This window comes from Myotis daubentonii, chromosome 8 (genome assembly GCF_963259705.1).
Source record: "Myotis daubentonii chromosome 8, mMyoDau2.1, whole genome shotgun sequence".
Classification (NCBI taxonomy): domain Eukaryota; kingdom Metazoa; phylum Chordata; class Mammalia; order Chiroptera; family Vespertilionidae; genus Myotis; species Myotis daubentonii.
In genome coordinates, this window is record NC_081847.1 from 42,312,437 (window position 1) to 42,600,794 (window position 288,358).

The window sequence follows — 288,358 nt, forward strand, 5'->3', positions numbered from 1 at the left end:
CAACTCAGAATCATTTTCTCCTCAATAAGAAAAAGATAAGCAGGATTTTAAAAAGAGTCTAAGAAGGCCAAGCCTTTGGAAACGGGAGCTGGAAGTCACTGACGAGGGCCAGCTCTCTCGGCCTCGATGACAGAGAAAACTGGGCACTTTGGAGGGGAGCTGCCTCTGCCCCGCAGCTGTTCTAGCACCCTGAACAGTCAGACCCCCAACAAGTGGGCAGAGACCCTGGATGTGCGCTAGCTACGATCTTAACACCTCCCGATCCTGCACCTAGCAGGACTGTGACGTATAAGACAGAATTAATACGCATTTTCTTACATATTCCTCTCAATGTAAGAAAATGCTTATTAGATTGAATTTTAGAGAGAGTGAAGGGGAAGGGAGAGACACATTGATTGGTTGCCTCCTGCACATGCTCTGATAGGGACTGGGGATCAAGCCAGCAACTGAGGTACATGCCCTTGACTGGAGTCGAGCCTGGGACCCTTCAGTCCACGGGCTAATGCTCTATCCACTGAGCAAAACAGGCTGCAGCTTAATTCATTTACTTTTAATCTATAAGTGTCTTTATATTTAAAGTGGGGTTTTTTTATTCACCCTCATAATCTGTCTTTTAATTGGTGCATTTATGCCACTGACTTTCAGAGTGCTTACTGACAGAGTTACTGCCATATCAGGCGGCTTCTGGGGCTTCTGGGGCTGGCCTGCCCTGGATGACAGCGCGCTGGCGGCTGGCGGTCTCCCACCCTGCCTGCAGTATACAAATTAGCCGCCATCTTTGTTGGCAGTTAATTTGCATATTGTGCTGATTAGCCAATGGGAGGCTTAGCAAAGTGTAGAGGGCTGCCTGGGAGGCACCTAGGCATTTTCTTATAATTATTGTCAGTTGAACTCAGAGCATAGGCAGAGCCACGCCCTGGGAACATGCTTCCCCAATAAGGGTGGACATGTTAATCAGGCAGGGGTGGAACTAGATATGTAAATCTAGGCCTTTAAAATAAACCTGCTGTGTGGCTCCGCCCGCTTTTTGCCGCCTCTCCATCAGAGAGGATGGCACCCACCTGGCCCCAGCTTAAACTCTATTTCTGCGTCTTGGTCTTTCTTTAATTTCTTAATCCCCAGCTCCTCCACTCAGCAAATGGACTGTTTCCTTTTCCATGCGGGACATGGAGAAGAGAGAAACAGCCCCCCACAGCAAAGGTATGGTCAATGACCATGTTTGTCTATTATTAGATAGTATTATTGTATTATTTTCCACACGAAGGACTGTAACCCTCCTTTCGCCCCCTGTATGTCCCAGGCGCTCCCTGGAAATGCAGCCTTATGGCCTGGACTGGGCCGGCTGCACTTCCTCCCGGGTCCGTGGCAAAGGTGGTGGGTGGGAGCCACTGAGGTGCCTGCTAATTACAAACAACTTGACAGTGTTTCCGGAGCTCCTGTTTGAATTTTTCAAACTCCTGGAGGGAGGGAGGGAGGGAGGAGAAGGGAGGGAGGGAGGAGAAGGGAGGGAGGGAGGGGGAAAGAGAGGGAGGGAGGAGAAGGGAGGGAGGGAGGGGGAAAGAGAGAGAGGGAGGAGAAGGGAGGGAGGGAGGAGAGGCTCTAGATATGGAACTTTGATATTTAGATGTTTGAATGTGAAAAAGTTGATTCTCGCCGTGACCGGTTTGGCTCAGTGGATAGAGCGTTGGCCTGGGGACTGGGGGGTCCCGGGTTCGATTCCAGTCAAGGGCATGTGCCTGGGTTGCGGGCACATCCCCAGTGGGAGATGTGCAGGAGGTGGCTGATTGATGTTTCTCTCTCATCGATGTTTCTAACTCTCTATCTCTCTCCCTTCCTCTCTGTGAAAGATCAATAAAATATATTAAAAAAAAAAAAAGAAAATGCATATTAATCCTATAGATATACTTGCATATGTGAGCAAAGGTGTATGCAAAAGAATGTTCATTATAACAGTGTAAACACGTAAATGTCCATCCATGAGGCACTGGCTAAATGAGTTAAGGCCCAACCAATTCCCTACATCATGAAAAAAATGAGCCAGGTCTATGTAAGCTGTTAGCGAACAATCTCCAAGACACATTAAATTCGAAGGGAAAAATAGCCACGTACCTAATAATATACATAATTACATTCACATCTGTGTAAAGAAAAGGGGGCTATCCATGTGTATACACACATGTGCTTGGATATACATGGACTATTTCTGGATGTAACAGCACTCACCTCCAGGGTGGCTCACTGGGAGGCTGGAGTCCAAGGTAAAAGGAAGGCCTGCCTTTTACTGTAAGCACCCTTATACCATTGGCATTTTTATTGTACACATGTATAAGTTTTACACCCGCAGCACAAATAAATAACCAGCTGCTCAGTACCAGGAACAAACCCATCTCTACAGATCTTTACCGGGGCCTCGGCTGTGTCAGACAACTGCTCTCTAGGGCTCGGGGCGGGCCAGGCTCAAGAACACTCACTGACCTGCTGTCTCTCTCCTGCAATATCACAGCCTTCTCGTGTCATAGAAAATCGTGCTGCTGTTCTAGCCACTACCAGACACGCATTAAAAACGCTTACTTTTCGAGACTGTAGAGCTGAGATGCACGTAAGGTGACACGCACGGGACAGGTTATGAATGAGCACAGGTGTCCACGGGGAGCTTACTTTTGAACAGGAAGTGTCATCAGGTCTCGGTCCAAGAAGAGCCTCAGGAGGAAGTCGTGAACGTCTCCGAGGGTTTCAGGGCCCCCCATGTTTAGCATCAGTATCCCAGTCTTCGGCTTCCTGCCGAAAAGAAAATGCAGTGGTGGATTTGTAACACTTCTTGTTTCCCTCCACGGAGGAATCTTGGCTCGGCTAGCAAACCCTCCTCGAATCTGTTCGATGCAGAGGTAAAACGCGGCAGACCTGTGCGCTGCCATCCCACGGTTACCTGTCCGGGAGCGCACGGGGCCTCCAGGTCCGTGCGGCCCCAGCTCAGGCTCTGACCTTCATCTCGGAGCTCCATCCATGGCACTGGTCTTCGCCAGGCTCAAAATGTTTCTCTGTTGAACTGTCAGCCCTGAACGAAGATCCCAGGCTTTGGGGGCTGAGTCAAGGTGTGATCTAAAATTGTCCTGAGCAGAAGCACCTGTTCAAGTGAATGCCTTATGAACACACAGGTTACCTGATCTCTCCAAACTTCAGGTTCCTCGTCTGTAAACAGACAGGCTACCACCTGCCTCAAACGGATATTTTGAGAACTAAATGGAGAATGTACTTAGTCACTTAGCATGATTGGTGCACGCAGAAAGTTCTATTAGACACAGAGAAGCCTGGGGTTCCCTACAACTGTATGCCGGCCCATGTCTCACTCTGATGCCTTCTCTTTATCCATTATTAAATGAAATGATTACTGATGTAAATTATTTCTTGCTACCCTCCTTCCTTCTCCAGCACCTACCTTTACTGCTTTAAGTAATTCCTGTTAAAAACTGTCTAATTTATTCAAATCAGTTCCAGCCTAAAGAATGAAGTACTGAATGAGCAAGGAAAAGCAAAAAGAAGGCAAAACTCTGTCATAAAAGTTTTAAGTCAAATCCAGCCGACGTTGCTCAGTAGTTGAGCATCAACCCATGAACCAGGTCAAGATTCAATTCCCTATCAGAGCACAGGCCCGGGTTGTGGGCTCGATCCCCAGAAGGGGGTGTGCAAGAGGCAGCCGATCGATGATTCCCTCTCATCACTGATGTTTCTCGCCTTCTCCCTCTCCCTTCCTCTCTCTGAAATCAATAAGAACATATTTTTTAAAAGTTTTAAGTCAAGCAGCATCAGAGAAATCAAAACCACAAAAGACCTACGCAAAATGCAAACTTCTAAAATCCAGAGCAAGCCTGGAGCCTACACAGGCTGACGTGAGCCAGGCCAGAAACCTGCCAGGGGCAAGGTGGAGCCAGAACAGGGCCCAGTGCGTCCAGAAGGCTTCTGGAAGCCTCCAGAGACCACGACAGAGACTGGGAACTATGAGGTCAGGGCCTGAGGCAGGACCATGACCTGGAGGCCTGTGTGTCCCAGGAACAGGCAGCTATGTGATGACAGTAAGAGAGTCTGCAAGTGGGTAAACTAAAGGAAACATGGGCGTGTATCTTCCATTCCTTTTTTCTCATTTAAAAAACTTAGATATAATTTACATTTGATAAAATTTACCATTTTAAGCTGGTACAATTCGGTGGCTTTTAATATATTCACGAAGTTATGTGATTATCACAAGTACCTAATTCCTGAACCTTTCATCCCCCCCAAAAAATCCTTGTACCCATTGGAGCCACTCCCACTAATCTACTTCCTGGGTCTATGGGTTTGCCTATTTAGGATATTTCACAGGAACAGAATCATATAATATGTGGCCTTTTGTGCCTGGCTTCTTTCACTTTGCATAAAATTTTCAAGATTCATCTATGTTGTAGCATCCACCAGTACTTCCTTCCTTTCCGTGGCTGACTAATATTCCATGGTGGAGATGCACTCTCCAGTCACTCTTGATAAAGCAGCTGAGAAATAACTAGTCCGGGGTTGACCCAGAACACCATTATTATGGGGGCACCGTCTCCATCGCCTACATCGGGACCACTGCTAGCGACCACAGTGACTACGCAGTCCTGCTGAGAGGGCTCTCGTTTGGAAGCCTGTTCTGGATGTGCTCTGCAGCTAATGATGTCATGGTGACATTTCATTTGCAACTGCTAAACAGCTGTTAGCAACCTTTGGCATGGTGGACAGCAGAGTGTGCCACATCGACACAGCTGGAAACTGTTTTCCTGATCAAGCATACTGTAGGCGAATGAGGTAGAAATCTAAATTCACAGCCTGAATTTTCAAAACCAGAACCAATTCCTGGGAAAAGGAAAATGTTGCATCAAAATGGAGTCAGGAATTTGCCTATTTAGACCCCATTATAAAGATTCTCTAAATTCACTTTCACCTCCTCGTCTTCTCTCAGCCTCGGCACTGCTGACATTTTGGGCTGGATAACACTTGCTTGTGGAGGGCCGTTTTGTGCATTGTAGAGGTGTAGCAGCATCCCTGGCCTCTGCTTAGTAGATGGCAACAGCACTACTAAGTATACCTCAACCCTTGCTTGAGACCACTGTATTAGAGGGAGGGGGTTTAATCTCCTTTTATTAAACCGCACAACTACACTGAAGACGTCATTATTCTACAACTTTTCCACCCCCTCTGACCAGGAGTCCTCTCAACGAATTAACCAACGTGCTTAGTTTTCATTTCTTGATACCTGAAAATTCCCGCTTCATTATATTGTGAAATTGTAATATTCCCCTAATCTTTCTACTTAGACCGCCAGTGTTCTCCTGGGATTCTATCTTTCACTTTCAAAACCTGTGACTCACAATAAATTAAGTGCATTTTTCCATGGATTGCTGCCAGTTAATAGATTAGTGGTTAAGAGACCCCAGGCTAAGCGACTTACCTAAGCCACGGAGGGTGTCAATGTACAAAGGGGATTTAGAACTGTTTTTCATCTACACCTGAGCTCAGAACAAGAGTGGCTGTAAACGGGCCGTTACCCTGCGCTGCAAACCCAGGTTTTGTAAAGCATGTTGATCTTATACTTGAAAGAGATGCACATGATTTGAAAATACCTAATACACATGCACTTAATTCAAAACTGTGTTGTGCATAACGAATGGTGCATTAGTAAGCCCTGGCCCCACACCCCTTTTCCAGAATGTGAAGTACAAAGCTTTAGTCAAGGGCCTCTGTCTCTTTGCCTCTCCAGACAGAGCACATTTGAGACCAAGATCTGAATAGCCAGGTTCCCTTTGTTTGAATGTAAAAATGTATGGAGCAAAATATATTTAAAACTTCTCACTTGAAAAGGTGTCAACATTTTGCCATTTTCATATTCTGAGACTCTCAAAATATGAGGTTTTTCCTTTGAACTATTAATGGTACATCACAGAAACTTGGCTCATCAATTAACAAATAGAATTCTACTCTACTGTATGTAGTCAACGCACAAGATGTAACTGTCCTGAAGGTCCATGCTGCCTCTAGGACAGGGTGTGGCAAACTAAAATCCATGCGCCAAATCTGCAACCTGCACACACACACCCCACCTCCCGCTTTTTTTTTAAATATATATTTTATTGATTTTTTTACAGAAAGGAAGGGACAGGGATAGAGAGTTAGAAACATCGATGAGAGAGAAACATCCATCAGCTGCCTCTTGCACACTCCCAACTGGGTATGTGCCCGCAACCAAGGTACATGCCCTTGACTGGAATCGAACCTGGGACCCTTGAGTCCGCAGGCTGACGCTCTATCCACTGAGCCAAACCAGTCAGGGCGCCCCCCTGCCACTTGTTTCTTAAATAAAGTTTTATTGGAATGCAGCTCATTTATTTACATGTTACCTATGACTGCTCTCATATGACAACAAGAGAGTTGAATAGCAGCAAAAAAGACCAAATGGCCTACAAAGCCTAAAACATTTACTATCTAGCCCAGGGGTGGGCAAACTTTTTGACTCGAGGGCCACAATGGGTTCTTAAACTGGACCGGAGGGCCGAAACAAAAGCATGGATGGAGTGTTTGTGTGAACTAATATAAATTCAAAGTAAACATCATTACATAGAAGGGTACAGTTTTTGGTTTTTTTTTTAGTTTTATTCATTTCAAACAGGCCGGATCCAGCCCGCGGGCTGTAGTTTGCCCACGGCTGATCTAGCCCCTTACAGTTAGGGTTGCTGACTCCTGGTCTAGTAGAGTGTTAGTCTAAGATTGTCTAGCCTAGTCTAGTCTAAGCACTAAGCAGCACAATGCCTTCACCATGTCAGGCATCAGAAAGACATTCATTACTTCATCATTTCCAATATCTAAAAACTAGAAATAATCTACATGCCCCATAATATGGGACCGGATATATAAATTATTATTTAATACCCTATATTATTAAAATAATGTAGGATGTTTATATTTACATGATGACATATTGTTAAATAAAAAGAAGTTATAAAAGTATGTACAGTATTGTCCATTTTTGTAAATATATACTGAGTGAATATTAATAGACACAGATATAGAGACAACATACTGATGATGAGATTACCGCTGTTTTTTATCTTTTTTTTTTTTGCCTGTCTGTAGTTCCTAAAATGAACCCATTTCTTTAGCATAAATGAGATATAAAATTATTTAACAGAATTTCTAGTTGTTAATATTTTTTAAATGTTAATAAATTCATATTAAGGCCAGTTACATTATTGACTTTTGCCACTGAAATAATACAATAATGAAATAATTTCTTTCCAGGGTTCCACATCGAATCAGTTCTTTGGGTTACACCAAGTACCCTAAGGACTGAAAGCACTTTGTACTATGGCTGAGGTGAGAAGAAGGACCATGGGTGGCCAGGCAGAATGGTACCCTGCTCAGCACGCCAGAACGGCGAGTAGCTGTGCTTCCTCACCAGACTCAAACTTTTAGGAAACCAGAGAGTTGAAAGGAGATGATTTGGGGCCCCGCGCCTAATGCCCTATCCCCTGCGCACCTGTTACTTAGCACCCAATGTATCTCTGGTCACACAAAGAAAAACAACAAACACGCCCTGCCTGGTGTGGTTCAGTTGGTTGAACATCATCCTGTGCACCGAAAGGTTGCTGGTTCAATTCCTGGTCAGGGCACATGCCTGGCTTGCATGCTCAATCCCCAGTAGGGGGCATACAGGAGGCAGCCTATTGATATTTAGCTCTCTCACATTGTCTCGCTCTCTCCCTCTCCTTAAAAAATCAATTTTAACGATCTAAAATAATAATAATAATAACAAAAAAGACTATTATATTTTCACAGCTGTATAACTTTCATGGAATATCAGGTCTACCAGAAAGATCAAGGGGTTAAATAGTTCACACTACTTTCTTTCACGGTGCTTAGTGTTCAAGTGCAGTATTCTATCTATGTACATATTTAAATAATTGTCTTTATAGTCTGTACCAAAATAAAACTTGAGAACAGCTGTGGTTTCTGTTATGAAAGAGGATACCCAGCTAATAACTCATTCTTGGTAGATTAGTTATTCTTTATCCTGAACAGGACATACATTTCATAGGTATAATTATGTTAGGTTCATAAATACATTTCCAGCATACATATAATTTGTGTTATGTGACATATTCCAGAACAAAATTCCTACATGATTTGTAGACTGCTTGTACTCAGCTCTGTGTCCTTTAACAAAAGCCCTGTGGGAACATTATCTCAACAAAGCTGAAAAATTAATTAATTAATTAATTAATGATTTAAAAATCTGTAAAAAAAAAAAAATTTATTTTAAAGACCTAAGGGGAGGGGGTGTGAACTCTGTTTAATAATTTGACAACTATTGAAAGGAAGCCAAGAATATAACATCGTGCTCCTTATATACTGGGTTTCCCCAGCACCTTTTTTCCTGGGGAGCTTATATCTACTGGTCTTTGCTTCAGTAAAGAGAAATCCTTATTGGTACCTAAAATTAGACTCATACCTCTTCCCCGGTTGAACTTGAGGTTTTGGGCTTCTGGCACTTTGGGCTTTTTCTGTGGTGGCTACTGCTGCGGCTGCTGCATCTGATTGGCACCTCCATGGCTGTCGGGCCCTTGAGCTGCCAGGCACCACTGTGACAAAATTAAAGTGGAAGCATGAAATCTAGCTGGAAAGTAATTTCTTTTGAAGTGGTCCTCAGAGCATAATTCCTAGATTTAAAATTTAAAGAGATGTAATAGCAGAGTTGAACCCCGCCCCCCCCCCCCCCCCCGGACTTATTCCTCTGCAGGAGGGTGAAGGCACTTAAGGTGTCTCCAAGGGGACATGGTGGCGCCCCCTAGGATGGCTTATCAGGACCTGCAGGGAGCCTTTTTAGAAACCACACACCTCCCCTCCCTGCCTTGGCTGAAGATTTGGTAGGACCCTTCATGAGAATTACTGCAACCTTCTAAAAGTTACTGATGGCAGCATGCTGCTCCTATGAAAGCTGAGAAGCCTGCACAAGAGGCTAAGAGCCACTGACTTAAGAAGTGGAAGCTGGGCCAGTTTTCCACCAGTTGCACAGATCTCATATCTGCCCACAGCCTTCTCCAATAAAGCACCAGTGCTGGGGGCTCCAGCACTGCCCTTGGACCCTGACAAGGGGGACCTCGCTTTAGAGGCCCCATTCTGGCACTCTCCCTGCTGCACCCCACTCCATGGGATATGTAGTCTGCGTGCCAATGATTAACTGACCCCCAGAGTCCAAACCCCACATCCCCACAACCCTGGAATTCCATACCCCCAAAGTCCCACACCCACTTCCAGGGTCTGCACAGGTCCCTTTCCTAGGCCCATCCTCCGGAGAGCTGATCATGCAATCAATGTAAGCGTGATGTCGACTTGAAGGGGGCCCAAGGAGTGGCTGTTTGCAGGGGCAAGAAGGGAGCTTGAACATACAAACTGGAAAGTCCACACATGTGTACGCAGAGCCAGCAGTGGGAGGAGCAGGGAGGCCTGCAGGCCAGTGGCATGTCTCCCAAAGCCTCCACATTTCTGCAGGAACTCAGAAGAGTTCGGGAGTTCACCCTTCCAGGTTGTTATGAAGGTCCATTTATCAGTGTAGAAAAACAGAATAAATGGCACAGTTTGTTAGCTTGCTGTCCCACATATACGGCTCTCCATGTGTACTCCTGCCCTGGGCCCCATAAGAGTTAGGGGTGGGCTTGGAGAACCCACCTGAATTGAGGAGTCCATGGGCCATACTCAACTGTAGTCCCACACTGGACACATGACCTCCCTTTCATATCCTTAAACCAACAAATTTGAAACCAGCTTGAGACCAGTCTCCTTCCTCCTACTACTTATGAGTTATAGGTGTCCTGGTAAGGAACTTGGGCTGGAGACCAGCAGATCTGACTCTGAATCCAGTTCTGCCTCTTTTTAGTAATGTGACCAGGGCCGGATTACATTTCCCAGCCTTACTTTCCCTGGGTGTAAAATGCTGACATTGCTATGGGGATCCTTGTGAGGATTATAGCAGATTAAGTTCAGTGAAGCATTCTGCAAGGGGTCTGCTACATGTGATTAATGCTGGCATTAGTTTCATCTGTAAGTGTCTAGCGCATAGGGATCACACCTGCTGATTTTTATCACCTAGAATGTCTATAAAATACGGGAGAATGGTATCTCCAGGCTCCTGAGAGTTCCAGCTACCCAGATTGTGACCATTCCGGCAGAGCCAATTACATGAGTTGTGCTGAATAATCCTTACTAACTCAAAGTGGAAGTGCAACAACTGACATAAAGCAGTTCAATGCGCTCAAATGAAGTCTCAAATCAACCCACATCTCCTTATTTTAGACGTGCTAAATTCTGAACTGCATGATGAGATTTAACCAGGTTCTCCATCATGCCACAATGTCTGCAATTCCTCATATGAGTGAGATTATACCAGATTCCATGGAGTATGAGAACAGAACTTTGGCATCCCATAATATGACTGCTGGTAATACAATAAAACTTCCCCCTGTGAACCTTAAAAAGGGGTAGGGTGAGACAAGAGCCTCCAACTAGTACCTAGAACAATGTAGGAGCTGGGAGCTATTTGAGCTGCCAGGCTATTGTAATGCCCTCTGTTTACCAAATTCTCTTCTCTATGGTTGAACAAATGCTCAGGGGAGGAGGGTGTTGCTAATCATGGATCCTGTCTGCTCAGGACTTAAGAGTTCCTATACCCACCTCTCAAAGACTTCTCTAAAACACACCTCTCCTCTAATGATCTGAAGGTTCTAGAGAAACAGTGTCTCCTACTAAAAGATTAGTGCTCATCTAGCTAAAGGAGTTTAAAGTGATCATTCGAAGGGCCAACTGAGGCCCCTGAATATACAGCTCACACAAGAGCAATCCATAGGCACAGGCGGCACTGTGCGTATAGAGAGTCTGTATTCCGGAGCCAGAGAGACCTGAGCAAAACCCCTGACAGGACCAACAAGCTGCAGGGCAGCGCTTGGGCAAGGCAGTGAGTTACTCCACGCCTCACTTTTCTTGTCTGTAAAATGGTGATAAGGTCAATCGCGCAGAGCTGTTATGAAGATTAGGGGAACAAAGCATTCCCGTCCAGCCCCAAGAACAGTACCAGGCACGCTGCATGTGGTTAAGCAAGAGGTAAGACTACAGTAAATCCTCACTTAACATCATCAATAGGTCCTACGACTATTTAAGCAAAACAACATATAATAAAACCAGGGAGCCATATGCTAAAAACAGAATGTAAAACTTTGCTTTTCCACTCTTACTTTCATAATTCATTTTCAGAAATACTACTCAATTTTTTCTATCCAGATGTTAATCCCTTCATATCAAACAAGTATTATAACTACATCTTAACATCAGAGTCTGTCACACAACTAGATGTCAAATCTTTCCGCCCCAATACTTCTTTCGGCCCCATAACTGCCACTGTGCTTCCTCTTCTGACAAGATCATGCCTTTTGTCACCCAGTGCCCTTAGTGACCTGATCCTCATTGTACTTCTGGGTTGTTACTATTTTCCTAACAAAGGCACCTGTAATAAGATACGGAGGTTCAGAGTGGATTCTCTCCATTCCCTCTCAGTAGATGCCAGACTGACCAATTGGGAAATTTCTTAGAAAAATAAGTCAGCTGTGTCATCACGGTTCAAATGCATTAATTTAGCATCTTAGTATGTGGCAGACTTTTACACAATAATGAACATTTTGAGGGTCTCCATGTATGTGTTGCATGCTAGGATAGTGGCAAGCTAATCTTCATGGCAAGCCTATGAGGTACTACCCTACCCCTTTTACATTTACTAAAGCTCATGCCAGGCTCAGTGTCATGCTCAAGGGGTCACAGTTAAGAATGGTGCAGAGCTTGTGTCCCAACCCAGTGTGTCTGACCCAGAGTCCCATCAGTTCATGCTGTAGACACAACCTACATTCAAAGGGTTTGCATCAGAAATGTGTGGAGTTGTCAATGGGTCGTATTTGTTTTCCAAATACCTCTAGGAAACACTAGCCCAGGCTAGTGGGTCCTGCTGCCAAGGACAAGTGAGCACCGGATGATGCCAGGGGTCAGGGGCTAGTGCAGCGAAGCAGTGGGCACATTTTCCTTCCATCACCAGGGAGAGAAGCCAAGAGTAGATGTGGGGCTCCTGACTGACCATACTGAGGATGGCCCTGGTGCTAGGGTTGAGCAAGGGTACTGGGTGCTCCCTGCCTGCTCCCCTTGAATAGGGTTGAGCAAGGGTAGGGGCACCCCCGCCTGTTCCCCTAGCACAGCTGAGTGGTCCTCAGGAAAGGTCAGAAAGGGAGTTCCTACGTTCCACGTAGAAGAAAGTAGGAAAAGATGGTAAAGATTAAATGTCATTCCTCAAGGATCATTGAGAATAAAACAATGTGTATTAAGATTGCTTAGTGGGCGTGACTCCCGGATTGGCTTGCAGCCACATGAAGTTGGAGGAACGCCCAGAAAGAATTGTATAAAGGTAGCAGCAAGCAAAACTAAAATTGCCATTAGCCATTAGCAGAAAGCAGCTATGGTCCTCCCAAACCCTGCTGTTCTTGTCTTATTTTTCTCTGAAATCTGTCTTGTTTTTTCTTAAACCTCTCAGCCCTACTCTCAGGTAACAACCCGGCCAGGCTGGACCCGGCAAGTAGACGCCCATGATGATGATGATGTTGAAGAATAGAATGAAGAAATAAAATGGAGTCACTATGGTCAAGCTGCTAAATTATTGAAAGAAAGTAAGCTGAGGCATAAGGAAACAATTCTATTCTTTCCTTAACTAGCCTGGGAACTTAAATTTCTGACCTTTCCAATCCTTCGTCAATACCTGGATGCACATTAGTCCTTTATGCATCAGTCTGGACATACATCAAACTTTCAGTGAACCATCGTAATGACCTCAAGAAGGAAATGCTCCATTATTCACAGCACTGGACATCTGGAGATTACCATCTTGAGCCAACCCAATGGCTAAGAATGCAGGACTGAATTTTTTTAAATATATTTTTATTGATTTCAGAGATATAGAAACATCAATGATGAGAGAGAATCATGGATCATCTGCCTCCTGCACACCCCCTACTGGGGATCGAGCCTGCAATCCCGGCATGTGCCTTTGACTGGAATCGAACCCAGGACCCTTCAGTCCGCAGGCTGATGCTCTATATATACTGAGCCAAACCAGTTAGGGCTGAATTTTTTTCAAACATGTACTTCTTACTATAAAACTCTCAAACTTTTCTTTCTCCTTCGGAACACTCTGGGTATTGCCTAACTGTGTTTCCTCTTTGCAAACCCTAAGATCCTTAAGTAAAACTGTGTCATTTATTTCTAGACTCCCGAATCTCTTGAGCTGGATGGACAATACCTTCAGTAGTCCTCCCTATGGCAGGCCCTTAACATATATCCCACAGTAATCCTCACAACCATCCTGTGACTGTGGTTATTCTGACTCTACAGATAAGAACGAAGACTATGGGCCTGGCCAGTGTGGCTCAGTTGGAGGAGAATCCTCCGATCACCGAAAGGTCACCAGCTGGATTCCGGGTCAGGACACATGCCCTGGTTGCAGGTTCAACCCCAGGGGGTGCATATCAGGAGGCAATCTGTCATGTTTCTCTCTAAGATCATGTCATGTTTCTCTCCACTCTCTCTAAGATCAATGGGGGGAAAAATAGAGTCGGTGAGGATTTTTAAAAAGAAAATAAATAAATAAATAAATAAATAAATAAATAAATAAATAAATAAATAGCTGTTGAATGTTCCAAGGGTCTGCCATTACTGACAGTCACCCAGCTGACCGGTGAGACCCCATGCTCCCTCCCCACAGCCTCCCAGGGCCCCCAGGTGACCCAGGCACCCTTCTGGACCCTGCCAGGGGAGGGTCCCTTCTAGCCCCTTCTCCGCCCCTCGCCCCACCCGCGCCGCTTCCTGCGCAGTGCACGCCGCTCCCGGAAGCCCCCAGGACGGGGGACGGGAGACGGGGAGTTGCCCGCCGTCCCGCTCGCAGGGACCCGGGCGTCGGCTGCTGCCAAGACAACCCCACTTACTTCGATCGCGGAGCAGAGCGCCCGCAGTTCGCAAGGCCGCAGCCATGTTGAGGTGGAGCGAGAGCATTCCCGGGGCGGCCTCCGCCGGCCCTGGATCCCTGCCGCGGCGGCGCGCTCAGCGGGGCCCCAGCACCGAGCCCAGGGCGCCCCTCCGCCGCCCGCACCTGATCTCGCTCGCGTCTCCCCCGCGCCCCCGAGGCGCGCCGCCACCTTCACTAGCCGGATTGGGGCGGGGCAAAGCGAAGCCACGCCCCCTCGCAGGGAGCCCGCTCAGCCCCGGCCCCGCCCCCAGGCTCAGGGCTGCGCTCGTGGCCCCCGCCCACCCCCTCCTCCACCGCAAGTCCGTGCCCTAAAGTCCCGCTAGACTCTGGGTCGTCCTGGACGAATGCCCTGGTTGCAGGCACGTGCCAACCTCACTAAGGCAGGAGCCATAGCCACAGCCAAGGACTTTCTAGATATTTCCATTACTGTTAGTTAGGTATTAGGATGCTTCGACTCAGTTCTCCAGTTTGCTTGCCCCGTTACAGCACAACTGTGCAGACCTTGTTTTGTTTTGCTTTGTTTTCAGAATAGGCAAAGGAATTATTTTATACTAGAGACTCATGTCATGATTATTCAGTTTCAAGATTATACTGCTAACATGAGAACGTTACGAAAAGTGAAAGCCAGTAAGGCAAATGCAGTTCTTAGAGGAATGGTTTGCGCAGGGAGCACAGGAACCTCCCTCATTTCTAGCCATTCCCACACCTCCGACCCCTCCCCCGCCCAACCGTGCCCAGATGTTCAGCGCATCGTGTAGAACGAGACCAACAACACTTATAACAGAAAGCTCTCGCGCATCATTCGTTCATTCATTCATTGAACAATTATTGAGCACTTACTATGTACACTGAGAAAACAGCAGTGAACAGAACAGACAAGGGCTTTTCATGGGATTTAGGGGAGAGACAAAATAATAATAATATGTACTATTTTGGGTGATGGTAAGCATTAGAAAGAAAAAGTAAGCGACATAGGGAGATGGGGGAGGGAAGACTAATGTAATTTGAAATAGGCCAGAAAAGTCCTCTATAACATGTGGGCAAAGTAAGGCCGCAAGCCAGGTGGAACATTCCACAAGATGAAGTCTAGATTGGGTTGAAATCAATTTCCTGTAGTTAAAACGAGTGCTCGTGATTGGTTTAGTTTATTATTGAAGTTAGCCCTCCTTATGGATGAGCCCAGTGTAAAATGTCTCATTACAGAGATTGCCTTTCCTATTACCTACACGACCTTCAAATCCAAGCAAGAGATGTTTCTCGAAAAGCAGACAGTGAAACTTGCTCCAAGTAGCAACTGCTTCCTATATATACATTTTGCTAGCTCTACTCTCATAGCAAGCATTCGTTTAATTTGCCCTTTACAGAGGTGATAATTATAGATAATATACTTCTCTACCTAAAGCCTAAATCTATTTCTTTTAAATAAACTACACAGAAAGACTCTACATTTTGAAATGCTGTGCTGGATAAAACTGTAGACAACGCCAGAGAACTAGAAAAGGCCACGGGTTTCAGATGTCTGAGCTACATGGGCTCTTCTCAACCACCTCAGGGAGCCTGGATAAGCCACCCCTCCATGGGGATGCTGTGCCCCTCCTGCCAGGTGCAGATAACCAGGGCCTTCAGGCCCCTCCCAGGCCAATGCTGGTGATTAGTGACAAGGCATGAAGGTGCCACATCTCACATCTTCAACAGTTGGGAGGGGCTAACTTTGTATCTGACCAGAAAGGAGAAAGAAGCTCACAAAACATACTTTATTAAATATACCAACATAATAACATTTTAAAAAGTGAATTTGCACCATTTCATACATTTTACTCACATCTTGCATTTTCATTTTTACTGACTTAAAAAGCCCAGCCAAAATTCCTCATGTGTAAAACCTCCTGGTTGATGGTCATGTAAAGTACAACATAGGAAATATAATCAGTAATATTGTAATAACCCAGCCAGTGTGGCCCAGTGGTTGAGAGTGGACCTATGAACCCGGACGTCACAGTTTGATTCCTGGTCAGGGCACATGCTGGGTTGTGAGCTCGATCCCCAGTGCATGGCATGCGTGAGGCAGCCAATCAATGATCCCCTCACGTCGTTGATGTTTCTATCTCTCTCTCTCCCTCTCCCTTCCTCTCTGAAGTCATTAAAAATATATTAAATATATATATATAAATAATAATATTGTAATAACTATGTAGGGTTCCATAGTTATTTTTCCATGGGTACTGGAAATATTGGTGGGAACACTTCATAAAGTATCTGATTGTCTAACCTGACCACTATGCTGTACACCTGAAACCAATACAAATGATACTGAATGTAAACTGTAATTGGAAATAAATGATTTTAGTGAAGTACTGATACCAGCAAAATGTGGATGAATCATTATGCAGAGAGAGAAGTTCTACACAACAGAGTACACATTGAGAAATTCCAAATAAATAAATAAAACCTGGTGTGCATATAAAGACTCAGAGGTTATAAATGGAAACAGAACTTCATTATTCTTCCCCTAAAGAGAGTACCATAGCAATCGGTATTTCTAACCTATGATTTATTTCTTACAAATATCAAATATAACAGCTTTCCAACGAGTACTTTTTAATGTTTTTATGAAATGAAAGCACATAAAATGTGCTTTATATATGCTCTTTTCAAAACTGATTAGAAAACAGCCCTTTACCCAGAAATTGTGAATTCTAAATATGGGTTTACTAAGAAAACTAGAAAGGAAGGCCCTTGAAAGACTAAAGACATTTACAAAATTATATGAGATTTATATATATGTATGCGTGTGTGTACATTTTATTTACATATTTATGTTACATAAGTGCATTTTTTTTCTGGCTTACGTATTTGTAACAAAATTATACACCACTTCCCTTCGCAAACAGAGGGCCAAAGCAGTCTCTGGACCAACTCAGATAAGCGGCACCCCCACCTTGTGAAGGTTGCCTGAGCTGGTGACTTAATTAGTGAGGAAAGCACTGTCCTGTCACAGACGGCGCTCCAGCTAAGCCCGTGGTCCTCAATGAAATGAACTTGTTGGTTTCAGCTCAATGCTTCAGGGAAGGGGGGTGAGAGGAATCGCCTAATTCATTATGTGCCATGATTGGCACCTTTGAGCTACACAAACTAAATTTAGATTACTCAATTCTGTTTCCTTAATCAGAAAAATAGAGCAAGTGGGGTTGATGTTCAATGCAAGAGAAACAGTGGCTGTGTGAGGCAAGCAAATGATTACTCGGAGAAATCTGATCGATTGTCCCCACAATTGTTTTATAGCAAAGAGGCCACCTGACCAGGCCAATGTGTTACACATTTTTACTCCTCCCTTAACCCTACAGAGCCTTATGCCCACTAATGGTGATGGGCTTTTTGGTGCATCTGCACATATTTGAGAACCTACTATGAGCAATGCAATGTCAGGGCTATAAAAAAGCAAAAGTAAACCAGACTGTCAAGTAGTTCATTCATTTATGAAACAAATACAGTGTGTGTGGAGATCCTACCTATATCAGGCACATAGTAAGCACTGAGCCTACAGCCATGAATTAGACTTTCTTTCTTTCTTTTTTTTTTAAATTCATTTCAGAGAGTAAGGAGAGGGAGAGAGATCGAAACATCAATGATGAGAGAGTGTCGAGTAAGACTCCCTCCACGTTCTGCGTGGAGTAGGGTTCGGTATCTGAAAGAGAAGCCGCACAACAAATGAGAGAAAAAGACACGAGATAATTTTGCAATATTGGGGGACCAGGCAGGAAAGTCCCGAAGGACTTCCCCCATGCTCTGGCCGCTCCAACCTATTATTTGGTCTAGGGTAGCCCTAGGGTAAGGAGGTTTGTCTGGGGTAGCCCTAGGGTAAGGAGGTTTCAATGACACACAGATTAGGTCATAACATCACCCTTAGGCAATTTACATGATTAAAGGTAGGGAGGTTTCTTCAGCTATCATTATCTAGATTAACTGGGTAGTACCTAGATTAACTGGGTGGTACACAGCCCTGACCTTTGCTAGGGCTTTCAAATGTTACTAGCTTTTGGGGGTCTCTGTCTATACTCAGCTAGTGAAGATGGTAAATTGTTTCCGGCAAGAGAGAATCACTGATTGGCTGCCTCCTGCACACCCTACACTGGAAATCCAGCCTGAAACCCAGGCATGTGCCCTTGACCAGGAATTGAACTGTGACCTCCTGGTTCATAGGTCGACACTCAACCACTGAGCCACACCGGCTGGGCTGAATTAGATTCTCATGACACTTACATTCTAGAAGGTCAGGCAGACAATAAACAAAAGCTATACAATATAATATCAGGTATGGCTAAGGAACCACAAATAAAAATAAATGAGGCCAAGGAGTGGAGAGAGGCAGGAACTGCTAGTTTTGGTGGCATAGTAGGACGTGGCCTCTGCAAAGGTGGGATTTGAGCAGGACCTGTGGGGAGTGAGGGAGGCTCTCTGTGGAAGGGCTCTGCAAGCAAAGGAACCACTAAGTGTAGATATGCATTTGAAACTTGAATTAGTTTCCTAGGGCTGCTGGAATAACGTACCGAAAACCAGGGGGCTTAAAACAACAGAAATTATAGTCTTCCAGTTGTGAAGTCCGAAATCAAGGTATCAACAGGGCCATGCCCCTCTAAAATCTGTCGTTTTTTATACTGTTTTGTTTTTACCTGAGTGTTTTATTTTTATTTATTTATTTTTAAATATATTTTTGATTTCAGAGAGGAAGAGAGAGAAATATGATGAGAGAGAATAATCGATTGGCTGCCTCCTGCATGCCCCCAAACCAGAATCAAGCCAGCAACCTGGGCATGTGCCCCTGATTGGACTTGAACCTGAGACCCTTCAGTCCACAGGCCAACGCTCTATCCACTGAGCCAACCCAGCTAGAGCTTTACCCGAGTGTTTTATGTTGCAGGAGGAACAGGTACAGCTATCCAACAGGAAGTTTGAGGGGTTATTATCTATACAAAACTGACCATGCGTTCATTCTTTTACAAAACAATTTCCAGAGAAGTCATCACTCCCCTCACTAATTGTCCTTCCCAATTGCTAATAATTGCACTTTCCCCCTTTTTGCTTCTGTCCACTCCCTTTTGCGTTGTCTTCAAATACAGAGTAAAGACCTTTGGGTAAAGACAGGGATTCCAAAACATGAATATAACTTCACTCCCTCCCCCAGACCCGACAAAAATATAAAAATATAAAAATGTTGTTGTTGTTGTCAGTGGTGTTTTCAACCCCAAACTTAAAAGAATTGGGGCGCGGGGTGAGAGGGGAAGGGAACCATAGCAACATAATTTTGGAAGCTTTTAACGAGTTGGTTAAACAGTTCATGATTTAGCAGACACAAGAAAACTGAGTGCTAAGCTGGCCATCCTAAGACAAGAACTATCCAGATTTACATGATAGATTAGCACATGGTTCGTGGTTGGCAGCACCAGACACCTCTGGAAGTGGGGATGAGAGAGGAGATGCTAGAATGAGATGGATTGAAATCCTGTTACAGAAGTAGTCAGATTGCCTAGGTTTCCTCACTGCAGTGGGCGACTGCCCCCACCTACCCAGCAGCAGCCTGGAAGTTTGCTTCCTGGAGAGGAAACAGGGCTCTGGACTGAAGATACCAGGCACAGCTCACAGCAGAGAACCACTGAAAAGAACGAAGGTGCGGGGACCCAGCCCTCTTCTCCTTTTCCCCACAGGAACTGGGAAGAGTCTGGAACCCGACCAGCCCAAGGAGACCTAAGGACATTGATATCGGGTGGGGCCTCCCTGACGAAATGGCCCAGGCAGCTCACTGGAAAGAGGTACACATCTCTTACCCACACACTTTGAGCACTTTCATCTCCTATTTGGTATTCTCAGCAGATAACCAAGCACCACCTGACATTAGAAGAAATCCTCTAATAAGCAGAACAGAGACCCAAACAAACAGGAAAAAACAACATGGAGAAAACTGAGATGTGACCATGGCTGCAGGACACTGCAGAGGGAAAGTGACTTCTTACCTCATCTAACCCCACGGCTCTCCCTCAGTATTTATAATTCTCAATTAATTTACACAATTAAAATTTAGGATAATTGAATCTTACCCCTCCACCTAAATTGTGATCAAATGAATTGCCTACTTGAATCCAATCATTCACATTCTTACAAGTATTTTTTATTTAACGGTATAGGCCAAATACACTGCAAATGCCACATTTCCTTCTGTCATTTCACTTACTGCAGAACAGGATACAATTTAATGTGTTCAAAAATAATGCACACAAAAAATTATAAAAAGATGTAGCTAGGACCTACATCTAATTTTTAAAAATCGTTCTTTTTCATTACCGCAAATATTAGCAATACCTACTAAATTTAGTAATATCTAACTTGGTATCATAAAATTATACACACATGAAAAATCCTATATAATAAAAGGCCAGCCACCATAAGCGCAATGACCGGAATGACCAGAGACCAGAAAAACCATGGCTACTCACTGGGCTGGCCCTGCCCCCAGCAAGCGGTTAGGGGTGATCAGGCAGGCAGGCAGAGTGGTTAGGGGTGATCAAGCAGGCAGGCCAGAGGTTAGGGGCGATCAGGTAGGCAGATGGCCCCTCGCAGAGCTGGCCCCGCCCCCCAGCAAAGAAAGAGGGAGGCCCAGGCCACTGGCAGTGACTCTATGGCAGGTGTGCAGCTGGCCAGCAATCGCCCAACAGAGGGAGGCCCAGGCCTGCCAAGCCATTGCACCCCACACCTGCCGCCTGCAGAGGAAGGCCACCAGTGGTAGAGGAGGGGGGGGAAGCAGCGCTGCACAGAAGGAATGCAATGGTAGTGGCGGGGGTGGGGTCAGCTGCCTGCAGCCGGGGGAAGGAAAGCCCCAATAGGCCCTGATCTCAGCAGGCCTAGGGACCCTACCTAAGGGGTCCTGGATTGTGAGAGGGTGCAGGCCGGGCTGAGGGACCCCCTCGAGTGCACGAATTTTCATGCATCGGGCCTCTACTAAAAGATAAAAAAAATGCAAACACATGAACTAATGTGAGACAGAAATGTTCAGCTTTAAAAAAATTAAGCCAACAAAGAGTTTTTATGTGTGTCCATTTATTGATTGCTGAGAATACATGACATGCATTTTGGGGGAGAAATTAACCAAATCTGAAACAAAGCCATTCAAAAAGCCTGCTGAGTTAATAAGGGAGTACAGATGAGATATGGGGATGACTCAGTCATTTAACAGTTGTAAGATTCTATGTGCAAATTCTTTGGGAACTTATTCTTAGTTATTTAGGAACTACCAGGAAAGAGGGAAGACCAGTCTCCCTTTAATTTAAATTAATGCTAGGAAGGATGCTGTTCACTGAAGCACTGAAAAAAAAATTTTGCTCTTCAAATTAAGACAGTTCCATTTTTACAAGTTCTTCCATATCAATCCGTATGCCTCAGAATTACAAGCAGCTACACGGATTTAGAAAAGAGTAATAATGATGCAAGAGGCTATTCATTTGATTCCAGCATCTATTGTTAAATTATACTCTGTTCTAATACTAGCAAATTTTTACACCATAGTGTCAATCTTCCCAAGATGTTTAACCCATTGATACAATAAAATGATACAAATTAAAGAATTTCAGTTATAATTAAAAAGACAAAAATTTTAGGTAACTGGAATGTCTTAGACCATAATTAAAAACTGTTTAATTATATATATGGTATACAGGTGCAAAGATTATAACCTATAATTACATAAAATGCTGAAATATATTCATAATAGCAGAATTACATGCCACGTATTTCTCAATTTTGTAATGGATATTTTTTCTTAAAATGGCAACATCAATGTCACTTTACTGTATGTTCCAGTGTTTTGGATTGCTTTCTGTGGTAGCAGGAAAACAAAAACAAAAGGGGAAAACAGAACCAGACATATCCCCATAGAATAAAAAAGGGAAGATCTTGGCTTTTTGTTCTTTTGGACGAGGCAGTCTGTTGCTCTCAGGAACCATGTGCTGTCCTTCGTGCTTCAGGAGGCACCGGTTACGGCTTGCAGCGCTGGACAAAGCGAGGGTATAAGCATACATCTCGGATGTGATACCTATTCAGAATCCAGGTCAAGAATCGTTCCAAGCCCAAGCCATAGCCTCCATGTGGGCAGGTGCCATATTTTCTCTGTTTAAAAAAGAGAGAGGAATATGCTTAATTTACAGTTTTTCATAAAATAGTTAAAATTTTCTACTGTGAAATGAGTTAGCTTATTGTGGTTAAGAATTCAACCCTTAATCTAAATACCTTCATGGAACACATGTGAAGAAATAATTCGGTATGGAAAATAAAACAGGGATTAAGTGCTACCTTGGAAAGAAGAGATTTCAAACTTTAAAACCAAGTCAATGTCTTTGGCTATAAGAGGAAAATGAAAGATAGCACTAGATGTTGGTCAGATCCAATGACAAATGTTTAAAAGCTCAGTAGTGATGAGCAAGGCCAGCAGTTAAATAGGGTTTCAAATGAAGTTAACGTGTTATTAGCCAAAACCAAAACTAGCAATATTCACATGACATAATCATGAAACTGAATAAAGCTCTTTAAATCCTAAAGTTCCATCCTGAATCATCACCTTTTAAATTTCAATTTATACAAAACTACTACAATAAAAAAATGTAAAGAGTATTTAAAAAATTGTTTCTACCTGATCTGTGTACCAGTAATAGGGTGTGGGGTCAATTCCTTCCCTTTTATAACCTGCCAGCATTTCTTCACTATCCCAGATACGCATGGAGCCTCCCACAATCTCGCCAACATTGGGCATCAACACGTCGACCTTTAACAACAAGTAAATCAAATGCAGTTACGACAGGCTATCAGTCATGACACTGCTCTACAGTTTAAATGAAAATCACAATTAAGCCCTAGCAGGTTTGGCTCAGTGAATGAAGTGTTGGCCTGTGGGCTGAAGGGTCCTGGGTTCGATTCTGGTCAAGGGTACATGCCTGGTTGCGGGCTTGATCCCCAGTAAAGGGTGTGCAGGAGGCAACTGATCAATGATTCTCTCTCGTCATTGATGTTCTATCTCTCTCTTCCTCTCTGAAATCAATAAAAATATATTAAGAAAAAAAAAATCACAATTAAGCTTCTATAGCAGGGGTGGGCAACCTTTTTGTGAGTGTGTGCCAAAACCAGCAAAATCTCTGACTCAAAATTCTTCTGCGTGCCAACCCTAATTTTTTGAGAACATGTTATGCCTACTTGATATCTCTTAAGGTGTACGTATGTGAAGAAACTTGAAGAAATAATAAAATTCATTTGAGCGACAAAAACACAGTATATGATGATGAAAAATACATTTATTTTTTAATGTATACATGTTATGTAAAATTATTTATCTGAAAAATAAAAAAGTCGATATTAAGAAAAAAATTGTAAATGGAAGAAGAGAGGGTTTCGCATGGCGGCAAAAGTTACTGGCGCGCCATGTTTGGCACACGTGCCAGGGGCTGCCCACCCCTGTCCTATAACTAAAGGAGTACTATGATCATGCAAAATGCAAATATTCAAATTCTGTAATTTAACAAAGTAAATTTATTAGAGGACAAAAAAAACTTCTTAAAAAATGTCATTCTAGATTTATAATGAAATATTTGCCATGAGCTGTATATTATCCTAATAACAGTCTCCACCCCCTTAAAAAGCAAAATTATTAATACTGTTCAAATCACAACTGACAGATTCAGTGAGGCGGGAATCCTCAGGACAGCGCTGCATATAGAAGGACTTGATCTCCACAGGAAATCGACACAGCAGGATGGGCTCATTAATGGTGTCCGTCATCAGTCTCTCAGGAGCTTCAGGGATATCCTGAGGTTGAACAAGACTTTATTAACATTTACAGCTCTAAATGCAACAAGACAGAAGCAGCTCTTTCACCTAGTAGCTACCCTTCCTCTTCTTAATGCAACACAGGAAGAATACATACCTACCATCACCCAGATACACAGGGTAAGGGACAATTTCTTTAAAAAACAAATAAATATATTTTAAAAACCCAGTTATTAAATAAACTATAAAATGATCTGCATCCTTCTACAATATATCTCATGTGCCATGCTGCTTGAAGAATGAACCCCCCCAAAAACAAGCAAAAAACCCCCACCCAAGTCATTATCACTGTGACTAGATATTGCTCATTTTGTCAATGGCTAGTTTTATCTAGCTCTGAAACAGACATGGTCCATTTAGTCCCATAAGACACATGATAATCAGTGAATGTTCCAGAATATCGATATACACACAGTGTATGTTATTAATAACAACAATCTTTTGCCTGGCTGGAGAGGCTCAGTGGTTGAGCGTTAACCTATGAACCAGAGGTCACATTCGATTCCCGGTCAGGGCACCTGCCCAGGTTGTGGGCTTGATCCCCAGTGTGGGGCGTGCAGGAGGCAGCCAATCAATGATTCTCTCTCATCATTGATATTCTAATCATCTCTCTCCCTCTCCCTTCCTCTCTGAAATCAATGAAAACAAACAAAAACAATAATAATCTTTAAACTCTCCTAGTATCTGCACTTCTTTCCTATAATAATAAATCTGTGTACCTTCAATGATAGTAAGACACCGTCATAAGACAAATAGCCAATGTCAAATTTTAAGTGTAACCGCAACTGGAATAGTTAGGCAAGATTTGTTAGATGATGATGAATCCGTTTCTCTCTCAAACATCCTTCAGTAAACCACACATAAATTCCACTGAAAACTCCTGTCCCAATAAAAAATCAAGAAAGAACTGGACAAGACGCACTGATTTGTTTAGTGTAGGAACTGAAGTGGAGCTTAGCAATCACCTGGCCCACCCGTTTCCAAGCTCTAGTCCCTCGAGCCCTGTGCCCTCTAAAGTACAGAGAGATGGGAGGTGAGTGGGAGAGCTCTGGTTTCTCAGCTTTTAGCTACTTTGCACCCTAGAGTTCTGCATAAGATTTAATTGAAGGAAAAGGAGTCTTTTCCAAAAGTCTTTAGAATGTTTATCTACTGTAGCACCCTCATGTGTATGGGTGTAGAGTAAGGACTGGCCTGTCCTTAGCACTTCCTGTGCCAGGGACCCTCTAGGCCAGCGGTTCTCAACCTGTCGGTCGTGACCCCTTTGGGGGTCAAACGATCTTTTCACAGGGGTCGCCTAAGACCATCGGAAAACACATATGTAATTACATACTGTTTCTGTGATTAATCACTATGCTTTAATTATGTTCAATTTGTAACAATGAAATTGGGGGTCACCACAACATGAGGAACTGTATTAAAGGGTTGCGGCATTAGGAAGGTTGAGAACCACTGCTCTAGGCATTTTGCTCACTGAGTCTTCACGACTTTGCAAAGTGGATGTTACCTCCACATCAGAGATAAGGAACCAGGGAGCAGGGTCACTGGCCTTCGGTTGGTTATACAGCAGTGAGGACAGAGGTGGGAGCTAAGCCCACCTGGGAAGCCTTCTTACTCCAAAACTTGTCTTCTTTCCACTCAATCACACTGCTTTGCTAACAGTTCTAAAGTCTTCAGTACAAAATTCTATTACACATCATCAATTGAATTCATGAAACATTAAGAGTAATTTACATAGGTCAAGTCTACTGTTTGTCCTCTCTATAAATTCCTTCTAAAAATAAACAAACCTCTAGCTAGCAGTAGTTACATTTCCTCTATAGAACAGTTGGATTTTCAAATATTATGCAAGGAATGGTTAAATGCACAGGAAAGAGGGCTTAGAACCATGTTAACAATTTATACCCTCACCCAGGCAGCTCAGTTGGTTAGAGCACTATCCTGATATGCCAAAGTTGTGGGTTCAATCCCCAATCAGGGCACATACAAGAATCAACCAATGAATTCATAAATAAGTGGAAAAACAAATCGATGTCTCTATCGCTCTCTCAAATCAATAAATAAAAAATTTAACAAACAAATAATTTACACCCCAAGCTGATACCCACTCAGTTTACCGGGGGCCCCAGGCCACCTTCCTTATCAAGGCTTCTCTTGGTTTTGCATTTTAACCTGCGGCTATTTTCTTCTTTGAATCCCCTCCACATGAAGGAGTTTTGATTTACTGTTTTGAGGGGAGGGGATCCTTTTTGCAAAGCCAGATACTTTCTCCAGACAAACAAAACAAATATATATACACTAGAGACCCAGTGCCCGAAATTCGTGCGGGGGGGGGGGGGGGGGGGGGCGCGCGGGGTGGTGGTGGTGTCCCCTCAGCCCAGCCTGCATCTTCTCCAATCCGGGACCCCTCGGGTGGTGTCCAACTGCCGGGTTAGGCCTAACCCAGCAGTAGGACATCCTTCTCATAATCTGGGACCACTGGCTCCTAAGTGCTTACCTGCCTGCCTGATCGCCTCTAACACCCCCCCCCCCCGCCCCCCCCGCAAGCCTGATCACCCCTAACCACCTCTGCCTGCCTGATGGCCCCTAATTGCCCCTCCACCGGCCTGGTCGCCACTCCAACTGCCTCCCCCTGCTGGCCTGGTAGCCGCCAACTGCCCCCGCTGCTGGCCCGGTCACCCCATGCAGCCTGCTGTTCAGTCATTTGGTCATCCATCACTAACCCTCCTGTCAGCCTGGTCACCCAATGCAGCCTGCCGTTTGGTTGTTACTGTGACGGCGTCCTGGACAACTTGCATATTCCTCTATTATTAGTATAGATGCTAACATTTTGCAGTAAATTTAGAGTCTACAACTTTCTAAGGCATCCTGCCAGCCTAGAGAATTACAACCAAGCCCATGACTGATCATGGAAGAAGAGAAGAAGGCAACAGATGAGGTGTGAAGGCTAAAAACTTGCTAATATTTATTGAACGCTACAGAAAGGCACTGTTCTAAGGCTTACTCTACATCTATTAAGTCAATGAATCATCAGCCAGCCCGGAAGGTTCAGTTACCATTGATTTGATGGCAAGCAGATGCCTCCGGCATCACTGGTTAATTAAGCAGAAGTAGCAATCCACTTAAGCACAATGCCGCCTTTGAAACAATGATTAGAAAGGAATACAAACCTCTCCAAACTCATAGAAAGTTCCATCTTCTTTCTTTATATTGTGTTCTTTGAGCCACACAATAGCATCTGAATAGTTCATCCGTTTGAAAGGCCGTTTGGGGGGCTTGAAGTTCTATAGAAGGAAAAAGACAGTGTATAGAAAGAAACCATTAACACTAAAATTCCCATTTTAAGAAAAACTACTTAGTATCATTGTAAAATATTATTTCAGACTAAAAATCAATGTGGACATTCCTAAAAAGAAAAACATATGAACTTCCTCCTAAGTTAAAATGTTATTAAATTATTGGCAATTATTTTTTTAATGCATGAATATAAAAACACTTTAATTTTAAATGCTTCCACTTTTTTTTTTTAAAATATATTTTATTGATTTTTTTACAGAGAGGAAGGGAGAGAGATAGAGAGCTAGAAACATCGATCAGCTGCCTCCTGCACATCTCCTACTGGGGATGTGCCCGCAACCCAGGTACATGCCCTTGACCGGAATCGAACCTGGGACCCTTGAGTCCGCAGGCCGACGCTCTATCCACTGAGCCAAACCGGTTTCGGCTAAATGCTTCCACTTTTAAAGTACTCTCTGAAAGGGATGTCAAAAAAGCATTAGATAAAAGAGGTTTCAAATGTTCTGCAGGGCTCTGATTGAGGGGGCAATGAGTGGAACTGACTACTGGTGATTACATAACTGGAATCTTTGTGGTAATACACATGAGAGTATAAACTAACTCTAGCAAACTCATTATTCCCTGAAACCATTGGTGTGAAGTTACATATTGCTGTTATTTCCAAAGGTATTCCACAAGAAAGGCACAGATGATCTTATCTCTTCTTTGTGTATGTACCTGTATGTTTGAGGCTCTTTGCACATTCTTGGTTAGTTACCTTTTGAAGTAGTGTGGAGAAATGGCAATTATTAGCCATTTACTTCAAAGCTCGCCAACCCATTTAATCTATAAATACTGAGGGTGAAAACAACATTGCCTTCCAGAAAAGAAATCATAATTTTGTATTTCCATAAAACACTAGACCTACCGGATTGAGGTCATACACTATGCTTGCTGCGGGTGATTTCAAGACTCTATCTACCACGTCACAAACCAAGTCCTCCAACCGGTTCAGGAGCTCCTCAAAGGTCAGGAAAGGGCACTCTGCCTCCACGTGAGTGTATCTGAAGAACGAGACACTAGCTCAGAGCTGCTCTTCATTTCTACTAAGTTTCTCTCATACAAGGATTTTAACATTGGGAAACTGTCCAGAAAAGTAAAATTCCATCCTTGCTAACTCTGCAAATTAGTTTTAGCACACACCTACCTTTCCCCTTTAAATAATTAATTTTTGTTTATTCCTTAACACATAAAGGATCAAGGCCAAGTAAAAGGAAGGCCTTAGCTAGCTATGGCCTAAGAGGCAAAACTTTTTACACAGTTTTAATTAATTTATTCAACTGCTCTTCATATATCCTCTTAACATACCAACACATTTACATAGGCATCCTTTGACTACATAAAAATTGCTTTTCTAAACAATTATTTTTAAAATAAAAAGACAATTCATACTCAGCCAGGTGCCTTCTTGTTCTGGATTGTTCTGCCCTGTATGACTGTGCAATACAAAAAACATCCCCCAGAGCTGGAATGCAGGTCTCCAGGTACAACTGAGAGGACTGAGTCAAAAATGCCTCTTCTCCAAAATAGTCAAGCTTGAAGAGTGTAGCACCACCTTCCACTTGAGTTTGCACTAATGTTGGAGGAGTAACCTGTTCAAACGGAAAGGAGTAAAGGAAGCCCACTGTGAGCACCTCTATTCAAGTTGAAGAATGGCCAAAGGTATCATTTGCAAGAGATGAGTGCACACTTACTTCACAGTACCCCCTATCAAAGAAGTGATCTCTAAAGCACCTGGTGACCACGGAGCGCGCTTTCAGGATTTTGGACATGTTTTCTCCTCGGATCATCATGTGTCTGTTGTTGAGCTGGACGTCAACGTCAGATTCTTCGTTGATCAAGTTGTCAGCTCCTCCAGCAGGGGCCAAGCCAATCAGTTCCCAGAAGTCGCAATTCAGCTCATGGCCCCCAGGAGCCTACATTTTTTTAAAAAAGGAGGGGAGGAATGAAAGGTAAGGAGAATGAAACAAAAAATTTACAGTAGTAGTAAAGATTTTAATTTATGTCAAAATGTAATAGATTCTAATGATCTTTCTGACACCACATTGCTCGAACCTGCCAGGTCCCATGACATGTGGGTTAGAATCTTCTGCTTAGTCCTGCACACAGATATGCTTATCATTCAAGGATCTAACCTGTACCCTAGAAATTACTCAAACAACCTCCCTGCTCGCCACAACTTCCCCAAAGAGATAAGGAAGGTATGTAAAAAAAAACCCAAAAAACGGTTTATAAAAAAATTTACAGAAATCTTGTGAGTGGGACCAAGACAACTGAAGTTTGCCGAACAAAAGCAAAGACTTTTCACCACCCCCTTGGGCCCTTCCTGGCATCCAGACGTCTGCAGTCATCAACCACCTCTTGACTTTAAACCCTCCTGTTTTTCCCTGTCCCCTGACATAAGATGACTGAATTCTGTACTTTCTCAAGATGGTTCTTTACGACGCTAGACTGCCTTCTCCTCTGCTTACTGGCTTCCGAATAAAGTTGCTTTCCTTACTCCAATTCCTTGTCACTCGACTTACTGGTTGTCCTGCAGCGAGTACTTTGAGTTTTTACTTGATTACAAAATTTTTGGTAAGCTATTTCTAAAAATCTCATCATTATTAGCCTACCCTTCTAACAGACCCAATAATTCAATTTTATATTGATATATTTAATATTCCTTTTGGAGTTAATTCACATACAAGTTTTTGAAAAATTAGAAAGCACAAAGTAAAAAATAAAACTATAATCCCACAACTTGAAGTAACTACTAACTACTATTAACATTTTGGTATATCTTTCTAGCCTTTACCAATAATTGAAAGTAACACAATACTCACATTGAAAAGCTCTTTAAATGCAAAGATTTTACTACAAGCTGTTTCTCCTTGGAACATATATATAATAAAAGTTCAAATTCTCCCTGATAATTCCATTAAAAACAATTCATTTTAGAAGCCACAGATTATGGAATACATAATTTTCTTCGTGCCAAACATTGGACAGCAAGTAGCATCACAACAATCACTCCATTTCCCAATCACATTAATTCCAAGGAAAATCCAGGGAACTTGGATCAGATATTCACTCTAAATACGGGTTTTTCTTTTACATGAGCTCTGACTCTCTTTAATCAATATTTCTAGTCTAGTAAGTAGACTCTAGGGGCTCCCTCTGGTGGTTAGTATGTCACCTTTGTTTTCTTTCCCAACCAAGGAATATAACCACAGTAGTAGCTACTTGAGCAATAATTACTAACAAGTAACTGTAACTGGTACAGGTTATGTGCCTGTTGGCTAGGGAGCAAACATCTTTCTGCATATCAGTTATATTTAACTTTTTTAAGAGGTTCTCAAATTCTATCCAAAAATTTTCGATTTAGATTATTGTTCTTTCCTGAAATTTCTTGGATTAAGTTTTTATTTCCACCTAGCTGAAAAGTTATTCACACACCCACAGCAAAGTGGCTATATTATGGTCCATGAGGATTATTCAGGAATTCTACAAGGTTGGATATCCCTGAGTTTGTTACATCTTCTGAGCTGTACAGTGGGATTTCACAGGAAAAGGAAAAGGCATACTAAATTTAGCAACTGCATCATATTTGTGTGTTTATATGCCAAATACCAAAAGTACGAATTGCAATACAAGCAAACAGCTATTCACCCAGTGAGAAAGTCAATCCACTCACCTGTTTGCCCTTTGGGGTAAGATTTAGCATTCCGTACACTGCAACACTACTCTCAGTGGACAAGACTACTCCATTGTAACACTGACACTATAAAAAGATCAAATTCAAACTTAGTTATTCACATTTACATTAAAATATTCTAACATATAGAAAACAAAGGGGATTATTTACAAATTATCTGGTCCAAAACTAGTAAAATAAGATGGCCATCAATTTTTAATATTAATAAAGAATAGCTACTTTTATAAAAGATTTATCTCTATATAAATATACACATTTATGTAAATAAATACTTTACATACATACATAGGTATAAATGACATTAGCCCACATCTCTTAAAACATTTGAAAAATTCATTTTTATTTGAAATTCAGACTGTTAAAATAATACAGAGTCAATATGAGCTATGATCACCAATACTTGTTAAAATCATTAGAAGAAAAGTGATGGGGAACTTTGTAATGGAGGGAGGGACCAGACTACCAACACCTGAGCCCACAATTCATAAAAAAAACAAACACACAAAAACATAAAAACAAAAAACCAACCAGACATTATGTGTTTCACAATATGCAATTGAAAGAGCTTTGCCCATGAAATAGTGGTGCCAAATATCTATATATCTATATACATTATACACACACACACACACACACACACATACATATATAAAAATTATATAGATAGCTACATATGATTAGACTTAACATCCAGCGTATGCAATTGACCAAATCCAGAGAAATTCCACAGGACAAACAACCAGTTTTTCCCCAACAAATAAATGTTTTCCATAATAACAGTTAAAATTCCAAAAACTAACAATAAAGGAAGCTACTGAAAAAAATCGAAATTTTAACCACAAGTAAGAAAAAATATTTACCAAATCATCTGACAAGACACACTGAAGATACCCTGTACCATCCCGCAACACCAGAAACATTAAGTTCTTTCCTGAAAGTGAGAAAGAGAAATGTATTGAAAATTCAGACCTCCCAGGGGCTGCCCTTCCTCTGAAGTGTCCCTGGTTATATCACTACTCAGTATTTGTAAAGCACGTTATCTTCTTAATTGTACTTTCAAATCCCATGTGATCCTCATGACCCACGCAACCAAGGGAAAGCAGACAGTAAGCAACATGAGATGAGGGATTAGGCCTATTAGCTGCTGAAGCCCCAGCAATGCCTAATGGACTGTGCACTAGGTGCGAGGTGCAGAAACACCGTGGTAAAGAATCATTTTTTCTTATTTACATCTCGCCCTTTTTAAACGAACCTTCACCCGAGGATATGTTTTTAGAGAAAAAGAGAAAAACATCAATGTGAGAACACTGATCGGTTGCCTTCCCTACACGCTCAGACTAGGGGTCAAACTTGCAACCCAGGTATGTGTCGATCAGGAATCAACCCACAACCTTTTGGTTTTCAGGACGACGGTCAACCAACTGAGCCACCCAGCCAGGGCAAATGGCCCATTTCTTTTTACGAAGGATTTGATAACCACTTACAATAAAATACGTGTAATGAAGTTATAAAAAGAGAAAGAGAAAACAAAATATCAGTAGAAGCAGAATGCAAATATACTAATCATAAGTGTCACGAGTTCTACCATCAGTAAGTTTCAGATTTGGCTCTCCACTTCCTGCTTTTCATTAAAAAACTAAGTTCAACTACACAAATATTTATTGGACACCTTCTGATCACTGTGATTGCTTATAGTTAAAGAGCATTTAAATTTTTTAAAAACTTTTAATAGTCATATTGAATAAGAACAAATTTAGGCTATAAGTCACTATCTCCTTTAAAAAACTAGCATCCAAAAATCAAAATATTTCCAAGTAAATGTTTTTACATTACTCTTCATCTAAGACCAGGGATATTTAAAAATAAAAGAGAGAAAAGGAAAGCTACGCCATTTACCTTGCCTTCGCAGCCTATGGACCCAGCCAAACACTTTAACTCTTTGGCCTCTATATCCTTCTAATGCATGAATCTTCACCTGTCAAATTAAAATAAATAACATTTTACTAACCGTGTCATTTTTATCACATATCAGTTTTTCACTAATATTAGATGGATGACAGTAAAGCGTTAAAATTTCAAAAATGGTGCAAAACCACAGATTAGTAACTTTACTGCAGGTTAGAACCAGAAAACTTCACCATACTGCGTGGTTAAAAAAAATCCCTTTCTCTTAGTGCAAAACCAACTGTGAGAAACACCCAGAATTTCAGCTATGGCTACAGAAAATCAGCGAGTACATGAATTCACAAGAGCAATAACCCAAATCCACACAGAGCCCTGTCCCTGACCTCACAGTCCCTCCAGACATTCTGGGAGGTAGAAGTTAACAAAGGCTAGCTAGCTTTCTGTTTGGGGGATGAAGGAGAATAGAGAGGTGAGTAAAGGGGGTGGTGAATACAGCCAAGAAAACAGCTTCCTCACTAAGAAAACAGGGAAAATATGGCAGTTCATCAGCAATCAGAACTGTCTGAAATCTACGCATGCCCACTCAGAGGCCAGCATCCTGTTCTAGAAAGAACAGAGAAGGAATCCAATTTCATAAAATCACAAAACTTTGTATTTAAAAAATCCTGTCTGACTGGCATGGATCAGTGGCTGAACATCAACCTATGAACCAGGAGGTCACAGTTCGATTCCTGGTCAGGGCACATGCCCAGGTTGTGGGCTCGATTCCCAGTGTAGGACTTGCAGGAGTCAGCCGATTAATAATTCTCTCTCATCATTGATGTTTCTCTCTCTCTCTCTCCCTTCCTCTCTAAAATCAATAAAAATATTTTTTAAAAAAGAAAATGAACCCCAAAGCACCACCAGCCGCAAAACTGTAAAACATTACTTCTCTCTATCCCTTCTTGTACAAGGAAAGGAAAGACTGACAATGCAAAGGAACAAAGCTCGCGGCAGGGCCCTCAGACACACAAACAACAGTTTGCCGTGTTTGTGACAATACACGTCACACTTACACATTTTGGCTCTGGAAGACTTGGATCGTTTTCAATGGTAATCTTCTTTGCTTCTTCCAGGTTCTTTTCTCTTCTCAAATTGTCTTCTGCCTAATTTTAATGATAAAGCAATTTGTTAACACAGTTCCTAGTGTTCTAACTTTTCAAATGTTCTCAGTTGTGAATTCATTGCTCACCTCTTTCTTTTCCCGGGATTCACTCTTCATTTGTTCCCTATGCCACATTTTCCTAATGTTCTTCATCTGTGATTTAGAAATAACATCCCACCGCTAGAGAGAAAACAGATATTTAGTTTTTCAAGACCTCTATGTTCTGATGAATACTCAGAAAATAAAATTCTGCAAAGGTTTTCGTTCACCCTACCTCATTTTCTTTTTGTGAGTCTACGTAAATGGTAGGAAATGGTTCTTTTCCCACTGTCATCAAAGCCTTGGATGAGGAGAGAGAAAAAGAAAATATCCTTAACATTGTACAATATTTGAGATAAAAATAACACGGTAATTATGAGGCAACTTCAACCATCTAGAACAGTGATGGCGAACCTTTTGAGCTCGGCGTGTCAGCATTTTGAAAAACCCTAACTTAACTCTGGTGCCGTGTCACATATAGAAATTTTTTGACATTTGCAACCATAGTAAAACAAAGACTTATATTTTTGACATTTATTTTATATATTTAAATGCCATTTAACAAAGAAAAAATCAACCAAAAAAATGAGTTCGTGTGTCACCTCTGACACGCGTGTCATAGGTTCGCCATCACTGGTCTAGAACATAATCAAGAGCCAAGAAGAGACCCCAAGAGTTGAAAGTCAATATTGATAGATTGACTGGTTCAAGTCCTAAGAACATTTTTTTTTTAGCTCTCAGGTCCTTTTGCAACAATTCTAGCAAGTTCAGTGACATAATATAGAGTTTCCCAGCCACAAGTAGAGTAGAAGCAACAGATTTTAAGTGGTGCAGGGGCCAGAGGGAGTTATGCTGACAACAGAGGAGATAGATGATAGCAAAAGCCAGTTACAGATCACATCTAAATGATTAATCCTGGCTAAGGAACAGATAAGCCAATTCTGAAACTCTAGCAACAAAATAATGGCTAAGAACATAAAGGGCTATGTTTCATTTAATTTTAAAAATTACTCTTATGTAGAATACCTTTCACTAATACTGGAACACATCAGCTTTGAGGTTATTGAATACCAGAGGCCTGGTGCACAAACTCATGCACGGGTAGGGGACGGCTGGGGGGAGGGGCTGCTGACTGTTGGCCTACGGTTCAGCCCCCTAGTCGAACTCCGGGTTGAACTCCCGGTAGAGGGGACAATTTGCATATTAGCTTTTCATTATACAGGATTTTATAATTCATATTCTTCTTTTATTTTTTATTTATTTATTTTTTTAAAATATACATTTTTTAAAAATTTTTTATTGATTTTTTACAGAGAGGAAGGGAGAGAGATAGAGAGTTAGAAACATCAATGAGAGAGAAACATTGATCAGCTGCCTCCTGCACACTCCCCGCTGGGGATGTGCCCGCAACCCAGGTACATGCCCTTGAACGGAATCGAACCTGGGACCTTTCAGTCCGCAGGCTGACGCTCTATCCACTGAGCCAAACCGGTTTCGGCCATATTCTTTTTTCACAAAAATAGTTGAAAGTATGTAAACGATAAATGTTTTATCAACTACTTCAAATTTCTCCCAAGTTGTTAAGTCAACCAAGAAATAATTGTAAGGAATTACTCTCTCCAATCATAAGATCTAAGGCTTACAAAAAGCTTTCTAAAAGTGTAGTTTCCAAACCTAAAAAACACCTTTCCTCCTGTTTTAACAGCAGTTCCAACTCAATGATCGGTACAGAGGAGGGGGAAACCTGGACCTTGTAAAAAACACCCAAGAACTCATGTTTTTAACCATCAGACTTTGTAGGGATGTTTGCAAATCATTAGGAATTCACTTAATACCTGACACTCTCTACGGATCACTCCTTTTGTATCACTGAAATTGAAGGAGCTAAACTGTAATTCCCCAAATCAGCATGGCATGTTTTTGCTAACAGGGACATTCTGCAAACATTCACCTAAACAGTGTTGTCAGTTTGGGGAGCTCAAGTCACCCCAACAGCCCAGAAATGAGAGAAATATTTCCCCCTAAGAGTTAAAAAGTAAGAACTATGTACGACGCACCAAAGCATAACTAGAGAGAATGCTCCCAGGAGAGGAACACTTGATCATGACCTAAGTAAGTGTTGCAACACAGCTAACACAAAGGGAGATTGGCCAGGTATGACACAGAACAAAGGGTCAGGGCAGAGCTTTTCTTCCTGCTGCCCAAGGAGGGAGCTTCAACATTTCGTTACCTGGCAGGTGCAGACATTGCGGTTCAACAGGCAAACCCATGGCTACCTAAGGAGGGATCTCTCGACCCGCACCTTAACCTGAAGCTGAATATTATTTCAACAAGAACTGAAAAAACTGGCCATCTGACTCACTGGAGAGACACATTCCAAGATGCAATGCCACATAAGGAAAAAAGAAGACATCTTTAAAATGTTCAAATAAGCTTAGACTTAGATCTGCTAAAGCTACATTTCTATACACCATCTTTACTTCCCCTTTTCTAAAAACTCTCTTCAAATCCCAGTGCTTGAAATAGATTACTGACAAGTCACGTAATAATTGACCTAAGTCACTCAAACACGCAAAGCCGCTCTGCTAGGAGAGGAGACACTACCTTCAGACCGGTTTTGAAAGGCTTCTCCTTGGTTCCGTCACCTGTCGCATCATTTCCCTCTCGATCGGAGACGTAGAGCTCTGCTGTTTGACAAAGTGAGAATGAGTTACATATTTGGACAATAATTATCAGTCATCTCATGCTGCAACTACCCCATCCATTCTTTATTTCTGTGAACAGAACAGGCAGCTGAGTTACTATAGTGAAAAACCGCCACAGCCCCAAAGAAGACGTATCGCAATTCCTTTCCCAGGCCCCCGTGCCCATGACATCCACCTCATAAAAACATCGGGGTTGCACAGGTAGCTTTTCAAAATGAACTTTGATCCCGTGAGTAACCTGTGCGCCTGCTCCATCTCCCCGGGTTCCCAGTCATGAGGACGGGCTTTGAAGTGGGCCAGACCAGCCTGGGATCCTGGCATGCTGCACCTTCACTCCCCAGGCCCATGCCCTTGACTGTAAAACAGGGGAAACAACGCCCGCCTTGCAGGCTGCACTGAGGACGAAATCAAGGCACACGGACAAGTCCGGTCCCCCAGAGTCGGCGCCCAGATGTCAGATAGATTCCAGTTCCTTCTGGTCTCTCAGGGAACCCGAAGCTCTGCGGTGAAACACGGTGCAGAGGCCTCGCGGCCAGGAAGTCTGACGGGGAAGCAGGGCTGCTTTTCCCTTTGCTGCCGCTCCGTATGGAGGGCCGGGAAGCCTCAGCACAAACGGGGGCTGTGAAAGACGGTTCGAATTCCAAAGGCCTTCCTGGCGGTCACTTGGAAGAGTGACGTCGATGAGGAGTCCCCTGAGCTCCGACAGTGCCTCCCTCGGCCGCATCACGGGATGTTCGGGGGGCAGGGCGGGAGCGGCCGCCACACCCGGCCGGGGGCCCCGAGGGCTGGGGGGAGGCCGGGGCGAGCCCAGCAGCCCGGCCGGGCGGGCCCAGGCCCTGCACACCCTCCTGCGATCGTCTCCGTCTGAAGGGTGGGGGCACGCCCACTCTGCGCCAGGCCGTCTGCTAGTGCTAGTCATCGGCCTGAGCGAGGTTCCCGCCCCGGGCAGAGGCAACGCGCCCCTACACACCCGGGGGTCCCCGAGCCGCACTCACCTAGTACCATCCCTGCGGTCGCCCGGGTCACCTCCAAGGACATCACCTCCCAACACGCCGCCGCCTTGTCACCGCAACGTGCACCGGCGGCTTCCTCGACTCCAACGTTGCATCATATAACGTCGTGCCTAGGTCGCCTCAATGAGTCACCCGAGCATCGCGGCGCCATTGGTTACAGGAGCTTAGGCGACAAGGGCAAGTGTGGCTGCGGCCGCCATCTTTGGGCCGGGCAGAGGCAACTTCCGGTCCGCCCGGCGCCCCGCCCCCTGACTCGCCCCGCCCCGCGTACTTCGACGTCCGGGGCGGGACTCCTGGACCATCGGACTCGCCCGGGGCAGCGTGTCGCTCCCTTCCGTCTCCTCCTCCTTACTTTCTGCTTTCTCCGCGAATTTTACAATTCTGCCCCCAGCGGTGGGCTCCAGGGCCCTCAGGGAAACAGGATTCCGGCCCATATCCCCAGAGGTGGGCCTGCTTGTGGAATTAGTGTCTTTGTGACCAGAACTCCTGTGGTTTTTCCTCGAGCCTGCCTGCCTGCACGTACTGGCCCAAGGAAATGCACGAGCAGGAGTTTGCAGTATAGAAGGAAAATATAGTTTAATATTGAATTGACCCGTACGGAGGCGGGAAGCTAATGCTCCAAACCACACTCGCTGGCTGTAGGTACAGATTATGTAGGGCGAAATCACAAGACACCGTGAGTCAGGGCTTTGGGTCATGTTAGCAGCTGGTGGGTGGGAGGTGAAGGAAGGGTGATGAGTCATTTCTCCGGGTCTTGAGGACATCCCTGAGGTCCTTTCCAGGGTCCCTCTGTCTGGTCTCATGGGAAAGGAGCCAGGGGTTGTTCCACCTTAGGGCTCCGGACCTGAAGCGAGGTGTTATCTTCAGGCTGCCAGAGGTCCGGACTGTGGGACCAATGCTCAAGGCCCAGCCACTGTCTTCTGCTGCCTCCGGATTGCGGATTATCTGGGTGGAAGTCTGGGTCTCTGAGGGGGAGAGAGAGAGAGAGGATTTTTAGAGTTAGGATTTAAAACTGAATTTAATCAAAGTCACAGGGACCCTCAGTTTCTTCCTCATTAGATGTATTGAGCACCAGCAATAAGGTGGGGTGGGGGGTGGGCGTGAGGAACATAGATAAGAGTAGTCCTTGCTCACATGCATTTCCTGTTTTGAAATATGACACTTTGACTTTCTAACTTAAATTAATGAACATACTTCTGTATTTATGACTTGGACAATGGTATATATAATTATAATTTTAAATTGATTTTTAGAGAGAGAGGAAGGGAGAGGGAGAGGGAGAAATGTCGATGTGAGAACAGAACATCGATCGGTGGCCTCCTGCAGCCCCATGCCTGCATGTGCCCTGACAGGGAATCCAAAAGGCACAGGATGACACCCAACCAACTGAGCCACACTGGCCAGGGCTGTGGTATATTTTTATTTAAAGTTATAAGGATCACTATAGGGAGGCATAATAATGTTGTGAAAAGAACTAGGGCTTCAAACCTGGTTGGAATTCTTGTTCTGCCTTTAAATATTCTCAACGTAGTGAAATACCAGAGTTTGTCCTTGATCCAAAGGAAAACATTTTTCTCATAAAAAAAAGTCTAAAGATAACTCTATACACAGGTGCAAAGTCTATCAAGAATATGAACCAAATATTTTTCTTCAATATTTCACTCGATTTCATAGATTTTCCCTTCCATCCTTCCTGAATTTTTTTTTTTTTTGCTTGCTCACATATTATCTATAACTACAAAGCAATTACCCCAAGCTTTAGGACCTTAAAACAACAAACATTTATGACCTCACATACTTTCAGAGAGTCAGGAATTCAGGAGTGGCTTAGCTAGAGGTTCTGGCTCAGGGTCTCTCTAAAGACTGCGATCAAGGTGTCAGTAGGGGTTGCAGTCATTGAAATGTAAGATTCTTAAGTCTCAGCTGGGGTGGGTCCTTTTCCATGCTCACTCAAGAGGGTGTTGACAGGAATCAGTTCCTTATGGGCTGTTAGCCAGAGGTCTCCCTCAGTCCCTTGCTGTGTGGGGTTCTCCACAGGGCAGCTTGCGTCATCAGAGCAAGCAAGACGGCAAGAGTCTCTTGCAGCCAACTCTTAGAAGTGATATCCCATCACTTTACCATGTGCTCTTCATTAGAATCGAGTCACTCGGTCCAGCCAACACTCAAAGAAAGGGTTTTAAACCAGGGCATGCATATTAGGAGGCAGGGGTCATGGAGGCCACCTTAGCTGCCTACTATAGCAACTTAATAGGTAAAGTGGCATTTCATCATTTCTGCTATAGTCTACTGGCCACAAAGACCAACCCTAGTGCAACATGACCAAGGACTACACAGAGGGTGAATACCAGGAGGTGGAGCTCAGTGGGAATCATCTTAGGGGCTGCGTACCACAGCCCATCCAAATGAATTTCTCCTCTTCATCCTGTTCTGTGCCTCTAGAGGCTGACCTCTGTGGACCACATCTGTGGGCTCGCTGGGTCTGGTCCCATACAACCCAAGGGGAGCACTGTTGGAAGAGTAGAGGGAGGTGGGGAAGTCGGTACTCATTACCCCAGCTCCCTCATGGCAGGCTGGCTGCAGCTCCAGTCAGGTAGCAATAAAAGATTGGCATTTGAATGGCCCGTCATGAATTTAGTTTTACCTGATCCATAAAATTGGATGTATCGTCCGATGTCAATGTCCATTAGAAGGCATTCAACATGGAGCAGGTCTCTGTCATCTGTGGACATTGGTCTTAGTCCCCAAACACCCCAGTGTTTGCTCAAAGAAACCATGTGCAAAGTGGCTATAGTAACAGGATGGAGGTTATGCATGGCTCTGACCTCATGGACTGCCCTTCATCAGGCTGATCTGTCTGGCTGCTGCCACTGCAGAGCACCCAACTGGCCAACAGCAGAAGCCAACTTTGAGGACCTGATAGGACACCAATCTTTGGGGGAACCAGGTGGCCACCTGGTGGGGGTGGATTTTTTACATTAGACCCCTAGAGGAGGAGGCAACAATATGCCTCTCGAGTATAGTCATAGTCTACGTGGAGGTGTGCCCTCCTTGCCTGCAGCACCAGCACCTGTGGACTAACAGAATGCTGAGTCCATCTCCATGAACATACTACCTTCTCTAGCCAGGGAACACGTTTCAGGGAGGGAAGTGTGACGATGGGCTCACACCTGTGGAGTTCACTGGTCTAATCATGGGCCAGTGTTAAATTAGGTTATTGTTTTAAATGTTCACACATGCTCCCCTTTCTTACATGGGAGAAATATACTTCCCTGCTTCATTTATGTAGTGTCTGGCCATGTGGATTTTCTTTGCCCGTGGGATATGTGATGCAGTGAAAGCTTTCAACTGTGTTTGTACACTTGAGCTTATTTTCTAGCTTCTGCCATCATCACGAGAACATACCCCAATCGACCCACTGGTCCAAGGAAGGTGAGAACCTGCAGCTTGGAGGCAAGCCCAACTGAACTCAGGCCAGATCAACAGACCCCTAGATGTGAGTGAGGAAAAATGATTGCTGTGCTGCCTCTGAGTTTTGCAGCATTTTGTTACACAGCTTTATTGTTGCAACAATAGACTGATGCATGCCCCATTACCCAGAAGCAGTTGGCTTAACAGAGAACAGCTGCTATTATTTTTAGTTATTACATTCAATGAGTGACATCTATGCCGTAAACCAGTAGCCAATGCAAGGTGCAATCTCCCCCATAGTGGGATGCATATTGTTATTTTTTTGTATGTTTATTGGTTTCAAAGAAGTCTCCAGGTATTTCATTTACATAAAATAACTGCGATGTCTTTGACCTGCCCTGAAACTAAAAGGCAGGAATCTTTAGGGAACACAGCTCCTGCAGACCATCCCCTCTGCTCACCACCATCAGCCTTTACCTCCCGCGCTCCCTCCGTAATAAATAAAAAGTGGTGGGGTTGCACCGCCTCTTTCCCAGTGGGATTCTCTCTTATCTGCCCACATCCCGCATGTACTTGCCTGTGCTCACTGGGTCTCCCAGGCCCTTACATGTCCCCACTGGATTGTAGGTAAAATGCGTTCCTGGCATCCTTCCAGGGCATTTAGCACAGAGCCTCGCCCTCAGCAAGCGATTGATAACTATCTTTTAGTCTCCTTTAGTCCAACCTCCCTCTGGAAGCAGAACTTTCCCTACAGCGTCGTTGACAGGGTCACTTCCAAGAACAAACTGAAGTTTGTAGGTGCCGATGAACGCGTGCATACATGGAATGAATTGCATGAATAGCTATTGCTCTTCCGTCTCCTCCTCCGACTCTGGCCAGCGCGGGGCGCCCTCTTCCCGCGCCCCTTTGCGCTCCACCTCCCCGCCCACTCAGGGTTGCCCCAGTCTCGGGGTTGATGCCCCTTTGGCTCCAGCTGGCGCTGGATGCGAATCGCCGTCCTAAAAGCGTATTGACTCCCAGGGGCCACCGTAGCGGCCGCCGGCTTGCGCTCAGGTGACGCGACGCTGCCGCCGCCACGTTTTCTCTGGGCCACTTCCGCGCTCCCCTCCCGGTCCTGCCTCTCCGGCTGCCTGGCCCTCCTGCGGGCGAGGAGCGGACCCTCAGGCTGCGCGGGTCGCCGGAACACGGCTCTCCGGGCCCATCTCCTAGCAAATCAACAGGTGTCTTTAGAGCTTTTTCAGTTATTTGCACCTCAAAACAGTCTTTGGAGACAGAAGAGGCAAAAATCACTAAGTGCCTTGAGGGCTCGCTCCTCTGTATCCCCCGGGCCGGGAACGGGGGTGGGGTGGGATGGGGAGCAGCCTAGTGGTCGCTTAATTAGCGAAGACGTCCACATGTCCAACAATCTCAGTAATATTTAAACCCGGCTTGAGGCAGCAGACAAAAGTGGGACTTATAGTTACGAGGTAACATTAATTTAAGGACTTGAAAACGTAACTTTCTTCCCTGTTGTAGAGGTCATTGCCAGCACCTAGGTTTGCTGGTTAATTTATTTCAGTGATTTTCGGGCCCCTTTATGTTTGTGCACTGCTTGCTTGTAAGCTCTTTTTCTAGAGTCTTTTCCAAAAAACAAAGATGAATGAGATGTTCAGGTGCTGCTACATGCCCCCCATTAGGGGGGTTGAATAATAATCCTCAGCTGGGCTTATCCTCAAGCTACCTCGTTTCATTGCACTCGGCTTTATTGCGCGCCACAGATGTTGCGGTTTTTAAACAAATTGAAGGCAAGACCCCCCCCCTCCCCCCCCAGCCCCCTGCAAAAAGATGAAGGCGAGCTTTATGGTGATACTCACTGTATTGATCTGGAACAGAACCCACAACTTCCCTAAAGTATGCCTGTATATCACCATAGGACACAGGACTCCGCCACCTGGTCGGTTTCCTTAACCTAAGCCACAGACGCCTTTTAAAAAATATATTTTTATTGATTTCAGAGGAGGGAAGAGGGAGAGAGAGATGGAAACATCAACGATGAGAGAGAATCATCGATTGGCTGCCTCCTGCACACCTCACACTGGGAATTGAGCCCCAACCCCAGCAGGTGCCCTGACCAGAAACTGACGGTGACCTCCTGGTTCATAGGTTGATGCTCAACCACTGAGCCGTGCCTGGAAGGGCACCGCAGACTTTTTTTTTTTTTTTTTACTGTAAAATGATAATAATCCTCTGGAAAGGTTGCTGTGAGGTTGATAAGAGATCTGGTATGCAAAGATGCCTCGTATGTGCTTGGCATCTAGTGAGCCTAGTGAATTAGGATATAATTGGTATTAATAGTTAATTACTGTTATTCTTTTGTTCCTGCATGAATCAAACCTTTAATCTTTCACCCAAGTGGTGAGGGCTGCTGGTGCACCGCCCCATTCCCCACCCTCACCCCACCCCTTCGCCTTGGAGAATTCTGGCCAGAATCAGAATGTCTAAGATTCCGCAATCCTTTCCTCTGCTCCGGCTCTCAGCTAGTGACCGGTCTGCTCCATCATGCCGTGAGAAAGGAGCTCTCTGACAGCCCTCCCTTAACGCCCTCAAACTTTCCTGCTTCAACGCCCTTCCCTTCCTTCTACTACAACGCAAGTAGTACCCTCCCTCCGGTGTTCCGGATCCCTCTCTCCTCTCCAGTCTAATCTCCACTCCAACCGGGGCGAACACCTACAAACACAAACCCAACCATTCCATCCTCCAGCTGGCAACCTCCCACGACTTCCTTTTGCTCTTGGGATCCACCCCAGTTTCCCCACATGCTCAGCAGGCTGCATGTGCCCTGGCAAGGCCTTGCTTTCTGAAGACACAATTACCATCAGCCTGAGCTAATTTCTGCACTGCATTATCCTCGTTACAATGTGGGTTTTGGGATAACCTTCAAGAAAGTTGAGGGCAGTCAAATGGAGGAGTTGTGTCCTCTGAGCAAAGAGGAGGAACTCGCCCAGCTTAGTTTGAAGAGCACAATCATCGCATCAGTTTAGCAAGAGATGAGGCCCGAGGGTCTCCGAGGCCCTGCTGCTGATTTCTTGATGTAAGAGACTTTTTGCTGGTGGAGCAGGTCATTAAAGTATTTTCACCTCAAGTCACAAAATCCTAAGGAATGTCCTAGTCTTGAACATACGCAGATAATGGAAAAGAGCTCTTCTTGGTCCGAATTTATTCAAGATGTTTGCAATGATAAAATCTTGATGCAAGTTTTTCCAGAAACTTGAACCAAAACTCTACCTTTAGAAACAGTCCTTAGTGATACTTTATTCCACTTCAATAAGCATATATCTTCATGTTGGTCACACAAAGTTTAACTAAGGGAGCTGAAGGCAGGTGGAATCCCAAAGCAGATGGTAACCCGAAACCTCCTATAGGATTTCCATAGACTGGCTTATTCATTATGCACCTTGGCTCAGCAGAACCACTTTAGAATGAAACTGCAAGATGACTCCCAGTGGGCAAATCAACCTCTTTTCTAAAGGTTGAGCACCTAAGAGAATTGTTTCCTCACGAGAAATGCTAGACTAAAGAACTCTCCCATGTTGGCCTCACAAGCCTGATCCAATATCCTTAATCCCCGGGTGGAGATTAAATCCCCGGGTGAGAGCCGGACACAGGGAGACATTCCAGGGTTTATGACAGCACTTCCAGGGTGATACTGCTTAACAGTATCAGGGCCAAAAGGAACATTGGTAATCTCTCCAACTGGAGATCCTGAACAGGTTATCTGGAGTGAGTAACCCATATCCTGAATTTGGCAGGAGCATCCTAAGTTCTAACCACCATCCTTGGTTGAGCAGCTTGGATTTCTCTCCATGTTAGAATTTCCCTTCATCTTATATTATTGTAAAGAGCTGCATTAGGATTTTGTTCATTTTGAGGCCAAATTCCTGATAATTTTTAAACAGTGATTTCTTCCTGTGCATCTTACTATTACCTGTGTCATCTTAGCTGCTGTTTGGACAGCATAAAGACAGATCTGTACTGGTCTTTCAAGCTGGAACATTCTCTCAAATACTGTTGGAGTTTCCACTTCTGTGACATGACCTTAAGATGTGTTTCCCAGGCTTTTTCCTCATAAATCAATAAAAAAAATCTATTTATCTATCTATCTATCTATCTATCTATCTATCTATCTATCTATCTATGCCTAAGCAACCATTATGACCAAACAACTAGAACAACTAGAATGACCAGTTGCTATGATGCACACTGACCACCAGGGGGCAAGATGCTCAAGGCAGGAGCTGCCCTGTGGTAGTCAGTGTGCTCCCACAGGGGGAGCGACCCTCAGCCAGAAGCCAGGCTCATGGCTGGCTGGCGCAGCTGCAGCGGCGGGAGTCTCTCCTGACTCCGTGGCAGCACTACCGAGCAGTGGCGGCAGCAGGTGCAGCGGGCTGGGATGAGCGCTAGCAGCATGGCACCCAGCCCGGGCTTTGCTCCTCTCTGGCCGCCTGCCACTTGGCGCACTCTGCATTCCCCGGAGGGGTCCTGGATTGCGAGAGGGCACAGACCAGGCTGAGGGACCCCCTCTCTCCCACACAAATCTGTGCGCTGGGCCTCTAGTATATATATATATAAAGGCCCAGCTGGGGTGGCTCAGAAGGTTACGGTTCGAATCCTGGTCAGGGCATATGCTGGGGTTGTGGGGCTCCATCCCCAGTAGGGGGCCTGCATGAGGCAGCCAATCAGAGTCTCCCTCATCATTGATGTTTCTATCTCTCACTCCCTCTCTGAAATCAATAAAAATATATTTAAAAAAAATGTTACCCAGGCTTTTCTGAAGGCAAAGGAAACTTGTTTGCATATAAATGGCCTAACAAAGCCCACTGCTCAGTCTATAACCATGAACAGGATGCTACCCAGGTCACCCAAAGGGGCAAAGTAGAGAGCTGTGGGTTGCTGCTCTAGAAATTTGTGGGCTAGGGAGATTCTAAGTTTGAGAGGATTTGTAATATTAAGTGGGAAAAATACCAACTCAAACTACCATATATTTTTTAGCTTAATAACCATTTTTATTGTTATTTAATTTTTGGAGTTGATAATATATTCATATGGTTCAAAACTAAAGAAGTTGCCCTAACCGGTTTGGCTCAGTGGCTAGAGCGTCAGCCTGCAGACTGAAAGGTCCCAGGTTTGATTCTGGCCAAGGGCATGTACTTTGGTTGCAGGCACATCCCCAGTAGGAAGTGTGCAAGAGGCAGCTGATCGATGTTTCTCTCCCATCGATGTTTCTAACTCTCTATCCCTCTCCCTTCCTCTCTGTAAAAAATCAATAAAATATATTTAAAAAAAAAAACACTAAAGAAGTTTAAAAAGAAAATTCAATTTTTAAAAGTCTCACTACCCACCTCTCTCTCTCTCTCTCTCTCTCTCTCTCTCTCTCTCTCTCTCTCTCTCTCTCACAGCTTCCTTTGAAGTATAAATGATACACAGGCCTCCCTTGTTGATAGTGCAGGCTTGGTTCCAGAGCACTGTCATAAGAGAATGTTACAATAAAGCAAGTCACACTAATTTATTGGTTTCCCAGTGCATATAAAAGTTATGTTTACACTATAATGTAGTCCATTAAGTGTGCAGTAGCATTATATCTAAAATAAAACAAAATAATATACATACCTAAACTTAAAAATGTTGCTGAAAGAAGGCTTACCATCACCTGAGCCTTTAACGGGTTGCTCGTGGTGGAGCTCTTGCCTCCAGGATGAGGGCTGCTGAGTGATCAGAGTGGTTGCTGAAGGTTGGGTACCACATCTATTGACTCTGCCTTTCATGAGCGATTTCTCCTTATCAAGTGATGCTCATAGCATGAGACCCACAGTAAAATTTTTTTTTAAAATTGGAGTTAGGGAGAAACCAAGATGGCGGCGTAGGTTAACGCAGGAGATCGCTGCCTCGAACAACCACTTCAGAGATAAAACTAAAGGACAGAACGGACATCATCCAAAACCACAGGAAGGCTGGCTGAGTGGAAATTCTACAACTAGGAGGAAAGAGAATATCATGCCCAGACTCAGAGGAGGCGCAGTGCTGAAGTGAAATACTCAGGTGCGAAGTGCGCGCGCGGAGCGGGCTGGTGGCGGAGGGCGCGGTTGTTGTTTTCAATCGGGAGGGAGTTTCAGACTCTGAGCTCCAGATCCGGGCGAGTCTCTGGGGAGCAAGACTCAAACGGGAGAAGCGGGACTGTCTGGCTTCGGTTGGAACTCAAAGGCAGCTTTCTCTCCGAGGTTTGCAGCCATTGCTGGGACTCTGAGAGGCAGAGCCCCTGGGGAAGGAACTGAGAGCAGCCATAACTGCTAGCTCCGGCCAGCCCTGTAGATCCCCTGGGACCCGCCCCGCCCAAGCCCTGCGCAGAACCATTTGCCGGATAGCCTCAGGCAAAGGCTAGATTAGCACCGCCTTAGAGATCCAGCACAGAAGCCCTCCCACTGCAGACCCAGCAGACTCTCATAGCCAGTTAGCCTGGAGGTCAAATCACCCCCGGTATTGCTGACATCAATCAAGGCTTAAAGGCAACAAGACTGCACACAAAGACCACTAGGGGGTGTACCAAGAAAGCATAAAAAATGCGGAGACAAAGAAACAGGACAAAACTGTCAATGGAGGATATTGAGTTCAGAACCACACTTTTAAGGTCTCTTAAGAACTGTCTAGAAGCTGCCGATAAACTTAGTAAGGCCCTCGAAAAGACTGGTGAGACCGCCGATAAATGTTGTGAGACCCTCAAGAAATCTAATGAGACCCTCGATGTTATATTGGGGAACCAACTAGAAATTAAGCATACACGGACTGAAATAACGAATATTATACAGACGCCCGACAGCAGACCAGAGGAGCGCAAGAATCAAGTCAATGATTTGAAATGCGAGGAAGCAAAAAACATCCAACCGGAAAAGCAAAATGAAAAAAGAATCCAAAAATGCGAGGATAGTGTAAGGAGCCTCTGGGACAGCTTCAAGCGTACCAACATCAGAATTATAGGGGTGCCAGAAGATGAGAGAGAGCAAGATATTGAAAACCTATTTGAAGAAATAATGACAGAAAACTTCCCCCACCTGGTGAAAGAAATGGACTTACAGGTCCAAGAAGCGCAGAGAACCCCAAACAAAAGGAATCCAAAGAGGACCACACCAAGACACATCATAATTAAAATGCCAAGAGCAAAAGACAAAGAGAGAATCTTAAAAGCAGCAAGAGAAAGAAACCCAGTTACCTACAAGGGAATACCCATACGACTGTCAGCTGATTTCTCAACAGAAACTTTGCAGGCCAGAAGGGAGTGGCAAGAAATATTCAAAGTGATGAATACCAAGAACCTACAACCAAGATTACTTTATCCAGCAAAGCTATCATTCAGAATTGAAGGTCAGATAAAGAGCTTCACAGATAAGGAAAAGCTAAAGGAGTTCATCACCACCAAACCAGGATTATATGAAATGCTGAAAGGTATCCTTTAAGAAGAGGAAGAGGAAGAAAAAGGTAAAGATACAAATTATGAACAACAAATATGCATCTATCAACAAGTGAATCTAAGAATCAAGTGAATAAATAATCTGATGAACAGAATGAACTGGTGATTATAATAGAATCAGGAACATAGAAAGGGAATGGACTGACTATTCTTGGGGGGGAAAGGGGTGTGGTAGATTCGGGAAGAGACTGGACAAAAATTGTGCACCTATGGATGAGGACAGTGGGTGGGGAGTGAGGGCGGAGGGTGGGGCGGGAACTGAGAGGAGGGGAGTTATGGGGGGGGGGGAAAGAGGAACAAATGTAATAGTCTGAACAATAAAGATTAAAAATAAAATTTAAAATAAATAAATAAATAAATAAAGAAGTTGTAGGGAAAAAAAAAAATTGGAGTTAATTCTCTCAACTCTGCCATTGTTTTATCAACTACGTTTATGAACCCATACCCTGAGACTTCAAAGTCTGATCACCTTTTCTCAGTCACTTCTCCCCTAACACCTAGTACTCTGCCCCTACCTTTATTTCTCACCACCTGAGGACCCCGTAGTTCCTGTAGAAATTTTGCAGGCTTAGATTCTTATGTCATCTATACAACTGTAAAATAAATAACCCAACTTAAAAGATATTTTAAATGATTATATTTTCCAAAGATTTTACTAAATCATTTATTTTTTAAACAAAAATATACATTAAATCTCAGATTTACAGAATGTAGAAATAATTTATCCAAAGCAATTTTAAAATTGTTAATATTGCACCCCGCAACATAAGTCTTTGACACATTTGCATTCTCAACCTTTCCCACAATTCACAAAATGGGAGAGAAATCTGAAACAATTACACAAGCTAACTTTTCTTTACAAACACACACACACACAAAACCACTTACAATTTTTAAAAAATTTACAAGATAAAGAGAAATTGTAAACTTTCAGAAATTTGCTTCCATAAAGAGCCATACATTCTTTAATCATACCTAGAAAGTGAATGATGTACATGCTGAGATTTCCTCATAGGAATTCAATGGGACAGGTACTGTGAATGTTCACAGCCTAACAGACAGAATCATTGAAAACACTTCTGCATCTTCACGAAAATATGAAAACTGAAAAACAGAATGAGAAAAGCTTCTGGAAAAATAACTTTTGCCTCGCAGTATTAGAAATGTAGCTACCAACAGCCCTTTTCTCTCAAGATCTAACAAGTATAAAAGAATGAGGTCTCTGTTAAATACTTTACATATAGTAAAGTCTCTTACAAAATACATATAGGTAGGCACAAAGTTTGCTTTTCAAAAGAAAGCTTTGCAAAATATTTTTTAATTTATCACTGATATCCTCAGTTTTTTTAAACTTTTTTTTTTAAAAGCCCATATATATTTAAATCCTTTTCTTTTCTTTTTTTTTTTTTTAAGAAAGTAGGGGACAAACTCACCCAGAACTACAGGAAGTGGCTAAAGTAATATGGAATAGTAAGAGTAAAGGTATGCAATGTGCTTTTTTAACCTTAAAACAGACTAAAACCTTGTACTTATGAAATCTGAAGTCATTTTCTTTGATTGAATTATTAAACCAATTTGAGAACATGAACCATTAGCCCCTTGACAATTCTGAAAAAGCCTTGGACCACTGAGCTCCAGGTGATGAACATTCATGAATCTTTCCTCACTACCATCATAAATGAAAGATCTTGGTTACAAGGTGGCATATATATATATATCCCTCAGGGAAATTCTCGTTTAAGATCCCAGACTGAAATATTGAATTCAAATTTTATGATGCAATACCATTTGAATTGAAATACAAGACCGTTTTCTAATTCTGTTCTAGATTGAGACTGGCTTACAAACTTCCCTTTGAATCCTAATGAACATAAACAGTTGAACAATAGGACTTTTAAAAAGGTATTCTTGGCTTTGCTATTGCTTCATAGTCCAACCCAAGTAGTTTGTCAACAAGATTATGTCTTCAAAATCCGTGTGCCAAGTTCAGTTTTTTAAAACTAGTCCTGAGAGTTTCATACAAAAACAAAAAGCAAGACGTTTCCTCTGGGTGATTGTTTTGCTCCAGGCAGTTTGAGGCCCGTGCATCAACTCTCCACAGTTCGCCTGTATTCTGCCGTCCCATCAGCGATGATTGCGTCCAGGGGCGAGCGCTTCTTGCGGATGCTGCGCCCCGTGGAGATGAGGTCCGCGTAACCCCGCTGGTGGGAGAAGGCGTAGGCCGAGCGCCTGGAGGACATGCCACGACGGAACACGTATGGCCGCCGCTTCCACTGCTCTTCTGCTTTTAATCGTTTGCGATGCTTCTGAATCTACAGAGGGAGAGAGATGGGTCAAGGCTAAACCGAACGGGCTGACGGAATGGAGATGAAGGCAGAAGTCTGGCTAACAGGACAGGCACAGGATCAAATGTTAATGGAGGACCTATAACAGGCTTTCCCACAACATGCTGAGGCGGGCATCACCACCCTCACTTTATAGATGAGAAAATGGGGAGGAAGGGAGGGAGGGAGGGAAAGGGGAAGGGGGGAAGGGCTAGAGATAGAGAGAGAGATAGATTAGAAGTGTTAAGTGAGGATGTGAGGTTTAGATCTTGGAGCTAGAAGATGGGTAACCTAAGCTCCTAAGCTCGTGCTCTTTCCAATTCCTAAATCAGACTGATTCGGGTTCAGGAGGAAATTCTTTCCCTCGTTGTTACTGCACACACTTGTCAGTGGAAAAGGGAGATCCAGGGGTTATGCAGGTTGCCTACCTAGCACCTACTCTCTGATGGAAACTGAATTCATTCAGGTACCCTGTGCTCCATACAGCTGCATTCCTCCTGGGACCTGTGCCACTCCCAGGGTTGGGACTGACTGATCTCCCTTGCTTGGTACAGGCCAGGAATGAGCATGTGGCTTAATTCTGGCCAATGAGACTGGAGGAAAGTGGGCCGGCCCTTCCAGGAAAAGTCTCCAGGCTCCTAAAGGGAAAATGATAGAGTAATTCCGTGGATATAGACATGTCAGGATGCAGCGATGCTGGAACTGCTGTAGATCCATCCTTTCACTTCAAGATGAAAACAGCAGAGGGGAGAGATTAAAAGAACCCCAGTACTTTTTGATGGCATTAAATTGCTCATCCACAGAGCCTAAAGCCTGCTAATTATTATGCGAGTTGTTTAGCCACATTATTGTTCAGCCACAGCTTTCTTGTATCTCAAAGGATCTAGCTACAAGGTGACATTTTTCTTTAAAAGAAGAAAGAAACCCGAACCTATTTGCATGGCAGAATGTTAGTAGTGCAATTGTTAAATTGAGAGATAGATATATGGGGGTTCTATGCCATTTTTCCTTTCAGGTTTGATAATTTTTGTAACAAAAAGCGAGCAAACAAAAATGCCTACCCCAAAGGACTTATTTGCAAGATGGTGTTAAAGAAATAGTAGTCATAAAAAAATGTTCATACCAAACTTCCGAAAAGCTTAGACTTGTGTAGGAAAGCTGTTTTTAAGTAATGCTTTTTTCTTTTAATCCTTACCCAATAATATTTTTCCCATTGATTTTTTTTTTTTAGAGGGAGTGGAAGAGAGGGAGCAGAGGAGAGAGAGAAACATCGATGTGAGAGAGACACATCTCTTGGTTGCCTCCTGCTCATGCCCCGACTAGGGCCTGAGATCTAACCTGCAACTGATGTATGTGCCCTTGACCTGGAATTGAACCCAAGACCCTTCTGTCTGCAGGCTGATGCTCTAACCACTGAGCAAACCAGCCAGGGTAGGAAATGCTGTTTTGATTTTTGTGAGGGGAACTCGGAGCTAGGACAAAGAGTATTTTTTCTATACCTTATCACTTTCTGATGGCCAAATGGTCATGGACAGGAAGCGGATGGCAACGACAGGCAGTAAGCACACTGCCACGGTCAAAATGATGGTCAACCAAATGTATGGCTGTCTCAGAGCATTTGAAGCTGTGCCTGTAAGAAACATGGAGAAAGAGTCACAGGGGCCCTCCCATCCTAAGGACACAGGTCCTGTTCCATCGTCCATAAATGGATCCCCTGTTGAAGTTTTACAAGAAGCAGATTACCCTTCCAAAACGTCCCATCACTGCTTACGGAATCAACGTTTTAAAATCAGATTACCTACCAAATTTAGCTTTGCTTAAAGTCTCTGGAACAAGACAAATATGCATAAGTGAACAAATAAGGGGGAAAAGTGCATTTGTTGATAGGGTGCATTGATTAAAAATACAGAATTAGGCAATCCACACTTCTGAATTTTTTTAGGAACTTAAAACAGCACTTTCCTATTTACAGTTTTGGTTTGAAACTCCAAATACTAACTAATATTGCCACTTGTGTGCTAGGCTTTATCTTAGGTGTATGACACGATCATGCCATGTAATCAGTTCTGAGAGATGAATATTCCCTCTTTGCGATGGAAGGGAATTGAGTCATGAAGAAGTACCTTGCCCAAGATAAGAGAACTAGCTATGGCAACTCCCGAATTAAGACCCACACCCGACTGACGAGATCCAGGCATTTTCCACTGCAATTCGGCTTCTAGTTGATGTCAGAGGAAGTAACAATTCATTTCTATAATACAACCAGATCATCACAGATACTACTCAATTTTAAAACTAGAGCCAAAATTTTCACACAACATTGTACTTACACTGTAAGTTTCTAAAAATAATGTTCTTTTTTTAAAATTTATTTTTTATTGAATATACATATTGGGGTGACATTAGTTAATAAAGTTATATAGGTTTCAGGTATAGTTTTTTAAATGTGGTTTCTACACTGAAAAGTGTGTCTGGGTTTAAAAACTAATCCCCATGGGAATAGTCTAAGTCACTAGATACTAAAATTTTAAAACCAAGTCACTAAAGAAAAATGTAATCTTAAAAATGATCTCAATCCCAAGAAGAAAAGGGTTACCACAGCAACCGTCTTTTACAAGCCAAAACTGGTTGTAAAAAAAGAAACAACTAATCTTTTACAGGAAACCGAGTTTATGGGGATTTTTTTGCCATTGTAAATCCAAGCTACTCTATTCAAAATAAGAAGTTCATAATTTCCAATTCATGATATTTATTTATAATATTTATATTTATAAACTCAAATTCATTCCAGCATTTGTCAATTTGTCCTATATTTTATACAGTTGTAAACTATTGTATTTTCTGTAACTATTTATTGCTCTGAATACATATCTCCAATGTAGCCCACTTAAAACAAATTTTTTTTTAGCCTCAGCCGGTTTGGCTCAGTGGATGGAGCATTGTCCTGTGGACAGAAAGGTTCCAGGTTCGATTCTGGTCAAGGGCACATGCCTGGGTTGTGGGCTTGATTCCCAGTGGGGGACATGCAGGAGGAAGCCGATCAATGATTCTCTCTCATCATTGATGTTTCTATCTCTCTCTCCCTCTCCATTCCTCTCTGAAATAAATAAAAATATATTAAAAAATAATTTAAAAAATTTTTTTCAGCAAGGAAAGGAGAGGGAGAGATAGAAACATCAATTATGAAAGAGAATCAGCAATTGGCTGCCTCCTGCACGCCCCTCACTAGGGACTGAGCCCGAAACCTGGGCATGTGCCCTGAATGGGAGTTGGTCTGTGACCTCCTGGTTCATAGGTTGACACTCAACCACTGAGCCATACCATCTGGGCAATGTAGCCCACTTTTGAGTTCTGGAATTCTATCATATGGGATTTGTACTTGGATTAGCTGATTTTATATTCTTAGGTCTTTGGGTTATTTCCATTTTCAAAACATAATTAGAAATGCTGTGATACAATGTTTGTACAGATTACCTTTCCAAAATTTGATGTGTTTTACCTTAGAGTATTTTCCCCAAGTGGAAATACTTGTCAAAGTGTACAAAAAATTGAATAGTTCATTTTTCCCCCAGATAGTGTTTTGGAATAATTAAACTGTATTATTGTGCTACCAGCAATACATGTATTCTGTTCCCCAATAAGCTACCAATATTAGGTTTTACTGGGGCGGGGAGCTTTTATCTAACTTAGCAGATACACAATTATATTTTAAGTTTATTTTAATTTGCTTTCCTCACATCACATTACCACCCTTCCAAATATCACCATTCAATTTCTTCTCAGGACATTAATTTTCCCTAGTAATAACTTACAATTTGATATTTTTCTGTACATTTATTTTTGGAATTTAGAAAGAAAATACCAACCTGTAAATTTAAATGCAGACGGAAAGAGAACATGTATGCCAGCACTATGTAAGTCAAACATGATGCCAAAATAAAGCGCAATGCTTCCAAAAATTGAAAAAGCATTCACAAAAGTCCAGTAAGAAGTATCCAAGCCAATCTGTTGGGAAACCAGAGAAAAACAGAGCATTCACTTTGCGGAGTTAACAGAAATAAAGGATCTAAGGATTCTGAAAAACAGAATTCAGCAACTCGGGCATGATTTGACTGGAATACTGACCAATTAAACTATCCTTGGCTCAAGCAAGAAGTAGGAAATGTGTTTGGTTATCAGGAGTGAAAACAGCACTCATATTGTGTAAAATGGCAGAGGCTCAGTTGGAGGGAGAGTGGGAGCTAGCTGGACGTGCACACTGGTCTGTAGAAACACAGGTACCAACAGATACTGAAAACAGGAGACTAAAACCACATACCTGGAAATTGACTGTTATCACGAGAGCGGAGGCAATTGTGACAGCAAAAGATTGGTAATCGGAAGGTGCCTCTCCATCCTGTCCCACGGTTTGTAGATAAGCTCCCAGAGGTATGAAGAAGAGGATCATCGATGTTAAAACCCCATGCAATAAGCTTACGAAGAATCTCTTATAGTTGAATAATAAATCTCTTTGTCCCACTACATATAATCCAGGGAAACGGAGACTCAGTTTGTCACTCACATCCTTAAGGGGGAAATACAAGAAGAGTTGTGTACTGTCCATCAAGAATCAAAGAGCTCAGAGAAAACTTACATGCCTACATGTCACAAGGTATTTATTTATTTATTTATTTATTTATTTATTTATTTAATTGAATTAGAGAGGGGGGGGGGGAGAGAAAAAGAAACATGGATTTGTTTCACTAATCTATGCATTCATTGGTTGCTTCTTGTATGTGCCCTGTGACTGGAGATCCACCCATAACCTTGGCATATGGGGACAATACTCTAACCAACTTAGGTTTTATGAAGGCAAAAACTAAACAAGATAAGTCATGAATAGTTTCACTGTACAGAGATCAACATCATTACATTAGTCTAAGGAAGTATATTAATTTGCTATTTATGGAAAGAAAACAAATCAGTAATGTCAAAAAATGTAGGGAGGCTATTTTTACCTCCTCAGAGAATATATTGTTTCTAATTACTTGGAAAAGTATTTTCAAATAAAAGTTGATGAGCTCATTCCCAATTCTTTTTATTCACTAAAGTACTTTCTCTAAGAATTACTACTGGATAAAATGTACAATGTAGTAATCTGGGAATTAAACACATAAGATTTAGAAAGCTTTAAAATAATTTATTTTAAAATGAATAGGTTATTATAGAGATATACTACTAGTATACTGGCAAGTGTCTTATCAAGAAAGTCTTAGTGTCCAAAGGAAGATTATCAACTCCAGTCAGTGATTCAACCCAGGTACAAAACTTCTCTTTTCTTACCACTCAGCAAGAAGCACAGCAGTAACTCTTGTTGCTGGACACCAGAACTATAATAGGGTTTACTCAGAACCAAGTGAAAACCAAAAGAATGCACCAAAATATTTGCTTTGATTCTCTCTCATCATTGATGTTTCTATCTCTCTCTCTCTCTTTCTCCCCCACCCTTCCTCTCTGAAATCAATAAAAATATATTTAAAAAAATATTTGCATTGACCTTCTTTAAGAGGCGTACAGTGTCCCTGTCAGCATGAGGCCCCTACCTGGTCGAGCAGCCCCATGAGGAGCACGGGCAGGCTGGAGTACAGCACGTTGTAGAGGGTGATGAACCAGTCTTCATATGCAGTCTGGGAGGAGATTACAGAGTGTGTTACCAACCAGGAAACACTGGCAGCCTAGTCAACATGCATTCATCTGTTCTGTCAAAGCAGGGATATTCCCAGGTTGAGTGGGACTTCTGCCTTACATCTACACCTGCAGATGGCATAAGTCTGTTTCTATGTAATGGGCAGAATAAAAAACCATTCCACAGAAACTACCCCCTAAATAAGTGGGGGGATGTACCCCAACAAATTTTGGGAAAGGAGTCTATTCTATTTTAATAAAGTTGGAAACCAAGTCAGTGTTTGAATTCTTTTTATGTCCCTTAATGAATGAGAATACATAAAACCCGTTCAAAAGCACATAAATACCATACAAATCTTCTTTACTCTTGTCTTGCAAGTCCAGTATTGCCATTCAAACACTTTCTAAAACAGAATTCGGCTGAATATAAGAACTATGCTTCTGAAAGGGATAAGTAGGGCTGTGCACACACCCATCCTCAGGGTGGGACAGAGGAAACGGGTTTACTCAGCACCAGCAGTTGAATATACAGTCCTGCATGGAAACAGGAAGAAGGCTCCAGCCCTGTTCAAGGTCGCTCCTGGCCCGGGTTCCTGAGGCTGTTCTGATAACCATTTGTCTGTGACATAGCATCCAAGAGGTTTGGACAACCAGAGACACTGGCTTAGGTTCATTTTTCACTAATGATATTTAACACGTTAAGCGCCTAGCCTGTTTTGTCTTCCGGACGGAAAGTATAGTGTCAGTCATCAGTGACTGACTGGGCACTTAATGTGTTAACTGCTGTATCACTATTTTGACATATTACATATGCCCACCATTCCTGTTACAGCAAAAACTAAAACTCCAAACAAATGAAGACAGATCTATGGTCATCTAAAATTTGCATAATGCCTTTAGCCTTGGTCATGATATAATTTTATACTTGCAAAGTTGAACAAATTGTTATCACTGTTCTTTAATGGCAAGGTAACTTAGAAAAACATTTAGGGTGAAGGCATCGCCCCTGTCCCCTGTATTAATCACTTCCTGCTTAAAGGACCTCAAAGGGTCTCTTTCCTGTCCTGCAACCTGACTGACAGAAAAAAGCCAACAGACCAGGAACAAATTCTGCCCCTTTAAAGGCAAAATAAGACATTGTTAAAGTACCAGAAACACTTTAGAAAAGTAATCCATATCTTAATCTGTGCCTCAGCTATTAAGAGACAGAATACCAAAAACTGCCAATCATATAAATAATAATGATATTACCTGTGCAGAGTACCCGTTGAAGAAGGAGTACCAGAAATGAACCAAAGTAAATGCAAAGTTTTTATAAAAGAAGTATCGTAGGAACTTGCACATCCTGATGTAAGACCACCGGCCATGCACCAGTAGCAGTCTCTGCAGGTATCTGAACTGAGCAAAGGAATAGTCACTGGACATGACAGCTTGCATGCCTTCTTGTCCACTTATTCCAACACCAATGTGAGCAGCTATGGGGCAGAGGGAGAAGATACTGTTAGTCATAAACCTATTTGAAGGCAAAACGTTGAGGTGATAATGTTTCCATGGCAAAACAAAAAGCTGACATTCATGGAATAATATGAAAATTCTTGCTCTCTAGCCTCCACTCCACCTTCTGAACTAATTTCAAAGTCAGAGGTAGTAGTTATCAAATAGTGCACATGGTTGGGCCTTCATGAACATTTGTGAAAGGATCTCAGGTGAATGCAGAATTCCAGTCAGATTATCTGCCCAGCTCATAAACCATCCTTCTCACCCAAAGGGTGAGCCCTAATGTGTCTCTGACTCCCCAGCCACAGCTGAGTCAGCCATGGGCAGACACATAATCTGAGGTGGATACTATGAATTGATTCTCAACCTTCATTCCATCCTGTTCTAATTGAAGATGGGAATGCCAATAAAAACCCTACATTGCCCAGACTCCCTTACCGCTAGGTTCTTTGTGAATTAAGTTCCACTGTTTTGACCCCCTTGATAGATGGAAGAAGTGAATCAAAGCCCAGCATCACCTTCCTATTTTGGCATTTCTACAACAGAGTTCGTGTCCATTCTCCGGCTGTCAGATGTTGACTGAAAGAGGTTTGGACAATCAGAGACCTCTTAGGTTCATTGAAAGCTGCAGAGGCTTCTTATTTGAAAAGCTCTGCAGAGGAGCCTCACAGTAGAATCTCCTCTAATGAGGAATACTAGATGTTAGACACGCAGCCTAAAACCAGCTTTTTCAGTCCATCCAGAGCTTTTTTGAGTACTCCGGCCCCTGTATTAATCACTTTCTGCTTAAAGGACCTCAAGGTGTCTGCTTCCTGTCCTGCACCCTGGCTGACAGAAAACCCAAGCTGGGCCCATCAGTCTCTGGGCATTTGGAATGAGGATTAGGATGTGTTTGTGTTTAAAACTTTAACATGTAAATTCTTGAGGTGTGGGATGGATATATTTCTGAGGGGTTCTGAAGGCAGAGAAATGTCATTTAGAGAGAGGGAGAGACAGACAGAGATGGGGTTCCTGGTGAAGCCTTGGGTCCTGGCTCCAACACCTTCTGAGGCCTGGCCTTCTTGGGCAGCATGAGACATCTTTGTATCTTTTAAAATAAACTTCTTGCCCTGTCCGGTTTGGCTCAGTGGACAGAGCGTCAGCCTGCGGACTCAAGGGTCCCGGGTTTGATTCCGGTCAGGGGCATGTGCCTTGGTTGTGGGCACATCCCCGGTGAGGAGTGTGCAGGAGGCAGCTGATCGATGTTTCTCTCATTGATGTTTCTGGCTCTCTGTCCCTCTCCCTTCCTCTCTGTAGAAAACCAATAAAATATATTTTAAAAAAATAAAAATAAATTTCTTTTGTCTTAAGCTAGTGTTAGTTATTCCCCAACACAAGTAATCAAAAGAGTTTTAACTAAGTTACTATTAAACTTTCAAAAACTTATTTATAGCCTATCATTACCTTAAGACACTTTTTTTTTTTTTTAATGTAGTGGGGAAGGTTTACGGAATAGATAAAAAATGAGTCACAATTTTATCCATCGTTCCAATAGTCTTTAAATTGTGTATTCAATGTAGAGAATTACACATGTTTTCTAGGTCTCAGAAGTCATGAGAGGAGAGACAGACAGTGAGATCATTCAAGAGAACATGTGTTTGGAGAACACAACCTATTACTCAGACTCTGAGAAGTGACTGCCAACCCAGCAGGGTTTCCAACTAAAAGAAGCTCCAAAAAATCCTTCCCCATTTGCAGAACACAAGGTCTGACAAATTCAAAATGGAGTCATTTGTGCAAACCAAGGTTTTCAACAATATTATGCAATTCTAAAAAATAGAATAAATTGCATCTCATTCAATATATATGACCTCTTTCAACGCATGCAAATAGTTCACTTGACTGATCATGATTACCAACTACTCTTTCCTATCCAACCACGGCTTTCTTTCCTGAACAAGCCACAGAGGGAAATGTTGAGATTATGCTGGAGCTGAGGCCGAGAAATGCCTGCCAAACTTTATCTTCTGAGCAGACCAAGGACAGTGTGTGAAATGATTCACAGGGTGATTCAAGGCAACTGAACAGATGCACTTCATAAGGCCACACTGACTTTCCCCCTAAAATCTAAATATAGATTTTTCTGAAGTTCCAAATATGGTTTTAAATGCCTCTTCAAAAGACTCCATAATTCCTTAACAAACAGATCATTTCCTCAAGCTTGTTCATTCTCAGGGTCTTAGACCAAGAAAACCACCCACCAGTCAGTAGACATCTTTAGGCACAAGAGGAGAGGGCAGCATATGAGAGTCCTAGGATCCTTGCTAGGGGAAGAAACATGGTGGGTTGCAATTTCCTCTGCTTCTACTGCACTTACTGCTAAACATGAAACCTGTTAGCCAATGGTCAGATTTTTTCTGACACTTAAATTTCACTCTACTTTTTTTTTTTTTTATAAACAACAAATATCCCCCTCACCACTGTATATTGTTCTCGATGCAGTTGAAAGAAATTAGTTTTCTGCAAAGTACAAAAAGGCACTAAAAATACTTGGATAAAGCTACTGACTTCCAAGGAAGTAAATGGATGCTCCATAGGTTATATATAAGAGCACCTGCCATAGAACAGCTTAATAAAATTGGTAAGACAACTTAGGAAAAACAAGTCTCTATAAGATCTATGTTGACTTCTGTGATCCCTTTGCTATCAGTTGGTGAACTCAGAGGAACAAAACATTTTCAAGTCTAAATCACAAACCAGAGGGTAAATCTGTAAGGTAACCCTTCCCGCCTCTCCAAACATCTAGGAGTCTGCAGTATAACTGAATACAAATCATGTTTGAGTTTCTTGCTCTTTTTGGCACAGCTAGTTGAGTTACTGATATATAATGGAAGAGAAAGAGCTAGGTGCAGAGGAAATAGATCTAATTCAGAGCAAGAAATGCCATTTGCATGGTAGCACAAGCACATGCAAAACACAGTACAGAGGACTTAAACTGGTAGTGGTGAGAGACACATAATAAAAAAGCAAGAAGACGTACATCATACAGCTGACTCCTGTCGAAGAAGATAAAGTCGGAATACCCTTAGTATATGTCAAGGAGGAGAAGAGACTCTAAGAAAAGAAAGACAGATTCATGAGTCACAACACAGGGTGAATATAAAATCTAGTTATACATAATGCATTAAGATACCCAGCACAGCAGGATGTGCATATACACATCTGTAATAATAAAAATGTAATATGCTAATTAGACTGGACGTCTTTCTGGATGAAGCTGGGGCTGCAAGGGAAGCCTGGGTCCCGGGTGCCTGCCAGCGGCTGGAGGAAAGCCCAGGTCCCGGGTGCCAGAGGGAAGCTGGTGCCGGCAGCTGGGGGAAGGAAGGCCTACTCTTGCATGAATTTTGTGCATCGGGCCTCTAGTGTAGTCATATAATTGCTCATCCTAATAACATCACAAAGCTGGAGGTGACACCAGAGATAATTTTCTTGTTTTTAGATGAGCATGTTGGCAGTAGGATGAGAAATATTCAAGTCTCCCTAGTTTGGGTATTTTCATTACAAGATCACCCTGAAGTAATATAGGGAGGGGAAAAAGGACCAGGATTCAGACATGTTGATGAGGTTTGGTTCCACATCCTCTAATACGCACACAACTGTGTTTCTCTGTATGAATCCTTTAATTTGTGGGAACCTAGGGTCCTCAACAGCAGGAGGACCCTTGGCAGTATTTCAGGGAGGTCAAGAAGCCAGTGAGACCATTTTGGAGCTTTGCTTCAATGCCAAATGTGTTACTCTGAGCTCACTGCAGGTCTCCCAATGTGAAGTTCTAACAGATTTATCAAAGGCAAGAAGAAAGCTTAAGGGAGGGAGAATAATCTCAAAACAAATACCAGAAAGAGTTCAACAATGTATACCAAGCTTAGCAAAATTTTTAACAAAACTGACTAAATAGCAGGACTTTTAATAAGCCCCAAAGAAACATGGGAGAAGTTGAAGGAGAGGAAAAAAAATCCAAACACATAAAAGGAAACAAGGATATATTCACCCATATGGAACTTGTCTTCTATTTGGCATTCTGCAAGGAGCACTGTCATGCCTGCTCTCTCCTACTCGATGGGCTGTAAACTACCTGAGGGCAGGGTCACAGGTGTAGCCATCCTGGTAGGGCACCTTTATTAAATATCTGCTTTAGGAAAGCCTGAGCAATAAGCTTGGAAAAAACTACCCTCAAAGCTGTTCCTGCCATCAATTTAGTAATTCGGGTTGCGTTGGCTGTCTGTGTAAGACTCACTTTTGATCATGTTTACATCATTGGCTCCGTCTCCAATCGCCAACGTGATGGCTTTCTTGTACCTCTTCACCAGGTCCACCACCATGGCCTTCTGCTTGGGGGTGACCCGGCAGCAGATAACCGCACTGCACTCGCAGGCCAGGTCAACAAAGTTCTTCTGCCTCTGTTCTTTTTTTGCTTCCAGCCTCCTTTTGCTTTGCGTCCGCATTCGTCTTTCTTCTTCTGTCCTTGGGAACTTCAGCTTCAGAATCTTACTTGTTTTGGTCTTTTTCTCTAGAAGAATTTCATTCTGTGAAATCACAAAGGGAAAGAATTACTACCATTTTAGTTTTTATATCAAGAGTCCCATTTCCTGCCCTGGCCAGGTAGCTCAGTTGGTTGGGCATTATCCCATGCACCAAAAGGTTGCCGATTTGATTCCGGTCAGGGTACATGCCTGGGTTGCAGGCTTGGTCCCTGTTAAGGGGCATGCAGGAAGTAGCCAATTGATGGTTCTCTCTCACATGGATGTTTCTCTCTCTCCCACTCTCTCTAAAAATCAATAAACTATTCTTACCAAAAAAAAAAAAAAAAAAAAGAGTCCCATTTCCCAAGGTTTTGATGATGGGAAAGGATAATTCTTGGCTTATATCATTGATTACATTGTTCTATTTATTAAAAATCTACTATAAACAATTAGGAAATAGAAAAATGTACAAAGAAGAAAATTTAAAATAACCATAACCATTGATTGATAAATCAGGTATAACCACTATTACCAGTTTGCTGTAATTCCTTTCATGTACCATAGAACATTAAGTTTCAAACTTGGGAAACTGCATTTTCATTTATTGGCTAAAAGATTTTTGGGTTGGTAGTTAATATGGCAAAGCACCTAAAATTGGTCCATAATGAACTGCTTTAGTTTGAGCCAAAGGCACAGACACCCTAATGATATACGTACCAACCAAGAGCCAGTGATTATTAAGGCACGATTTCCGCCGGGTGGAAAAAACGGTTCCTGCACCTGGGGTACAAATTTTGCATATACTCCACCTTTATTCCTCTGGTTTTCTATTCTTGTGTTAAGAAGAGCACTGGGGGAAAGAAATTTAAGTGTTTAAAGTGTTTAAAGTACAAGGCTGGAAACAGGCCCTTCAGTGTGAGATAATTTTGGCATACTAATATAATCTCTTTTTAACATTTTGGTAAAAAAATATAACATAAAATTTATCATTAACTATTTCGAAGTGTACAGTTCAATAGTGTTAAGTATATTCACATTGTTGTAGAACCAATATCCAGAATTTTTCATCTCTCAAAACTGAAACTCTGTACCCATTAAACAACTCCCCAATCCTCCTTCTCCCAACCCCTGCTACTTACCACTCTACTTTCTGTTTCTATAAATTTGACCACTCTAGATAACTCATATAAATGAAACCATACAGTATTTCTCATTTTGTGACTGGCTTATTTCACTTAGCATAATGTCCTCAAGGTTCATTTATGTTGTAGCATTTGTCAGAATTTCCTTTCTTTTTTAAGGGTGAACAACATTTTGTGTATCCATTCATACATTGATGGACATTTGGCTTGCGTCTGCTCTTGGCAATTGCAAATAGTGCTGCTATAAGTATAGGTGTGCAAATATTCTCTTTGAGTCCCTGCTTTTAGTTCTTTGGGATAATACCCAGAGGTGGGATTGCTGGATCATGGTAACTTCATTTTTAATGTTTTTGAGGAACCATCCTACCATTTCCATAGTGACTGCACCATTTTACATTCCTACCAGCAGTGAACAAAGAGTCCCAATTGCTCCATATCCTTGCCCACACTCAATATATATAATAGCTATCCTAATGGTATGAAGTGATATTTTATTGTACTTTTAATTTGTATTTCCCTCATGATTAGTGATGTTGAACATATTTCATATGCTTGTTGGCCATTTTTATATCCTCTTTGGAGAAATGTCTATTCAAGTCCTTTGCCCATTTTTTAATGAGTGATATACAACCTAAGTTTTAATTCCTCCACTATGGGGGCACCATGTTCTTGGTGCTTCATTATTTGCCAAAAACAGCACAGGAAAGATACAATTGAAAATATATTCACAAAAACACAGAAGGAAGACAATCTTAATCTGAATTATAATACTGGGGTGAAACCTACTGTATTATGAATGAGGGCTGTTCGGCAGAAAGAAACTGATTTCCACATAAAGTCTGGTTTAGAGAAATGCTCAGTGCTTTCTATCAACACATGATTGAGAAGACCACATATAGCACATTCATGTGATAGCAAAATGAGCACAGGATTTGGGAGTGGAAGAGACTGTAATTATCTTATCCAATCTCTTCATGTTACAAATAAGAAAATGAAGCCTGGCAGAGATGATATGATTTGCCTGCAGCAGGTTGATGGGAAAACAGGAATGAAGACTCGGGTCTCCTAACTCTCAGCCCCGGGCTTTCCTCATTACACACACTGAGCCATTACTTTTCACCTTCAAGAACAGCTTTCTCAGCCTCGACACTATTGCAGTCTCAGGCCAGATCATTCTTCATTGAATGTGGCTATTCATTGGACGGTAGGATGTTTCGAGCACCCCATTGTGCTAACCTGACTCCAGACATTGCCAGATGTTCCATGGAAGGCAAACTTGCCTCCCACTGAGAACCACTGCACTAGGGGATTAGTTATCTATCCATTTTCCACATTAATTTGATTTTTATTTTCAAGTTGAAATAAGGAGTGATCCCTAAAAGGCTGGAAGAGAAAAATATGAAGTTACCCATTCAAACTATTCTATAGGATGGTGCATCTAGATCAGCCGTGGGCAAACTACAGCCCGTGGGCCGGATCCGGCCCGTTTGAAATGAATAAAACTAAAAAAAAAAAAAAGACCGTACCCTTTTATGTAATGATGTTTATTTTGAATTTATATTAGTTCACACAAACACTCCATCCATGCTTTTGTTCCGGCCCTCCGGTCCAGTTTAAGAACCCATTGTGGCCCTCGAGTCAAAAAGTTTGCTCACCCCTGATCTAGATTCTAGAAAGATGATTCATTTCTGTAAAGGTAAACTGAGCTAAGAACATGGTCATAAAATCTGCTACTTGCATTCACTTTATCTTCTAATTTAGCTCAGAGCCCAACTTTCAACACTTTTAAAAAAGAGAACAGAAATATATTGTCTCCTATCTATAAGAAATAAACAAAACCATATAGTAATTTAGTCAGATTACTTGAAACCAAGAAACTACTTAAGTCGACACATTAGTATTTATTTGTCCATTGCTATTTTTCAAGACCTAACAGCACAAAGAGGCATGATTTATATACCTCTATTCAAACAGAACTGATCTACTTAAGATTATAAGGCTACCGGTTTTGTTTGTCTAATTTAGCAGTGTGCCTAATACACGGAAAGAACTCAGAAACTCTATCATCATCATTAGAAGGAAGACTAATGACAACCATCAACTCCCTCACCATCTTAACAGACCAGGCTGTATGTTAAGAGCTTAGTTAATTGGCCTTGAGGCATCGTAAGGAAAAGTCTTGAGGAATAAAAGGAGCTAACTCTCAAGCCAGAGGCAAACACATCCTGGTGACTGTGTACAGCACATGTGTAGCTTCATAACAAGTCAGGGCTTTTTCCTTATACACTTCCAGGTCCGCTGCACTCTTATTTAGGGCCAATGAGATACTTCAACTCTGAACTATCAGGCCTGCCCAACTAGACAAGACTACAGATGTAACCAACCACCAAAATTTCCCTCCAGGCAGGATTGTGGGGGCTTTCTTCTATTTTCCCTCGGAAAGGTACAATTCCTAGAAAAGACAATACATGAATATAATTCACGTTAATTTGTATCAGCAGACAAGTCCCGAGGACTTCTAAGGAATGGGGAACGATGGCCCCCGGAAGGCAAATAAAGGCCCCAAGCTTCCCTACAACATAAGGCCCTGTGGTACAACCGTGGTAATGCGGAGCTGCCTGTTGTTCTTTTGCTTCATGTAAATAGAGGAAGCTGCCTGAAGTGACAATCTAGCTCCTATCTCCGTATCTGTGTCGTCTACACCCAGTCTTGTGTTTATAAAAACGAGACATTATTCGCATCCTGTAGGCTTGTTACTTACTTTATATCTTCCCCATAGCAGATAGTAGTTTCTTCAGTAAGAAGTTCACAGGCAAATCCTATATTTTCAGCAGTTTCTACAGCAGAAAAAAATGAAGTCAGATGTCATTCCTACTGATGAACTTAATAATCAACTTTATCTAGTAATAATGATTTTTTTCAATTAATAAAATAGGCAGATTCAATCAACTCTGCTGTTTTTCCATAACAATGTATAGAAATCACAGTTTAAAAAATCCCTCTTTCTGTAATAAAGTAAGTGTAACTCAGTCTGGTTTGAAATCTTTTCAATAATAAAATGTGCTATAGCATCAAATACATTTATTAACTGATTATTTAATCAATCATTGTTCACTGAAATCCTAAACACATTCGGTTCATGTGGTTTAATCATTCTGTTATTGGGGGTGTGGAGATAACCAGTTCCATCAACCTTCATTCATACAAGGCTCCTATTGAAGACTTTTTCCCCTTTTGTATTACCATCCATTGGTATTTTTTTAAGATTGGGACTGTGCTTCCCGGAGCCTAGCAGAGTGTGGGACCCACTGCTGTTGTAAATCAAAGCAAGAGAAATTATCTGGTTTCCCGTGGAATGTTGGGGATTAAAGTATCTACCCCAACCAACTCTGTTCATTTCTAAATTTAAAATCTTCCCTTGTGTATGAAATTTTAATTATATTTTCAAGCAATAAAACAAGCAAGAAAATAATAGTTGTTCACTGTTTGTTATTCTAACCCATGCCAACAAATGGCAGTGCTGGGACGGACAGAAGGGACACGAAGGACGGCCCCTCAGGACAGCAAGCCACGTCTGGCTGGAGAGATAAGACTGACCACAATCAGCAAGATTCAATCAGGAGCTCAAGTACAAGGAATAAATGAGGGAGTATGGGGAAGGACACAGGGTGGGCTGGGATAACAGAGAAAGGTTTCTTAGGGAAAGTGTTCATGTCCCAAAGAAAGGCCAGTGTTTGTGCAGGATGGAAAGTCTGAGAAGGTCATCTCGGGCACGGAAACAGGAACTCTGAATATTTGCGAGTAAACAGACATGCTTCCCTACACAATGAATTACCCTTTTTGTCTCCAGTAAGCACCCAGATCTTAATGTCTGCTTTTGCAAGTTTTGAAATGGTTTCTGGGACTCCGTCCTGTAGCTTGTCTTCAATAGCTGTAGCTCCCAATAGCTGCAATGAACATTAAAAATAACAACAATGAATTAGCAAATAAGCAATATGTTCTGTAATAACAATTTGCCAACCTACAAAGAGAAGAAGGGCTAATTATGTACCCTAGTTGGTTCTCTACTGGAGTGGATGGCTGGCATTAACAGGGAGGGTTGCTGTGTTTCACACCCCAAACCAAAATAACCAAAATAGTTTTTCCTAAAGTAATTGATCAAGTCAACAATGCAAGAACAAAATCAAGGACAATAAAAACACACTTTCATTATGTATATGTTACTTTAAACAGACATAAGTCAATTCTTGCTAAAGGTCATTACTATTTGCTGGACATTTTCCATTAATCTAAACTGTACAGGCAGTGTTTAACTCTGAAAATTTAATTTACAAATGGTATTTTTTTCTTGTTTCAAGAGTTTGCAAAATAGAAATTATTTCAGTAATTCTCACTATGTACTAAGTATAGTCTTGCTTGTTACTGTGTAAAAATCATAATTTTAATAAGTGATATAATAATCAGAATAGAACCTGTTTTAATGCTTTCTGTTTCTCATAATGGCAACTTGTATTTTGCTTGCTGAGGAAAAAAACACTCAAATGACCTAATTTCATTGTACCAGTTTCAAATGCTGAAGTTAGAATTATCTTTCAAGAATGGAATCAAAACTTGATTAAAATTTCCAATTTTGTTTAGAATATCAAGGGGAAAAATTATTAAGGTTAAAACTCACAATTAAGTCTTTTTCAATCTCCTCATACACTTTATCCAGAGCTTCATCCCGGTTGGTTGAGGCCACACTGGCAGCCATGAACTTTTTATTCCATTCTTCAAATTCGTTTTCTTCAATTTCCTTGTAGCAAAGGCACAGGGTTCTAAGAGTCTCATTTGCAAAGACCTGTTTTATTTAGAAGACAACCATCCACACAAAGAATAGTTAACTTTGTGTAATACAAGATCAAATTTGAAATCTTACTTAAAATAATACAATAAGAGAATTTAAAAAGAGACCATGAAAAAAATAATGGATTTGGACAAATACACTTTATAGAAGAGATTAAACAAATACTTTGTTTTTCCAAGTATCTATAGGACCCTAAATTAGTTATTTATTTCTAGTTCCCAAATTATTAAAGGGAAATGTAAACCTTTCTTCTAAATAAAGTCACTAGAGTAAAAAAACACACACACACAAAACCTTTTTCTTTTCATGACTAAGAAAATAACAGCCAAAGAAAGATGCCTTGCGGGTGTTAATGATGTTGTAAACACAGGACTGACAACTTTATAATCTGTTCCCACAAACTGTGTTACAAGCCCAATCAACTATGCGCTCTCAAGTAAGTGTTATTACCTCAAACCAATTCTGAAATACACGAGCCACTGTTAAAGCTGACATGAAACATTTTAATGAAAAGGAGTGTCTGAAAATGTAATCATAGAGAGCAGATTTAAGCTATTTTAAATGGTTTATATATGAGCAGTAAAAATGTTTCATTATTTCACACTAACATGGGTCTAGCCAAGATGACAGAACTGGTTCACCCAACTAAATATCTGCTTTCTAAGGTTCTTTGGAAGGTTCTGCATTTGTTTGATTAAATGTATATCCTCATGATAAATAATTACCCACTGTAACTGCTTTCATAGCATATCTAATCTCCCCCCCCCCCTTATTTTTATTAATTTCAGAGAGGAAGGGAGAGGGAGAGAGAGATAGAAACATCAATGATGAGAGAGAATCATTGACTGGTTGCCTCCTGCATGTTCCCCACCGGGGATTGAGCCCACAACCCGGGCATGTGACCTGACCGGGAATCGAACCGTGACCTCCTGGTTCATATGTCGACACTCAACTACTGAGCCATGCCAGCCGGGCAACAGCGTATCTAATCTTAAAATGTGACCCCAATTAGTAAACAACATATTCATCAGGCTTCTTTCTGAAGGATCTCTGGGTGGCTTTCAAACTGGACCAGACCCTTAAAGTAAAGGGAATAAACTACCCTTTATTAAGCACTTCCTAAGTGCTGGGAACTGCGCAAGATACTTTCCCTTGCAACAACCCTCCATGATAGGAATTATCTTCTTCCTCTTTCACTCGACAATTAATGATTCATCTGAGACATCAACCACCTTCCTTCCCCAAGGACATAAAACAAGTAAAGAGAAAGAATTGGAACACCAGGTCTGACGGAAATCCTCCATACTTCATTGCCATCCTTACATAGAATCAAAAAAACATGAGGATTGGTAGGCAATTCCACAAGATAAATTTCCAGAAGCATTCTGAATAATTGCATTATCACTGGACTAAGTTCATAGTCCTCTTAGATAACAAGTTTGAAGGAATGAGAACCAAACTGATTCCCTAACCAAGGTATCAGAACTCAGTTATCCAACACATGGCTTTGTCATGCTTTGTCACACATGAATGCTTTCTTCCCTTCGGTATATATGAGGAGGCTGGTGGAGTTCTTAGGATCCACACAGACATTAAGACTACAGCTCAGTGTGGTTGTGCAGCTTGTTCAAGGCCACTGGAAGAGAGCCCAGTCATTCCTGTGGGCCAATCTTGCCGTTCCTGCTGACCTGAATATTGGGAAAGGGCATGGTCCATGGTCATTTCCAGGAAGTCAGCAGCAGGGGCAGAACGAGAGCCACCAAATGTTCCTACTTTGGTGTTCTTTCCACTCAACCACACCAAGACTAGGGAAGGATCAACAGTTAACATGCAGCTTTCACTTGCGCTTAAGAAACAGTAGCAGAGAGTGAGTTTGGAACCTGTGGCATAAAGAGCGAAGGTGAGACTTACATCCAGGGCATCCTGTGTCTCCTGTTTGGTAGGATTCATTCGATGTAACCGCTCGTAAATCACAGTGTCAGCACCTTTACAGTAAAGCCTGATACTGCCTTCAGGGGTTCTTACTAGCAGCGAGGAAAGGAAAAGCAAAGAATAAAGTTAGGTTTGATTTCTTAATAGAAAACTACATTGATAAAGTTAATTTAACTATCACTCTGCTAATAATGCACTATTAGTTTAAACTCATTAATGTACCTGGAAAATGTTGCTCTCAACAAAGTGGGTAAACCACTGCCTACATAGAGTGTACCAGTGAAGTAAATATGAAAAGATTTCTTTGGTCACTTAGCTTTCCATATCCTTATTCTTTCAGCAAATACTTACTGACTCCATGCCCTGTGCTAGTTTCTTCCATAGAAGCTTCTTTGTCCATGCTAACCAATAGGACTCTTTCTTGCCTGTAAATTCTTATTGCCTTTGATACTCAGACCATGACATGACTCCTCATGACCTTTTTTTTGTTGTTAATCCTCATCCAAGGATATTTTTTTCCATTGATTTTTAGGGTGGAAGAGAGAAAAGGAGGGGAAAGAGAGAAAGAAAGAGAGAGAGAGAAACATCGATGTGAGAGAGAAACATTGATTGGTTGCCTCCTGCATACACCCCAAACAGACTGGGGATCAAACCTGTAACTCAAGTACTTGCCCTTGACGGGGAATTGAACCTGGGACCCTTCAATGTGTGGGTCGATACTCTAACCACTTAGCACACCAGCTAGGGCTGTGACTATTTAAAAAATTTTTTTAATCTATGCAGTAATTTAACTATAGAATGTGCCTCACAGTTAACTAGATTTTAAGTTCTCCAAGGTAGATGCCAAGCATGTTAATCAGCCCAAATCAGTGCTAGCCACACAGGAAGTACTCAGCAACATATGCCTAGTCAGAGTTCAGTAGGCAGTTCTGTGTCTTTTCTTGGTTGCAAATTCAGTCTCATAATGGAGAAATCTTGTGGCACCACCTTACAGAGTGATCGAAAGCTAACATCACCAATAACTATGTGCCTTCTGATATGATATGCCGGGAAGGACACAGCATCATCTATACGTTCATCCTACCAACTATGCGTAAGCTGAATCCAATCATGGGGGAACATCGGACAAACCCAAATTGAGGGGCTTTCTACAAATAACGAGCCTGTACTTTTCAAAACTGGCAGTGTAGGAAAGATAAAAAAAAAGAGTGAGCAACTGTTCTAGGTGAAAGGAAACCAGAGTAACAATCACCTAACATAATGTGTGATCTTGGGTTGGATCTTGAATACAAAAGACAGAAAGACAAAAGAAAGGAAGGAAGAAAGGGAGGGAGGAAAAAGGGGATAAGGGTGATGGAATGAGGAACATTTCTGGTAAAATTTGAAAACATTCCATAGATTAGATAATAACATGGTATTACATGAAATTTTCTGATTCTTATCACTACTGTATATATGAGTGACTGTTCTTGTCCTTAGGAGATACCTACGTAAGTATTTAGGGGAAAAAGCATTAGAACTGCAATTTGCTCTCAAATGGTTCAGAAAACAAGAACCTCTGGAAAATGCAAATGACAGCCGAAGCCGGTTTGGCTCAGTGGATAGAGCGTCGGCCTGCGGACTGAAAGGTCCCAGGTTCGATTCCGGTCAGGGGCATGTGCCTGGGCTGCGGGCACATCCCCAGTGGGGGATGTGCAGGAGGCGGCTGATCAGTGTTTCTCTCTCATCGATGTTTCTGGCTCTCTGTCTCTCTCCCTTCCTCTCTGTGAAAAATCAATAAAATATATTTTTTTAAAAAATGCAAATGACAGGGAAAATGTGGCCCATGCTAGCAGTTGGTGAATATGGAAGAGCATAAAGGAGTTCTTCAACCATTCTTACAATTTTCCTATAAGTTTGAAATTATTTCAAATCATGGCTTAAAAAATTTCACTATTAGAAAGCAAGCTTCATCTCCATTTGACAGCCTATTGTAATGTGCCTGGATTGGAGGTACGATTTTTTTATTCCTAAGCACATCCTTGCTGTACTCAGAACTCCTCTCCCGCTGAGTTCTTCCTCCTCTGACACCAAGTGCAGACCACAGGGGTTTGGAGAGGCTCACACGGTAAAAGCACATGTGGGCCATGCTGCCAGCTGTGCAGCTGCCACCCTGAGCACGCTGCATCTGCCACCCCAGACTTAGCAGCTGCCAGCCCGCCTCGTCAAAGAGTGTCAATCAACACTTGCAAGATTCAGATCTCCTGCATTGTCTCTTGGGCAGTGGACATCAGCAGAATGAAGGAAAAACACTGGCTTCAGTAAGTCTGCGGAAATCTTCCAGGAGCCTAGTCGTTCATTCACTGGCTGCTTTCTCCTGATGTCCTAAAGAAAATGTGTGACAGGCAGCATCTGAATGAGAGACTCACAGACATACCCTTGAGAGAGACCTACCAATTATAGACATCCGCTTCCGGTCACTGTTGAAGTCTAAAATGGCAAGAACCGTGTAGGTCCTCTCGGTGCCCATCTCACTGATGGTGATGGTGTTCTGGGTCCGGGCGAGGAAGGCAAAGCCAAAGTCTCTGGCGGCGCTTACCAGAGCGCCCTCGTCAGGAGAGGCTGCCTGGTAGTTGAGCTGACCTAACAGAGGAGCAGGGAGAAAACCAGACAAGCCGTAAGACCCAACGCAGAGCTTACCGCCAACAGTTCACCCTGAGGTGGACTATGTGGGGGTGAGGATGAGCTGCAGAGCCAAACATTCCCCAAGAAAGGAGTGTGACAATATTAACTTTCACGGTTTATTTCTAACTATAAACAGTAACTTAAACTAGAAGGTTAAAAAAATTGGCCAAGAATAGGAAAAATATTCCCATCATCCACTTAAATTAGAGGAAAAACAACACCGACATTTTGTTACAATTCTTTCCAGTTCTTTTGAAAAAGCCTATTTCTTTTCTTTCTTTTTGTTTTATTACTATTATTATATTTTTTAAAATCTTTATTGTTGAAAATATTACATTTGTCCCCTTTTTTCCATCGGCCCCCTCCAACTCACCCCAGTACCCCACCCCAGGCCCTCACACCCCACTGTCTGAGTCCATGGGTTATGCATATATGCATACAAGGTGAAAATGCCGGTTTCTGTAATAGCTTCTATCATTCTGAATATATACTTATATCCTGAATATTTTAACAATATATTCGAGTATGTTACCATAGCTTTAAAAATGTGCTCTAAACATTATTTTAGTGAAAGTTAACATGTCACCATATTCTTATTTCAGGTACTTAGTTTACTTTCAAAATTTTTTCTTCTCAAAAATAACACTGCAATAACCTTTTGTATGTATGTATAAAACCTCTGGCTTTATATTCTAACTGAGCCACACTTAGTATTTCTTAGCAAAATACTGAGCTAGAAAATATTGATAATTTTTAAGCCTATTAGTATATATGACTCATCTGTTTTCCAAAGAGTTGTTCACATGTATCTGCCCCTCTAGAAGAGTGTGTTTATTTCACTTTAGCTATACACTCATATTAAAACACACACACACAAAACCTCACAATTCACCAATATTTTTAGTATCTTTATGTTTTAAAAGTTACATAATGGAGCCCTGGCCGCTGTGGCTCAGTTGGCTGAAGCATCGTTTAGTACACTGAAAAGTTGTGGGCTCGATCCCCAGTCGCGGCACATATGGAAGGCAGCCGATCTATGTTCTCTCTCACACTGCTATTTCTTTCTCTCTCCCTCCCTCAAATCAATAAGCAAATCCTTGGGTGAGGATTTTTTTTAAGTTACATAATGGAAAACTGCCTTATAGTCACAATACATTTCAATAATAGAAGTCAGTCTCCCCATGTGGAGTGACAGAAGCCAGATGTGCAAGTGTGTACTCTCTGGCCCCGTGTACACAGACCACAAAGCTGACCAGGCCAACCTGTGCTATTCAGAGTCAGGACAGCAGTTACCCTTGGAGGGGCAATGACCGGAAGGGAACACAAAAGGAACTTCTAGGGGAGTGATAACATTCTGTTTTTAAAAATCTTGAGTATTTGTGACAAAAGAGTATTCAGTTTGTGAAATTTCATTGGGCTATACATGCTTATCTCTGTATACATGTTGCACTTAAGTAAAAAGTTAAAAAAAAACACCTCCACGACTCTGCCTATCCAAGAATTTCTACTCTATTTTTTTTTTGCTTTTTTTTTCTTTGAATGTATTGGGGTGACATTGGTTAATAAAATTACACAGGTTTCAAGTGTACAATTCTATAACATATCACCTGTATATTATATTGTGTGTTCACCACCAGAGTCAAGCCTCCTTCCATCGCCATTTCCCACCCTCAATACCCTCTTCACCTGCCTCCACCCCCTATTTTTCTACTCGAGTTCTTCTGCCTCAAAGCAGGAAAAAAGTATTTCTGTGGTCAGATGAATTTTACAGAAAAAGGCATTTGGTCTCCCACCAAGGTTTGCCGAGGATGCAAGCCATGGGTGGATGGGCAGCGTTCCCCACCGTCAGTTCACGTGGAAGGGGAGGAGGCTGGGGTGTGAAGGGCTGGAAGTAGAGCTGAACGCCTCTTCCCTCCCTCCTTCCTTCACAATGCTGCACAGATGGTTCCTGCTAATTAAGTCAGTATTAATCACTTCCCAATTAGTAATTAAAATGATACTTTAGGTTCTCTCCCTCTCTATTTGTTCACCCAGAAAGTCATACAGCAGGAGTGACGAATGCCACTTACTAAATCCAGCCATTCTACAAACATACACACACGCCAGAGGGCATATTTAATCAGAGCTAAACAAGCAGCAGTGAGAACACAGCACCGCCCCCCCCCCCACCTCCTCCACCAAGCGTAGCAGGAACGAGATATGAATATTGCATCATATGGATGGCAAACTTATTTCCAACAGAGGAAAGAAACACAATGATAAAAGGTGGTAAAGTTCCCAAGAGTAAGAATCATATCTGGAGCAAACACTGATATTTTTATCATTAAAGAAAACCCTTCCATTTTGTTCTAGCAATGGAACCACAGAATTACAGACTAAGAGAGGGAAGAACTTCAGAGACCTGGTCCAAATTCCAGTTTTATGTTTGCAGGAAGCAACCAGGACTAAAAAATGATCCTCTGAAAACTATTTACTGGACACTCAGAGTCAACCAGAAAGAACTTTTCTTTCTTTTTTTTTTTTTTAAAAAATGTTTTTATTGATTTCAGAGAGGAAGGGAGAGGGAGAGAGAGAGTTAGAAACATCAATCATGAGAGAGAATCATTGATCGGGTGCCTCCTGCATGCCCCCCACTTGGGATTGAGCCTGCAACCTGGGCATGTGCCCTGACCAGGAATCCAATCGTAAGAACTTTTCTTTTAAAGATGCAACTGATGGAAATAAAAAAATGCTCACACTACACAAATCCCATTTCTCATGACACCGATTTTATAGCTTCCTCCGGTTAGTAACAGCACTCCCAGTATTCTGGTCACCAGCCTTGAAAACAGTCACCTTTCAGATGACTCTTTGCCCTCAATCATACCTCTCTCTTCAAATCACTTGTCAAGTGTCCCTCACTGTCATGGCTTTCTCATCTTTCTCAAAGCCCCACACTAATCCAGGCCTTCAACTTGTGTTTTAGGACCTAAAACATAGCTGCCAAATCCTGGTGCACCCCAACTTAAAGACTTTCGGGTAAGGAAAGGCCTCCAATTCTTTCACTCTCTGCTCTTATGTGGCCTCCGAGGAAGGCAGGAATCTAAGATGGTCGCAAGGTTCCACACACCTCTTCCAATGATTTAAGCCAGTGGTCGGCAAACTCATTAGTCAACAGAGCCAAATATCAACAGTACTTCAAAATAGACTCGCCCAGGCCGAAAAACGACTTCTGCGCATGGGCCACGAAATTTCAATCACACTGTACGTGCACCCACGCGTATTTTGTGGAAGAGCCACACTCAAGGAGCCAAAGAGCCGCATGTGGCTCGCGAGCCGCAGTTTGCTGACCACGGATTTAAGCAAACACTAATGTAGGTACTGCTGGGAAGGGATTTTGCAGGTATAATTAAGATAAAATCAGTTGACCTCAAGATAGGAAGACTATCTGGGTATTCCCAACCCAGTGAGGTAAATCATTACAAGTGACAGGGCACCTGGCCAATGTGGCTCAGTTGGTTGGAGTGTTTGTCACATATGCCAAAAGGTTTCGGGTTTGATTCCTGGTCAAAGCACATACCCAGGTTGCAGGTTCCATCCCTGGCTGGGCACGTGTGGAAGGCAACTGATAAATGTTTCTCTCTCTCTCTCTCTCTCTCTCTCTCTCTCTCTCTCTCTCTCTCTCTCTCTTTCATCATTAAAAGAAAGAAACTACAGCTTTTCTTAGTGAGAGAGCTTCAAAGCATAAAGGAGTTTGATGGAAGGGAGATACTTCACTGCTGGCTTTGAAGATGGGGGGAGGGAGACCTTTAGGAGCAGAGAGCAGCACTGACAGCCAGCAAGGAAATGGAAACCTCAGTCCTACAACCACAGGAACTGAATTCTGCCACAAGCTCACCTCTTCTAACCTCCTACACTTGAAAATCCAACTTGTCTCCATTCTCAGTAACTAGAGCAAATGCCTGTCACATACAGCTTGAAAGAGGACACTGAGCTCCAGATGAGAACATGGCCTGACCTGATTTTAATGAGATCCTGAGCAGAACACCCAGTTCTGCCATGCCCAGATTTCTCACCTAAAGAACTGTGAGCTAACGAGTTGAGTTAAGGCAATTTGCTACGTAGCAATAAAAAAACCAATGCAGCCTCTCCACACTTCAATTCTGTTGTGCCCCACATGTGTTCAACACTAGGGCCACACAAACTCTGCTGAACTAGTCAGATATTGTGGTAACACATATGTAAGGGTTTCCTCCTTCCTCTTGTTGATGTTATGTATAATAATGGCTAACCAATCTCTATTATTCTTTTTTTTTCTATTATTCTTATAAAAGGGAGAAAACAGCAGCAAAAGACCAAAGACACACCAGCATAGTGAAATTCAAAAGAGGACTCAACTAGAATAATAAGTAGGTGCTCAGGCAGTTCCCTATACTTTCTGGGTCTGAACTTCCTTCCCTATAAAATTTGGAGGAGTGCCCTCAAGATCCGTTCCAAGGGAACCTTTCAAGGTATCAATGCCAAACTAATTATTCTTTTAATCTTCTGGAAATCCAACTTGTCTCCATGCTCAGTGGCTAGAGCATTTGCCTATCATCTACCGTGTGAGGAAGGATTCCTCGGGATGCAAAACACCCTGCCTTAGCAGAAAGTGGGACAGAGAGCTGCACAGTGTTAGGTGGGAAGAAACTTTGAACTCCTGCCTTCTTCCTGCAACACAGAGGAAGCTGGTGCTCAGACAGAGACCCTCTCTGTACTAAGTGTTATGACAGGAACCCAAACTGGGAAGGCCCATCTCCAGCACACAGTCCAGGATTCTTCCCATTATATCCCGGAGGGAGAGGAAGGAGGAGAGGAGAAGAAAATAGAGAAGTAAGATTAATGCACAGTTGCCTAAGTTGGCTGATTGGCGCTGAAAATGACACCACCACACACTCAAAAAAAAAAAACACAACAACAAAAAACAAAACAAAAACAACCCTCAGAGAATCAAGCTGCTTAACAATATCATACTTGATCCCCATTATAGGAGTGAAATGTGCTTGGCTAGTCAAACAGACTTTGACCTCTGCTTTGGTCACCGGATGTCATCCCTCTTTATCTACCCCACTTTGCCTGCTAATAGCCCTTTCCATGAATCTACCCCAATATGAATTCTACTGTTATCTCTCTTTATTGCCCTATTCGATTCATCCTTGGAGAATGGGTTCCTTAGAAACTTACTGAAAGATACTACAAATGGCTTCTATACATTTAGTCTTTAATGCATAGTCCTTCTCTGGAGTTTTAATACCTGCTACATATGACACCCCAGGGCCGGAAAACAGAAAGGGACCTTCCTATGCCGTGCTGATGAAAAGTGGAGAGTTGACAGGCAGACATGCCAAAGGTTTCCTTTTGCTCTTTCTATAAGGTACATGTCTTTCCAGATAATTTGTCATACATTCAAATGTGAGAAAATGACTAGTTTTCTTAGACTCTGGATGAATTTGCTGAAACAAAGCTGGCACAAGCTGCATTTCATGCATTTGAGAATTCTGCAAAGGATTTATAATTTATGTTTAATGTTACAGGGATCTTTCTGAGCTTTTTACCAGAAGTGAAAATCTTGGGTCCTGATTAATTCTAATACCAGTATTACTATCAGCAATAAAATTAACCAGTAAAGTTTTAAGATTTCTTTGCAGTAATTTTTGTTCTTAGAATAGATTCCATTAAGGATATACAGATGGAATATTATAGTCAACATTCACTTGGAATACTTTTTTCTTCTGTATGGATCTTACCAATACGAAGTAGAAACAGGCCTTTTAATTAAAAAATGTAAACACAAGCAGTGTTAAGAAATTGTGTTTAGACTCTTAGACACTATTTAACTGTTTTTATAACTATATTTGCAACAATTTTGTAGGTAAATATCTTTAAGTATATGTTTGAATTCTTAATGTAGACGAAAAAAAGCTGTTGCTTCTTCAATTTAGTGCATAAAAAACAAAAATTGCTTAAATATTTTGGGGGAGCACAGGATACATTTTTCTTTTGTTACTATCTAATAGTAACATATAATCATCATACAAAAATAAAAGACTACAGAAAATAAAAGTAAAAAAAAAAAAAAGAAGAAGAAGGACTTCTGCGAAGGAGCTTATAAGTCAGCTTTGCTTGTTCCCGGGCAAATGCACATTCATTTTGCTCCTTCAAATGAGAAACAGGCACCTTAGAGAGGGGCTCCGACTGGTATTATGTTTCAAACCCTAAACACATCCGAATCTAGAAAAGTCTGTCTCTGAAATTACCGTGTAGAAAAGATCGTCCATGTTTAAAGTCCACTTATGATCCAGATAAGATTTGACTCTTCATTCTCAATAAACCATGTAGGTAGTAATACAGCTAGAAGGATTTTGATCCTCCTATTATAATTCAAGAGTCAACCATTTCTTCCAGTGATAAGATTTCATTTACAAAGTGATAAGCACATCTGGAGCTACAGCTGTGGAGAAGATGCCAGTTCTCAGAGGCCGTGACCTTGTTTCATGCTTTGCTACCCCATCTACCATCTAGCGGCAGGTGCCCCTGAGTGCTCACTGCTCGAGTGTGAGACAAACTTCTCAAACTGCTTCATACACATTTGAGTCCCAAAAGCACGAGTTATCTGTAAACTAAAAAAACTGGTCTTTAATATCTGAGGTGCAAAGAAAACACCTACCATCAATTCTATCCACCATGACAGTGTGGCAGATTGCAAGCAGGAAGAAGAATTGTCGCACTTCCGGCTCCTTCCCTGACTGGATTTGCTCGATGAGATAATGGTCATAAAAGGCGAGCTTCCCATCTGCATATGTGTTCCAGCTAAAATCAACTTGCTAGAAGAAAGAAGTGGAACAGGAAAAGAAAATGTGATTTTAAAAAAACACACAATTTGGGCTTAGCAAATGATATGAACTTTTATTTGAAGCTAAGTCTTTATGCAAAAATCACTGTAGGATTTCAACACATTCTTAACTGTCAAAGGTTCACACCTGTCTTAAAGCTAAAAGATACCTTGTGGGTTGGAACTATGGCTCCCAAAAGCTATGTTGAAGTCATAGCCCCTGCTGCCTGGGAATGACCTTATTTGGAAAGAAGGTCTTCGCGGATGTAATCTAGTTAAAATGAGGTTATATTGAGTTATGGTGGGCCCAATCCAAAGGAGGGACATTGGGACACACACAGGGGGAACACCGTTTGATGACAGAGGCAGTCATCTGCAACCCAAGGAAGACCAGGGATTGTAGGCAACCATCAGAAGGTGGAAGGGGCAAGGAAGGGTTCTTCCCTAGAGCCTTCTGAGGGAGTGTGGCCATGTGGACACCTTGATTTCAGATTTCTGGCCTCCAGAGCAGTGAGAGAAGACATTTCTATTGTTGTAAGCTATCCATTTTGTGGTATTTGTTACAGCAGCCCCAGGAATGAATTCACCCCACCACCGATTCCTTAAGTTAAAGGACTCACCTCTATTTTGCTATGATTGTGTTGAGAAGCATCCCGATGGTCTCCTGAAAAGCAAACAGAACAAAACAAGCTGAGTCTCTGCCTGTGTCCAGAGTTCCCTCTTCACCTTGCTTTGGGTCTATATTGGTGGTGGTTCTATGGGTCTCATAGCCTGTTTCTGGACAAACCTTGAGTCAAAAATGGTTTTTATTTATATTTTTCAAGAATTGTAAAAAACAAACAAAATATAACAAAGAAGAATATTTGATATAATCTGCATGTGGCCTGCAAAGGCTAAGGTATCTCCTATCTGGCTCTTTATAGGAAAAGTTTGATGACTCCTGGAAGTTCCAACAGGGTGCCTGTGTCCTCTACACTGCAATGTCCTCTGGGCCCAGACCATGTCCTTTGAAGTTCTTTACCTCCCCCTCGCTCAGAAGGCACTGTCAGTGGGCACACGAGAATCACTTCCTTAGCCCCCTCCCCCCACCCCCGTGTCCCACCTTTCTTATGGATGCTGGTTAGTAAGAACACATTTCCAGTATAAAGTTTACTACAAGTGGAAAGCATACAGTGTTCTTAAAGCTTTTTTTTTTTAAACTGTATTAAATAAAAGAGCACTCTAATTGAATATAGTATTAGCCTTAATATTTTTATAAGTATACAGCACATTTCAAAATATTAAAATGGAAATCAACTTAAAAATAATTGTGGTGAAATACGGTACACATAACATAAAATTTACCATTTTAACCATTGTTAAGTGTACAGTTTGGGAGTATTATGTGGTAAACACACTGTTGTGCAACCATCACCACCGTCCATCTGCATAGCTCTTCATCTGGTACAACTTAAAGTCAGTTCTCATTGAATAATAACTCCCTTTCCCCGGCAACCACCATTCAACTTTTTGTCTCTAGAAATTTGACTACTCTAGATAAGATACCTCATATAAGTGGAATCATACAGTATTTGTTCTTTTGTGACCGGCTCCTTTCACTGAGTATAATGTCCTCAAGGTTCATCCTTATTGAAGCATGTGTCAGAATTTCTTCCTTTTTAAAACTAAATATTCCATTGTGTATATATAGCACTCTTTATCTTTTCATCCATCAACTGACACTTGGGTTACTTCCATGCTTTAACTATTGAATAATGATCCCATGAACATCGGTGTGCAAATATCTCTCTGCATCAATCCCTGCTTTCGATTCTTTTGGGTATATATCCAGAAGTGGGATTGCTGGATCACATGGCAATTTTGAGTTTAATTTCTTGAGGGATGTGTGCCTATTTCTGACTGCTGACCTCGCCCACCATGTGTTCCCGATGCCACCAATGCTCTGGCTTCAGGATTCAGCCTAGGATGAGCACGGGGCTCTGCACTGGGAGGGCACTAGCAACGCTGGGAAGGCAGGCTCTCAGGGGCTGAGGAACGGCTTCCACTCACCATATATTTTTCCATTGATGCAGCACTTTTTAAAGGTCATGATATTTTGTGTGAGAGTCCCTGTTTTATCAGAGAAAATGTAATGGATCTGCCCAAGCTGCTCATTCAGCGTAGTGGTTCTTGCCTTTGCAGGCGTGTCCTTCTCAAAGTAGTACATCTGCAGGTCCCAGTTTATGAAGTAGCTCTGTCCAAGACGGATCACTTCCACACTAGGAAGACAGAAGATTACTTTCAATAGAATTCTCAGACACGAGTTGGCAGATGGTGGATTTTATCCTCACTTGTACGTACAGGAGTGAGCTGCTTACCTACAAAGACACAAGCCAGATGGTAGCCCATGTGCCCAGCTTCTGGGATCTCCTGACCAAACATACCTTTCTCTAGGTTTAGGGCCAAAGTGCCCTTCTCATTCCCACTCACTCCTGAGCACATCCAGCCATGGCCACAGTGCCCCATGTTCCAACACAACCCAGTGGGGTGGGTGACATGGTGGCATGCAGAGGGCACCATGTGGCTATTCTCACTCTCTTTACTCTCATTCTCCACTGTACTTGGGCACAACTGGAATGGCCATGTTTACCATCACCCCAATTCTAGAGCAAGTTCACCAAAGTTACAGACCCAGCACTCTCTCCAGAAGGGAAAAGGGCTCTTGGCAAATAACTCCTAAACTGTGATTCCACACTCTGAAAAAGCACAGTTTTCCCCTAAATTCTTATAGGGCTATTGAATGTCCAAAATAAGATATTCTAAGAGGATCGTCTCAATTCTAAAACCCTAAATGATTACATATATCCAGTTCTAAGGAAACTGTTTACATATCCAGCAAATGTTAAGTGGGCAAAGATGCCTTATAACGAGTTGAACAGATGGAAGGATAACTCCCTTCCTCCTTCCGTATATGCTTCCTGAGTGCCTGCTCTGACCAGACACCATTCTAGGGACAGGGGACACATTAGTAAATAAAGCAGACAAACTCCCCACTCTCACGGAGGTTACCTTCTACTGGAATCAGGTAAATAAAAAGACAAGTAAACACATGTCAGGTGGTGAAATTTCTCTGGAGAAAAATCAAAGCAGGGTGAGGGGAGATGGAGACCAAAAGGAAACAGAAGTGACATTTAAGATAGAGTGAGTGGAAAGGCCAAGTGATCATATGTGATAAGAGAGCAGAGACCTGAAGGAAATGAAAGAGGAATTAAGTAGATACGGACTGAAGGATGTTCCATAAGAACAAGCATGAAGGGGCTGGCACCCCGGAGCGTATCAAGGAGGCGAGAGCGGCGGGAGCCCAGGAGGTTTCGGTTGGAGGTGGAGGAGGGCAGAACCTCAGATCAGCTGGGCCTGTGGGTGATGGTGTGGCTTCACTGAGTTTGTTCTGAAGGTAACAGAGCTACTGTAGGTTGAACACAAAGCAGAGATACTACCTAGAATTACCTGATCTGACTCATGCCTTAAAAGGGCCTTTATTTCCAAGAGAAATAAAGAAATCCCAGTACTCACATGACATGACTTTTTTAAACCAATAACTACACATACAGCTTATTTTATAAATTATATTTATAGTTTTAGACAAAATAATCTGTGTATGAGTTCCCTTGACAAAGGTAAAACTCATCTCAAAGTTTCTTTCTTTTTTAAAAAAATATATTTTATTGATTTTTTACAGAGAGGGATAGAGAGTTAGAAACATCAATGAGAGAGAAACATCGATCAGCTGCCTCCTGCACACCCCCTACTGGGGAGGTGCCCGCAACCAAGGTACATGCCCTTGACCGGAATCGAACCTGGGACCCTTCAGTCCACAGGCTGACGCTCTATCCACTGAGTCAAACCGGTTAGGGCTCATCTCAGAGTTTCTTAAAGCCATCTGCAAACAGATGGCTCCCCTGGGCTTTACTTCATGTTAAAAGAACAACAATAACTACTTGTAATAAAATTTAAAAACACACAAATGCACATGTAATAAAATTAAAATAAAATAAATGCTTCTAATTACAGGTGTGTATCTGACCCTGTGTGCCTCTGGGCTCTTATTTACTGGAACTAAAAGCAGACTCTGGCTGCTGAGTACATTTCAAGACACAATCCCTCTCCCCAAGGTCTAAAATCCAACTGACCAGTGACAATGAACTTGGATATTAAAGAAGGAAAAATAGCCCTCGATGGCATTGCTCAGTGGTTAGAGCACCAGCCCACACACCAAAGGGTTGCTGGTTCCATTCCTGGTCAAGGGCATATACCTGGATTGAAAGTTTGATCCCTGACCCCAGTCAGGGCACAATGAAGGAGGCAACCAATCCATGTCTGTCTGACTGTCTCTCTCTCTTCTCTCGCTCTCCCCCCATTCTAGTCCCTCCCTCCCTTCCACTCTCTCCAAGACAACAATGGGAAAAATATCCTCAGGTGAGGATTAACAAACAAAAGAAAGAAAGAAAAAGTAAAAAAGGAAGAAATAGCACAAAACCAGGAGGTTACCATTTGTCAGAGGCATGAGTCTGCCCCTTATTGTGGCTGGGATCAAGATTAGTAACAAAACATTTTGAGAGGCTTAGGGGGACAGGGAGAGTGGCATTCCCATGGGAAGATCGTGGACCGGAAGTCCAATGAGTTTTACAAGGAATGGATGTGGCAGCGGCAATAGGGGAGGGGAGGGTAATAAGGGAGAGGCAGATGAGACTTTAGGACGGCTCCTAAAAAGGAAGCAATTAAATTTTCCCATGACATCCTAAATCTTCACTTTCTCCCAGGCTCTTTCTGAAGCTTGGGTTTTGGAGCCCACAGACAAGGGATCTTACTAAGTGAGTGATTACAGGAGGAGGGTTCGACCTCTGAACTCTAGTAGTCTTATCGGTCAACAGGCTGAGATACAAGCTGAGCCTGGCACAAAGCAGACAATCAACTGTTCACTTCCTTTCCCTGCATTACCCCCCATTCTGAAATGAAAGTTATTTTCTTACTTGTTGCTTATGACCTTTGAAACAACTATTGCTAGAAAGAAAGGCTCCAAGTTGCAAAGACGTACTGTGTTCTTCCTTAAAAGCAAAGGCCCAAGTGTAGACAGCCTTACCTGACATAGAGAGAGATGGGCACCATGGTGTTCAGAACAATGATGTAGCCCCAGAAATTGAGGAACCCACGGTAGGAGGGGCTAGAGTCTTCTCCATCATAAAGGTACCAAGAATAATTGCCAACTTGAGCTTCCCAGTAAGCATGGCCAATGGCAAGACCAGCAGAAATCAGGCTCAGAAGAACAAAGATCTACAAGAAATACAACATTGAAGTGTAGCATTCTGCAGGATTTCCCACTTGGTGCATTTCATGGATACTAACTACTTTACATATTTATGATAATTTAGTAGCCTGTAAAAACAACACAATTAAAATCGAAACAGTGCCATAAGAATGCTTTCAAAGTCTATTTGATTTCTATGAATGATTGATTTATCCTACATTCCATATATGAGGTGAGGTTTTATTCCAAAATTATATTTCTGAAGAGAAGATAGCGTCTTACAGTCAAATCCTTAAACACCCTCATATTGTACCACATTCTCTCAGTTACTTTTATTTTAAATAATAACACACTGAGGAAGATACCTTACCTTAGTATGAAAGATTTTCAAACATTTAATTAGATGCTTATAGCTAATGTTTAATGGAAATGATTTTTTTTTTAAGGCAAGGAAATTTCATCCAGATTTGGGTAATTATTCTTGAAAGTTTAATGATCACTTTATGTTTAAGATCATTTAAGAAACAATATAGTAAGTATTCTGTTGTGGAAATTATGATTATATATCTAAGGGATGAATAAAAAGTCAACTGTTTAGTAGTATTTGGGTACTTGTGGTAGTAATAAAATTTCCAGGGACAGATTTAAATTTCTGGACAGATTCCCAAAGTCCTATATCTCAAAACAAATTGCCACAGAGGAGAGATGATGAGCGCATTGTGAGTGCTCCAGCCTTAGTCAAGGCAAGATAGTGAAGATGCACATGAAAAATTCAAATCAAGTTTTCATGAAAAGTGAGAGCAGGGAAAAAAAGAATTGTTTCTTAAATTAATATATTATTTTTATGATTTTAAATATGTATATGCAAGTAAAGTATTATAAGTATTATTTCTTCCCTATAAGTATTTATATTCAAATTAAACAAAATACTTTTAAAAAATTAGTTCTCTTTGGGAACCTGGAGGAGCATTTAGTATTTGGGGCCACCCTAAGGAGCAGGCCTGCTTGCAAGCTTGGTCTTAGCTGGCATCTGGGAACCTGGATATTGGGGAAGTTTTCTGATTCCTTAATTCTTTCTCTTTTTCTAATTAAAAAAAAAATTGATTTGAGAGAGAGAGAGAGAAAGGGAGAGGGAGAGAGAGACAGAAACATCCATGAGAGAGCACATGGATCAGCTGCCTCCTGCATGCCCCCTAATGGGGATCGGGCTCACAATCTAGGCATAAGCCCTGACTGGGAATCGAACCAGATCTCCTGGGTGCATGGGTTGATGCTCAGCCACTGAGCCACACTGGCTGGGCCTGATTCCTTATTTCTTATGCTCTGATAAGAATGGCTCATTATGCCTCTTTGTGTATGTTTTATGCTGACCACGGCTCTCCTTCGGGGAACCTGGAAGTCTGGTGATCCCAGGCTGACAGTGCCTACGTGACCAGACCCCAGTAAAGCCCCAGGCACGGAGTCTCTAATGAGCATCTCTGGTGGAGGCAACATTTAACACGGGCTGTCACCAATTGTTGCTGGGGGAATTGACTGTGTCGTGTGTGTGACTCAACTGGGAGAGGACTCTGGAAGCTTGTGCCTGGCTTCCTCCAGACTTTGCCCCAGGAGCCTTCTGCCTTTGCTGATCTTAGAGTAATAAGTTATAATAAGTCAGAGCTGGGAGTACAACTACACGCTGAATTCTGGGAGTCCTCTTTGTGAGTCATCCAACCTGGGGGTATGTCTTGTGGATTCTCAACACACCTTAGATTTAGGCTTGCTTTATATTTGGACTTATACAGTGTATGTTGGAAAAAAAAGTTTGCTTTTAACAGAACTACCCTTATGGGAAACTAACCGTGAAATCAACCCTACCTTGACTTCAGGAGCCCAGACCCACTAACGTATCTAGCCCCCTGGTTGAGAATGTGGCCTTTCTGAGAAAAAGTGAGGGAAGCCTCTTTCCCCACTCCAACCTTGAAGTGACTCATGCCTTTTCCACCTGGCCTACTGAGGTCGGCTTTCTTTGTATTAGAAAAACATACAACAAACTTAGAACACAAGACAGCAATCTAGCCTCTCATCCACAGAAAAAGAAAATAAATACCGTATAAACCATGTAGTTCATCAAGTAATCAATTTTAGTTCTTTTAAATCTGGTTTTCCCACTATTCCTCATTATTTTAGTGTCAGCACCTAGAAATGGAAAATTCAATATGATCAATAACTGGAAAAATCAATGCACTGGCCTGTGGATAAAATTACTCTTCCGTTGGTTTCCATGGAGAAAGAACAGAAGAGCAATCCCCTCCTTTAAATCTTGAAAGTACCTATCATATCAATTTCCCAAGAAACTTCAAAAGTACCTGCAAAAATGACCAATCCATGACAGAAATCGGTGTTCCTAATTACACAGCCACGTAACAAAATTTTATCAGCATCCAGAGAAAAACTTGTGTTTCTCCAGAAGAGTGTTCCTGTAAACTTATCTAGTCGGTTATTGGGTTCTTCGCATTCAACAAAACCTTTAAAAGAGATATGATTCACATAAATACACAAGATTTTCTAACTTTAATGAATAGGGACCGAATCAAGCAACTAAAATTTAAAACAAAGGAAGACGTGTTTTCACAAACCATCAAACGTTGCCAATGAATTTTCTTTTTGGAGATATTGGTGTGTGGTTTCAAGTGCCATTTTGAACTTTAAATTGGTTTCTCTAGAGAGAGAGGGGAGAAAAAGAATTAAACAGACAAATTTTAAAGTTCAAACGGGAATATAAAGAAAATCGTTCAAAGTAACATTAGGCAATCCTAGAAGCAAAAGCTAAATAATTAGCTTTTTTTTTTTTCTTCCAAACTTTCTGATCATCTTGGAACTTCAGATTTGGACAGAAAAACTCCTGACCTGGGAAATGTTGCCAACAGTCCTACCAGATGGAGGCACCAGAAATGCTCCTTCCTCCTTCTAACTAAACTCTTACACCAGCCTAAACTATCAAACTGCTGTTTAACAACTTAGCTTCTAATATTTAATCACACTAAGGTGATTCTACAAAACATATATTTTACAGAATGTGTCTAGATTAGTGGTTCTCAACCTTCTGGCCCTTTAAATACAGTTCCTCATGTTGTGACCCAACCATAAAATTATTTTCGTTGCTACTTCATAACTGTAATGTTGCTACTGTTATGAATCGTAATGTAAATATCTGATATGCAGGATGGTCTTAGGTGACCCTTGTGAAAGGGTCGTTTGACCGCCAAAGGGGTCTCGACCCACATGTTGAGATCTGCTGGTCTAGACTGTCAACTTATTGTTTTCCAGAGTAAAGAAGTGGATCCCATGTCTTTGAAAAATAATCCTCTCTTTCCATTCCCAAATCTTGGCATGTTCTACCCGCTCACTATTCTCACTCATGGGAATAACAGCTGTTTTATAGTTAAGATGGAACATCCTCTGACTGGCTTACAGAACAGAGGAAGATCTAGGTTTTACTCGGCAATTTCAGCTCTCCTTAAAGAGGCATATGCACAGCTGGGCTGTAAGGAAAGGGGTTTACACCAGCGGCGTCCCAACTCTGCCACTTACTGTGTGACCTCGGACAGGCTACTTCACCTCCTGGCCTCACTTTCCTCATGGGTAATGTCAAGGTAATAATAATACTTGTCTCAGACAGTTGTTGAGGAGATTAAATGAGCTAAACCATTAACCTAATGTAACCTAGTAGGCCCTCAATAAATGTACTGAAAAATAGGCCTTTACTCTCTTTCAAGTGGAAGCATAATAATCAAGACGAACAAAGGGAGAATTCAAAACTATCTACTGGCAAAGACTTTAACAATCTGTTCTTTTTTTCTAAAGTAGATTGCATTAATCGTCATTCAGAGGTGTCTGAACCCTGCTCAGCAGTTCACAAAGGGCTGGGTGCGCATTTGACCCTTTCACCTTCCTTGAAAGGTGGGGAAAGGCAGGCGTGACAGCACCACTTTATAAATGGAATCAGACAGGGAGGCTGGTCGATTAGGGACACTGCTGGCCAGAGAGGATGTGGTAGAGGCCAGGCCAGCTCTCAGGGCTTCCATTCCAGGCACGGCTTTCAACATAGCGGACTGAGCCTTCCAAGGGGAGCTTTAATGCAGGCCCACCTGAGACCCACTTACCCATCCAGTTCGGCCGTTTCGACATAGCAGAGGCTGTTCGGTTCAGAGCTGGACAGCAGTAAGATGTCAGCCTGTTTGAAACCAAACACACCAGTGACACAGAGACCCCAGACCAGACCGAGCGCCAAGTCAGATCTGGGAGAACAGGAATGAGATGCGAGCTTGTTCACTTACTGGAATAAAATCATTTTTCCTCAGACGAATGACATCTCCAACTTGAATCTCCTTCCACTTGGTAACTTTGAATCTAAACATTAAAAATACAGATAGGTTATGGGTGTTTTAAAAAGAGCTACTGGCAAGAGACCTGGCATTATTCTTTCAGGAAGCCAAAGGTTCTGGGAGAACATGAAAATCACAGGAAAAGTTTGGCAAAAAGTTCAGCCATTTCATGACGTAGCCCCATTAAGTGGTCAGGAGAACCATGTAATCCTCTGAAGGAAGCAACAATGATGGTGATGATGGTGATTGTCTTCTTTCCCTCCTCCGTCATATAATTAAGGCTTAAAGGGGGCTACTTAAATGTGTGGCCAGGAGACACATGCCACCCTTTTTTGTTTTTTCTCATGTCCTGTGTTCCCACTACTCCTGTCCTCTCTTTTTTTTTTTTTTTTTTTTAAGGGAAACTATTTTTTGTTGTTGTTGTTGTTAATCCTCACCCGAGGATATTTTTCCATTGATTTTTAGGGAGAGTGGAAGAGAGAGGGAAAGACAGAGACATTGATGTGAGAGAAACACACTGACCAGGGCCCGGACTGGGGAGGAACCTGCAACCAGGGTACATGCCCTTGACCAGAATCGAACCCAGGACCTTTGGTCCACAGGCCAACACTCTATCTACTGAGCCAAACTGGCTAGGGTGAAACTATTTTTTTTATTATTGATATTTGAGAGAGGGAGGGAGAGAGAGAGAGAAAAAAAAACATCGATGTGTGAGAGAAACATTGATTGGATGCCTCCTGTATACACCCCTACTGGGGACTGAACCTATAACCTAGGTATGTGTCTTGACCAGGAATCGAACACGCCACCTTTTGGTGCATGGGACAACACTCCAACCAACTGAGCCACCAGGCCAGGGCTCTTCTGTCTTCTCCATTATCCATTACCTCCTCAGCTGCAGGTCTGGGTGGTCCCAGGACAACAACATACTATGGCTCCCACATGGGGCCACCTGGAATCCTCATGGAACTTTAAAGTTTAAACTACCTTTTTAATGAGTCTATATCACTTTTACAGTAAGTCTAATAAGGGTATTGATAAAATGTAAAATAAATAAAATGATGACTACCTTCAGCAACAAACTCCATAGGCAATACCCATTTAAATTTCTAACAAATAAAAATTTAAAAAGTTTTAGAATATAGTCTGTTTTAAAGGTTTTTCATATACAGAAAAAGATATTCCCAACAGATATTATGAACCTACACAATGAATAAACTTAACTTTTTGGAGGCAGGAATTCAATTACTATGTTTGTCCTCCATGAATTTATGGATTAAAAAGACCTAGACATTTAAAATACATTTTAGATACATGCTAACATGCTCGTTTCCCCAGTTTTATAACAATTTATCACACAATTCGTAAGCCCAGGATTTTTAAAAATTGGCTTTCAATAAATAAAATTGTAATTAGTTTACATTTCAATATCTCTACAACTGTGAATTAGCAATTTGCACATGGGTCTCAAATGATAACTAAACAAGTTAGCACCATCTTGCCACAGCTCTTTGCAGGGATAGAGGCAATTCCATTGGACTTTTCCACTAGGATGTTCGGGTCCCCTTAGGAGGCCCTTGTTGCCCTGCCCCACTCTGCTGCTGTTCCCTAACTTCTGCTGTGCAGGGCTTTACTCAGATGCCCGACACCATCCCCAGTTTTCCAGCTAAAGCAACTCCTTCCTTCACTGAACTCTCAGAACATCTTGTTTTCATCTTTCTCATTATGATCTGAATCTCATTTGAATTATTTGTGTGGGCGTCTCATCTTTTGTCCCCAGCAGAGACGGGAGCAGCACATTCCAGACTGATGAAGTTGTGTAAACATAGAGCCACGCAGCCCAATTGGCAACCTCCCATAATGCAATTTGGGTAGAGCCTCCAGGTCACAAAGGGAGTACAAAGTCATAGAAATTTTAGAGGGTGAAGACACCGCTAGATTTTTTCTAATGGTTATCTCCAACTATGTTTCTAGATGTATTTACACATTAGAGCCTTGTAACTAGGTTACCATTCACAAACAGTACCTGCCATCCTTAATGACTTCACATGTCCTGTTGTTGACTTCGTTATCCATTTTATGGCGAGCCTTTAGAAGAGAGATGGAGAAAGGTTATATTAATAATCTCAAAATGTAAAGTGTTAATGCCAAACTAAAAAATAAGCTTGCAGCCATGAGGGGAGAGTCTCACGGGAAATCCTTACCACATCATCCACCAGGTCTTTTATTGCCGTGATGCCCAGCACCAAAAGCAAGGGCACCAGGGTAGTGTACCATGCCAGGGTTGTGATCTGAGGAATGGCCTGGAAGAGACAAAAAGGCATACATGTGTGCCCATGAAGGCAAACACACAGGTAACTGCTAATTCTAAGCTTACTGATTTGAAGTCTAATCTTCATCATCACCCACCCAAGACTGCATCCTGCAGAAAACAGAGAAAAGGCATCTACGTGTCCAGCCAATCTTCCTCTTACCACCTGCCCTCTCTCTACCCTCTGGCCTCCCAGAACAGAGCCCAGAGAACAGTGGCTCCTGAAATTCTCCCATTGTGACCTTAACTGAACACCAAGGAGGCTTTGTAACATGACCCTAGAGGAGAAGTGCTCCACTTTTTGTGTGAAAATCCCAATTAACTGGGAGGGTAGCATGGGGTATGGGTGGAAGGAATCCTTCCACTTTGAGGCAATGCATAAAGCAGGCTCTTCACTGCTGGGGGCTGAGCCTGGGGGCTCGGAAGCAGGCAAAGATGGCAGCGGGTAGTGGCTGGCTCTGAAAGCTAGTGATTGGATGGGGCATCTTTGGGGGCACTAGAAGAAAGCACTTCCTTCAGTGGCATTGCTATTGGTCCAGGCAAAAAAGAGGCTGGCCTTGCAGGAAGCCAGTCATCCATCAAGATGGCATACATTGGAATAACAGGTTGGAAACAAAATTTAGTGAAGATCTTTTGTTACCAACTAATTGATCTCTGAGCCATACGTACTGGTTAAAATGGCAGGCCTTACAGTCAAGCTCCTGGACCCAAGTCCTGCCCAGTTCTACCACTTATGGGCCACCAGAGTTGGAGCAAGTTCCTTTGTCTTGCCAGGTCTCAGTTCTCTGCAAAATGCACGTTACAGTAGTATTCAACTCAGAGCACAAGAATCAAGGGAGGTAACAGTGCAAGGAAAGGGCTGTCTCAGGCTGTTCCTGTCACCTACATTGGATTGCTGTACTTGAAAAAAATTAGAGCCATTGGAGGAGACGAAGATCATTTTCCACATTATTGTCAATATGTGTAACTCGCCTTTTCCTGCTAGAAGGAAGTAAGAGGAAAGTCACCCACTCATCACAGTGGTACTTTATAATTTGTAGTTTATCTCTCCAAGCCTATCTCAAAGGTCCTTCGTGATAATGTGACCATCCTGCACTGTAGAATCAGCAGGTCTTACATTCCCCTAAATCTGATGAGTATCTATTTCTCTCTCTCCCTCTCCCTCTCTCTCTCTCTCTCTCTCTCTCTCTCTCTCTCTCTCTCATGCGTGTGTGTGTGTGTGTGTGTGTGTGTGTGTTTCTCTCTCTCAGTTTCTCTCTCCCCCATTCTCTCTCTCTCCTCTCCACTCCATGCATCCTCCATTCCCACCCAGACACAGGTGCTACCATTCTCACAAAACCCTCCTGGGTGAATCCCAGCAGATGAGACTATTTTCGAGATTCCCATGGTTGGTATAAAGAATGTGATAAAACCAAGAAGATGTGCCTTCCTCTGTAACCTGTATATGAGATGCTAATGGGTGACACTCCCAGTGGTAGAGTTCCTGTGATTATAACAGCTGCTAAACAGATAAAATTAATGCTCTCCAGATAAGGGTGGGGTTTTTTTGTTGTTGTTTTTTTGGTCACAATAAAGAAAAATTAAAACTCAGGAAAAAATTGGCCTTTTCCAGTGTAAAACAACTCCACAAAAATAATTTATTGAGATTTATGACTAAAATATGAATGGAAATCAATAATATACTTGGGGAAATTAGGCATTTAAGTAAAAAATAAAGGGGAAGCATAAACAATAGATTTAATTTTAAGGTACAAATAATAATTTTACAACGTGAAGATTTTAACTGGATTCATATTGGGGAAGCCAGTTTTAACATTCTCATCAGTATAAAATAGAATGTTTAAAAATACAGAATTAAGATAACATTTCCATTTGCTCCTTTTCCCTGTTCATTTAGCACCAATGGAGCCAGTTCTGTGCATAAAACATATTCCTGTACGAGCATCGCCCTGACGTTAATATAAAAACTTTCAAGGTTAGTCGAGATATATGCGTCCACAACATAAATGTTACTGAGTCACCATAATTCAAAACAGATTTTAAGATATCAAAGGGCATTACCTGTAAGATAAGAAGGACCAGGAAATAGAAATTGGCTGCTCTCTTAAACTGCTCAAACAAATTCATTGGTAGAAAGGTAAAGGCATTATACTTGTACGTTTTAATTGCATTGCTCTGTTGGAAAAAAAGAAGTCATTCTAAATTACGCCACACATTTATCACAATGTACACACATCTGCGAAAGCAGTAAGTCCTATAGCCAAAAGTGACACAGAGACGTCATTTATCCCCAAGAAAGATACTGAGGTTTCCTTTAAGCTTCTAACTCTAATCAGGCCTCAAAATGACTCCTTGGAAGGCTAAATCAGAGATGGTATCAAGACGCAGACATTTCATCCAGAAGTCTCTGGCAAACCCAACTGTGACCAAATGTGCCCCGCTATATCCTTGACCCCTAGAGCCTCTTAGAAAACAGAACAAAAGGAGATGTCAACATGGGCGGCAAAGCAGGAGGGGAAGGAACACTTTCTGTTTAAGGGGAGATGGAGGCTGCTATGTGAGAAAGAGTAACAGATACCAATGTGGGCTGAACTGTGTGCCCCCAAAAGTTACACTCAAGTCCTACCCCTGATACCTGCGCCTGTCACCTCATTTGAAAATAGGGTCTTTGCAGATATAATCAAGTTACAATGAGTCATACTGGATTAAGGTGGGCCCTAATCCAATATTGAAGGCTTTAGAACAGCGGTTCTCAACCTGTGGGTCACGACCCCTTTGGGGGTCAAACGACCCTTTCACAGGGGTCGCCTGAGACCATCGGAAAACACATATAATTACATATTGTTTTTGTGATTAATCACTATGCTTTAATTAGTTTCAATTTGTAAAAATGAAATTGGGGGTCACCACAACATGAGGAACTGTATTAAAGGGCCGAGGCATTAGGAAGGTTGAGAACCACTGCCTTAGAAGAAGGAGAACTGGGACACAGAGAAACAAGGGAGAAGTCCATGTGAAGACAGACACAGACGAGAGGGATGCTCCTACAAGCCAAGGAATGGTGAGAACGGGTAGCTGCTGCCAGAAGCTGGCCAGGTGCTTGCAACAGACCATTCTTCAGATCCTCCCAAAGGAACCAACCCTGCCAACACCCTCCTTTGGGACTCTGGTCTCTGAAACTGTAAGACAATGCCTTTCTGTTGTCTTCAACCACCAGTTTACGATCCTTTCTTACAGCAGATCTAGAGAGCCAACAGACAACATTTCAGCTCACACTGCACAGGTGTCCTTTAGCATATTTCTAAGGTAATAAGCATTTTTGAGGTGAAAATATCTCCCAAATCTTTAAATCTATCACAGGCAGGAAAGGGAGAGATTCCTTTCAATTTTTTCTTACTTTCGAACATAAGGCTTTTGTGATATGATTGTATATTCTGTCAGACCCGTTAAAGAGAATTTTGCAAATACATAGGGAAATTTTCAATCTACATAATTTTGTTTTGTTTCAAGCCACCCCTAGACAGCCTCAGGGCAGCCAAACTTACTGCAATGACATTCTATAGAGCTAACAATGACTGTCATGGCCCCAGGCCAGGGGTTATCTAGAAGGCAGGTGTCACATGAAGCTGGCAAGCAGGTTGGCCATTGGAGAAAACTGGCTTTTAGTAAAGACAACTTAGAAAGTTAAAATCAACTTACCGCATATTTGCTCTCCTTGATACAAAAGAACTTGGTGTTCATAAAATGAGGCTGTTCGTGGAAGCTTCGGTCATTTGCTTTGACTTGCCATGAACAATCTTTAAAAAAGAAAGAAGAAACAAATCCATGAAGTAGTCAGTTAGCATGTTGTTAGAGGTTGATTTGTGTCCTTCTCAGATTCACTTGCCAAAATCTTACCCTCCACCCCTACCTCAGAGTATGACCTTATTTGGAAATAGGATCATAGCAGATGGAATCAATTTAAAGTGAGGTCATTAGGATGGCCTTTGACCCAACATGACTAATATCCTTAAAAGAAAAAAAAAGTAAATTTGGACACAGAGATACACATAGAGGGAAGATGATGTGAAGTCACAGGGGAAAGACCAAGAAACCAAGGAAAAAGGCCTGGAACCGATTCTTCCCTGAAGGAATGAACATTGTCAACACTTTGGACTTGAACTTCTTGTGAGACAAGAAACTTCTGCTGTTGAAGTCCCCCAGTTTATGGCACACTAATGAACATATTGTAACTTGTCCATAGAACATCAGGATTCTAAAAGAGCAAACTTTGTTTAAATACCCAAACAAAAATCCCAGAGCCCCAGAAGGTTACAGCTAAATTAAATTATTTTTTTTGAACTCATTTACTTATCTTTAAACCACCCAGTTTGTGGTACTCTGTTATAACAGGCCTAGAAAACTAATTTATAACATTTATAACCCATTATTTAGTGAACGAATAAATCAAAGAAAAAAGGCATAACCAACGAACTCAAACTTTTGAGTTCTGATCATAGGTTAATGTTATGCACTGCTTTATCCCTATCTGAAGTATCTGTCATCTTTATAAGTTCATTTTATGTACTTAATGTCACATCTACCATTCAATCACCACGTCTAAATTCCAGGGCACTTCAGAAAGTCCAGCCCTAGCCGGTTTGGCTCAGTTGATAGAGCATCAGCCTGTGGACTGAAGGGTTACAGGTTCAATTCCGGCCAAGGGCACATGGCCCGAGTTGCTGGCTCGATCCCCGCAGGAGGCAGCCAATCAATGGTTCTCTCTCATCATTGATGTTTCTGTCTCTCTATCCCTTTCCCTTCCTCTCTGAAATCAATAAAACTATTTTTTAAAAAAGGGAGTCCACAGCTTCTCTGTTACTGGGGGGAACATTTCTCACCCAACAGGTTATCTCTTAAGACACTTCTCCCTAACCCTGCCCTAAACTAACTCTTTCTAACCTGATCTCCTTGGGGGTAGTTTTTGCCCCAGTTATCAGAAGATGTTTCCTGGTTTAACAGAACATTTCTCAACTCTGTGTAAGTCTCTTGTGTGTTCCTCCTCCTTCCACATTTTCCTCCTTTCTACCCTTCAGCCAACCACATTCCTAACATGTGTGCTCTTCATTCTCTTGTTTTTCCATACACATTTACCAAACAAGAGCCTCAAACAATATATTATTCAGGCCAGTTTTTGAGCTATATCATGTACATTCTTCTGTGAGTTGCTTTTTCTCTGTCAACATTATGTGAGTTTCATTCATGTGAAGAACATTATTCATTATTCATTTCCACTGTTCCCTACTATCCCATCATATGCACATACCACAGTTTACCAAATCTCTGTTAATAGGATTGGGGTGTTTGGCTATTACAGATTATTTCACTATAAATATTCCTGTGGTTGTCTCCTGGAACTCATAAGATTTTTTTCCCAGGTATCTACTTAGGAGTGGAATTGCTAAGTCTAGATGATGACTTTCATCTTTTGGTTGCCCATGAATCTTGATGCGCCCTTTCTCCCTCTCTTGAATGTCCCCTAAATTCAGTCATCATTGTGGTGAGAAAGAAGAGGAGAGAAAGGTGGTGGTGGTGGTGGTGGTGGCGGTAGTGGTGTTGGTGTGACTTTCAGCTACGGCCTTGGGGAACCAAAGCCAGGAAGGACTGAGGCGGGGCAGTGCCCTCATACAGCTCTGACGAGCATGAGTGTGAGGTGGGGTTGCCTGACTGAAGACTGGGGACTCAGCTTGCAGTAGTGACATCACACAGTTCCCTGGCCACCCTCTGTCCTCTCTATGGTGTCCTCCACTGGCGTTAGACATAATACCCACCTCTCTATCTCATGGCGACCACTGTTTTGTGGTAGGGTTGGCTTTTTGGAAAGGGATAACCCACAGTGGGTCTCTTACTTCCAGAACCTGATGTAGCAGGGGAGGGCCCCTCCCTGATGTGTGGTTATGTCCTAGGATCCTCGGTGGTGGGGATGTAGCCACAGCTGGGCTGCTCCAAACTTGTTTCTTTTTGTCATGCCCAAGGGGCCTGCAGCTGATAACTTTCTTCTGGATAAGAAACTAAGGGGGGAGTTCATTAAGTGTTTTTAGGATGGGGAGACTGAAGGAGCCAGGAGGGGTTATGGTTAGAAGATAGGAAGACAAGGGGATGGCTGATGGAGGGGAGTGTAGAGCAGGCGAGAGGGAGGGCTTCTCCCCTGGGGTGAGGGGTAGAGAAGGATGAGTGAGGGAGGGTATGTAGGGCCTTGAGTTTCTCAAGTGATAAAGCATGAGGTGGCTCAAAGTGGGCACCTATGGGAGAGTGTGAAGGTCTGATCAGCTTTTGAGAAAATGGGAAAGGAGGTAAGAGGTTGGAGTCAAGAATTTATCATGTCTATATGCTTGATTGTGTGGTTTTGGAGCATTCAGCTCTGTTGCCTAAACAAAAACAACGTCACTCCTTGTTCCTGGCCCCTTCTATAGAAAGTATGGACAAGCTGCATCGCCTGAGATCTCGTTAGAAACACAGACTCTCAGGCCACACCCAGACCTCGGGCACCAGAATCGGCATTTTCACAAGATCTCAGATGGATTCCTATGCACCATAACTGTGGGATTAGCTGCTCTTGATCCTAATGGAATCCCCAATGTTTTTTAAAATCACTTCCCAAAGCCCTGTCCACCCCTTCTGCTTTAGCCTGGGTGAGCCCAGCAAAGGTCCCAGGTGACCCTAATTTGCAGATGACGTTGTGATCCACTGCTCAAGAGCAGCATTCCTTAGCCTTTCTCCTGCCTCCAGCACACCTGACAGTGACAGCCCCTCCCAGCATTATACTTTGTCACTAAGCAACACACTGCAGGGTTTGAGCAAAGCAGGACTTTGGGGGTTCAACTGCCTTTTGAAATAAAGGGCCCTCACCCTCATTGGGGATCTTGTTAACAGATCCTGATTGGCTGGTCTGGGAGGAGCTGAGGGTTCTGCATTTAACAAGCACCCAGGGATGCTAGTTGGTGACCACTAGGCTTTGAGGAGCAGGGTGCTAAGTAGGGCATGAGATGCATTATTCTACTGATTTGAGGTAGAAACTGGTGAATTCCTTTTAAAATATGGATTCTCCCCTTGTCTCACTCCAGACCTACTCTATCGGCATCTCCGGGGACTGGGCCCAGGCACCCATACGGTTTTAAAAGCTCCACAATGTGATTCTGATACACCAGTAAGATTGAGCACCCCCAATTAGAGAGAGGGGGAGAGAGAAGAAGAAACGAGGGGGGAGAGAGACTCAGGATCCAAGCAGGCAGGAAGAAAAGCACAAGCCATGTTAGGTCTCCATGAGCAAAAGCTCCTCTCCTAAGCTTCAGTCATGAATGACATTACTCAGAAGCAAGTTCCAGAGAAGGAGGTGGCACAGTCTCACAAGCCCTCCCTCTCGCCTCCTCTACAGTCTCCCCTCCCCCTTACAAATCATTGGCACAGGAAGATCCCCACCCCCTCACTCACACACCCTTTATTTTATAAGCTGCCAGTTACTGTGGTGTCTTAAGGCTAAAGAATAGGCAGGCAGTTCACAGCCAATTAGAGAAAGAAATTAAGTAATCAGAGTGGAATTTCCACATGTTAGGTAAGTGTCAAAAACCGATTGAGTAGAAAATATCGATCCTCAGCATGCTCCAAGGATTTCCTAGGATTCACATATTTCAGTGGGCTAGCTTAGTCTGTTTTCTGATTCCAGATAGAAGAGAATTCATAGATGCTCTAGAGAGCCACACCCTTCATTCCTATTCTTCTCTGAAGACAGCATTTCCGCGGGGTTTGCAGCTGTTCTTGTTCTGTTGATGACGCACCCAGTCTGAAGTCACAAGCAGCACACTTCCTCCCTGTGTTCTGATGCTCTCTCTTTTTTTAAAAAAATATATTTTTTTATTGATTTCAGAGAGGAAGGGAGAGGGAAATAGAGATAGAAACATCAATGATGAGAGAATCATTGATCGGCTGCCTCCTGCATGCTCCCCACTGGGGATCGAGCCCGCAACCCAAACATGTGCCCTTGACTGGAATCGAACCCGGGACCCTCCAGTCCGCAGGCCAATGCTCTACCCACTGAGCCAAACCAGCTAGGGCCTGATGCTTTCTTGGTGATACCTTTAAACCCTCATGATTGAACATTCCATCCTAAATAGTCAAGCAACACAACACAAAATTCAGCCCTACACAAAATTCTGAGTTGGAAAAGGCTTTAAAAGAAGTGCAGTTTTATATTTTCAAGTACAGAGAGCAACCCAATGCAGTCAAGAAGAAAGGACTTGGGGGACTCCCTGTACAGTATTATTTAGGTTAAAATGAATGAATGAATGAATGAATGAATGAATGATGTTGAAACTTTTGTGTGAGTCATCTCCAGTTCCAAGTTGTATAGTCAGAATCAGTCAGTTCTAATATGCAGTAGTCACACCTCTTAGAATGTATGCAAATGTGAAGAATGTGTGGATGGGGAGTAGGGGGTGGGTACACTTATGGAAGGAATGGGGGCAGGAACTCACAGAAAAGGCTGCTGTCCTAACGCCCTTACCTGGACTTTCCTCTCCCTAAGAATATGTGACTTACATGGGTACAGCAAACCCAAAAGTCAGCCAACTCCTCTAAGGACTGCATTCTGGAAACTAAAGCTCAGTGCTGTTTATTACATTGTGGTTAAGCGTTTAAAATTCTGTCACTCTCCAGGTGCAAGGCTGCACCATTCTTGTTAGTTTCTTACTAGTCATCCTATACTTCTAATTGCCAGCTAGCAACACAAGTAGTTAGGTTCAAAACAACCCTCTCCTTGCCTGTCCCTCCTTCCCCCACCATTACTCATCCCCACAGATGTCTCTGTTATCCACGGAGGCAGAAGGCACTTTCCAAAGGCGACCACAGCAGTATCTCCCATCCTGCAATGTGACCTTGTGACTCCCTCATCAAGAAGTAGCATCTAATGTCCCTCCCTTTGAATCAGGGCTGGCCTCAGTGGTTCTCTTACACCCAAGAGAACGTAGCTCATGATGCCGCCTGAATTCTACAACTGACTTCTGCTTTGATCTCTTGGCACGATGATCCCGCTTAGGACACCCCCATGGCAGCCTAGCGCCATGCCAGGAGAAGCCCAAGAGTCTGGGGGTGCTTCCTCCAAAGGCCCAGTTGAGCATTTGAGTTATCCAGCTCAAGAGCCAGACATAGGAATGAAGAAACTTCCAGATGATTCCAGACCCCAATGGTTCAAGTCTTCACAGCTGAAGTCCCAGATACCCGAGAGCAGACACAAGCCACCCCTACTGTGCCCTATCTGAACTCCTGACTCAGAATCTGTGAACATCATGAAATCGTCATTTTATGCCACAATCTCCATCCAGGGTCCTCCCTCCCCAAAATCACACAAGTTTTGCCTTTGAATCACGCATAGAGGTGTGGTGCCTGAAGCAGATGAAAGTGATTAGCTCGCCAAAGGAAGGCCTGTAGAGGGAGAACAGAGGGTGAGCGGAAATGTGAACATTTTAAAGGTGCGGGGAGAGGAGAAACAGGAGTGTTGGGACAGGAGGGTATCACCTGCCAAGGAGATCTGTGTTTCCTGAAGGAGAGGCTGTTGAAAAGGTCAAGCACGTCAGAGAAAACAGAGGTTGGGAATAGGTGATTGATAAAAAGCTCACCGGACTTGGCACTGGGGTTCTTGGTGACCTTTCAGAAAGTGTTATCCATAGGCAGCCCACGGAGGGGAAGAACCTGAGAGAAGAGGAGGATGTGGAGGTAGAGAAACGGGTTTCCAGAAGCGTGGCCATGAGAACAGGAGACAGGACACCAGCCCGAGGCAGAAAGCAAGATTCAGGTAAGAATCTGCTGCAGATGGGAAGCTGTGGGTGTATCTGTGAGCCAGCCAGAGCGAGACGATGGGAGAGTTCAATAATAAAGCAATGCTGCCAACGAGGCAGGAGACAGCCTTTCCATTCCATCCCCAGCTCAGAAGAAAGGGCCTATTTGTACTCATCCAGGGACCCCTTCCAGACCACTACCTCTTCCCAAGGACTTCCTCTCTAAGCTGGTTCCCAGATGGCATAGGTCACCCACAGAGCTAACCAAGTGACACCAGGATGGTAAACTAAAGAACAAACAAACAAAAAGACCCAGCATTCTAGCATCAAGGAATTTAAGGAAGCGGTGGCTGAATAGAATTAAACTGGTTTCTTTAAAGCCCAACCTTCCTGGATCCCTTTATGCCAATGGACAACCTTAAACTCCAAGACAAAGATAAAGAATTCTGAGTTTCCGGTCACGAAACCACAGAATCTTGGTGCCCCGGAGCATTCAGTGGGACTGGTGTTTCCCGGAACACATTCTAGCCAATACTGTTCTGTGCTAGTATGTTTGTTCATCATGAACAGGGTGTGTTCCAAGTGAGTATAGGGAGGAAGCAAAGTTAAGAAAGGGGGAGAGAGGGGTACAGAGGAAGAAGGGAGGGAGAGAAAGGGAGAAGAGGAAGCAGACTGGTTGGGGGCAAATGCCAGGCAGAAGGAGAAAGGAACGGGGAAGAGGTCTAGCACTTACTGAATGTCCTCTGTGTGTTTGGAAGGGCAGACAGAGGTGTCAGAATAATAATATTTTAAAAAGTCACAAGCAAAGTTATTCAACAGAGGTTTTGAGAAATGAGAACCATCAAATTCTTCTAGAAATATAAGCCCCCATTGGAAAAGACTATGAAGAGACAAGATCAAGCCTGAACCCCCTCAATGCCTATATTCTGAGGGTTGAAATCGACAAGAAATAAGACCGGCCAACTCAACCATAAGGAAAGAGCCCGGAGCACCAGAATGTGAAGGCAGAGTTGGAAAAAACCAGGGGTGAGAGTTGCTACCCACTACGTGCTTGTCTGACATTTCTGCAGGCACCCAACCCCAGGCCCTTTGCTGTGTCCTCAACCACAAATCTGATAGCGTGACACCAAGCGCCAGCAGCCGAGTTCACCCTTCACCTGCGGAGCCAGCTTACCAGATATCTCTATACGGTAGAGATTCCGAGGTTGTGATATGAAACTTAGAAGTGCAGTAGGAAAGGAATGAGGAAGAAACAGGTTGTGCACTATTTGGGCAACCAGCTAGAACTCCTCGCAAACTTTCCTCATCTGAACTCTACCCAGCCTGGACCTGTTATGACAGAAGCCACATTCCTGTTCAGCTTGGCAGTGATTCCATTTTCATTCAGCTCAATTATCATGACTTCTACTTAGAGGCAGAAAGCACTTAAGCTTAATACTCAATGTCAACCAGAAGTCCAAAAGAAAGTCTAAAAACTATACTTAAAAAATATATATACATATATATATTTTTATTGATTTCAGAGAGGAAAGGAGAGGGAGAGATAGAAACATCAATGATGAGAGAGAATCATTCACTGGCTGGCTCCTGCCCACCCCCTACTGGGGATGGAGCCCTGACCAGGAATCTAACCGTGGCCTCCTGGTTCATAGGTCAGCATTCAACCACTGGGCCACACTGGCTGAGCTACAAGTTTGATGTGGAAAGCTGAGAAACAGGCAAGCGATATACACATATTGATGGCCTCCGCAGGTTTCAGAGCTGCGGTGGGAGGGCCCTGATGGACATATGCCCTCCCTCACACCGAGAGCCTCCCCACACAGAAAAGCAGAGGCACGGTCTGACCAGGAGGAATCACTGCAGAAGTGTGAGGGATTTCATGCCGTGCCACTATTTCCTCTGGGTGAAAACTTTGAAAAAAGACCAGTTTAACAGGCAGCAGAATGCTGGAAGGAGAGACGAGGGGGCAGGGGGTGACATGAGGGACACAGGCTTCTGGGAGACCTTGGAAAGGCACACTGGTGGTGATGGAGACTTTGGAGAAACCAGATAAAACCAGAGGTCATTCTGATGGAGGCTGTGGAGAGGTGTGTCTGGAGAGTCAGAAACAGATCAATTTCATGGAGATTTCTGTGAATAGGAAACCACAATCATTTAGCTGGAATTCTAGGAACCTGGAGGAAACGGTTTCAACCTGGAGCAAATCTGGGGTCCAAAGAGAAAAGGATCAGCTTTGGAAGGGAGAACCAGCAAGAAATGAAATAGAAAAGCCACGACCAGAAGAAATTTGCCAATGCTGGTCTAGACCCTACCTCGAAGCTGCTGTATAACAGGCCCCACGTGGCAGTCAGAGACCCATAAAAATTTTCCTGGAGAAACAGACAGCCAAAACCATTTTATAGTCACTAATGACTGAACAGAAGGTATGGTAACTCGAAGGTCCCTGGGCTCAGTAACAAGCAAATTCTTCCACATACAACCCCCTTCTAACAATACAGACATGAAGGAATACTGAAGACCTCCTGTTTTGGGGCAGTATATGTCAGATAAGGTAGGCTAGCCCTATATACTGAGGACGTTGTGCACTTGTCCAAGCCCATCAACCACTCTCCCAGTTGCATCCTGAGATAAGAGGAGGAAGGTGACTCCTGGACCATCTAACACGGGCCATCCGTCCTTTGCAGCCAGTGCCACTGCTCATGTGAGGATGACAAGGACGGCACCTGGTGTCCAGTTCCAGAGCGGTTACCTTTTCTTAATGTCTCCCGTCTTTCCTCCACTTCTCTGTTGACTCGATTCTGTGTCGGTTCAACCTCAGGCCCCTGGTCCTCAAGTTCATCTTCGGTTTCATCGTCACTGTACGGAACCACTTCATCATTGGGCTGAGAATCCTCCTCAAATGTCGTTTCTGAGTCTCTTTCTGTACTCATTCTGCTGGCAAACTGGAACTACCTGGTTTAAGAGAAAGGGAAACCAGAGTGAATTATGACCTGTGCCCAGTTTTTGGTAGAATTCTGTCTACCTCTGGTTACAATGCCTTTTAACAAACTAGTATCTTACTAACATATAAATACGTCTGAATAATGACCCCAAAGTTCAAATTCTTATGCAAATAAGAACCAAACCATTCATTATTGGTGAAATGCTTGGGTGAGAATTAACAAAAAAAAAAAAAGGAACTGCAATTTTTTTTTAAGAGGAAGGATAGACAAACTTTAAGGTTGTATTTCAAGCCCTAACTGGTTTCGCTCAGTGGATAGAGCAGGGGTGGGCAAACTTTTTGACTCGAGGGCCACAATGGGTTCTTAAACTGGACTGGAGGGCCGGAACAAAAGCATGGATGGAGTGTTTGTGTGAACTAATATAAATTCAAAGTAAACATCATTACATAAAAGGGTACGGTCTTTTTTTTCAATAGTTTTATTCATTTCAAACGGGCTGGATCCGGCCCGCGGGCCGTAGTTTGCCCACGGCTGGGATAGAGTGTTGGCCTGCGGACTGAAGGGTCCCAGGTTCAATTTGGGTCTAGAGCATGTACCTTGGTTGTGGGCACATCCCCAGTAGGAGGTGTGCAGGAGGCAGCTGATCGATGTTTCTCTCTCATTGATGTTTCTACCTCTCTATCCCTCTCCCTTCCTCTCTGTAAAAAATCAACAGAGTATATTTAAAAAAAAAAAAAGGTTGTATTTCAAATTATGGGTCTCTACCTAGCAAAATCGACTTAACTGGTTCACAACCAACATTAAAAGAAAGTGAAACCGATTCTAAAATCTCAGAGTACAGCACACACAGTAAGAATTAGTACTGCTGGCGAGACAGTTTTATAAAACAAGGCATATACACATTTATTTGCATCGTGAGTCTTCATGGAATTGAATTTTGTACTGTGTATTGCTCACAAAATTTCAAACCCATTGCTCTAAGATATCTGTTTTCTGCTAACACTAATATTTTGAGTCTTTACTCCGATACATTAAATACAAGCTTAAGTCCTCAAATTCTGCTAACGACTTCCTGGGAGCACTCCCTAGCCAATTTTCCTAACTGCCACCACCCACGGCCTGTATCTCGATTTTGTATTTGTGTATATGCCACTGTATAAAATGACCATCCACAAGTAACAAAGACAACCTGAGTTACATTTATATTAGGAAAATATTGACACAAATACTTCAGGACAGACATACAGCCGGGCAATATTTACATAAGCATTACACTGCTATGTACTCAGTATTGTCAATAGCACCTCACATTTATTTAGTGTTACCAGCACACCAGGCCCTGCCTACATGCATTATAGACACTGACCTTTGAAACTTCCCATACACCTTGGTGAAGGTATTATTGCTATTCCTACTCAACAGAGGAGAAAGCCTAAATTCTGTGAGGTTGAATAACTTGCATGATAATTATTAAAAATTTGCAGAAAAATCATTTGCTTCCCAAAGAGAGATTTTCTATATTCTACTTTTACGTTGCAATTTGTTATATATTTTAATGGGGTGTTAGTTGCCTCGTGTGGAACTATTCAGCTGACTGCATGGCTTTATACCAAATCTAGCCTCTTGGACATGTACATTTTTATAGTCCCAAGTGTACATCCAGGAACTGTTCAAATATTTATGAGGCTTTTGTCCAGTGTTATTTAAAATGGTACATAAATTGTGGCCTCTTCATACTATGGGGACAGATCTAAACTAGTTATTTAGATAGTGATCACAAGAGTTTTGAATGACTTTGCAAATGTCCAAACACATGAAGTTGAAAAGTGAGTTACAATCCCTATGCCCAGCACAGTCCTAGTCATTCACACACACATTTACTCATTTTCTGAATTTCCAACAACTGGCATGCGTGATTTTAAGTGAGATGATGCATGAAGTGCTTGATTCAGGGTTTAGCCTACTGTAAGTACTCAAATGTTAGCCATTGTTATTGTTAACAATTATTCCCATAATTATCAAAAGAGTTACTTACAATAATAAATGGGACCATATGGGGATCTATCCCTTTAGGCTTTTCCATCTCTGAAGATCACTAAAATGCACCTGCCCATCACTGGGGGTTAAAATATTAGGCTATCTATCTATATAAAAGCCTAAGTGACTGACCGGTTGACCGGTCACTATGACACACACTGACCACCAGGGGGTAGACGCTCAATGCAGGAGCTGTCCTCTGGTGGTCAGTGTGTTCCCACAGTGGGAGCACCGATCAGCTGGCCAACCTGTCCCAGCAGCCCACCAGCCCACGGCAGCCACTCCTTCCCTCAGTAGTCCTGCAGGTCCAATCTCTGGAGAATGGGCCAGGCACCACCAGACCGGTGCCACCCGCACAATGCCGACAGCGCCACCAGCCTCCTGGAAGTCGGCCTCGCGGACCATGGTTGCTTCCCTCCCGAGACATAAGCAAGGAAGAAACAATATAAAAGTGGCCACCAGGTGGCTCCTGACAACCGGCACGAACATCAGGGGGTTGGATCTGGACCCCAGGCTGGCATAGGATGGGCACCAGGCACCACTTACGGGCGAGTGCTGCTGCTGCAGTGCGAGCCTCTCCCAATTGAGACTGACTGGGTCTGAGCCTGCGGCAAGTGCAGTGGGGCCGGGTTGAGCAGGAGCAGCAGGCAGGAGTGGCAGGTGGTGTTGGATTGCAGGTTTCAGCCAGATCCCTGCAGCCACCCCAAGGGACCCCACCTGTGCACGAATTCGTGCACTGGGCCTCTAGTTATAAAATATGAGTCTATTTAAGCACAGACATATTCAGCTATAAAACCTCTTAATTGCAGAGTGAAACATTTTCCCTCTTTCCCAACTGTCTGTGGGTTTGTAAATGGATATTTCTTGGGACTTCACAAGCGTTTAATTGGCCTTTTGGTAGTTTTGTAATATAGTGGCATCAATGCTTTAGCTAATATTTAAATTTAATACAGTCTCTTTTTAAAATTCCCAAACTCTGAGAGGCAAATCTTATACCAGAAGTCTTTTAGAACACAAATAATAAAGTGGCTACCACTTACTAAGCACTTATTATGTCAAGCAGGACTAACCTGGGAGGTAGATATTATCATCCCATCTTACAGATAAGTAGACTGAGGCTCAGCTGGTAAATAGCAGGGTCAGGATCTAACCTCTCCATTATAGGGGCATATAAAATATCGTAAAGTCTGAAAGCACCTTATACAAACATTTTTTATTGTAGTAAAACATACATAAAATTTACCACTTAAACCATTGTTAAGTGCACAGGTCAGTGGCATTAAGCACATTCTATAGAAGCATTTTGTAAGCGAACATATCATCACTTCTAAGCATCTCCATGCTTATTTCGCCTATTAAGACTGAGTCCAGTCCTTGACGTAGGGAGAGGAGACAAACACACAAAAAGAATGGATTGGACAACCACAAGTATGTAATCCAAAGTAAGCAAGGCCTTGCATAACCAAAGAGCTCCCCACCCGAGCACACACACACACACACACACACACACACACACGCAGGCCAGATCTGTGCAGGCGACCTGGTAAGCATGGCAGGGAGCTCAAAGCTGCGTGGGAAGTTCTCTGATGTCTGCATGTGTGTGCAGTCCAGACACAGCCACACTACACGTGGGGCTACTGTAGCTGTGTCACTTCAGGGCAATGAAAGAAAAATAAGGAAGAAATAATTTCTTTGAAACCCTAGCCAAAGCTTTCCAGGTCCAAACCATGATCCCTACAATGCAGGCACTGTGTATACCATGGCTTTGGAAACGGTAACATTCTCACCACCACTGCAGCACACTGCAGTTACCTGTGTGTTTACTCAGCCTCCTTTAAGCACCTGCTTGGCACAGACTACTACACTAGGCCCTGGGAACAGACCCCTTAGCAGTGGTTCTCAACCTTCTGGCCCTTTAAATACAGTTCCTCATGTTGTGACCCAACCATAACATTATTTTCGTTGCTACTTCATAACTGTCATGTTGCTACTGTTATGAATCGTAATGTAAATGTCTGATATGCAGGATGGTCTTAGGCGACCCCTGTAAAAAGGGTCGTTCGACCACCACAGGGGTCGCGACCCACAGGTTGAGAACCGCTGCCTTAGAGCAAGCATGTCAAACTCAGAGGCTAACATGGGCCAAATCAAATAGGCATGCGGCCCATGGGTTGTGAGTTTGACATGCTTGCCCTAAAGACTTCTAGGCCAGGGGTGGGCAAACATTTTGACTCGAGGGCCACAATGGGTTCTTAAACTGGACCGGAGGGCCGGAACAAAAGCATGGATGGAGTGTTTGTGTGAACTAATATAAATTCAAAGTAAACATCATTACATAAAAGGGTACGGTCTTTTTTTTTTTTAGTTTTATTCATTTCAAACGGGCCGGATCCGGCCTGCTGGCCGTAGTTTGCCCACAGCTGTTCTAGGCTATGGAGGAGTACAGATAAATGAACAATGCCTGACAGCTATGAGACATAGTCACTTCTCCCCAAACACACACCTCCGATCCGTGCCCTTCTATTTCCACAGCCACCACCCTAATGCAGACAAACATCCTCTCTCTCCTAAAACACTACAAGTGGATTCTTAACTGGACTTCCTGCGATGACCTTCCAGGCCACCAGAGCCCTGCCATTCCCACCCCTCCTTCTCAGTGCTCGTGAAAGACATAGATTTTCAAGACAAAGACTCAAACTCTATCCCCCAAGGCAGACAAAACGTTTCAGCCCCTCCCGTTCACCCCTTACCTGCTCCTCCCTAAGGGAGGGCCCTGAGCTTGCAGCACTAAGGGGGGGTCATGTTACTCTATCACCTGTTCAGGCTGCTGTGTGGGCTATTTCCACCTGACATCTCCATGTGGGCAACAGTCCAGGAGGGGGTCTGCCTTCTAGTAGTAACTCCAGTGTCCCTCTCTTCTCTGTTCTGTCCCCAACCACGCAGCTGTCTGGTTAGTGGACTCTAGACCTTTCTATAAGCTTTCTAAAACGAGTCTGGGGTGGGGGAAGAGAGAGGGATGAATAGGAACCACAAGGCCTTATTTACACCAGAGCTCGATTAGGGGTTTTTCCAGCATTTAATAAAGCAGTGCCTTGTTTCCCATCCTGCCTCCTATAGTATTCAGCCCTCTTGGTCATGAACCCCAGATGACAGGAGGGGTAAACAGCAGGATTTCCAAACTTAAAGCCCTAACATCCATCATTTGTCATCTTCAAATACTTGGATATGAAATCCTCTGTCCCCTTTGTCGGGGGAGAAGGTGCTGAAGGAGAGAGAAAAAGGGAATCAAGGCAAAAGGAATAAACTTTCTGCCTTTGCAATAAAACTCTGAAGTTAGAAGGAATGAAAGCTCAAACTTTCATTGATAACACAGGTTTCCAGATTCCAATAAAGGGAAAATGGGGACAGAAATAGTTGAGTTTTTTGGATATGATCTGTGTGCATACACAGCAACAACAAGAACTTGGGCTGGGAGAGGCCAGGAGTCCCCGATCAATGACATCTTTGTGTCCAGGGAGACCCAAGTAAGATTCACAGTATTCATTTTTGTTTGTTCTTTGTCATCTTTTTTTTTTTTTTTAACAGCTTTTAAAGTCCTCAACAAGAAAGGATATTTCTGAAATGTGTTTTTCTTTTTTAAAAAAGATATATATTTTTATTTATTTCAGAGAGGAAGGAAGAGGGAGAGACAGAAACATCAGTGATGAGAAAGAATAATTGATTGGCTGCCTCTTGCACGTGCCCCCCTTCTGGGTATCGAGCCCATAACCCAGGCATGTACCCTTGATTGGAATCCAATCCGGGACCCTTCAGTCCACAGGCCTACGCTCTATCCACTGAGCCAAACTAGCTAGGGCTGGAATGTGTTTTTCTTCCTTTTATTTGCTTATTATTATTAAAGATAATACAAATATATAACACACATGATATAATAAATTTTTATATTTTTATATTTTCTAGACTCTGTATGCTTTTTATTATATACTCTATACTAAATATAATAAGTTACAACTCTAGTAGGCAGAATTTAAGACACCTCCCCTGATCCCACCTCTTTCTGTGTAACCCCTCCCCATGAGAGGGGGCTGGACATAATGCCTGGCTTTCATCCAACAGAAGAGGGGATGTCTCCTTCATGATTAGGTTACGGGAGGCTGTAACTCCCTTCTTGGCAGCCAGCTCTCTCCCCTTCTTGACTCTGAGAAAGCAGCTGCTCTATGGAGAGACTTATATGGCAAGAAACTGAGTGAGCATCCAGCCAACAGGCATCAAGGAACTGATTTTCTTCAGCCCAACAACCCGCAAGAAAATGAACTTTGTACACATACAGCATGGTGACCATAGCTGGCAATGCTGTATTGTACATTTGAAAGTTGCTAAGAGAGTAGATCTTAAAAGTTCTCACAAGAAAAAAATGTGTAACTATGTGAGGTTATGAATGTTAACTAAACTTATAGTGATCATTTTGCACTTTATACAGATGTCAAATCATTATGTTGTACACCTTGAACTAATACACATTTATATATGGACTAGAGCAGCGGTTCTCAACCTGTGGGTTGCGACCCCTTTGGCAGTCAAATGACCCTTTCACAGGGGCCACCTAAGACCATCCTGCATATCAGATATTTACATTACGATTCATAACAGTAGCAACATTACAGTTATGAAGTAGCAACGAAAATAATTTTATGGTTGGGTCACAACATGAGGAACTGTATTTAAAGGGCCAGAAGGTTGAGAACCACTGGACTAGAGGCTCAGTGCATGAAATTCATGCATGGGTAGGGTCCCTAGGAGTTGTCGGCCACTGGCTGGGGCCTTCCTTCATTCCGTGCCACCTCTAGTGGTCATTCCATGTCATAGCAAGCAATCGAACTCCTGGTTGGTCGAACTCCCGAGGGGACACTTTGCATAGTAGGCTTTTACATATAGACTAGAGGCCTGGTGCATGAAATTTGTGCAAGGGGAGGGGGGGTCCCTCAGCCTGGCCTGCACCCTCTCGCAATCCAGGACCCCTTGGGGGGTGTCCAACTGCCAGTTTAGGGATAGGGCCTAAACCGGCAGTCAGACATCCCTCTCGCAATCTGGGACGACTGGCTCCTAACTGCTCGCCTGCCTGATCGCCCCTAACTACTCTGCCTGCCTGCCTGATTACCCCTAACCACTCGCCTGCCTGCCTGATCACCCCTAATCACTCGCCTGCCTGCCTGATCACCACTAACCACTCGCCTGCCTGCCTGATCTCCCTTAACCACTCACCTGCCTGCCTGATCACCCCTAACCACTCTGCCTGCCTGCCTGATCACCCCTAACCACTGGCCTGCCTGCCTGATTGCCCCTAACCACTTGCCTGCCTGCCTGATTGCCCCTAACCACTCGCCTGCCTGCCTGATCTCCACTAACCACTGGCCTGCCTGCCTGATCGCCCCTAACCACTTGCTTGCCTGCTTGATCTCCCCTAACCCCTCTGCTGCCTGCCTGATCACCCCTAACCCCTCTGCCTGCCTGCTTGATCGCCCCCAATTGCCTCTGCCTTGGCCCCCGCCACCATGGCTTCATCCGGAAGGATGTCCAGAATGATGTCCGAAAGGTCGCTTGACTGTCCGGTCTAATTAGCATATTATGCTTTTATAATTATATATTATATCTCAATAAAACTGGGGAAAAGTAGATATTTTTTAAAGAAAAAAAGAGAAATGAATTTTGCCACCAACCACATGGGCCCTTCCTCACTCCAGCCTTCAGATGAAACCCCAGCCTGGGCTGACACCTTAATTGTAATCTTGGGAGAGACCCTGAAGCAGAGAACCCAATTAAGCAGTGCTCAGATTCCTGATCCACAGAAACTATGAGATAACAAATGTGGGTCGTTTTCAGCTGCCATGTTTTGAAGTAACTCGTTATGTAGCAACAGATAACTAATACACATATCATTAATCATAAATAATAATAACTCCATGGTAATAATAATTCTATGGCCACTGTTGTTTCTGAGATATTCTAAAGAACAGCCCCATCTCAGAAGCAGCGGGACCCTGTTACCCGGACACACGCCACACCCTGTTTGGAACCTGCCCGATGCTCTTGAGGGCATAATCTGACAAGCTTGATGACAGCTGTAATTAGACAAAGAATCTCATGAAGCAATAGTAATAAAACAGATCTGGGATCTAGATTAAATTTAAACTTTATACTGTTATAGGAACAATGTGATTACTGTTCCCAGGACAAAGAGGGTTATATATTTTATTTCCTCCCAAACTGAAGCCTAGGACACTTAGAAGCCTGGGATAACTAACGTGAACTAAGCCCAGACCTTTACTCATGATAGAAAAGGCTCCTCTGGGTCCACAGCTCCATCCTCTGTTCCTCCGAAAGTCCACCCCGGAACCCTCAGCCACAGAGAAGACTGACCACCATTTCACTTCTCACAGCCTCCATGGTTACCATTGGAAGGCGCAGGGGAGTCTCAAACTTGGACCTTCCTGTTAAACTGAAAGGATTTCTGGGTAATGTGGTCCACCTCTGCTGTGGGCTCCCCATCACATCCTACTAATGCTGATGCTATTTCCCGACAATGTCAGGCAGCCCTTAACAGTTCTCTAAGTATTTTTCACACGCATCATCTCACACAATTATCATGGAATTATTCCGAGATGTGTGGCCAAGCACTATGATGGCCATGTTCCCAATGGGAACAGGGAAGGGGTAAGCCCCAAGATTGTTTGGGATTGGATGCGGGCACCTCACGCAGAGCTGAGTCTGTCCAGATGTGGCACAGTGAACGCATCTGGATTCAGCCTAGAACTCAAGCTCTGTCCAGGGGGCATCAGGGCCTGCTCCACAACTGCTAGTGTCAGCTGCTGTCCCCTCTCCATACCAACGCAAAGCCCCACGAGTCACAAGAAAAACTTAAGCAAAGGAAATGGAGTAACTGACAAGTAAAGCAAAGTTACCTTTGTAATCTACAGACAGGTCCCTCCTATGAGTTCCCAAATCGTAAATGCTTCCCAATTTCTATCACGATAGAGTGTACGTAAGTCAGTAATCATTTCCTAGGTGTTTTGAGCTGGTTAATACAGCAGTCACAGGTGTGAGCAAGAATTCAGAGGGGATGAGAGAGAGCTTTTCAGACAAGACACAGGAGCAGGAGGGTACGAGTCACCCGCCCAGCTGAGATTTATGGGTACATGAGCTGGTGGAGGCTGACAGGAGTCACTTTCCCTGGTCCATGAGGCCTTGGCAAGGCTTTGTTCCAGCAGCTGGAGGAACCACTGAAGGCGTCTGCAAGGAAAGAAATATGATCCGAAAGGTGCTTCAGGAAGATGAACCTGATAGAGGAGGGAGTGCGGGAGGCCAGGAAGGTGAGAGTCAGGCAGGGAGACTGCCCAGAGGTCACAGTGGACACTGAGAGTCTCCCAGTCACCATTGTGTCATCTATAGAACGCAGCAACTCTGCAGCGGGGCCAGCAACAACACTCCGTGGGCACAGCTGCGGCAAGAAGGAGCACAGGCCTGAGTCAGGGTGGTGGCAACCAGGAAAATGTGTTTAAAATGAAGACCGGGTGGAGCTGCCATTCTTTTGTCTGGAAAACTAAGAAAAGAAGTAAACAAAAGACTGGAACTGGTTCCCATAGGATAATAATGCCAGAATTCCCCAGATGTTTATTTTGGAGACTCAGCCTCAATCCACAATTATTATTTTTTTATAAGAAACACTGAAAGTTACCAGGAGAAAAGCATTGTTATTTTCACATTCAAGCTTCATGCTTACTTGTTAGGGACTATGGCTCCATTTTTACTTCATCACTCCTGCCTCCCTGATTAGGCTTATAAATTTTATTCATGCTTAAATAATATAAAATCATAAGGGTTTTACAAGGGACAGCTGCCTAGAAGCAGAACCTCCAAGGTAAAACAATTCAAATTGAATTAATTTTAATGTTTGAAGAGTAACCAAGGCATTGCTAGATGCATTTAACGCAGATGACACTACAGGAAAACACAGGAATCAGCATAGTTCTCCAGACCTGAACATGAACCTGGAAATCCTCAACCTACAGTGACCACGTATATGCCCCATTCAGATTCAATAGCAGCGGCTGGTTGGAATAAATGGGTAGTAGGAGGGGCAGGTGTGATGCGTAAATGGAAACCATGAACACATATGGGAAAGATTACTTTCCCTAGCAATCAAAGAAAGGCAGACTGATGAAAACATCCGATCTCCTTTTATGCCTATTAGGTTAACAACATTCAGTGACGGCATCGAATGCTGGCGGTGGCCAAGTGAATGAGTGTTCACACACACTCTGCTGCTGACATGGAAGTTGCTCTTTCCTTTAAAAAGCAATAGAGCAACACTTTATGTACCAAGAATGCTACAGATATTTATAACGTCTGACCCAACAATCTCATCTTCAGAAATCCTTCCAACAGAAATAAACAGTGAAATAACTATTCATGCAAAATGTCTGATTGTCATTGTTAGCTTAAAAAGCAGGAATAAAAGTCACCCAAAAGTCCAACAGGATAATGGTTTTATAAATTATGATGTTAATATAGCAACAGCCATAGAAACAATATTAATATGAAAAGGGGGAAAGACAGAAATCAGAATTGGGTCCTATTACTGCAGCTTTGTAGATAATATGTATGCATACTTTAGAGCTGAATGTTTGCTCTGAAAGGAGAGATCCAATGTGTGTTTCCCATTCCAAAATAATCAACAGTTAGTAATAATTCCCCACCCCTTGTTGAAGACTACTGAACAGTCACTTATATGCTGAGCTTACTTTACAGAGAATGGGCAGGGCAGAAAGTAACTTGTTCAAGTGCAAATAAAAAGTAATGGAATCCTTACAGCATTCCCAAAAGGAAGGATTACTCTCATCTGGTGGGCCCTATAGAGGTCAGGTGACTTCTCCAGGGTCATTCAGTGAAGTTTCAACCAATTCTGTTTGCCCCCAACTCCCTTAAAACTTGTCACAGAGCTGTTTGAAGGGGAAGAAGAGTTGTATTGGGGTATTAATGTCTTTACTGCCATGCTCACCCACACTTAACCTGCTATCACCCTATCTCTTTGCAAGTGACTGCAAAACCAAAAACAGTAGCATGAAAGCAGGTCCGTTTTACCCAGAGGCCATCTCTGAGCACAGAGATGGGATGGTTTGCATGTCAGGCAGAGCAGAAGAGATGACACATACCAATTTTTGTCCTTTGATAATCGCTCTTTCCCAGTCCATTAGTACACCTCAGATTCCAATTCTCTCCTCAAGATCACGAGGTACCTGGAATCCAGTCTGCGTCCGTCTTGTCCTCTAAGAGCTGCTCTGACCTGTACTATGTGCCTGTACAGACACCAAACACTGACTTTCACTAAACCTCTGTGCGTCAGGCACTAAGCACAGCGTTTTCCAAATACTCACAGGTAAATACCTTTCAAGGTCTACACGGCACCATGTCTGATTGGCATATCGAGTATACTTAGGACAACTTCTAGATCTTTTCTAGACACGCCATGGTCTCATAAACGCCTCTGATTGGTCACAGAGCCTTATTTCTCATTCCATTTGGAAGTTAACACCTTCACAAATTCTGGGTCCCAGAAGTTTAGGAACAAAAGCCACATCTGATGCTTAACACTCTCCTCTCTGCTGTATTTAGTCAGCTTAGAGGACTCAACTTAGATTACAAACTCTTCCCAGACAGGTGAATTCACACCTGAAGTTTTGGACCAAGACCATAGAGCAAACATGTGATTAATATTGTATATGTCCCTTGGAAGCCCTGACATTTGGCTCAGATAGTCTCCAGGGTTTCCTACAGACAGTCACAATGCTAACTGTTCTGGCTATCAGATTTTGAACAAGTCAATTAACAGGAGTGTCTTAGTTTCCTCAGCCAGACCTGCCCCAGCAAGGGGGTCCCTGGGCTCATCACTGGCTGCAACCCCAACCCATGCTCAGAGGCTTCAGCTCTCTCCTCCTCCTTCACCCAGGAGATTGGACTATGGTGAATTTGCAGCTTAGCTTTCCAAAGTCCAAACCCCATGCACAGAAAACAATGTCGTCCTAAGGATGTTTGCAGATATCACAGGAGGATTTACATATTATTCAAGCTTGTCAGGTTCTAAATACGTAGGCTATCAATAAGAGAGGAATTATTTGAATGGGACGTATGTTTTGCTCTCTAGAACAGGTAAAATACAATTAGTGTTCAATATATTCGGAAATGAATCAATGACACTCAAGTGGGGTTGTAGGTCAGGTGGGGAATCTGTGAGATTACTCGGTTGTCTTCAAAAGCTGGTGACAGATGATTTCGGACGTGCTTCATTATGGAAATTACTGGAGTTTCGCATCTATATTAGAAATTAGAGGCTCAGGGTATCTTCTCTGGCCCCACCCCCCACAGGCTCCTCCCCCTCCATCCACCTCCCGCCTCCACACAGGGGCAACAAAGGCCACAGGCACTCTCATTCTTTTCCAGATCCTCAAATCCCCAAGCAATGGTTTTTTATTTGCACTTGAACAAGTTACTTTCTGCCCTGCCCATTCTCTGTATTCTGCCTTGTATTGTGTTTTTTTAATTTTTTGTCTTCAATAGAGTGTAAATTTCAAAGGCTCAGGACCAAGCCCTGTTTCTCTTATTTCCCAGGTGAGGCAGAACCAGGAAATGGTTAAGGGCTCCCTGTTTGAAGACAGACAACAAGATAGACAGGGCTAAAATCCCAGCTCTACCACTTACAGCCTACAGGACATTGGGACAAATATCCTAAGACCCTTCACTTATTAAATTAGGATAATGCCTACTTTGTAGGGTCCTGTGAAGCTCAGTTTTGATATTATGTCAAACCAGAGTGCTCAGTACTGGGATTCAAAATACGTATCCATCCACCATGTGAGCAACTTCGTGATCTATTTCATCAGAAATGCAGCAAGACAGCATAGATATGATAGAATGAGTGATATCTTTCTCTTCAATGAAACTTTAGTAGTTTATTATAAACTAGAGGCCTGGTGCACAGATTCGTGCACCGGTGGGGTCCCTCAGCCTGGCCTACGGGGATCAGGCCGAAACCGGCAGTCTGACATCCCCCAAGGGGTCCCGATTGTGAGAGGGCGTAGGCCAGGCCATGGGACCCCACTGGTGCATGAATCCATGCACCAGGCCTCTAGTATGCATATAAGATCTTTGGTTAATCTCTTCCCCTTCTCCCTCCCACCTTCCCTCTGAGATTCATCAGTCTGTTCCATGTTTCCATGCCTGTGTGTTGAGCGTCTGCCCCCTGGTGGTCAATGTGCATCATAGCTACTGGTTGAACGGTCGAATGGTCACTTAGGCTTTTATATAGAGAGATTGTTATAAGCCTAGAATACTTGGGAACTGAAGTTTTCAAGTGAAAAGCAGAGTAAGAAAATAAGGGTAATGGTAACCTTGATATTTTATTTCAGAATTTGCAAAACATTTTCACATATAGATCAATGTACTTGATCTATACAATGGCACTAAAAAGTAGATTCTTTTTGTTTTGTTCTCTGTGATATCTTCAAGGCTCAGAACAGTGGCTGACACACAGCAGACCTTTCATAAAGAATTACTAAGTGAATGAACGTTATAAATGAAGCATCAAGCTTTAAGGTCAACGTTGTATCCAGGCTCTCAGAGTTCAACAGGGAGAGGACCAGAATCAGGTCTTACCGTCTGAGTCCAAGTCTTGCATCCTTTCCCCTCCACCGCCCTGGCTCTTGCCACTGGGGTCAGGTTCCAGAGAATCATATATTTTCTAGATGATAATAGCTCCAAGACCACATAAAAGTGGACCCCAATGAAAACAAACCAACAAAACTATCGCTGTGTGTCATCTGGGGGAGTTATAGCTAGTGATCTAATTACTCAAACTGCAATGCAGATTTTTTCTTTCCTCCAAGTCTGCATAGCAAACAATCTTTATCCTGGTATGACAAAGTGAAACAAACTCAAATTGAAAAACCAGTTTGAATGAAAAGATGCAATGGCTGTGTTTGCTTTGAAATAATATGGGGGAGGGAGACAGAGGTATAGTAGAGGAGTAGCGACATTGGCCACGGCCATAAACAAAAGGGGTTCATTATACAATTGTTTGTTTTTATATGCTTTTTAAATATATATATTTTTTATTTATTTTAAAGAGAGGAAGGGGGGGGGAGAGAGAGAGAGAGAGAGAGAGAGAGAGAGAGAGAGACATCATCTATCAGCTGCCTCCTGTGTGTCCCCTACTAGGCATTGAGCCTGTGACAGTGACTAGGAAATGTGCCCTGACCAGAATTGAACCATGACCTCTTGATTTCTGGGTCTACACTCAACTGCTGAGCCACACTGGCCAGGCTTGTTCTTATATATGTTTAAAATCTTCCTCAATTAAAAAAAAAAAAAAAAAGGAAACAAGCCCAGCCGATAAGGCTCAGTGGTTAAGTGTCTACCTATGAACCAAGAGGTCATGATTTGATTCTTGGTCAGGGCACATGCCTGGGTTGCCAGCTCGATCCCCAGTAGGTAGCACACAGAAGGCAGCTGATCAATGATTCTCTCTCATCATTGATGTTTCTATCTCTTGCTCCCTCTCCCTTCTTCTCTGAAATCAATAAAAAATATTTGAAAAATAAGAAACAAAAAACTAGACTTAAAATAAACCAATGTATTAACACTAAGTCACCCCTTATGCAGCACATGTACCCTAATTCACAATATAGGCTCAGAAGGTACCATGTGCGTTGTGTGGCCATTGGCCCATCTTAAGACCTCAGATATTAATAACAAGTCTTTTCATAGCTAGAAGGAGAATATTTTTATTTTTTAACACTTTTATTATTTTTTTAAAATATATTTTTATTGATTTTTTACAGAGAGGAAGGGAGAGAGATAGAGAGTTAGAAACATCGATGAGAGAGAACATCGATCAGCTGCCTCCTGCACATCTCCCATCGGGGATGTGCCCGCAACCCAGGTACATGCCCTTGACCGGAATCGAACCTGGGACCTTTCAGTCCGCAGGCCTACGCTCTATCCACTGAGCCAAACTGGTTTCGGCGAAGGAGAATATTTTTAAATAAAATTGAATATTTAATATTTAATAAAGTAAAAAGGGAATTTCACTAAATAGTTCATGAAGTAAAAATGTCACAGAGTTACAACATTGTCTAAATTAGGGCAGCCCCACCTGGATGGTACCTGAAGAGGCATATTTGCTCTTTGGATCACTAAGAACTTGTTTTCATGAATTTTAATTCTTTTCTTTGAATCCTTTTTAGCTCAAATACTGTTCCCATCCTTTATCACATTTTTTTCCTCCCCCAATATGTGAGTAAAATATTCTCATTATCCCCATTTCAAGGATGAGCAAACTGAGGCTGAGAAAGGTTGTAGTGAGTGCCCAAGGTCACACAGTGGGTTGCCATAGGGCTGAAACTGGAGCCAAGTCCCAATTCTCCAATTGTCAAGGTCATTTCACTGTGCAGTGACCCAGCATCCTCAGCCTGCCCGCAGTTCATTCTAGTGGCAAAGAGGGTGGGCTCTGGAGCCACACTTACTGCCAGTTGGGAGCCTCAAGAAAGCTCATTAAATAACATTGCTGTTCCTTGGTTTGCTCATCTGTAAAATGGGTAAAATAATAGCACCTGCCTCTTACGGCTGCTGTGAGGATGAAACGAGCCGATATATAGAAAGCTCCTGAAACAGAACCAGACCCAAAGGAAGAGCACAATAAACACTGGTCACTGTTATTCTCCCGGGAGAGGACTAAACACCAGGAGAAGAAATGTGTGAGCAGACCTTCACTTGGGGAACAGCTGAGAAGTACTCCAGCCCATGCCGAGGCTCAAATGTACCTTCGTTTGTTGAATCATTGATAGCCAGGGGAATACCCAGCTCGTAACCTGTTATGCTCGGGCCGCAGGAAAATGTCACCCTAGTAGTGAGAGAGACATTAAATATTTTACTCTCCCAGCTGCTCACAACAAAGCAGCTTGGGGTGTATCCATTACCTCCTCGTCAGATCTCCCGAGTAAGGGGGAAAAGCCTTACAAAACCCACACTCTAGTGTAAAATATTTGTATACACCAAATGCCTCGCAGTCCCTAGCTTTGCAGAATGAATAAAAGTGGGATTTTCCAGAAAGAGAAAGTGTTATTTTCAGAAACAGAAACTGTCTACATCTGACACCTCTGCCACAATATACGGTGTACGTCTCGCCAACGAGAGACATGCTACACCAGACAGCCCAAAATAGTCTCAGGCTGTTTATCAACAATGTGCAATTGTACATTGGAGAACCAGAGCCGAACGTATTCTTACAGTCACACGTTACACTCCTATCGAAATTGCTTTATTAAATGGTTCCTATGATCGCATCGGAATGTAAATTAAAATTCTGTGCATTATAAAAACCACATCAACATTTGGGACAATGAAGATGATAACGGAGACGAAATCTTCTTTTTTTTTTCTCCTACTGAGACAAACATCCTTGATAAAAATTTCCTATGGTTTTTGGCAACTTCACATGGACTGCTTCATCAAGTTAATCCTGCATGTTTAACGACTGATTGCTTCACTATCTGTGGGTCCCAGGCTGGGCTCCCTTCCTGATCACCTGATGGCCTTACCTGTTTACACAGGCACGCTCCCACAGGGAGCTTTTCACTGTTAACTGTTGAAAGAATGGGCCGAAGTGGTCACTACCCCAATCATTTCCAGGCCTTATCTCCCCCATCCTCTACAGCCTCAGCGGTGCTCTTCCAATGCCACCAACCCCCGACCATCACACGGGAGCCCGACTTCCCCGGACACACGTGGCGCTCGCCCCGTGTGCACTGGAGTTGGAGCAGAAACCAATGCGTGGCGGCTGAAGGCAGCCTGCACTGTGTGCTGTTGGCTCACTGAGGGTTTCTTGTTTACTTAAACTGTAGTTCGGTGCATTTAAAAATCTGTTGATTCCGCATGAAATCCAGATTTCTGAAATTTTCTTAAATTGGTTAATCTGGCAACACTTGAGCGAGATGACTATCTATGGGGGCTGGGTAGTAACTGCCCCTTTTGAGTGCCACACTCCCCACCCAGCCAGCCTGGACTCCCTCCCCCCACCCTAGCCCTTTTGGGAATGGAATTGGGACCCCTCAAATACTCTTACTATTCCTGTTGTACAGAAAAGGAAACTGAGGCTTAGAGAAGGCTAAGTGTTTCCATCAATATCATACAACTAGCAAGTGCCAAGCTGGAATTGCATTCAAAGTCTGTTTTGCTCCCATTTGATGTTTTTAACTCTCACACTCTTGCTCACTTGTCCCCTTTTACTAGTAGCAAGGTACCAAGAATGTCAACCGGCAGGATAGACAGATCTGGGTAATTTTCAAATTCTTTATTTGCCAAAGGCACCCTCTCAGTTAATCAATGTAGGGTGATCTGAATTAGAATAAGATAGCCACAAATTTGTCATAAACTTCTTAAAAAAGTCAAAAAAAAAATACCATCTGTGGAACCATGGACCATTGTCAAGGTCATTTCACTGTGCACATTTCACAGATTTCTACAATAGGAATCTTTTTTTGGTTGACCCAGATTAACCTGTTAACATTTTACACCATTTGCTTTATTCTTAGGTCACTTTTGTGCATGTGTGCAAATTTCCCTCCAAAGCATCTGAGGATACATTACAGCACATTCCTTACCCTTAAAAATTCTTCAGGGGTAGTCTCTTACATTTCCTTACACAGCCATAACCATTAGTTAGTGACATAAGACAATTTATCATTAATAGGCTATCTAATACTCTTATCATTGACCCAACAATGTCTTTTATAGTATTACTAGAGGCCTGGTGCATGAAATTTGTGCACTCAAGGGGGAGAGGGGGTCCCCTCAGCCCGGCCTGTGCCCTCTCGTAGTCCAGGAGTCCTTGGGGGATATCTGACTGACCGCTTGGGCCCACTCCACAGGGAGCGGGCCTTAGCTGGCAGTCAGACATCCTTAGCACTGCCGCTACACTCGCCAGCCGTGTGCCTGGCTTCTGGCTGAGTGGCCCCCCTCCTGTGGGAGCACACTGACCACCAGGGGGCAGCTCCTGCGTTGAGCATCTGTCCCCTGGTGGTCAGTGCACATCATAGTGACTGGTTGTTCCACCGTTCGGTTTATTCGCATATTAGCCTTTTATTATATAGGATTTTGCCTCCAAGACAGAATCCAGTCTAGAATCAGGAATTACTTTAAATGGCCAGTTCCTTTTATCTGGAACATTCCCATAACCTATTTTTTTTTTTGTCATCGATGACACTGATATTTTTAAAGAGTACAGTCCCCACCCACCCCACCCTTTTTAAAAAGAAACAGACAAAACAGAATGTTCCTCATTTGAGCTTTGATGCTTCCTCATGATTGAATCCAGGAGATGCATCCTTGCTGGAAACTGCACAGGTGATGCTGTATCCTTCCCAGGACATCACATCTAGAGGCACAGATGTCCTCCACTCCTCACTGGTGTTTTAATTTTCATCACTTGGTCTATGTCATCTGATTTCTTCACTGCATTTTTTTTTAACTTACAATCTGTGGGGAGACACTTGAAGACAATGCCAATGTCCTGCTCCTTATCAAAACTGGCATCCACTGAGGATATTGCCTGATCCCATCTTTACGATGTCTACGCCAGGCTGACACCCCAGCTCCAGCATTCCCTCCACAAGTATCAGTCACTTGAGCATTTCACTGTAAGGAGTGTCTCCCTTATTCCCTTTGTCTATTTATCCATTGGTTCCCAGTATGAATGCATACACCCTATTTTTCCAATGGTTTTTTTAATACCTTGTTGTCCATAATTACTTTCCTGTTCAACTTGTCCCAGGTTGGGCCAGTGGGAGTCCCTTCAAGCTGGCACATATGTGCTTGTGACAGGTCCACAACATTCTTTGAGCATTTCTATATACTTTGCAGCAGGAACAATGTGCTCCAGGCTCATTGCATCTCTTCTGCCCAGTCTTGTTACTTCTAGTGGGGAATGATTTTAGAGACCAAGATCTGGGCACCAGTGTGCTCATTGCTACTGAAGTGGCTTGAATTTTTGGCCCTTTGATGGACATGTATATGCAGATATCTTACACATACAAACACATGTACATGCATATATGTTACATAAGAATGCTTCTGCATGCACATATTTCAGAAATGTGTTCATACCAATACTTCCAATTCTAATTGATCCCCACACTTTCTCCCATTCCATATTACCTGTAGGTCCCTTCTTCCTTAGTGAGAAGCCTGGCTCCCCATATCAATACATTTATTCATTTGCTTAATGCTAACATACATCTAGAATTTTTTCAGAATTGCTTTGCCAATATCACTATGAAAAACATACTAAAATATTTTAGGATTTTTTTTTGCCTTTCTCCCAACTTTGTCTAAGACTGAGCATTTGTAGTAAAATAATTCCACTGTTCCTTGGATTTTGTTTCTCCTTCTTCACCTCTTTACTGTGGTTGTGGTACTCATTTGAAATGCAATTGGGTTCATTCCTTTTATTTTGCTTTCAGTTTTAGGGTTTTCCCCACCTTCACGTTTTATTGATTCTAATTTATTTTTTGAACGTGTAGAACATTAACATGCTCCTCAGTCAAAACATTTCTTAAAGGTACTTAGCCAAGTGGCTATTCCTCACACATAGCCCCTTCTTGTCCCCACCCACCTCTGGTTGGTAATCAGCTTCACCGGTTCTGTTTACCCTTTTTATGTTTCTTTTTATAAAGATAAACAGATATATGTATTTCTTATTTTTATCTTTCTTATATAGAAGTTGAATATATGTGCTCCTTTGTACTTTGTTTTTCTAACCTAGAATCTCCTGGAAATCATTAAAATTCACTTTTTAGACATTGATTGCAAACTAAGTACTGAAACATTATAATATGTGTCTAAATCATTGTTATGGAAAACTTTGTAAAGAAATGTATAGATTCCACTGTGCTTTGCTCCCTTTCTGCTCTCTGTTCTCCAAGACAGGAGTCATCATCCACCACTCCACGTCCTAAGGTCTGGCTTGCCTTTAGGGACCCAACTTCAGCAGGGCTAGAGTGATTTTTTTTTTTTTTTTTTTTTTTTTTTATAGAGAGAGGGAGGAAGGAAGAGAGAAACATCAATGTGAGAGAGATACATCGATCAGTTGTCTCCTGCACATACCCCAACTGGGGATCGAACCTACAACCCAGGTATGTGCCCTGACAGGGAAATCAAACTGGCGACCTTGCGGTGCACAGAGCACACCGGTCAGGGCTATAGTGAATTTCTTAATCTCCAGGTAAGATACTCAAGACTTTCCAGGGACTTAGGACTGGCAACATTTTTATCTAAAATGGTGGCCCCAATAGTAGAACTAAGTAAATATTCACAAATAGGAAATAAAAAGGAAAGATCACTTTGCAAACCTTTAAACCCTGACAGATATCTGGCAGTTGTGTCCAATGGCCATAAAAGGAACCAGGAAAGAAGAGAAGGCATTAGGATGACTCAAAACAAACCCAGCACCACTGCTGGAAAACTCATTCCCAGCCCTGCCCTTGGCAAGCCAACTGCAGTTCAAGGCTAATGTTCTGTGACTCCTCCCAGCCTCCCCACCAAGAAGAGCTGCTAGGAGTTCACCCACTCTGTCACCACACCCAAACTCAAAGGCCTGGAGAGGGCTTGCACTCCAAACTCTCTATTCACCGACAAGAAGGTGGTTAGTATTGTGGTACTTGGCTTTTCCAACTTGGCCAATCTCTCCAATATACAAAGTCAAGGAGAAAAAAAGAATGACTAAACATGATTCCCACCATAGTGATTTTAATGAGCATACAGAAATATAAAGGGAAGAAAGCCACAAATAAGGTTGGTATATTAATATCATAATTAAAAGTCTCAGGGGATTAACATGACACAAACACAATCACTGTCAGATAAGGCCTTGGATGGATGGAATATCTGAGGGGCTCGGGCTCAGTCCCTGTCCTATCTGGTTGAGGCAGAGTCCTGTCCACAAAACCCAATGGCTGGGAACATGACGCTGGGCAGAGCCAGCTGTAGTGGTGCCTGAGGCCTCCCCCATGGCTAGCCCACCTCCACCTTCACCTCTTCTCTCTCACTTTCCCTGAACTGAACCCTGGAGGGAAAGAGAAGCCAGTGGCTTTCACAAGATACAGCCCATGAGGAAACTACATGCTGGAGTTTAATCCTAGGCCTGCAGCAAAATCTTTCCCTTCATGAAATTTCTGACCAGGAAGGATGGTCATATGCTAGCTATCCTCTTTGTTCACCAAGATGTTTGTAAATACAGACCTTTAAAAAATTAATTTTATTGGGGTGATATTGGTCAACATGAACATATGGGTTTCAGGTATGGGATTCTATGTTACAAGATCTGTATATTGCACCATGTGCCCTCCACCCAAAGTAAAATCTTCTCCTGTCACCATAAGTTAGGACCCTCAAACACAAATGTTAAAAGGCCCAAAGTTCTTCCTAAAAAAGAAAGAAAAGAAACATACCTAATAGAAATAGACCTAATTCACACACCCAAAGTTGTATTTAATGGATTCTAACTTAATTTTTCCTCTCCAATTCAAAAACTGCTTCTGTTCTACAGAAATTATTTAAAAGGGTCAGTATGTCTGACTGAAGTAACATGCTCGAGAATCAGTCATCACGGAGCACCTCTATTACTACAAGGGGATGATGTCATAAAAATATCTTCACTTTCCCAGATAGGCAGCTTGCAGAAAAGGATTTTTCTTGAAACAAGGGAAAATAGAGGACTAATCCAGCCAAAAAGGCAGGCTGAATGGTCTCCAGTTGTGTTTGTTGTTGTTACTGCTTTTAAAGAGACTAGGGAAACTGTGCCATCGATGAACACCATGTTCAAAGCAGCATTATCCACAGGAGCCAAAGGTGGAAACAACCCAAGTGTCCATTGATGGATGAAGAGATAAACAAGATATATATATGTGTGTGTGTGTGTGTGTATATATATTCACATATATACACAGTGGAATATTTTTGCTTTAAAAGGAAATCCTGACACATGCTACAATGCTGTGAACCTCAAGGACATTATGCTTAGTGAAAAACGAAGTCATGCCCTGGCCGGTGTGGCTCAGTTGGTTGGGCATCACCCTGTGCACACTACAGGTCGCTGGTTTAATTCCCGGTCAGGGCACATGCCTGAGTTGCAGGTTTGACTTCCAGTAGGGGCCTGCAGGAGGCAGCTGATCTATGTTTTACCTCCCATCGGTGTTTCTCTTGCTCCCTCACCCTTCCTCTCTCTCTAAAAATCAATCTTTAAAAAAAAAAGAAAGAAAGAAGCCAGTCACAAAAGGACAAATACTCTATGATTCTAATCAAGTGTGGTGGGTGCTACGATGGGGATCCACCTAGACAGTTGTCGGCAAACTCATTAGTCAACAGAGCCAAATATCAACAGTACAACGATTGAAATTTATTTTGAGAGCCAACTTTTTTAAACGTAAACTATATAGGTAGGTACATTGTTATTAACTTAATTAGGGTACTCCTAAGGCTTAGGAAGAGCCACACTCAAGGGGCCAAAGAGCCGCGTGTGGCTCAGGAGCCACAGTTTGCAGACCACAGACCTAGGATATATATCAGTAGGGGCGCCTGTCTGTCTTAGGAGTTGTCAAGAAAGCCTTTCCCAGAGGAGATACCATAAATTGACATCTAAACCGAGACCAGTAAGCCATGTAGGAGTGAGCTAGGTGAGGGGAAGGGAAAGGTCATTCCTGATAGAGAGCACAGTATCTGCAAAGGACTCGCGGTAAGAAGGCACACAGCCTGTCCATGCGACCGGATGCGACTCTGTCCATGTGACGGAAAGTCAGAGGGTGACAGCGAAAGTAATGAGCAAGGAAGCGAGAGGTGAGCAGATAACCAAGAGCATTAAGGAGCCTAGAGTTTATCCTCAAAGCAACAGGAAGCTCCCAAGGGCTTTCAGCATTAAAGGATTTACACTCTAAGAACTAAGGCTAGATCATCCTGCCCCAGGGACTGCTTCCATCCAGCAGAGACACTGCCTGGAGAGTTGGGGAGGGGGCAGTGGCCTGTGTCCCATGTCCCTCTGATTCTAGTCTCCCTAGCTGACCCCTATAGAAGCTGTATCTCTTCAGAAAGCTAACCGATGCCTGAGTTACAGGGTGTTTCAGGTAAGAATAGTCCAGTCTCCTGTGAGGTCCCATGCAGGTAGACACTAGTCATGTGAGGCTATTTCAATTTAATTAACTAAAATGAAATTAAAAGCCAGTTCCTCCATCGCATTAGCCACATTCAAGTGCTCGATAGCTACATGTGGCTGGTGGCTAGGCACAGAGCACCTTTATCTCATCACTGAAAGTTCTATTGGACAGCAGTGGTCCAGGATATACAAGCAGGATTGGATCTAAGACTTGCCAGGCATTTTAGCTTTACTGCATTAAACCAGCATGCAACTGGGTTGGGCATCATTTATGAACACACACACACACACACACACACACACACCTCTAAATAAATTTTTTAAATTACAGAGTAAAAACCTAGATAACTGGCAGTCCCTCACAATATATATACAAGCTACAAATATTTTAAGATATCACTTACATAAGGAGATACAAGGCATATTTTTTTTCAGGCCACTAAGAAGAATTCTAGAATCACACTCATTCTCCAAAGCCATTTCTAAATCCTCCAAATAATTGGCCAAAGTAATTGAGGAAGGATAATACACCCTGGATTAAAATTATAAAAGGCCATTTTGACTGCTTATGAGCCAAAAAAGCTAAGCTTTCAAGGCTTTTCCTCTCTTGAAACTCAATTGGTAGGATTCATATTATTACAGTGCCAATTCTTACTCTAAGTTCTAAAAATAAAAGGCAAGACATATTGCATTCCAAGTGGGTAACAAATCTGAAGCCAAGGACAGAAATGGAAATTGATGCAGGGAGGAAATGAGTTATGCTGTGAAATGAGACCCACGCCCAGGAGAAAGGTTTAACCCTTCATTTTTACCTAACTAACAAACCAAGAAGCCAGAGGTGTTTTTATTTTCCCAGCTGCTCAGGGAGTAACTGACCAGCCAGGAGTAGAGAGGCGACGCCCAAGAGCCCAGTCCCAAGCCTCCATGAAGAATCTGGTAGGTGAGTTCCCAATGATTAGATGGTCCTCCCAGGTTGGCCAAGGCACAGGTGGCTTTGGGAAGTACCCACACAGACCACTTGTGGTCTTTGTTCAGCATTCTCAGAGTCCAGGCATGTTAAAGGGAGGGGCATCTAAGAAAGGAACAAGAGCTGGGTGTCTGCATTGCTCAAAACCACAGACAGGCCCAGGAGAGCCTAGGCACCCTGCTTCCTCCCCGCCCCCCCTCCCTCACCTCACTCCCCCCAGCTGTTTTCTGCCTACCCTCAGGGCAACCCCTTGCTCTTGTGCTCCATCTCTGCCTGGACCTGCCCTTTGAGGAGATGAAAATCAAGATCTATTTGGCTTCCTCTTCTGTGCCCTATGGATACAATCCTTCCTCAGGTTAAAACTATTTCTCTAGAGAGCCTTTCCAAGAACGCCCATCGATCGGCTTTTATACTCCAAACCACCAAGGATGGAAGATCATGTATTTACCAATTGCTGGCTTGGTTAAAATCAGGAATGGTAAGACTCACTGGGCGTGCCAGGGTAAAGCAAGAAGCAGGTAGTATATGCTTTATCTCCAGTGTCAGGAAAACAGCCAAGGAGGGCCTGGAGTAGACGGTCGAGATGGGATCTGGAGGAGAAAGTGAACTCAGGAGGAATGGGCATCTGCGCATTCCCCATGCACAGTCCTCCAAGGGCATGGCATGGGTCCTCCAAGAATTGTTTGCTTGTAATTCAGATTTAATAATGGACTAATGGTAACACTAGCCAGCATTTATGGAGCTAATCCTTTGTGCCAGTTACTGTTTCAAACATGCATCTCACGCTCACAAAGACCCAGTGAGGTAGGTAGGTTCTGTTATTCCCATTTCACAGATGAAGAAATGAAGGCCAAGAAACCTGCTCAGGACCTCACAACCAGTACACAGTGCAGCCCGGATTCCCACCTAGTCAATCTGGTCCCAGCATCCTGCTCACAGAACCGTCACGCCTGGAACTCCTTCAGCTTGCTCTCAGCCTCAGAAAGACCTCAGCCCAGAGGCCTCCCCCGGGGCCCCGCTCACCCAGGCTGCCGATAGAAACTGCAACCCCAGGTTTTAGGGTTGGACGGGATATTTCCAGAGTAACCCACAGAATGTTCCTTTGCCTTGAGAGGCCTGTGTTCTACACCAAATGGCACCATCAACGTAGTCACCAGGTGCAATAATGTTCAGTTTGCAATGCCAGAGCCTCCTCTCCACTCTTCATCTTCCTCACCCCATGACCCTCATGAGACATGAGGCTCCTTCCACTGGTTCCGGCCAGACCACTCTGAGAACAGGGTGCCCCAGAGCCAAACCACGGAGACAAGAGCTTCAAGGGGTGAGAGGGGCTAGAGAAAGAGAGGCTGAGATGCAGACTTCCACTTAACCACTCAGACAGTGGGGCAGCTTGCTCATAAGGGTAAAGCAGGAGTAAGAAACAGGTACATCGAGCCTGCCAGGTGCAGCGGATTTCAAGTTCATGGCATTATACCTATAGGTGAAGACATCCCGACATGCCCTGCTGCTAAAGAGAGGTAGAAGGACAGAAAGAGGACGGTCAGACATGGGTTATTTAGTGTCTCTGTTCTACTAGGGATATGGACTTTCATTTTTATAAGGAGGAAATTTTGACTCAGAGCTAGTACAACTGATGGGGGAGTTAGATGGTCAATCTCTTAGCACATCCACCTCGTAAATCAAAATAGAGCTATTTATAAGCTACTTTGGAGAATAGGTTAGCAGTCCTTCGCCCACGCGCACGTTTTACTGAGCATGATCTAGTCCACTCCTCAGCACTGGGTTGGGCACATCTCATATTTCAGACAATTCTGTTCTCTGCCTTACTTCATTTTCTTCTTCTTTAAAAAAACAACTCAGAAAGTTTATTTTGTGTCTAAGGAACACATAGGTAAAGTTAGTCTCAGGGGTGTGGAATGTCTGGCCCGCAGGCCACATAAGACCCTGGAAATCATTTGTTCTGGCCCTGCCAAGGCATCAGGGATGAGTTAAAGTTTGACCAAACATAACAGGCTAATTATTAAGTTAATAATTTTGTCTGGCCCATGAATGATGTTATAAATATCCAAATGGCCCTTAACAGAAAGAAGGTTCCCCACCCCTGCATAGAAAGTGATAGAACAGTTCATTGAGTTCCAAAGGAAGAAGGCCCTACATTCCCCTTGGGAAACTAGCATTTTACTCTTCTCTGCTCAGGCTCACTCAACTCTACATGGACAGACAGAACCAATTTAAACACGGAGCATGTTCAAAAAGACTTCTGGTGAAAGTTTTTTATTTCTACAGGAAAATGTGCTTCAGGTTCTAATTCTGCCTTACTTCTGACCCGTCAATTCGTCTTTGTAATTCCTGAATGATCTGAGATAATCAGCTTTCCCTTACTGAAGCTTCCGAAAATCAGCGAGGAGTCATTTTTAGGCATCAGCACTTTAAGTTGATTGTGGAGTTTCCTTTGTGATAAGTGACAATGTGCTGTCAAGGGCTCGTGATTCACTCAGGCCACCCTTAAAGGCAGTCTGCTCTCAGGCTCCCAGGTCTAATTTTACCGGAATCCCTGCTGACGAAAACCAGTGAGCTGATCATAACACAGTCTCTAAAGATTTGAATGTCCTAACCAGTTTGGCTCAGTGGATAGAGTGTTGGCTCTTGGACTGGAGGGTCCTGAGTTGCAGGCTCAATCCCTGGCCCTGGTTGGGGTACATGTGGGAGGCAACTAATTGATGTGTCTCTCTCACATCGATATTTCTCTCTTTGTCTATTCCCCTCCTTTGCAATCCCTCTAAAATATCAATGGAAAAATACCTTCGGTGAGGATTAACAAAAAAGTAATAATGATGAAGATTTGAATGGTATCAAAGAGACAAGTTAGTTTTCTAGTCACATCAAGGGCCATTCTCAGCACTTTTCTTGAAACAACCAGAAAAAACACAGAAGGCAACACAGCCTGAGGCTGGAAACTGATGATAAAATACCTGGCAGGGAATAGGCAGGCCGTACCTTTAGTTTTGAGACAAATAAACCAGATGGAGAGCCCCAGGTCCCCACTGCAAAATCCTTCCAGTGCTCTCTGAGGTCTGACCTGTGATTCTGTTGCTTACACCCATGCTTTACAAAAGAGTGAAGATTCCTCGTAAGGAACATGCCTCCTAAAGTGTGAAATTCCACTGTTTTTTTCTATTAACTCATAAACCAATGTAATAAACAAATTATTAGTTAGGTATAACATATATAAAGACAACAGCATACAGTATAGAGATACATACAGACACATAGTATATACATATAGGATAAGTATAGAGAGATATGAAATACGGCCTGGTCCTCCTATGCTTATGGCTGGCAAATGCCCACCATAATTTGGTGTGACAGATGCTAGGAGGAGAATCCACAGGAGACAGCTGTCAATTACGCTTGATGAGCTGGGACCGTAGAGAAGGCAGAGGGAAGAGGGAAGTTCTCCAGTCGGGAGACTGGAAGAGAGAGGAGAAGGACATCTCAGGAGAGGAAACCGTGGAAGTGAAAGGTCTAAAGCACAACAGGACAGGGGATTCATTGAGTTATTAAAGCGGAGGCGGGTGCAGGAGGAGATGGTTGGCAGAGGGGGCTGCAGAGATGTGGACTAAAGCCTCGCAGGTTAGAGGCGTTTGGAACTTGTGTGCTAAGTGAGCACAGGCCACGAGAGGCTTAAGCTTTGAAAACAATTGTCTCCAGACCACAGGACAGGTACTCAGGTAGCTGCTGGTACGCAAGGCTCCTGTCCTTCCACAGCTTAAAGGGAAGACACAGGCAGGAAGTGTCCCACAGAAGTAAGGACACGGAGGTCACCCTGGAATTTGAAGCATATGCAGGGTGACAAAGGAGAGGGAGCACAGTTGTAGGAACTGGGCAAAGGGCCCGGAGCCTCTTCAACAGGAACTGGCCTAATCAGACCTGCATTTTGGAAATGACCCTGACCACGCACTCCACAGAGAGACAATGCTAATCTGTGGCCAAGACAGGCTGCAGGAAGTTCCTCAGTCCTCTGACCTCTGGATGATAGAGACAGGGGCGAAGGCAGTGCAGGCGGAGAGGAGGCCACGGAACCTCTCGGAGGGAGAGACAGCAGCGGTTCACAGCTCACCTGGTTGGGGCAAGGGCTCAGGCAGGACACACATCAAGGAAGATTCGGGGCTTCTAGCTCAGGTAGCTGCTACTGTAACCCGAGGCGGAGCAAGCAGCTCAAATGGGAAATAGCCTTAGTTTTACCCTCTCATTGGGAGACCCTTCAGCAACAGCATTTTAACGGGCCTAGCATTTTGCTCAAGAGGAAGGTGGTTTCCACATTACCAAAGGAAGCTAAATTTAGAACCTAAACCAAACCTAACCAAAGCGGAACCCCTCACTTTCTCTCAGAAACCCACTCTTGCCCAGTCTTCCTCATTTCAGTAAAAAGCGACTCCATCCTTCCAGGTGCTCAGGACAAACACCTGGAGTCGTGCTCGACACTGCTCTTTCCCCACACCCTGTCCCTAAGTCATCAGCAAACCCTACTGGCGCTGCCTTCCAGATGTTTCCAGAATCTAAAACCTCACCACCTCCATGCTGGCCATCTGGCTGAGCCACCATCAATCATCCTGTCCTGCTTCTTCTGTCCTTGCTCCGTGTCAGCCTAATTTCAGCACAGAAGGCAGACTGATTCTATCAAAAGGTAATTCAGATCGTGTGACTTCTCTGCTCAAAAGCCTGCTATGGATTCTCATTTCTCTCAGAGCAAAACCCAACATCCATGTACCATTTAACCTCTCAGCCTCACCTCCACCACCCTCACCCACTCTGCTCCAGCCACACTGCCTTTCCTGGCCTTGGGCCTCTGGGGGGCAGGCAGTGTCTGTTCCCTGTGCCTGGAACACTCTCCTGTCGTCACAGCAAAGCTCAGCCCCTCATCTCGTCCTTGCCATAGCTCAAATGTCACCGTTTTAGGGGACTTGCCCAACGACCTCTGTACTTGAACTGTAGTCCCATCTTCCTGATGCCCCTCACCCTCCTTTACACTGTCCCACACCCCTCACCTCCTAACAGATTCCAAAATGTGTTCATGTACCAGTTGTCTCTTCCCACCAGCACGCATGCTTCCTGGGGTTTTTGGTCAGATATACTCCCAGCTCCGAGAGCAAAGCCTGCATACAGTAGGTATGTCAGAGATACAGTGATTGGATGACAGGGCACCTTGTTAGTGAGGCCTCCCTGTGTACCGGCTGATTTTTTCCACTGTGCTTATCTCCAACCGACACACCACTTGTTAGAGGCCTCTTTCTCTGTCTCTCCACTTGAGCGTGTAAGCTCCAGGAGGGCAGGGAGTTTGTCATGTGGGGTTCAGAATGAGCCACCCCACGATGTGCTTCTGTGGTATGTGGATTATTTTAAGCTAAAGGCAATTTTGGCTTCAGGCTCAAGAGAAACCCTGCGCCTCCCTTTCACTACCTGGGAGAACTAGGGGCCCTTGCCCACAATAAGAGATTGTCAGTGATAACCCTTTTGACCGACCTATGGGGCTGGGCAAACTTTCATTTACTAAACAACTGCCCTCATCATCCTCAGTGACCCTGTAAAGCCCCCAAGGAACATGACCTCATCCCTAGCTCAGGAAGTCAGATGTATTTCGACCCCCGTTCTGTCTCTGAACCTCTGACTCTCTCATGCATGCGGGGTTCCTATACATATGCATTAAATTTGGTTTTCTCTTGCTAATCAGCCTCATGTGTATTTGGTTATTAGAGCAGCCAGAAGGGCCTTGAGTAGAGGAAACTTTGTTCCTCTCCCACACTCAGTTTTTCTCCTGGCTGTATCCAGAGCACCTAGAAAGAACAGTGCCTGGCACTATAGTAGGTAGTTGGTAGGTAGTGAGATGTTTTAGATTCTGGAAACAGAATCTACATGTTTGGTAAGTGAGTGGAAGGAAGGAAGGAAGAAAGAGGGAGGAGGGGGAAAGTTGGGGCGGGGGAGAGGCAGGAGGGAAGAATAGAGGGGAGAGAAATTCTCACTACATACCATCAGGGTCACAGATAAGTGGCTTAAAAGAAAGAAACAATTGGTTCTTCTGGTATGAAAGACATTCTGTCAGGAAGCAGTGAAATAAGTAGGCATTCATTTAAAATTGATCCATTCACAAGTTCCTTTAGTAAAAAAAAAAAGGGGGGGGGGAATATCTAATCATGATGGCAGGGCAAAGAATAAATAATACCCTGGATTCCAATCAAAAGAATCATAAGTCACTCAATAATAATTATTATCATTATTTCTGGCTGCTTTCTTCTGTGGTTCTCTGAATAATAAATTCAAAGGACTGGCTAATCTCGTGATTTGCCATAACAAGTCAGGTGAACGCACTCTATGACTCAGTTCAATCTGAAGTCGATACTACACATTAAGGAAACAAAACTAACATCTGTGTTCAGTTGAATTTTGGCCAATTACTCTTTTACCTCCATTGCGACTTGTTTGGCATGCGGCCTATAATTTTTAAAGGTAATGACTGTAATAATATTATCACCTCATATTCATACAGAGCCTTTCTTCTAGAGCATTAATTAGTCTTGGTATACCATGTTAATTAGACCTCTGCCATTGTTGAAAGTATTTCCCCACCTGGTTCCAGCGCCTTCACCTTGCAGAAGGAAAACGGAGACCTGAACAGATTAAGATGTGTGGCCAAGGTGTCAGGGCCAGCGGGGAAGGAGGCAGGTCCTGTTCCGCAAGCCTGGGACGCCACCCACACGGTTACCAACGGTTACCCAGTCTCCACCACTGGGGCGATAGAAAGAATTAGAAAAGCAGTAAGATTATGTCCTCCCTTCCCTCTTCATACCTGTCCTCAGGGCTCATTCCACTTCTAACCAAGTCAGCTTAGTTCCCTAAAGTGATCAGAAGCAAATCACAGACACCCCTAACTTTTCACAGTATGAAGTTAGGGAGAAGTTGATCAGCTGGAACAATTGTCTAGTGGTCGGCAAACTCATTAGTCAACAGAGCCAAATATCAACAGTACAACAATTGAAATTTCTTTTGAGAGCCAAATTTTTTAAACTTAAACTATATAGGTAGGTACATTGTTATTAACTTAATTAGGGTACTCCTAAGGCTTAGGAAGAGCCACACTCAAGGGGCCAAAGAGCCGCATTTGGCTCGCGAGCTGCAGTTTGCCGACCACGGGTCTAGGACATTTTCTGATTGGGAGTGTATGTTCATCTCTCCCTACCTCCTTCCCCAAAGATCAACAAGGCACTTCACTGAGGAGCCTCTCAAAAGCAGCTCTCCTTGATGTTGTAAATACTGTCCCGCCCCAAGGCAAGTAGGCAAACCAGATGGCTTCTCTAGATCCCACTCCAGCCCTACTGCTATGTGACATGTTATCTTCCTTTCTCTCAAAGGTTTTCAATGGTTTCTTCAAGGTAATTATCTATTATGTTGAGAGTAGAATCCATTAGCAGAAATTATGTAAGATTTCAATCTGTTGTGTATCAACCATTCTCCTGATTTCAAGTCGAACTTGAAAGTGAAACTTGAAAGTGAAATTCCACTGCCATTTGTTCTGTTTTGGCAGTGGGTGGGGTGGTATGTATGTATGTACACATTTGTAAATGAAAAATTGAAGGCTAGAAGGTTAACCAATAAACTGGTAATGGCTGCTGCCTTTGGAAAAGGAAATGGTACTGGGGTGAAAAGGGCCAGTTAGATTTACTGTACACTTACATCCTTTTGTAGCTTTTGAAGGTTTTATCATTTGCATGTACTACTTATTCATAAAATTAAACTGGAAAACAAAGAAAAAATATGTGAAACAAAACTGAAGCTTGGAAGCTATTTTTGTTGGAGCCCTTCATACAAAAATAAGCATTGATGATTCCACATCTTGGTTTACCCGTGACACTAGACAACTATGGAGCTTACAAAGTAGACGGTGAGCTCCCCAAAGCAGGGAACGCTTGCCTTAAGTCTCTGTCCTTGTATTAGTTATGTATCGCTGCATAACAAATTACCCCAGATTTAGCAGTTTAATACATAAGCGTGATCTCAGTTTCAGTGGCTCAGGGTCTCTCTCAGGGCTACAGTCCGGTGTCAGCCAAGGCTGCAGCGTCTGGCCCTAGCCCAGGGGTGGGCAACTTTTTGACTCGAGGGCCACAATGGGTTCTTAAACTGGACCGGAGGGCCGGAACAAAAGCATGGATGGAGTGTTTGTATGAACTAATATAAATTCAAAGTAAACATCATTACATAAAAGGGTATGGTGTTTTTCTGTTGTTTTTTTTTTAGTTTTATTCATTTCAAACGGGCCTGATCCGGCCCGCGGGCCGTAGTTTGCCCACGGCAGGTCGCACGCAGCTCGCTCTTCGCAGCCACCATGGTGCAGGCCTGGTACATGGACGCCTCCGCCGCCGACCCCCGCCGGCCCCATGGGTGCCCTAGCCGGTTTAGCTCAGTGGATAGAGCGTTGGCCTGTGGACTGAAGGGTCCCGGGTTTGATTCCTGGTCAGGGGTACATGCCCAGGTTGTGGGCTCGGTCCCCAGCAGGGGGTGTGCAGGAGGCAGCCAATCCATGATTATCTCTCATCATGGATGTTTCTCTCTCTCTCTCCCTCTCCCTTCCTCTGTCTGAAGTCAATAAAAATATTTTTTTAAAAAGAAAAAAAAAGGCTGCAGCATCTGAAGGAAGGTTCACTCAGGAAGGCTCTGCTTCCAAGCTCACTCACAGGGCTATGGGCAGGATTCGGTTCGCATGGGCTATTGGGTTCTTGCCCATGCATGTTTCTCCATGGGGCAGCTCATAATACTGCAGCTGGCTTCCCTTAGAGCACGCTTGCCTTGGAAGTGACTTCCCCTATTTGCCACATTCTATTCACTAGAAGCGCATCTCCAGGTCCAGCCATACTCAAGAAGAAAGGATACCCAGAAAAAGAAGCAGCCAAAAATTACACTTAACAAGAATCCTGACATTTAACAGGATCCCAAATATGGTAAAAGTCATTTGAGAAAGTTCCATTTGAAAAGTCATATGGAACAAGCATGAGAGGTCTAGTGATAAATGAAAACCAGAGAGACATGACTTCAGGAAAAACAACATCGACCCGGTGTGGCTCAGTGGTTGAGTGTCAACCTGTGAACCAGGAGGTCACAGTTCCATTCCCAGTCAGGGCACATGCCCGAGTTGTGGGCTGGATCCCCTGAGCATGTAGGAGGCAGCCGATGGATGATTCTCTCTCATCATGGATGTTTCTATATCTCTCTCCCTCTCCTTTCCTCTCTAAAATCAATAAAAATATATTTATATATTTAAAACACACACACACAGCATCAGCAGATGCCAGATATCATGAGCACTCAGGGACGGAGCTGGAGGCATCCAGGGAAGGCAAAAAGACAATGCAAAATTAACTTTTAAAATCAAAGTTGATCTGTTATGCCCACTTTTTAAATTTTAGCAACACTAGACATGATGTTTCTATCTTATTTTTTTAATGATTAAATATCAATTCTTGTATTATGTAATAAGAGAGAAATGAAACAGTCAGGAATAACGTTAAGCATTCTCTTTTTGCTAAGCTCATGTAGATCACTGTGGCATATAAATGTTAGAGTTCGAAAGCTGAATAAATCAATTGACCTTGAAGGCCACATTGCTGATCCTTCTGTTTGATCCGTATGAATTTCAAATTCACAAGTGTATAAAAAACTGTATGTAAAACTGTCTTGGAGACGTCAATAAACATAGAGAAAAAATTTTAAAATCTGAAGTTGGAAAAGGTAAAGCGAACAAGATCTTTTCTCATCTTTTACTCACATAAGTAAATCCTTATAAGGATTAAGAAATATTTAACTGGTCCGTTTCTTTAAAAAGGGCTTTGAAAACAAAAATGCAGGAGTTCACATTTATTCTGAACATGACGAAGGTTTGACAGGATTCGCCCTGTGCATGGCTCCCTCTGGCCTGGCTCCCAAGCCGTCACTGCAGCTGTAAGGACATCCGGCTGTACGTTTGCATATAGTAACAGCTTCGGGAACTTCACAATTAGAAGTGTCAGATCTTATCACCTGCTGAACTATGGTAGGCTGGCTTCCAATTCAGGGCTGGGTTGGTGGGAGACCAAGAAAAAGAAAATTCCTTAGAAAATATGTGTGTGTGTGTGTGTGTGTGTGTGTGTGTGTGTGTGTGTTGGTCACAATTGCATCTGAATATGGATTTTCAATAGTTTGGCAATCCTACTCCAGGCCAGAGAAATTACTTAATTTAAATTCTCAGAAACACTGGGCCTGATGGGCAGCTCAGTAGTTCAGAGCATTGTCCTGATATGCCAAGGTCAGGGTACATACAAGAATCAACCAATGAATGCATAAATAAGTAGAACAACACATTGATGTCTCTCTCTCTCAAAAAAAAAAAAAAAATTAAAAAAAATAATTATCAGATATACTTGCCTAATCCTTACATTTTTCAGCCCTAAAAAATTTCTTTTTAAACAAATAGTTTTTATTCATTTTAGAGAGGGGAGGGGAGAGGGAGAGATAGAAATATTGGTGAGAGTAAAACATTGATCGGCTGTCTACAGCTTGCCCCCCCACTGGGGATCAAACCAACAACCCAGGCATATGCCCGCACCAAGAATTAATCCATGATCTCCTGGTTCATAGGTCAAGGCTCAACCACTAAGCCACACTAGCCAGGCCCTAATAATGTCTTAATTGGCTTTGGCTGAGGGGCTGCCTGATGGAAATAATAAAGTCCACAATCTGTGAAAAACGTATTTCTTTTGTGAACAGTTTTACCCTGAGAAAGATGATGAGGTTTCACACTTCCTTTTTCCTTCTGTATTCCAGAACACCCATGCCTGCTCCTCACCCTCCGATTAGGAAATGGTTTCTAAGTGGTCAGGAATCCAGGCTCAGCAGCAAGGTCCCTGATTCCATCTTAATTTGGACAGAAGACAACATCCTCGTCTCAATGTGTGTATATGTCTGGCTGGCCAACGCTAGCTGTCAAACAGGGCTGTGTTTGCATCAGCCAGCTGTTTAAAATTCACAAAAATAGAACCACTATTAGTCAGATGTGAGCAATCTCCAGAACGCCAGAAAGTAGACCTTAACTGCTGGTGGGTCTACATCAAAATCTCTTGGGGAACTAAAGAGAAAACAAAGGGACTAACACAGGAGTCTCTACTTCTCATTCTCTTGAGGTGAATGAGAAGCATAGCAGTAATTGGCTTACTGGCCTAGGCTGAAGTGGAAATATGAATTTCTGTTCTTGCCAATAAATAGGATCATATTCTTTTTGAGACTGTCCCACACCAGTCTGGAGAGTTTTTTAAATATATATATATAATTGATATTTTACAAAGAGAAGGGGAGAGGGATAGAGAGTTAGAAACATCGATGAGAGAGAAACATTGATCAGCTGCCTCCTGCATACTCCCCACTGAGGATGTGCCTGCAACCAAGGTACATGCCCTTGACCGGAATCAAACCTGAGACCCTTCAGTCCGCAGGCCAATGCTCCATCCACTGAGCCAAACTGGTTAGGGTGAGCTTTGTGAGTTTTGATAATACTATCACATAGAATAGAACAGCCCCTATTTGAGAGCTCTGAGGATTGTTAAAGAAAATTTCCAAATTCTTCATTTTCACAAGAAGAATCTGGGGGAGGCGAATGTGAGGCCTGTGCCTCAGCATCCCCATCTGTAAAGTAGTGATTATTGTAGTAATTCAATCATCAAACAGTTATTGAATGCCCACTAGGTAACAGAGGCTTGGGATGAACAAAATATGACGGCCCTCTTCTCACGGGGAGAGAACCGTAACACAGGATTATTACAGTTCAATATGGTAAATGCCAGGAAAGGGTGATGTGTTCCCGCTTTGGTGGAAATTTGGAGAAGCCATACGGGAAGAGCTGGGGAGGCGCTCCAGGCCAGAAGGATGTTGCAGCTAAATCCAAACAATGAAGAACTGTGTTCCCTGGAGAAAGGGCAGAAGGGGCAAAGGTGCCTGCCCTCTCTCTTTGGAATTCTTGTGACAATAAGATATTTCGTGTGATGGTGCTTTGTAATTGGCAAATCCCTGCACAGATGTGAGCTATGAGGTTAAGTGACTTGATCAAGGCCACTTACAGCCAATGCATTACAGACTCCAGTCTGATGTCTGAGTTACACCACTCATCATTTAAATCACTTCTCCCATATGTTCAGATCCAGACATTTTCTGAAACCCAAGTGAATTTCTGATACACTAAAGGCATCCCAAAGAGGTCCAATTCCTGCCTTCCAAACAGCAGTTCTCTGCCTTGACTCACCCCAGGTGTACCCCTGTTGGGTACAGAATCTCCAGGGGGGGGCTCAGGCATGAGTTTATTTGATGCGGCCCAAGTATTTCTCATGTGAAGCCCAGCTTGAGAGCCGCATTTATTGCAAAGCCAAGAAGGGGCTACACACTCCCACATACAGAAAATTCCTCTGTCCCCTCTGATTTATACATCTTAAAAAAGGCTCCAGGCAACATGAGATCCATGTGTCTTGAGTCTGGACTGTCATATGGTTCTTTTAGGAAAACAGATTTACCCCCTGAATGATGACTGGCCTGGATGAATATTATGCTGTCTTTTCTGAAGAAATTCAGGCTGATAGCGAGTGAGGGTTGCCCAGAAGTATGACGAGAACAGACTGTCCAGACTAAAAAATGCTCTGCAGAGAGGCCATAAAATAGATAATGTGCAGATTCTAGGAGAGAGGATGCAACTGAAGGAAGCAGGCAGGATGGCTAAGATGATACTGAGTTGGATCTCCATTTAATGAAAATACTAACAGCTTTTTGTGGTCCTTTGAAACTGATGACAGGCACGCAACAGGGAGGACTCAAAACAACTTTTTTTTTTTTTTTTTTTATCCTCACCCAAAAATATTTTTCCATTGATTTTTTTTTTTTTTTTGAGAGACAGTGGAGGGAAGAGGGAGAGGGAGAGAGACACATTGATGTGAGAGAGACACATCGATTGGTTGCCTCCCATGCCCACCTGCCCAGGACGAGGGATGGAGTCTGCAACTGAAGCACATGCCCTTGGCTGAGAACCAAACCCTCCACTGGTCTGTGGGCCAACACTCTCACCAATGTGCCAAACCTGCCAGGGCAACAACTCTATTTTTTATGCTCCTATTTTCTTTAATCATATAAGAGGGCCCATCTATAATCATAAAAGCATAATATGCTAATTAGACCAGACAGCAGAACGACCTTCTGGATGTCATTCTTTATCCAGACGTCCTTCTGGATAAAGCCGCAGCGGTGGGGGCTGAGGAAGAGCCGGTTAGGGGCGATCAGGCAAGCAAGTGGTTAAGGGCGATCAGGCAGGCAGGCAGATGAGTGGTTAGGGGCGATCAGGCAGGCAGACCCGCCAGCAGTTAGCCAGCAGTCCCAGATTGAGAGAGGGATGTCTGACTGCCAGTTTAGGCCCAATCCTTCGGGGATCCCTACAGGATTGGGCCTAAACCATCAGTCAGACATCCCCCGAGGGATTGTGAGAGGGTGCAGGCAGGGCTGGGGGACACTCCCCAATGCATGAATTTTTGTGCACTGGGCCTCTAGTGTAAAATAAGAACTTTAAAGATAACAAATAGCCTGGCTGGTGTGGCTCAGTGGTTGAGGCCCATGAACCAGGAGGTCAAGGTTTGATTCCCAGTCAGGGCACATGCCCGGGTTGAGGGTTTGATCTCCAGCAGGCAGCCAATCAATGACTTTCTCTCATCTATGTTTCTGTTTCTCTATCCTTCTCCCTCTCGCTAAAATAAAAAAAAAAATTATTTTAAAAAATAAAGATATCAAATATGCCTGGTAGGTGCTGCCTAAAATGAAGTCATAAAATTCTTGTTTACATGATGCACAAAAGAAAGTGCAAAAGAAAATTAAATATTGGGGAAAAGACAGAAGCCGTCTCTTTGACCACATACCAAAGGGCAAGTGATGACAGAGCTGATGTCCTTTCAACAACACGGCTGGCCTTCCATGTCCTGTGTCCTTGCTATGCAAAGTGAGGTCTGCAGTCCAGCAGCATGTACAACATCGAGAGCTTGTGAGAATTACGTAACATCACTACCTGCCAAATCCGGGAGTGGCCTAGACACTGGTTTTCCTGGACACTGCTTTTCCTATGTTTTCATAGGGTCCCCCAGGAGATTCCCATGCAATTTTGTTTGAGAAGAGACTGGGGTACACGGTGGAAGGAGCCACTTTCTGGAAGGTCCCTGGCATCCATATGGGGCATGATCAGAGGCCAGATTTTCTTTCATTTCAAGTACTTCCCCCACTCCAGTTGGAACATCTTATTATTTCCCAAGTCTGAAGAACCCCAAATCATTCTTCAAGCTTACACTCCAATGGAATGCCTTCTTGGAAAGCTTCCTGAACACCCCTAACTGAGTTAGTAACTTCCTTCTCTGTGCTCCCAGAGCCTCATGTCTTCAAGCTAGTCCCCATTCATTCACTCACCCACTTTTACTAAGTAACAAAGTCCAAGAACTTGCTTATTCTCCTTTGGAATCTTACTGAAGGAACGAAAGTCCTAGAGTTTATGTGATCAGGCCAAGGTGGGTTCTTTTTATCAAATATAGCCAACTTCGAAGCCTTCTCTCATAGATCATCTATACTAATAAAAGAGAAAAATGGTAATTGGCGTACGACGATACCCTTTTCATTGGCTAATCAGGGCTATATGCAAATTAACTGCCAACTATGATTGGCAGTTAACTGCCAACTAAGATTGGCAGTTAACTGCCAACAAGATGGCGGTTAATTTGCATATGTAGGCACAATGCAGGGAGGCGAAAGGGAAAGCAGGAAGAAGCCCCCTGCCACTGACAGGGATTGGGAAACCCAGGGGGGAGCTAAGAGCTGGGGGGCAGGGCAAAGGCGGCCCTGGGGCCGCCTTTGCCCTGCCCCCCAGCCATGATCGGAGAATCAGGCGCCTTTGCCGCCCTGGCCAGTGATAGCAGGAAGTAGGGGTGGAGCCAGCGATGGGAGCTGGACACGGTCGAAGCTGGCAGTCCCGGGAGCTAGGGGTCCCTTGCCTGGGCCTAAAGCGGAGCCCACGATCGCGGGGCCGCTGCAGCTGCGGGTCCCCGCTGCCCGAGCCGGATGCCTCAGCCAGAGGTGTTAGGCCTGGGCAGGGGCGGAGCCTGCAACCTCGGGGAGCTGGGGGTCCCCTGCCCAGGCCTGACACCTCTGCCGGAGGCCTCAGGCCTGGTCAAGGGGCCGATCCGGTGATTGGTGATCGGAGGGTGATGAGGGTCAACTCCTCTGGCTGAGGCATCAGGCCTGGGCAGGGGGCTGAGCCGGGGATTGGGGGGATATAATGGTCCCCTTGCCCAGGCCTGAAGCCTGGGTCAGAGGCGTCAGGCTTGGGCGGGGGGTGGAGCAAGCGATCAGAGGGAGATGGGGGTACCCTGCCCAGGCATGATTCCTGGGCCAGAGGCCTCAGGCCTGGCGGGGGCCAGAGCCAGTGATCAGGGGGAGATGGGGGTCCCCTGTCCAAGCCTGACACCTCTGGCAGAGGCGTCAGGCCTGGGCAAGGGGCCGATCAGGTGATCAGAGGGTGATGGGGGTCTACGCCTCTGGCTGAGGCATCAGGCCTGGGCAAGAGCCAGCAATCGGAGGGGCTGGGGGCAGAACCAGTGATGGGGGGAAATGAGGGTCCCCCCCTCTGTCAGAGGCGTCATGCCTGGGCAAGGGGCCGATCCTGCGATTGGAGGGTGATGGGGGTCAACGCCTGAGGGCTCCCAGTATGTGAGAGGGGGCAGGCTGGGCTGAGGGACACTCCCGCTGCCCCACACCCAGTGCACGAATTTTGTGCACCGGGCCCCTAGTTCTATATAATAAAAGCCCAGTGACGGAAAGGCAGAACAACAAGAACAACGGATTGACCAGTTGCTATGTCACGCAGTGACCAGCAGGGGACAGACGCTCAATGCAGGAGCTGCCCCCTGGTGGTCAGTGCATTACCACAGTGGAAGTGCCACTTGGCTGACCAGGATGAGCGGCTGCTCCTGCTATGAACCCCGGGCCAACGGGCAGGAACCGGGCTGCGATCATGGCCTCCTCACCCCAGGCTCCTCCTCCTCCTCCTCCTCCTCCTCACTCCCTGCCGCCTCCTCCAGACGCCCACAGGCCATGCAGTGCCACTGAGCTTGCAGAGCTGATCCTGGAGGCTGGGAGGCGGGTTCGTGGCTGCTGCGGGACTGAGGTCTACTCCTCCGCCTCTCAGTGCTGTTGTCCCTAGGCCCGCCCCTACCGGGTCTCCTGGACAGGCGAGTGCTCTGGCTCCAAGGAAGATGCCAGACCAGGGAGCAGCTGCTCAGAGGGCAGGTCTACAGCTGTTTGGCTGACCGGGATGAGCAGTACTCCCACAGCGGGCCATCCCCGCATGCCACACCCCCCACCAGTGCACGAATCCCGTGCACCCGGCCTCTAGTCTTTTAATAATGGCAGCTAAAACCAGTGCCTGGAAGTGTGGGGAAGGCATGCTTCTGGCTCCCTGGCTTACTCTGTAGAACAGCTACTACAATGTAAGCACTGCCTGGGGCCCGGGCTGTTTTAGCAAACCTTAAAAAGCTGCTCTTCTCACCAAGGTCACAGCCTAGTCTAGTCCAAACAGACAGACAGACCAGCAATGACAATGCAGTTTAGGAATGGCACCCCCTGACCCACATCTGTCCTGCTTCTCACCTTCTTAGGGTGAGGTCACTAAGGAATTCTAACACGCCTTTCTCTGCGGTGGCTGGACACTACCTTGGAATCCTTCTCATCAAAAAACCTCTAGGGCAGTGTCTCAACCTGGGGCCAGCATCAGAGGCCCCTGGAAGGTGCATTCAGACCCAGATTGCTGGGTCCTACCCACAGTTTCTGATTTGGTGAGTCTCGGTGGGGCCCCAGTTATGCCCACGCTGCTGGTCCAGGAAAACCAGTGTCTAGGCCACTACTAATACTCAGGCTGAGGTGGCACATGAAATAAAAGCTAGCTACCATCTCTAGAATGGCACCATCCTAGCCGGGGCAGGGATGGGACAGACAGGCACCAGAACAAGGGAGGGGCCCCTCACTTTGACCTGGGAAGGAGAGGAGTAGGGAGGGAGGGAGGGACTGAGGGAGGGAGGATGAGTAAAGCTGAAAAGATCAGGACATCTTCCAGGAGGAGGCAGCACCTGGTCAGCAGATAGAGGGGCGTGGGGAAGGAGAGCCAATGCTCTGAGACAGAGGGAACAAGCCCTGTCCCAATAGAATTCTAAGATGAGAAATTACATTCGATATCAGGCAAGGTTAGCAAAAGCAACTGCACCCTCAGGAATAAAAACATTCTTTCTATTGAAAGCATTTTAATGATCAAAGATAGTCGACCCTCCATATCCATGGGTTTTGTATCCTTGGATTCAACCAACCATTGATTGAAAATATTTGGGGGAAAAAAAATTCCAGAAAGTTCCAAAAAGCAAACCTTGAGTTTGCCATGTGTCAAGCAGTAACACTGAAGCCACTCAAATGAAGTGAATGAAGTGATGTGCAGACACACCCTGCTGTAACCTATACAAACACACCACATCACTGTATACAAGGGGCTTGACCTTCTACAAGTTTTGGGGTCCTGGAACCAATTCTCTGCAGACGCCAAGGAGGACTGCATTTCATTGTCACCCTTCTTCCTTTTGTACCGAATGCTTGCCTCCTTATACCATAGCCTGAGCTTTAGAAGAGTGAATCCCAAAGCCAGGATTATGAGATAATAATAACCCTGACATTTGAATATCACTACTAAGAATATGCGCAAATGTGGGATGCTCAGTTAGCCTAAAGATGGTGCCTGCAACAGTCCAGAAAATGAACAAAGAAATAAAAAAATCTCAGGATCACCTTTTAAATAGAAACTGATTGGGACAGAGGGAAGGATCCAGCAAAAGGAACATAAAGAGAGATGTTAGAGCTGGCAATTTTGCTGATTATCTTCTACACTCAGCCCCTTCCTTTCAATAATGACATGTGGTCTTCTAAAGGTTCATGAGAAATAGGAACCCCCCACATGTTAAAGGAAGTTTTAAAAAAAATCAAGAGTTTCTTGAGTACAAAGGAGAGATACTATCATCTCTGTCTAGTAAGAAAGGTTAAAATACAGCCAGATATGGGTGATAACATTGCCTTTGAACACACTGGAACAGAAAAATGATATGTAACAACTTAGAGCTTAGTCAGACAAATCCTAAAGAATACAAAGCCTGCCAACAGGAAGTTAGACGAGAAATATTATTTAAAAGATGTGAAACATTCAAATATAAAACCTTGACGACAATAAATGTTATGACATTCATATTAAATTCAAAGGGTACTCTGGACTGGAGATCATTGCACAATGCCTAAGACAACATAGCAAACAAAATTTTACTAGCAAGCAAAATGTACTTCAGTTCTTGTAACCTTTATATTGCCTTGTCCTGTGCCAAGTGCAATTAGAGCCATATTATACTTACTGGTTTCCTTACGTCACATGCAAAGGAAGTTACATGGAAGAAGACATAACTTCATCAAGAGCTAGTCCAGAGCACTAAGGCTGGACAGCCCAGGACACACTGTGGATTTCCTCTTCTTATTCTCCCTTGGTCTTTGCCATGAGTTTCTTTTCCAAAACTGGCCTTATTGATTGCATAGCTTTACAAATTTTCAACTTAAAAAAAAAAAGGAGTCTTGTCACTTAAAAATGCCCTAAATTTTGTCAAACCTTCATGATCAGAAACATGAATGTTGGTTTTTATTTTTCTAAAGATGTAGAATCTCTCAAAATGGAGGGGGGAAAACCTTTATAGTAAAAAGGTCTCATTTGAAATTTTATAAACCTCCAAAAGGAACCTGTAGTATTCATTGTGTCAACATAAAAATATTTTCTAAATGTGAGTATATGGAATGATCAAAACAGAACCTATTGTATTTATCTGCCATCAGAAAAGCACATGTTTCATTGCCTTCTTAACCTGCAATGCTTGAAATTTACATCACGTACATTTAAAACTGGATTCTTATGGCCAACGAGACCACAAAAAGTCATGGAATTACATCAGAAGAGTAACCTGTAAAACATCAGGCCTTGATTTGAAGCATGAAGAAATGGGAGCTTAGAAAATGAACTGAAGAGGAGAACCAAGATGGCGGCATAGGTTAACGCCGGAGTTTGCTGCTTTGAACAACTACTTCAAAAGTGAAACCAAAAAACGGAAGGGACATCACCCAGAACCACAGGAACGCTGGCTGAGTGGAAGTCCTACAACTAGGAGGAAAGAGAAACGCATACGGACACTCAGAGGAGGCGCAGTGCTGAAGTCAAATTCTGAGGTGCGGAGTGCCCGGAGCGGGCTGGCGGCGGAGGGCGCGGTTGTTGTTTTCAATCGGGAGGGAGTCGCAGACTCTGAGCTCCAGATCCGGGCGAGTCTTTAGGGACCCAGACTCAAACGGGAGAAGCGGGACTGTCTGGCTTCGGTCAGAGCGAGTGCAGCTTTCTCTCCGAGCTTTGCAGCGGGTGCTGGGACTCAGAGAGGCAGAGCCCCTGGGGACAGGACTGAGAGCTGCCATAACTGCTCTCTCCGGCCCACCCTGTTGATCCTGTGCGACCTGCCCCGCCCAAGCCCTGCACAGAGGCATTTGCCGGATAGCCTCAGGCAAAGGCTACATTAGCACCTCCCTAGAGGACAGAAGTTCTCTCACTGCTGACACAGCTGATTCTCATAGCCACTTGGCCTGGAGGTCAAACCCTCCCTGGAATTAGCTACAACAATCAAGATTTAACTATAAGACTGCAAACAAAGACCACTAGGGGGTGCACCAAGGAAGCATAACAAAATGCGGAGACAAAGAAACAGGACAAAATTGTCAATGGAAGATATAGAGTTCAGAACCACACTTTTAAGGTCTCTCAAGAACTGTTTAGAAGCTGCCGATAAACTTAATGAGATCTACACGAAAACTAATAAGACCCTCGATCTTATATTGGGGAACCAACTAGAAATTAAGCATACACGGAGTGAAATAACGAATATTATACAGACGCCCGACAGCAGACCAGAGGAGCGCAAGAATCAAGTCAATGATTTGAAATGCGAGGAAGCAAAAAACATCCAACCGGAAAAGCAAAATGAAAAAAGAATCCAAAAATGCGAGGATAGTGTAAGGAGCCTCTGGGACAGCTTCAAGCGTACCAACATCAGAATTATAGGGGTGCCAGAAGATGAGAGAGAGCAAGATATTGAAAACCTATTCGAAGAAATAATGACAGAAAACTTCCCCCACCTGGTGAAAGAAATGGACTTACAGGTCCAAGAAGCGCGGAGAACCCCAAACAAAAGGAATCCAAAGAGGTCCACACCAAGACACATCATAATTAAAATGCCAAGAGCAAAAGATAAAGAGAGAATCTTAAAAACAGCAAGAGAAAGAAACTCAGTTACCTACAAGGGAATACCCATACGACTGTCAGCTGATTTCTCAACAGAAACTTTGCAGGCCAGAAGGGAGTGGCAAGAAATATTCAAAGTGATGAATACCAAGAACCTACAACCAAGATTACTTTATCCAGCAAAGCTATCATTCAGAATTGAAGGTCAGATAAAGAGCTTCACAGATAAGGAAAAGCTAAAGGAGTTCATCACCACCAAACCAGGATTATATGAAATGCTGAAAGGTATCCTTTAAGAAGAGGAAGAGGAAGAAAAAGGTAAAGATACAAATTATGAACAACAAATATGCATCTATCAACAAGTGAATCTAAGAATCAAGTGAATAAATAATCTGATGAACAGAATGAACTGTTGATTATAATAGAATCAGGGACATAGAAAGGGAATGGACTGACTATTCTTGGGGGGGAAAGGGGTGTGGGAGATGTGGGAAGAGACTGGACAAAAATCGTGCACCTATGGATGAGGACAGTGGGTGGGGAGTGAGGGCGGAGGGTGGGGCGGGAACTGGGAGGAGGGGAGTTATGGGGGGGGGGTGAAAGAGGAACAAATGTAATGATCTGAACAATAAAGATTTAATTAAAAAAAAAAGAAAATGAACTGAAGATGATCACTGAAGTGAAATTTGGGAGTGTTCGAGCCCAATCCAGGCCACTGACACCCACTCACACCCTGATTTCCCTTGGGTTCCTCGTCTGCTCCATGGGGATAATATCTGTCCTAATAGCTCCCAAATGAGAAAATGTTAAAGTGGCATATCAACAATAAGCATTGTTATTACCAGCCAAGGCCAGAGAACTGGAGAATGAGTTGACCAAATTTGACATCTCTGAACCCAAGCCCTGTTCCCCAATACCAGGCTGCTTTTTATTACAAATCATAAATATTAATCCAAGAGCAGGAGAATAACACCACACAGTCATTTTGAGAGACTAGGAAAATGAATCCTCCTTCCACGCCATTCCCAAATTTCAAAAACTTGCATGAACGATCCAGGAGTGGTCAAGTGGAGCTTAAACATACAGCTCTATGTTCCAGAAGTTCATTCTTGAGTAGTGTTGCCAAATGAAATATAAGACACACAAGTAAATTTGAATTTTCAATAAATAATACATAATTTCAGTGTCAGTATGTCCCAAGTATGGCATGGGACATACTTATGTTAAAACAGTATTTGTTTATTTGAGATTCGAATTTAACTGCCCTATATTTTTATTTGCTAATCTATTTCTGTATCATCTGTACTGTTTTTCCAACCATTGGCTATGAGGTCCTAACAAGAACCCTCACCTTGAGTGTAGAAACCTGAGTTCAATTTCTGGTTTTATTAATTACTAGTTCTGAGACCTCACGCAAGTTCTAGTTCCTTCACTTACAAGAAGAGGCCAATAAATACCACAGGACTGAGTGGGTAAATGCTACATGTGGAAAGTACAGTATTATGCTAACAAAGGCAACACCATTTTGTCATATCACCCTATACACACTATTAGAAAGATCACTGGTTTTTAGGTGAGGTCACACAAGCCAATTCAAATACCCTATTTCCCACGAGGAATTCCCTAACTTTAAAGAGTTCTCATTGAATACAAACCGGCCATCTCCTGAATCTGATAAGCATTTTGCTTGGTGTATGGTGGGCCTGTCTACAGAACGACCCCAAACTAGCTCTCCATTGTCCTCTTCACCCAGAAAGTAGGGCTTGTGCATTTGCACAAGTGCTTTTATGGTTCAAATGTAAGTGCTTTATTGCTCAAAAATAGTTGAATGTGTGATTTCACAACAATAGTCAAAATTTAAAGGCTGTCCCTATAGAGTTCCTCAAACCCAATTCCATCCTCTGTGAGGTTTCATGCCTCCAGCCAAGACTTCTGAATCGGTCCAAGCTTGACCTCTGGCCACTTCTAGGTGTCCAGCAATTGGAACTGAATGTGACCAAAGCTAAATTCTTAATCCTCCAGTCTGGGCCTCTGTCTCTGACACCATTATCTTTTGCTGCTTGTGTTAGAAATTTGGAAATCACTTGACACTTCCCTTCTCAGGGGTTCTCAATCTGATGTATCTCCAAGACCAAGATTCCCATTCTAATTCTAGAATGCAGCTCCTACCCTCCATATCTTACTCCACTCCTGTCACCCTGGCCCAACCCTCACCATCTCTCATGGGCACAGTAGTTGCCTAATGGTCTTGGCCCTGCCCCCAGTCCATTCCACATCATTGCTGAGTTACCCACTGAAACCAGAAATCACATCTGGTCCCACTGCTTAAAAAATATATTAATGCCTCCCTATCGGCTTGGTCCCTGCCTACACCCCAGGCTTCTTGGCCCCATGATCACTCCTTATCACAGTTCCAAGGTCACACACAGCACCTAGCTCTCACCACAGGGTCTCTGCACATGCTGTTCCCATTGGCTGCACCAGGGAAGCCCTGACTGGCACCTTCTCATCCTTCAGTATAATTTCCTCCAAGAGACCCTCCTGAGCTTTGTGTGTGTGTGGTTATATACAACATGAAATTTACCATTTTAAAACAATTTTAAATATACAGTCAGTGGTAATAAGAAATTCACATTGTCATGCAACCATCACCACCATCCATCTCTAAAACTTTTTCATCATCCTAAACTGAAACTCCATACCCATAAAACATTAATTCTCCATACCTTCTCCTCCTGGTAACCCCTATTCTACTTTTCGTCTCGGTAAATTTTTAAAATATATATATTTTTTATTGATTTCAGAGAGGAAGGGTGAGGGAGAGATAGAAACACCAATGATGAGAGAGAATCATTGATCGGTTGCCTCTTGTACACCCCTCACTGGGGATCGAGCCTGAAATGAGGGCATGTGCCCTTGACCAGAATCAAACCTGGGACCCTTCAGTCCACAGGCTGATACTCTATCCACTGAGCCAAACTGGCTAGGGCTGTCTCTGTAAATTTGACTATTCTAAGTACCTCACATAAGTGGAATCATGTAATATCTGTCTTCTTGTATCTGACTTATTTCACTCAGCATTGTTTTCAAGGTTCATCCATGCTGGGTCAGAATTTCCTTCTTTTTAAAGACTAAATGATATTCCATTGTATGGATACCCAACAATTTGTTTATCTATTCACCCCTCAAAGGCTATCTCAGTTCTCTCAGAGAATTTTAAAGTAAGCTCTCGTTATTATCTTAGTCATGTCTTATTTTCTTTTCAATGCTTCTCACAGATCATAATTCTAATATCAGCTTGTTTCACATCTCTTTTGTTCAACATTTTGTTTACCATCTACTCCTATCACCCCACCCCCAACAACCTTGTAAGTTCCACAATGGGGAAGAGCATGTCTGTTTTGTTCATCCCTGTATTAATCACCAGTTCCCGGCACAGCCTGGAGTGTAATAGGTGATTAATAAATAATTGTTCAATCATTGAATGAAAGAAAATCATTAGGCCACCAGAAAGCCACTAGTCTATGTTCCCTGGCAAATTCCATGGACTTTGTATTCAACTGTGAAAGAGAACAAATTAATGCGTGCACACACATGCACGGACACCTTTAGTTCTCTGGCACCACCAATTCCCTTTGTAACGTGGAAGTCAGTCTATTTGTGACGGGCACACAGCTCCACTGCCTGTGTTCTTTTCCAGAATGCATCATGTGCAAAAGTAACTTGCATATTCAGCAATATAAAGCAATCAAGGAGGTATTGATTAATGCTACAACATGAATGAACCTTGAGAACATTATGCTCAGATGGGCAAACACAAAAGACCACATGTTGTATGATGCCATTTACATAAAATGTCAAAAACAGGCAGATCCACAGAGTCAGAGAGCAGAGGAGAGGCTGCCAGGAGCTGAGGGCAGAACAGAACATGGGTGATGGCTAAAGGGCTCAGGCTATCTTTTGGGGGGTGATGAAAATATCCTAAAATAGATTCTGGGGATGGTTGTACAACTCTGTAAATATACTAAAAACCATGGAATTGTACTCTTTTTTTTAAAAAAAAAAAGATGAATTGTAGGGACTAGGAACTATATCTCCATAAATATGGGGGCTACCTGCTTGATAGTTGGGAAGTTTGCCTTCTCAATGCATGCACAGCAGGCGAGGGAGCGAGCAGGCCCCGGCCAGCACCTGCTAGACCAGTGGTTCTCAACCTTGGCTGCACATTAGAATCACCTGGGAATCTTTTCAAAATCCTGATTTCTGGGCCTCATCCTCCGGAAACTCTGTTTCTTTGTTATGGGGTGAGGCCACAACATTAGTAACAAGAAAACAGAATTTCCGGAGGGTGAGGCCCAGAAATCAGGATTTTAAAAAGATTCCCAGATGATTCTAATGTGCAGCCAAGGTTGAGAACCATTGTGCTAGACCATCCTCCAAAACATCTTCCCTTCAATACAAGTAGAGGCCGCTGCTTCATGTATACCATCATCCCCACCAAGGTAGGAAGACATGCTCAGATGATAAACACAGTTAAAGTTCTCTGAACCAACCAAAACCTTGTATAAATATACACATTTCTGAAGAGCCTCTTTGTAACCTACTTATGAGTGATCTGAATGCTGCCCATTGAATTTACAAAATCAGATTTCCGTGTACAGCCCAGGCTCTGCCAAGAAAGTTACCTTTGGTTTTTCTTTCTCTCACATCCCATATCCAAGCTGTCTGGAAATTTTGTTGGCTCTACCTTTAAATATATACATCCACAACCTTCCCTCTCAGACACCTCACCCAGGTGAGTCCAAGCCTCCCGAATGGCCGCCTACCTGGGTGCCCTCCCCCGCCAGATCTCCACCTAGCAACCAGGAGGACCCTTTGAAAATGCAAGTCAGATCACAGATCACGCTGCTCTAATGGGCAATGTCCTGCACTGATTCTCCCACCCCCTTTGCATAAAGTCAAAGTCAAAGTCCTTCCTCACTGGCAGCCCTGCTGAGGGGGCTCCCTACCTCTCTGCTCTGGTCTTTTCTTCTCCCTCCCCTCCCAGCTCAGAGGCACCAGAAACAGCATCAGACTTCATCAGAGGGGCCAGGCACTCCCATGTTGGGGCCTCTGCACCAAGATCTGTGCCCTCTGCCAGGGACACCTTCCTGGAAACCTTCATGATTCACCCTCTTCTTGGTACAGTCTTCGCTCACATACCACCGCCTCCACTCTACAACTACATCCCGCTCCCTGGGCCTCCTCCCAATGCCCTTTACCCTCTGCTTTTTATCCCTGAAGCACTGAACGTCAAGCTCCATATAATCTACCCATTATCTTTATTCTCCCCTCTCTAGAATGCGAGCTCCCCGAGGGCAGGCTCTTCAAGCTTGACTCACTAAGAGGCGCTAAGTGCCTGACACACAGGATGTGCTAAGGATCTGCTGGCTGTCTAGCTGCCTGGGGAAGTGAGGCCTGCTTGTTTCAGAATTTATAAGGCTAAGGGAGGAGGGTCTCTGATGTGGAATGACTGGGGAGACATGAAGTTCCCTAGGAGAAGCCATGAGTTTATTTCTTTAGCCATTCAAGACAGAACTCAGGAAATAGGACCAATAGTTAACTAAGAGTTAGGGCCTGGGCAAACTTTCTTCAGCTTTCAAAAGAGTGTTGGTCCGAGTAATCGCAAAGACCCATTGGAATTATCGCCATGGTTTTTCTAGGAGCCTAAGACTGCTAAAAAAAAATCTGTGTTCTTAATCAAGTTGAGCTAGACAAAGTATCAAAGCCGAGAGATGAGCCATGTCAGCCCCAACATCCTTTTTTGTGGCTGCTACTGGCATAGGATAGGAAGGTGGAATAATAGCCAAGGATGGTGGTGTTTGCTAATATTAAACAGGTAAACCCTTACATTGGCTAATTTTCAGGGCACAGTCTGAGCATAAACTCAGACGAGAGTCTATTGCTCTCTAGAAAGTTAAAGATGTCTTTAACACAGACTGACATCCCATTACAGAAAGGCCTCTGGTTTCATCCTGCTATGCATACAAGCACATTCTCACACAGATGCAACCTTCGATCATCCAGCCATCCTACAGTCTGCGACTGACCTTTCACCTTAAAGCTGATTTTGAAAACCACGGGTTCTGCCCTAAGGTAGAAAAAACTGACTTTTAATTATTCAACTTTTCTAACATTTAAATATCAGTTTTCCTCACATTCTAACCCCCCCCCCCCACCACCAAAATAATGTTTTTTAAAATCCAAGTTATTTCTGGAGGAAAGTGAAGGATTGTTTCCCCTCCACTACAGAATGTCCTTCCTAAAAGGCAGCTGTGGTCTGCGGAGGTCTCCCGAGCTTCATGCCCACACTGGCACCGAGCACAGTGGCAGCCACACCTCGGGCAGGTGGGTGATGGAATGCCCAAAGGACGACTGGCTTCGTAAGAGCAGCTGCCAGGGAAAAGGAGAAGCGAGTGGCTGCCTTACACATGCCTTCACACCACCATCTTCCCCGAAGCTTCCTGAGTTCTTATCTACAGGATGTTTTGAAATGGGATGTTATACTAGTATACCACATGTCTCTGCCCATCTTAACCATTTTCTATGAAAGATAATTCTCACAAAACCAGATAAGATCTCAACTACCACCACGAGCAGAGACTCCTATGTCCATGTTCATAGCAGCCCTATTCACAATAGCCAAAGGGTAGACAACACCCCAAGTGTTCGTCGACAGATGAACAGGTAAACAAAAAGTACCATGTATATACAGTGGAATGTTAGCCTGGAAAAGTGGAAGGAAATTCTGACATAGGCTATGACATGGATGAATCTTGAGGACATGACACTGAGTGAAATAAGCCACTCACAAAAGACAAATACCTGCATTGCATGATGCCACTTATATGTGGTACCTTAGAATAGCCAAATTCACAGAGACAAACAGAATAGATGTTATCAGGGGTGGTGAGGAAGGAAAGGGAGTTACTGTTGAATGGTTACAGAGTTTCAGGTGGGGATGATGAAAAAGTTCTGGAGATGGATAGTGGCAATTATTGCATGATACTGTGAATGGGCTTAATGCCACTGAATTCACACTTTAACATGGCAAATTTCATAAACATTTTACCACAATTAACACAACTCCCAGAAAATAAATTTCTGCCCTAACGGGAGATCATAAGGAACCCCCTCTCCTCCCAGAGTTGTTCTAGTTCCAAAAACAGAGGATAGATTTTCACTTAATTCTCACAATTTCTGCACTCTGATATAACCCACACACTATTCTCCTTGTTCATCACAAATTCTAGAGGCTTAGAGGCCCACAAAAGTTCTTAGTGCCTGGCTTAAAGGCCCTCACGTTTGTGTCCATATGAAACCTGACCCATCCATACCCTCATTTTAAACCCCCCACCTCAAATGGTGATCTGTTTTCTTATAGAGAACACTGAACATTTTTTTGTTCTGGGTCCACCAATCATATACAGATCTCAGAGAATAGTGTGAGTTCACTGTGTCCCAAGAAGACAGAGGAAGGGTTTGTGTACAAGTCACATTGCACTTTATAAAATCAATAGGCACCCAACCCACGGAAGCTTCCGGAGACTGTGTGAGGGGAATACTGGGTGCCTGAGAAGTTCCAATGAGGATATTCCAGCTCAACTCAATATGAGTAAAGGTTAGAAAACTGATTTCAAACACGGCCTGCGCTAAATCAAACAAACCTCAACTCGGGTGAACAAAAGCCACTCAATAAAGAGACAAAGCCATAAATGACAGCCCTGTAAATAACGACCTGAGCTACCAACCAAAGGTCAGGTGACACAAGCACTCAATGCAGAAGTGCCAGGCTTCTCAGTCCCGCTGGGCAGGTGGCTGTCGCCACTAAAGGACTGCCCCAGAACAAGGGGGACTTCTGTCCTCCCCCCCCCCCCCGCCAAAGTCAGTGGGCTTCCCACCTTGACCCTCCACAGCTTCCAGGCCCAGCTCTCTCTTAGTCGATGCAAATTCACTAGATTTGGAGACTGATCGTGAAATAGAGCTCAGAGCTGGAAGTGGCTTGGGCCATCCTCCAGGGTTTAAGGCAACCCTCTCTCCACACAAGAAGAACAAAGTCCAGGGCAGGGAGCGAGAGAACATCTGATCCACTTTCCTGCTGAAGAAGAACAAGAACACACAACTCAGACCTTCTGAAAACCTCACAGGCTTCCATGAAACAGGGAGGTAATCCATAGTGTAGTGCCTGGAGAAGATGCTCAAGCCATTTTAAAAACAAATGACTGAATGAATGGGTCTCTGTCATTAGCAACACCTACCAGGCACCATCACTAAGAAACTACATAGGGAGCACAGATCCTATAAAAAACACTCAAGGTTTAGAAAGGGAAGAATATGTATATTTTTAAATGAGTACAGAGGCTGAGGGAGAGGAAAGACAGAGAGGACGTGGGGGATAAAGGGGACACAGCAGTACTCAGGAGTCCCCAGGGCCTCCACTGTGGAGGAGCACCCAGGTGAGAGCAACCTGGGACCACGTGCCTGTGACTGAGGGGGCACGTCCCTAGGTCACTGGGCACCCTGGTCCTTTGTGTCTCCTGGGACACCCTGGTCCTTTGTGTCTCCCTGGGACACCCTGGTCCTTTGTGTCTCCCTGGGACACCCGTGCTCCAGAACCTCACCCCGACGCTAGGGTGAGAGCAATGGCTGGTGTGAAAGGCGCCTACGTTTGCTAAATAAAGACTAACAGAGTGACTCCTGGTTCCTCATGGTATAGGAGAAAGGGAATTGATAATGAGCAATAAATATTTACCGAGTGATATTAACAACCCAACAGTAATGCCTACGCTTTATTGAGCTGTGTGCTAAACCTTTTTGATTAATTCTTTCATTTGGAACTCATCATACAACCGTGAGAGGCAGTAACTGCTGCTGTTCCATGTTACAGGTAAGGAAACTGAAGCCAGAGGGAGGGATTAAGTGACTTACTCTAGGTTTTGATGAGACCTGTATTCCAAGCGAGGTCAAAGGAATCCAGAGTGTGTGAACCATCTGTATTTACCACTGCCTCTGGGCTCAGTACACGCTGTGGCCAGTATCAAACATACTAGCCCCCACTGGGCATGGTTTTGGCAACAATTTATTTAAAAGTACAATGCATTGCCTGGATGGAGTGGCTCAGTTGCTTGAGCATCACCCTGTGCACCAAAAGGTTGCTGGTTCCATTCCAGGTCAGGGCACATACCTGGGTTGTGGGTTCAATCCCCAGTTGGGATATGCATGGAAGGCAACTGGTTGAGATATCTCTCCTCTCCTCTCCTCTCCTCAAGTTATGTCCTCAGGTGAGGATTAATAATAATAATAAATTAAAAAGTAAAAATAAAAGTGGAAGTACTAGGAACAGTACTTATGTGTTCCTAAATGACAAGAGAAAACTTTCTTTGTCTTCTAAGAATAAAAATGAGAAACAAGACATGAGCGTGCGTGCGTGTGTGCGTGTGTGTGTGTGTGTGTGTGTACACTCCTCCATAATGCTAGGTCTTCAAGGACACAGGACCTCAAAGATCTTAGACTGGGCATTATTTTTAGCTAGGACAGGGGTGGGAATTCAGGAATAACACAGTTAACAGAATAAAAAAGGACAAGCTATCTTTTTTGTGTTGTTAAAACTCCTCTGGCAGCAAATTAATTTTTAGTTATCTTAATAAGTAACATAACACCTACAGGCATGAATACAATTAATCTAATTGAATGTTGCCAACAAACAGGCCTTAAAACTAACAAGATACCTAAAGATACCATAAATTAAAACTTCCCAGGAGATTAAACTAGAAGCAAATCTAGAAGCAAATTCTAAAATTAAGTATTTAAGAAACTTTAACGGCATATCTCTTTAGAGATACAGGTTATGAGTGAACCCCATAAAACTTGTTCTGGTGCCTAAAAAGCAAGTTCCTCTGCATTCATAAGAGCATAGGCTTCTTTTATAGTGATTGAAACTAGAGAGCAAAGGTAACTAGTAGATTAAAATATCTCTGGGGCAGATTATAAGGATCATCTGGATTCCGTGAGTGATGTTCATGAAAAACAAAATGGAATTCATATCAATAAGGCAATAAACCATTAAAAATACCCCAAATGCCTGGGCATCATACTACTTAAAAAAACATGTTTATTAAGAAAATAAGAAAACAACAGTTGAACCTCTACTTTCACCTGTTCTCTCATTTAATTTTCTCAATTACCCAAGCATGTTGCTATCTTTTTTACCTCAGCAAATGAGTAAACTGAGGTTCAGAAAATTTAGGAATTCACCTGAGGCTGTACAATTTTAAAAGTAAATAAATATATTAAAAATAAATTGTAAAAATTAAATACAATTTAAAGTAAGGAAAAGAATCAAAGTCTGTGGGAATTTAAATCCACGTGTTTTCCACTATTCTTTGCTTGAGAAAGAAGGAAGGAAAAAGGAAAGAAAGGATTGAAGACAGACAGGGAAAGTAATGGTCAGTGTCATTAGCGCTAAGATCCCAGAGCCTGAAATCCAGGTAAAACATGGAACTAATCCTAAACTTGACTTACACTTGCAGGCTTCTTTTGGTTAAGCCTTTTGCTTTACCAAATCATTATTTTTAAGCCGCGGTTTAAAAAACAAAACAAGCCCGGCCGGCCGGTGTTGCTCAGTGGTTGAGTGTCCACCTATGAACCAGGTGGTCACAGTTTCTATCTCCAGTACCGGGTGTGCAGGAAGCAACCGGTGAATGATTCTCTTATCATTGATGTTTCTATTTCTCTCTCCCTCTCCCTTCCTCTTTGAAGTCAATAAAAATATACTTAAAAACAAAACAGCAACAAAACCCCCCTTCTAATTCTATCAGTAACTAACAGGTAATAAGTACACACCTGTATGCATTTTCCTGAAAATAAAACCAGATGGAAAGCTTGAACGTTGAAGGGAGCCACCCCTGCTCTCACACAGATGGCACTTGTGTTCACTGGTATTGAGCCACATGAATCTTGTTTGACCCTTAATAACAGACACAACGAATCACTAAAACTCACCAAAGCACCAACCACCGGGACACCTAAATGAAGAAAGCCGCCCCTACGCAGTGAAAACCACTAGGAGAATTCAAAGGGGTTATTGCAGGCAGGCTGGCTTCTCCCCAGACAGTTGCCAGCAAATAACGATTCATCATCCTTTGCACAGTATACACAGTTATAATGGGTTTTAATAAGGCCTGCAACAATGGGCCCAGAGTTAATGAATGGCATTTCAGGTCTAACACAAAAGTACTCTTGAGACCGTGAAAATGAGAACTTCTACTTCACGTTTTGTGTTGTTTCCTCTTTTTATATGCGCTTGTATTTACTACCACTGCAGACTTGATCACACGTCATTTTTTAGTTTTTGCTCCTAAAAACAGCTACCCTTGGCCCATAACCTACTGCGTGGCGGGCGGTATTCAAGCACTTCGCCTGTGCTGTGTGCTTTCATTCTCAAGGAGTGAGACAGACCTTGGAAGGCAATGGAGCCAGGAAGATGGGAGACAGTCTCTTCTCCAGCCAGCGCGGCGGGCGGTTTCGGGGAAGGGAACTCGGCGGCGTCCGGAGCTACCCAAGTGCTTGTAGCCCGCCAGGGACGGCGCGGGCAGGGGAGAGGGGCGGGTCGGGTCGAGGGGGGCTCACTGGGTGGAAATGTGGCCAGCTTCCCCTTACTTGCGCTGGTCAACCCCGCTACCCCCCCCCCCCCCCCATCCCCGTTCTATACCCTAGTCTACAGCTGTCACGAATCTGCATTCCGAGGGTTCCCCCGGCCCCCCACCCCCGCGGGGACCATGCGCGCACACCCCCTGGGATGAGTTGTCCCGACCATTCAAGCTTTTCTTTCACTTGGGGAGGAGTGGGGACCGGGGAAGTGGAAACACTCGCCATTCTCTGCAACCCTCCCACCCCAACAAGTTGTCCCTCCGCACACCTAAAACGAGGTGACGCGGCTGGGCACCAAACTGGGAAAAGTAGATGGGCTGTAGTGGGGTCATGGGAGCCGGCGGATACCACCCTACAACCACCGGGAAAATGTGACTTCTTCCCACCACCTCCCAGCCCGCGTAAAGGCGCGCGGAACGTGTCCGGTGGGCGCCTGGTCCAGCAGCAGGCGCGGTGCAGGTGCCCTCACCATCCTTCTCCGCAGGTGCGGCCAGGTACATAGGGCCCTAAGGAGTGTTTGGACGCGTTGACATCGGTTCCCAAGTGGGCCTCCAGCAGAACCCGGCCATGGGAACTTCCAGAGGGGCGGCAGACACTGCAGGGAAGCCAGCGGCACGTCCCAGGGACCCGCAAGCCCCACCAAGCTTGACCCTCCGAGCTTAATCCGGGGCATGCGTGTTACCAGTGAGCAAAGGACCCAAACACTTCCCGCGAGTTCCCTCTCTTCCCAACAGGCGAACACCCCATGGACCTCTCCACAGTGCTGTCCGCCGTCCAGCTGTGCCTCCCCATCTCCGAGGCCGCAAAGGCTCCCGTGCTCTCACCCAAGTCCCACCCGTGAGGACTCCGGAGCCCGAGGCTCGTGGACAGCTGCTGCCACCGCATCCCGGATCCCCAGAGAACGCCGGCCCCGGGACAGACAGAAGACCTACGGGGGCGACGGGGTGGGGAGAGGTCGGAGGCCCCCGACGCCGCGCCCCTACTTACCTGGCGCTCGCTGGGCCCCGGTTGGGGCATCCGCCGGGTGCGCGCCTCTCCGCGCGATCGCTGCGCACCTGGCCGCCGCTGCCGCCCGCCCGGCCCCAGCTCTGGCCGCCGAGTTAGCGCTTCATGGCGCACGGGGCTGGCCCGGGGCCCCGGGAAGCTCGTCCAGTTGGCGGCGGCTCCTCCGGCTCTCGCGGCTCACCAATGGCTCCTCGCCTATCCCCGCCCCGCGTCCGCGCGCCCTCCCTCCGCAGCCGCCCTTTTCTCTCCGCTCCCAGCGACCGGCCAAACTGGTTTCTCCGCTCCGGGTTGGTGCCTCCCGTCTCCCTCCGGCAGCCACCGCCGCCGCGCAGGGCAGGGGCTGGGGGCGGGCCCAGCCGTCGGCCCTCCCTATGTCCCTCCTGGAGGCTGAGAGGAGCTAGACAGCGAAACCCAGGGCTGGCAGACACGGCCCGGGTCGAGCCCCGCGCGCTCGGTGTGCCCCGGCGGCAGGCGGGCGCCCTGGCGGTGGCCTGCGCCTCGCCAGTTCCGCGACCCGGTAGCTGCGGCGGCTCTCGGCTCCCAGATGCTTCCGCCTCCCTGGGGGCCACGCTCGCCACCCCGCCCACCAGCCCCGCGTCCCTTTTCCGCTGCCCTCGGCTGCCCTGGCCGCCGCTCAGGGTCGGTGACCGCGCCAGCCCGAAAAGCTGTCTTGGTCACGGCTCGCCCGGGACCTGAGCTCCCTTGGTAAGGGGAGCTGCACTCTCTCGATGCCAAGTCACGTTCCGCGACAGGTCGCTGAATGCGCGTCTCGCGGAGGGTGGGGAAAGAGACGGTGCCAAAAGATTTCGAGAAACATATTCTGTAATTGCAGCAAGTAGGCTCTTGCTGAGACCAAACTTCCTCACCTTTACAGGTTTGGGGTCAATAGGAGCCAAGGTGCTGCATGTGAATGGCGCGGTGTAGTTGGAAGTGTTGGGCTCGCAGGCGTGTTTGACAGCTGGTGACCCGGCATGTGAACCGCACCTCCCTGGCAGGACATAGCACACTACGCTCCTCCACACGCCAGAAGCTCCCCTTCAGCAGAATTTTACTGCTCAGCTGCAATGGACAAGTCTCTGGGATAAGAATGAAGGAAAGTTGAAGATGAATCAGAGGTTGCTTAAACTGTAGTAAGGACTCTAGTACCTGCAGGTCACAGGCTTAGGTTGTTGGCCTGAGGGTTCAGACTCACAACTGGGGCTTAAGGAAGACTTCATTGAGAAGGCTATGCTTGAGGCGGGTCTCAAAGATGAACACTTCCAGGGATCAGAGTTGCATGGAGAGGGAATTCCACCTGTGATGTTAAGGTATATGAAAGATTCAACTGATACAGTTAGACCCTACTGCCCTCATTTTCTTGTTCATTAGTCACACTTGATCTTTGTCTGGGTAGTGCTCATCATTTAATTTCTCTAAGACTCAGTTTCCTCATTTGTAAGATGACACTGGACCAGATGATCTGAAATGGTTCCCTCCAGTGCTTATTTTCTAACTCACAACAGAGCAAAGGTACAGAGGCCTGGAAACAGGGCCTGTTTAATGACAGTGGGGTAGACCAGTTGGCTGGCAATGCAATGGTACTGCATAGGGTTAATGAGAAAGTTGGAGTTTGGAAGCCCTTGAATGCAGGCAGCACCTACACACCATTGAAAGTTCATGACCACGACAGTGACATGATCAAGGTTGTGTTTAGGGAAAGTAGTGGGGATAGTCTGGAAGAGGATAAGACTGAAGATGGGAATACTACTCAGGGGGCTAATACCGTAACAAAAGGTGGGCCTGAAGGAGTTGGGTATTGTTTCAAAATTAGCAAGTATTTATTAAGTGCCTACTATGTGCTAGGCACTGTTCTACTTGCTTGGATGCATCAGTGAACCAATCAGGTAAATTGTATCTGAAAAGGTGACAAATGCTTTGAGAAAAATAGACAGTGGAAGTGAAAAGACAGATGTGCTTCCAGGGACAGCCTGGGAGCAATGGCAAAGACACAGAGTGGCCACAACTTGCAACTGACTGGCAGACAGAAGCATGGATGGTGAGCCAAGTTCAGCAGGCTGGGTGATGGCATTAGTAGGAACAGCAGAATCAAGAGGAGGGAGGCCATTGAGGAGGGCTCTGTAAACCTAGGAATCAAGCAATGACTCGACTAAAGGAAGGATCCCTTCTTCATGTAGATCAACCAGCAAGTGCTCAATCTGTCCAGGAAAACACTGCCTAGATGAGAGACTACACTAAGACACATCCAATCCACACCTACCCTCACATTTTTTAAACTAGAGGCCTCAGTGCATGAATTTATGCACGGATAGGGTTCCTTGGGGTGGCCTGCAGGGATGGGGCCCCAGCACATGCCCCCAGCCCCACAGCCACACCTGGCACCATCCCCTCACCTGCTCCACCATCCCACTGCGATCTCGCTCTCATCAGGGCCCATCAGGGCCAGCAGTGCCTCTACTGCTGCCGCCACATCACCAATGCCCGCCATGTTGCGCACTGCCCCCTGGTGGTCAGTGCACGTCATAGTGAGCAGTCAATCTCCCGGTCAAACAATTTGCATATTAGGCCTTTATTATATAGGAGGATATGTTTTTATTGATTTTAGAGAGAGAGAGAGAGAGGAAGGGAGAGATAGAAACAGTGATGAGAGTATTGGTTGCCTCCTGCATGGCACTGGGGATTGAACTCACAATCTGAGCATGTGCCCTGACTGGGAATTGAACTGGCCACCTTTCAGTGCATGGGACACTCAACCAACTGAGCCACACTGGCCAGGGCCCCTTGCCCAACCATTTAACACTCCTGTGTAGACATTGAGACTTCAAGCTAGTTTGCTTCTCTTACAGACCACTGGAGGGGGGAAGTGTGGACAAAGGGAAACTGTGGGTATTGTTTCAATATTAACAAGTATGTATTAGGTGCCTACTATGTGCTAGGCACTGTTCTACTTGCTTAGATACATCAGTGAACTGATCAGGCAAATCATATCTTAAAAGGTGACAAATGCTTTGAGAAAAGTAAAGCGGGACTGACTTGGAGGAAGCCCCTGAGGGAGCCTTCTAGGTGCTGTAGGAGTTCTCTGTCTTGACTTGGGTGGTGCTTCTGTGAGGCTATACACATATAAGAGGATTCATCAACCTGTACCCTTGAGATTTCTAGACTATAAAATAAGAAAAATAGAGCAGGGTTAAAAAAGGGATGGGAGAATGAGTTGCCGTTTTTTTAAAAAAATGTTTTTATTGATTTTGGAGAGAGAGGAATGGAGAGAGAGAGAGAGAGAGAGAGAGAGAGAGAGAGAGAGAGAAGCATTGATCACTTGCCTCCCATAGGCACCCATTCTGGGGACTGAACCCACAAACTGGGCATGTGTCCTGACCAGGAATTGAACTGGTGACCTTTCAGTGTATAGGATAATGCTCAACCAACTGAGCCACACAGTCCAGAGCTTGAGTTGCAATTTTAAATTATGTGGTCAGAGAGGTATTCATGAAAATTTTCGTTTGAAAAAGACTTGCAAGAAAGTTAAGGGGTTTCACCCTCGGTGAGAGAAATTCTTCGCAACCCCATCTCACCAGAAAAGAGCATGTTCAAACCTTGTCCTGGCACGTTTCCCTCACCTAAGCCTCTGTACCTTCTTGGTCGTTGAAAAGAGACTCTCAGAGCCTGTCAGGTGATGTTGCTGATAAAAGAAGTAGTTTACCTGGAAGTTCTGACCCTTGTCCTTTCTGAAAGAACTGTGCCCAATTTCAGGGTGACTTGTCAGGTCACTCATTGACCGTGTTTCGTGCACGCAGCAAAGATTGATATTGAAATGCATCTGACATGAGTCACTGGAGAGAGGGCTGCTTGGCCCAGGCAGCAGCCCTGATCCCGCCAGCCCCAGGTACTCTGTATTCCCAGATGGGATTGCTTTGGTTTTGTTTGGAAGACACTGCTGGAGGAAATCATTAAACTTAACAGAAACAGTCATTTCTAAAAGGGTGACAGTGTGCCCTGGCCAGTGTGGCTGAGTTGTTGGGTGTCATCCTGTGCACTGAAAGGTTGCTAGTTTGATTCCTGGTCAGGGAACGCGCCCCAGTTGTAGCCTTGATCCCTAGTGGGTGCATGCAGGAGGATCAATGTTTTTCCCTCCCCCTTCCTCTACCTCTAAACACACACACACACACACACACACACACACACACACACACACACACACACACGGTGATAATGCTTGCTTTTCAGCTTTTGTAGTTTGTCATTTCCTCTGTTTTTTTTTGTTTGTTTGTTTTTGTTTTTCCTTTTTTGGCTACACTCCTGTGCATTTCCATGATATGGGTAGAAAAGCTGGGGAGTTTGCCAAGAGAACTAGCTCAATTTTACTGAAAATTCCTTTTCTAGAATTGTCTGCAAGATAAGAGCTAAAGGATAAAAGATATGTTTAAAGGGAGGTGATACTGCCTGTATTCAGATCTTTGCTAAAGTCACTGGTCATTTAAGCTAAAGCATTTAATGCCAATGGAAAGGTAGTCACGCCTCACCAGGTGTTATTGTAACCCCTGTTTGGCAGTCAAGATTAACTCAGTTGGAAGGTGAATTCTGCACAGCCATTGTCTAGACTAGCTCCAGACCTGTAAACATGATAAGGCGGCACCTCTTACATGAGCCTGTCTTTGCATAAGTAAAATTAGAAGCTTCCACTAGTCTGCCCCACTTTCTTTTAAGTGGTATTTAAAATTGATACAGATGATATATTGTCTCTGCACAAATAATTTTCCAAATTCCTTCAGACTTATATATGTTTGTATAAGTAAAACATATTTGTGTGATGTTTATAGGATGTCTCTATTTGTATAACATGTAAATATGTATGTATGTTAAAATATTTATATATTATAGATACATAGTGAGATAGCTAACATGAATGGTCATCTCTCCCAATTAAAGAAAAGCAAATCCTATATAATAAAAGCCTAATATGCAAATTGTCTCCTCTACCTGGAGTTCGACCTGGAGTTTGATCAGGGGGCAGGGCCAGCCAGCCAACCACAGGAAAGGAGACACCAGCCAGCGGCAGGCATCCCGGGGAAGGGAGGCCCTGGCCAGCAGCCGGAAGCTGCTAGGGACACTACCCGTGCATGAATTTCATGCACTGGGCCTCTAGCTAAATGCATTAAAAAATGAGAAACAATTTTTCACTTATCACATTATTAAAGAGAAAAAGTCTGGTATTACACTGCATGGGCAATGTTCATATGTGTCATATGTGTTACAGGCACTCATCTGTTGTCAGCGGCTATGCAAATTGTGCAACTTCTTTGGAAGAAAATTCAGAAACACATAAAAAAATTTTAAACACACATGCCTTGTACCCAAAAAGTTCATGTCTAAGAACTTATCCTACAGATGTATTACACAAAGGTGAGTGTGCATAAATATTCAATGTGGCATGTTTTTCACTACAAAGACCAGCAGTGGCCTCCATGTCCATTAATAGAGGTCACATCTATACAATGGGATAACACTAAGCCATTTAAAAAAATTTACAGAGATCCAGTTATGTTGTCATTCAGAACCTTTCCAAGACATAGTATTACATGAAAATTCAAAGCACAGAAGAGTGTGTGTGTATAAAGTATGTGTGTGATGTTTATAGATTGATTCCATTTGTGTAACAGATAAATAATAAATATGTATTGTATATTTATTTGAGATAGATTAGCTGGAAAGATACACAAGAAATTGGTTTAAAAAATTCTTATCTCTATTGAAGGAGACTAATTTTTACAAATGTCTTTATATAGCTGAATTTTTTTTTACTGTGTTCTGTATAAGTTTTAATTTCTCATTTTGGTCAAAAGTAACACATATATGTAGTTTAAAAACTCAAGTAGCTATACAAAGTTTCTAATGAAAGACAAATTCCTCACCCACCACTTCTCGCACTCTGTTCCCCAAAGATAATCATTAAAAAATGGTGTTTTTTTTTTTAATTTAGTGATGAGAGAGAGAGAGAGAGAGAGAGCAAGCAACACTGATCTGCTGCTCCATTCATTCACGCATTCATTGGTTGACTCCTGCATGTGCCCTGACCTGAACCAAAGTTGCAACCCTGGTGCATCCATCTGGATGATGCTCCAACCAACTACTCCAGCCAACTAGGTCACCCAGCAAGGGCAGACAATCATTTTTTTTTAACTTTTAACAACATAGTTGTGTTGCCATTTTTTTATGTTTTGCTGTCTTAGACTTTATCTAGTGACGTCCTGTTATTGGTGAAGACTCTTTAACTGTTATGCATCCCACTCCAGCCACCTGTGCATGCCCACACACTCTCACTCTCCCTCCATTCATCATAATTAGTTTCCATTTACGGCTAAATCATATTCAGTGGGTACATTATTCTGACTATGGAAATATTGTTTGCAGCTACGTCATGTGGAATGTTCTAATTCTATTTCATTGCTCAGAAGGTTTGGGATCTGAAGTTAATAATTGCCCCTTTTTCTCCCCACCCCCCGTCCCCCCTGCCATATACCATGTTCCTACCATTAATTCAGTCCCTAAAGTTCTCACATAATCCCCAAGCTTCTCTCAGGAGAGGCAAACCCGTAATTTATCATTTTGGCTCCCCGCCTTGAGGCATCCCCTGCTGTATAACCCTGTGTCATGGTTCCCACAAATTCCTCCCATAAGGCAGGCAGTCCCCAGAGGCCAGTTCCGGAGGGAGCTCACAGACAGGTCGCCTAAGAGCCAGGAGTGAGCACCCCCAACCCAGTACTTTCCTGCTGTCATCACTGGCTCTAAATATGCTGCATCCACCAAGAACCACTGTCTTCTATCAGGCACTGCCCCCTCCCCCCCAGGTCCCCAGAGTTTCAAAACAAGGAAAACTGTCCTGGGGCTGTGGGAGAAGAAAGAGAAATGTAATGTCTTAGTGGTGAAATGTTAGGCGGTCACTGCAGTCAAGTCTGAGAGATCCTTGCACTTTGGAAGCAGGCATTTTTTTTCAAACCCCTCCAGTCACAAGGGGTCACTGCCCATTGTTCTGGAAGCAATAGACCAACCCAGGTACAAGAGCCGTGTCAACCTGGACCCAGGGGAACTTCATCTCACTGGGAATGTCATTCGTACTAACACAGTTCAGTGGTCGGCAAACTCATTAGTTAACAGAGCCAAATATCAACAGTACAACGATTGAAATTTCTTTTGAGAGCCAAATTTTTTAAACTTAAACTATATAGGTAGGTACATTGTTATTAACTTAATTAGGGTACTCCTAAGGCTTAAGAAGAGCCACACTCAAGGGGCCAAAGAGCCGCATGTGGCTCGTGAGCCGCAGTTTGCCGACCACAGGTTTAGGTTAATTGAGACTGCTAATTTTGTTTGGCTCTGCCACACCTTCGCCTGGGGCCACTGACATCCCAGCCTTCTGGTGGACTTACTTTATGTGAAAAAATAAAGTTCTGTGTGTTTAAGCCACTACTGTTCAGTTTTCTCACTCATGGCTGAATACAGTTTCTCACTGTGGTTGAGGTAACACTAAATGATAAGACTTCACCTTTTAGAGAGTCAAGTCAGAAAGTAAAAATATAATGTAATCTATGAGAGCTGAAATGAACCTTAAAACTCTCAACCAATCACCTATTTTACAGAAGAAACTGAGGCCAGAGGGCAGGGTGAGGCAGAGCAAACAAAATGGACAGATTCGATGGGCCCTGCACAGCCCGCTTCCCCCTTTGAAAGTACAGGTAGGTGTGACTTGTTCCAATGCAGTTAATAGCTTTTTAGCTATTAATAATGCCAAATGACACTTTGTCATTGGTTGTGGGTATTTCAAACACTTGTAGCTTTAAAGAAGCCAAAAGTAGGTTAGTATATGTCCGTTTTTCTAGATAATGTTTTATTGGGATCTACTCGAGATCTTCATTTAAACCCCAAATCCCAGAAACTCAGACTGTGTATCTAAAGGAAAAAGGTAAAAAATGGACACACCTTCCCCTCAGCATTGGTGGATTATTGCTTCTCCTGCACAGGGCAGAAGACAAGGTGGTCAGTCACATGTCACCCGTGTTACAACCTGGAGTTGTTTTGGAAGGAAGGGAGATTCTCAAAGCATGAGCAGCGAGAACACCATTCCTGCTCTGGGGAAGCATGAGGTCATCTGTATGTGATGATGCATGTTCTCTCTGCTCTTGAAGGACCTGGCTCCCGGGTTCCTCCCTCAGACCAATTTCTGTTTCTGCTACTGTGCCTGCAAAATCTTCCCTGGTCTAAGACTTCATGAGCCATCGTTGGAAAGCTGGGATTTCATCTTCTCTGTGAAGGCATTCAGGGCTGTGTTTGTCTCATTTATACACTAAGGACTCGCTGAGCACGTCTAATGTGCCAGCCCCCAGAGGAGAGCTGGGGTACAACAGCAATCAGCACCCAGGAAGTGAGCGCCCCCAAGGGGAAAGGCACATGGGAAGACAGGAGGGGCCCCTGACTCATTCTTAGAAGTCACATGAGGCTTCTTAGAGAAGGTGACATCGAAATAGAGATGTGGAGGATGAGTAGGAGTTTCTGTCCTCCCCTTAGTCACTGCTGTTACCTGATATTTCTTTACTCCAGTTTCATCGAGTGAGGTAGGTAGCCATGAGGTGGTTAGAAAAATAAAATGCCTTTTTTTCTTTCTTTCCTTGAAGTTTGCAGACAATACCATCTCATTTCCCCTGGAAGAAATCAGAAACCAGGGTCAAGAGAGGGGCTAAGGGCCAGGGTTGTTTTCCTCCCCTGAGGATGCTGGGTCAGGAAATGCCAACCTTGGCACCTTGGAGTCATGCCCATTGGACTGCTCTGGCAACAGTGTTTATGACTGGGATATGCAGGATGTCCCAAAACATGGATACACACTTTGAATAATTATTAATTCCAATAGGTTAAAACTGAAAAGAAAAAAGCATCAATTGAGCTGTTAAGTGTGTGTGTGTGTGTATGTGTGTGTGTGTATCTTTATTGAGATATAATTTAAAAACCTATAATTCACCCATTTAAGTGTACAACTTAATAGGTTTTAGTGTATTCAGAGAGTTGTTCAACCATCTCCACATTCAATTTTAGGACATTTTCATCACCTCAGAGAGAAGTCCCATACCCTTTAGCTATCACCTTCAATTCCCCAGCTCCCCTCAGCCCCTGGCAGCCACTAACCTACTCTGTCTCCACAGCTTTTCCCTATTCTTAACATTTCAGAAATATGGAATCATAGCCCTGGCCGGGTGGCTCATTTGGTTGGAGCATTGTCCTGATGTGCCAGGTTGCAGGTTCAATCCCCTGCCAGGGCACGTGCAGGAATCAACCCGTCAGTTCTCTCTCTCTAAAAAATCAATCAATCAATCAATCAATCAATCAAATTTTAATGGAATCATATAATACGAGTTTTTATGACTGGTTTCTCCAGTTTGCATAATGTTTTCAAGGTTTATCTGTGTTGTAGTGCATGTGTTTGTTCATTTTTATAGCCAAGTTATACACATCTATTATTTTTCATATGCTTCAGGTTGGCATCTGGGCTAACCACCAGTCCTATACATAAAAATGTGCCACTGATTATCAACTTGTGCTACAAACACGAATAGAGCAAATGTCATGTGATGCCTATGCCTATGTCGGCAAAAGCTTTCTAACTCATCTCCATGTCTCCATCCCCATCACCACCCTCATCTGCCTCCTGGGCCAGGGAACATTTCCAAATTTAAATGTTAGCCAACAGTGACCTCCCTCCCTCAATGTCTTCCCTTGGTCTCTGAATAAAGACAGAACTCCTGGGTGTGGCCAACAGCACTCCTCCAGTCTGGTCTCCCCAACACCCATCACAGCTTCTCCCATTTGGCTCCAGCTGTCCCCATCTTCACTCAAGCCCTCTTACTTGTTGTGGTTTCTCTTCCCACCCACCCACCCCCCTATCTCATCTAGAGGCCTCTGCCTGGAATAGTCTTCCATCTCTTCCCCTGACTAATGCCTGATTATCCTTCAGATCTCAGGCCAGTTCCAAGGTGGTCATGTTCACACTCCTCATAACTCATATAGCATTCTGTCTTTCCTTTGTCACCAAGCTTAACCCAAGTTCAACTGGACATCTGTGAGTGTTTGATTAAGATCTTCCTTCCCTCTAGACTGAAACTCTTTGAGGGTGGGCCATTGTCTGGTTTTGCTCACAATAGATCCCCTCTACCTAACAGTATCTATATTATAAATACAGAAAGCATGTAGGTACCAACATTTATGGAGTGCCCCCATAACCAGGCACTTTCTAACACTGGCTCATGAAACCCCTATAATAATCCTGTGTGGAAGGTACTGTCAGCTTCATTTTCCCAATGAGATCAGTGAAGCTGGGAAAGTATAAACACATAACTTGCCCAAAGCTGACAAGAGGAGCCCGGACTGGCATTTCGGCAAGAGGAGGATTTTATCCTGGGCCTATTAAATTCTCAGTTCTAAGATCTTTCCACTAATACCAGACTGTTTCTGGAATCAATAGCACAAATGCCTTCCATTCAACAGTGATCAGATAAGCCCCTGTTTACAAATGCCTATTAAACACAGAAAAAGAGCAATGGGGCAAAAGTCTGTGCTCAAGGAAAGCATAAACCAAGGGTTGCAGAGATCACCAGATGTATCAGGATGTATCAGGATGGGGCCTTCAGGGAAGCTTCCTGATACTTGAGACTCTTAAGAAGGACCTCCCCACTGTTGGTCAGTTTCATTCTAATTGGCTTGCTCAAAGCCCCTTCCTATGCCTCTAAATGGTGACGGAGTATTTCCTTCGGAATTTTCTTACATTGTTTTAATCTTGGGTGTTACCCTTTTCATTTCATTCCAGCAAAGAACTCAACTGTTCATTTCCTTTAGGGGGATTTCTTTTCTTTTTTTAGGAGGCAGTACCTCTACCAGGAAACACTGGCTACCAGAGCAGTCCCCAGAGATTGGCTGCTTTTGCATAATTGTCACTGAAGCATTTCCACCGAAAGTTTCTCCGTCACTTTGAGGTGGCCTCAGAGCATGTGAGCCAGGCTCATGGGTGATCTCATCCTCTGGCCCTGGTCCAGCAGCTGTGAGCTCTGTCATCACAGTGAGGGTGGCTGACTTCTTGCTAACATGGTTAGGTCATTACTAATTCTTTTCCAAACCAGGGATTTCTCAATTAATGATACATGGGAAAAGGATGGTCGGTCCGGGCTCCTGGCAGTATGTCACTGTCATTTCGTAATGACAGCCCATGTAGGGCAGGAGATGTTTGCCTTACTTAATGACATTTCCCTTTGTCCTGAAGCACTCTCCATATGTTCTCCTGTAATCAAAACTGCTGGTACATGTCTGCTTCCCACAGAGATACATTTACCAACGTTTATTATACAGGCAATAGAATATTCAGCCTTCAAAAGGAAGGAAATTCTGACACATGCTACATGAATGAACCTTGAGGACATTATGCTAAGTGAAGTAAGCCAGTCACCAATTGATGATTATTATATGATTCCACTTATGGACATTCCCAGAGTAGTCAGATTCATAGAGACAGGAAATAGAACGGAGGTTGCCAGGGCTAAGGGGAGAAGGGGGAATGAGAAGTGAGTGTTTAATCGGTACAGTCTCAGTTTGGGAAGATGGAAAAGTTCTGAAAATGAATGGTAGTGATAGTTGCAAAAACAATGTGAATGTATTTAATGCCACTGAATTGCACACTTGAAAATAGTTAAAATCATAAATTTTAGATTTTATATATTTTACTACAATCCTATATAATAAAAACCTAGATGGCGTCGGGCAACATTGTCACAATATGGCCACCGCTACATCATCACAAGATGGCCACCCCCACGTGGCAACAAGATGGCCACTACAAGATGGCCACCACAAGATGGTCACCACAAAATGACCAGCAGAGGAGGGCAGTTGTGGGCAACCAGGCCGGCAGGGGAGGGCAGTTGGGGGTGATCAGGCTGGCAGGGGAGTGGTTAGGGGGTGATTGGGCAGGCAGAGAAGTGGTTAGGGGGTGATCAGGCAGGCAGGCAGGCGAGTGGTTAGGAGCCAGCAGTCTCAGATTGGAGAGGGTGCAGGCTGGGCTGGGGGACACCCATCCCCCTCCCATGCACAAATTTTGTGCACAGAGCCTCTAGTAAAAATATAATGTGTTTGAAGATTTTTAAAAAAGTCTTACCTATTTTTCTTTCAGTTGCTCATTTGTTGCACCATGATGGAGCGTGCTACCTACTGTCTTCAGCCATGTTAGTCCAAGAGTGGTCCCTGAACCAGCAGCAGCAGCATCGTCAGGAAGCTTGTAAGAACCAGGGCCGCTCAGGCTCACCTACACTTATGTGATTGGAATTGGCAGTGATTGGAACCTTCTCCCACCCACTAAACCATTAGTCCACCATCCTCTGGAGTCTGGGATCATCAGTTTTATTCACAAGAACATTTGAGACAAAAATAGTAATCTTCCTTTTCCCTGTGTTCAAGTCATACAATTTGTTTGATGTGATATTGGCAAGAAGGTCAGTTCTTTGTACTGCCCTCTCATAATTCCAGTGTATTAAAAAGAGAAGGGATTCCTAAGTGTATTAAAGGGATATGATTAAAGGTTTAATGGATTGAAGGCGGTATGATTGAAGGTATAAGCACTTAAAAACATGGAGGATAATGTAAACACCAAATAATGATTGAAAAGTTTGTGCATAAACACAGTTATATTCCACTGTAGAGAAACCCAGTAGACAAAAACAAAACAAAACACAGGAGTACCCAGCTGGTGTCGCTCAGAGGTTGAGCATTGACCCATGAATCAAAAGATCACAGGTTCAATTCCCGGTCAGGGCACATGCCCGGGTTGCAGGCTCAATCCCCAGTAGGGGGCTTGCAGGAGGCAGCCGATCGATATTTCTCTCTCATCAATTTTTCTATCTCTGTCTCTTCCTCTCTTGCTGAAATCAATAAAAATATAGTTTAAAAAATTAAACAAACACACACCCCCTCCAGAAGCTACCAAACAAATAAATCAAGGGATTTAGTTTGATGAAACTACATAATTTAAAGAGTGCTTTCTCACTGGGTGTTTTAAACATGTTCTCACGACTTAAAAGTTACTTTATTCAGATAAATGGGCTGCAGGGGGAAGGGGGTCTCCGTTTCCATCATTTGGCCCCAAGGTGTCTGTATGGGTTGCTCCTTTAACCACGTGATAAAGAAAAATGGTGACTCATGCTCTTTTACCTAAGTCCAGGAGCATCTTTCTGCGTGTGGGATAGGAAGGAAAGGAGTTGTACGTTTCCTCCCAGCAAGTGCCAGAAAAAGTCTCCCTGAGAGAAATCACAAGTTCAAAAGCAGGGCATTTCTCATAGTGACCTACAGTGCATTGTTCCATTTCTTTTACTTCAATGTATTCAGTCATGAAAATAGAGGCATAACATTTGTCATGTTAATTACCATTAAAAAAATCCAACCAGGCCCTTGCCAGGGTTGCTCAATGGTTAGAATGTTGTCCCACGCACCGAAGGGCCATGGGTTTGATTCCCAGTCAAGGGCACATACCTGGGTTGCAGGTTCAATCCCCAGAGGCAACCAATCAATGTGTCTCTTTCACATCAATGTTTCTCCTCCCACTCCCCTTCTCTTCTCCCCCCCTCCCCCGCCATTTCTCTCCACTCTCTCTAAAATTCATTGGAGAAACATGTTCTCAGGTGAGGATTAGCAAAACAACAACTCCAAAAATAAAACAAAACAACAACAACAAAAACTCAGCACAGTCTATAAAAGGAAAATTTGATAAATTGGACCTCATCAAAATTAGAAACTTTTGCTTTGTGAAAGAAGATGAAAAGGCAAGCTTGGGAGAAAAGGCAGGGGTGGGCCAGAGTAGGTTTACAGTTGTGAGTACATGAAACACAGAGCTTATTCTTATATTATTTTTTTTAATATATTTTATTGATTTTTTACAGAGAGGAAGGGAGAGAGATAGAGAGTTAGAAACATCGATGAGAGAGAAACATCGATCAGCTGCCTCCTGCACATCTCCTACTGGGGATATGCCCACAACCCAGGTACATGCCCTTGACCGGAATCGAACCTGGGACCCTTGAGTCCGCAGGCCGACGCTCTATCCACTGAGCCAAACCGGTTTCGGCTCTTATATTATTTTTATTAATTATTATATTATTTTTCATACAAACAATTGTAAACCTACTTTTGCCCACTCCTGTATTTCCAAACCACATATCTGACAAAGGACTTGCATCTAGAATATATTAAAAGCTCTCAATACTCAACAGCTAAAAAACCATGACCCAAACAATCCAATCAGAAAATAAACAAGCATTTCACTAGAAAGCATATACAAATGATAAATAAAGCACACAAAATGATGCTTATTAGCCAGTATGGAAATGCAAATTAAAACTACTATGAGATCATACAACACACCTATTACAAAATAAAAATTAATGCCAACACAAAATGCTGGGAAAGATATGGAATCACTGTCTCTCTCATAACTTGCTGGTAGGAATATAAAATGGTACAGCCACTCTGGAAAAACAGTTTGTTAGGTTCTTAAAAAACTAAACATACACTTAGCATATGACTCAGCAATTTCCCTCCCTGGCGTTTATCCCAAGAAATGAAAGCTTATGTTCATGTAAGACCTGTACACAAATGTTCAAGGCAGCTTTATTCATAATAGCCCCAAACTGGAAACAGCCAAGATGCCCTTCAATAGGTGAGTGGTTAAGTAAACTGTAGAGCGGCCATGTATGGGACACTACCCAGCAATATCAAGGAATTTTGTTATTGATACACACAAGTTAGATAGATCTCAAGAGAAAAGCCATTCTCAAAGATTATATACTGTATGATTTCATTTCTATTACACTCTTATAGTGACAAAGTTATAGAAATGGAGAATAAATTAAGGATAGGAGTAGGAGGCATTTATAAGGGCAACGTGAGGCAGCCTTGTGGTGATGGAACAGTTCTGTATCTTAGTTGTATTGGTGATTACATGAAGCTAAACACGGGATAAAATTGCATGAAAACACACACATGAGTGCTTGTAGAATTGCTAAAATCTGAAAAAGCTCTGTGGATCATATCAGTGTCAGTTTTCTGGTTTTGATATTGTATCATAGATGTTACCACAGGGGGAGTCTGGGCAAAGGGTACATTGGACTTCCCTGCACTTTTCAATTTATTTTTATTGATTTCAGAGAGGAAGGGAGAGGAAAAAAGACATTAATGAGAATCATTGATCAGCTACCTCCTGCACACTCACATTGGGGATAGAGCCAGTAACCAGGGCATGTGCCCTGACTGAGAATCAAACTGTGACCTCCTGATGCTCAACCACTGAGCCACACTGGCCAGCTGTCCTGTACTTATTTCTCCTGTAACTTCTTGTGAATCCATCATTATCTCAAAATAAAAAAATTAAAAACTGCATTTGGATATAAAAGAATTTTTAAATTTAAAATCACCTTAGAGTATTCATAAACATTTATAGAACTAACTAGAGTAGTGGTTGCCAACCTTTTGGACCTCACGGACCACCAGTTGGCAACCGCTGAACTAGAGGTCTGGTGCACAAAATTCATGCACTTGGGAGGGTGTTGTCCCTCAGCCGGGCCTGTGCCCTCTCATAATCCAGGAGCCCTCAAGGGATGTCCGACTGCCAGTTTAGGCCTGTTCCCCCCCAGTGAGCTGGGCTTCTAGCTGAGCGGTGCTCCCCTGTGGGAGTGCACTGACCACCAGAGGGCAGCTCCTACATTGAGCATCTGCCCCCTGGTGGTCAGTGCACATCATAGCGACTGATCGTTCTGCTGTTTGGTCAATTTGCATATTAACCTTTTTTTGTATAGAATATTTTATAAATAACTAGAGGCCCAATGCACAAAATTTGTGCACGGGGGTGAGGGGTCCCCTCAGCCCAGCTTGTATCCTCTTGCAGTCAGGGACATCCCCCTTGCAATCTGGGCTGCTGGCTCCTAACTACTCTCCTGCCTGCCTGCCTGATCACCCCTAACCACTCACCTGCCTGCCTGGTCACCCCTAACCACTCCGCCTGCCTGCCTGATCGCCCTTAACTTCCTCTGCTTCGTCCAGAAGGACATCCAGAATAATTTCTGGAAGGTCCTTTAGCTGTCCGGTCTAATTAGCATATTACACTTTTATTATTATAGATACTAATTTGCTTTAAGAGGTGTATCTACATATAAATTGATCCTGCCATTGAATTTCCTGGTCCTGCTCTGCTAAGTATAGTGTCAAACAGCACTATTGGTATGACAGTCATGGACTGTTCTATGACTTTCTAGATTTTTGCTAGAGGAATCTAGATATATGAGCAGTAACTGGGTCAACTGGTTCGGGCTGTGGTTACTTTTGCAAACACCTCATGGTAAACCTGGCTGCAGCACCTGGGATTCCATGGTTCCCAGTGGTGGTAGTTACCTGGCTGAACCCTGGGGCAGGGGGCAGTGGGGGGAGGGCTTGAGGGGGAGGGGTTATGAGAGTTTCTCATGGCTGTCACTTCCTGAACTCGACCTTGATGGCACTTTCCATATTTGCTAATAAGTCTGATACATTTGAGGTGTGTCTTTAAAATAATGTGACTTTTTAAAAGCACACAATGCCTTCTGATCTCCTGTTATGTGCCAGTTGTTTTGCATGTATTATCTTATTTAGGACTCACCCTAATGCAATGAAAACATCCTCCTTTCTTAAAACACAAACATGAGAAGTTATTTATGTGAACACATCATCCGTAAACACTGTTATTCTAGCAATGCTGCTGCGGCTCACAGCACTGCTGACACTCCCCTCTGGGGCTTGTTTTTTTGGTTGTGACATATTCTTTTGACTGCTCCCAGCTGTGGAAATTTTCACCTTTTAAAGTTTAGAATTTACTTATCTACCTACCTACTTACCTACTTACCTACCTACCTATCCATGTAGCCATCCATCCATCCATCCACCCATCCATCCATCCACCTTTACCTATCTGTAATCAAAAGTAATTCAGCACAAATTGAAATAATGAGGTAGTTTCCCACTTGTCTTGTTAGAGAACTTCATCTCCAATACTCGCAAGAATGCTGAGAAACAGGAACTGTCTGCATTGCTGTGGACAGTAAGAATTGCTATAACTCTTTGGAAAGCAATGTAGTGTATGTCCAGAACTTTAAAAATATTCATATCTTTTAATGAGTCATTCCACTTCTGGGCATGTATCCCATGTTTTAAAAGGTTGATCCAAAGTGTTGCCCACTGCAGCAAATATCTAATGGAAGGAAATGGGAACCCAGGCCACTGACTACAGAATGTGCTCCAACCCCAATTTACTATAATGTTTTACTTCTGTTATGATTTGCTGCGTGCATTTTTAAAACATGTTGACCCTCTTGGGGGCATAAAGTTTATCTTATTTACTTGGTCTCTTACAAAGAACCTAGCACATAGTAGATGTTCTGCATATGTTTTATTTACACATTTTATAACCTGCCTGGTTATAAAATAGGTTTTCCTTTCCCTTTTATACATTTTATAAATGGGGAAACTTGAGGCACAGAGAGAATAAGTAATTTCCCCCAGGTCACACAGTTAGGGAGATAAAATAAGGTGGAAAGTTAGACAACCTCGCTTTCAACTCTAGACTCTTAACTGCTTCTCCAGCACAAGCAAACACACAGTGTTTATACATTTTAATTAAATAAATGTGAACCTAGGAACCACAAAAACCTCAATAGCCACAGCAATGTTGAGAAAGAAGGAACAAAGATAGAGGAATCATGCTATCTGATATAAAATTGTATTATAAGGCCATAGTAATCAAGCAGCATGGTACTAGCATAAAAATAGACACACAGACCAATGAAACAGAATAGAGAGCCCAGAAATAAACCCATGCCTATATAGTCAATTAATATATGACAAAACAGCCCTAGCTGGTTTGGCTCAGTGGATAGAGTGTCGGCCTGCAGACTGAAGGGTCCCAGGTTTGATTCCAGTCAAGGGCACATACCCGGGTTGTGGGCTCGATCCCTAGTAGGGGAGGTACAAGAGGCAGCTGATCAATGATTCTCTCTCATCATTGATGTTTCTATCTCTTTCTCCTTCTCCCTTCCTCTCTGAAGTCAATAAAAATATATCATATATATATATATATATATATATATATATATATATATATATATATATATATGACAAAGCAGGCAAGAACATGCAATGGGTAAAGATAGTCTGTTCAATAAATAGTGTTGGGAAAATTGGACAGATACATGCAAAATATGAAACTAGACCACCTTCTCACACCATATACAAAAATAAACTTAAAACGGATTAAAGACAAATATAAGACTTGAAACCATAAAACTTCTAGAAGAAAACAGGTAGTAAAAACCTCTGACATTTCTCTTAGCAACATTTTTTCTAACATATCAAAGGGAAACAAAGGAAAAATTAAACAAATGGGACTACATCAAACTAAAAAGTTTTTGCACGCCTAAGGAAACCATCAACAAAACAAAAAGACAATCTACTGAATGGGAGAACATAATCACCAACTATACACTGATAAGGGATTAATACCCAAATTTTATAAAGAATTCATACAACTCCACACCAAAAAAAACCAAACAATCCAATTAAAATAGGGCAGTGGACCTGAATAGACACTTCTCCAAAGAGTATAAACAGAAGGCCAAAAGACATATGAAAAGATGCTCAACATCACTAATCATTAGATAGATGCAAATTAAAACCACAGTGAGATGTCACCTCAGACCTGTCAGGATGGCTATCACCAATAAATCCACAAACAAGTATTAGCAGAGACAAAGGAACCCTTGTGCACTGCTGTCAGGAATGCAGATTGGTACAGCCACTGTGGAAACAGTATGGAGGGTCCTCAAAAAATTAAAAATGGGACTGCCTTAGGACCCAACAATTACACTTCTGGGGATATATCCAAAAAATCCCAAAACACTAATTTGAAAAAATATATGCACCTCTATGTTCTTTGCAGCATTATTTACAACAGCCAAGCTATGGAAGCAACCCATGCATCCATCAATAGACGAGTGGATAAAAAAGTTGTGGTACATATATATACTGTATATATACAATGAAATATTACTCAGCCATATAGAAGAGTAAAATCTTACCACTTGGGACAGCATGGATGGACCTGGAGAGTATTATGCTAAGTAAAATAAGCCGGACAGAAAAAGATAAATACCATATTATTTCACTTATATGTAGAATATAAAGAGAAAAATAGACAAACATAATAGAAACAGACTCATATATACAGAGATCAGACTGGTGGTTGCCAGAGAGGAGGAGAATTGGAGGGCTGGGTGAAAAAAGTGAAGGTATTAATAAGTACAAATTGGTAGTTATAAAATAGTCATGGGGATGTAAAGTACAGCATAGGGAATATAGTCAATAATATTGTAATAATTATGTACATTGCCAGACGGGTACTTGAAATATTGGGGGGGACCACTTTGTAAAGTATATTACTACCTAACCACTATGCTGTACCCTGGAAACTAATACAAAATAATATTAAATGTAAACTGTAATTGAAAAACAAACAAAAAATGGCTAAGATGGTAAATTTTATGTGTATTTTACCACAGGGGTTTGTTGTTGTTGTTGTTGTTTTTAAATATATTTTTTATTGATTTTTTACAGAGAGGAAGGGAAAGGGATAGAGAGGTAGAAATATCCATGAGATAAAAACATCGATCAGCTGCCTCCTGCACACCCCCTACTGGGGATGTGTCCGCAGCCAAGGTACATGCCCTTGACCGGAATTGAACCTGGGACTCTTCAGTCCACAGGCCGACGCTCTAGCCACTGAGCCAAACTGGTCAAGGCTTACCACAGTTTTTTAATTATTAAAAAAAACCCTCACATTTGAAAGATAAATAAGTAAATATGAACCCAGGAATAAATTGAGTAACCATGATGCATTTTCTTGATGAAACATTATATAAGAATTGAAATTATGTTTTCAAAAATTACATGTCAGTCTGGATGAATGCTTATAACACTAAACGAAAATCAGGAAGCAGAATAGTACGTGGTTCTGTGTAATATCTTGTGTACAGCAAAATGATTGGCAGGAAGCCCGCCACAATGTCAAGTGGTGGCTGCAAATCAGAGGTGGGTTTTCCCATCACTTTTATTTACTTTTTTAGTGTTAATTTCCAGTTTTCCTTTAATCAGTGTATTAGTTGCTAGGGCAGTAGGAACATAGTACCACAAATGAGGTGTCTTAAAACAAATAGAAATTTGTTTTCTTGAAGTTTAGAAGGCCAGAAATCCAAAATCAAAGTGTGGGCAGGACTGGATCTTTCTGGAACCTCTGAGGGAGAACCTGCTTCCTGTCCTTTTCCTGGTTTATAATGGTTGTGGGCAATACTTGGCACTCCGTGGTTTGTGGTTGTATTACTCCAGGCTGTACCATCTCCCACGGCCTCCTTATAAGCACACCTGTCATTGGATTTGGGCCCACTCTAACCCAGTAGGAGGGCCTCATCTTAACTAATTACACCTTTTTTCCAAATAAGGTCATGTGGAGGTCAGGAGCAAGTGTCCCCAATATGTGTCATCCTGGCATGTACATTATTTTAAATGGAAATCAATGAAAGCACAGCAAACTCAGCAAGAACTTTTACTTCCCCTTTTCCTTAAAGAGATTGAGATAGAAAAACGTGCTTTAGGAAGGGTCCATACACTCAATCACTTTCAGAACTTATACGCTAGCATTAGTCGGGAAGACTCCAAGTTTGTTTAGTAGATTTTCCCCCTCATGTCCCAGTGTTTCTGAGTTGCTTAGCATGAATTTGCCTGCCACGTGTGTCTGCTCTTCCTCAACTCCCTGGAAATTGCCCATTCTCACTTCTGAAATGTAATACCCTGTCCCCCGTTTTCTCCTTTGTCCCAAAATGTCTTATATACCCAAGGTTGCCTCTCTGTCTTAGGCATTTTTATGGTTCTATGAATTCCTCATGCGCACGTCCTGTTAATCTGCTGTATGTTGGTTGAATTAGTCAAACAGAAAAACTAACGGGATAAGGGAACCAGTTCCCCAGTCCCAACAGTCACATTCTGAGGCTCTGGGTGAGTGTGAATTTGGGGGGACACTATTTAACCCGGTATAATGTATCTTTTTCTAGCATTTTATGTTGGCAAATAGAAATTTTAAGAAAACAGAAGCCTGAGTCAAGTCTCTTAAGTTAGATGGATGATTGAATCAGATCAAATAGTTGGGACTAAGAGGTGATATGGCTAAAAGTGAAGTTTCAAACACACCTTCAGCCAAAGCAGCATGGCCTCCGGTAAGGAACACCAGATCTGAAATCTTGGGCCTGGGTTAGGGTCCTGCCTCCCCACCTGCTCCCTTTGGGCCTAAGCGTGCTAAGCATTAATCTGCACACCTGCACAGGAAGAACACTATTGTCATGTAAGACCTCAGTGGAATCTAGCCAGTCAACTGTGCCTTCTAAGAGGCTGGGCATGAATCATTTGGAGGGGCGTGTTACATAGGACTCTGTGATGTCCTCCTCTCTCACTGGAGTCTAGGGGGGCACAGTGGACAGTGGGGAGGGACGGTGTCAAAGCCTTGCCTGTTCCCTTGTGAAGTAAAGGGTCAAGAATAGCCCATGAAGGAAACTGTGTTGAGGTGTGACTTTAAGTATTTTGCACAATGAAGTAAATCCAGTTGAGTTAAGATTCAGGAAAGGTGGCCCAGAAATGAGGGATAGAATCTGGTGTTGGGGGTGGGGAGCGAGGTCAGAGAAACGTGGTGGAAGCCTTTTAACCTTTCAGGGAAAGTCCACCTGGGGGTGAAGATGGCCACAAGACATTCAGAACCCAAGGTGAGGGCTGGCCTGGCTGGTGTGGCTCAGTGGTTGAGTATCAACCCATGAACCCGGTGATTAGTGTTCGATTTCCAGTTGGTGCACTTGCCCAGGTTGCGGGCTTGATCCCCAGTAGCGGGCATGTGGGAGGCAGTCAATCATGATTCTCATCACTGATGTTTCTCTCTCTCTCTTCTTCTCCCTTCCTCTCTTTGAAATCAATAAAAGAAAAAGTGAAGGCTGTCCATTGCTCAGTATTGGGCTGTTAGCTTATGGAGCTGTAATAAATACCCCAACATGAGGGCCACTGGACACTCATTTTCTCAACTTATGGTAACAATTGTGACACACAAGTGTGTTGTGTAATATTGCTGGGGGTGAGGGTAGGGGTGGGATGAAGGAAACACGTTCTAACCTGGGGGCCATCAAAGGAACCGATTAAACCAGGCTGCAAATTGCAAAGAGAGGCACTGGAAAAGTTGCATAGCCACATCCCCGCCCCACACCCTATAAGTGTGCAAGTGGGATAGAGTTCCAGCTAATTTCATTTGCATCTCAAAGTGCCAGGTATTGTAGCTGATTTCTGCTTTGCATATGTGAAGAGCCCACCACACCACCTGCAGCAAGAGTCAATACATTCTGATTTCCAGCACATTTATCATAGATGCAGGCCTCCCAAGATACTAATTTGACATATAATTTGACAAATATATATATAACTTTGATATATAATTTGACAAATAAGCAAGTGAGAATATACTGTGTGTATACACACACACACACACACACACACACACACACTTGCTTATTTGTAAATCAATCTTATTCAAAGGCTTTTCTTCAATTCCATTGTTTTTACCTTTCTTTCTGTCTCTCCTCTAGTTTACTTGCTTACATTTTCTAGCAATTTCACCATTCTCTTCCATCCTGTCCTCAAATACAGCCTCTTATTTCAAAAGCTTAAAAAGTATTTATAAATTCTTTCAATATGAAGTGCTACTTAATTTTCCTACATACTTTAAAGGGATCCAGCAATATTTCTCAACAATCACCCCTATCTGTATATTGCCCTTATATCATGTCCAGCCTACTTCCTTTCCCATTTGTTAGAAATATTTTTAAAAATCATAGCTCCCCATACACAATCCCTGCTTAGAAATGCTTCCTTTCCCACAGGCTGGTCGGAGCTCCTCCTACCTGCCAGCTTACTGCAGACTGAGTAAACTGCGAGCAGAGTAGAAGACCAACAAGACTTGGGGACAGCAGCAAAGATTAAATGCTGATATTGTAGAAGACCGAAGAAACCCAAGCGACGCTCAGAGAAATGGAGTTACACAGCTTTATTAAGCAGGCGGTCTCAGAGGAGTTGCCTCCAGAGTCTGAGCAAACCAATATGGTGGAAGCCCTTCTTTTATCCTGTTTTGATTTCTTTGTCCCCCAAATATGGATGGGGACTCCCGGGCCTTTCGTGGGCTTTGCAAAAAGCCCCGTGGGTTGGGATGGGGGTCTTGAGATCATATCTAGGGGCCTGGCCTAGCGCCGCCAGCGCTGATACCCCTCCGGGGGTTGTGTGTTGTTCATGGTTTATGGCCTCTGTAGAATGCGAGCATTGAGGTAACAGGTCTTGCAAGACCAGCTTGTGGAGAAAGGGGCAGTGACTTAATTATAGGTTATCAAGAATGTACATTAGGTTTCTGCACAGAGAGAGATTGCTAGCCCCAAGCATCAGGGTTACATTGGAATTAGCCTTTCAGCCTTCTCACTAAGGAGGGGGGGTGGGGGTGTGGAGAAGAGAAAGGGAAACTGCCCAGAGTTGCTATTCCCAATCCTGAAGCTCAGGTGAGTTCCTTGGGACCCCATCTCTTTATAATAAATCTACCTTTACAGGAACTAGCAAGAATTGGTTTTAGTTAACTATACCAAATAATCCTTGAATCTGATCCTCAGAGTGTGTCTTTTTTTAAAAAAAAGAACAATTACAAAATCTATTAGCCATATTAGGAACTAATTCCATTTTTTTTTCTTTTCTTCTCATTTTTCTCTTTAATACATAATGTGAAATACACCTGAAAGGTGAACATGATGGATGGGGTGTGCGGGGAGGCTAAATAGCCATCTCAGATGGTGACCTAAGAAAAATTGAATTTATTTAAGGGGAGGGGATGAGGGATGGGATATCCACAGGGAAAGGCTGCACAGCACTGAGCCAAGGGGACACTGGGTCCATGATGGCAGCACCCGGGAGCTGGAGTTTCATCCTTATATACAGTTACAGGCAGGAAACTTTTGTCATCAGGGGGTGTGGGGGCTGAGCTGGCGGACTTGGAATGCAGGTGGAATGCAGGTGTGTGATCAGGTGCCTTCAGGACAGTTTCCATTCCTTGTACGGTCCGACTCCGGGTGTCCATGGAGTTTTTCCTGGTCTTTTGTCCTCCTTCGTTGGGAAGCTTACAAATGACCGTTAAGGATTGTATTGCCCTCCAGTCCTAACAACACCTTGCATACAAAAAAGTACATACTTCATATGTTTAAAGCAACCTGTGGTTAAAACCACTCATATATGTTTTATGCACTCTTCTGGGCCAGACAGTGAATCCTGTTCAATTAAACCAGTGTCCTCAGATATGTTGAAAGAAAGAGGGTAGACGGCCATCGCCTCCTTAGCCAATTCCTAGCAATCTCTCCTATGGCTGGGTACCAACTACCCTTTTAGACATTCTAGATGTCCAGAGATCTCTCCCAACTCAGCCATCTCCCTCTGGATGGTAGACGGCACATTATGGACAGCCAGTAAACTTTAGCTAATGGTAGTGACATTTGCAAGCAATAAAGAAAGTCGGTTGATGGGCTCATTATAGCAATTATATCAGATAGCAATGTCTTGCTTTGCAAATCTAGTTTAATAGATTAAGGCTGTTCATTTACCATCAGAGAAAGATTAGGAGATGCCATAGTCTACTTTATGCCTGGGAGCTGCTACTTTTCAGCACTGACGCATCTATGTTCCCATTTTACCTTCACAGTTACAGATGCGCATTCTCCTTCTCTGAAGCACAAAGAAGTCTAGTTTAGAGTTATATGTTAAAATAATAGCATATCTATTGACACCTAGCCCCACACTGGTGGGTAGGCCTGGCTATCTCTACTACTGCTATAAATTAAAACCATATACATATGGTTCACTATAATAATTTTCTTACACCCAAAGAAAGGGAAAAAATCCTGGAAGAAGATCACTTCCACTAGGTATGGTGTTTTTTTTAAAAATAACCCACAGTTTAAAACATCATATGGGGTCATAAACACTAGTATTGCCTAAAGAAATTCTGGAAGAATGTACCTGAAATGGAAAGAAGTCATCGGTGATCGGTGAGAGCACAGAGATGAAAACCACACAGACAGAAGACCCCCAAAATGTCCACTGTAAAGCATTTCATATTCTTCAATTCAGGAACTATGTGCCCTGGCTGGTATGGCTCAGTTGGTTGGGCATCATCCTGTGCACCAGGAGGTTGCCAGTTCGATTCCTGGCCAGGGCACATGTCTGGGTTGTGGGCTCGATCCCACAGTAGGAGGCTTGCAGGAGGCAGCCAATTGATGTTGCTCTCTCACATCAATGTTTCTTTCTCTTCCTCTCTCCCTCTCTCTCTCTCTCTCTCTCTCTCTCTAATAGTTAGTAAACTATTTTTTAAAAAGAAGGAATTTTCTATGTACTGATGAGATTTCTAAGACTCACTGTTAAATTTAATTTTTTTAAAAAGAGGAACTATGTGAGTCATTGAGAAAAAAAGAGAGAGAGAGATCCACAGGTATCTGGGTGGACTCAACAAAAATGCAACCTTGACTTTGGAATTGTGTAACTATAGTTTCCCGCCCCTGAATGCCTCTTTTGTTGTCCTCAGTCCATCCTGCAGGTGTTGTTGATAACAGGTGGCAAAGAATAAGTTGAAGTTTATGAGGTTCGGTGCAAATAAAGGACACCTGCCCTCCTCACTGTTCTTTGGCAATCTCCTACCCAAAGATAAACTTAGCACATCACAAAGGGAGTGTGCGGCAGTGCTCCGGGAGGCAGGGCCAAATGAAATCTTCTCAGTGCCAAATGGAACTTTTTCAACTTTAATCTTTTTTTTTTTTTTTTTTTTTTTTTTTTTTAACAATCACATGAAAGGAAACTCCAGAGTCTCTCTTTCTCTTGTTTTTAAAAAAGCGTTAAAGAGGAAAGTTTACAAATGCGTAAGTCAGAGTTGAACATGGCAGAGTTAGCCTTCCATGTCCAGAGCACATTTAGGAGGCAGGGGAGGAACCTCAACTCTGCTGTGATAGGATAGTTTCTTCTCAGATGGGCTGTGAAATACCGATCTGAGTGTTGGCAGGAACCACAGTCTCCTTTAAACTGGAAATCAGCTGGTCTGGTTTATAAACATGCTGTAATCCCATTTTTATTTGGAATGCAAAACGCAATTTTCCTATAGAACAACATAAAAATGATGGCAAGATTCTGAGGCAGACAAAGGAAGTCCCTGTATTTGAGGGCGACTCAGAGAACCACCAGTGCTTTCTCACACAGAAAAGAAAAAGGATGGACTCAAAAGGAAAGTTTGTACAGAAAGTATTTTGTTACACTGATATGATAAATTAATAGTGGAATACACTTTTATCAGTTACTTACATAAATGATTTTATTCCTTCTTATTCTTTTCATTACTGTTGGTTGTATAGCCTTTCCCTCTCACATTTTTCCACAATTTCCATCTTGCTTTCGCTATTTTATTTTATTTATTTTTTTTTATATTTATTTTTTTTATTTTTATTTTTTTTTATTGCTTAAAGTATTACAAAGGGTATTACATATGTATCCATTTTATCCCCCCGCCCTAGACAGTCCCCTAGCCTCCCCTATCCCCCAGTGTCTTATGTCCATTGGTTATGCTTATATGCATGCATACAAGTCCTTTAGTTGATCTCTTACCCCCCTACCTCCTGCCCCCCAACCCTCCCCGGCCTTCCCGCTGCAGTTTGACAATCTGTTTGAGGCAGCTCTGCCTCTGTATCTATTATTGTTCAAAAGTTTATTGGTCTCTATTGTCCATGAATGAGTGAGATCATGTGGTATTTTTCCTTTATTGACTGGCTTATTTCACTTAGCATAATGCTCTCCAGTTCCATCCATGACGTTGCAAATGGTAAGAGTTCCTTCCTTTTTACAGCAGCATAGTATTCCATCGTGTAGATGTACCACAGTTTTCTAATCCATTCATCTACTGATGGGCACTTAGGCTGTTTCCAGATCTTAGCTATGGTGAATTGTGCTGCTATGAACATAGGGGTGCATATATCCTTTCTGATTGGTGTTTCTGGTTTCTTGGGATATATTCCTAGAAGTGGGATCACAGGGTCAAATGGGAGTTCCATTTTCAGTTTTTTAAGGAATCTCCATACTGTCTTCCATAGTGGCTGCACCAGTCTGCATTCCCACCAGCAGTGCACAAGTGTTCCTTTTTCTCCACATCCTCTCCAGCACTTGTCGTTTGTTGATTTGTTGATGATAGCCAGTCTGACAGGTGTGAGATGGTACCTCATTGCTGTTTTGATTTGCATCTCTCGGATGATTAGTGACTTTGAGCATGTTTTCATATGTCTCTTGGCTTTCTGAATGTCCTCTTTTGAAAGGTGTCTATTTAGGTCCTTTGCCCATTTTTTGATTGGATTGTTTATCTTCCTTTTGTTAAGTTGTATGAGTTCCCTATAAATTTTGGAGATTAGGCCCTTATCAGATATGTCATTGGCAAATATGTTTTCCCACACAGTGGGTTTTCTCGTTGTTTTGTTGATGGTTTCTTTTGCTGTGCAGAAGCTTTTTATTTTGATGTAGTCCCATTTGTTCATTTTTTCTTTAGTTTCAAGTGCCCTAGGAGCTGTATCAGTGAAGAAATTGCTTCGGCATATGTCTGAGATTTTCTTGCCTTTGGATTCTTCTAGAATTTTTATGGTATCCTGTCGAACATTTAAGTCCTTTATCCATTTTGAGTTTATTTTTGTGTATGGTGTAAGTTGGTGGTCTAGTTTCATTTTCTTGCATATATCTGTCCAATTTTCCCAACACCATTTATTGAAGAGACTATCTTGGCTCCATTGTATGTTCTTGCCTCCTTTGTCAAATATTAATTGAGCATATTGGTTCGGGCCGATTTCTGGGCTCTCTATTCTATTCCATTGATCTATATGCCTATTCTTGTGCCAGTACCAGGCAGTTTTGAGAACAGTGGCTTTGTAATACAACTTGATATCTGGTATTGAGATCCCACCTACTTTGTTCTTTTTCAGGATTGCTGCAGCTATTCGGGGTCTTTTTTTATTCCAGATGAATTTTTGGAAAGTTCGTTCTAGATCTCTGAAGTATGCTGTTGGTACTTTAATGGGAAGTGCGTTGAATTTATAGATTGCTTTGGGTAGTATGGACATTTTAATGATGTTGATTCTACCAATCCATGAACATGGTATGTTCTTCCATCTGTTTATGTCTTCCTCTATGTCTTTTTTCAACGTCCTGTAGTTTTCTGAGTAGAGGTCTTTTACCTCTTTAGTTAAGTTTATCCCTAGGTAGCTTAATTTTTTTGGTGCGATGGTAAATGGGATTGTTTTTATAATCTCTCTTTCTGAAAGTTCACTATTGGTGTATAGAAATGCCTCAGATTTCTTGGGGTTAATTTTGTATCCTGCTACATTGCCAAATTCATGTATTAAGTCTAGTAGCTTTTTGATGGAATCTCTAGGGTTTTGTATGTATAATATCATGTCGTCTGCAAATAAGGACAGTTTTACTTCCTCTTTTCCAATTTGGATGCCTTTTATTTCTTCTTCTTGCCGAATTGCAATGGCTAACACTTCCAGTACTATGTTGAACAGGAGTGGTGAGAGGGGGCATCCCTGTCTTGTTCCTGTTCTTAGGGGAAATGGTGTTAGTTTTTGTCCGTTGAGTATGATGTTGGCTGTGGGCCTGTCATATATGGCTTTTATTATGTTGAGGTATGATCCTTCTACTCCCACCTTGCTGAGAGTTTTTATCAAAAATGGGTGTTGAATTTTGTCAAATGCTTTTTCTGCATCAATTGATATGACCATGTGGTTTTTTTCTTTCAATTTGTTTATGTGATGTATCACGTTTATTGATTTGCGGATATTGTACCATCCTTGCATCCCTGGGATAAATCCTACTTGGTCATGGTGTATGATCTTTCTGATGTACTGCTGGATCCGATTTGCTAAGATTTTGTTGAGGATTTTGGCATCTATGTTCATGAGGGATATTGGCCTGTAATTCTCTTTCATTGTGTTGTCTTTACCTGGTTTTGGTATTAGGGTGATGCTGGCTTCATAGAATGAGCTTGGAAGTGTTCCTTCCTCTTGAATTTTTTGTAGTAGTCTGAGGAGGATAGGTTTTAGTTCTTCCTTGAATGTTTGGTAAAACTCCCCTGTGAAGCCGTCTGGTCCTGGGCTTTTGTTTGATGGAAGCTTTTTGATGACTGCTTCAATTTCTTCCATAGTTATTGGCCTGTTGAGATTTTTAGATTCTTCCTGATTGAGTTTTGGAATGCTGAATTTTCTAGGAATTTGTCCATTTCCTCCAGGTTGTCTAGTTTGTTGGAGTAAAGCTGTCCATAGTATTTTTTAACAATCATTTGTATTTCTGTGGGGTCTGTTGTTATTTCGCCTCTATCGTTTCTGATTTTATTTATTTGGGTCCTCTCTCTCTGCTTCTTGGTGAGTCTGGCTAGAGGTTTATCAATCTTGTTTATCCTTTCAAAGAACCAGCTCTTGGTTTCATTGATTTTCTGTATTGTTTTTTTGGTCTCTATGTCATTTATTTCTGCTCTAATCTTTATTATCTCCTTCTTTCTGCTCACTCTGGGGTTTTCTTGTTGCTCTCTTTCTAATTCTTTGAGTTGTAGAGTTAGATGATTTACTACCATTTTTTCTTGTTTTTTGAGATAGGCCTGTAGAGCTATAAACTTCCCTCTCAGGACTGCTTTCAATGTGTCCCATAGGTTTTGGATTGTTGTGTTTTCATTGTCATTAGTTTCCAGGATGTTTTTAATTTCTTCTTTGATCTCATTGGTAACCCAATCAATATTTAATAGCATGCTATTCAGCTTCCAGGTGTTTGAGTATTTTGGGTTGTTTTTATTGTAGTTTATTTCTAATATTATGCCATCGTGGTCTGCGAAGACGCTTTTTATGATTTCAATCTTCTTGAATTTGGGGATACTTTGCTTGTGACCCAATATGTGGTCTATTTTTGAATATGTCCCATGAGCACCTGAGAAGAACGTATATTCTCTGGCTTTGGGGTGAAGTGTTCTGAAGATGTCTATTAAGTCCATCTGATCTAGTGAGTCATTTAGGATTGCTGTATCTTTGCTGGTTGTTTGTCTATAGGACTTATCCAGTGCTGTCAATGGTGTATTAAAGTCCCCTACTATGATTGTATTGTTGTCGATCTCTCCTTTGATATTTTCCAGGAGTTTTTTTATGAATTTGGGTGCTCCTACATTGGGTGCATATATGTTTACCAGGGTTATATCTTCTTGTTGTATTGATCCCTTTAGTATTATGAAGTGGCCTTCCTTATCTCTTGTTAAGGCCTTCACTTTGAGGTCTATTTTGTCCGATATAAGTATTGCTACCCCAGCTTTCTTTTCCTTTCCATTTGCCTGAAAGATATTTTTCCATCCTTTCACTTTCAGTCTGTGTGAGTCCCTTCTAATGAGGTGGGTTTCTTGTAGACAGCAGATGTATGGGTCATGTTTTTTTATCCATTCAGCCACTCGATGTCTTTTGGTTGGAGCATTTAGTCCGTTTACGTTTAAAGTTATTATTGAAAGGTACTTGTTTGTAGCCATTTCTTTTTGTGTGTGTGTGTGGCTGTTTTCTTTCTGAGCTTTTTATTTCTTCTTTTTATACCAGTCCCTTTAGCATTCCTTGCATTGCTGGCTTGGTGGTGACAAACTCCCTTAGTCTTTTTTTGTCTGTGAAGCTTCTTATTTCCCCTTCAAGTTTGAATGATAGCCTTGCTGGATAGAGTATTCTTGGATTCAGTCCTTTGCTTTGCATCACCTTGTAAATTTCAGTCCATTCTTTTCTGGCCTGATGTGTTTCTGTTGAGAAGTCATTTGACAATCTAATGGGAGATCCCTTGTATGTAACTTTCCGTCTCTCTCTTGCAGCCTGTAAGATTCTCTCTTTGTCCTGAACATTTGCCATGGTGATTATGATGTGTCTTGGTGTGGGTCTTTTCGGGTTCACCTTGTTTGGGACTCTCTGGGCTTGTGTGACTTTTTTCTTCCCCACCTCAGGAAAGTTTTCTGATATTATTTCTTCGAGTAGGTTTTCTAATCCTTGTTCATCCTTCTGTTGTTCTGGTACTCCTATTATTCGTATGTTGTTTCGTTTCATGTTGTCCCAAAGCTCCCTTAGGCTCTCCTCCTGTCTTTTAATTTTTTTCTCCAATTGCAGTACATTTTGGGTGTGTTTTGCTTCCTTGTCTTCTAATTCACTTATTCGGTCCTCCGCTTCTCCTAGTCTACTGTTGATACTTTCAATGGAGTTTTTCATTGCAGCTATATCACTCTTCATTTCTTCTTGGGTCTTACTTAGGTTGTTGATTTTTTCATCTGTTTCTTCTAGCTTCTTCCATATGTTATCGATTTTTTCATCTGTTTCTTCTAGCTTCTTCCATATGTTATCGATTTTTTCATCTGTTTCTTCTTGCTTCTTGCAGAGGTTGTCGATTTTTTCCTCCATCCGGTTTATGCACTCTAGGATCCTTATTCTGAATTCTTTATCTGTCATGTTGCATGCCTCTGTATTACTTAGCTGCTTTTGTGGAGAGTCCTCCTTCTCTTTCCTTTGGGGGTTTCTTTGTCTACCCATGTTTGATCTCACTGACATATCTAGATGTTGAGTTGTTCAGTGGTTGCTCCCTTGGTAGCAGTGACTCCTTGGTCTGTGGTTGCTCTTCGGGCGGTTGCGGTAGCAGCTGCTCTTCAGTTGTCAGCAGCTCCTCTGGTGGGTGCTGTTCACAGCTGTGGTGGTTCTTCCGGCTGGTGGGGCGAGGTTTCACGTACAGCTGCTGTTCCTCAGCAGAGGATGGGGTGCTCAGGAGGTTGCTGTTGCTTGGATCTGCTGCGTTGATTTAAAGGCACAAAATACAACACAACAAGGCACCACGTACCAGGCACTATACACAAATATATTCACGATATTAATAACCCCAATTAAAGGTGACCACCTGAATTAAGAGAATTAGGGGATAAGGAAGAAGGAAGAGAAAAAGATAAAAGAGAAAAAGGAAAAGAAAAGTAGGGACCAAAAAAAGGGAGTGCAAAAATGAAATTGGGAAAAAGGAAGGGGGAAAATAAAAGCGAGAAAAGAAAAGAAAAAAAAAAGAGCGAAAAGAGAGAATGAAGTGGAAGAGGGAGGAGACTTTTTATATGAGGAGAATACTCCTATAGAACAGCCATTAATCCCAACAAATTCCAGCAACAGCTCCGTGAATATGAATGCAAACTAGAAACAACCAATAATATAACGATGAAAATAGAATGGTGAACACTAATCCCAAAATAAAATAAAGAAAAAATAAAATGGCACTTTAAAAAATGGTAAAATGGTAGCAGTAATAATACTGGTTAAAAATAAGAAGGTAGTAATTGAAAGGGTAAAATCAGGTGATGGAAAAAGAAGAAAAGAAAGAAAAAAACAAAAAAAGAAAAAAAAAAGAACAGAAAAAAAAGAATGAAAAAAAATTGGTTTCTTAGTTAAAAAGTGAAAAAAGAAAAAAAAATTGCAGTAGTGGAGGTCCTTCGTTTCTTCTATTCTTCAGTGTGGCTCGCCTTAGACCTTCCAGGTATTCAGGAGAGTGTTGAGTTTCCCTGCGATATACTGTTCCTCTGTGTTGTAAACCACAGTCCTTATTTTAAAGCATGCCGCATTTATTTCCCAGACTGCCTTATTTTGTGTTTAGCAAAGAGTCAGTTTGTGGGTCAGCCTCTGGGTGGCAGTGTTCTGGGGTTGGCCTCTGAGGCTATAGGGCCTCTCTGTCCAGTGGAAGTTCACTGCCCAGAGCTGACTGCGTGATAGTTAGTTACCGGCGCTATGTTGTTGCTGGGATTGAAAATCCCCCTATAGGCCAGACCCTGTTAACTCCCAGGGACTGATCAGGTTATCTTAATCCTTGATCTCGTACAGGGTGGAATCTGGGTGTGGCTGTGCTCCTTGCCTGGGGGCTGGGGGGAGGAGACTCACTCTCAGGAGCGGGTGGCTGCCCCAGTCCTGGGCTCAGGGGTGTCTCAGCACTCAATTCGCTGCCACCTCTCCCGGCTCCCCCTCTCTCCCCAGTCTCTCCCCAGATTCCACTCCTCAGCACACTCTCCCTCTCTTCAGCACAGGTGAGTGTCTGTATCCGAAATGTCCCATGAACAGGATTCAGTGAAAACAAACAAACAAATGCTGGCCGCGGAAACGGGGAAGGCTTGGTTTCTGTGAGCTTCTTCTCTTACCGGGACTGCATGGTCAGGTCAGCTCTTCAGGCTGCCCCCTTTAGGCTCAGTCCTCCATGATCACAGAACCCAGCTCTCAATTTCCCTGGCGGCGCCAGGAATCCCGCGGTTCTCCTTTCCCCCGTCAGGGGCTGTGCCTGTCCCAAGGGACGCGGCTGTCTGCCACGCGGTCTCCCTCCGACTCTCTGGGCTCAGAGGTCTGGCAGACTTTCCTGCCCAAATCCCTGGGTTTTTTTTACCTTTCCAGGGGAGTTCTGCTCTTCCCGGCTGCAAACCCTCTCACCAGCTGAGCAATTTCGCCAATTCGGTGTGAGTGTTACTAGCTTCAGCTGCTCGCTCCATTTGCTCCGGGACACGACCTGGGACACGTCTGCCTATATCGCCGCCATCTTGGTTCTCTCTTGCTTTCGCTATTTTAAATGTTTTCCCCATTTTTACTATCTTGATTACTGTCAACCCTGACTTTGAACTCAAATAGAACACCTTTAATTCCATCTGTTGGAATTTTAAGATTAAAAAATTGGTGTGGGACTAGATCAAACTAAAAAGCTTCTGCACATCCCTGGCCAGTGTGGCTCAGTTGGTTGAGCATCGTCCTGCACACAGAAAAGTTGCCTGTTTGATTCTTGGTCAGGGCACATGCCCAGGTTACAGGCTCTGTCCCTGGTGGGAGTTGTGCATGAGGCAGCCAATTGATATTTCACTCTCACATTGATGTTTCTCTCTCTTTCCTTCTCCACCTCTCACTCTCAAAAAAAAAAAATCAATAAAAATATTTTAAAGAATTAAAAGTAAAATAAAAAGCTTCTACATAGCAAAATAATAATAAGGTAAATAAATAGAAAATTTTAAAGTGAAAGGTAAGGGGATAATATCTAAAATATATGAATAACTCATACAACTCCATAGCAAAAAACAAACAACCCGATTAAAAAAATGGACAGAGGGTCTAAATAGGTAGGCATTTTTTTTCCACAGATGATATACAAATGATCAACAGGTGCATGAAAAAGTGTTCAACATCACTAATTATAAGGAAAATGCAAATCAAAACCACAAAGAGATACTACTTCACACCTCTTAGAATGACTATCATCAAAAAGACAAGAAATAAGTGGTGGCGAGAATGTGGAAGAAAGGAAACCCTTGTGCCCTGTTGGTGAGATGTAAATTGGTGCAGTCACCATGCAAAACAGTATGAAGGTTCCTCCAGAAAATAAATATAGAACTACCATATGATCCAGCAATTCCACTTCTGCGTGTTTACGCCAAGAAAATGCAAATACTAAAATATATCCAACCTCATGTTCCCTGCAGCATTATGTACATAGCCAAGACATAAAAACAGCCTAAGTGTCCACCAACAGATGAAAGATAAAGAAATTGTAGTGTATATACACAATGGAATATTATTTAGCCACAAAAAGATAGAATCCTGCCACTTGTGACAACATGAATGGACCTTGAGGACATTGTGCTAAGAGAAGTAAGTCAGACAATGACAACTACCATATGATATCACTTATGTATAAAATCTAATCCCTCCCAAAAGAAAACCTGAGCTTTTCAGATTGCCAGAGGCCCGGGTGAGGGGTAAGGGTAGGGGTGGAGAGAACAGATTCATGGGGGTGGAAGTGGGCAAAATGAGTGAAGGGGGGGCAAGAAATACACATTTCTAGTTATAGAATAAGCAAGCTCAGGAGATGTGATATACAGCGTGATGACGATATTAATACTGAACTGCCTATTTGAAAGTGACTAAGAGAGTAAATTTTAAAAGTTCTCAGCACAATAAAAGAATTTTGTAACCATGTATGGTGACACCTGTAAACTAGGTTTATTGTGGTGATCATTTCACAATACGTACGAATATTGAATCATGTTGTACACCTGAAACCAATATAATGTTATGTGTCAATTATACCTCAATAAAAAATCTTGCGTGTGCAGAACATAGTTCCTTTTGCCTTTTCCTTGAAGGTCTCTGAACCTTCTGGGTCTGAAGTGGTGTGAGCTGTCCCTCCTCTCAACAAGGAACAGAAAATCAACAATGTGACCACCACCACCACCAAAAACAGTGACAGCAATGGCCACCACACAACCACTCACTCTGTCCCAGGCACTATGTTTAAAAGGAATTTTTTTTCTCTGTCATCTAGATCATGAGAATCACTCTTGCAAAAATAAAAAGCAGGGCCAACAGCTGTCTCTGGGTAATCTATTACTTTGTTAGAGCACCATATAAATGACCGCGGTCAGGGGGCTCACAGGGCAGAAATAAAGTTCTCACCGCTCTGGAGGCGAGAAGTGTGACTTCAAGGCGTGCATGGTTGGTTTCTCCGGAGGCCTCTCTCCTGGGCTCGCAGGTGACCTCCTCTGCCTGTACCCTCACATGGCCTTTCCATCCTGGTCTTTCTTCCTCTTCTTATAAGGACACCAGTCCTACTGGATTAGAGTCCCACCCAGGTGACCTCAATTATTGTATTTACCTCCTCAAAGGCCCTACCTTTAAACACAGTCACATTTGGGTTAGGGCTTCAACATATAAATTGTGTGTGTGTGTGTGTGTGTGTGTGTGTGTGTATAAGGAGGGTACAGGTAACATAATCCTATACATATCTCCTACCCCTCAGGCTCACACCGTAGCTGATTAAGTGCCTGGCCTGGGCTGGCTTTCCTGGGAGTTTGGAATCGGGCAGAGAGGTGACTATCTTTGCTGAGTGCTTCTTGTCAGGGATGTAACCTGGCTTGGGGCAGGCATGATTGGCAGGTCTACATAGCCACAGCACAGCAGCCCATGACATAGCTTCACATGTGGAGGACATTGTCCTAAGTCCTTCCCTGAGTGGTTTTCTTTAATTCTCTCGCTAACCCAGTGAAGTGTGCTATTATCTCCAACTTATGGTTATAAAAGAAAAAGTTGAGTCATTTACCCCAAGTCGTCCAGCTGAAATGTTAGCTTTACACAAAGGAGCAGAGAAAAACGGGGGGGGGGGGGGGGAGAGAGAGAGAGAGAGAGAGAGAGAGAGAGAGAGAGAGAGATTAAGAAGGTTCACAAACCAGTAAAGGAAGAACTCTTGTCAACAGACATTGCTCTTATTTGTGGACGTGGATGTCCGAGGTCATGATAATTCGGGTGATAATGAGACAAGTGTCCTCAGTGGAATGCACAAGCTGATGAAGCCTGGATGGGATGTACCTGACGATGCGGGTAAAGTGCTTATTACAATGCCCTACACAACACACACTGTAAGTGGGTACTGAGGATACAGATACCATTGTTTCCGACCTACTCTTCTTGAAAGCAAATGGATTGGCTTAAATTTAGGAATAAGAAAAGTCAGTCGTGGAGTCATTCATTTGCCAGATACTGAGCATGGATTGTGTGTGAGGTCCTGGACGGGGCAGTGGGATAGGCCACGGGGAAGACCGGAGCTCAGCGGCTGGCCCAGGGAGACAGGAAGATGAGCAGTTACACTTAGTGTGGGACGTGCCATATGGGGCTGTGAGATCTGGTGGGAGCACCTTGGTCAGTACCTTCTAGTCTAGCGATTTTCAACCGGTGAGCTACAAGAACTTTTAAAACCTGCAATACCTGACTGTATAGTCAGGGACACTGACTTCTTTTCCCTTAAATTGTCAAATAAAAAATAATAAAAAAAAGAGACAACAGCCAACACAACAATAGCTGTTCAGTGTGAATAAATCAAAATTATACCTATTTTTTGTCAGATTGGCAAAAAATACAACATTTTTTTGGTGTGCTGCAGAATTTTAGTAATTAGTTTATGTGTGCCATAAGATGAAAAAGGTTGGAAATCCCTGGTCTGGACTTTGAGAATGATGGGGATCCTCCCTCGTCGAAGAAACTTCCATTAGGAGCTTGGAAAGACATGCAGAATTTCACTTACTTGTTCACTTAACTTTCATAAATTTATCATGGGCCTTTTAAATCTGAGGGATTATGCTAAATCTAGGAATACAACAATGACAGGGAGAGATGTGACCGTGCCCTTGTGGGGCTTGTAATGTATTGGGGAGACAAACACTAAAGGAATACTTATATGGGTACTGGGTCCAGGAGAGGAGGACCAGCCACAGGACCAGCAGGAGCAGGGGCCTGGGAGGGACAGTGTGTCTACTGGAAGGTTCTGTTGAGGAGAGGGGAGAGTCGAGGCTGAAGAAGCGACAGGGTGAGATCACCAACCAGGTAGGTCCTGCTGTGAATTCAGGGTTTAGCTGGCCACAGAAGAGATCCCCTGAAGGGAGTCCCAGACCTGCATTTCAGGAAGTTCATGGGCTGCTCTGTGGGTGCTGGATTGGAGGAGGCACCCCTAGAGGCTGGGAGACGGTTGCCACAGACCAGGTAAGACGTGATGGTGGTCTGGACTGGGGTGGGGCATGCCACAGAGAAGGGGACAGGTAACAGATACATTTGTGTTTCAGTAGAAAGTGGTCTCCCCCTCTCCATTCTTCCATAGGAAGAGATTCTTCCTCTTCCCCCCACTCTATAGGATTCAAGAGACAAGGACCCTGACTCTGTGCCACTCCTGGAAACCAAAAGGCTTTGTCCTTCCTCCTGAGCCAGGGACAGGGACAGACAAGCTCGCTCTCTCTCTCTCTCTCTCTCTCTCTCTCTCTCTCTCTCTCAGAGGAGATTCCTTTTCCTCCTTTAATCCCTCTTTCTCTGCAAGAGCACCAGCCAGGAGAGGGCAGGTGCAAGCCTGACTGTAACCTCCCCCTCCAAAGTGAGTGGGTGCCCTTGGAGAGGAAGGGTCGGGGAGCCCGGGGCTGGGGGTTGAGAGGCCCGGGTTCTATTCCCAATGCTTCCACCGGGTCTCCTTGAGCAGGTCCCAACCACGTCCCTGCGCCTTTTTTCCTTCACGGTAAAGCCAGCGGCTAAGTTCAAATGCTGTAACCTGTGAGCTAGATTTCAGAATAGCATTCACAGAAAAGAGTCATTTCAGAAGCCGTGTTTACTCTGGGGTTTGATAAAAGAACATAAAAGGCTCTGATTAGCGCTATTTAAATATTTGTTCCAGGACTGATATTTGCATTTAGGGTGAAATGAATTGATGCACATTATTTATGATTAACTCTGAAGCTCAGAGGAAGGGGAATAATATAATGAGTGAGAAGGCAGATAAGTCAGTCTGATCATGAGTAAAATAAAGCCCCGGCTATCAGCTCTTCCTCCTATTCACAAACCATCTCCATTCTGCTAGTACATTTCATATGGCTTTAGAAACCTCTTCTCAGTGCGTTTAAAGCTTTTACAGCCTAGGGGGGAAATACATGCAGTTTAAATAGACAATAAACAGCAAACACCCTCCCCCACCATGAAAAGCTAATGGTCTTTGAGAATAATCTACAACAGATTCAATTTAGCAGCTAATATTCTCCTGCTCACGGCCAATTCACTTTCCACAATGAGGATCAAAGCAAATGGCCTAACATCTTTTAAAGAATGAAGGGTACCATAAATGGACTGCAGATTGCTCCTTTCTCTATAAGCAGCTCTCTCTCAGAGTAAAATTTCCAATTGCTAACGGCCAGATTTGGACAAGTGGGGTTTTTCCTACTAAGGGACCAGAGAAGGGGACAAAGGTAACAGCTTTCACAGAGAGAGAGCTGGAAGCTGGGACAATGAAATCCTTGGATCTGTAACAAGATTGGAGCCATGAAAATAGTTGGGATCAGAAAATTGTCTAGCCTTTTCTGGTTGAGCCTGGAAAGGAATCTTCTGAATGCCTGCTGCATGTTTTAATGGAATATTGAGACCAGCATCAGATATGCCACTGCAACCAAGAATCCTGGATAGAGTTAACCAAATCCCTTGGTCTTCCAGAGACATACACAAAAACCACTCTCTGCTTCCCCCACTTTGATCCTATGGTTACTTCTGAAATGCCATCTGATTCATGACGGTAAATAACCCAAACTAATTTACTGATGTGTGAACTGATTAAATACTATATCAAAAGGAATCATTTACAAAGGAGTAACTGGAAGGGGGAAATCAAAGTATCATGGAAACATTATGGAGCTAAAAAATAAATAAATAAAATGGTGAGCTCCTTTTCTGAACCCAAGAGCTGAAATCCAGGCTTTGATATGTAATTTCCCTTTTATTTTCTCCTGAGTCATTAATTCCCCTTCCTCCTGGATTTTTTTGATCCTAGGTAAACAAACAATTCTCTCCCCCCACCCCTCTGACTCCACCTATGTGTCATTTGACTAATCTCCTTTACATCAAAACTTCTCCAAAGACTGTGGGGGTTCAGAAGGAGCCACCCCACCATGTGCCTCTGGGGTACCTGGATTATTTTGAGCTAAAGGAAATGTTAGCCTCAGGCTCAAGAGAAACTTTCCCCCCTGTTTTCAACTACCTAGAACAGTGGTTCTCAACCTTCCTAATGCCGCAACCCTTTAATACAGTTCCTCATGTTGTGGTGACTCCCAACTTCATTGTTACAAATTGAAGATAATTAAAGCATAGTGATTAATCACAAAAACAATATGTAATTATATATGTGTTTTCTGATGGTCTTAGGCGACCCCTGTGAAAGGGTCATTCGACCCCCAAAGGGGTCTCGACCCACAGGATGAGAACCGCTGACCTAGAACTTGCCCATAATAAGAGATTAGCACCCATAACCTCTTTCTGACCCTGTGTGGCAGGGCAGCTTCCATTTACTAAACCGCTGCTCTCATCATCCCGCAGTGGCCCTTTGAAGCCTCCAGGTGCATCCCTAGCTCAGGATGTCTTACAGACCTCCACCCCCTTTCTGTCTCTGACTCTCTCATGTATGTGGGGTTCCTGTGCACGTTGAGATTAAATTTAATTTTCTCTTTTCAGTCTGTCTCCTGTTGATATGCTTATTCATCCAGAGGGAAAGGGAATTTTCCCCCTTCCCCACACTGGTCACACTTCCTGTCTTGGCTCCCGGTCCTCCCATTCTCTCTTGTACTTAGGTGTTTGACTCCACCACTCCCCCAAAATTGCTCTCATCAAATCCTGACCTTAGTGACAAATCAGAAGCATTGTAACCAGTTGACTGTTGCCTCCTTCGTAGACCTTGATGTGATAAGCCTCTGGACTGTGTTTGAATTATTTCAGATTATTTCCACTGGCAATACTGAGCCAATGGAAAAGTTAATTGAGTTTATTACATAATTGCTGTTATCCAAGAAATGGTTATTAAGTAAACTTGAAAAAAAAAACCTTGAAGATAAAAATTAATTTCCTGTATCCCTGCCCAACAACTTTTACATTTTTATTTTTTTCCTTTAAACATGCTATCATTATGAAGATGTATTTGTTTGATATAGTTGCTGTCACATGTTATTTTCAAATTTATATCCTGCTTTAAAAAAACACACACACAATATAACTAAAGGGATTTCCCACATGATTTCAAACTCTTTGTTAGTATTCCTTTAAATGGTTATATCATATTTCATTGAGTTGATTTGCCATAGTTCGCTTAACCATCCTTTTCTTGAGCTGTTCTGTTTTTTTCTGTTAGGAATAATGGTGCAATAAACATCTTTGTTCACAAAGGATTTCTTTTCAAAAATATTTTAGATTATTTCCTTAGGATAGGATCCCAGAATTATCAGATCAAACTATATAAACATTTCTAAAGCATTTCACCAAACTGCTTCACTGAAGGAGTAAAATAACTAGATTTCAATATTTGTAAGATGGCTGTTAGTAAATTGCTTCCCAAACAACCATTGGTCATGGCTAAACTAGAATGAAAGATTAATATTTTTCAATGGGGGAGGGAGGGTGTTTATTTTCAGAAGCTCTCAAGCTACCTGTCACGGGAAATATTTAAGACCCCCCTACCTGGTCTTCCTGGGCTCCTGTCTGCTTGAGAAGTGACTCCCACCCTAGGTGGATTTGGTCTACATAAGGGTTTACCATCAGAACCATTGAAAGAGTTTTTAAAAGTTAGACTAGATTCTGTGGCTGCATCCCAAACCTGCCTACCTAGATCTGCACAGCAGCTCTTATCGTTCAACATACTAAAGCCGTGATCGGCAAACTGCGGCTCGCGAGCCACATGCGGCTCTTTGGCCCCTTGAGCGTGGCTCTTCCTAAGCCTTAGGAGTACCCTAATTAAGTTAATAACAATGTACCTACCTATATAGTTTAAGTTTAAAAACTTTGGTTCTCAAAAGAAATTTCAATCGTTGTACTGTTGATATTTGGCTCTGTTGACTAATGAGTTTGCCGACCACTGTACTAAAGGAACATGAAGCAATGGAAAGTCTTTGTGTTGGGCAATGAAAGTGTAGGTGAAAATAATTTAAATTATCTATTGTTCTAAAAGTTGTCTTAATAATAAATACTTAAACAAAGTAAAATGGCAGTGGTTTAGCTGGACAATGCAAAACCAGGAGTGCCCCATCCCCCCACGCAGTGTATCAGGAAAGAGACTGAGGAGTGTACACTCCTGTTATTCATTAACTATGATTGGAGCCCAATATCATCAATGCCGTTTGAGAGAAAAATCTTATTAAACACATAGATGCCTGTTATTATTTACTCTCTTAAAGCTGAATTTTATTATTCCGGGTACCCTTTTCCAATATTATCCCTATTAATATTCTTTCAAAACTGTCAAAATAAAATTTGTATTGATTGTAAAATGAAAATAGGTGCTCTTGAAATGGAGAATTAAGATTTTATTAGTAGAGAGTCAAGGATTTATCGCAGTTCATTTGGGAAGAGTTTGCATCTTTTCCATTCTTCTCAGGGTTCCTTTTTTAAAATGTCTATTGATTTTAGAGAGAGAGGAAGGGAGAGGGAAAGAGAGACAGAAGCATCAAAGTGCATAGACGTTTCTAAGGTATTTCACCAAGTTGCTTCACTAAAGGAGTGAATTGACTAGTTTCAATATTTGTCAGATGGCTGTTAATAAATTGCTTCCAAAACGACCATTGGTCATGGCTGCCTCCTGCACCCCCGCCCCCCACCCAACTGGGGACCGAGCCTGCAACCCAGGCATGCGCCCCCATCACTTTTTATTACTTGTTTTGTTGATAAAAGCCATTCTCACAGGTGTAAGATGGTATCTCATTGTAGTTTTTTAAAAAATACATTTTTATTGATTTCAGAGAGGAAGGGAGAGGGAGAGAGAGATAGAAACATCAATGACGAGAGAGAATCATCCATCGGCTGCCTTCTGCACACCCCACACTGGGGATGTGCCCTGACTGGGAATTGAACCAGTGACCTCTTGGTGCATGAGTTGATGCCCAACCACTGACCTACACCAGCTGGGCAGGGTTTCTAATTTTGAAAAAAAAAACTGGGGATGTTTTGAAATAGGATAGTAATGAAGCAGGAAGACAACTTCTCTATGAGTTTACTTGATCCATTTTTATGTTCTCAGAAATAAGGAAAGCAAATGACTTAGTAAATATTTGTCGAATGAATGAATAACTATATGGAATATATATAAGAATATGCATGATGAATATATGGAAATATATGGAAAGCTTGTATGGAAATATACTTATTCAGTATCTGGCAGACCTTTATGAGCTTTGTGATCATTGGGAAAACATTCGTGTGTTTCCTAATTTCACTTTTCACCTGTAAAATGGAGACAATGGAACATAACACAGAGGGTTGTTATGCAGTTCCAGTAAGAGTGCCTGGACCAGTGTGTGACATGAGCTATGACTAGAAGAGCTAAACAACATTTCTTTTGCTTCCCATTCAAAATTTAAAATCATATATTTTTATAAGATGTGGGGATCTGCCGAAACCGGTTTGGCTCAGTCGATAGAGCGTCGGCTTGCGGACTGAAAGGTCCCAGGTTCGATTCCAGTCAAGGGCATGTACCTGGATTGCGGGCATATCCCCAGTAGGAGATGTGCAGGAGGCAGCTGATCGATGTTTCTCTCTCATCGATGTTTCTAACTCTCTATCTCTCTCCCTTCCTCTCTGTAAAAAATCAATAAAATATATTTAAAAAAAAAAGATATGGGGATCTAAGCTTCTATTTATCTCTAACCAACTCTGTCACATCAACAGATATTGGAGTTGCTGACATTTTGGTAGGAAGTATTTTTTAATTCTGTAATTAATGAAAATAAAATACAGAACTGTCTTTTTTATGAGACTGACATATGCTAAAAACTTGATTATCTTGAGTCATGATAGAAAGAATTGTGCCAGAATTGTGCCTAGCTTTTTGTGTTGAATGGAAATATGGGAGTTGGGGTGTGGGAGGAGAAGCTTGTATTTTTTCATAGTTATTGGGAATTCTGAGGCATAGCCATATTTGGAAACTCCTGGCCCAGCTTTTCATTTCACAGGTAAACACCTGGAAAGATGGTTACAGATGGTCAAGGCTGAGAGCAGTTTCTTGTTGACCTTTGATCTACCAGACTCATTAGATCATTCATCCAATTTATCATTTCAATGCAAATTTTAACCCTGTCTCTTGTACTTAAGATTTTGGCCCCAAGGCTGTTGTTGAGAGTCTGAAGGAGGAGAGACAATCCTGCTAGCTTTGAGGGCCACCAGAGGCTGTGGCTTGGAGCTGGCCTCTGGGCTATGTAAATTCAGCTGCTGGCTCCAGGCCAGTAGTTAAATTCTATGAAAACAAGTCCACATCCACACACTAGCAGAGGAAGTTGGGCAAGGCCCTCTTCTGCCTATTCAAACAGGTGACTTTGCAACTCCCGAGCCTTAGATCAGCCACAGGCATTGTGAGAGCTGCTGGAGACCCAGTTGACCTGGACCAACGTGTGATGTGAGCTATGACTGGAAGAGCCCAGATGCTGGGCCCATGTTCCAGCCCCACTGACTCTCTGGGCTACCTCAGGGAAGTTTTCTCCTCTGTAAAATGGGGATAATAATATCTCCCACCTCTTAGGGTTGTTATGAGGATTGCATGGGTTAACATTTATAGTGAACCTAGAATAATGCCTGATATTTAGTAAATGATAGGAAAGTGCTTTATTAAACACCTTTCACAGCACTTTCTGATTGTCTTGACAAGGAGTCCTTGATGACTCTTAGAGGGACAGTGGATTGAACCCTGTCAAAACACATGCCATTTTGAAAGTGACTTTCTTTATTGTGTCACTAAATGTTCTGCTCTTCTACCCGCTGACCAAGGGGCTAGTCTTCCTTCAGTGAGACAAGAGGGGTCCCAGCTATTTTGGGGCCCCCCTAGACCCGTGGTCGGCAAACCACGGCTCCCAAGCCACATGCGGCTCTTTGGCCCCTCCAGTGTGGCCACGAAGTTTCAATTGCACTGTACATGCGCGCCCACACGTGGTATTTTGTGGAAGAGCCACACTCAAGGGGCCGCAGTTTGCTGACCACTGCCCTAGACTGTTACATTACATCACACGCACCCCTTTCTGCAGTCAGCACATACCAAACCTTGCCAAGATTCAGAAACACTTGAACCTTTAATTCCCTCCTTTAACAGAGATTCTTCATGTCTAACCCTCCAGGTCAAGACAACAAGAGATGGCAATGAAACTCACATTTTTTGTGAGTCACTGCCACTGAGTAAAGTCCTCACATCCACCAAGAAAAGGATCTAATTCAGGCTCCGCCTCCAGAGCTAGAAAATTAATGTTTAATCAGACCAACATATCATCAGCTATTACATCTGACCTTCCTTAAAGTGCCATAAAGCAGTGAGGACAATGGGGAAACAAAAATCCTAAATTGTACTTGTTGGTGTGTTTTTTTAACCAATTTTAAAAAATATTGATCACTATTCTGACATTTGTGTTAATCATTCTTTTGCTTCTCATTATAGCTTATCATATATGATATACCCGAAAATATATTTTTTTAATTTTTTGCATGTTTGAACTTTCTATAAATGGAATCATACTCTGTGTACTCTTTTGTGCCTGGCTTCTTTAGCCTCACATGTTTCTTAGGTTCAATAGCATCAGTGAGTATAATCATGTGTTCATTTCATTGTGTAGCATTCTATGGTGTGGCCATATCACACTTCATCTACTCTGGTCGACACAAATTTTTATTGTTTCCATTGTTACAAATCATGGTGCATTGCTACAGATCTTGCCTGCTGCCCTGTGTAAATGTAATAACTTTCATTTTTTATGAAGACTATAGAATCTAATAAGTGACTGCACTTATTTTTCTTCATTTGGACTTGCAATTCCTCTGTGTGATGACTCACCTCCCACCAAGGATACGGAAAGCTGGAAAGAGCATTGCTCTCACCCTGACAATAAGAGAAAGCTGGGTAAATGATAGCATCATAACTTTTCTTAAGCACTTCACACAACTGATGTTGCAAGGCAATGAGGGAGCTGGAATTCCACAGAGGAAAAGGCCCTACCAAGTAAAGATGGAATGCATATTAGACATGCAAGTGGCAATATTAAGTAGACAGTGAGTCTGGCACGTGAGGGAGAGGCATCTATGAGTTGGACAATAATCGATTTAATTTATGTATTTGTATATAAAGTCCCATGGCTAGAGGAGACCACTTAGAGAGGGAGTATAGATACAGAGAGAGAAAGAGGAGAAGACCAAGTCTATATAACATCAATACTTGGAGTTGGGGAGCTGAGGAAGAACCGGTGTAGGAGAGGTCAGTATAGTGGGAAGAGATTCACAGAGCCTAAAAGTATTTTGAGATAAAGGGGAAGTCAACTGTGTCAATTGCTGCTGAAAGATCTAGTTTAGATGAAGATTGAAAACTGACTATTGCCTTTGACGTACAACATGATGATGACCTTGAGAAGTGCCGTTTCACTAGAATGGCAGACACTGAGAAAGCCCAACTGGGACAGGTTCAAGAGCTAATAGGAGATGGGAAAGGGGGCAGGCAAGAGATGGAGTAGTTGGAGTGGACTTTGAGTCAAGAGAGAACATTTTCTGAAAGACCATGTTATTCTATCATGTCTATTTGCTAATGGGATTGATCTGGTTGAGGCACAAATCCCTATGAGGGAAGGGGATAGATAATTGCAAGAGTAGAGTCCTTGAAACCAGAAAGGCATTGAAATCTAAAACACAAGTGGAGGGCTTGGCCTCCAGTAAGAGCAGGAAGCCTTCCTCATCTCTAAGAGGAGGAAAGTTGAGGTTTATAGGCAGAAACACAGGTAAGTTGATAGACTTGGTGGTAGAGATGAAGCAATTCTTTTCAGACTGCCTCTACCTTTCTTTTTTTAAAAATATATTTTTATTGATTTCAGAGAGGAAGGGAGAGGGAGAGAGAGATAGAAAAATCCATGATGAGAGCGAATCATTGATTGGCTGCCTCCTGCATACCCCACACCGCGGATGGAGCCCACAAACCAGGCATGTGCCCTGACCGGAATCAAACCATGACCTTCTTGAGACTTCCATTGATACTTCTTGAATCGGAATAGTGTGTGGCCTGGTAGTCTGTGCTTCAACAAGCCTTTCAGGTGATTCTGACATTTGAGGAGCACTGGCTTAGGATAGTATGGTGAGTACCATTAACACAATGAGGGTTCTGTTAGGAAGGAGAGAGTGGGAAATTGACCAAATGAGCATCTCAGAGTGAGAGGGAGTCAGCAGAGTTAAGGGTGTTTGCAAGGGAGAGAGTCTAAGGATAGGCCCTGAAATCCAAATTGTGTGAGAAGGGGAACAAAGACACAACAGAATGATGGATGGTGGAAAAGCAAGCTTGGCAACATAAAGATCTCCATGAGGCTGGAGAATTGAAGTGAGCTGGTGGGATAGATGATGTGGGGGCCATAATGTACTCACAGATCTCCAACTACAGGGTGTGTCACTGACCAAGGATTTTGTTTGCACCAAGACCACACTTACTGCTGAGACTAGCCAACTGACAAATGTGGCAGGGTCACTAAGGTTCGTCTACTCAGGGGCACATACTCCTTAGATAGCTGGCTTTGGCTCAAGGACCCTACTCTCCACAACTTTGATGGACCTTCCTTTAATGGCACAATAATTCAAGGATCTTCCACCCAACCTTCCCTCCCATTCTCTTTCACTCATCTTAGACTTGAACCATGTTCCCCAGCTCTCCCAGCCCTACCCATCTCCCTCCCTATTTTTTCTTACATAGACACTTCCCCTGTTCATATCCGTGCACATTTAATCCCATGTTGGCACCTGCTTCTTGGAGAACCTAGACAGATACCCAAGGTGATGGTTCTTGAGTAGAGTTTGAAACTGAGATTATGTGTTGGGCACTATGCTATGCTAGTCTAAGAAGTAAACATGGTGCCTAGTCCACAGGAGAGCCTGTGAGATAAAGGTGCATAGCTGATCACTGCAGTATAGCAGTCCCAGACACTGTGGGACTCAGGCATCCTTAGCGGTGGGTGGGAAGATAATGACTTTCGGTAGGCTGGGTATCCCACCAGCTGAAAACACACCTATTTGTTTAGTGATAGGCCTCTTAGGTGACCCCACAAACAGCTCAGTAAGTATAGCTCAGCTACCCACTGACTGAGCACAGCCTCCGTAGATGTCACCTTCCCAAGGCATTGCAATCACCTACCCTTGTTTCTCTTCACTGTGGCTGCCAGCAGATGGCATCATGGGTATGGAGAAGAGGGTCGGATATTTGATAAAGATTTGGTTATGATAATGACCTAGTCCCTATTTTCTCTCTGCATTTCTCTAGTATTTCCCTTGGTGGCTGTCACCCTACACCAGCCGTGGGCAAACTACGGCCCGCGGGCCGGATCCGGCCCGTTTGAAATGAATAAAACTAAAAAAAAAAAAAAAGACCGTACCCTTTTATGTAATGATGTTTATTTTGAATTTATATTAGTTCACACAAACACTCCATCCATGCTTTTGTTCCTGCCCTCCGGTCCAGTTTAAGAACCCATTGTGGCCCTCGAGTCAAAAAGTTTGCCCACCCCTGCCCTACACTGAGTGCTTCTGCCCTTACTGATCTCACCAGAGGGCTGTGAGAAATCACGGGATAACACTTGTGAGCTACTCTGAAAACGGCCAGTTCCCTGACAGGTGGCGTTTATTACAACTCTAGCTCACATTGGCTGCAGGCACCTGAGGGAAGGATGGAGCTCTGTTCTCAATGGACTCCACACTCCCAGATGAAGGGAATGTCAGCCCCTTTTGGATTCTTTAAAATTTTTTTGATTGATTTTTTTTTTTTTAGAGAGAGAAGGAAGAGGAGAGAGAGAGAGAGAGAAAGAGAGAGGAGATCAATTTTGTTGTTCCACTTATTTATGCCGTCATTAGTTGACTCTTGTATGCACCCTGACCAAGGATCGAACCCACAATGCTGGCATATGGGGATGACACTCCAACCAACTGAGCTACCTGGCAAAGGGCCATTTTGGATTTTTAACCTGGAATCCAGGGCCCTTGACCAGACTTTAGGGAGACTGGCTCTCCTGGACTTGTGTGTGCAGTTTGTATGTGTGTGTGCATTTGAGGGGCATAGAAGGGGGGTTCTATGGCTTTCATTATTCCTCAAGAGTTTGTGACCTCAAAAATATGAAGAGTGAACAACTTACTTTCAAGAGAAAAATAATCAAATCAAACCTTAGAGGAGAAGGGTCTGGGTGGTGAGAGCTCTGCCTTCAAAGCAGATCTGTTGTTGGGCTTATCCACTCTTACTTTAAAAGGAAGGCCCCTGTAGTGTGTGGTGATACCCGAAGTATTATGGAACTCTGTGGGATCATGGTGAGAGGATAATGGCTTAAGGGACAATTGGGAATTGGTTTTGCTCCTTAATATATCCTGTGTCATAAGAGGATTTTTACCACCATAGAACACTGTCTTGGGAATCAGAACTAAATTAAAAACGTTTTCTTTCCTTTCTTTTTTTTGTAGACAGTTAATTAAGTAGTCCTAAGTGTTTTCATATTACATCTGAAAGTTTCCATTAGAATGTAATAGGTACAACGGACAGCTGTTGGAAATTGCATGACAAACTTAACTGTTTTACCAAAAAATGCCTGTTTGTCTGCCCTTTCCCCTCGTTCAACACTAGAGGGAGCTACACACCACGGAGCCGGCTCCCTTCACTATCCGAACCCGCTATTGTGATACTCGGCTCCCTTGTGGATATTTTGCATTATATACACAGAGATAAGCAAAAACACGGAAGAGGAGTACCTTGTTCCATTTGCCATAAGGAGCCCGGCAGACCCTTCCAGGTGTCTGTTCATGTCAGGAGGCTATCGCCTACCCCAAAGGGAACTTCTCAACATGGAGGGTTGGGCAGCCTGTAGGTCAGTGGTTCTCAACCGTGGCTGCACATTAGAATCACCTGGGAATCTTTTTAAAATCCTGATTTCTGGGCCTCTTTCACCAGCTGTTCTTTTTTAGAATGAAAAGCCCACGTCAATTCCTTAACAGGTGACTGAGCTGTAATTAATAGATATACTAATAGATTAGTAAACATACTAAGGCATTTATGAGCTCTATTATGATCGTATCGATAAGAGGAAAACGATGTTGATGAGAGATTGACATCTGGTCCATTCACTTATTTTTCTTCACAAATTTCTATGGCCTGCTCTATGCTACAGACTGAATGGTTATATGCAAGGTGTACGACTCAGGCATTGATGAGAGCTGGAGGGAGGTCCTCAGGGGCTGGTCTTCAGGCTGTTTCGTTTTTTTAACTTGTCGTAAAATATAAATAATAAAATTTACCATTTTGATTATTTTTAAGTGCACAGTTTAGTGCATTAAACATATTTACATTGTTGTGCAACCATCACCACCAGAGCTTTTTCATCATCCCAAACTGAAACTCTGTAATGTTAACCACTAACTCACCCTTCCCTACTTCCCCCAGACCCTGGTAACCTCTATCCTACTTTCTATCTTTTTAAAATTGCCTTACTCTAGGTCCCCATATAAGTGGAACCATCCAGTATTTGTCCTTTTGTGTCTGGCTTATTTCACTTAGCATAATGTCTTCAAGGTTCATCCCTGTAGCATGTGTCCAAATCTTGCATTTTTTAAAAAAATCCTTACCCAAGGATATTTTCCCATTGATTTTTAGAGAGAGGGAAAGACAAAGAGAAATATCGATGAGAGAAACACATCACTTGGTTACCTCCTGCACGAGCCCTGACCAAGGCCTGGGCTGGGGAGGAGCCTGCCACCAATGTATGTGCCCTTGATCCTTAATCAAACCCTTTGGTCCGCAGGCCGATGCTCTATCCACTGAGCCAAACCAGCTAGGGCTCTCCTTCCTTTTTAATGATGAATAATATTCCATTGTGGGTATAGGCCACATTTCACTTATCCATTTATCCATTAATGAACACTTGGGTTGTTCCATGTTTTAGCTGTTGTGAATAATGCTGCTATGAACATGGGTGTACAAATATCCGTTTGCATGTCTGCTTTTGATTTCTTTAGACATACACTAAGATTGGAATTGCTAGATCACATGGAGATTCGAAGTTTAACTTTTTTTTTTAGGAACGACTATACTGTTTTTCACTGCAGGTAGACCAGTCTTACATTCCCACCAACAATGCATAAGGCTTCCATTCCACATCCTCACCAACACCTGTTGTTTTGTTTTATTTATTTATTTATTTTTCAATAATAGCCATCCTAATGTCATTTTGACAAGCTCTGATTTGGACTAGTTTCATTCATTTTATCCAGAATTTAGATGGAAGTAAAGAAAGGGTGCTTATCTGACTTGTAAATCAACAGAGGGTGGAAAGCATAGCTGATGTGTTATGTGAAAGAATTGGGAACCAAAATAAAATTGATCACTTATACCAGGGGTTGGCAAACAACAACCCATAGCATAGGCCAACCTGGCCCAGTGCCTGTTTCTATAAATAAAGTTTAAGTAGTGCACAGCCACATCAATTGTTTGCACATTGTCTATGGCTGCTTTCGGGCTACCATGGCAGACTTGATTAGTTGCTCCAGAGACTGTATGGATCTCAGCATAAAGTATTTACCATTTGGTCCTTTTCAGAAATGTTTGCTGCCTTTTGGGTTATTCAAAAGGGCCAGATTTAACCAGAAAAGATTTCATCTGTATGAAATAGTTGTATTGGTGTATTAAAAAAAATCAAGTACACAATAAAGAATTGGGGACCGATGGCTTCATAAAAAAAGATGTGATTTTTCTCAATAGTAGGTTAAATGTGACTCAGCTTTGAGATGAATGAGGCTGGCAGACACCGACTGTAACCTTGGCTCACATTAATAGGAATGAGCATCTAGAACAGTGCTGCTCCCATCTTGGCTGTGCATTGGAATAACCCAGAAGCTTTAAGATATATTGATATCAAATTTGGGAGGAATCCCATGTAAATGGTCTGGGGTGTGGCCTGGGCATCCGGATGTTAAAAAGCTTCCCAGGTGATTCTAAGGCCCAGCCCAGCCCATGTTGGGACCCTGAGACAGTTCTGTTCTGCTTGGCTCAGGCCCAATCACACATCCGGTTCATCCAGGTGCCCCATTGAAGGGAAATAAAGACAAGCTGGTGTCTATTTGAGGAGGAGTCCACATTGTGAAAGAACAAGAACTCATCTTTATAAGAGGAACAATTGAGAACATACAAACCTACGGATTCTGGAGAGACCGTGGGGAGTTTGTACCCGGCATTTGGTGTGAGGGCTGTCTCACGGAAGACTTATTTTTACAGCAGGCTCTGAAAAGAGGAGCTGGGAATAGAGAATAGGAGTTATTAGCTGTTATTATTACTTATTACTTTTTATAAAATAAAACATTAAAAACAGCACTACCCAAAGAGGGAAGCAGTGAGTCCTCTTTTGAGGGACATGCCAAGGGGTCCCATCCACTGTCAGGGATGGGACAGAGCAGGCCCGGGAGTGGATGGGGGGCAGAAATAATCAAAATAACCCAGTTCCAACAGCAAGTACTGACTGGGGCTCTCCAGTACCAGGCACTGTTCTGGGACCTATTCGGTGTTATATGTGACCCACAAGCACCCTGACGGATGGTCTTCCAGCCTGGGCTTTTCTGATTCTAGAACTTACAGCGTGTACATAACCCGAAATACAAGGCTGAGTTTTAGTAATAATGAAGCTGTATTTATTTTTTTAAAAATTTTTTAAAATATATTTTATTGATTTTTTTTACAGAGAGGAAGGTGAGAGGGATAGAGAGTTAGAAACATCGATCAGCTGCATCCTGCACACGCCCCCCCCCCCCCCCCCCCCGGGGATGTGCCCACAACCAAGGTACATGCCCTTGACTGGAATCAAACCCGGGACTCTTCAGTCCACAGGCCGACACTCTATCCACTGAGCCAAACCGGATCGGGCTGAAGCTGTATTTAGATAAACAGCCAGGAACTCACCTATGAAGATGAGAGGTTGTATTTGAAAGCTTTAGTTTAGAATCCCAAATGTCAGAGCTTCGAGGAAGGTGAGAGGTGATCTAATCCCCTTTCTCTCTCCTCAATTTACAGATGAGGAAACAAGGCTCAGAGAGGTCCTGGGGTTGGTCCCAGGGTTGGTCCCGAGATTGGTCCCGGGATTGGTCCCAGGTTACACATTTAATATTCAAATAAATCCTCTGACACCTGGAACAGCTTTCTTGCTCCTGTCACCTTAATCAAATAGTCCTACCTTTGCTGAAAACACTGGGAGCTCACCTCCTCTCAGGTAATTGTTTTCAGAGCCAGTTCATTGGGCACACAGGAGAATCAGTCTCTTTATTGATACATTTTGACTCTGATTCAAAACAGCACGATGAAGCCTCTGTTTTAAGCTCCAGACTTGACTCTGAATGACTCATGACTAATTTGCAAGAATTAAATCAGCCCACAAAGAATGCATAATGTCACGAAGATTTACAAAGAAAGAGCTTTTGTTCTTGAATTGCTTTAAAAGTAACTTCCAAAGAAGGGTTGCCAAAGATATGCTGAGTAATGTCAGTGTCACTGACGTAGGGCACATCTGCCTGGGAAAACTCCACTAGAGGGTCCGGCAGTCCGCATAGGTGCATTCTGGTAAACTTGCCACAGATTAGCCACACTGACTGCCACCTACTAGAGAGGCTGCCACCCACGAGAGAGGCGCCCTTTGGGAAGAGACTGATGACCTAGGGTGACATATCTCAGCACCCCACCTCTATCCACCCACCCCAGACCAGGCATCACATCACCAGTGTGTCACTTCTGGGCAAAGGTGACTGGGAGAAAAGGTGTTCCTTCTTCTCTACTCTGGCTCATTTCCCAGCAGGCTGTTGAGTGTAAATCACTCCCACGCCCCAGGGGAGGGTGGAGCCATGGGAGGGAAAGAACCTGGGTTAGAACCAGTTTTACACTTTATCTGAATAGGAAATAAACTTTTACCTGTTAAGCCATTAAAATATGGAGACTTATCTGTTATAGCAGCTGGCCTAACCCTAATACAATCACCAAAATCTGATTTAACTGAAATGTAAATATAAACACAGAGCCTATCACAGTGCCTGGAACATCATAGACACTCAATAAATGTGTATAGGGTGAATAAATAAGTGAATCTAGTGTATATGATGAATGGTATATTTTGCCAAAAGGAAGTTAGGGAATACTAATAACTAAGGATGCAGAGGGTGTTTGAATGCATGCTGAGCACCGGTTCTTCAGTGGCACATTGCAATAGTGAGGGAAATGGGTTGCAGTTTTCACAGAAAAGGAGACACCTACAAATGGAAGGGATTTCTGAGTCAAGTGAGGTTATTTTCACGCACAGAGAGCTTGCAAACAGACTAGGAGCCTTTCCTATGAGGTGAATTGAGGGTTCTACACTGGTCCACGGGTGTAACCTAGAGCCTCATGTGGACACAGTGCCATCACCTGGAAATGCTGCCTCCTAGAACCTCAGAGATGGAGCACCTGGCCAGTCCTTTATTTCACAGACGCAGAAGCCACTTCCCAGGAAAGTGGACAACTCACCCAGGGTCCCTTGGCCATCAGCAGGCCTGCAACACAAGGCAGGGCAAGGTGGTTAAGGATGGGGATCATGGAGCCCAACTGCCTGGATTTGAATCCTGGCCCTGCTCCTTGCAAATTACTTAACCTCTCATGCCTCTGTTTCCTCATCTTTTGAATGGGGGTAATTAGAATAGTACCTACTGCATGGGCTTGCTACGACAGTTAAATGAGTTCATATGCTCAAAGTACTCAGGGACCTGGTGCACAGTAAGCACTAGGGAAGGTTCATGGTTGTTATATTGTTCTGTTGAATTCAGATGGCCCCTCTCCTGTGTCAGGGTTCTCGGGCCTTCAGAATGAAGGCATTCAAACCTTGGCAAACGGAGAATCATAATCAAAGAGAGGCTGCCAGGAAGTCCTTACATCAGATTCTCTAACATACAGCGCAAGAAACTAAAAACTTGTAGAAAAAAAGTATACGGGTTGATATTTGGCACACATGGAGTAATTCATGAAAGGAATGGAGAATTCAGGCCCCATTCATGTCTCAGGAATGCTCTAAAGCCGTGGTTGGCAAACTGCCATATATTGTGGTCCACAACATACCATAAAATACCACGTGCAGGCGCACGTACAGTGCGATTGAAACTTCATGGCCCATGCGCAGAAGTCAGTATTTTGTGGAAGAGCCACACTCAAGGGCCAAAGAGCCGCATGTGGCTCTCGAGCCGCAGTTTGCTGAGCCGCGGTTTGCCAACCACTGCTCTAAAGAGAGTATAAGAACTATTGTTCTTGGGCGTATGAAGGAAAAGCAAACATAAAGGCTATAAAATTAATCCTAAAAAAGAGAGAACATACCAGCATCCTGGGAAATGAACGTGGTCAGACACTGCTTTTCTTTTACCTAAATGGTAAGATTATGAAGACATGGACTGTTATGGATTTAATATTGCAAATCACAGAATGCCAGGCTTTTATAGAACTGCCTAAGATTGGTTCGTGCTCCATTGAACACAGCACATGTGTGGCCCATCAAGCTCCCCTGGCCCAACAACCTTCCTTCCAGGGTGGGATTTAATACATCCATGGCAGATGGCTGTCAACTTATGGTTGGATGCTCAGTGAAGGGAGCCTCGGGGAGCCACGCGGCCCGCTGGTTACCGGGCACCTTTAACTGTTACAGAATTCTTCCTTAGATCGAGCCAACACTGCCTGCCTGCAATGTTGGCCCCTCGTTCCCACATTTATCTTCTGGTGTGGAGCGTAATAACTCACGTTGCTTTCTCCCTCTTGATGGGGATAGAGTGGAGTTAGACCTTCCTGGGGAGAAGGCTGGCCTTGACATTAACTTAGCTATTAGACCTCCAATAGGTTGCTTAAGCTCTCATTGCCATGATTTCCTTATCTTTAAAGGTGCACATGGACTTTTCAGAAGGTTCTTGGGAAGGTTCAAGTGATTCAGTTTTTATGATGCTCCACAGGGAGAATGTGTTGCACAGTGGCCCCCAAAGGAGGAAGCCCTGTCCTAATCCTTGGAAGTTGTGGGTGTGACCTTATTTGGAAAAGGGTCTTTGCTGATGTAAATAAGTGAAGGATCTGAGGTTAGATCATCCTGGATTACTCAGGTGGACCTTAAATCCAATGACAAGCGTCCCATAGGAGACAGGCGGAGGGAGACTTGAGACGTGACAGGAAAAGGCCACGCGAAGACAGAGGCAGAGTGGGAGCGACAGCCCAGGAAGCCGAGGCACGCCAGGAGCACCGGGAGCGGGAAAAGGCAGGAAGCGGTCTCCCCGAGAACTTCCGGAGGACAAGTGGCCTCGATGACACCTAGATTGTAGGCTCCTGAGCTCTAGAACTGCGAGAGAACATTTCTGTGGTTTCTATTCACCAAGTCTGTGACAAATAGTTGCAGCAGCCACAGGAAGCTCATGCAGAGGGCATTTCCTTCCCTGGTGAACCCCTTTCAGAGTCTGGAGGTCGTCCCCCTGGAAAATAAACCAGCTCTTAGATCTCTGACGGTTTCATAATCGTGAGGAAATAGGATGTGAGGCTTCATATTAAGTGAAAAAACGCAAACAGGTGATTAAGGAATTAATCTGTCACAAGTCGGATGATAACATCTAAGTGAGCTAGAGGCATCCCGAGTTCATAACCGTCATGGACAGGGCTTGCCTGAGGGGAAGAGTGCCACCCGGTGACAGGCCTGGCCAGCCTGGGTGCCAGGGAGGTAGGACGGTGACCCGGGCAGCTGGAACGGGCACATGACTGGCAGTCATCCTGGGCCTGGCGATTTCCTGTCTGCTGGGAAGAAACATTTATCTTCTCTGGCACTCAACTTCCTAAAATGGGGGAAATAATGTTCCAGCTCTAAGAATATTGCTGTGAGCTAATTTATTCATGGCCGTGACACACGTAAACTAATAAAATAAAATAAGATAAAATAAAATAAAATGCCCTGGTGTGGCTTTTAATAAATATGCACAGACAACTCGAAGAAGCTGTTGTTTTGACTCTACATGTGATTGCTCCTTTGTATCAGACAGCGTAGTGTGGGTTATGCTGTGGTAACAGATAATCCCCACATCTCAGTAGCTTAAAATAATAAGGGTTGTTATGGGCTAAACAGTGCCCTTACCCCCCAATTCCTATGTTGAAGTCCTAACTCTCAGTACCTCAGAATGTGACCGTATTCGGAGATAGGGTCTTTAAGAGGTCATTAAATTAAAATGAGGTCATTAGGATGGGCTCCAATCCAATAGGACCCAAGTCCCTGAGAAGAAGAGGAAATTTGGACACAGGGACACACAGAAGGAAGACAATACGAGAGAGAAGATGGTCACCTACAAGCCAAGGAGAAAGGCTTGAAGCAGATTCCTCCCTCACAGGCCTAGGAGCAAACCAATGCTGCTGTGCTTTGCTCTCAGACTTCTGATCTCCAGACTTGTGAGAAAATGCATTTCTGTGGGTTAAGCCACTCACTCTGTGGTGCTTTGTTACAGTAGCCCTAGCGAACTAATGCAAAGGCTTATTTCTAGCTCATGTTAGGTATCTATTGGGGACTGGTGAGAAGGCTTTGCAAATGATGGTCACTCAGGAACCCAGGCTCATGAGGCAGCCACCTTCTTGAATGTCACCAGTTGTGCTAGAAAGATAGACGGCTAGGAGGCCTTGCACTGATAAGTAAATGCTCTGGCTCAGAAAGGCAGACACATCACTTGGCTCATTGACCAGAATGAGTCACATGGCCTTGTTCACCCACAAGGAGGTTAGGAAATACAGCCCTACATGTGCTGGGGAGGTGATGCCTGCTATGTGTGAAGGGCTACTCAGAACCCCCAGAGCTGGTGCATGCATTCAGTTCACAAATCCTTCTAAGGAAATAGGAATGCATTGCTTTCCTCTGCCTTTGAAAGTCACTAAAATACTAAAAATCTGCATTTCTCATGAATAACTTCTAAAATATTTCTCAAACTGGCATCCAAGCCCTGAGAGTTCTCTATGAGAAACTATGTTTTCTCATCTTGATAATATTCTATAAAAAATAATATGAACTCAGTTTATTTCACCTGGATTACAAACCATCAAACTGTGTGCAAAGGTTTATATATTAGGCTCTTTTGGGCCATGTGGTTTCTGTTGCAATTGCATCACTCAGCTCTGTAGTCCAAAAGCAGCCATAGACCATACACAAATGACAAATGAATGGGTGTGGCTGTGTTCACAATAAAACTCTACATACAAAACCAGGCAGCAGGCAGGATTTGGCTCATGGGCCATATTTGTCAATTCCTGATATATGTAATTTTAGTGCCAAAATGTGAAACTGCATTTTTAATCAATTCTAGCCCAGTGGAAGCCAAGTAACATAAAACTTTGATGGGTAAATGAATGTTCCTCAAAAGTTCCAGGGGAGAAAATTGGTGGGGGAATGGAGTCAGGACAGGGCACCCAGGAGAATCCTTGCTCCAGATGATAAAGAAAATATGTTGTGATAGTTGGCACCACCTTCTACAGCAGTGTCCTTGGGGGATTTAGACAAGAGGCTCTGGAGCCAGACTTGCCTGGGTTCAAATCCCAGCTCTGCCACTTCTCTGGTCTGACCTTGGGAAGTTACCTACCTAACCTTTCTGTGTCTCAGCTTCCCCTCATCTGTAAGTGAGACCAGCAGCCCCCTGTTTTGGGGGCTTACTTGAGTTGATCCCCATAAAGTATTTAGAATAACTCCTGGTACTTATTAAGTGCTAAAAACTGTTTTAATTACAGGTGAAAATGCTTATGCTTCTCTGTTCATACCAATTGTCAAAGCAGCCCATCAGGAATAACTGTGGTAGTAGCTAGGCAAAGAGAATATTCTTCTGTTCTTAGTACCAGGACTATATAGAATAGCTACCCATTCAATGCTGAGTTTAACAGTCAAACTAGGTAGCCTGTGTTTGAATGAACAAGATAATTTTACAGAGTAATCAGGTGGCTCATGATGAAAACTGGCCTTTGGATTCTGCTTCTAAGAAGACTTGGTATATGTATATAGTCTTATTTTCAAAACTAGCAAAGTCTTGAACATATTTATACAATTCTTTAAAATACTCTTTAATCATTAACATTCCTGAGAATAAAACACAGAAAAAATTAAATATAGAACCAGACTCCAAGCTATATCTTTCTATAATTAAACCCAATGAAAGCAATTTAATTTTAGAACACTATCATTTGCTACATGAAAATGTGTTAATTTGAATTTGACCAATTTTATAGTCTTTAGGAAATTTGTAAATGCATTTTGGATTTATAGCTTAAATGCAGTTTACGTAAGAGCCAAAAGCTAAAGGAGGTAAAGAAGATCACATATAGATACGTGTTTGTACATATTCAGGTTTATTTATCCCCAACTAGAATGGGCGATAGAGATTTTTGTCTTTTTTTGGTCATGGCCTTCTCTCAGATGCCTAGAACTAAATTATGTTCTAGATGCTAAGTATTTGCTAAATTATGTTGACTTAAATTGCAATAAAAAATAAGTAAGGCTAACTTCAGACATCTGTGAGATGGTAGTTTTTCAGAATAATATCTTCAAATACTTTCTCTGAAATAATAATTGCGGAAGTAGGAGAGACTGCTGAATTGTGTCCTTGAGTCCTGGTTAATTGCCTGGAGCTGGCCTTATCTCTTGCCCTGTAGCAGATAATCTATGCTCATCTGGACTTTTTGAGATATTAAGTAACAAATACCTAACTGAATCCAGATTAGAGAAAGGAAGGATTTTATTTTTTAAGGACTTGAACAACTAACTCATAATAAAGGTAGGCGGTGGGGGGTTCTTTTAAGCCTCAGAAACACCCAGAATAACACCAGGAATAATCACTCAATCTCAATCTCTCTCTCAATTCTATCTGTACTTCTTTTTTTTGTACAACTTCCTTCTCTCCTACTGCAGACTGCTTCCTCCACATGGCTGGTGCTCACCTGACTATTGGATCTTACCATTGGCTCCAATTTGGAAAACCTTGGAGGTCCATTTTGGGATGGGCCCTCCCTCTGACTCAATCCACTGTGGCCAGAAGACAATAAGTGAGCCTAACTTCGTCTCCGATAGCTGTAGTTTTATTAGCTGTGTCCAGGGGGACAGAGCTGAGGAGCACAGGCATGGCCACTGGCCACCATTTTTTCAGTAGTTGTCGAAAGGGAAACTAGGAACCCACCACTATTTATGTTCACACACAGACCTTCCCTTTACTTAGCTTCCTGTCCCCGTCTCAGCTTCATAGCTGATTCCTGGACCCCCATCACAGTCGAATCTCACTAATTACCCTCGTTCTGCCCTTTGCGGGTCGCTGTCAAGAAATCTCCTAAATTCCCCGAAGTGTCCTATCTTAATGCAAAGCAGGTGCCCACCATCAGCTAGGCAGTGTCTAGGATTGGCAAGGCCCAGGGCTGAAGGAAGAGCCACATCACATGCTGGCACTCCGTAGGCCTCATGCATAGTGTTTAATAAAAGGTTCAGAACAAGAGCAGTGGGGCAGGCCCCTGGGCAAGAATGGGCACAGGGCTCTCACCCCTTCAGGTGGGACCTGAAGTCTGAGGTCAGCATCTTTATGTCCTTTGGTGAATCTCTCATCATACTCCACTCTTTTCATTTGCTGCACTTACCATGGTTGAACTCTACAGAGTGCAAGTGTGTCTGTCCCTTCATTCCCTCCCTCCTTGGTGCTGTGAGCTCCATGAGGGTAGGCATTCTTCTTTTCACACTGCATGCCCAGCATCTAGCCCATTTCTTGGCACAGATCAGCTACTCAGGTAATGAATAAATGGATGATGGGTGATAAGGGCCGGGGGGAATGAAGCAGCAGACTCTATACTGGACTCAGGGCAGGGAAGACATCCCTGGAGGAATGCCATGAAGGCTGGACCTGATGCTCAGGTGACAATAGTCTGGTAGAAAGGTGAGGCTCAAAGCTCCAGGCAAAGAGAACAGCTCGGGTAAGTCCTGTGGGCAGAGAAGCCACTTAGCGAATTAGTGCCAGAGCCAGGCCTGGAGTTGGGCCCTGCACTCAGGAGAGGCCTTGGGCTGGCTTCTGTTCTGGGAGGATGACAGTAGGTCACTATTTTTTTTTCAGCTCCAACGTAATTAGAATCATTATTCAAACACTTGCATCTTCAGAGGACTCTTAATATTTAATATTCTATTGACTCTCAAGAGGAAACTGTAATTGCTTATTAGTCATATTGCAGCTGGCACCAAATTATGAGGGACAGACAGCATACTCTGTGTGTGTGTGTGTGTGTGTGTGTGTGTGTGTGAGAGAGAGAGAGAGAGAGAGAGAGAGAGAGAGAGAAATAGAGAGGTAGAGGGAGAGAGGGGGGAGTGGATAATAAGAAAATGGCTTAAAATGGTTGAGAAAATAGATAAAAAAGATTAGTAAAGAAGAAAGCATTGAGTCATTTATTTAAATTATTCGATTGACTCAGAATGGAGTTAAAACCACAAATGGATAGAGAAGATTCTCTTAAAACCCAGAGAAAACCTTTTATTCACCATCTGTGTTGGTTTAAAAGAGTCCATGCTAATCCAAATGCAATGTGAAGCTGCCTGAAATAAGTTTACAGGCTCTTAGTGCAGCTAACGTCAGGACGGAATCAAGAGAATCCACCATCTACCCAAAGTTAAAAATGCATTCCTTGGCTGAAACCCTTCTTTCCTTAGTGGGAACACCAATGCATTAACAAATATTTAACGGGGACTTAACCACATGCAGGGTACTCACAGAGATGTTTCCAAAAATAGCAACCCAATTTTGGCTGTCCTGGAAGATATCTTCATATCAAATAATTGCACCTTGGATCCATTTGTCAATTGAAAGCACCACATAGCCCTGGCCGGTGTGCCTCAGTTGGCTCAGCGTCATCACATGCCCCAGAAGGTCACAGCTTTGATCCCTGGTGGGGAGAGCACAGGAGGCAGCTGATCAATGTTTCTCTCTCTTTCCCTCTCCCTTCCTCTCTCTCTAAAATCAATAAAAACATTTTTTGCCATCTATAGCTCAGGATAAAATTCTGTTCTGGGAAGAGGCTCAGATTTCTTAAATACCATAATTTGATTATAAGTCAATGACCAGTCAAAGTACAATAATACTGGATTCTCATCCAGTATTAATCTTTCTACTCATATATTCTACAGGATATCACTCAAAAGAGAAAGGTCAAAAAGAGCATACTTATTTAAAGATTCAAATATGCCAAGCAGCTAAAAGCATAGACAAAGTAAAGCATTGAAGACCCTCCTGGAGGTGTGTGTGGCTGTCAAGTACCACGGGAGGAAGAGGATAGGTTCACGCAGGGTGCTGACACTCAGGACCTCTGAGAGGTAGGTTAGCCCTGGGAGCTGTGTTCCCTAAGCCTGGCGTCAGAAGAATCACCCAGGAAGCTTCTAAAACTCCTGATGTCCAAGTTGTACTCAGGACCAGTTGCAGCAGAATCATCTGCAGCCGAAAGCCCAGCATTGGGAGCTGTTGAAGCTCTCCAGGTGCCTCCAATGTGCACCCGAGGCTGACAACCATCATGTGAGCACCTAACACATAACCACTTAATAAACGTGTTGCATGAATGGATTGATGAATGAATACCAGCAACAGAACTAAAAAAAAAAAAAAAAAAAAGGAGAAACAAATTAAGAAGCTAAACATGGTTCTTACTGGGAGAGCCTGAGATCTTCACTCAGAATGACATTCAGTCTTAATTTAGAAACAGTCCCGTAAGCTTGGATGTCAGCATTCTCAGCCCGCAGCAAGAATGAGGAGGAAGATGTGCTCTCAGAAGCAGATTCACCAACAGCAGCAGGAAGGAAAGATGTGACAGCTGGAATGCAGAGTAATAAATATAAACCCTACACAGCGGGAGACAGAACTGGAGAGTTGTCTGGGCCATATAATACCAGGGCGCACTGACCGCCCAGCCCCGTTTCCCTGAAGGCATCATTGTATTAGAGCAGAGTGGTAATTGATGTTCATAATGACACTGAGTCATCCCATGGAGGTGAGGTTCTGTTTCGTCTATGCTGAGGCTGTTTCAGGGGGCAGAGTACGGGGAAGAACAAGGGCTCACCTCACATGGGGTAAAGCAGGCTGCTCTGACCAGAACCTTGATGGGTTCAGTAGCTCGTAAAAGCGTCACTTTAAGCCCAGAAGCGGTTTCATTCAAGTCTGAATACCCTAGGCACAGAGATATGGGGTCACCACTTTCCAATGTCATATCATTTGTCCTCCTCAAGGCCACAATGCAAGCTCTTGTGGAAGAAGAGGGATTTTCCTGAGAGGGGTGGCCCTTTTCTTTTCGCTGTCAATCCCACTGGCCCGATACTTGGTCAAGAAATGAGGATCTGAAGGTGAACTTCAGACAAAGGGAGGAGGAAATGTCCCTCTTTGCTTTGCACCTGTACGTTAGTTTTTCTAGACCTCCTGCATAGCAGTGAGGGAGCTGGCACTTATTTGGAAGTAGGTAGAGAACCAAGCAAGGAATTCAGGATGGGTCTAAGCCAGAAGCTCAGCCTGTAGCCACATCTACTTGAAGTTCTCGGTTGTTCTTTGGCTTGGATATTTTTCTGTTTCCTGAACAACACTTCAGTAAAGTTTGGTTGAAAGTGATCACCTAGCCCGTGAGATGTTTTGGGGAAATGAAGTAGCAAAGGTGCCCAGAGAGGTGCTATGATCAGGGGTTACCAGCAGAGGGCAGAGGTATGCAGTGGAGCAGTGAGCTCTCCAAGGTGGTGACAGGCAAAGGCACTAGCAGCGGTTCTCAACCTGTGGGTCGCGACCATCGGAAAACACATATAGCATATCAGATATTTACATTACGATTCATAACAGTAGCAAAATTACAGTTATGAAGTAGCAACAAAAATAATTTTATGGTTGGGGGTCACCACAACATGAGGAACTGCATTAAAGGGCCGCGGCATTAGGCAGGTTGAGAACCACTGCGACTAGTGGGTTGACATCCCAAGACAGGCAGGATGGAAGCTTGGGGGGACCGTGCTGCACCCTGGCACGTGGGAAACAGCACCAGCACGCTCACAGAACTCTCTGGGAGATGCATTGAGGGGTGCTAATTCTTTTTTAAAATATATTTTTATTGATTTAGGAGATGGAAGGAAGAGGGAGAGAGAGATAGAAACATCGATGATGAGAAAGAATCATTGATAGGCTGCCTCCTGCATACCTCACACTAGGGATCAAGTCTGCAACCAGGGCATATGCCCCAACCTGGAATTGAATCGTGACCTTCCAGCTCACAGGTTGATGCTCAACCACTGAGCCACACCAGCTGGGCAAGTGGTGCTAATTCTTGACAATTAGAAAGATAGGATTGGAGCCAATATCATTTGAGGATTTGCTGGAAACAATCTATAATTAGGAATTGTTGGACTTAAACACTTGAGAGATGCTTGGAATCAGAAGAACTATGTTCAAAAGTATATGCACTCTTATTAGCTATGTGACATCAAACAACTCACCCATAGCCACCTATTCTCAGTTTCTTTACATGACAAGAGAGCACCTCTGAAGGTTGTTTTAAGGATCAAAAAAGGTCAAGCTCAAATATATCTTGTAAATTATAAAATATAATGCAGACTTAGAGTATTATTTCATCTCTGGAAGTTTTCCAACTAAAATGATGAAACATTAAACATTTTTGCCAGTACTGATGATCTTGGTCCCTAACAAGCACTCTGGAGGATTCTATATGGCAGGTGTGGGAAAGGCAGGTGGCATCTGTTATTAGCTCCACTGTCCTTACCTCTGGGACTGTCCCTATTAGGGACATGGGAGGACAGAGAGGTGGAGTGAGATGACATACCAATCCCAGAATTACAGGGAAAATAGAAGCTGCCACTAAAGCAAATAAATCAAATGCAGAAAAAGCAGCTCAGCATGTACCCAAGACAACCAAGCAGAGAAACTTATTTTTTAAGTCACAAAGTGACAGTTTGAAAGATGGTAACATTTTGGGTAAAAAGCCATGAGATGAGGCTCCAAGCTCTCCGAGTTTTTACCTTTGATAGCACTAAGCCACACCAAGAAAGGCTGTGGCAGCTGCAGACATGTTCACCCCAGCAATTGTAGAAAGTGCTTTGTAATTACTAAGCAGAAAACATGTAGTCTGAGAGAATTGGGGGACTGAGTCTTCAAATACAAAATCCACTTTCATTTAGCATTTATATCTAGTCTTTCCAGTGTAATAGGAGGAATAAGAAACACTTTGAATGACTGACCCAATGAATTTCACACAATAGTTTTTAAAAATTGGATAACTAAAGATTTTGAACACTTTTTTTGTGGATTTGTTGGCTATTGATGCATCACTTGTCAGCATTTCTTATCTAGTCTGGATACAAGTTCTTTGTCAGATTATGCCGGGAGCCGGTCCATCCTTGCTGTTTCAAAGGACCTGGCATATATGGCATACTGTTCTTAAAATGTTTGCTCACCTTCTTGGCACTATGTGTTTTAACCAAGGTCCCCTCTCTGAGAAAGGTTGTTTCCCCAGGTAGGGATTTTCCCCTGAAGTTAGGGAGGGAATAAAACCTCTTAACTAAGTGCCAGGCAGGTAATTAATCACTTTAACTACGAACAATCATGCTTAAGCTACATAATCTTTACTCCCTGGAATGGAGATAAGAAACGCCCTAACCTTTGTAATAGAGATTGATAGGATTGAATCAACTGGTATAAATACAGATGTAACAAGACAGAAACACACAGAACTTAGAAGACAGAACCAAGAGAGACAGAACCTAGGCACAGAACCTACACAGAATGTTCTCTAGAGACAGAAGAACTTCGCTGGAGAGAACATGGCAAAAGATCCTGGACAGAAACTGGCCTCAGAACCTAGAGACAGAACCTAGCGAGAGAACATGGCAAAAGATCCTGGACTGAACCTGACTACAGAAATTGGCAAGAGAACCTGACTAGAACCTGGTGACTGAACCTGGCTGGAGAACCTGGCGAGGGAACATGGCTACAGAACCTGGCTGGAGAACCTGGAGAACCTGGCTGGAGAACCTAGCAAGACAACATGGACTCAGAACCTGGCTGGAGATCCTAACCAGAACTTCGCTGGAGATCCTGACCAGAAATTCACCGGAGATCCTGAACAGAACTTGGCTGGAGATCCTGGCTAGAGATCCTGGCTAGGCTGCTGATCAACTGAACGCTGTCTCCGTGTGATTCCTTCTTCGCTGACTCCGTCCACACCTTTGGGGACCCCTGGACCTGCTGGGGTTGGACCCCAGCATATGGCGCCTGAACAGGGATCCCTAGGTAAGCCCCACTCTCGGGATGGATAGGACTCCACCGTAGGAAGAGGGTGGATAGTCTTTGCCCACTCCGTCCACACCTTTGGGAACCCCTGGAATAGGATTCCCCTAGGTAAGCCCCCCCATTGAGAACCCCCACATTCGGGACGGATAGGACTCCACCAGGGTGCTGCAAACCCCCCTATAGAGGATAAGTAGGGTAAGAAGGTGGATAGTACAGAACTTAGATTGAGAAGATGTGCCATACTGAGTCCAAAGAAAGAAGACTCTGTATTGATCTTTAGATTAAGAAGATGTGCCATACTGAGTCTAAAGAAATAAGACTCTGTATTGATCTTTTAACACATATGCTTGCTAGCAGAGGAATTAAGGTTACTTCCAGTCAGACAGAACGTTTTATACAAGAAGTATGTCCATGCTTTTCTGAGGAAGGAAAGGTAAATGTAAAGGCATGGGAGGAGGTAGGCCCAAGGAGCCTTATCCTTAACCCCACTGCAGCCTTTCCACCCTGGGAAAATGCAGGATTGGCAAGCTCTCCCTGGGGTGATAGATCAGGACTCAGGTAATAGAGGAAAGTGCCAATCCTACTCTTAAAATGGATACAAGAGAGCATTTGAGGTTTTTCTTTTTAATGCCTGCTTTTAAAAAATAAAAAAGGGGGAAAGATTAGGTGTTGTATTTTTTCCCAGTCCATGGTTTGTCTATTCATTTTCTCAATGGTATCTTTTCAGGAGCTACAGTTTTAAATTTTGATGACATCCAACTTATTTTTCTTAACAGTTAGTGCTTTTTATATTCTGTCCATGGACTCTTTCACCCATCCCAGTGTCATGAAGTTATTGTGCTTTATTCTAGCAGCTTGTGTCTGTGTGTTACATTGAGGTTGATGACCTATTTAGAATTAACTTTTGTATATGGAGTGAGGTAGAGATTGAGGTTCAATTTCCAACCCCTCCCCCCACATTTATCAGTTGTTCCAGCAATATTGTTAAAGACTTTCCCCATTGAATTAGTGCCAACAATTGGGAACAATCTAAATGTCTTTGACAGACAAATAGATAAATAAGTTGTGGTATATTCATGCAATGGAACATGACTCAGCAATAAAATTAAAAAAAGCAAACTGTGAAAACATGCAACAACCTGAAGGAATTATTCAAAAGACATTGTGCTTAATGAAAGAAGCTTAACACAAACACAATTCTTACTGTCTGGTTCTACTTACATGGCATTCTAGAGCAGGTTAAACTAATCTACAGTGACAGAAAGCAAACCAGGATTTGCCTGGCTGGGACAGGCACGTTCTCTGTCTTGTTTTGGGTGTTGCTTCCATGTGCACATACAGTTGTCAAAATTCATTTATCTGAACATCCAAGGACTGTGCATTTCATTACATGTTAATTATATTTCAATTTAAAATATGTTGAAGGAAAAGGAAGAATTAGAATGTGAACCTCCCTGGACTATGCCCAGGCGTTACAATGCCCTCCCTCTCTGCAGATGGCTCGCTGGTGAGGCCTGGGAAAGAGGGGAGCCCATGCAGCGCACTTTACCTCTCCCCAGCCCTGAGACTGAGGGATGGGTATTTCAAAATACTGGCTAGGACACTTGTATTCACAACCAGCTGAGTAAATAATGGGACTTCGGTGAGCTGTTTTTCCCCTCTGTGTTTGGAAATTTGAGCCTGGTGCATCTTTCTTGAGCATATTTCATTTAGAAGATAATTTACATTTGCACAAAATTATGGCTGCAGCCCATCTGCTCCACAATTATGTAAGATCTCACACTCATTAGAAAGTGACGTGCATTGCTCTTATTGAGCATAAGAACCTGAGTGCTTGGGATTCAAGTTCTTCTAAAATAATCCCCGGCTCCATTCAGCTACCGTAGCCTGCCATTTGGAACTTCACAGTTAATGTTCATTTTAGGGCAATTGAATCACTGGAGGAGGGTGGTGGCTTGAAATTCTCAATCTCTACAGCAGATTTTCTCTATGGTTAAGCAAGATTGTATTATCAGGGTTGGAGGGGTGTGGGCTAGAGGGGAGTTGTCTGATTGTTTATACCTGCTGTTGCATCACCAAGACAATTTGTGACAGTAAAGCAGGTGGAACTGTGCATGGTTCTCATTAATGTATGCATGTCAGTGGGTTAGGAATGGCATTAGCATAACTTCTACACTTTGGCTTTCGCTCAGGATTGAGACTACTGGTTTAGTTACAGTCTGCATTGTGCACAGCCAGGCCGTCATGTTGCTGCACAGATGGTGGGGCGGGGAAGGCCATGTGCTGTGGATCAGTGGGTGGATGTCAGCATTACAGTGCATGGGTGCAGCTCTTCAAAGCTGCCAGAGCCATGAGGAGCAGGCAGATGACAACAAAGGCTCCTTTCCGCTCCCATAGTTCGTAACCTTCCATCGAGTCCCCATGTTCCTGTGTCACCTGCCAGAACTTTAGAAAGGAGAGGAATGGAGAGACACAGTGAGATGCCAGGGCCAGGGCCATCAAGGCAGAACCTTGTGGAGGCAGGAACCTGGGAAGAGGCCATCAGACGTGGGGCATTAGCAGGAGCAGGCCTGAGACCCAGAGGGAAGATGGCCTCTGATGTACTATAGCCAAAGGACAGGCCAGAAGAAAGATTCACATGCGTGGGAACCTTCATAATAAAACAAAGACCCAAATGAATGGTTAAACCCCAAGTGGGTTTTTCTGTGTGTTTTTTTACAGACATTTTTAATGAAAGCAAAATGGGGCGACAGCGTCAGCGCCAACAGGGATTGAGCTCAGGCGAGGCAGGGCCAGTGCTGTGCCCGGGTCAAGGAAGCCACAGCAGCCTGGCGGCACAGAGCGGGGAGGGCCTGGCCATGGGAGGACTGCGAGGAGCCCAGGCTGCCAGCTTCATCCCTGGGGAGGAGCCGAGGCTCTGGCCCAGCTGGTTCTGTGAAAACCTCAAGGGTGGGCACCTGGCAGCTCCAAGTGGCTCCTCAGCTAAATTACTTAATCACACCCCGCGAGTAATCAATCAACCCACCATATATAACCATAGCACGCTAGAGCGAGCTGAGTGAGCCTGCGAGCTGAGTGAGCCTGCGAGCTGAGTGAGCCTGCGAGCTGAGTGAGCCTGCGAGCTGAGCCGGGTGGGAGCTCATAGCCAGAGTTTTGTTCATGAGATTTAAGTTTTATTTTCATTATAGTAGGTAATAATAATAATAATAAAAAGGGTGAGATGTGGGAAACTGATATAGGGTTGCGCCTTGGACTGACCTGCTGGCAAGGTCACAAACAAGTCCCAGCTTAGAGGGTTCAGTCCTCTAAGCATAATTAGGCTTGACCTTATAACACTCCCCAGATCTTACCTGGGAAGCTAATGGGCTGATGGAAGTGCAGGGATTGTAAACATGATCAAAACAGGTGAAAATCACAAGAACTGTAACCATGGTAACCACTGCATTGTTTACCTCAGACTATAAAAGGTCGGTGCGGACTGAGCACGGGTGGAAGTTTTTCCTCTTGAGTTGGACTTACCTGCCTGGTCCCCCAATATTTCCAAATTATCTCTTGTCTTTTCTATTTCATTTGTGTGTGGCCCCTCTTCCAGATACTGAACCCTGAACCATGTGGGATGTGGAGGAAACATTTACGACATTTTTTTCTTTTTTTCTAGTTATAAAAAAACTTGGCAAAATTGTGCCCCAATGCCATTGCTGTGATGGTAGTCTGTTCTTTTTCCAAGCTCCTACATGCTTACAGTTACTTCTGGGATCAGATGATGCAGTGTTTATTAAGTACCTGGGAGCAGCCCTGATGTGCATTCCAAGTGCAGCCAGGAGGCGCTAGGATTGGTTGGCTCTTAGTGATTTAAGAAAGCTTCACTGTTGCCCATTGGGAGGCAGTAAATGTGAAGGTGCTAAAGGAGCCAGGAATTTCTGGGACCCAGGGTGACAGGAAAGAGTGCATCCCCATTGGAATACAACACCTTTTAGGAGAGCAGCCTGGGTGCCTTCAGTTGAATTACTCTCTGCCCGGCAGGCTGCCCCTGGTGCCCCCCAGCACACGATGACAGCGATGATCCTCGTCAGGGCGCCGAGCCTCCACTACTTCTCCCGCCACGTGAGTACCCGCACACCCTTCTCTCCTATTTTGCTTACAACCCATCAGGGCCTGAGTAGTAGGATCTGAGAACCCAACCTCATAAGGGATGCTGGTTTCCTTTGCCCAATATGGCATGTGACCCTATCAAGCCAACACCTTATTCTTTTTCTGGTCTCCTCCTTCTGACCCACTCCAGGATGCTGAAGGAAGCATGGCGGGGGTGGCGGGGTGGGGGGGGGGATGGGGGGGAGGGAGGGTGCATCAGAGCCTGGGTAAAAGCCAGGGGCTCATGGATCTTTATTCACCCAGGCTCTGGGGGGGTCATTAACACACTGACGACGGAGCCAGAAGAGAAAGGGAAAGAGCTGATGAAGTTTTTTGTTTGGTTAAAAGGGAAAAAAAGAGCGGGCAGAGAAGTAAGGGACTTACTGCTCCATGTTAGCTCAAGTACCACCCAGTGGTTGGCCAGGGGAAGTACAGCCTTCCCAAGCCACTTCCTGGCCAGCTGGAAATGGGACTCCTCCCTGGACTAGGAGATCCCATAAGGCAGACCTGTAGCTAGTTAGATCCCGGGAGACTCCACACATCCAGAAGGTGCCTTTGATCTCTGCTGTCACCACAGAGGCTGGGCTCCTCGCTGCAGCTCTGGGTGGTCTTTTTATTTCCCTAGCCATCTTCCTCCCAGTTTTCATCTTCCCATCAAATGGCCAGTTTAGAACATACACCTTGCATGTGTCTGCAGGTGGAAAAACTCGCACGGACACCATTCCCGCCGAAGACCGAGGTCCACGACCAGAAGGAACACGCCCATGAGAAGTGACGCTGGAACGAGGCCCCGGCCACCAACATGCCGCCCAACCACGCGGCGTGCCACTTCTTTTGATGTGGGAGCTGGGGGTGGGCCGGGTGGGAGCTGGAGGTGGGCCCTCCTTGCTAGGGCTCTCTTACTTTATCTTTATTGTTATGTGTGTTTTAGAGGATCACTTTAAGTTGACTGTTTGGTTCTTATGAGCCTCATGAACTTGGATGTCTAAATCTCTTCCCTGACTTGGGGAGTTCCCAGTTAATATTTATTTAAATAAGTGTCTGCCCCTTTCTTTCTCTCTTCTCCTTCTGAACCTGCAACAATTTGCAAATTGTTCTTTTTGTTAGTATTCCATAGATCACATAGGCTTTCTTTTTTCTTTGTTCTCTTCCCACTGGAATATTTCAAAATTTCTGTCTTCTAACTCACAGATGCTTTTTTCTGCTGGATCCATTTTGTTTTTAATGCTCTCTACTGCCACCTTTTTTTTTTTTTTAATTTATTCACAGTGTTCTTAGGCTCCAGAATTTTTCTTTGATTCTTTTTTATGATTTCTATCTTTGTTAAACTACTCATTTTTTTTAGAGTTTTCTTCATCTTAAGAAGAAACTGAATAAAAGTAAATGTCCATAAACTACTCATTTTTAAATGTATTGTTTTACTGATTTCATTGAATTGTCCTTCACTTTCTTCTTCTTCTTCTTCTTCTTCTTCTTCTTCTTCTTCTTCTTCTTCTTCTTCTTCTTCTCCTTCTTCTTCTTCTTCTTCTTTTTTATAAATCTACTAGAGGCCCGGTGAACAAAAATTTGTGCACTCGGGGGGAAGGGGGGGTCCCTCAGCCTGGCCTGTGCCCTCTCACAGTCTGGGACCCCTCAGGAGATAATGCCCTGCTGGCTTAGGCCTGCTTCCAGGTGGCAGAGGGCAGGCCCAATCCCTAGGTGAAGCCCCTGGTCAGGCTCAGAGCAGGGCCGATTAGGGAGTTGAGGCACCACCCCATGTCATGCACACAGCAGGGCGGATTGGGAGGTTGCGATGCCACCCTCAGTCACGCTCAGGGTAGGGCCGATTGGGGGGTTGGGGCACCGCCCCTTGTCACACTCAAGGCAGGGTCGATGGGCAGGTTGCGGCACCACCCCCTGTCACGCACAGAGCAGGGCCCATCAGGGGGTTGGGGAGCACCCCCTGTCACGCACAGAGCAGGGTCGATCAGGGGGTTGGGGAGCTCCCCCCTGTCACTCACAGAGCAGGGTCGATCAGGGGGTTGGGGAGCACCCCCTGTCATGCACAGAGCAGGGTCGATCAGGGGGTTGGGGAGCACCCCCTGTCATGCACAGAGCAGGGTCAATCAGGGGGTTGGGGAGCTCCCCCCTATCACGCACAGAGCAGGGCCCATCAGGGGGTTGAGGAGCTCCCCCCTGTCACTCACAGAGTAGGGCCGATAGGGGAGTTGGGGCACCACCCCCTGTCACACACAGAGCAGGGCAGATCAGGGGGTTGGGGCGCCGCCCTCTATCACCCACAGAGCAGGGCCAATCAGGGGGTTGGGGTGCTGCCACTGTCACACTCAGGGCAGGGCCGATGGAGAGGTTATGGCTCTACCCCATCACACACAGAGCAGGGCCCATGGGGGGTGGGGTGGGGCGCCACCCTCTATCACCCACAGAGCAGGGCCGATCAGGGGGTTTGGGGGCTGCCTCCTGTCACGCTGATCCCGGTGCTGGGAGGCATATTACCCTTTTACTATATAGGATAGAGGCCTGGTGCATGGGTGGGGCTGGCTGGTTTGCCCTGAAGGGTGTCCTGGATCAGGGTGGGGGTCCCCGCTGGGGTGCCTGGCCAGCCTGGGTGAGGGGATGATGGCTGTTTGCAGCTGGTCACACACCCTTCAGGGTGGGGGTCCCCACTGGGGTGCCTGGCCAGTCTGGGTGAGGGGCTGAGGGCTGAAGCTCCCAACTGCTCCTTTTTTTCTTTTTCTTTTTTTATTCTGGGCCAGCTTTAGCTCTGGCTCCAGCTCTGAGGCCTCTGCTGCTGAAAGCAGGTATCTGGTTTGTTTGGGTTCTATAATCGAAACAATGTATAACTCCAGCTCTGAGATCCCGACTCGCTGATAGCTGGTTTCTGGGGTTTTGTTTAGTTTCTATATTTGTTACAATGTTTCAAACTGCAGGCTCAGAGGCCAGCAAGGCAGGCGGGGAACATTGGTTTCCTCCGTCACTGAAGCAAGCAAGCCTCATGTTAGTTTCAAGCTGCCTGGCTGCCGGCCGCCATCTTGGCTGGCAGTTAATTTGCATATCGCCCTGATTAGCCAATGGGAAGGGTAGTGGTCTTACGCTAATTACCATGTTTCTCTTTTATTAGATAGGATGCCTTTATAGTTAATTAATATTTGACAAAGGAGACAAAAAACATACAATGGACTAAAGATAGTCTATTATAAATGGTTCTGTTAAATTGGACAGACATGTGCAAAATAATGAAACTAGACCACCTTCTTGCACCACACAAAAGAATAAACTCAAAATAGATCAAAGACTTAAATGTTAGACTTGAAACATAAAAATCCTAGAAGCAAATATAGGCAGTAAAATCTCTGACATTTCTCATAACAATATTTTTTTCTGATATATCTCCCCGGGCAAGGAAAACAAAAGGAAGTATAAACAAATGAGACTATATCAAACTAAAGAGTTTTTGCACAGCAAAGGAAACCGTTAACAAAGTGAAAAGACAAGCTACTTGGGTCCTCTTTCTTTGCTTCTTGATGAGCCTGGCTAGAGGTTCATCAATCTTGTTTATCCTTTCAAAGAACCAGCTCTTGGTTTCATTGATTTTATGTATTGTTTTTTTTTGGTCTCTATGTCATTTATTTCTGCTCTAATCTTTTTTATCTCCTTCCTTCTGCTCACTCTGGGCTTTCTTGTTCTTTCTAATTCTTTGAGTTTTAGAGTTAGATGATTTACTATCATTTTTTCTTGTTTTTTGAGATAGGCCTGTAGAGCTATAAACTTCCCTCTCAGGATTGCTTTCATTGTGTCCCATAGGTTTTGGATTGTTGTGTTTTCATTGTCATTAGTTTCCAGGATGTTTTTAATTTCTTCTTTGATCTCATTGGTAACCCAATCAATATTTAATAACATGCTATTCAGCTTCCAGGTGTTTGAGTATTTTGGGTTGTTTTTATTGTAGTTTATTTCTAATATTATGCCATCATGGTCTGAGAAGATGCTTGGTATGATTTCAATCTTCTTGAATTTGGGGAGACTTTGTTTGTGACCCAATATGTGGTCTATTTTTGAATATGTCCCATGAGCCCTTGAGAAGAATGTATATTCCATGGCTTTGGGGTGAAGTGTTCTGAGGATGTCAATTAAGTCCATCTGATCTAGTGAGTCATTTAGATTGCTGTTTCTTTGCTGATTGTTTGTCTAGAGGATTTATTCAGTGATGTCAGTGGTGTATTAAAGTCCCCTACTATGATTGTATTGTTGTCAATCTCTCCTTTGATATCTTCCAGGAATTTTTTTATGTATTTGTGTACTCCTGCATTGGGTGCATATATGTTTATAAGGGTTATATCCTCTTGTTGTGTCGATCCCTTTAATATTATGAAGTGGCCTTCCTTATCTCTTGTTATGGCCTTCACTTTGAGGTCTATTTTGTCCGATATAAGTATTGCTACCCCAGCTTTTCTTTCATTTCCATTTGCCTGAAAGATATTTTTCCATCCCTTCACTTTCAGTCTGTGTGAGTCCCTTCTTCTGAGGTGGGTCTCTTGTAGACAGCAAATGTATGGGTCATGTTTTTTTATCCATTCAGCCACTCGATGTCTTTTGGTTGGAGCATTTAGTCCGTTTACGTTTAAAGTTATTATTGAAAGGTACTTGTTTGTAGCCATTTCTTTTATTGTGTGGCTGTTTTCTTTCTGAGCTTTTTATTTCTTCTTTTTACACCAGTCCCTTTAGCATTTCTTGCATTGCTGGCTTGGTGGTGATAAACTCCCTTAGCCTTCTTTTGTCCGTGAAGCTTCTTATTTCCCCTTCAATTTCGAATGATAGCCTTGCTGGATAGAGTATTCTTGGATTCAGTCTTTTGCTTTGCATCACTTTGTAAATTTCTGTCCATTCTTTTCTGGCCTGATGTGTTTCTGTTGAGAAATCATTTGATAATCTAATGGGAGATCCCCTGAATGTAACTTTCCATCTCTCTCTTGCAGCCTTTAAGATTCTCTCTTTGTCCTGAACATTTGCCATGGTAATTATGATGTGTCTTGGTGTGGGTCTTTTCGGGTTTACCTTGTTTGGGACTCTCTGTGCTTGTGTGATTTTTTTCTTCCCCACCTCTGGGAAGTTTTCTGATATTATTTCTTCAAATAGGTTTTCTAACCCTTGTTCCTCTTTCTGTTGTTCTGGCAACCGTATTATTCGTATGTTGTTTCATTTCATGTTGTCCCATAGCTCCCTTAGGCTCTCCTCCTGTCTTTCAATTTTTTTCTCCAATTGCTGTTCAGTTTGGGTGTGTTTTGTTTCCCTGTCTTCTAATTCGCTAATTCGGTCCTCTGCTTCTCCTAGTCTACTGTTGAAACTTTCAATGGTGTTTTTTATTGCAGCTATATCACTCTTCATTTCTTCTTGGTTCTTACATAATTTATTGATTTTTTCATCTGTTTCTTCTTGCTTCTTGCATAAGTTGTTGATTTTTCCCTCCATCCGGTTTATGCACTCTAGGACCCTTAATCTGAATTCTTTTTCTGTCATGTTGCATGCCTCTGTATCACTTAGCTGCTTTTCTGGCGAGTCCTCCTTTTCTTTCCTTTGGGGGTTTCTTTGTCTACCCATGTTTGATCGTACCACCATATCTAGATGTTGAGTAGTTCAGTGGCTGCTCCTTGGGTGGCAGTGGCTCTTCGGGCTTCGGTTGCTCCTTGGGCAGTTGTGGTAGCAGCTGCTCCTCAGTTGGTAGCAGTTCCGATGGTGGGTGCTGTTCACAGTTGTGGTGGCTCCTCTGACTGGTGGGGGGAGTCTTCACACACTGCTGCTGTTCCTCAGACAGAGGTTGTGGTGATCAGGAGGCTCCTGTTCCTTGGATGGGGGTGGGCTACACAAGCCTAAACCCAAGTGTTTTAATGCTGCTGAGGAATAGAAGAGGGCACAGGGTCTGAGGAAAGTCGTGAATTGGGCAAGGTTAGCAAGGCCTGTTTGGATTCTTCTCCAATTCTAGTCCTCCCATTCAGTGAGCTTTCCAGAGGTTCTGGATGATGGCTGTTCTATATTTTAGTTGTAATTTTTAAAAAATATATATTTTATTGATTTTTTACAGAAAGGAAGGGAGAGAGATAGAGAGTCAGAAACATCGATGAGAGAGAAACATCGACGAGCCACCTCCTGCACATCCCCCACCGGGGATGTGCCCGCAACCCAGGTACATGCCCTTGACCGGAATCGAATCTGGGACCCTTCAGTCTGCAGGCCGACGCTCTATCCACTGAGCCAAACCAGTTTCGGCTTTAGTTGTAATTTTGATGTGGTTGTGGGAGGCAGCAAGTACAGGCATTTGCCTATGCCGCCATCTTGGTTCTCCCTGGTGCCCTTTCCTCTCTCCTGGCTGCCAAGCTCTATTAGGGGTGCCTGCCTAACCATTCCCAAGGTCCTGCCTCAGCCAGGGACCGAGCACATGCAAGCATGCAGCTGTTCTCTTCTCAAAGTATCTCAGTATCGTTTATGTGTTCCTATGACAGCATTCATTTACTGAGCATCTATTAGGTGCTGGCTAGAGCACTGTGGACTTTACAAATATAACCTCATTTAGTACTCACACTGACCCTAGAAATAAACATCCCCATTTTCAGAAGCAGAAACTGAGACTCAGAAAGTAAGAAACTTGCTGGAGATCAGAGTTGAAATTCATACTCAAGAACCTGTTCTGCCCTGGCTGAGTAGCTCAGTTGATTAGAGCATTGTCCTGAAATATCAAGGTTGCAGGCTTAATCCCCAGTCAGGGCATATACAGAAGCAACCAATGAATTTATAAGTAAATGGAACAACAAATCCATGTTTCTTTCTCTCTCTCTCTAAAAAAATAAATAAATAATGACCCTATCCCAAAGCCTGTTCTTTTTCCTCTACACTATTCAGATTTCTCTATCATAAAAGCTTTTTATTTCTCAATAGTTTCCTATTAAAATTAAGTACTCTGGGACAGTATAAAACCCTAAGAGCTAATGTCTCAGTTATGCCAATTAAAGTACAGCTTGGGAGCAAATGGAGAATCAGTATAGACAATTATTAGGGGGCAGCTGAGGGTCAAGGAAGTAATAATCAAGAGAAAGGAGAGAAACTGCGGTTAAGATTGTTTTGTTCTAGTCCACAGAAGTTCAGGAAAAGCCACAGAATACATATGATGCTGTAGGAATCACTTATCATTCTTTTCTGGTGGTTTAGCTGGTAACCCATCTTCCCGTGTTTTGGGTTCTCCACTTTTGAGTTTGGTGGCCTAACTTCCATCGTGGAAGCTGGCATAAGCACATGGCCTAGAACCGTCTGGTCAGACACTCCATCTAAGAGTTTGAATTGGGAGTGGCAGCAGTTTTGCCTTGCTGGGCCAAAGGTGGCAGTGGGCTCAAGGCACTGCTACTTGCAACCTCTAGGACATGGTGGCCAGGGCAGGGTGGCCTTGGTAGATGAATTCTGCACAGGTTCTAGGGCTCTGTTCCTAACTCTTTCCCCAAGCATGGCTCTTCGCCCCCTCCAATAATTTCTGTGAACCATCCAATCTCTCTCATTTTAAAATAACAGCTACATTGAGATAAACTTTATATACCATTACATTCATTCTTTTAAGGTATACAATTTTATGATCTTTAATATATTTTCAGAGTTGTGCAACCATCAAACCTATCTAATTATAGATTTTAATAATCTCCCCCCTAAAATACATACTCATAGCAGTTAATTCCCCATCTCTCCTTCCCACAACCCTTGACAACTACTTTCATGTCTATGGATTTACCTATTCTGGACATTTCATATAAATGGAATCATATAATATGTAGCCTTTTATGTCTGACTTCTTGCAATTAGCATGATGTTTTCAAGTTTTACATATATGTTAATATGGAAATATCACAATTTGTTTATCCATTCATCCATTGATGGACATTTAGGTTACTTTTATTTTGTTGGCTATGGTAAATAATGCTACTATGAAAGTTCATGTGCAAGTTTTTGTGTGAACATACATGTTCCTTTCTCATGGGTATATATTTAGGAGTGGAATTGCAGGATCATATGGTCACTCTGTATTTAACTTTTGAGGAACTGCCAAACTGGTTTCCACAGAGGCTGAAACATTTCTCTTTCCCACCAGCAATGTATAAGTGTTCCAATTTCTCCACATCCTCTCCAACACTTAAAATTTTCTTTTTTATTTTAGCCATCCTAGTAAGTGTGAAATTGTGGGTCTGATTTGCATTTCCCTAATAACTAATGCTGCTGGGCATCTTTTCATGTACTTATTGGCTATTTGTACATCTTCTTTGGAGGAATGTCTGTTTCAATCTTTTGCCCTTTTAAAATCTTTTATAATGTTGTTGTAAGGTTTTATTAAATTTTATTGAGTTGTAAGCTTTCTTTATATAGTTTTGATACAAATCCCTTATCAGATATATGATTTACAAATATTTATTCCCATTTTGTAGGTTGTCTTTTTTACTTTCTTGATAGTGTTCATTGAAGCACACGTTTTTTTCTTTAATTTTGATGAAGTCCAATTTACCAATTTTTTTCTTTGGTTGCTTGTGCTTTTAAGATGTCATATCTAAGAAACCATTGCTTAAGATGAGGTCACAGAGATACTATGCTCTCTTCTAAACATTTACAGTTTTATTTTTTTACATTTAGGTCTATGATCCATCTTTAGCTAATTTTTGTATATGGTGTGAGATAGGCGTCAAAATTCATTCTTTTGCTTGTAAGTATCCAGTTGTCCCAGCACCATTTATTGAAGATGCTTTCTTTTCTCCATTGTGTGTTTCTGGCTCCTTTGTCCAAAGTGATCTGTTCTGTTCCATTGATCTGTGTGTCTGTTTTCCTGCCAATACCATGCTGGCTTTTGTTTGTCTATTGTTAATCCTCACCCTAGGATATGTTTCCATTGATTTTTAGAGAGAGTGGAAGGGGGGGGGGGAGAGAGAGAGAGAGACATCAATGTAAGAGAGACACATCCATTGGTTGCCTCCCACACATGCCCTGCCTGGGCCCAGGGATTGAACCTACAACCCAGGTACATGCCCTCGACCAGGAATAGAGCCAGCAATGCTTTGGTGTGTGGGCTGATGTTCTAACTACTGAGAAACACTGGCCAGGGCAATCCCATGCTATTTTAATTATCATACCTCTGCAGTATAATTTGAAGTCATGTAGTGTGATACCTCTGGCTTTGTTCTTTTTTTCTCAGGATTGCTTTGGCTATTTGGGGTCTTTTGTGGTTCCATTCATATCCAATTATTCTTTTTTTTAAATTTAAATTCTTTATTGATTAAAATATTACATGAATCTCCTTACCCACCCCAACCCCACTGACCTCTCCCCAGTCGCTCTCACCCCCCAGCACATGCCCTCACTCCCCTACTGTCTATGTCCATTGGTTATGCTCATATTATCCTATGATTTCTTATTCTATTTCTTTTAAACATGTAATTGGTATTTTGATGGGGATTGCATTAAATCTGTATATTGCTTTGGGTAATATGGTCATTTTAACTATGTTGATTCTTCCAATCCATGAACATGGGATATTTTTCCATTTTGTTGTGTATTTTTCAATCTCTTTCGATATGCTTTGTAATTTTCAGTATCTAGGTCTTTCACATCCTTTGTTATATTTATTCCTAGGTTTTTATTCTTTTGGTTACACTTGCAAAAGAAATTTTTTTGTTTGTTTGTTTTCATTAAGAAGAGATAATTCTTAAATACTGCAGTCCCCAGGCAGGAGTATTATGACTGGCATAGTTGAGGAGGCTCAAAAACGCTATATTTTTGCCCGGGCTGGTTTGGCTCAGTGGATAGAGCATAGGCCTGCGGACTGGAGGGTCCCAGGTTTGATTCCAGTCAAGGGCACATGCCCAGGTTGTGGGTTCAATCCCCAGTAGGGGTCATGCAAGAGGCAACCAATCAATAATTCTCTCGTATCACTGATGTTTCTAACTCTCCCTATCCTCTCCTCTCTGAAATTACATGTGTGTGTGTATATATATATATATATATATATATATATATATATATATATATATATCACTATATTTTCATAGGATTTTGCACAAATTGTTTGAGTCACCCATGAATGCATGTGAGAGTCATACTATCATTGTGGGAAAAGACCCTAGAACCATGGAAGACTGAGAGGGCAGATAGGTGTCTGCTCACTAACAAACTCTGATTGATTGGTAGTGGCTGCCTGGATGCAGTGTTGAGATAAGTCCTTGCCTGGGCTTGGACAAGAAGAAAACAATGACTTAATTAGCAATGGCTACAGGGTGGGAGGGTTGTGAATGTATGCCTCCTATTTGCCATTTTCTCCTAGAAAGATCTAGATATCTTTTCTCATTTTATGATGAGGTCTAGTGTACATGCAAAAGACTGGATAGAACTGTAGATGTACACTTTAAAGAACAAAAACACAACACATCCTTTAAAACATTTCTCCAGATAGCAACTTCCCAAATCTCCTTGAGTAACACGTGGCATTGTCTCACAACTTTTTAAATGGCTCATTTAAATAAATCCCTTTTGGCACAATTTTAAGTCCAGCACCTTTCATTCTACTCAGAGAAAAACAGAACGGCTGTTCTTGCTCTTATCCAATATGCCTCCCTATTTTTAAGAATTCAGTTCTCCAGGAAAAAAAAAATCATGAGACTCTTCTATTTTAATGAGTTTTTTGTTTGGTGGATTGGCCTTTTTCCTCCCCCAAGCTCAAAATTCTTGGTTACACAGACAAATTAGAATAGAAAGAATTCAGATATCACACAACTCTCACTCTTCACAGATGGCACAAGAGGCTCAGGGAAATGGAGGGCCTGGCTTGCCCTCACAGCAGCATCAGAAGTATACTATCACTTAGTCCAGCTACTTGATATGATAATTCAATCCGACCATGATAATTCAACAATTGGTATGTTCTGAATTGAGAGAATAAGCCCAGGACCAAATGCCAGAAGCCAATTCCAGCATGTCAGCAGGGCTGAACCATCTGGAGATGGCTGAGGGCATTTCCCCAAACCTAAAAAGGATGCATAAAATAATTGCTTGCTGCCAGACAGCTAAAGGCATTTCAATCAACATGTTATTGCCTCCTACTGGCCAAACACCTGAATAGTTGTAGGCAGTTTTTCCCCAATCTGACAAGGATTCTGTATACCTAACCCTACCCTTTGATGTGTATATCTACCTTGCCTTAGGACAAATTGCGTTAATAAATAGCAAGGGGTCCTGTGACAAGGAGAACTTAGTTCCTTTAGATAAGTCTTCTCTGACTCCCCATAATGCCTTTCAAAATTATGTTTCATCTCTGGACTCTTATTTAATTTTACGCACAGCACCTTCTCCAGATTCCTGAACCCTTCCAGATGCTGGATCAAGACCACCGGTATTAACAAACCATGGGTTGGAGTTTATTTCCCATAAACATCAATGGCTATTTCAAGCCCCTGGGTCTTTTGGCCAAAGGGCTTCAGACCCACACCTGAGGCAAACCAAAAAAACTGGGGGATCAAACCCCCAGGAGAAACCCTCAATGGGTGGTTAAAGACCCCTGATTCCTCACTCTTTCCTTGAAGGGACGATTCTGAGGCATGTGTTTCCTGTGACTTAGAGGCTTCTCGGGAGGCTGAGCCCCAGGTGCTCCACCAGTGACCCTCTGATTAAAGTGCCCTTCATTCACCTTCCTCTCAGCCTCTCTCACTGCCCTAGTCCCTCACCTTCCTCTCACCCTCTCTCACTGCCTTAGTCCCTCACCGTCCTCTCACCCTCTCTCACTGCCTTAGTCCCTCACCTTCCTCTCACCCTCTCTCACTGCCTTAGTCCCTCACCGTCCTCTCACCCACTCTCACTGCCCTAGTCCCTCACCTTCCTCTCACCCACTCTCACTGCCTTAGTCCCTCACCTTCCTCTCACCCTCTCTCACTGCCTTAGTCCCTCACCTTCCTCTCACCCACTCTCACTGCCCTAGTCTCTCATTGTTCATCTACCAATAAACTATTTGCACCCATATCCCCATATCCTTATTTCAAGATCTTCTTGTGGGGGAAGTTAGACAAAGACCATGCTTTACAAGAAAAGAGCTTTACAACAAGTTTAGCAGGAGCTGGGAATTCACGAAATTGTCTCTAAGTGGATGAGTAAGCTCCAGGGCTAGCTTTATAAGGAATGGACCCAGTGCAAAGTGAAAATGCGAGTACAAACAGTTTCAAGATGGCGACAGCAGAGCATTAGCCAAAGGCAGAGCTCTTCTGAGAGTGGGCCTGTGTGACCGCACAGCTTGCACACCCCTGATGCTGGCCCTGGAAATATTTCTATGTAAGAATTACTGCTGACAATGATGGCACCATTTGCTGAGCCCTGCCTGTAGAGCCAGGCAATGTGCTAAGCCTGTTAGATTGCATTATGCCATATACTTATGATGATCCCATGGAATTGATATCATTTATTGGAAAATCCCTTGTACTGGAGAAGCAACATATAATGAGATGCTGAGTGGGATTTTTCCTGTGGTGCTAGAATTGTGACTAAGATTGAAAGCTTAAAAAAAAAGATAATAAGTATACTCACTATGGTAAGCAGAATAATGGCTCCCAAAGGTGTCTACATCCTAATCCCCAGAACCTATGACTATTTACTAACATGGAAGAAGGACTTTGAAGACATAATTAAGGACGAAGATCTTGGGATGAGAGGTTTTCCTTGATTATGTTGTATCTGAATACCCTTCCTGGTTAGCAGTAATATAACAATATGAAGCAAAGAGATCCTGCTCCCCTTTACGAAGCAGAGAATGAGAGACATTCCCCATCATTGCTCCTGGTGACAAGAGCGTGGGCATGTACTCAGGCTTGGCCAATCATCTTCCGGGAGCTGCGAGTCTGACCCTCAAGGAGTGAAGCACAGATTATGACCAGTTGAGGCAGCAGGTGTCCAGCAGCCCCAGGTGAATGTATGTGGGGTCCTTATGGCAGCTACAGCGTCCTAAGCCAGTGGTCGGCAAACTGAGGCTCGCGAGCCACATGCAGCTCTTTGGCCCCTTGAGTGTGGCTCTTCCACAAAATACCAACTTTTGCGCATGGGCCACAAAGTTTCAATCGCACTGTATGTGCGCGCCCGCACGTGGTATTTTGTGAAAGAGCCACACTCAAGGGGCCAAAGAGCCGCTTGTGGCTTGCGAGCCGCAGTTTGCCGACCACTGTCCTAAGCAGACAGTACCTCTCAGCAAATTTTGGCAACATTTCCAGTTGCTGGTGTTCTTTTTGTTCCACCCCATTTCCCAAGCATTGCTCCTTAATATTTCCTTTATTTCTATGGGCCACCCAATATCCTGTCATATGTTATTTTTCAGTTTGCCTATGTTGACTTTTGTGTGTTGTCACCAAGAAACTCAGACTGTCACATTTGTCAATTATGATGTTCACAATAATTTGTTTTTAAAATTAAGCATAAGCATTGATTGGGACCTCCATTTCCTGTTAAAACACTGTTTTATGGGGAAATAAGATAGGACCCACTGCTCCTCATAGGAAAGGATTATAACTTGGCATAAACTCAGCCTCTTCATGAACTGGGAGTTCTTGGCTTCAATGCCTTTTATAAATACAGATTCTATTCTGTTACTGTTGCCTTCATGTCTTTACACAGATCACTTTTGAGGTTTAGTCTTTAAAAAAAATAATCAAGCCCGGCTGGCGTGGCTCAGTGGATAGAGTATCGGCCTGCTGACTCAAGGGTCCCAGGTTCGATTCCGGTCAAGGGCCTGTACCTTGGTTGCAGGCACATCCCGGGGGGGGGGGGTGTGCAGGAGGCAGCTGATCAATGTTTCTCTCTCATCGATGTTTCTGACTCTCTATCCCTCTCCCTTCCTCTCTGTAAAAAATCAATAAAATATATATATATATATAAAAATATTCAAACCTTATGTGTTAGGCTTGTGACACCTCTGTGCCCGCATTCTTTGCCCAGAACCTTGGTTTGCGTTGCCCAATTCCATAACCTTAGCTTTCTGATTCTGCTGCCTGCCACCGAGAACTTTGACCAGATAACTTGTTTTATTTCTCGCCATTGATGGTTTCTCTGAATTTGATTTCCTTCTTCTGAGTGTCCCCAATGCCAAGCCAGGTCCTAGGCTGGACCCGCCTCACGGCACTCACCTGCTTTTGCCCATGCCAGGCACAGCAACACTGACCCAAGAGTCCTCTGAGTCCATTACCAACAAAATACAGGGGCTTTATCAGTGCTCTATCAGAAAGGAAGACAAAGATGCAAGAATAGAAATTTTCTGAATGATGAGTAATGGAAGAGACTTGCCCTACCAGAAATTATAATACATAAGAAAGCAAATGTGTAAGGTAGAAATAGGGGTATTGTAGCAATAAACATGGCAATGGAATAGATCTTGCAAAATGAGAATTAGAAGCAGGATGGAATGACACATTATTCAGTAGATGGTACACAGGGACATCGGCTAGTTGGCTAAGCAATTCAGTGTGCTTGATGGAAAGATGCCAAAAATATAGCCAAAGATATAAAGTTTCTTTGATGGCAGGTGATACTGAAATGTATCTGTAAAAAACAGGACCACTCCCTACAAAATTCAGGGAGCATAGTCCCTGGTGGACACCTTCCAAGTCCCATATGCTCCCCATGAGAACATACATACCTGGATACCATCCTCCAGGCAAGAAAAGCAGGATGAGTTCTTGGGGAGTCTTTGTACCCTTTGGTCTCTCCTGACTGTTTTGGGAATTCTGGCTCTGTGCCTGGTGTTCACCAAGTCTAAGTAACTTGTTCAGAATGGCTCCTTGACTTTCCTGAATGTTCGCTGCAAGGCAGGTAAATTAATGATCAGTTTCCTGGGTTTCAGTGAGAGGGGACACTTCTTTGGTAGGACTAGGCCTCAGGCCTGTCTCAGGCCTCTTCCTGTAGATTCCCACCTGTCTCCTTATTTCAGAATATCTTCCAGTGAGACTAAAGGTCTCAATTTAAATAATGTCAGTAATAATAGTCCTAATGTAGAAAAAGCTCTGAGAAAAGCATGACTGACACATTTGGAAAATGGGAAAAAGATATGAAAATAATTGTAAGAAGGCAAAAGACTGGCAAAAATATGTATGAAAAGATGCTATAATTCTCAAATAATTAAATGCATTTCCCAACATTGAACCATTATGGTTTGATGATTAGAATGGCAAATATTAAAAATATTGATAATCAACATTGGTGAGAGTGTGGGTAATAGACATTCTTATTCACTTTCGGAGAGGAATTTGGTAATAATACTATTTGAGGTTTAAGAGTATAGTACTGGGCTTTGGCTGGTGTGGCTAAGTTGGTTCGGCATTGTCCTTTGCACCAAAAGGTTGCCAGCTTGATGGCTCGATTCCCAGTCAGGGCACAACCCTGGTAGGGTGTGTGCAAGAGCCAGATCGATGTATTGCTTTCACATCAATGTTTCTCTCTCTCTCTCTCTCTCTCTCTCTCTCTCTCTCTCTCTCTCTCTTCTAAAAGTTAATAAAAATATTTTTAAAAAAGAGAGTGCATTGCTGGTAGAATTGAAAAATAGTACAACTACTTTGGCAATTAGCCACTTTCTTATAAACATACCTCTACTGTATGATAGAATTATTGTACTCCTAGGTACCCAAGAGATATGGAAATAGTATCTATACAATGCCATGTACAAAAATATTCATATCAGCTTTATTCATTATAGCTCATAACTGGAAATAACCCAAAAGTTTGTCAAAGGATAAGTGTATAAACATATTCTGGCATATCCATGCCATCCTGTCCATCCTCTGAAATCCTACCCATCAAGAAAAAGGAAGGAACCACTGGTATGTGCCACAACCTGATGATTCTCGAAGAAAGGCAGACACCAGAGTACACGCTGTGTAATCCCATTTCTAAAAAACCTGGGAAATGTAGGCCAATCCACAGTGACAGAAACCAGATCAGTGCTCGCCTGGAGCAGGAAGTGGATGGAGGGACACACGGCAAATAGGAAAAGGGAAATTTCTGGATGACAGAAATATTCTGTATATTAATTAAGCTAGTGGTTGTACAGGTGTGTGTGTGTGTGTATGTAATCTGTTAAAATGGTAGTTATAGAATAGTCACAGGGATATAAAGCACAGCATAGGAAATACAGCCAATAATATTGGAATAACTGCCTGGCTGGCATGGCTCAGTGGTTGAGCGTCAACCTATGAACCTGGAGGTCATGGTTTGATTCCCCATCAGGGCACATGCCCAGGTTGTGGGCTGGATTCCTAGTCACAGGCATGTAGGAGGCAGCCCAATAATTCTCTCTCAACATTGATGTTCCTCTCTCTCTCTCCCACTCCCTTCCTCTTTGAACACAATAAAAATATATTTTTTTAAAAGAACAATATTGGAATAACTATGTTTGGGACCAGGTGGGTACTTGAAATATCAAGGGACCACTTTGTAAAGCATGTGATTGTCTAACCACTATGCTGTACATCTGAAACTAATACAAAATAATATTGACTGTAAGCTGTAATTAGGGAAAAAAATTGTACATTTTTAAACAGGTGAGCTTATTGTATATAAATTACATTTTAACAAAATTGATTTGAAAAGTTTATGAATGTGTTCCCTTTGATCCAACAGTTCTGCTTCAGGAATTTAGAAGCATTGGCACAACTGTGCAAGGAAGGGGGAAGAGAGGAATGACCAGTCTTTACTTTAATAGCCTCTTCTTTTGCATTAAATTTAGCTAAGTTCATTGCCTCAGACAACTCCAAACTCTTTCTTTTCTTCTTTTTATCTGGATTTATTTCTAGGATCTCGCATCCCCACGCCAAGCCCCAGAGGTGTTTTCAGAACGAATTCATGGGCCTCTGAGGGGACTGGATACAACCTCCTCTGCCCAGGTAACCCGGGAACTGGCTGAGATTGTGTACCAGGCAGATGTCGTCTGGGACACAGAACAAAATGCCTGTGCCGCCAAACAAGCACGAGGTCTGAACAAACAGAACAAACAGATCGGCTCACCACATGAGCAGCATGTGGAGGAGGGGGAGGGGATGGAGTAGAATTCATCTAGTTTCTGGACCATCAGTTTTCATATTTGTTTGAAATGATTTTATTCACTCAGAAGCATTTAATTTTTAAAAACAGTATGTATGAACATCTTAGAGCTCAGCCCGGGGGCATGCTGAGCATTCTTAATGAGGTAGATGGCAGCAGGTAAAAATCAACACCCCTTCCCCCTCAATCTAAAATGTTATGGAGAACTTGAAAGACTGAAAGAATGAAGTGTTGCTGATGCTTATCTGGTTTTAGTAATGAAATTCAGGTGAACAAAAACTCAAATATGTGACAAGCTCTGTAAAGATTTATTTAGTCGGAGAATGGAATTCCCAAAAGGGCATTGTTGTGGCTGGTTCATTAAGAAAATTAGCCTGGTTGTAAATATTACCTGTTGAATTCTTCCGCATGTAACTCTGTTATTCGCACAAAGAGCACATTCAGATTCGGAAGCTGAAAAGGGAACATGGCATATGGTTGACAAAAGCCATGGACCCAGAGCAAACCTTTTCAGGGAGTGTGTTCCCAGCAAACACAACGTCCCCATGGCAGTTCCCAAAGCCTTGAGATAACAGGTGCTGTCAGGGCCAGGGCTGCAAGCTGCAGGGCAGGCGCTCCCCTGCCCAGGTTCTGCAGGGTGAGGTGGGGGCCACGGGCTTCTTTCCCACTTTCTCAGAAGTCTCCCCTTCCCCTCACTCAGTTCCACTCGGGCCCTACTGACATTTGTCAAATAAGTCACTGCCTATTGGTCAGTGCTCCCAAGGGAGAAGCTTCCAGCGTTTATTGTTGGTGGGGGAAGTTAATAACCCAGCAGGTGAATGAACCTGCTGATACATGTTAAAAAGCAAGATTTTCTGTCCTCTTCTCCCATTTCCATGCAAGGGCATGTGAAGGTGTGCATGTACACACACACACACACACACACACACACACACACACACTCAGGAAGGTGAGCCTGGAGTCAGGAGAATGGGCTTTTGCTACTTCTCTGCCATAAACTGTATGCTTTTGAACACCTCCACACATTTAAGATCTCAGTTTCTTCTTTGATAAACAGAGGGGGACCAGGCCAGCTCTAAAACAACTCAGTGACCCAGACTGCACCTCACACCATTTAGAGGAGAATTCCTTTAGAAATTTCTTATTTCATAATCTGAAAAGTTCTGGAAATTTTCATACCTCTGGATCCTGGGGAGCCACAACTGCTTACTTTCAGGGGGATGGGGGATATATAGCAGAGATGAAGCCCTCTGGTGACAGGGAACTTGTCCAACTACAGGTACCAGCATCCAAAACAGTCTTGGGGACTAGCTTAGTGTGCAAGGCTTTCAATTCCTCGATAAAGTGGCTACACTCGCAGAAGAGGGCAGACACCAGCCAAGAGGTGTGTAGGGCAGCATTTCTAAGGCGCTCAGGGAGAGAGAGAGCAATTGAGGGCTCTGTCAGTGGACAACAGGGAGGGCCTGGGAGGCAAATGTAGATATCTTAAGTATGGATAAAAGGCAAAAAACGAGCTAACATTGCGGATGGAGTTGGATGGTTATATGTGCATTTGGTGACTTGTTATAGAAGTGATATCCTAAGGGTTGCATGGATACAGATGAATTCTAATTAGAACAGAAGATAAATTTGTAGAGCACACTTCGTTCAGGCAAATCTGATATAGAATATGAAAATCCAGATTTAGAGACAGATTTATCCTGGGAGTGATTATTTGCCTTACAAATGGTTTCTCCATAGGGTTCCCTTATATAGTCAGCTCCCCATATGCATTTAAAATAGCATCCTCTCTTATAGCACATGGTGGTAAGAGTGTATCTGATATACCTGATGCATAAAGAAAGGTAGGTTTCCTGAAATATGTGTTGTTCTTATAGGTGAAGCTGTTACATTTTTTAAAAATATATTTTTAATGATTTCAGAGAGGAAGAGAGAGGGAGAAGAGATAGGAGCATCAATGATGAGAGAGAATCATTGATCAGCTGCCTCCTGCATGCTCCCTACAGGGGATCAAGTCCGTAACCCAGGCATATGCCCTTGACTGGAATCAAACCCGCGACCCTTCAGCCCACAGGCCTACGCTCTATCCACTGAGCCAAACTGGCTAGGACAAGCTGTTACATTTTTAAAAGATGTCTGTTGAGATGGAAAAATGGTACAGGGTATATATTCTCCACTTTTCTCTCCCTTTCGAACCATAAAGGAAACAGATCAGCATTCTGCCCTCTAGCAGGCACCGTTGCTGGGATCAACTTGGATATGATCCAGCCTGGTTCTCAGCACAGCTGGCACCCCCACCCTCAGGTTCTCCAGGATGACAACCAGTACACCACCCCAAGCTCCCGTGACAGTCCTGGTTAATGATAATTCACTGCTCTGCTCATCACAGCTCTTCCACTCCAGCTCCCAAGGTTCAGGGTCACCCCTGGAATCTCCGAAGAAGCATGATGGAGAAACATCTGAACGTGAACTCCAGCTGCGTGATTTCCCTCCAAAGCCCTCCCTGTTGTCCACTGAAGGAGCCCTCAATTGCTCTCTACCTCCCTGAGCTCCTTAGAGACACTGCCCCACACACCTCTTGGCTGGTGTCTGCCTTCTCTTGGAACAGTAGCCACTTTATCGAGGAATGAAAGCCTTGCACACTAAGCTGGTCCCCATGCCTGTTCTGGATGCTGGTCCCTGAAGTTGGACAGGTTTCCTGTCACCAGTGGGAAGGTCTACAGGCTGGCGTCCTCTCTTCTGTTTCTTTGTAAAATCTTAGGGTTTAATCCCTAAAAGAAGGATACAAATAGCAATTAAGATGTAAAAAGAAGCCTAGTCTTAGTAGCTATGAGAGAAATGCAAATTAGTGTTCCCTGGACACCTGTCTCTTCTGGGTTTAAGCTCTGGACTAGGCGGCTGGCAAGTTTGAGAAGAGAGACCTCAGGGCGCCCCACGCCCTCTCTTCCAAGTGGGCCCATGATTACGTACCTTCGTGGCAGACAGGGCACAGGCTCTGTCAGAATAAACGCTAAGTAGTTTTAATTTGTGAAAAGGAAATGTTATTTGGAGAAATAAGGTTCTTAGTGCTCTGCAATATTTTTACACTGTGGCAGGGCTCAGAGAGCTGCAGAAAGCACTTTGAGATCACAAATCCAGCCACATTATTAGTAATTCATTTGCTTTAGCACATAAGGGGGATAATGCACTCCCTGGCCCTGTGATGCAGGTGGTCAGCTCTGCCAGCAATGATTTGGAAGCACTTCTGAGCTGGGAGCCACGTGGGCTGCTGCCGGCTGGGAGGAGGCTGCCCTCCTGCTGCAGCTGCTAGAGCAGCTGGGCTGGAGGCTTCTCATTTTGTCTGGTTAAAGCAAATTTCCAGCTTTAGCTGACAACAGTGTATTCTGCAGCCCAGACGCAGTGAATCCATATGGGAATGTGCTCAGATACCCAGGGAGCCCTTCTTGGTGCAACAGTACATTTCCATTTTCAATGTAAGGCCTGATTGAGCCCAGTTCTCACTTAATCTAAGGTGATATCCATGGCTCCAGGCACGTGGTGTCAGGACCATAGGGTCAAGAGGGGCACCGGAGTCACAATTAAAAATCTAAAGTGGATTCCTGTGCATTTTTGGCATATTCTGTGCCAGGTTATGAAAATGAACCCTCTAATATGGAAGACAATAATGCTTAGTAAATTCCCATGAAGCATGACTCTCACTGATCAGTCTAACTTAGATTAATTGGGTAATCTGTCAATCATCAATTTTTACTCAATGTCTCTTAAATTGTCAGTAGTAATGGAGGAGCGCAATGCTATACTCTACTAATTTTGGACACATAGACATCTGATAAATACTTTCAATTGATTATTATACAAATCAGTGGTTGATGAAAAAATCACCTACTAGTCATCTGCAGAGTTGGACTGTATGAAATGATGGTCTCTCTCAGTTGGTGTGCCTTTCTTTTCAGTGTTTTGCTCAGGCTGGTGTTGAAATGAGCTTGCATTTCCCAGTATGCACCAAGTAATGCTACAGAGAAGTAGCCAGGAAGTGTGCTTGGGAGAAAAGGAACTGAATTTGGGATTAGCATTTGTACACCGTTTTCTTGGGGAAGGCAGAGGCAGCTGGTTTTGTGTCCCATGGAGAAATCTGTTTTGCTCACATGATGGTAGCACTTTGATTCCAACATGCAAAAAATTCTCATACATTTCTTTCTATCAGTTCCCCTAACAGGCAAGTGAAAGCTGTGATATCGGCCTCATAATGGATCACTCAGGGACCAGTGCAATCACCCCTATGGAAGGGCAAGATGTAAATCACTCTAGTCAAATTTATAGGCAGAAGAGAGAAAAGAAGAATCCAGAATCTTGATATGTGTATTCACCAGGATCATGGTAAGTCCAAACCCTTCCCTAAGCCATCCCTCCTCCCTGATGTCCCGCTTCTCTGGTCTCTTACTGCTTTGCATCCCCCCCCCCCCCCAATGTTTACTGCAGTGGCAAACTATTCTGTAATGTTTTCATGAGTGTTTGTCTTCACTCATTCATTTAGGAGTGGGAGACACCTTAGATTGGATGGTCAGGTCTGTGACGAGGTGATACTGGGCTGACATCTCAAGGATGAATGTTGCCAGTTGGGCTCCTAGATAAACTGATTCTAGGATGGAGATTAGCACACACGGTGTTGATTAAGGAGTGTGCTTGGGATTAACATCCATGGAATGGAGAGGAAGGAAGTAGCACTGGGCAGACGGAGAAGCTGAGTCAGGTGCAGTCCCAACAAAGGCCTCAATGAGCCCTAGTCAACCCCACAGGGGACCCTATTGCTGAGATGTCCTTTCAGAGTTGCCCTGAGTTGGGGCAAGGGAGGCAGGCATTGGTGCCTCAGCAATAATCAGTCATTTCATGTGGGCTGCTCCAAAAATGAAACATGACCTTGAGAGAGGCAGCTCTCTTTGGCTGAGGTAACTCCCAAATGGGGCTGACAGCTGACAGCTGCCTGCTGACAACACTTTACTCAGTAGGGGAGACACTCCTTCATTTCTGAAGAGGGATCTCAGTGGTGTGATACAACATCCACAGCAATGAATACAAATATATGGAAGAAGAGACTCAGGTAGAAGAAACAGCAAATACAACAGCCTTAAGACAAGAGTTTGCTGGGTGTGTGCAAGCAGTGGGCAGGAGGAATAGAAATACATTAAAGAGAATGTGGTAGAAGACAGGGAGTGGGAGGCACATGGCAGCTGATGGGCCACGAGTTTTGTATTTACTCTGGTAGCATAGAGAGCCATCTGAGTGCTTTAAGCAGGAGAGTACTTTTGAAGATCGCTCTGGCTGATTTGTAAGTAGGCTGTGGGCCTAAGAGTGGAAGCAGGGAACAGTAAAGAGTGGTTGTAGCAAGTGGGGTGAGATGGTAGTGGCTTGGATTACGGTTATGGCAATGAAGCTGATGAGAAGTATTCAAATTTGAGATTTATCTGGGGGATAGAGCCAATGGGACTTGGTGCCAGAGTGGTGAGTCCCTAGTTGGGTCTCAAGTCCCAAGCCAAGAGGTTTCTTGACTTAGCTCAGGAAAGAATTCAAGAGGTAAGCCAGATAAGAGGTTAAAGTGGAAAAGAAGATTTTTTAAAAAATATATATTTTTATTGATTTCAGAGAGGAAAGAGAGAGAGAGAGAGAGAGAGAGAGAGAGAGAGAGAGAGAGAGAGAAACAAAAATGATGAGAGAGAATCACTGATCGGCTGCCTCCCCTCCTACACACCCTACAATGGGGACCAAGCCCACAACCCGGGCATATGCCCTGACCAGGAATTGGTTCACAGATCAATGCTCAACCACTGAGCCATGCTGACCGGGTGAAAAGCAGGGTTTAGTGAGCAGATAAGACAAGCAGGAAAAGCCACTCCACAGACAGAGTGGCAGACTCTCCTTACCAGAGAAGGAAGAGAGACCCCAACAATCTCTAGAGGTTGAGCTTATATTTGTTTGTAGTTTCTATGGGAAATTGCTGGTATGGGGAAATAGAGAATGGGAAAAGGTTGGGATTAAGTTTAACCTTTACAATGTATATTTTGTGGCCTTGTGTTTTATGATATGGGTAAACAATAAAGTATGGGTGAGCAGCTTTTAATGAATTTTTGCAGGAATTTTCTTTGTTCTAGAGGCTCTTTGTGATCTGCTTGCATCTCTGGTCAGCCAAGTTCCATGTCAGGCAGCACGGAGCAGGTCCCTGACTTAACTTTGTTTGACTTTAGTTAATTTCTATAGTTCTTATTCCCCTCTCCTATGTGGGGTCTTGCTGATCAGTTGGACATAGGATATGAGGAAAAAAAAGAGAACTCAAGATGATGCCTAGGTTTGTAGCCCACCAAACTAGGGAAATGTTTGGCGCATTAGACAGGGGAAGACAGAAATAGCTTGATCATATATGTGCATGGAAAATAGAGGGGCACAGGAGAGTTAAGAATTATCATGGAGCCTGGCCAGCGTAGCTCAGTGGTTGAGTGGCAACCTATGAAGCAGGAGGTTACGGTTTGATTCCTGGTCAGGGCACATGCCTGGGCTGTGTGCTTGATCCCTAGTGTGGGGCATGCAGGAGGGAGCCAATCAATGGTTCTCTCTCATCATTGATGTTTCTATCTTTCTCTCCCTCTCCCTTCCTCTCTGAAATCAATAAAAAATATTTTTAAAAAATTGTCATGGACATGGTAAGTTTGAGATATCTGTCTTTGTCTTGGTTCTCCAGAAGCAAATTGAGACAAGAGTTTGAGTGTAATGATTTACCTGGGAGATGAGCCAAGGAAACATGAGTAGGGAGGTAGGAAGTGAGGTTGAGAAGAGAAGGCAGCCAATAGGGCGTGCTTTATCAAGCAAGTTACCAGTATATTACAACAGGAGCTGAATATCACTGGGGAGCTCTGAAAAACAGTACAGAGCATGCACTGCAGAGTGGTCCCACCCAAGGTCGGGTGCTGGAGTGTCAACAACTGCAGCAGTGCTCCTGGGGTTCCTAACCCCTTGGCACTTCTGACGTGCTATCAGCTTGAGCAGAGTAGGCTCTGAGAGCTAGAGAAAGTCCTTAGATGAAGAGACAGCTCTGACAACTGGAAGTCAGGTTGGTGGGCACTGAAATGTAAGGGCTTAGGGTTACTGATGGGGAAAAAGAGATCCAGAGTCAAGGCCTAGTTAAGACACTGAATAACACAAGGAGAGGGGCTAGTACCCAAGGAAGCCAAGTGCAAGGGCCAATTTCATTCAGTCTAGAGTCACAAAGAAAAGACAAGCAGCCAGGTGAGACAGTGGCCGGATCAGAGTGATGCCCATTGGCAGAACTTATTGGAACTGGCACATCTTCTGAAGGCCCCCACTCAGTATTAATATTGAATTATCTCTAGTTCCAGAATCTCAGTGGATTGATTGGGATTTGAGTGGATCATTGAAGGAGTTCTTTTTCAAGGTCGTCTATAGACCTGAGATTCTATAAGTGACAAATGCAGAAATAGAGGTGCAAGAGATAGGGTTTTTCTTAGACTTTAAAAGTTTGCCAGTTTCTCATGCTAGAGAACATTGAGCATATACACAAAAGCTCACTTCAGTACTTTTTCCCATGAAGGGTGCTTGAATATTTTATCAATATTCATGAAAAAATGATTTTTTAAAAAGATAACAAGCACGTCAAAACACTTGAAACCTGAAGGGCACATTTTCAGAATTCTTTTCTTCTGATAATACACTTTAATTCTGTGTCATCTTTCTAAGCCAGTCCAGCACAAGTTCCCAGGCAAGAGTAATTACTCCATTACTTAATTGAGGTCCGAATCAATTTAGGATCTATTATCACATATAATCATCTATTTATTTTAAATGGGCTTTCTTCTCTCCACTAAAACCACAGTAAATGGAAGAGTTGGGATTTTCCTATAATAATTGGACTTAACCTCTCATTGTTTCCTTTCCCCGACCAGGGTCATCCTATGTTCTGGAACCTGTAACTGTTTTCAAAGCATAGGGTCGTTCTTAATTAAAAAGGAGCAAAAGCTTTGCAATTTAAATATACATTTAAATCTAAAAATTGGGAGATACTCCTGAAGCATCTCCATGACTCCCTGGGTTAGCTGCTTTTTCCTGTCAGCTCTTAGCAGTCTCTGCTTATTCCTTTGTGCTTGTTCGGTTAAACTTTGCTCTTGAAAAGTTTATCCTGCCCAAAATATAAACTCCATCCTTTTGGTTCTCATTAATGCCCAGTCAGGAGCTCCTAACCAGAAACTCATGGAGTCCTAAGAATTCATAGGGCTAAGAATTTATAGATTGGTTTCAAGGATTCCATGGACCATTTGAAATTATACAAAATTTGAAGTGACTCTGCATTTAGCCTTTTCCAGGGTAAAGATCTTTCTACAGCTTCTCAAAAGAATGGGTCACCGAAAGCCAGGTTATAAATCACCTTTCCCCCCCATTCACATTTTTAAAAGGATTTCATACAAATAATTTTCCTTTGTTCAGTCCCCCCCCCCCCCCCCGCCCCTTAAAACTAGCTCTTCAGGGCATCAGCCAGGCAGGTTACTCCCCAAATCTTCCTAAGTATAAATACACCATGCTCACATGTGAGATGGAAACAAAGATGGAAATCCTTTCAGAAGTAATTTATACTTTAAATTGAGTTTCAATAATCACCACAGGTTCTTCACTGAGAAGATGATCTTAAAATTCAGAAGCGGGGGGAAGAGTTAGAAATATAGAACTAATGGAAGAAAATAGAGAAATGAATCAACTCATATATGAAACTTGGTTTTCAGCAGAGGTGGAATTACAGATTTTTGGAGAATGGATGTCCCATTCAATAAACAGCCCTGGAATAATCAGTTATCCATATGAAAAAGTAAAAATGGGTTCCTAATCCTATTGAGGGAAAAACACACACACAAAAAGCAGACATAGTGGTCTTGCCAGCAGTATTTTTGTGGTGAGGCAACAGAAGATGGAAGCGTTACAGAGTAGAGACCAGCACCAGGAAACACCCCTCTAAGGCAGAGGTGCTCAAATGAACCCTAGCTGCATTTTGGAATCACTGGGAAACCATAAAACATACTTGGAACCTGCATCTGACTTAACTGGTCTGAGGTGCAGACTGGGCATCTGAGATGCTGAAATACCCCCGGTGAGCCAATGAGCAGCCAAGGTTGGGAACCACTGCTCCAAGTCAATATAGATTGCACCCCCACCCCATCCCATCCCCCAAAACCCATCTTGTACTAAATGTGGTTTCTTTTTCACTGTAGCCCCAGTCTCTGTTTTTAATACATCATGCTCATTAGTTAATCCACATTACACTCCTGAAGGGCAAGTCAATGTTGTTTGTCTATTTTTGATACGAGGAGACCAAACTCTGAGAACATATGTGTAATGTGTAGCGTTGACAAAGTGCATGTCCTTTTAGGAGATTATTTAAATTGTTAAAATGAAAATGTTCTTTCTGTCTCTCTTCTGAGGACAGAGCAAGAAGATTAGGACTTGAGTGATGCACAGAATTATGTGGGGGAATACATGAAAGAACTTGGAGAGTTGGGATAGTTAAATGTTGAAATGGGTTCTATTAGGGACCTTATTTTATAAGGAACTTTATATGGGATAGTTTAAGATATTTATATTTAGGGCAAGAGAATTGACCAAATAATCTTTCACATATTTTTCCAAGTCTTTGATCTAAGAATGCCACACATGCACTTTCTTCTGCCCTCTGTGTTTCTCTCCATGACAGGAATATGTAAGAGTGCATGCATGTGCATGTGTTTGTATGCGTGGGTCTGGATGTACGTGAATGCTCTTTTAGTTTAGCATCAACAACCACCTGTAATAGAATCTCAACATATTTTCCCCAGTTATATGCCTTTACATCACCGGATGTCAACTTTTTATGTTCCACAGAAGATTAACAAAATCTTGCACAAATTGCATAAAACCGATGTTAACTTAATTATGAGTTAGTAATTTTTTTAATTTTGAGTTAATCGTTTTTGTAAAATATGTTTTATTGATTTTTTTACAGAGAGAAAGGGAGAAGGATAGAGAGTCAGAAACATCGATGAGAGAGAAACATCGATCAGCTGCCTCCTGCACACCCCCCTGAAACCAAGGTACATGCCCTTGTCCAGAATCAAACCTGGGACCTTTCAGTCAGCAGGCCGACACTCTATCCACTGAGCCAAACCGGTTACGGCTGAGTTAATCATTTTTATTTGTAACAAAGGCATTCAATAAGAAGATTAAGGGTGGTTTGATGAAGACAAAACACTTTAAACTTTTTATTTGGAAGTAATGTAAAACAAAAAAAATGCAAAAATAAAAATATCACAGAGAATACTATTATTCACCTATCATAAATATTTTACCCTACTCACTTTATCATTTGCTCTCTCCCTCTTTCTATATACACCCTACACTTAAAAAAATGTTTATTGATTTTAGAGAGGAAGAGAAAGGGAGAGAGAGACAGAAACATTGCTGAGAGAGAATCATTGACCTGCTGTCTCCTGCACCCCCTGCCCTCTCCCCACAACACACACACACACACACACACACACACACACACACACACACACACACTGGAGATAGAGCCTGCAACCTCGGCATGTGCCCTAACTAGGAATTGAACTGTGACCTCCAAGTTCATTGGTTGACACGCAACAACTGAGCCACACTGGCCAAGTCACTTTTTTCCTAAAGGATTTGAGGACAAATTACATAGGTCATGATCCTTTATCCATAAATACTTCAGTGGATATTCTTAAGGATAGGGATAGTCTATTAAATAATCATAGTACAGTTACCAACTGGATAAATTTACATTGATTCAGTTGATTCAATTCTCTACAATCCTTGCGCAATTTTGTCAGATGACCAAATTGTTCTTTATGACATTTCCCCTTCTACTACAGGATCCAGTCTAGAGTCAATTATTCCACTTAGTTTTTAATGTCTCTTCAGCCTCCTTTAGCCTAGAGCACTTGCATTTTCTTTGTCTTTTATACCATTAACATTTTTATAAAATATAGTTTCCCCCTCTGCCCCCTCCTTTTGAAAATAAGACATTCCTCATTTTGAGTTTCCCTGATGCTTCTTTGAAATTGGAATGAGGTCAGGTATGCTTGGCCGGAACACTGCATAGATGACGTGTGTCCTCAGAGCATCATGTTTGGAGCTACATGAAGCCCATCTGTTCCTCATCAGTGATGTTAATTTTGATCACTCCGTCTAGGTGTTGCCTGATGTTTCCACTGCATAATAACTTCCTATTTCCTCCCTACAACTGAGACACTTTCTCTGGGGAGACACTTTAAGAGTATACAAATACTCTGCTCCTCATCAAAATGTCCCCCTAGATTTACCATTCATTCATAATTCTTGCCTGTTCCAGACTTTACCTAAGATGCTTACAAAATGATGATTTTTGGGGAAAACATGTCAACTCCAGCATGCCACATTTATCAGTTGTCCTTAGCCCTGGTAAACAAAAGAGAGCCCTCCCTCCTTTTTTTCTTTATGTCTGTCAATATCTATCTATCTATCTATCTATCTATCTATCTATCTATCTATCTATCTATCTATCTTTCTATCTATCTTTCTATCTATCATCTACCTACCTACCTACCTACCTACTAGCTGCATGGATTCATGAATTCCTATTTTTTCAATGGTTTATAAATCATTATTATGTATAATCACTTTGGTGCTCAGAGTGTGCTGGATTTGGCTAGTGGCAGCCCCTTTGAGCTGGCTCCAGTGTCCCTATGCTGTGCCCATTGTTGTTTGGAGCACTTCCTAATTTTCTGGCATAAAGAAATGTTCCAGGGCAGTACCACCCTCAGACCCCGGCAAGCCCTGGGCTAGTGCCTCAGGAGGCCATCTGCTTAAAGACTGCCCTCTTTGAACTTTTCTAAGTTTTCCGCTGGCTCCTAGGACCTGCCAGGGGCACAGTGTCTCATTTCTCCCCTTTGATGCACTTTCCTGATCTCAATCTCCCTTCCCCTCATTTCCTTCATGGGCTCACTCAAGGTTGGGCCAACCAGCATGGTGCTGACATGCTGAATTGGGGTGTCTCTCACGCATTTCGACACAAAGTGTGCCTAGAGGTCAGGGTTCACTGCAGGCCTTGGACTTGAGCCCCATGTTGGCCTGCGTGTCAGTTTCTCCCATTCATGTTCTAATCTATAGCACATGGGTCTTCTCTTGCCTCTCCCTGCTGAGTGTTGTTGAGATCCTAGTTGGCTAAACTGCAAGGTCTGAGGGAACAGTCCCCAGAAGATGGCCCTCAAACACCAACTGCAAGTTCAAGGAGTTCCCCTCAGGTTTGATGCTTCACCAGAAGCGCTCACAGAATTCACTGAAAACTATTATATTCATGGTTACAGTTTTTTTAATAGGGAAAAGAACCAAATTAAAGTGAGTAAAGGGAAGAGCATGTAGGACAGGGCCCAGGAGCGGTCCAACTGCAGAGCTCTGGTCGTGCTTTCCCTGCAGAGTCATGGACAGCAGGACCCAGAATATGGGACAATGTATATGGAAATTGCCAACCAGGGAAGCACACCTGAGCCTTTGGTGTCCAGAGTTTTTATTGGAACACAACCATATACTGCCCACATGAGTGACCTTTAGTCTCCAGTCCTTCCCAGAGGTTGGGCTAGTACCTTTCCTCTCTAGTTCAGGTCAGAAGTGATATGGCATGTCCCAATGTTCCCATCATAGATTACATTGTTAGACTGGAGGCCAAGGCTCACAGGCAAACAAAGACACTCCTATCAGGCAGGACATTCCAGAGGTTGAGAGATCACCTCCCAGTAGCTGAGATTAAAGGTCAGACCTCTATTTGCTTAAGTTATTTCTTCACTACGCACTCTGCAATGCCAGTGAGCCTTTCCTTGCTATGTCACTCCTTGCCTTCCAGCTGAGTCTTAAGCTGTGCTAGAAGGGGACACAGACATAAATGGTACCACCCTCTGACTCCACCTATAAGGCCCTCAACTCTCCTCCCTTCTGTTGGTGGTCTGTGTGGAAGACAAGGGTGTGGTCAACGTTGAAAGACAGCAAGTTCCAGGAATGCAGTGCTGAAGGATCGAAGGAGGTCAAGAGATGACATAGTCGGAACACATGTTATTCTACATTTAGGCTATGGAATTCAGAACAGGAAGTTTTTAACATGTCCAGAAAACATGTTTATATTTTCCTGCATACTTTATATTTTCCTGAATATCATCGGTTGAGTCATTGGAAGACAGCATTCATGGGCTGCTCAGTGGATGATGCAGCATCATGATTAAATGGTATTCGAGATCTACAGAGGCAAGAATATCTATAGCAGCGACTCTCAACCTGTGGGTCGCGACCCCTTTGGCGGTCGAACGACCCTTTCACAGGGGTCCCCTAAAGCCATTCTGCTTATTAGATATTTTCATTATGATTCATAACAGTAGCAACATTATAGTTATGAAGTAGCAACGAAAATAATTTTATGGTTGGGTCACAACATGAGGAACTGTATTTAAAGGGCTAGAAGGTTAAGAACCACTGATCTATAGTGTTTCAATAAGAACAGGTTCTGAAGCGCCATGGCATTGTGAGTCATTACAGTGTAGCTACCTTTTTTCTCATGGTGAGAGATATAGATTTAACCAAGGATAGTGCTTTTGACAATACAGAACAGGAAGGGACGGTACCTGGACACACAGAAGAACCTTTATGTGTATTGTTTGAACAAATAACACATACATAACAACCTCTTCTCTAACAGTCTGAATATTTGTTGATAAGTCATATACCTTACATGATCTCATGACTTTCTACTAAAAAAAAATGTTATACAGACCGAGAGCCTACAGAAACAATTTGCCTGCTGTCTCACATACTTAGGAGCAATCCTGTTCCTTGCCCCTATTGTATCTACCCTGCTCTAGCCCTGGAATCAGTTTTTCTCCATAGAGACAGTTTCATGGTATCAGAGACCAAGATCTAGGTCTAGTTAGGTAAGCTTAAAAATGCACAACTTTGAACTTGGGATTTATGGTTAACAGTTTTGATCTTTTATCAGACTCACCCATATGTAGTGGACCATTGCCATTTTGGACAGTCCAGCATTCAAGCTTCTCTTCCTTCTATGAGTAACTCATCTTCCACGGGGTGTCTCTGTTGTGTATAGTTGGTGGAAGGTAGTTACTTTATCATTATGGGAACGAAAGGAGCAAGATGCTCTTCCTTACTCCAACAGAGCCACATGACTTAGCCTCAGCCTGTCAGATGCTCTTCCCTGGGAATTTAAATCTTGAGCAAGTATCACAGGAAATAGATAGTCAGAGGTCACCTAGTGGCAATGGGGTACACTGGAATTTCTGCGGGGGCTCCTGTTGCTTCACCTCCTGAATCCCCTTCGTTTTTTTTACCATTTCCCAAGAGGTTTCATTATCTATCTCTTGGTTTTCTGAGCCCCAGTATTTTTGCAATAAATATTTTTTCTTTTTGCATAAAATAGCCAGCATTAACTTTGTTTCTTAAAACAATGAATACTGCCCAGCTGGTGTGGCTTATTGGTTGACATCGACCTATGAATCAGGAGCTCATGGTTTGATGCCTGGGTTGTGGGGGCATGCAGGAGGCAGCAGACCCATGATTTTCTCTCATCATTGATGTTTTTATCTCCCTCTCCCTCTCCCTTCCTCTCTGAAATCAATAAAAATATATTTTTAAAAAAACAGTGAATACTAATTGAATGAGTATACTATTTATTTCTGGCTTTCATATTGTTTAGTATTAAAAAAAAGTCCAATTAAGTTTTTGCAAATGGTAATAATTTAACAGCTTGTCTTGTAATCTCAGGATACAATTGATAGTTAGCAGTTAACAATGAACACGGTAACAATAACAATGGCAGGTTTTATAGTCTGCTCTGGTGCAGTGAGGCTTGGGGGCGGGCAGGGGGGGGGGGGCGGGGGGGAGAAATTACCCTTAAATTCCAAAGGTATATTATGGTAGATGCAAAAAGACAATAGACTGGCTTAAGGTACAGATTGACTTTTGTCAAGGAAGATACCTGCCTACTACATGACTACCTGCCATGACTTGCTTTTAATTAGGAACTTTTAATTTCAGACCATCATATGTAGTTACTTTAGGTCTTTGAGTTTGTAAGGCCATGCACGACTCCCCTGAGCTTGTCGGGTTTAGTATGTGGCCCCTTTCTTATCTACAATTTTGCTTGTCATATTAGGGATAAACTTTGTTTCATTTTTATCTTTGGTGCATTATTTACACATACAAGCATTTTAATAAAGAGTTTTTTGGCATACTTCACATATTGGCAATCGCCGCTTATGTTTAAATTTGTATCTGTCTCATTGGGGTGTATGTGGGTGTCTGCTTTTACAGTTCTAAAAAGCAGTTTTTTGAAAAAAAAAACCCATTGTGAAAAAGAAATTTAGATAATAAGCTTTTATGTGGAAGAAATTCTGCTGGAAACCTCAGCTCTGCTGGGAATACTCCCCTGTTTAACTTGGATTTCTCTTGGAGTCCTGCCTTCTTGGAGACGGGGATGCTCCTTTCCTCCGGGTACAGGGAGGGCACTCTCACCTGAGGGTGTTATGACCTGCTTCAGGAGAAGGTCGGAGAGTCCTTCCTGCACCTGCCGGTTCTCAAATTCCTTCAGCTTAAAATACTTAGTATGCCCAGGTGCATATTCTGAGCTCTGTTACTACAAAGCTAATAGGCTCATCATCCTAGGAACATTGGCGTGTTTCAGCAAAATGCAAGCCTCTGGAGTTCTTGTGCTAAACGAACTTCTGAGTGAGGCGGAAGCTTTAGCCACTTCTACCATTACGGGAAATGAGAGTCCAGGCTTTTATTACTGACTCTCATGTTACAATCTCTGTTGGAGAAGCCATTTAGAAAGAGAGTATCATTTTATCTAAGTAAAATTTGTCCCTGTGTAGGAGCAGGTTCAAGTCCATCTGCAAAATGAGGCTGTATTCTCTGATTTTTCCTGCACTCCTGGTCTTCCCAATAGATTAAAGCTAAAAAACTGGCTTGAGTCATATGTACTTTCTCTCGATTTAAAACAACAGCAACAAAAAAACACCTTACCAAAAATATATAACCTCATTCACTCAGACCAGAACTTGGTAGAAATTAATTGACTTACCCATACAGGCAGGTTTTGCTAAGCAAGTTGATTAGGTAAGCCATGGGGGAAATAAGTGGAAAGAGGAGGGCAGGGATTTTAACTACTAAATAGAAGCAAACTTTAACCACTTTCAAGTGCTTTAGAAGCATCTAGTTCTTTTAAAGTCATTGGTGCACTGATTTCATTTTTGTTCATTAAAGCAGATAAATTATGGGATTACTACTCTAATTACTAAAGATTTATGCAGAATTCCTACAGAGACATGACATGTGAATGGAATTAGAGTTACAAAGTCTGAGCTATGTACAACTAGTCTAGGTGCTGAGTGAGGGGCTCACGCATTTTAGGTGAGATGGCAAGTTAAAAACAATCTGAGGGGTGAAGGGGGACAATGAAAGAAGATGGGAATACAGACGAAATGAGATTGGCCAAGAGCTAATCATTGTTGAAGCTGGTGATGAATACATGGGCATTCATTGTATTACATTCAATACTTGTTTGAAATGTTTAAAATGTCTTAAAAAAAAAAAAAAAAAAAGGAACTCCCAGAGGGCAAATTATCAGGAAACTTGAGATGGGGCAGCAAAGATCAGACAATAATGTGGATGAGGTTAGAGCAGCGGTTCTCGACCTGTGGGTCGCAACCCCTTTGGGGGTCGAACGACCCTTTCAACAGGGGTCGCCTAAGACCATCAGAAAACACATATATAATTACATATTGTTTTTGTGATTAATCACTATGCTTTAATAATGTTCAATTTGTAACAATGAAAATACATCCTGCATATCAGATACAGTGGGGCCTTGACTTACGAGTGTCCCGATTAACGAGTTTTTTGAGATACCAGCTGTCTCTCGGCCGATTTTTTGCATTGAGTTGATAGAGTAATTTGAGTTAATGAGCTTCCTAAGGCGCTCGGTCTCAGAACGAATTAAACTCGTAAGTAAGGCCCCACTGTATTTACATTACGATTCATAACAGTAGCAAAATTACAGTTATGAAGTAGCAATGAAAATAATTTTATGGTGGGATCACAACATGAGGAGCTGTATTTAAAGGGCCAGAAGGTTGAGAACCACTGCTTTTCTGCTTCTCGGTGGCGTATCCAAATTGCTAGCATCACTATCCTTGTGCTTCAGAGCCAAGATGAAGTAAAAGAAGAGTTAATTCAACACGAGCACTGCGATACTGCTACAGCCTATCAGATCACTGAGACACTTAGCACGTGACTAACCCTCAGGCGTGTGTACAGCAAGCATGCGGCCCACAACGACTATTTTTGTGGCCTGGCCAATATAAAGGTATGTAAGAAACGTTTTAATAAAAATTTCATTACTCAAGTTTTACAATATACATGATTGTTAATAACGAACTAAAACATTCGCTAGTGCCTGATTACTATAATCATGTTGCATTCATTTCCCTTACGCGCCTTACATGCAGGTGCACCATTTCTCTCCACTAATACGAGCAGCGAATACCAGTATTTTAGCAGCCGATTGCCATGTCATTAGTCTTAGACTGACTTGTTGGGTGTGCACAACAGGAAATATTTCACTTTCAGAGAACAAGAAAAATAGGTTTATTTGCGTTATGCTTATTAATTTGTGCAGTTATTCAGTGTCTGGTAAGTTAATGTTCAAGAAAAAAATATTAATTTTTATTAAAATGTTCTATTATTTTATGTTAGTGATAACTCATTTATTTCAGCCCTTTGTATTCAGCATGTCTCTATCGAAATAAACCTTCGTTTCTATGAAAAGTGAAGCTTTTGTTTTTTTTTATTTTTTTTTATTTATTTATTTTTTTTATTGCTTAAAGTATTACAAAGGGTATTACATTTGTATCCATTTTATCCCCCCGCCCTAGACAGTCCCCTAGCCTCCCCTATCACCCAGTGTCTTATGTCCATTGGTTATGCTTATATGCATGCATACAAGTCCTTTAGTTGATCTCTTACCCCCCTACCTCCTGCCCCCCAACCCTCCCCGGCCTTCCCGCTGCAGCTCGACAATCTGTTTGAGGCAGCTCTGCCTCTGTATCTATTATTGTTCAAAAGTTTATAATGGTCTCTATTGTCCACGAATGAGTGAGATCATGTGGTATTTTTCCTTTATTGACTGGCTTATTTCACTTAGCATAATGCTCTCCAGTTCCATCCATGACATTGCAAATGGTAAGAGTTCCTTCCTTTTTACAGCAGCATAGTATTCCATCGTGTAGATGTACCACAGTTTTCTAATCCATTCATCTACTGATGGGCACTTAGGCTGTTTCCAGATCTTAGCTATGGTGAATTGTGCTGCTATGAACATAGGGGTGCATATATCCTTTCTGATTGGTGTTTCTGGTTTCTTGGGATATATTCCTAGAAGTGGGATCACAGGGTCAAATGGGAGTTCCATTTTCAGTTTTTTAAGGAAACTCCATACTGTCTTCCATAGTGGCTGGACCAGTCTGCATTCCCACCAGCAGTGCACAAGTGTTCCTTTTTCTCCACATCCTCTCCAGCACTTGTCGTTTGTTGATTTGTTGATGATAGCCAGTCTGACAGGTGTGAGATGGTACCTCATTGCTGTTTTGATTTGCATCTCTCGGATGATTAGTGACTTTGAGCATGTTTTCATATGTCTCTTGGCTTTCTGGATGTCCTCTTTTGAAAGGTGTCTATTTAGGTCCTTTGCCCATTTTTTGATTGGATTGTTTATCTTTCTTTTGTTAAGTTGTATGAGTTCCCTATAAATTTTGGAGATTAGGCCCTTATCAGATATGTCATTGGCAAATATGTTTTCCCACACAGTGGGTTTTCTCGTTGAAGCTTTTGTTTTTTTGCGGCTCACATAAACTTAAACCTTGTTTATTTGGCCCGTGTTAGCCTTTGAGTTTGACATGCTTGGTGTACAGCGTGGAGACACCACAAAGAGATGAATGGATGAATCACATTGCAGACCCCTCAAGATTTCATCACTGGCTACTCAGAATGGCACACAATTTAAAACTTATGAATTGTTTAGTTCTCAAATTTTCCAATTAGTATTTTTGGAACTTGATTGATTGTAGGTAAGAAATCGTGGAAAGCAAAACTGTGGATAAAGGGTAGCTACTGTCTATTTTCTGTGAACTTGGCTTCAATTGTTGCCCTTGTGTAAGTACCAGCTTTATCTCTGTAACTGAGGAAGGAAAGGCTGTGGGCACTGGGGCCCTGGACACCCTGCTCCTGCCAACTGTCTCTTCTAGGAAGCTGAGTTCTTCAACTCATACCTTAGCCTCCCATGAATAGACTGACTGTCCACCTCACATGCCACCACCTTGCCTAGATCCCTCCCACTGTCCCTTCATCCTCAATTGATATGATTGCTGACCCTTATCTATCTTATCTAATAAAAGAGAAACATGCAAATTGACCATACCTCCACTACACTCACAAGCCATGCCCACAAGCCATGCCCAATAGCCAATCAGGAGCGAATATGCAAATAAACCCAACCAAGAGGGCGGCAGCCACAGAGCTGGAGCAAATAGGAAGCTTAGGTTGCCCCTGGCGATGGAGGAAGCCAAGCTTCCTGCCTGACCTGGCCAGCTGTGGGCTCTGCTCAAGGCTACAAAGTTTCAATTATAGAAGACAAATTCCAGATACCTGCTTCCAGCCGCTGTGGCCTCCACTCAAGGAGGGTCTGGGAGCCTGGGTTTCCTGGGACTGTGGCCAGCTGGCAAACAGCCCTCAGCCCTTTACCCAGGCTGGCCATGCCCCCCCAGCGGAGACCCTCACCCATAGGGGTGTGGCTGGCCTGAAAACCACCACAGGCCCTTCAACCAGGCCACCCCATGCCCCAAGGGAACCCCCACCCTGATCCCTGTAAATACCCTTCTGGGCAAACCAGCTGGCCCCCACTTGTGCACCAGTCCTCTATCTATACTAATGAAAGGGTAATATGCTAATTAGACTGGGAGACCTTCCTGGAGACCTTCTGAACGTTCTTCTGGGCAAAGCCATGGTGGTGGGGCCGAGGTAGAGGTGGTTAGAGGCCAAGAGGGGAGGGCAGTTGTGGGTGACCAGGCTGGTGGGGGGTGGGGCCGTTGGAGGTAAGCAGACCAGCAGGGGGTCCAGTTGGGGGCAAGCAGGCCATCAGTGGGGGTCAGTTGGAGGTGATCAGGACAGCGGGGGGGCAGTTTGGAGTGAGCAGGCCAGCGGGGGGGGGGGGGCAGTTGGGGGTGATTAGGCTGGTGGGGGGGGCATTTTGGGGCAAGCAGGCCAGTGGCAGGGGGCAGTTGGGGGTGAGCAGGCCAGCAGGCAGAGTGGTTAGGGGCAATCAGGCAGGAAGGCAGGCAAGTGAGTGGTTAGGAGCCAGCAGTCCCGGATTGCGAGAGGGATGTCTGACAGCTGGTTTAGGCCCAATCCCTGTAAACCAGCAGTAGGACATCCTTCGAGGGGTTCCAGATTGGAGAGGGTGCAGGCAGGGCTGAGGAACACCCCCTCCCCTGTGCACGAATTTCGTGCACTGGGCCCCTAGTAAATATATAATAGAGACATATACTAATTAACTGGGACACCGTAATCGGTCAACTGGACAGGAGGTTGGGTGCGCAGGGTCAGGGGCGGGGCGTCAGGGGCCTCTGGCACCTGCGCTGGGGGAGTGCCTGATCAGCAGCTGCCGCAGCTGCTTCAAGGGCCGGAGAGGGAGGCAGGGCCGAACTGGAGGGTGGGCGGTGCCACATGATTTGGAATCTCACGCTGGGCTCCTAGTCATGATAATAAGGACCACATTGTAGCTAACATGGGCACCAGGCACTGCACCAAATGCTTTGCATTATTATCACTTTAATCTTCACAGTTACCTTGGGAGGTATGTACCCATAATATGAACATTTTCCAAAAGGAAAAAGTGAAGCTTACAGAGTTTGAATAACTTGGCCCCAAATAGTAAGTGGCAGAGCTGGGCTTTGAGCCCTTAGCTCTTAATCACAACACACTTCCACTCACCTACCCTGCAGCTGGGTAACACAAGGTCAGGGATTGCCATGTTGGTTGTAATGTCTTCTGATGTTTGGCCCCCAGGCGCGGTCAGTATCCAGCCAGGCGCCACCCCCTCCCCCAGCTGCATCTCCCAGCTGCCTTCCTCATCCCACAGCAGTGGTTGCTGAAGTCCCCGCATGTCTCCCATCCTTGGTGCTATTTCTACACCTTCACCTCATATTCACGACTCAGATGGCTGACATCACCTCCTGTGTGTCAAGCTTCCTATGACTCCCCATGACAGTGAGTCATTCTCTCCAGTGCATTTCCATAGCATCTGGCATGTGGATAGTACATCTCACAAAGAAATACATATTTATAGGACAGTCACCGAGCTGGACTGGGAGCTCCTCCGTGGCAGGTTAATGTCATACTCATCTCTGGGTTTCTAGCCCGGAGAGGACGTGGAAGAGACTGTGGGCTGCCTTGCTTAAGGCTCTTCCAACCCTCAACCAGCATGTTTTCTGGAATGGAAGAGCTGACATTCAAAGCTGGGTTGCCATGATCAACTTAGGTCCTACCAATCAAATGTAATCATGTGAGATTCTGATTCGAGACTGAGCTAAATGGCAAAAAGCCAAAGCAAGGCATTTTCCTGGAGTGGATCTTGGTTTTTATACTTTGACAGCAATTCCATGAATCAGATCTATACCGTGTATATTCCACACATATTTATCATGGGGGGAAAAGAGAACAAATTTAATGAAACTGCTCTCTTAAGGTTGCCAACAACCTTTAGGAATTGATATCAGTCCCCAGCCCTCTTAACCTGTTAATCATGACTTTCTCTCCTGCCTTTTCAAAGAAATCAGGCTTTGTATTGCGTTTCACTCATATCTTTATAAAATTCTATAAAATTCAGCACAGATTCTAGTCATTGGGAAGATAATGGGAAATAACACAGAAAGATGGAATCATCCAAAGGAAGAATTCTTGCTGGGCAGTCATGCCAACAAAAGTTCAGTGAATCCCCAAAATCTCACCAAAGAGGCAGGAACCTAAGCTTCCATATAGCATTCAGCCTTAACTTTTATTTGTATAATTTTGATTCTGTTTCTCTCCACCACTAGGATTCTATGCTTCTATAACATCTATGTTGTACCAGTAAATCATAAAGTGCACCAGAGAAGTGTCTGTGGGCAGTGGGGTGAGGACAGAGTAGAAAGTCTTGGTAGAGTTCTACCAGCGAGGCAAAGGGAGATCCCAGTTTGTGGAAGATCCCAGTGAGTTGGTAACCAAATCAATTCTCTTTCTACCGTGCACATTGTAAAAGAGCTGTGTTTTCAATAAACTTCTATGTAGGAGTTGAGAATGGCCATAACAGGCACCCCCAGAGCTAGGACAAACCTCATGCAAGCTTGCCAGGATTCTGCGCAGTCAGATGGGGAAATGGACACCAAACCATCAACAGAGCCACGGGAGGTAGAAAGGGGCAGTGAGTTGTTCATAGCATGGGCATTCCTGCATCCTGATGAGCAATGGCACCAGGGGTGAAAGAATAATTGTACAAATCTTGGTTGAAGAACCTTAGAGGCCAGAAGCATTGGTCCTTCACAGCTCTATACCCAATGCTAAACATAAAGTCTTAGTTTTGAGGTGGTGCCAACAGTTTGCTGCATTGGTATGCAGGGGCCTTCCGTCAGTGTGAATATTAACATCATGTTTTCAGCACCACTCTCAGCGGGGCCCTACCAAGCATCCGCTTAGTGGGTGTTTAAAGATAACAATGAACCCACACTCGGCCCTTTCTTTGGTGTTAATGGATAGGAGCAAGCTGTATGGCTTCTTAAATAATACAACAGCCTTTTGTGATCTCCCCCTTCTCAGTCAGCTCTTGATGCCAACTCAATTATTAACTTAGAGCTACAAGGAACATTTCAGATGTTACTCAAGTATTCATCATCCACTCGCCCCCACAAATGATATAAAAGGAAAGTAATCAGACACTTAAATAATTGCAATTTAAAGAAATATAAAGTAGAACAGTTTTATTTTAGATTGTAAGTGAAGGTGGATCAATGTTTTCCTTAGAAAACATTTATCTGAGAATTTCAGATCACTTCCTGCTTTGCCTCCTGGTATCAAATTCTGCTTTTTAAACTTTGTCTCTGCAGATTCACCTCTTCTTCTCCAATCAGTCATTGCCATGGGTCTGATCCTATGTGTCTGTTTAATATACTAGAGAACAAATGTCCCAGGGAAAGTGTGGGGTAGGAAAGTTTAAATGTGTTGATATTCCTCAACCATGACCATGACCACCATGTCTACTATGGCAGCCCAACACCCACCCTTCTGCAGCACCCCACCTCGTCCCTGCTCCCTCCTGGTCAGCCGTTGAGACTGCCCCCTCTCTCTTCCTGTCATTCCCATTGCCTGGGTCTTCCTGGCCAAAGCCAGTGCCAAGGATTTTGACTTCCTTAGGTGCATCTACCTTTTAAAAGTAGGATTCTTATCCAGAGGAATAAAAGGCAATAATCCAGATATACATCTATATATATATATATATATATATATATATATATATATATATATATATATATGCCAAGCGACTGGAACAACTGGAACAACCTGAATGACCAGAACAAGCAGTCACTATGATGTGCACTGTGGCTGGCCAACTGGCCCGATGGGGGCAGAGCCAGCTGGCCAACCTCCCACAGCCCCTCCCCATGGCTGGCCCAGCCCCCAATTGGCCCCCCTCACCCCCATCAGGGGCGGGGCCATCTGGCCAACCTCCCGCGGCCCCTGCCCCTGGCCGGATCCCACCTGTGCATGAATTTGTGCACCAGGCTCTAGTTTGTTATAAAAGTAATTTATCAATATGAAAACAAAAGTTAAAATATTGAAAAAGGCTCTGGAGTGAAAAGAAAACATCCTCCTCTCTTTTTCCCATTCCACCTCACCCACTCCACAGAAGGGCTGCTTTTGACCATTTGCTCTTGTAAATCATGAGTTATAATTCCATAACTCCAAATGATATATGGCCCTATTTCTTGACTTATCTCTTTAAATAGGAATTTTTGATGTCTCATCATGAAAATAAAGAATTTACTTTGTTTTCTTGAACACTGTCCCATCGTCACCAAATTTTTATTATATTTTTATCTTTTCATCCTTCTCTGAGTCACTGTGGAAATATATGAAGACCAACCAAATGAGAAAAGCAAAGGCTATTTATTCTGAGCTTGCTGTAGAAAGGGAGTCGGCACAATCACTTGCGTTTTGGCAGAAACTCAAAGGCAGACAGAAGAATGGGAAAGCTTTATAGTGGTGAAAAGAGAAGGCTTTGATGTTCTCTGATTGGGTTCTGCTGGCCTGGAAAGCTGTAGGCAGGCCAATTAGAAGCAGGGCATCCTATGTGACTGGCTAAGCCTTAAGGAGTATTATGGATTGGGTAAGCATTTGGCTTACTTTGGTTTATCTTAAGTTGGAAGTAGGGACAGAAGTTAGTTAGGAAAGCTGTCAGTTATCAATCAAGTCCTGGCCACTTGGGGCTGACGGTTACAGAATTTGTTGTTTAGCATCCCGGATTGTTATTAGAGAGAATACGGCTTCCTGGGTTGTTTATTTTAGATAAGAGGTTGGTTTCCTGGACAGGTTGCTGTTGGTTGTGCTTCAAATTTCTATTTTTTTAATATGGTTTGGCCATTGTCATTTGTATGTGCAGTCTCTCACACTATAGTTACTTTCAATAATGAAATTAAACTTCTATTTCTTGATATTTCAACTGTAAACAGTAAACCCCATTTTGTAGATCCTCCCATCATCTCCTAATCTCTTCCCCTTCACCTCCCAATTTCTGCAGCTATAATATTCTTTTTAGGAATTTAAGATTTATAATATTACTAGCCATTTAGGTAAGTATAAATATTCCATGATGCGTCTATAGGAAAATTTGAAAATAAGGAGCCAGTAAGCTGCATTTACAATTATATACATACTAGAGGCCCGGTGCACAAAAATTTGTGCACTCGGGGGGGAGGAGGGGTCCCTCAGCCTGGCCTGTGCCCTCTCACAGTCTGGGACCCCTCGGGAGATAACAACCTGCTGGCTTAGGCCTGCTCCCGGGTGGCAGAGGGCAGGCCCAATACCTAGGTGCAGCCCCTGGTCGGGCTCAGAGCAGGGCTGATTGGGGAGTTGGGGCGCCGCCCCCTGTCATGCACAGAGCAGGGCGATCGGGAGGTTGTGATGCCACCCTCAGTCATGCTCAGGGTAGGGCCTATTGGGGGGTTGGGGCACCGTCCCCTGTCACACTCAAGGCAGGGTCAATGGGGAGGTTGCGGCACCACCCCCTGTCACGCACAGAGCAGGGCCAATCAGGGTGTTGGGGCACTGCCCCCTGTCACTCACAGAGCAGGGCCCATCAGGGGGGTTGGGGCTCTGTACCCTGTCACGCACAGAGCAGGGCCAATCAGGGGTTGGGGCGCCGCCACTCTCACACTCAGGGCAGGGCCGATGGGGAGGTTATGGCTCTACCCCGTCACACACAGAGCAGGGCCCGTGGGGGTGGGGGTGGGGGTTGGGGCTCCACACCCTGTCACACACAGAGCAGGGCCGATCAGGGGGTTGAGGCGCCGCACCCTGTCACACACAGAGCCGCAGGGCGATCAGGGGGTTGGGGAGCTCCACCCTATCAGGCACAGAGCAGGGCTGATCAGGGGGTTGGGGCGCCTTCCCCTGTCACGAACAGAGCAGGGTGGATAGGGAGGTTGTGGCCCCGCCCCCTGTCACACACAGAGCCACAGGGCAATCAGGGGGTTTGGGCGCTGCCCCCTGCCATGCTGATCCTGGTGCCAGGAGGCCTAGTGGCTCCGCTGATCCCGGGGCTGGGAGGCATATTACCCTTTTACTATATAGGATAGAGGCCTGGTGCACAGGTGGGTGCCGGCTGGTTTGCCCTGAAGGGTCCTGGATCAGGGTGAGGGTCCCCACTGGGGTGCCTGGCCAGCCTGGGTGAGGGGATGATGGCTGTTTGCAGCTGGTCACACACCCTTCAGGGTGGGGGTCCCCACTGGGGTGCCTGGCCAGTCTGGGTGAGAGGCTGAGGGCTGTTTTCAGGCTTGGGGTGACTGAAGCTCCCAAACGCTCCTTTTTTTCTTTTTTCTTTTTTTATTCTGGGCCAGCTTTAGCTTTGAGGCTTGGCTCCAGCTCTTAGGCCTCCGCTGCTGAAAGTAGGTTTCTGGCCTTTGCTTACAATGTTGTGATCCTGCTGGCTGAAGCCCGGTGGACTAAAGCAGGTTTCTGGGGTTTTGTTTAGCTTCTATATTTGTTACATAGTTGCTTAGAGTTGCAGCTCAGAGGCCTGCAGTGGCAGGCGGGGAACATTGGAGTCCTCCGTCACTGAAGCAAGCAAGCCTCATGTTAGTTTCAAGCTGCCTGGCTGCCGGCCACCATCTTGGCTGGCAGTTAATTTGCATATTTCCCTGATTAGCCAATGGGAAGGGTAGCGGTCGTACACCAATTACCATGTTTCTCTTTTATTATATAGGATATATGAAAGCCAAGCAATTGGAATGATGGAACAACTGGAATGACCAGAATGACTGGTCACTATGGCTCACACTGCAGCAGCCAACTAGCCCGATTGGGGTCCCCCCAACCTCCTGTGTCCCCTTCCCCCCACTAGCCCAGCCCTTGATCAGCCCCTCCACCCTGATCAGGGGCAGGGCCAGCTGGCCAACTGCCTGTGGCCCCTCCCCCCAGCTGGCCAACCCTGCACCCTATCGGCCCCCCCTACCCTGATCAGGGGCAGGGCTAGCCAACCTCCTGCATCCCCTCTCCCCCGCCAGCCCGGCCCCAATCAGCCCCCATTGGGGCAGGCAGGCTGGACCCCACCTGTGAATGAATTCATGCATCGGGCCTCTAGTACTAGTATAATATATATGTAAATAATATTTTAATTTATTATAGTATATGTAAATAATATATGTGTAAATAATTATAATATATATGTAAATAATAATAAGTAAATAATATAAATATTATTAACTATGTTCAATTATGTTCTTGAGAAAAGTAGTGGGATTCCATCTATAGAGAAGTAACAATAATTCTATGTCCTTAAGCCTGTGCCACTGGTAAGGTACTATTTTAAGCATCAAGAGAAAATTAATTTTCTTTTACTACACTCACAAATCTCCCCTTCTACACCAAAGGGATACATATCTCATAAACTTTCCTGGCTCTTGAATGTCTGAAACATCATTATTTCAATCTTATATCTGATTGATAGTTTGGCTGGGTACTTAATTCTAAGTTCTAGGTTTAGAACTTTGAAGGCATTGCTCCATTAACATCTACTACCATTACTGTGGATTCAGTGCTGTGTTGTTGTTTTTTTAACATCATCCCAAAACCGTGACAAAGAGATTTAAATTTTTTTTATAAAGGAAAATTTCAAGTATATACAAAATTATAGAGAATAGTTAATTTCAGATATTCACCACCCAGCTTCAAAAATGATTAACTCATGCTCAGTGTCAGCAATCACCCATTATTTAGTCTTTTGTGTCTGGCTTATTTTATGTAGCCAGACACAAATGTTTTTGAGATTCATCTATGTTATATCAATATTTTATTCCTTTTTATTGGTGAATAGTAAACCATTGTAGGGATATATCACTTTGTGTTTAACCATTTACCAATTTATAAACCTTTGCATTGTGTCCATTTGCAATAAAGATTTAAAAAGAAAAAAACAATTGCCAAACTTCCAATAAAACACCCTAGTGATAGATGGATGAAGAGTCAACAACAGCAGTAAGGCAGGAGGATACGTGGCTCAGGGACTCACTGGGATAGTATCCTGTGCTCCAGTTACTCCATGAGGAAAATGGAGGGACCAGTGTTTTGTTGTACCACCTGATTAATGAGAGTGTTTAACAGTGACTGTCCAGAAATATGTATCTCAAACAGAGCTGAAGACCAATGCTTACAGAAGGAAGGGAAGAAGGAAAGAGAGAAAAGAGAAAGAATGGAGGGATGGAAAAAGGAAGGATGTTAGGTTCAATACAAAATTGAGAATATGCAGGGAAAGCACGACTGACTTTGCTACCCCAATATTATCACTTTTGGCCTAAGGATTATTTTGAACTAAAGACCCTTGAAAAACAGGAGGTGTAAGAAGGGTACTCTGACTTCCCCCTCCCAGGTGAAAGATGACCTCCCTGCCTGGACAATGTGGCTCAGTGGTTGAGCATTGACCTATGAGCCAAAAGGTCACAGGTCTATGAACCTAGAGGTCATGGTTCGATGAACCAGAGATCACAGTTCGATTCCTGGTCAGGGGATATGCCTGGGTTGTGGGCTTGATCACCAGTACATGCAGGAGGCAGCCAATCAATGATTCTTTCTCATCACTGATATTTCTATCTCTCTCTCTCTCCCTTCATCTCTGAAATATATATATATTCTTTTTTAAAAGAAAGATGCCCTCCTTGTACCAGGAAGAAAGAAACATTCTTATCACTAGAGGTAGGAAGTTAAAATTGGAAGAAATCCATACCAAACAGACCTTGTTGAAATAACTCTTACCTTTCCTTATCCTCCTCATATATTTTGGTTACTTGTCCATAATCACTACTCTTTGTTTAACCTAATATATAAGCACTCAGGCCTATTTACTTTTGGGGGTCTTTATTGTCATATGGGAGGTCCCATGTATATGTAAGAATCTGTACATTTTTCTCCTGTTAACTCTATTCTTGTGTCCATTTCATTCTCAGGCCCAATTAGAGACCCTAAGAGGGGAAAGGTCAAGTTTTACCTTCACTACAGGGAAAAACAGGGGCATAGGAGAGCCATGGGGCAACAGACAACAACAGGATTAAAATCAGAAGCTATGGAGCAAAATTTTGCCTATGGGGTAGTTTTGAGGCTTGAAAACAGCCACACTAAGGGGCAGGAGAGTTGCCTGAAATGAAATTTGTCCTGCAGGAAGTTGAAAATGAAAGAGTGAGTGTTTTGAACACTAGTTTACAAAATATTGTTTCTCCAGAATTCAGGAGATTTAAAGAGAAAAGCTCTATTTGTTTGGGAGCGAGACAGGCAGAGCCAGAGAAAAGTACCCATGGAGAAAGCAGACGAGTGAAAGGCAAGCCCAGGAAGGAGCAGCATGTGTCACCAAGTGGAGGCCTTTGAGGCAGACCACCATGCAAGAGTTCCCTGAGTCTTCGACACAGCACCGCTCCCACTGGTTTTAGAAAGAATGGGTGAGTAATAGGGCAGCACGGTGCATGATCAAGTGCAAACTGAGCCGAGAACAATGTGGCAGATGATTCAGAGCTAAAGAGAGGAAACTGAAAGGAATAAAATGGCAAGGATGGTTATTGGTAGGCCAAGGGATGGCCTGAGGGAGGAGGCTTAGTGCCTCTGTATCCGCCATCAGCCACTCCATCCCCCATGCTTTGACAAGGACATTTGACTGATATTTAATTTGAAGAAAAATGCTATATATTCAGCTTACCATCAAGTGATATAAACAGTTTTCTTGGAGCAGCCTGTATTAGTTTGCTCAGGCTGCCATAACAAAATACCAAAGACTGGGTGGCTTAAACAACAGAAATTTATTTTCTCATAGTTCTGGAAGCTAGAAGTCCAAGATCAAGGTGTTGGCAGGTTTTGTTTCTTCTGAGGCCTCTTTCCTTGGCTGGCCACTTATTGCTGTGTCCTCACATGGCCTCTTCTTTGTGTCCTTTGCTCATTTTTTTCCATTAAGTTGTGTATCTTTTTCTTATTGATTTGTAGGAGTGCTATATGTAGCCAAGATATTTATCCTCCATATTGTATTCATTTCAAGTATTATTTCTCATGTTAAGTCTTAGGGGGTTTTCATCTAATGATGTTCATTGTTGCACAGTTTTATCTTTTCATGTAATTGATTTTCATCAGTATTTTCCTTTAGGTCTGAATTTTGTATAGCATATTGAAGAAACCCTTCTCTGCTTTGAGGTCATTAAGATGGTCTCCTAATTTTGAAATAATTTTTCTGGGATTGAATTTTATGTAGGGTACAGAGGTAGGGACCTGATTTTATTTCCTTCCATATGAATAAACCAGTAATCTCAGCACCATTTATTTATTTTATTTTTTAAATTAAAAACAATTTTTTTGTTGTTAATCCTCACCTGAGGATATTTTTCTATTGATTTTTATGGAGAGTGGAAGAGAGAGGGAAAGACAGAGAGAAACATTGATGTGAGAGAAATACACTGATTGGTTGCCTCCTGCACGAGCCCCTACCAGGGCCCAGGCCAGTGAGGAGCCTGCAACCAAGATTCGTGCCTTTGACCATCCTTTAGTCCACAGGTTGACACTCTATCCACTGAACCAAACCAGCTATGGCACCATTTATTAATTTAAAAATATTTTCCCATTGCTGTGATGCATTACCTCTGTCACTTTTGAGTCAGCCTTTATGCTTTTGATTCTGTCCCATTGGTCTATTTGCCTGTGTCTGCCATCTCTCTATTTACTGCTAAGGCTTTTAAATAAGTCTTGATTATCTGTTCGAACAAATTTCTCCACCTTGTTCTTCTAAATTCATCTCATTTTTTTTTTTGACCCCTTTGTTCTTTCAAGTAAATTTTAGGATTGGCTTGTCAGGTTCCAGATAGGAGAATGGTCTCTGTTGGGATTTTAAAATTAATTTGGAGTAATTTATTGACTAATTGATTCCCCAGACTGGTTAGTTGTCAGTCTAATATAAGTACTTACCTTCCTGTCTCATGTAACATGATTTATGTCTTTCTACTCGGTTACCAGGTTCCTACCCAAGTGAATGTTTTCCTGCCCCCACACCAAGAGGCCTGATCACACTCGCTATATTAAGAGTTTTGCTTTGTTACTGAGCTAAACATATCTAGATTCCATGATGATGGAACTTGTTTCCCTTTTTATGTCATGGCAAACCTCTGACATAAGTTGTTTAATATGCGTTGCCATAACAACCATGCAACTCAGATTTTCCAAGTTAACGCACACACTTGCTATTCTCATTATACCTCAACCAGCTCTGGTGGGTCAGAATTATTAACATTATAATACCTAGGATTACATACATTTTAAATCCCAAGAGGTGTGGGAAGGCTTTAGTCATGGTATCCAACTTTATCCACAAAGCTCAATACTTAAAATATCTAAGTGTTCTGGCTTTACAATTTGTAGACCTTATTTCACACGCCAAATTAATCTATTTGGTGGTGAATAGGAGTTTCATTGGAGTTCCACCCAGAATGAATTGATATGGAATGAATTCATAATAACATAACAATGTAGATTAATAAATAATCCACATAATAGTTAACATTTTTTTTTTGCTACTGAAAAATCTGGGTACTCAATGTGTACTATGTCTAGATTATATAATTGAGCAAAGCAGGTAAGCAAGTGTTTGTGCAATCCAGTAGCAATGAAAAGACAGAAGAAAAAAACATATAATGGAAGCAACAGGCCAATACTGTACTACTAATTCTCCCCGGAGAAAAAGTTCTGTGTCTGGAGAATCTCTTAAAGTCCTTAAAATGCCAGACTTCTCCTCCTTCCCACCCCTATATAACTTTGTTATGCTGTCCTCCTAGTTTGAAATGCTTTCCTATCTCTTATCCTCTCCTCTCACCCAAATCCAGCAAATGCCTTCTTTTTTTAAAAATATATTTTATTGATTTTTTACAGAGAGGAAAGGAGAGGGATAGAGAGCTAGAAACATCGATGAGAGAGAAACATTGATCAGCTGCCTCCTGCACACCCCCTACTGGGGATGTGTCGGCAACCAAGGTACATGCCCTTGACCGAAATTGAACCTGGGACCCTTCAGTCCACAGGCTGATGCTCTATCCACTGAGCCAAACCGGTTAGGGCAGCAAATGCCTTCTTGATATCAAATTCAAGCTTCTCCTCTTCTATGAAGCCCTCCAAGCCAATATTATTCTCTTTCCATTCACAGCATTTGTAATTTGGGCTATATATTTTAGCACTGGATAAGTTTTTTAAGGGCAAAGATCTTATCACACAGGTCTTTGATTTCCATACAGCAAAAGAACAGATTCATTCATTCAACAGATTGAGCATTATATACTGAGTTAGGTCCAGAATTACAAAGACACTTATCTGGAGGAGCTCATGGTCTGATGGGGCAACTAGATATGGTAACAGGTATATACGTTCTGATATATACATAAAAGAGGTAAGGCTGCATGTTGTAGGGGCTGTCTGAATCTTACCTGTGCGCTCTAAGAATGGTTCTATTGGATCAAAGTGGGAATAACGTACAAGATGCGGTATCCACAGGGAAGTCTGCCAGACTGGTTACCAAGGTCCGGAAGCTAGAAAGCAAGAATGCGATGGGTGCTCATTACCAAGAGGTTAAAAGCCATCATCAAAAGGTATAGAAAGTCAAGGAAACATACCAGAAAAGGCAGGTCAAAATAAGTGGGGAGTCACTCTGGAAAATTACCTATACCTGTTCTGGTTATTTTGGCTGCATAAAAAATGACCCCCAAATTAAGTGGTTTTAAACAACAACCTTAAATTTCGTTCATGAATCTACAATTTGGAAATGGCTTAATAGGGACAGCTTGTCTGTGTTCTACTTGGCATCATGTAAGGGGACTCAAAGTCTGGGAGCTGGAACCACCTGAAGGTCCATTTACTAGTACGTATCTGGTGGCTGATGCTGGGAAGCAGGAATAGCTAGACTCCTTGGGCTGTCTCTTTATCTCTCTGTGGCCTTTGCGTGTGGTCTCTCCAGCATGGTGACTTCAACACACCCAGGTGCATTGGCTTCCTATTGCTTCACTGCAGATTACCTCACACTTAGCGACTTAAGCAGCATTCATTTATCGCAGGATTTCTGGTGGTCAGGAGTCTGGACATGGCTGCCCTGGGTCCTCCGCTCAGGATCTCATAAGGCTGCAATTAAGGTGTTGGCTGGGTTGCACTCACTCTCAGCTGGGGGGAAATAAGCTTGAAAGCTCATTCAAGCATTTGGCAGAATTCATTTCCTTGTGCTAGAAGACGGAAAGGCCTGGCTCCTGGCTTGTTGTCAGCTGGAGGCCAACATCAGCCCCTGCCCAGACCCCCAGGGAAGAACATAGACCCTACCTCAGGGGAAGGAGTGTTGGTCACATGATGAGAAAAGTATGTGAGGATGCACAGCTATTGGGTCGCCATCCTCAGAAGATACAGTCTGCTGCTGCTTGCCCTCTAGCCACAACAATTCTCGTGCCTCCCACATGCAAAATACCCTTATCTCCTCCTCCTCCTCCCAACCCCGTCTTTGATTTACTTACCAAGATATGGCATGGGAGAGAGCTGCTGCATGCTCAGAGCCAAGTGGGGGGAAATAAATGAACATAATCTGGGGGGAAAATTTCAAATGGGGGTTTTCATCTGAGCTGAATTTGGAAATGGGACTTGGCTAGTGCTGTATAGGAGCTTGTTAAATGAATGATATTCCCTTTAGTTTTCTGTGTGTCTGGTTTATCTCGCTGACACGACTATAAACTGTTAAGGGAACAGAGACATTGAGTTTTATGTCTTCTATATTCCTTGAGTAGTGCTCGTCCCAGGAGAGGGACTTGGCTCATTCTTCCTAAATACATGAATTCCTCAATTCTCCTGAGGTCCCCGTGTATAAATTACTGCCAATTCTAAAAAAGTCTAACCTGGAAAGGTGTCTATTTATCAACCCCACATTCGTAACAGCCCTTTGCATCAGGAAACACTGTGATTTTGCGAAGGTGATAAGATGTCCAATAAATTTCTTCCTTTTAGGAATGTCTCCACGGGAGTGGGAGGAAAAAGGAAAGAGAAGCATGCTGAGGCAGTTGGCTGTGCTCACAGATGCGTGGCTAGCTCCGTGGACTGGTCTGTAAAATGTCTTCAAGGGCCTTCCTCCACCCACCCCGCCCGCCCGCTGCGGAAGCAACTTCTAGTTTGAGGAGTTGAACTGGTGAGGTGGCTTAAAGAACAGTTTCATTTCTTCCTTGTTTGGAAACACCTCTAAAAGGATGTTTTGAATCTTAGCTATTTTTTTTTTAAATGTTAAGTCAAAGCTAATCCTGAACGAAGCTTTGATAAAAAGGTTTTCCCCAATGCATTCTACCTCCCCATTTGTGCTATTTTTCCCCCCTACATTTATCTTGCACCAGAACCATTACAAAATACCCTCCTATATTTTGACCATAGGCTCTATTTCTTCCTCTGAAATTAATACAAATGATGGTAAGGAAATAAATAGAAATCTACTCGCATGAATATGTGAACAACTGATAATTGCTCAAAGCTAGATCCTCAAACTTGACAGTGTCTAAGAATCACCCAAGCAGCTTTGTAAAGTCGCAGATCCCAGGGCCTACCCAGGCCCCTGAATGAGAACAAGTGCCTTAGGGACCCCAGCAACGGCTTTCCATGCTCCTGGCGCAAATTTCCTCCTCCTTGTTTACATCCTAAACTTGCATTCAAGAAGAAAAGCAAGTAGTGGGTAGGGCCAACTGATAAGAATCTTTCCTGCTCTGATATCTACAATTCTATTTCTTATATCTGCCCACGGTTTCCAAATGTTCATAGCCTCCCTTACAGATTGGATTTTTCTCTTGAAACCAAGCTGGGCAGCCACATGTGTTCTCCTTTCACAGGTTCTGTTCCCTGTGGAAACACTTCTGATTAAATCCAATTCACAATTCAAATTAAAATTAGCATTAGGGATTTTAATAAAAACTAAAGAGGATCCCAAATCTGCTCATTTTCCTTCCCTCTTGGGGTCCTTAGTATTATTGTAGCATTACTGACTCATTTCGATTCCAGAGGAATCTGAGCACTTTAAAAGTTCCGGGACTGAAACTGTCTTTTACTAGCCCTCTGGTCAACAGCTTCTGCACCATCCACTGGAGACCTGCCTTATAGCACTGACTTCAGTGTGTCTGATTATTTTCTATTGTTCTGTGGTAACAATCATTCATTCATTGCACCAACTATTCAAAGGACAGTGGGGGGGAAAGGTGGAATAAAAGATAGGTCTTTGTTTTTCAGGAGTTTGTATTTGCTCCATCCATAGGGATAGAGGGTGTGATCAGGGATCCACTTCTTTCATCACAAGTAAAGATGGAATTTTGTAACGGTTTCCATTAATTATATGGATCATTAGGGTCAAAATGGACTTAGAGTGTTGATCCCATCATTCGGCAGATGATGAAACGGAGACTCAGGGAGATGAAGTAACTTGCCCAACATCACACAGCCTGTCTATTGTCTCCTAATCCACTCTTTCTGCTATAACAACAAGCAAGCTGAGAGAAGACAATACTTGCCAGTCCTTCATATTAAAATCTTCCTGGTTATACAAATAGAAGCTTGGCTATTTCTTTGGTAAAAATTTCCATCATATTTTTTGTTAGGCAATCTAGAAAAAAAAAGTTACTCATCACCAACCATAGAACTTTAGAATTTAAGAGACCTTCCCTTTAGAAACCTGGCTACAGGGGAGAGGCAGAGGGACACATGAATCCTGAGTCCAAGTTCACATCTGCTCTGATGCATCTCTGAAAATTTCATCTCAGTGTTGACCCAGAACATGTTTAACGCTTTATTTTTCTAAACTTTGTGTGTTTACACCAGGACAGTGTTGACATATTTTGGTCCTTAGTCCTGGTACATAGTGATGTGTCTCAACAGTGGGCAGGGATGATATTAAAGGGGAAATGGCCTAAAGTTACTTTAAAAATCTCCCTAAGAGGATACTCTAGAAATGAATTTCTTAAGGATTATCTCAGAGCACAAGCCTGCAGCAGATCCAATACTTGATATAATATTACAACTGGATAAAATCCATACACAATGAGAGAGAAAAAGGCACCTCTTCTGATGACGAAAATGAGCTGAAGAGGACAACGTGTGCAGACCACACCATCATCTACAGCCTGGTTACTCAGTGTGGTCAAGCACAACAGCTTGGCCCCACCGGGGAGTTTGTTAGAAATGCAAATCTCAGGTTTACCCCAGACTTGCTGAATCAAATCTCCATTTTCACAAGATCCCCAGGGGACGCACATGCAGGTGTGGTTTGAGAAGCACTGGTCTGCAGTGCTCTATTAATGAACAAAGCAGTGGGCAGCAGTAAGGGCCATACGGTGAAATAGCTGGGAAGTCTTGCAACTCAGAGTTCTACTATTCCATGTGTAGCCCTTGCAAATAACCTAACTTCTCCAAGGATCAGCTTCCTCTAGTATAAACTAAGGCTTTGGTTGTAATGAGCTTCTGGCAAAAAGCTTTTTTCCGTCTAAATTGGTAGGACAGTTTGTGTGATGAGAATTGAGTGACATGCATATCACACATTTCGTGCGCCCAATGAATTCTATTAATGAAAACATGAATCACCAATTTTACTCCCACCTACTTCTCTTCCTAGGGAAGAAACCGTAACCATTGTGCAATTCATTGAATTGAGCAGCCTCAGTCTCATTTTCCTGAAAAAAATCCCAAGAGTCAGGCCAGTATGGGCTTCACCAGGAATCCTGACTCAGGTTGCCAAAGCAGCAGTGTTGCGGTTAAAAGTCAACATGTGACTTGACTGCTTCCTCATTACATTGCTTCAGTCCCTCCCTGTCTGAAGCTTCTTTAATCCGGGGGCTTTCAGCTCCACCTTGAAAGTTTGGACGCATTATTGATCCCAAAGTAAATACTGACTAAGGTGGCAGCAAAGTCAACATATTCTTTGAAAGGCAATTAATCTGGGTGTTGAATGAAATCAGATGTCAGCAACATACACATGTTGTTAACAGTTCTGTTATACAATGAGGCTTAGGAGAACTCCTGTCTCCAGGTAGTAACTACATCAGACCAGCTATTCTGGATGAAGAATGGAATCTATGTTTGGCAAGGACCAAGGAATATTTGACTTCATCAATCAATAACTGTTCTCCAACTACTATTGACCTCTGATCAGCAAATCTGACAGCAGGGTGAGGTTATGGCAACTGTGCTGCTGGTAAAATGCAACCTGTTGGTTAAACATTTGCTGAAAACCCTGCTAGTGACCTCTGATGAAAGGGAAGCTAATTTGGCCATGTGGTTCGTGCAGTGATCCGGGGCGTCAGGAGGAAAAGAACTGGCTGACCCAACACATCCTAGCACCTGAAGCCAGAGATTTCTCTGGGCTGGAAGTGCTGGCAGAGGTCACACCTTCCTCAGTCTCTTGTCCTCTACCACTGGGCCCAAGGTACTCTAGTAGGAGATTTTACATAGTGACAGTTACTCTTGTTAACTCTTCCCAAGAGCCTCAAATGTTTTTTCTTCTCAAGCTTGCTCCCACCTCTACACAAAGAAAGGGTACAAGAATTATTTTCATTCCTTCATCCCCTTTCATGCCTAAAATAGTGTTTTGTACTCAGTGCCTACTTAATAAATAAACAAAAATAATAATTTAAAAAACTGTTTAAAGCAGTTTAGGTTCACAGCAAATTGAGAGGAAGGTACAGAGATTCTCCATATACCTCTTGCCCCGACAAATGGACAGACTCCTGCTTTCATCAACGTGCCCCATAAAAGTGGTACATTTGTTATAGAACCTACATTGACACATCATTGTCACCCAAAGTCCATGGTTTACATTAGGTTCGCTCTTGGTGGTGTACATTCTATGGGTTTGGACAAATTTGTAATGACATGTATCCACTTTTACATTATCATCAGAGTAGTTTCACTGCCCTAAACATCCTCTGTGCTCTGTCTATTCACCCACCCCACCCCACCGCCCGCTCCCAAAACCCCTGGCAAGCATGAATCTTTGCCCTATCTCTTTTGCCTTTTTCAGAATGTCATATAGTTAGAATCATACAGTATGTAGCCTTTTCAGATTGGCTTGCACTTAGTAACATGCATTTAAGATTTCTCCAGGTCTTTTCATAGTGTAATAGCTCATTCCTTTTTAGTGCTGAATAATATTCCATTGAATGTAGCAAGTTTTATCCATTTTATCCATTTACCTACCGAAGAGACATCTTGGTTGTTTCCAAGTTTTGGCACTATGAATAAAGTTGCTATAAATATCTGTGTGCAAATAAATACTTTAAAATTGAATGAATTACTCTTTCCACTGTGCTTCAGCCATACTTTATACAATCACCTATTTGAAGTTTACCATATTGAATTATGTGATTTATTTATTACTTTTTCCATTTCAGAGCTGAATCTTTTTGTTTTGTTTTGTTTTGTTAATTCTCACCTGCGGATATTTTTTCCATTGATTTTTAGAGAGAGTAGAAGGGAGAGATGCAGTTGGGGGGTGGAGGAGGGAGAAAGAGAGAGAAGCATTGATGTGAGAGAGACACTCAATTGGTTGCCTCTCGCACGCACTTCGCGAAGAGGGGCCAGGTTCAAACCTGCAACCCAGATTTGTGCCCTGGACCAAGAATCAAACCATGACCCTTTGGTGTGCAGGCCTACTCTCTAACCACTGAGCATACCAGCCAGGGCCAGAGCTATATCTTTTTAAAGAAAGAGTCTGTGTCTTCTCATCATTGTTTCCTCATCACTCGGTAAAGAACCCAATAGGTTCAGCTCATCCTATTGTTGTTTCTGGGGAAGTGGGGTGGCAGGTGAGAACAGGTAACTCTGCTTACAAATATTCTAGTGAT

At 43.3% G+C, this 288,358-nt stretch overlaps 3 protein-coding genes across 7 annotated transcripts in view; all 3 read right to left on the reverse strand.

The window, feature by feature from the left end:
• The window catches only part of FECH (ferrochelatase), a 33,157-nt gene extending 18,846 nt beyond the window's left edge, over positions 1 to 14,311 (reverse strand). Inside the window, exons 1-3 of the mRNA XM_059707514.1 lie at positions 14,073 to 14,311; positions 8,516 to 8,645; positions 2,659 to 2,778 (exon numbers count right to left, since the gene is read on the reverse strand). Coding sequence (XP_059563497.1) covers positions 2,659 to 2,778; positions 8,516 to 8,645; positions 14,073 to 14,139 — 317 coding nt within the window. The 5' untranslated portion in view covers positions 14,140 to 14,311. The remainder of the gene's footprint in view (positions 1 to 2,658; positions 2,779 to 8,515; positions 8,646 to 14,072) is intronic.
• Positions 14,312 to 21,182: 6,871 nt separating this feature from the next.
• NARS1 (asparaginyl-tRNA synthetase 1) lies at positions 21,183 to 37,969 on the reverse strand. 3 transcript variants are annotated; one of them, XM_059706190.1, is made up of 15 exons: positions 37,793 to 37,967; positions 36,697 to 36,776; positions 34,328 to 34,393; positions 34,141 to 34,233; positions 33,965 to 34,054; positions 32,901 to 32,979; positions 31,865 to 31,935; positions 30,984 to 31,070; positions 29,002 to 29,223; positions 28,700 to 28,899; positions 28,176 to 28,311; positions 27,142 to 27,255; positions 23,822 to 23,953; positions 22,788 to 22,919; positions 21,183 to 22,267 (listed from the first exon to the last, which is right to left on the reverse strand). In XM_059706190.1, exons 1-15 carry the CDS (start codon positions 37,833 to 37,835, stop codon positions 22,136 to 22,138), a joined length of 1,677 nt encoding a protein of 558 aa, XP_059562173.1. In that variant the 5' UTR covers positions 37,836 to 37,967; the 3' UTR covers positions 21,183 to 22,135. The 3 variants fall into 3 exon arrangements, with proteins under 3 accessions (XP_059562173.1, XP_059562172.1, XP_059562174.1); XM_059706189.1 differs by having other exon boundaries at positions 36,697 to 36,779; positions 37,793 to 37,963; XM_059706191.1 differs by lacking the exon at positions 30,984 to 31,070 and having other exon boundaries at positions 36,697 to 36,779; positions 37,793 to 37,969.
• Positions 37,970 to 49,366: 11,397 nt separating this feature from the next.
• Positions 49,367 to 163,241, reverse strand: ATP8B1 (ATPase phospholipid transporting 8B1). Of its 3 annotated transcripts, XM_059706193.1 has the most exons (29): positions 162,214 to 162,443; positions 160,420 to 160,543; positions 104,655 to 104,857; positions 95,796 to 95,893; positions 94,158 to 94,271; positions 91,990 to 92,088; positions 91,812 to 91,873; positions 89,738 to 89,810; positions 89,564 to 89,634; positions 88,037 to 88,119; positions 87,767 to 87,925; positions 87,508 to 87,596; positions 85,254 to 85,444; positions 82,184 to 82,392; positions 80,755 to 80,798; positions 79,970 to 80,126; positions 73,054 to 73,242; positions 70,600 to 70,712; positions 68,518 to 68,682; positions 67,678 to 67,789; positions 66,604 to 66,679; positions 63,418 to 63,550; positions 62,475 to 62,763; positions 57,956 to 58,179; positions 56,623 to 56,706; positions 55,359 to 55,604; positions 54,907 to 55,045; positions 52,540 to 52,670; positions 49,367 to 51,028 (listed from the first exon to the last, which is right to left on the reverse strand). In XM_059706193.1, exons 3-29 carry the CDS (start codon positions 104,833 to 104,835, stop codon positions 50,804 to 50,806), a joined length of 3,756 nt encoding a protein of 1,251 aa, XP_059562176.1. In that variant the 5' UTR covers positions 104,836 to 104,857; positions 160,420 to 160,543; positions 162,214 to 162,443; the 3' UTR covers positions 49,367 to 50,803. The 3 variants fall into 3 exon arrangements, with proteins under 3 accessions (XP_059562176.1, XP_059562177.1, XP_059562175.1); XM_059706194.1 differs by lacking the exons at positions 160,420 to 160,543; positions 162,214 to 162,443 and adding an exon at positions 163,098 to 163,241; XM_059706192.1 differs by lacking the exon at positions 160,420 to 160,543.
• Between the last annotated feature and the right edge of the window lie 125,117 nt (positions 163,242 to 288,358).

Bases quoted from the DNA above. Each gene is read 5' to 3' on its own strand.
- NARS1 (XM_059706189.1), bottom strand. From the start codon at position 37,835: ATGTCCTTGGAGGTGACCCGGGCGACCGCAGGGATGGTACTAG. The intron at 32,980-33,964 runs GTAAGTGTGACG...TTAATTTGACAG, and splicing joins GTCTTCCAGAGCCAAAATGT to GTGAAGATTCATGCATTAGA. The intron at 28,312-28,699 runs GTATGAATTGTC...CTCGTTCTTCAG, and splicing joins ACAAGAAGGCACCTGGCTGA to ATACACTCACGTGGAGGCAG.
- ATP8B1 (XM_059706194.1), bottom strand. From the start codon at position 104,835: ATGAGTACAGAAAGAGACTCAGAAACGACATTTGAGGAGGATTCTCAG. The intron at 91,874-91,989 runs GTAAGGATTTCC...TCTCTTCTAAAG, and splicing joins AAGACCTGGTGGATGATGTG to GCTCGCCATAAAATGGATAA. The intron at 52,671-54,906 runs GTTGGTATTTTC...TGTTTCTTACAG, and splicing joins GTCTGCATTTAAATTTACAG to GCACAGCTTCAAATGCTCTG.